The sequence below is a fragment of the Muntiacus reevesi genome, chromosome 18 (assembly GCF_963930625.1).
Source record: "Muntiacus reevesi chromosome 18, mMunRee1.1, whole genome shotgun sequence".
NCBI classification, from domain to species: Eukaryota; Metazoa; Chordata; class Mammalia; order Artiodactyla; family Cervidae; genus Muntiacus; species Muntiacus reevesi.
Window position 1 is genome coordinate 52,868,116 of NC_089266.1, and position 285,756 is coordinate 53,153,871.

Genomic DNA, 285,756 nt, shown 5'->3' on the forward strand with positions numbered 1-285,756 from the left:
CATCAAGAGGCTCTTTAGTTCCTTTTTACTTTTTGCCAAAAGGGTGGTGTCATCTGCATTTCTAAAGTTATTGATATTTCTCCCAGCAATCTTGATTCCAGCTTGTGCTTCATCCAGTCCAGCATTTCACACGATGTACTCTGCATATAAGTTAAATAAGCAGGGTGACAATATACAGCCTTGATGTACTCCTTTCCCAATTTGGAACCAGTCTGTTTTTCCATGTCCAGTTCTAACTGTTGCTTCTTGACCCACATACAGGTTTCTCAGCAGGCAAGTCAGGTGGTCTGGTATTCCCATCTCTTTAAGAATTTTTCACAGTTTGTTGTGATCCACACAATCGAAAGGCTTTAGCGTAGTCAATGAAGCATAAGTAGATGGTTTTTCTGGAATCCCCATGCTTTCTCTGAGCTGAATAAGGGGCTCCTGCTGCTGCTGCTGCTGCTGCTGCATCACTTGAGTCGTGTCTGACTCTGTGCAACCCCATAGATGGCAGCCCACCAGGCTCTCCTGTCCCTGGGATTCTCCAGGCAAGAACACTGAAGTGGGTTGCCATTACCTTCTCCAATGCATGAAAGTGAAAAGAGAAAGTGAAGTCGCTCAGTCGTGCCTGACTCCTAGCAACCCCATGGACTGCAGCCTACCAGGTTCCTCTGTCCATGGGATTTTCCAGGCAAGAGTACTGGAGTAGGTTGCCATTGCCTTCTCCTTGCTTTCTCTAGGAAGTCCTAATATGGAATCGGTGAACACCAAAAGGATGTTAGCTATCAGGGAGAGTGAGTAACAGGCAAATCTGGCCTTGGAGTACAAAAATGAAGTAGGTCAAAGGCTAACAGAGTTTTGCCAAGAGAACGCACTGGTCATAGCAAACACCCTCTTCCAACAACACAAGAGAAGACTCTACACATGGACATCACCAGACGGTTAACACCAAAATCAGATTGATTATATTCTTTGCAGTCAAAGATGGAGAAGCTCTATACAGTCAGCAAAAACAAGACTGGGAGCTGACTGTTGCTCAGATCATGAATTCCTTACTGCCAAATTCAGACTTAAATTGAAGAAAGTAGGGAAAACCTCTAGACCATTCAAGTATGACCTAAATCAAATCCCTTATGATTATACAGTGGAAGTGAGAAATAGATTCAAGGGATTAGATCTGATAGACAGAGTGCCTGACATTGTACAAGAGGCAGGGATCAAGACCATCCCAAGAAAAAGAAATGCAAAAAGGCAAAATGGTTGTCTGAAGAGGCCTTACAAATAGTTGAGAAAAGAAGAGACACTAAAGGCAAAGGAGAAAAGGAAAGATATACCCATTTGAATGCAGAGTTCCAAAGAATAGCAAGGAGAGATAAGAAAGCCTTCCTCAGTGATCAATGCAAAGAAATAGAGGAAAATAATAGAATAGGAAAGACTAGAGATCTCTTCAAGAAAATTAGAGATACCAAGGGAATATTTCACACAAAGATGGGCACAATAAAGGACAGAAATGGTATAGACCTAACATAAGCAGAAGATATTAAGAAGAGGTGGCGAGAATACATGAAAGAACTGTACAAAAAAGATCTTCATGACCCAGATAATCACAATGGTGTGATCACTCACCTAGAGCCAGATGTCCTAGAATAAAGTCAAGTGGGCCTTAGGAAGCATCACTATGAACAGTTAGTGGAGGTGATGGAATACCAGTTGAACTTTTTCAAATCCTAAAAGATGATGCTGTGGAAGTGCTACACTCAATATGCCAGCAAATTTGGAAAACTCAGCAGTGGCCACAGGACTGGAAAAGGTCAGTTTTCATTGCAATCTCTAAGAAAGGCAATGCCAAAGAATGCTCAGACTACTGCACAATTGTACTCATCTCACATGCTAGCAAAGTAATGCTCAAAATTCTCCAAGCCAGGCTTCAACAGTACATGAACTGTGAACTTCCGAATGTTCAAGCTGGATTTAGAAAAGGCAGAGGAACCAAAGATCAAATTGCCAATATCCGCTGCATCATAGAAAATGCAAGAGAGTTCCAGAAAAACATCTACTTCTGCTTTATTGACTACGCCAAAGCTTTTTACTATGTGGATCACAACAAACTGTGAAAAATTCTTAAAGAGATGGGAATACCAGACCACCTGACTTGCCTCCTGAGAAACCTGTATGCTGGTCAGGGAGCAACAGTTATAACTGGACATAGAACAACAGACTGGTTCCAAACAGGAAAAGGAGTACATCAAGGCTGTATATTGTCACCCTCCTTATTTAACTTGTAATGCAGAGTACATCATTCGAAATGCTGGACTGGATGAAGCACAAGCTGGAATCAAGATTGCCAGGAGAAATATCAATTAACTCAGATATGCAGATGACACCACCCTTATGGCAGAAAATGAAGAAAAACTAAAGAGCCTCTTGATGAAAGTGAAAGAAGAGAACGAAAAAGTTGGCTTAAAGCTCAACATTCAGAAAACTAAGATTATGGCATCTGGTCCCATCACTTCATGGCAAATAGATGAGGAAACAGTGGCAGACTTTATTTTCTTGGGCTCCAAAATCACTGCAGATGGTGACTACAGCCATGAAATTAAAAGATATTTGCTCCTTGGAAGAAAAGCTGTGACCAATCTAGACAGTATATTAAAAAGCAGAGACATTACTTTGCCAACAAAGGTCCATTTAGTCTAAGCTATAGTTTTTCCAGTAGTCATGTATGGATGTGAGCGTTGCACTTTAAAGAAAGCTGAGCGCCGAAGAATTGATTCTTTTGGACTGTGGTGTTGGAGAAGACTCTTGAGAGTCCCTTGGCCTGCAAGGAGATCTAACCAGTCCATCCTAAAGGAAATCAGTCCTGAATATTCATTGAAAGGACTGATGCTGAAGCTGAAACTCCAGTACTTTGGCCACCTGATGCAAGGAGCTGACTCATTGGAAAAGACCCTGATGCTGGGAAAGATTGAAGACAGGAGGAGAAGAGGACAACAGAGGATGAGATTGTTGAATGGCATCACCGACTCAATGGACATGAGCTTGGGTAAGCTCTGGGACTTGATGATGGACAGGGAGGCATGCTTCACTCCGTAAGGTAGCAAAGATTTGCACACTACTGAGCGACTGAACTGAACTGAACTAAATAGGACTGAAGAGGCAAAAGATAAGCCTGCAGGACTTTGAAGTTTGGCTAGGAACAGTAAACAACGTACATTTCCTAGAGGCAGATTCTCTACAGTCTGAGGCTATTCCTTTGTACCCTCCCCAAAGCCCTTAAAATAGGCATTTGAGGGAATTCCTTGGCATTCCAGGGTTTAGGACTCCTCACTGATGAGGACCTTGCTTCAATCCCAGGTCAGGGAACTAGGATCCCACAAGCCCTTGGGTGCAGCCAGAGAAAAGAGAAAGAAAAAGACATTTGAGAAACTCTTCTGGGTTCCCAGGGCTATAGTGACTATATGGGTCTCTCTTGTTGGTCCAGGTTTACACGTCCAAGATTTGGACAGAGTCCCTCTCCATGGGACAGACTGTAACAATGAGCACCACTAGAGATCATGTACCAAAGCAACTACTTTTCTGTCTCATATTATTGAAGGGCAGAAATATAGTCTCACTGTCCCCAAGAAAGGGCCTGAGAGAGAAGCCGCCAAGGACACAAAGCTGACCAAAACCTCTCTCCTCTCTGCCAGGCTCAAATAGGCCTGTCTTTTGATTCCAATCAATAGACTGCTAGGCAGATGGTGAGCTCGCTGAAGGCAGGAACAAAGATACCCCCTGCGGCACTGAATACAACCTGCACACCTCTGAAGCTGAGAAAGCCCCAACCCGGCTCTGAGAAGAGGGAACAGAAAGGGGGAGGGAGCCGGAGCCAAGAGCTCCTGCCTTCCCCTTCAGGCGGCGGGGAAGTGCTAATGAAAAGCCTGCCAGGCCTCTAACGAGAACTAAACCGCCAGCAGGCTGTGATTGCTCATTGTTTGGTTATAATTAGCCACGTGTTCTGCGATGGCAAAGCTGCAGCCTGCTGCAAGCAGGAGCAGAGCTGGGGGAGGGCTGCCACCCTCGCAGTCACCAGCCTCTGGCTCTGGGCTCCAAGACCTGCTTCCTGGCACTGTCTGCCCTGCACCCAGGGGCAAGGCTCCCAGCTGGCCTATGTGAATCACTCATACTGGCCCCATACCAAGTCCTGTCCCTAAGCCAAAGAGGAACTGCCTACTGTGGCTGCAGGAGGGAGGGAGCTGAAAAATCAGGTACAGCTGAGCGGTAGACCAAGTTGTCTGTAATTCCAAGCCGTGTGACCTCAGACAAGTTATTCAACCTCCGGGCCTCACTTTCCCCACCTATAAAATAGGACAATAAGAGTACCCATCCTCCTTGTGGGGTGTGGTGAGACTTGAAAGGGCTACCTCATTTAAGGCATTTGGCAGAGTGCCTGGTGTGCTGTTGGCGCTCAGGGCTCTGTGCCTGCAGCTGTGGAGGGGACCGAAGTGGGCGTCTTTCTCAGGCCCTTTCCTCTCCTTTCTCCACTGCTTGTCCTCACACCCTTGGTTGGGCTCCACGCCCCTCCCCGACTCCCCCAGTCCCCCCTCCAGCCTCTGGCTACTCTTTTTTCTTCCCTATGGAACCAACTTTTGGGCAAGGGTCTGCATTAGCAGTTTTAGTCTCAGTGTGAACTCTGTGACCTCTCCTAGGAGGTCTTGAACATTTTTTAGTGACCATCAGAAAAAAAGGGCTTCCCAGGTAGACGATGATTTAGTTGTTAAGTTCTGTCAGACTTTTGCAACGTCGTGAACCAGAGCCCGCCAGGCTCCTCTGTCCGTGGGATTTCCCAGGCAAGAATACTGGAGCGGGTTGCCATTTCCCTCTCCAGGGGATCTTCCTGACCCAGGGATCAAACCCGTGTCTCCTGATCAAACTGGTGTCTCCTGCATTGGCAGGCGGTCTTCTGCATTGCAAGCAGATTCCTTACCACTGAGCCACCAGGGAAGTGTTAAAAGAACCCACCTGCCAATGTAGGAGACATAAGAGATGCAGGTTTGATCCCTGAGTCGGGAAGATCCCCTGGAGGAGGGCACAGCAGCCCACTCCAGTATTCTTGCCTGGAGAATCCTATGGACAAAGGAGCCTGGTGGGCTACAGTCCACAGGGTCTCACAGAGCTGGACACAACTGAAGTGACTTAGCACTCACACAATGGAAAAAAAAAAAATTTTTACATAGTGACCCAAGACACACATATATATGGGTAAATAAAACAGAAGAATCAAAAGTTTCAGGAAACAGTATTTATTCAAATCAAGTGTGGTGTATTCTGACATGTTCTGTTCTCTTCCTTTTCTATTCTGTGTCTCTATCTAAATCTGTATCTCTTTGTCTATCTGTAGTTTTGAAGTTTTGCTAAAACTTAGTATCTTCTAAATGATTTCAGGACCGAACAGTGTGTTGAGACCAGTATTGTGAAAAACAATGCCCCAGGTGGAAGAGGCCAGTTAACTCTCACCTTTCATTATAGAGTCAAACTCTATTCCCTCCTAAATGGATTTTTATCAGGGAATTAGTGGAAAAGAGAATTCTGAAAGCTAAAGCCATACAGCCACATCTGAGACTTAAAGATGAAAGCAAGTTTGAATCTGTTCATCAGGAGAGTGGATTTTTTTGCATAAGTTTTGGGGGCTTTAGAATCAAGCTTCCAAATAAAAGAGATCACCCATCCTTTGTTCCTACACCAACCCACAAGCTAATTTTTCCTTAGCTGGGATTCTAGCAAATCTTTCAAACGCCATTCTGCCTAGGTGCTGGGGAAGGACAAGATTTATATAGATTTCAGCTGGACAGGAAATGCTGTGAGTTAAGATTGTACTTACAGTTTTTTTCCATAACAGATTCAGGGCGTGTGGCCTTGGAAGTACTTATGAAGACAATAGGATAAAATATTTAAAACTAGAACTGTCCTGGCAAGCCCCCAACTTAGAATCACAAGGTTACCATAAGAAGTGAAGAATCTGATGCCAAGAGAATCAGAGAAGGGAGAAGTCCTTTATCCCATACACCTAGGTCCAGGTGTATTGATTGGAGGAAAGGAGCCTTGGGCTTCCAGAACCTTCTGGAATACCAGATACTTCTCCTAATACCCTTGAGGGTGCTTAGTAATTAAATACACAAGTAGATTTGTAGGAGGACTGGCTCCTCCTGATTGGGAAGAGGAGAAAGAGAGAGAGTAAGGGGAGTAGAAGGCTTCCAAAGTGTATCTTGGTTTTGCTTACAGTTACGTGGGCTCTCAGCTTTTCTCACCCGGCTCTGCTCCCATCTCACAGGTCCTCACAGCTCCCTCAGTCAACTCTACCCTTAACAATTTGACTTTGGCCAAAGGTGGCTGTTTTTATTGAAGAAGGAAGAAGTCCTGGGCTGGGCTGAATGTTCACACTTGGTTCTTCTTAGATCAGTCCCATGGAGGAGAGTGACTGAATCATTTCCTCGTCATTTAGGCGCTCAAATGCTGGGATTCCTTCCTCCTTTCTATACTACAAACTGGGTTTCTGAAGCTTGAGTAGGACAACAGTCCCTTGGAAGGATCTAAGGATCCCACTCTTCACAACTGTCTACTTCCAGCCCTAGTTGTATACGCTGCCTGCATCCTCACTTCTCAGTAGGACCCAGAATCTATCGGAATGGTCATCTCCGGACCTGGGCCTCTGTGAGTCCCTCAGGAAGGAGGTGGATTCCAACGTATACACAAGGATTTGCTTTGGGACACAGGGAGGAAACCAGGTGAGATAAAGGAAAGCCTCCTCTGAAACCTTCCTCTCACGGACCACAAGGAGAGAAGGTGAAGGGCGCAGGAGGTCATCTCTCAAAATGTCTTTCAATTGCTATTAAACAAATTGGCTCAGCCCAGCACATGAGATCAATGCTCACACACTCCCAACCTCAACGCCAGAAAGTAAAACTCAAGTCCTTTTAACTGTTTACCCGGTCACCTCATTCCAAGCTCTGACCTCTCTTCCTTGGCCCTGCACCTTCGGAAAATAGTGCCTTTGATGAAAAGCCCTGGCTGCTGTTACTTTCTGCCATCTACCTCCTTTGCCTACTGGTTTCCTATGTCTATGTCTCTGGGAGTCTAATTGTGATTAAATTACAGGGTAATACTAATAAGGGGGTGAGAACCCAGCTAATGGCTCACTGTTCCACTAGGCAACAATTGTAGTAATCACAAAGTGAAAGGCTCTCACACGTTAGCTGGAGGTTGCTGGGGTTTCCTGGCCTACACTTCCTCCACACCCCTGTCTGAGCAAGTGAATACAGTTCACAGGGCACACCAAAAACCCAGAGGCAAGTGAAGATGAAAACAACATTATTGAAGGAATGAGGGGGAAAGCAAGAAAACTTTCAGAAATGAGAACTGGCGTCACAGCAAAAGCAGAAATAAAGAGAACTGGGTTCAACATCTTGGAAAAAAATATCTTGGAAAATGAAACCAAGTAACCAAATCAACACGAAAGGGTTTTGGTGTAGGATATCGGGGATGTGATGAAGTTGGAGAAGCACTGGTCCTGCACTCACTTTCTCTGGATTCGTCCTGACAGAGAGCACATATGAAATAAACAGGCAACTCTGCAAAGCAAATCCACACCACAGGTGTTCCAAAGAGATACAGTCAACAGCACCACCATTTCATCTAATAAATTGTACTCGCATTGAGATAGAAGAAAAACAACATGACTCAGGCTCTGACATCAAGGTCCACACAGTCCAAGATGGGGGACTCAATAGTGTCTACCAACAAGTCCCCAATTCCTGACTCTCATGACCCATTTCTCAAATTAAAAAAGCACAACACTACAGTATACTAACACATATATACGGAATTTAGAAAGATGGTAACAATGGCCCTATATGCAGGGCAGAAGAAGAGACGCAGAAGTACAGAACAGACTTTTGATCTCTGTGGGAGAAGGGAAGGGTGGGATGTTTCGAAAGAACAGCATGTATATTATCTGTGGTGAAACAGACCACCAGCCCAGGTGGGAGGCATGAGTCAAGTGCTCGGGCCTGGTGGGCTGGGAAGATCCAGAGGAATTGGGTGGAGAGGGAGGTGGGATGGGAGACCGGGATGGGGAATTCGTGTAACTCTATGGCTGATTCACATCAATGTATGACAAAACCCACTGAAAAATTAAAAAATAAAAAAATTTAAAAAAATAAAAGCACTTCATAGAATCTCAGCTATAAGGAACAGAGGGCTTCCTATGCTCATTCTACAGATGTAGAAACCAAGACTCAGAGAGGTAAATTGCTCGAGATCATGTACAGTCCAAGTTTCCAAATTTGTTTGGCTCTTGCCTCTTCCTGCAGGAGTCCCCAGCGATGTCTCAGTCCATTCTTGAAGAAGTCTGCTCCACCACCTCACATCACACCTTGGAGATGCTAGAAAGCAGGGAGGGACAGCAACTCCCCTCCAGAGTCAGGGTACCACACAAGGATGTCCATGGCCATACAGAGCTTGCTTGAAGCACTGCCTCTCTTTTTCACTAGTGCCCCCTCTCTCACTAGAATGCAGATCTGGGTCTATAGAGGCAGGGCCTGGGAGTGTTAGTCGCTCAGTCAAGTCTGACTCCTTGTGACGTCATGGACTGTAGCCCACCAGGCTCTTCTGTCTATGGAATTTTCCAGGCAAGAATGCTGAAATGGGTTGCCATTTCTTTCTCCAGGGGATCTTCCCAACCCAGGGATCAAACCTGTGTCTCCTGCATTGCAAGCAAATTCTCTCCTGTCTGAGTCACCAGGGAAGCAGGGCCTTGGAAATACATCCAAATGGTATACAGTATCTTATGACTGAAAATTAGAAGAAAAGGTCATGTTAATGCCTCGGATTCAGATAATAGAAGCATTCTGGTTCAAGACATACCCTAAATCAAATGAAAGCAGATATTAAAATAGAAGTTTCAGCTAAATCACAACAAATTCCAAATTCCAAAGTGAGGTGCTAGAACGGGATTTACAAACTAAGTGGCAAAAGACTATTTAAGGTACAATAGAGTTGAGGATTTTTTTTTTTCATTTATTTTTATTAGTTGGAGGCTAATTACTTTACAATATTGTAGTGGTTTTTGTCGTACATTGACTTGAATTAGCCATGGATTTACATGTATTCCCCATCCCGATTCCCCCTCCCACCTCCCTCTCTACCCGATCCCTCTGGGTCTTCCCAGTGCACCCGCCCTGAGCACTTGTCTCATGCATCCAACCTGGGCTGGTGATCTGTTTCACCCTAGATAATACACATGTTTTGATGCTGTTCTCTTGAAACATCCCACCCTCGCCTTCTCCGACAGAGTCCAAAAGTCTGTTTTGTACTTCTGTGTCTCTTTTTCTGTTTTGCATATAGGGTTATCATTACCATCTTTCTAAATTCCATATATATGTGTTAGTATACTGTAATGGTCTTTATCTTTATGGCTTACTTCTTTCTGTAAAATAGGTTCCAGTTTCTTCCACCTCATTAGAACTGATTCAAATGAATTCTTTTTAATGGCTGAGTAATATTCCATTGTGGATATGTACCATAGCTTCCTTATCCATTCATCTGCTGATGGGCATCTAGGTTGCTTCCATGTCCTGGCTATTATAAACAGTGCTGTGATGAACATTGGGGTGCACATGTCTCTTTCAGATCTGGTTTCCTCGGTGTGTATGCCCAGGAGTGGGATTGCTGGGTCATATGGCAGTTCTATTTCCAGTTTTTTAAGAAATCTCCACACTGTTCTCCATAGCGGCTGTACTAGTTTGCATTCCCACCAACAGTGTAAGAGGGTTCCCTTTTCTCCACACCCTCTCCAGCATTTATTGCTTATAGACTTTTGGATAGCAGCCATCCTGACTGGCATGTAATGGTACCTCATTGTGGTTTTGATTTGCAAAACAAAACCCCTATATATGCTGTCTACAAGGGACCCACCTCAAAACAAGGGACACATACGGACTGAAAGAGAAGGGCTGGAGAAAAATATTTCACGCAAACGGAGACCAAAAGAAAGCAGGAATCGCAATACTCATATCAAATAAAATAAACTTTAAAATAAAGGCTGTGAAAAGAGTTGAGGATTTTAGATGAGATTTTAGATGAGAATTTCTTTGGAGAAAGTTGTGTTATGAATTCCACCCCATTCCTATCTCAAATGTGTCAAGACTGAGAAACCAGAGGCGTTCCCTGGGGGTCTAGTGGTTAGAATTCAACACTTTCACTGCTTTGACCTGGGTTCGTTCCCTGTTCGGGGAAACTGAGATCCTACAAGCTGCACAGCTTGGCAAGAAAAAAGCCTGAGAAACCAAAACAGCAAGAAAGATGGCAGGGTCGAATTTTCTTTTGGAAAGTTGAGAAGTTAGGGCAAAGGTGAGAGCTTGTGAGTGAGTGAGAGAGAGGGCTGCCTAGAATAGTTGAAGATCCCACCTAAGAGAACAGCCTAGAGGGGCAGAGAGACTTCAGCCAGGAGGAAAGTGAAGTGAAAGTGCAAGTTGCTCCATTGTGTCTGACTCTCTGTGACCCCATGGACTATACAGTCCTTGGAATTCTCCAGGCCAAAATACTGGAGTGGGTAGCCTTTCCCTTCTCCAGGGGATCTTCCCAGCCCAGGGATCGAACCCAGATCTCCCGCATTGCAGGCAGATTCTTTACCAGCTGAAACACCAGGGAAGCCCAAGAATACTGGAGTTAGTAGCCTATCCCTTCTCCAGGGGATCTTCCCGACCCAGGAATCCAACTGGGGTCTCTTGCATTGCAGGTGGATTCTTTACCAACTAAGCTATCAGGGAAGCCCAGAGAAGCTAGAGGTATGGCCAGATTCCTAGGGCTGGGGGAAGGAGCAAGTGATAAGCCCAAGGAAAGTACATCAGTCTGACTGAAGAACTGCATATGACAGCAATGGAGGTGTTACGGACTGAATGTTTGTGCCTCCTCAAAATTCTTATGTAGAAATCTTAGCCCTAGATGTGATGGTGTTTGAAGGAGGGAGATCTGGGAGGTGATTAGGTCATGAGGGTGGAGCTCTCATGAAATGAGATTTAGTGCCCTTAGAAGAAGAGGCCAAAAAACTAATTCATTCTCATTCTGCCATGTGAGGAAACGATGGGACTGGTCAGCGTTGGCCAGTTGTCTTCTTGGCAACCAGAAGACAGCTCTCAGGAAAGCCCCCGCACCTCAGACTTCAGCCTCCAGAGCTAGGAGTAATCAATTTCTGTTCTTATAAGCCACCCAGCCTATGGTATTTTGCTATGTAGCTGTCTGAACTGATTAAGACAGGAGGTGATAGAAAACACCCACACAAGTCAGCTTTAAACACCTGCCAAGTCCAGAAAACAACGCCAGATTCCCATGCCTGCACCAAGCAACTGGGAACTTTCCTACTTTTTCCCGCTCCAACACTGTAAGCACCAAAAACTACAGTTAAAAAGATAGAAGAGTAATACTCTATTAAAAAAAGATATCCAGCATCTAAAAAAAAAAAAAAAAAAAAAGATGGAAGAGGAGGGACAGAGGTGTCCCTGAAGGAGATGGGAAAAGCTAGGCTGAAGGAGATGGGAAAAGCCTTAATTTTACATCATATTTGGAATGTTAATGATTATATGAACTTTTTTTTTTTTTTTTTTTTTTTTTTTTTAGAATAACAAAAAATATTTTACTAAAACATAAGATTTACAGAAGTTTCCAGACAAGCCATACAAAATGGTCACAAGCTTCTCTTCTTGAAGGGAGGATTTTACACTTGACAGCAAGGTCACAATGTTATTAGTGAGGGCTGTGATGTCTGTTTAATGTTCCCATTTTGGCTCAAACAATCAAGCTTGTCCATCTACAGCGTCTAAATAAAGTTAGACTTGGCTAGAGAGCATATTCTAAAGAACTGGTTAGCTGCTTTTAACCAATGCAATTAGATCACCATAAAAAGGGGGAAAGGAGCCCATAAAATTAAAATAAAACTACCTTCCCCCCCCCACCAAAAAAAAATAATAATAATAAAATAAAGAAAAACACCCACACCCCTGCAGCTAACCCTGACAACTACCTTCATTCACAGTGCTTTATACTTAAACCATGATGGGGGAAATGAATAAAAGCAGAGAGGCGCCACTGCTTTTAAACGTTTCGCAACAATCCAGATGGTACTTCTAGCCTCTGCTCATGCTTTACAACAGTGAATCAGGACAAGACATAGATTTGCTAATGTGCATTTAATCACCAAAGGGTTGAAGATGTCTGGGTTTTTATTCTGTAATGTTTCTAAGACTGTGTCCATTAAATGCAAACAAAAAAGGAAGAAGTCTTGGCAGAATAGGAGAAGTGATGCACACTTGAGGATCGAAGCGATTTAAATATTATTCATGGCATATAGCCTAGTCCATGCTCTAGCTGTTTCTATGGCTTGGGCTTCATTGGTCTTCCACTGCTCCGCTACATCATTTGCTAACGGATCATCTGGATTGGGAGCACTTAACAAAGCCTGGATCGATAGCAGAACTGTGCGGATCTGCAGTGCTGGGGACCACTTATCTTTCAAAATATCTAAACATATTCTTCCCAACTTGTCTACATTAGGATGATAAATTTTGGTCATGAAACGTACTTTAGGGGCTGCCATTGGGTATTCTTCTGGAAGGAATAGTTCAAGTTTAAAAGTCCCTCCCTCAAAGGGGGAATCCTGAGGGCCAGCAATGACCACATGAAAATAACGGGCGTTGCTCTCATCTGGTTCTGCTTTAATGCCAGGAACTGGTTCTGCCAGCAAACGCTGGGTTTCCTTGATAATCCTGCGGGGCAGCCCGGCCATCTTGTCAGATCCCGAGTTCGGCCTCTGGTCTCGTCTCCGGCTCCGCTCTCCTCACGCCTATATGAACTTTTTAATCACTGAGTTTTTTCCTACTCCAGGGGCCCTTCCTGACCCAGGGATCGCACCCACGTCACTTATGTCTCCTGCAGGTGGATTCTTTACCACTGCACCTCCTGGGAAGCCAGTCTATATTCAGGCTTGGATGAATACAGGCTAAGGAAGATCAAGAAAATCACAGAGTCTGCCTGAAATTTTATCCAGATGCAGTAGACGCAACAGCCCCACCCAATGAATTTAAAGGCTTAACAAGAGAGAAAGCTTGAGGTTCTTTACAATTACTTCCTATGAGTTGAATTTGTTTAATGTGACAATTCCTAACCCCAAGAAAAAGAAATGCAAGAAAGCAAAATGGCTGTCTGAGGAGGCCTTACAAACAGCTGTAAAAAGAAGAGAAGCGAAAAGCAAAGGAGAAAAGGAAACATATACCCATTTGAATTCAGAATTCCAAAGAATATCAAGGAGAGATAAGAAAGCCTTCCTCAGCGATCAATGCAATAGAGGAACACAATAGAATGGGAAAGACTAGCGATCTCTTCAAGAAAATTAGAGATACCAAGGGGATATTTCATGCAAAGATGGGCTCAATAAAGGACAGAAATGGTATGGACCTAACAGAAGCAGAAGATATTAAGAAGAGGTGGCAAGAATACACAGAAGAACTGTACAAAAAAGATCTTCATGACCCAGATAATCACGAAGCTGTGATCACTCACACTCACCTAGAGCCAGACATCCTGGAATGTGAAGTCAGGTGGGCCTTAGGAAGCATCACTACGAACAAAGCTAGTGGAGTTGATGGAATTCCAGTTGAGCTATTTCAAATCCTAAAAGATGATGCTGTGAAAGTGCTACACTCAATATGTCAGCAAATTTGGAAAACTCAGCAGTGGCCACAGGACTGGAAGAGGTCAGTTTTCATTCCAATCCCCAAGAAAGGTACTGCCAGAGAATGCTCAAACTACCGCACAATTGCACTCATCTCACACGCTAATGCTCAAATGTAAAGTAATGTAAAGTAATTTTCAAAATTCTCCAAGTCAGGCTTCAACACTACGTGAGGCATGAACTTCCATATGTTCAAGCTGGCTTTAGACAAGGCAGAGGAACCAGAGATCAAATTGCCAACATCTGTTGGATCATCAAAAAGCAAGAGTGTTCCAGAAAAACATCTATTTCTGCTTTATTGACTATAACAAAGTCTTTGACTGTGTGGATCACAATGAACTGTGGAAAATTCTGAAAGAGATGGGAATACCAGACCACCTGAACTGCCGCTTGAGAAATCTGTATACAGATCAGGAAGCAACAGTTAGAACTGGACATGGAACAACAGACTGGTTCCAAATAGGAAAAGGAGTACGTCAAGGCTGTATATTGTCACCCTGACTATTTAACTTATATGCGGAGTACATCATGAGAAACGCTGGGCTGGAGGAAGCACAAGCTGGAATCAAGATTGCCAGGAGAAATATCAATAACCTCAGATGTGCAGATGACACCACCCTTATGGCAGAAAGTGAAGAAGAACTAAAGAACCTCTTGATGAAAGTGAAAGAGGAGAGTGAAAAAGTTGGCTTAAAGCTCAACAGTCACAAAACTAAGATCATGGCATCTGGTCCCATCACGTCATGGCAAATAGATGGGGAAACAGTGGAAACAGTGTCAGACTTTATTTTTCTGGGCTCCAAAATCACTGCGGATGGTGATTGCAGCCATGAAATTAAAAGACGCTGAATCCTTGGAAGGAAAGTTATGACCAACCTAGACAGCATATTACAAAGCAGAGACATTACTTTGCCAACAAAGGTCCATCCAGTCAAGGCTATGGTTTTTCCAGTAGTCATATATGGATGTGAGAGTTGGACTATAAAGAAAGCTAAGCACTGAAGAATTGATACTTTTGAACTGTGGTGTTGGTGAAGACTCTTATGAGTCCCTTGGACTGCAAGGAGATCCAACCAGTCCATCCTAAAGGAGATCAGTCTAACTAACACAACTTTACATATAAACTATATTTCAACTTAAAAAAAATACTGATTTGTTAAATTGCTCTCCTAAGAAAGTTAGGAACAGTGATGCCATTCATAAAGAGACCCTTACCCCTCAAACTGGCTACTGGGGAAAGAGAAGGCAATGATAGACCAGGCTCCACTCTCACTAAAGGACCTGTTTGGCCAGGAGCCACCCCCCCTCTACAGGGTGGAGCTGGGGGAACCGATACCCAAGGTCACCCTGAGCAAAGTCTGCAGCTGGTGGAACACCACCGACCTATTCTGAGGATGTCCTGAGTGTCCAAGGCTCTCCCTGGACAGGAGGAATGGGGAACCATGAGCAGAATCTGGTGCAGGAGGAGCCAAGACCAGAGAACCTGCTCCATTTGTGTGGATGGGAGGAATTCTGCTCTGGGCTGTCTGGGAGGTCATGTTGAGCTGCCCGTGCCACTAGGTTCCTTGTTCACAATGTATCATCAATGGGCCTCTTTGTGCCTGGGGTGAATCAGACTCATTTAAGCTGGAGGCCCACAGGTGGGCAAGGGAGGATGGAAACGGATGTGTTGGAAAATAATGAAGGAATTTAGAGGTCATTCCTCTGGATGGAGGCCCACCCTGTTTCCCAGTTGAGTCCCAAGTCTGAGTTCCATCTGAGCATCAGGCTGAGACCTCTCTCTCTTACACACATACACACTCATAGATGCAGCACGAGGAAGTAAAACATAAAACCCCAGGATTTCTAGCACACACCTTCCCCATAGTGTCCTCACTGAACTCCCTGCCTTAAAATATCCCTCCTCAAACACAGCCCACATATCACTACCATTAACATCCCTAGTCCCATTTTCACGTTTTCCCTCCCTCCAAAGTGCTCCTGGATTGCCCGTTGCCTTCAGACTGTAGCCCAAGTCCTAGGAGGGTTTCAAATCACCCACGTTCTCAAACTTTGGTGGTGCTTTCTTCCAAACAAATGTGCTCTGTTTACCCCCAAAGCTGCTTTGCGCTTCCTGCCTCATTGGTTCACAGGCTTCCTGAGGCCTCAGCCAGGTGGGCAGAGCTGCGGACATTGGAGTGGAATTGAGACCTGGCCACTGCCTCTGAATCTGCCACTGCCTCTTTGCAGACAGGTGACCTTCAGGAAACCTCCTCACTCTCTAAGCCTCATTTTTTCTGTCTTAAATTATTAGACAATGATTTTGACTTTTTTGTTTGCTTCTAGCTCAAAGTTAGTGATTTTCCTGCTTTTAAGTAAACCTCAGTCTCTTAGGTAAATTCCAGATCCCAAGTGACCTGAATCCAATGACAGTCACTACATCTCTTCTGTTGCTCTTTATACACATTTTTCTCTCCTGGGCAGCAAAGAGTTTGCTTTCCTTTTATGAGCAAATGTACCAGAAAAAGAAATTTTGTCTTCTTTTTTTTTCCTTAGTATTTTCTGGGTTCCAGTATTTGTGTTTTTATGGCAACAACTTGACTGGAGGCCCTTTCAAGTGGTTCAGGTATTTTAAATTTCTGCTGTCCAAGCTTTCAGTTCAGTTCAGTCGCTCAGTCATGTCTGACTCTTTGCGACCCCATGAATCACAGTACGCCAGGCTTCTCTCCCAGTCCATCACCAACTCCCGGAGTTTACTCAAACTCATGTCTATCGAGTCAGTGATGCCATCCAGCCATCTCATCCTCTGTCATCCACTTCTCCTCCTGCCCCGAGTCCCTCCAAGCTTTAACTGGACACAAGAGACCCTGAGTTCATTTGGGGCCATAGAAACAGGATTCTGAAGGAGAGAAGGGCAAAGGGCTAGTTACAATGATGCTTTCAAAACCCAAACTAGACTACAGTTTGATCACTCAGGGGAAACTGGAAGCTTTCACGTTCCAAGAACTTTGCCAAGAGATGTTACGATTACCCACTTACCTGCTCTAGGTGACTGTTCTGGTTCCACTCTGGGTATCAAGGGTCACAGGGTCTATCCTCCTACCTCTCCCATTTGAGAACCCCGTTCAGATGGACATACGATCATCAGAATGGACATCAGTCCTCAGAAATGCAACATCTGCATTAAGAACTGGGCATCCCTGGGTACCAATATTAGACAGTTGTTTTACTAGCTAATTAACTTTGGGCTAGAGTCTTGATCTCTTGGGGCCTCAGTTTATTGTCTATAAAAGACGAAGTGAGACTTCTCTGGTTGGTCCAGTAGTTAAGACTCTGCCCTTCCACTGTAGGGGCCTCTGATTCAATTCTTGGTCTAAGAACTAGGATCCTGCATGCCAAGTGGTGAGCTCACACGCCTCCCCCACCACCAAAAATAAAACTCGGTTTATAAAGGAGGAAGTCACAATAGGGTCATCGTAAGAATTAAATAAAATAATGCATGTGAAGCTGTAGGCTCTGTCCTTGGCCCTCGTGGTTCATATTGTGCTCGTGTGCGCCCAGTCACTCAGTCGTGTCCGACTCTGCAGTCTCACAGACGGTAGCCTGCCAGTCTTCTCTGGTCATGGAATTTTCCAGGCAAAAATACTGGTTCACATTACAATAAGATTAATCACCATACCAAGGGTTCAAGGTCACCTGGCTTAGTGCTCTTGAGAGTACAGTTGGATAATGAGAGGGCACAAAGAAAGAACAGAAAGACCCAGGTTCTAATCCTTGCTCTCATTTCCTTGCTTTCAACACAAGTTCCAAAGCAACCTTTTCAGCATCAATGATATAAAAATCAAAAGTAGCATACATGAGGCAGCATGAACAGTTATTATGAGCAGCCATTAGAAAGGGCTTCTGTGTAGGTAAAGGTAAAATGTAGGAACTGGAGGAGCCTCAGAAAATCTGGACTGCATTCACCCTTGAACTCTTCTCAAAGAGAGTCCAAAGAGTAATGTCAAACCAAGAGTAGGGCTAATTCAGGAAGGTTTTGGTAAATTGGAGACTCTGGAGAATATTTCTCCATCAGAGTTTAAGGGACTTGTGAAGAAACTAATATTTATTGGGTCTTGTTGGTGGGTTTTTTTTTTTGTTTTAATTTTAAGTAAATGGTTACTGAAAGGTAGACCTGATGTCCAGAGAGAAAGAGCATTCTGTCATTGATTAAGGGAGCTGAGAGGAGAAACGGTCTGACTTGAACCAGAGAAAGAAGAGAGGGACAGAAGAGGTAGGCATGAGTCGTGGAAGCTCTGAAGTGACCACAGAGGAAGGGCACCCAGACACAGCCAGTGCAGAGCCTGGGTCATATAGCTGCTTCAAGCCAGTCACTGGCCCCTCAGGAATCAAATGAGTGTCATCTAAGGCTGTCCTATCCTCGGAGGTTACTCTGAGGGTGACAGCAGGCAGCAGAAGGGGAAGGGGACGATCCAAAGGATGTGGTATTCCACATCAACAAATTGGAAGATAAAAACCATATGATTATCTCAATAGATGCAGAGAAAGCCTTTGACAAAATTCAACACTCATTTATGATTAAAACTCTTCAGAAAGCAGGAATAGAAGGAACATACCTCAACATAATAAAAGCTATATATGACAAACCCACAGCAAGCATCACCCTCAATGGTGAAAAATTGAAAGCATTTCCTCTGAAATCAGGAACAAGACAAGGATGCCCACTCTCACCACTACTATTCAACATAGTGTTGGAAGTTTTGGCCACAGCAATCAAAGCAGAAAAAGACGTAAAAGGAATCCAGATAGGAAAAGAAGAAGTGAAACTCTCGCTGTTTGCAGATGACATGATCCTCTACATAGAAAATCCTAAAGACTCTTCCAGAAAATTACTAGAGCTAATCAATGAATATAGTAAAGTTGCAGGATATAAAATTAACACACAGAAATCCCTTGCATTCCTATATACTAACAATGAAAAAACAGAAAGAGAAATTATGGAAACAATACCATTCACCATTGCAACAAAAAGAATAAAATACTTAGGAGTATATCTACCTAAAGAAACAAAAGACCTATACACAGAAAACTATAAAACATTGATGAAAGAAATCAAAGAGGACACAAACAGATGGAGAAACATACCGTGTTCATGGATTGGAAGAATCAATATTGTCAAAATGGCTATTCTACCCAAAGCAATCTATAGATTCAATGCAATCCCTATCAAGCTACCAACGGTATTTTTCACAGAACTAGAACAAATAATTTCACAGTTTGTATGGAAATACAAAAAACCTCGAATAGCCAAAGTAATCTTGAGAAAGAAGAATGGAACTGGAGGAATCAACCTGCCTGACTTCAGACTCTACTACAAAGCCACAGTCATCAAGACAGTATGGTACTGGCACAAAGACAGAAATATAGATCAATGGAACAAAATAGAAAGCCCAGAGATAAATCCACGAACCTATGGACACCTTATCTTTGACAAAGGAGGCAAGGATATACAATGGAAAAAAGACAATCTCTTTAACAAGTGGCACTAGGAAAATTGGTCAACCACTTGTAAAAGAATGAAACTAGAACACTTTCTAACACCATACACAAAAATAAACTCAAAATGGATTAAAGATCTAAATGTAAGACCAGAAACTATAAAACTCCTAGAGGAGAACATAGGCAAAACACTCTCTGACATAAATCACAGCAAGATCTTCTATGACCCACGTCCCAAAATATTGGAAATAAAAGCAAAAATAAACAAATGGGACCTAATGAAACTTAAAAGCTTTTGCACAACAAAGGAAACTATAAGTAAGGTGAAAAGACAGCCCTCAGATTGGGAGAAAATAATAGCAAATGAGGAAACAGACAAAGGATTAATCTCAAAAATATACAAGCAACTCCTGAAGCTCAATTCCAGAAAAATAAATGACCCAATCAAAAAATGGGCCAAAGAACTAAACAGACATTTCTCCAAAGAAGACATACAGATGGCTAACAAACACATGAAAAGATGCTCCACATCACTCATTATCAGAGAAATGCAAATCAAAACCACAATGAGGTACCATTACACGCCAGTCAGGATGGCTGCTATCCAAAAGTCTACAAGCAGTAAATGCTGGAGAGGGTGTGGAGAAAAGGGAACCCTCTTACACTGTTGGTGGGAATGCAAACTAGTACAGCCACTATGGAAAACAGTGTGGAGATTTCTTAAAAAACTGGAAATAGAACTACCATATGACCCAGCAATACCACTTCTGGGCATACACACTGAGGAATCCAGATCTGAAAGAGACATGTGCACCCCAATGTTCATCGCAGCACTGTTTATAATAGCCAGGACATGGAAGCAACCTAGATGCCCATCAGCAGATGAATGGATAAGGAAGCTGTGGTACATATACACCAGGGAATATTACTCAGCCGTTAAAAAGAATTCATTTGAATCAGTTCTAATGAGATGGATGAAACTGGAGCCCATTATACAGAGTGAGGTGAGCCAGAAAGATAAAGAACACTACAGTATACTAACACATATATACGGAATTTAGAAAGATGGTAACGATGGCCCTATATGCAGGGCAGAAGAAGAGATGCAGAAGTACAGAACAGACTTTTGAACTCTGTGGGAGAAGGGGAGGGTGGGATGTTTTGAAAGAACAGCATGTATATTATCTGTGGTGAAACAGACCACCAGCCCAGGTGGGAGGCATGAGTCAAGTGCTCGGGCCTGTTGGGCTGGGAAGATCCAGAGGAATTGGGTGGAGAGGGAGGTGGGATGGGAGACCGGGATGGGGAATTCGTGTAACTCTATGGCTGATTCACATCAATGTATGACAAAACCCACTGAAAAATAAAAAAATTAAAAAATTAAAAAAAAAAAAACAAAAAAAAACAAAGGATGTGGTATTTGTGTGAAAACAGAAAATCTTGATTGCTTTTTTTTTTTTCATTTATTTTTATTAGTTGGAGGCTAATTAGTTTACAATATTGTAGTGGTTTTTGTCATACATTGACTTGAATTAGCCATGGATTTACATGTATTCCACATCCTGATTCCCCCTCCCACCTCCCTCTCTACCCGATCCCTCTGGGTCTTCCCAGTGCACCCGCCCTGAGCAGTTGTCTCATGCATCCAACCTGGGCTGGTGATCTGTTTCACCCTAGATAATATACATGTTTCAACGCTGTTCTCTTGAAACATCCCACCCTTGCCTTCTCCCACAGAGTTCAAAAGTCTGTTTTGTTCATCTGTGTCTCTTTTTCTGTTTTGCATATAGGGTTATCATTACCATCTTTCTAAATTCCATATATATGTGTTAGTATACTGTAATGGTCTTTATCTTTCTGGCTTACTTCATTCTGTATAATGGGCTCCAGTTTCATCCATCTCATTAGAACTGATTCAAATGAATTCTTTTTAATGGCTGAGTAATATTCCATGGTGTATATGTACCACAGCTTCCTTATCCATTCATCTGCTGATGGGCATCTAGGTTGCTTCCATGTCCTGGCTATTATAAACAGTGCTGATGAACATTGGGGTGCACATGTCTCTTTCAGATCTGGTTTCCTCAGTGTGTATGCCCAGAAGTGGGATTGCTGCGTCAGATGGCAGTTCTATTTCCAGTTTTTAAAGAAATCTCCACACTGTTCTCCATAGCGGCTGTACTAGTTTGCATTCCCACCAACAGTGTAAGAGGGCTCCCTTTTCTCCACACCCTCTCCAGCATTTACTGCTTGTAGACTTTTGGATAGCAGCCATCCTGACTGGCGTGTAATGGTACCTCATTGTGGTTTTGATTTGCATTTCTCTGATAATGAGTGATGTTGAGCATCTTTTCATGTGTTTTTTAGCCATAGATGTATGTGCTCAGTTACGTCCAACTCTTTGCAACACTATGGACTATACCCTGCCTGGCTCCTCTGTCCATGGGATTTTCCTAGCAAGAATACTGAAGTGGGTTGCCATACCCTCCTCCAAGGGATCTTTCTGACCCATGGAGCAAATCTGTGACTCCTTTATCTCCTTCATTCATTGGGGTCAGATTCTTTACCACTGAACCACAGGGGAAGCCCTAATTGCTAAGTTAGTGATAGGTAAAAATCCTGTCAGAGGTGAAAAAAATCCAGGAAGTCTCAGATAGGGAAGTGTGGAGAGGAGGAAAGGGAAAATGAACTTTTCAGTCTCTTCAGTTCAGTTCAGTTCAGTTGCTCAGTTGTGTGACTCTTTGTGACCCCATGGACTGCAGCATGCCAGGCCTCCTGGTCCATCACCAACTCCTGGAGTTTACCCAAACTCATGTCCATTGAGTTGGTATGCCATTCAACCATCTCATCCTCTGTTGTCCCCTTCTCCTCCTGCCCTCAATCTTTCCCAGCATCAAGGTCTTTTCAAATGAGTCAGCTCCTTGCATCAGGTGGCCAATGTATTGGAGTTTCAGCTTCAGCATCAGTCCTTCCAATAAACATTCAGGACTGATCTCCTTTAGGATGGACTAGTTGGATCTCCTTGCAGTCCAAGGGACTCTCAAGAGTCTTCTCCAACACCACAGTTCAAAAGCATCAGTTCTTCGGTGCTCAACTTTCTTTATAATCCAACTCTTACATCCATATATGACTACTGAAAAAACCAGAGCCTCGACTAGACGGACCTGTGTTGGCAAAGTTATGTCTCTGCTTTTTCATATGCTATCTAGGTTGGTCATAGCTTTCCTTCCAAGGATTCAGTGTCTTCTAATTTCATGGCTGCAGTCACCATCTGCAGTGATTTTGGAGCTAAAAAAAAAAATTAAGTCCGCCACTGTTTCCACTGTTTCCACATCTATTTGCCACGAAGTGATGGGACCAGATGCCATGATCTTAGCTTTGTGACTGTTGAGCTTTAAGCCAACTTTTTCACTCTCCTCTTTCACTTTCATCAAGTGGTTTTTTAGTTCTTCTTCACTTTCTGCCATAACGGTGGTGTCATCTGCATATCTGAGGTTATTGATACTTCTCCCGGCAATCTTGATTCCAGCTTGTGCTTCATCCAGCCCAGCGTTTCTCATGATGTACTCTGCATATAAATTAAATAAGCAGGGTGACAATATAAAGCCTTGACATACTCCTTTTCCTATTTGGAACCAGTCTGTTGTTCCATGTCCAGTTCTAACTGTTGCTTCCTGATCTGCATACAGATTTCTCAAGAGGCAGGTCAAGTGGTCTGGTATTCCCATCTCTTTCAGAATTTTCCACAGTTTATTGTGATCCATACAGTCAAAGGCTTTGGCATAGTCAATAAAGCAGAAATAGATGTTTTTCTGGGACTCTCTTGCTTTCTGATGATCCAACAGATGTTGGCAATTTGATCTCTGGTTCCTCTGCCTTGTCTAAAGCCAGCTTGAACATATGGAAGTTCATGGCTCACATATTGTTGAAGACTGGCTTGGAGAATTTTGAGCATTACTTTACTAGTGTGTGAGATGAGTGCAATTGTGTGGTAGTTTGAGCAGTCTTTGGCATTGCCTTACTTAGGGATTGGAATGAAAACTGACCTTTTCCTGTGGCCACTGCTGAGTTTTCCAAATTTGCTGGCATATTGAGTGCAGCACTTTCACAGCATCATCTTTCAGGATTTGAAATAGCTCAACTGGAATTCCATCACCTCCACTAGCTTTGTTCGTAGTGATGCTTCCTAGGGACCACTTGACTTCACATTCCAGGATGTCTGCCTCTAGGTGAGTGATCACACCATTGTGATTATCTGGGTCATGAAGATCTTTTTTGTATAGTTCTTCTGTGTCTGTGTCTGTATTTATAGTTCTTTCAGTCTCTACCATGGATCAAAAAATGCTAGATGGCATTATTCAGTTTTCATGAGATATAATCCACATTTCATATAATTTGCCCAGTAAGATGAATGATTCAATATTTAAATGTACAATTAAAAATATACAATTCAATGATTTTTAGTATATTCTGAGAGTTGGGCAACCATCACTGGTATCTAATCTCAGAACATTTTCAAAGCTTCCAGAAGAAACTTCATACCTATTGAGAGTCACATACCCCACCACCATTTTCTCCCAACCTTTATCCTAGGTAACCACTAATCCACTTTGTCTATCTTGGACATTTCATATGAGCAAAATTTTATACTATGTGGTCTTCTGTGACTTGCTTTTTTTACTTAGCACAATGATTGAAGGCAGGAGGAGAAAGCAACAACAAAGGATGAGATGGCTGGATGGCATCACCAACTCAATGGACATGAATCTTAACAAGCTCAGGGAGTTGGTGATGGACAGGGAAGCTTGGCGTGCTGCTATCCATGCGGTCACAAGTGTCAGACATGACTCAGCAAATGAGCTAAACTGAACGTTTCCCTGGTGGCTCAGACAGTGAAGAATCTGCATGCAATGTGGAAGACCCAGGTTTGATACCTGGGTCAGGAAGATCCCGTGGAGAAGGGCATGGCTACCTATTCCAGTATTCTTGCCTGGAGAATTCCATGGACAGAGGAGACTGGTGGGCCTCAGTCCATGGGGTCACAAAGAGTCGGACGTGACTGAGCGACTAACAATTTCACTTTTTAATATTGCCGAGGTTCATCCATCTTGTAGTATTTCAATACTTCATTTCTCTTTATTGCCAGATAATATTCTATTGTGTGGATATACATTTTGCTTATTTATTCATCAGTTGATGGACATTTGGGCTGCTATATGTTTTGGATATTATAGATAATACTGCTATAAACATTTATATACAAGTTTTTGTGTGGACATATATTTCCCTATGTCCTAGAATATATACTTGGGACCCAAAGTGTTGAGTCATATGGTAACCTATATTTAACTATGCGGTGAACTGTCAGACTGTTTTCCAAAGTGATTGCACCATTTTACATTCCTACCAGCAGTATATGAGGGTGCTAGTTTCTCTACATCCTTGCCAGTACTTGTTATGAGCTGACTTTTTTATTATAGCCACCCTAGTAGGTGATGCTGTTAAAGTGCTGAACTCTTTATGCCAGCAAATTTGGAAAACTCAGCAGTGGCCCCAGGACTGGAAAAGGTCAGATTCCATTCCAATCCCAAAGAAAGGCAAGGCCAAAGAATGTTCAAATTACCATACAATTGCACTCATTTCACATGCCAGCAAGATTATGCTCAAAATCCTCCAAGCTAGGCTTCACCAGTATATGAATTGAGAACTTCCAGAGGTACAAGTTGGGTTCAGAAAAGGCAGAGGAACCAGATATCAAATTGCCAACCTACACTGGATCATAGAAAAAGCAAGGGAATTCCAAAAAACATCTACTTCTGCTTCATTGACTATACTAAAGTCATTGACTGTGTGGATTACAACAAACCATGGAATAGTCTTAAAGAGATGGGAATGCCAGATCACCTTACCTGTCTCCTGAGAAACCTGTATGCAGATCCAGAATCAACAGTTAGAACTGGACAAGGAACAATGGACTGGTTCAAAATTGGGAAAGGAGTACATCATGGATGTATGCGGTCACCATGCTTACTTAACTTATATGAAGAGTACATCATGAGAAATGCTGGGCTGGATGAAGCACAAGTTGGGATCAAGATTTCCAGGAGAAATATCAACAACCTCAAATATGCAGATGATACCACTTTAATGGCAGAAAGTGAAGAGGAATTAGGAGCCTCTTGATGAAGGTGAAAGAGAAGAGTGAAAAAACTGGCTTAAAACTCAACATTCAAAAAACGAAGATCATGGCATCTGGTCCTATCACTTCATGGCAGAATGATGGGGAAAATCTGCAAACAGTGTCAGATTTCATTTTCTTGGGCTCTAAAGTCAATGCGGATGGTGACTAAAGCCACGAAATTAAAATGTGCTTGCTCCTTTGAAGAATAGCTATGACAAACCTAGACAGAGTGTATAAAAATAGACATCACTTTGCCAACGAAGGTCCATATAGTCAAAGCTATTGTTTTTCCAGTAGTCACGTATGGATGTGAGAGTTGGATCATAAAGTAGGGTTAGTCCTGAAGAAAGGCTGCTTTCAAACTGTGGTGTTGGAGAAGACTTTAGAGAGTCCCATGGACTGCAAGGAGTTCAAACCAGTCAATCCTAAAAGGACATCAACCCTGAATATTCATTGGAAGGACTGGTGTTAAAGCTGAAGCTCCAATGCTTTGGCCACCTGATGTGGAGAGCTGACTGACAAAAAGACCCTGATGCCGGGAAAGACAGAAGGCAAGAGGAGAAGGGGGAGACAGAGGATGAGATGGTTGGATGGCATCACCGACTCAATGGACATGAGCTTGAGCAAACTCTAGGAGCTAGTGAAGGACAGGGAAGCGTGGCGTGCTGTAGTTCATGGGGTCACAGAGTTGGACAAGACTTGGCAACTGATTAACAATAGTAGATGTGACGTAGTATCTTACAGTTTTCATTTGCATTTCCTTGATGCTAATAACGTTGAGCATCTTTTCAGGTCCTTATTGAAATTTGTATATCTTCTTTGGAGAAATGTCTATTCAGATCCTTTGTCCATTTTTAAAATTAGATTGTCATTTTATTGTTGATTTATAAGATTTTTTTTTACATATTGTAGATATGAGGTCTTTTATCAGAGATTTAAAAACATTTTGTCCCATATTGTGTGTGTGTTTTTTTTTTTTACCTTCTTATGTTTTCCTTGGAAGCACAAGATATTTTTACTTTTGATGAAGTAAAACTAATTTACTATTTATCTATTTTTGCCCCGTCACTTGTGCTCGTGGTGTCATCATCTAAGAAACCATTGTCTAATCCAAGGGCATAAAGATAATTATTTGCTTCTCTGAGTATTCTGCTGGTGTGTGGCAATTTTGGATGAGCTACAAAGACATTTAATTAATAAATGATTATATCTGTATTGCACAAAATGATTCCAGCAATAAGAATTTAGCTCCCACCATCAGCCACCCAGTTACTCAGTTTTTCAATTCCAGTGTACATGTGTAGAGATTTTAGAATTGTTAAAATGAGAAGCAGCTTATTTTTTATCAACTAGTGTACAGGGATTATGTACGATCGTTTTTATCTTCAGTTTCATAAACTCCACTTATTTCCTTTATTCCACTACCTGCTTCAGAGAGGTTGCTTTATTTATTTGTAGCATATTTAGATTATTTTATCACACTTTGTATTTCATGGTGGGTTCCCCAAATCTCCTGAATGATAATTAAAAACTTGTATGAATTAGCACTATTTACAATAGTCAAGATATGGAAACAACGTAAATGTCCATCAAAAGATGAATGGGTAAAGATGTGGTGTGTGTATATATATATGGGAATCAGATTTGGAGATCAAATTTCCAACAGCTGTTGGATCACAGAAAAAGCAAGAGAGTTCCAGAAAAACATTTACTTCTGCTTTATTGACTATGCCAAAGCCTTTGATTGTGTGGATCACAACAAACTATGGAAAATTCTTCAAGAGATGGGAATACCAGACCACCTTACCTACCTCTTGAGAAATCTGTATGCAGGTCAAGAAGCAACAGTTAGAACCAGATGTGGAACAACAGACTGGTTCCAAATAGGGAAAGGAGTATGTCAAGGCTTTATATTGTCACCCTGCTTATTTAACTTTTATGCAGAGTACAGCATATGAAATGCCAGGCTGGATGAAGCACAAGCTGGAATCAAGATTGCCGGGAGAAGTATCAATAACCTTAGATATGCAGATAACACCACCCTTATGGCAGAAAGTGAAGAAGAACTAAACAGCTTCTTGATGAAAGTGAAAAAGAAGATTGAAAAAGTTGTCTTAAAACTCAACAGTCACAAAACTAAGATCATGGCATCTGATCCCATCACTTCAAGGCAAATAGATGGGGAAACAACGGAAACAGTGACAGATTTTATTTTCTTGGGCTCCAAAATCACTGCAGATGGTGACTGCAGCCATGAAATTAAAGGACTCTTGCTCCTTGGAAAAAAAACTATGACCAACCTAGACAGCATATTAAAAAGCAGAGACATCACTTTGCCGACAAAGTCAGTCTAGTCGAAGCTGTGGTTTTTCCAGTAGTCATGTACAGATGTGAGAGTTGGACTATAAAGAAAGCTGAGCACCAAAGAATTGATTCTTTTGAACTGTGGTGTTGGAGAAGACTCTTGAGAGAGTCCCTTGGACTGCAAGATCAAACCAGTCAATCCTAAGGGAAATCAGTCCTGAATATTCATTGGAAGGACTGATGCTGAAGCTGATGCTCCATACTATGGCCACCTGATGTGAAGAATTGGCTCATTTGTAAAGATTCTGATGCTGGGAAAGATGGAAGGTGGGAGGAGAAGGGGATGACAGAGGATGAGATGGTTGGATGGCATCACCGACTCAATGGACATGCGTTTGAGCAAGCTTTGGGAGTTGGTGATGGACAGGGAAGCCTGGTGTGCTGCTATCCATGGGGTCACAAAGAGTCAGAGAGGACTGAGTGACTGAACTGACTGACTGATTGATATGATGGAATATTACTTTGCCATAAAAGAAGGAAATAATGCCATTTACAGCAACATGAAAGGATATAGAGATTATTATACCAAGCAAAGTAAGTCAGAAAAAGACAAATACCATATGATTTCATTTATATGTGGAATCTAAAATAAGACACAATTGAACATATCTACAAAACAGAAACAGGGCTTCCCAGGTGGCGCTAGTGGTAAAGAACCCGCCTACCAATGTAGGAGACAAAGGAGATACAGGTTTGATCCCTGGGTCAGGAAGATTCCCTGAAGAAGGGCATGACAAGTCACTCCGGTATTCTTTCCTAGAAAACCCCATGGACAGAGGAGCCTGGCAGGCTTCAGTCCACAGGGTTGCAAAGAGGCAGACACAACTGAAGTGACTTAGCATGTATGCACAAAACAGAAACAGATTCACAGATATAAAGAATAGATTTGAGGTTGCTAAGGGGAGTGGGATTGGGAATGGAAGGATTGGGAGTTTGGGATTAACAGATGAAAACTATTATATATAGGATAAATAATAAGGTTCTACTGGAACATAGGGAACTATATTCAATATCCTGTGATAAACCATAATGGAACAAATATGAAAAAGAATATGTATATATACCCCAATACAAAATGTATAAATGAATCACTTTGCTATATAGTAGAAATTAACACAATATTATAAATTAACTCTACTTCAATAAAATTTTGAAAAAACCATTATGCATTAAACTTTACACTCTTGGTGGTTTTATGGGTTTCAGGTCTCATACTCATAGTATATGAACAGAAGTTTCACCACTCTCAAAAAAGTCCCACATATTTCATCTGTTCTACTCCCCTCCTCCTGAGCCCCTGACAACCACTAACTGTTAACCGTCTCTACAATTTTGTCTGTCCTAGAAAGGGAAAAGTGAAGTCGCTCAGTCATGTCTGACTCTTTGCAACCCCGTGGACTGTAGCCTACCAGGCTCCTCCATCTGTGGGGTTCTCCAGGCAAGAATACTGGAGTGGGTTGCCATTTCCTTCTCCAGGGGATCTTCCCGACCCAGGGATCAAACCCAGGTCTCCCACATTGCAGGCAGACGCTTTACCCTCTGAGCCACCAGAATGTCATATAATTGGAATACATACAGTATGTAGTTTTTTCAGACTGGCTTCTTTCACTTAGCCACATGCATTTAAGATTCATCCATGTCTTCCAGTTTCAGATAGCAGAGTAGAAACAAGACATGCATTCATCTCCTCCTGTGAGAGCATCAAAATCACAAATAGCTGTTGAACAGCCACTGACAGGAGGATGCTGGAACCTACCAAAAAAAGATATCCCACAAAGAAGAAGCTGCAGTGAGACGATAGGAGGGGTGCAATCACAATCAAATCAAATCAGATACCAGTCGGTAGGTGACCCACAAACTGGAGAACAATAATATCAAAGAAGTTCTCCCACTGTTGTGAAGGTTCTGAATGACACATCAGGCTTTGGAGCCTGGGGACCCAACAAAGGGTCTGCGACTCCCCAGAGAATATGACCTCGAAAGCCAGTGGGATTTGGTTAGAAGACTTCCACAGGACAGGGGGAGACAGGGACTCCGGTCTTGGAGGGCACAAACAAAACGCTGCACGCACCGAGACTCAGAGGAAAGGAGCGGTGACTCCTCAGCTTCGGTGACTCCACCGAAACTACCTGCTGGTGTCGGATGGTTTCCTGTGGGAGCCTGGGTCGCCAGGGGCTCGCCACGGGGTTGGCGGCACTGGCAGCAGCTGTCTGCGAAGGTCCCCCTTGGGATGAACCCTCTTGGAGTTTGTCATTAACCCGACCATAGACCCCAGGACTGGACTGCCTCAGGCCGAAAAACCACCAGGGAGGGAGTGCAAGCCCACCCATCAGCAGAAAATTGGATTAAAGCTTTACTGAGCAAAGCCCTGCCCACCAGAGCAAGACCTAATTTTTCCCACCACCAGTCTCTCCCATCAGGAAGCTTACACAAGCCTCTTAGCCTCCTCCATTAGAGGGCAGACAGAAGAAGCAAAAAGAACCACAGTCCCACAGTGACTAAAACAAAAACCACATCGCAGAAAGTTAATCAGCATGAAAAAGCAGAAAGTTATGTTCCAGATGACGGGACAAGATAAAACCCCAGAAAACAACTAAAAGAAGTGGAGACAGGCAACCTTCCAGGAAAAGTATTCAGGATAATGATAGTGAAGATGATTCAGGATCTAGGAAAAAAAGAATGGAGGCAAAGATTGAGAAGATGCAAGAAATGTTTACCAAAGACATAGAATAACTAAAGAACAAACAGAGATGAATAATACACTAGAAGGAGTCCATAGCAGAACAACTGAGTCAGAAGAAAGGATAAATGACCCAGAAGACAGAATGGTGGAAATCACTGCGGCAGAACGGAATATAGAAAAAAGAATGAAAAGAAATGAAGACAGCTAAGAAACCTCTGGGACAACATTAAATGCACAAACACTCGCATTATAGGGGACCCCGAAGGGAAGAGAGAGAGAAAGGACCTGAGAAAATATTTGAAGAGATAATAGCTGAAAATTTCCCTAACATGGGACAGGAAATAGTCAACCATGTCCAGGAAGCACAGAGTCCCAGGCAGGATAAATGCAAGGAGGAACACACCGAGATACACAGTAATCAAACTGACAAAAATAAAAGACAGAGATAAAACATTAAGATTCACCCATGTAATGAATAAAGAAGATGTGATACATATACACAATGGAATATTACTCAACCATTAAAAAGAATGAAATAACACTATTTGCAGGAACACGGATGGACCTAGAGAGTCATACTGAGTGAAGTAATTCAGACGGAGAAGGAGAAATGTCATATGACATCCCTTGTATGTGGACTCTATAAAGAAATGATACAGTTGAACTTACAAAACAGAAAGAGAATCACAGACTTAGAGAATAAACTCATGGTTGCTGAGTGGAAGGAAGGGGAGAAGGGAAAATTAGGGAGTTTGGGATCAATATGTTCACACTATTTAAAATGGACAGTCAATAAATAAATAAATAAATAAAATGGATAATCAACAAGGACCTACTGGATAGCGTATGGAACTCTGCTCAATGTTATGTGACAGGGGAGTTTGGGGAAGAATGCATACGTGCATATGTATGGATGAGTTCCTTCATTGTTCACCGGAAATTATCACAACATTGTTAATCAGCTATGAGTGTTATGCCAGCTTTTTCACTCTCCCCTTAGAAAGAAAGAAAGTGAAGTTGCTTAGTCGTGTCTGACTCTTTGTGACCCCGTGGACTGTAGCCCACCAGGCTCCTCCATCCAAGGAATTTTCCAGGCAAGAGTACTGGAGTGGGTTGCCATTTCAATATAAAATAAAAAAACATTTTGTAAATCCATCCATGTCTTTTTTGGCTCATTTCTTTTCATTGTTGAGTAATGTTTCATTGTATGGATATACCATTTTTCACACACTTAAATTTCTTTGAACTTAAGAGTTAAGTCTTGATACTCCCCAAAATAGAAATGTTTTTTTCTTTTTGGTTATGCCATGACACTTGTGGGATCTTTGTTCCTTGCCCAGGGAAGGAACCAGGGCCTTCAGCATGAAAGCGTGGAGTCCTAACCATTGGACCACCAGAGAATCCCTGGGAATGTTTCTGGAAAAGTTCTATATGGTCAATTTTTTCAATGATGTATTTGTTACTTTTTCCTATACTTTCTCACTCTCCAGCTCCAATCTAGACTAGCTGTCTTCTAAAGAACCTGCAGGATTATCCTCTTAGGTCTATACTTTGACATCATGCTGGGAATTTCCTTTATCTCTATATAAACTTGTTCCTCTGCATCCAGTGTCTTCCTTTTTTTTTTTTTTTTTTTGGTTTACTTCTTTCTTCTAGTCCCCCAGCAGCTTCCCAAATTTCACTAAAAATTTTGGCTTCTTTCATGATGCAGAGTTTGGCTCAGTATACAACTGAACACTTAATATAAATTTTCACTGAGAAAATGTCAAGGGAGTTCCCCCATTGCTGTTATCATTGCTGTTTTAGCTCCATTGCAGTTACTAAGAAATTTTAAGATTCTTTGATGCTGGGGCAAGGGTGTAGAGGACAGGGAGGAGACAGGGAGGAGTTTTGTATGTAATCTGTTTGTTTTCTTTAGAAGCTCTTACAACAAATTCTAAATTTTTACAATGATGTAATTTGTAAGAGTCTTCTTTTTATTCATACTGCTGGGTTTATGGTCTCTATCAATTTGAAGATTCATATCCTTTCATTCTGGAAAATAGAACTCTGATAATCTTCTCCTTACCATTTTGCTTTTTAAGAATACTCATTGTCAGTTTTTAAATTTCTTGAATCAATCCTCTAATTTTCTTATCCTTTCTCTCCTTATTGTTATCTACTTGTTTTTCCATTCTAATTTCTGTGAGGTCTCCTTGATTTTATCTTTTAACACTTATGTTTAGTTTTTTCTTTAATTTTTACTGTCATATTTTGAATTTTCAAGAGTGCTCCTCTTTTTCCACGATTATGTTATAGATATACCACATGCACACGCCCAATCTCCTTTTTCCCTATTTATTTGCTCAGTCTCTCTCATTGGACGTTTTCGTTAAATGTCGGGCAGTGAGAGAGGCTCCAGAGGTAGTAGATATGTGTATACCTACGGCTTATTCACATTGATGTATGGCAGAAACCAAGATAATATTGTAAGTATCCTTCAATTAGAAATAAATAAATTAAAAATAAAACGTGTCTGGCAGCCGTTGGCTGGCCATTCATGCACATGAGTAAGGCACCAAAAAGTTAGCTGAAAGCACCATTTACAGGCAGGACTTCACTGTTGGGAGAGCTGGGTACAACTCCTTTGCTACTGGTCAAATTGAACTTTTCCAGAGATTCTGTCTCCTGTGTTAGCCTCGCCCACCCAGGTACCTGGAACCCCTGTTTCTGAGCCATTCATGGGTTTTGTGAGAGAATTCAGCTTATTGTTTAGGGTGCTCAGTTTTTGCCCTTCTCTGACTATCCCAGTCTGCCAAGTCACCCATCACTTTCCACTTTGACTTTCTACTTTCCTGTATGAATTAAGCCCTCAGATGTCTTCTAGTTTCATCAAAGACTGAGTTTGCATTTCTTGTATTTTTTCAGATGAGAATGGGACAGCAGTCTCTATACTCTGCCATCTTAAAATCAGAAGTCTCCTAGGATCATTGTTTGTTTGAAAAGTTTTGATTCTTGTGATTTTAATCTGCAAATGGAAGAGAATTTGGTTAATTTTCTAAATAAAAATTTTTTAATTATTAGATTGGAGAGTAGTGTTACATCAGGAAATTTTTCTTTCTATAGATTTTCAAGATGACCATGAGTGTCATATATATATGGGTTCCATTCCCAACACATTTGTGTAGTTAGGGCTTTGGGTATAAATGAAGTTACATATACTGGTGCCCTAATGTAACGAACTATAAAACCTTTCTTTGTGGACAGACACTACTAAACATCTATTATCAGCAAATGTTTTACAACCACATAATAAGTGTCTACAATGGATGTCTCTGACCAATTGCCAATGGAAGTGACCCAGTTCTTCAACAGTACTTACTGTGCAGGCTCCGTCGCTCATGGTTGGCACACTGGGCTGAAGGACATGGGAGATTAGAATAGTCAAAGCCAATGCGTCAAATGACAGCGTGACATACCAGTTTACTGAATAGTCAAGCATCAGTGTGTATTTACTGAACAAATTCTGCGTGACTGTGCTACAGGCTGAAAAATAAAAAGAAGGCATGGCACCTTTCCTCACCAAGGTTTCCATTCACTTAGAGGAAACACATGACACACATGAGCAACAGTGATCAAATAAGTCAGAAGATAGTGTGGCAAGGTCCAGCTTCCTAATCCCGTGCAGTGTGCAGTGCTGGTAAAATCTAGAGTCGCCAGTGTCCAGTCCCCAGCTTCCTGGGTGCTGAGAAGCAACCACAGCAGTGGCAGCCAGAGAGCACAGTTCAGTGACCAGGCGATCGTGGCGATGGCTACTGAAGTTCTGTGATCTCTGAACTGTGTTTTAGGCAGTGTACTGAGATTTTTTTTTTTTTTTGGCTGACTAGCTCAGGTTCTGGCCTCCAGATCTCCACTTTCCTGATAGCAACATTCTTGAGAGATCAGTTGTGCAATGTTCTGGGTGTCACACCTATAGGTACACCTTGAACCCACTCCTTCATTTCTTCCAACATTTTGTTAAGTACCTAGTCTCCTGTATTTAATCCCTTTCTGCTTAAAACACCTAGTGTTTCCTGCATTGAACCTTGACTAATGTAGAATGACGGTAAGAATTTGAAAAGCGTGAGAGAATCAGATATATTAAATGTGTGTGTGTGTGCTAAGTCACCACAGTCATGACCCTATGTGACCCTATTAAAAGTGTACTTCATGGGGAGGGAGGTGGGAGGGGGGTTCAGGATGGGGGACACATGTACACCCACAGCTCATTCATGTCAATGTATGGCAAAAACCACTACAATATTGTAAAGTAATTAGCCTCCAATTAAAATAAATTAATTAATTTAAAAATTATAATAACTAACCATAAACACCATTAAATATATACCATTATGAAAAAATTTTTTAAAGTGTATTTCAAATGTTTAATAAAATTTGATAAACTACTTATATGCTACATGTTTGAGGATTTAATCTTTAAACGTAGGTATTAATTGAATATTAATCATAGAATAAGTAAAAATAACAGATCTTACCTTTATACAACATATGATTAGATTAATAATTGAGAATTATTATAATAATTAAAATTAATAATTGAGAAAGGAGTTATCTCTTAAGGAGTTACCTTGCTGGTGCCAGGAGGAAATTGCTTTTTTTGGCTGAGTAGGCATTCCCATGTCTTCTAAGGGGATCTAGTTAATGTATAACGAAGACTCACAAGGCATGCTAAAGGGGAGCAAGGCAGTGGATCAAACTGCAGAGAGAATTTTATGTTTAGTTTTTCTTATCTGGCCTTAAAGTAATTTTATCCCATTGTTTATAATACCTAACACAATGTAAATGTTATGTAAATAGTTGCTAACACATAGCAAATTCAAGTTTTGCTTTTTGAAACTTTTTGAGAATTTTTTTTCAAATATCTTCAATCTGCTGTTGATTCAACGCACAGGTACGCGGAACCTGCAGACACAGAAGGCCAACTATATTGAATATCAATTAAAACATAAGTAAGTATAATAGTATTCCCCACCCAATGGAAGTTTCCCCTTAGACAGTAAAAAAACACAGCTGACATTTAACACTCCAGTTCCTCAGACAGAATCTAGCACTGGAGAATGTTCAGTGAAATTCATTAAGTGAATGAATGAGCAAAAATACCATGAAACAGATTTCATCATCACAGTGTTAATGATGAGAAAAGTGAAGTTTAAATAAGTTTACCACTAGGCCAGCAGCTCCTAAAACCGGGTGTATGCACCCAGGTGGTATGTAATATAATACATCTAAAAATCAAATATCTTTTTATGTGCATAACAATGAAGTCACATACACAATATATTAAAATGTACACATATGAAAGTTTTCTGCTCAAGAATGTTTTACTGATGGTATAAGTGATCAGGAAAGTTAGTAGGCTACTGTGGTAGATCAAGGGCAAGTTATTTGGGAAGGAGTCACATTCCTTTATGTTTGTACCCCCATCATTTTCAGAGTATTCCAGAAATGTTCTGAATCAGAATGAATACACAAATAGATGAATCAATGAATAAAAGATTAACTTAGATGTTGGTAAGTGGAGGTGCCACGATTCAAATTCAGATCTGTTTAAATCCAAAGTCCGTACTTTTCCAAGAACAGGCTCCTGCTCAACACACCAGACTAGCAAGGGAGAACCTGAGATGTTTTTCTAACTAGTTGGTTAAAAAACAAAACCAAACACACATAGATAAGCCCCAAGCAACAAAGAAAAGCATTACATTGATCAGGAGGTTTTTAATCATCCAGTCAGCTTTTCCACAAGGGAGACATTCTTCAGAACCATAGAAAGACAAAAGAACTACACTACATTTCCTCTAGCTACATTTGCCAAAAAAGTTCAAACTACTGTACTGTACAGTTGCACTCATTTCACATGCTAGCAAGGTAGCACTCAAAATCCTTCAAGCTAGGCTTCAACAGTACATGAACCAAGAACTTTCAGAGGTACAAGCTGGATTTGGAAAAGGCAGAGCAACCAGAGGTCAAATTGCCAGCATCTGTTGGATCACAGAAGCAAGGGAATTCCAGACAAACATCTACTTATGCTCCACTGACTATGCTAAAGTATTTGATTGCGTGGATCACAACAACCTGAAAAATTCTTAAGTGATGGGAACACCAGACCACCTGATGTCTCTCCTGAGAAACCTGTATGCAAGTCAAGAATTGACAGAACTAGACACGGAACAACTGACTGGTTCAAAATTGGGGAAGGGGTGTGTCAAGGTTGTATATTGTCACCCTGCTTATATAACTTACATGCAGAGTACATCATGTGAAGTGCTGGGCTGGATGAATCACAAGCTGGAATCAAGATTGCTGAGAGAAATAACAGTAATCTCAGATATACAAATGACACCACCCTAATGGCAGAAAGCAAAGAAGAACTAAAGAACCTCTTGAAGAGGGTGAAAGAGAGAGTGAAAAAGCTGGCTTAAAACACAACATTCAGAAAATGAAGATCATGGCATCCGGTCCCATCACTTCATGGCAAATAGATGGAGAAAAAGCAGTAACCGTGACAGATTTTATTTTCTTGGGCTCCAAAATCACTGTGGATGGTGACTGCAGCCACAAGTTAAAACACTTACTCCTCAAAAGAAAAGCTATGACAAACTCAGCATATTAAAAAGCAGAGACATCACTTTGACAACAAAGGTCTGTCTAGTCAAAGCTATGGTTTTCCCAGTAGTTATGTATGGATGTGAGAGTTGGGCCATAAAGAAGGCTGAATGCTGAAAAATTGATGCTTTTGAACTGTGGTGCTGGAGAAGACTCTAGAGAAGTCCCAGTTCATCCTAAAGGAAATCAGTCCTGAATATTCATTGGAAGGACTGGTGCTGAAGCTGAAGCTCCAGTACTTTGGCCACCTGATGTGAAGAACTGACTCACTGGAAAAGGCCCTGATGTTGGGAAAGATTGAAGGCGAGAGGAGAAGGGGGCAACAGAGGAAGAGATAGTTGGATGGCATCACTGCCTCAGTGAACATGAATTTGAGCAAACTCCGGAGACAGTGAAGGAGAGAGGAGTCTTTGGGGTCGCAAAGAGTCAGACATGACTTTGTGACTGAACAGCAACAATAGAGGCTGCATCCTGCAAGGCCAGGGGGCACTTCTGTTTCTCTATAAGATCCATGGGGAGGATTTCTCAACTTCTTTTCGGCATAGACCATATCTTCTCTCTCAAAAACAAAAATCTAATTTAGGCAAGACTTCCAATCTTCTACTAAGCTATCTGTCCAAAATATCAAGTTAATCACAAAACAGACTTACCTGAGTTTCATTTCTCTCCTCTCTCAAAGAGGAGTGAAGTGGACAAACACCTGAACCAGGAAATCCAAGCACATAGGTGTTTAGAGCCTGAATAAGTTGTTATTATTGAACACCTCTGTGGGCAGAGCACTCTGCTACTAATTGATTCCCACATTGTTTCATTTAATCTTCACAACCCCCCAAATACTATTATCCCCCTATTTTACATATGAAGAAACAGAGGCTTAAGTAGTTAAGGGAGTTTTGCAAGACCACACAGGTATTAAATGGTATAGGAGATTTGAACAAAAATCCATCTTATTCAAAGCTTATCTTTCCAATGCACTGGATTGCTGGATTCCAGGATAAGATATGCAGAAAAGTGCCTCTGCCGACCCCTGGTTGCCAACAAGTAACATAAGCAGGAAGTAATCCTTGGCTGTTTTGTTAAGCCACTGAGATCTGGGGGGTTATTTTATTATTGGAGCATTACTTAACAGAGGTTGGTTGGTACAGGTATTTTTAAATATAGCGCTGTAAGCTTTAAAAACCACTTTAATAACATGGTGCAGTGCAAATCATGCTTAGTGAGAGCCTCTATTACTTTATGCCATCCCCAAACAAGTACTTTCTTTTATTTAAGACCTCAAAAGTGCTTGAAGCTCTGTAGGGAAGACCATGAGTCTGCCAGTGCATACATGGCTTTGGTATTCTAATAGTTGCGTACAAATTGGTGCAAAAACACCTAAGAATATCTGTTTGAAGGGACACCAAATTATAAGCTATTTAGGAGGTGGTAACTAGCTTGGTCTAGCCCTGTTTATAGCTCATATCAAAAGGGGGCTAATTGTGTGGAAATTCAAAGTCAGAGAGGTTGAGAGACAGTCTCCTTGACTGGGGAGAGACAATTATATTCTCTTAAGGGCAATTAGAGAATCTTAAGAGTGCTGTCAGATGGGAACTGTAACTGGAGCCTCAAATATTCACAGGTATACTTGCAAAGCAATAATTTTTTTTCCTAAAGGAAGCCTTTATTTACTCATTCATTCATTCATTTTTGGCTGCACTGGGTCTTTGTTGCTTCACTCAGCTTTCTCTAGTTGTAGTGAGCAGGAGCTTCTCTCTAGTTGTGGTAGCTTCTCTCATTGCAGACTATGAGCTGTAGGGCACTCAGGTTTCAGTAGTTGGTGGCGCATGGGCTTAATTGCCCCAAGTCATGTGGAATCTTAGTTCCTTGACCAGGGATCGAACTCACATCTCCAGCACAGCAGGGCAGATTCTTAACCACTGGACCACCACCAAAGTCTCACAAACCAAGAATTTATAAGAAAAGTTCAAGAAATGTGACTTGATAAAACATTAACAAAAATGCCTATAATTTTTTTTAATCTGAATTTAGTTGAAGCTAGAAAAACATTTTTAAGGTGATAAGCAGTTAGTATATCTACAAAGGTGGAAGATATGAATAATCCTTTAGACTATTTCTTCTCTTTTGTGTTAAGAAGCCTACTTAATAGGGCTCTCCAGTTGCACAAATTTAAAATAACACCCACTTACCTGGGAAAAATTATAAAGAAAGCTCTTCCCTGACTGTGGATATTTTAGACTGAGAAGCTGAATATATTAGTTGGGCATATAAATCATTGTTTTTAGCAAAGATATGCTTTACCACTGCAAAATTATTATGGGGAACTAGGAACATAGATAAAAATGCTTATCTCTATAGGGATGTAGACGTTTTTGCAGGGATGTGTATATGCTTGTTTAAGCTGTGGCTTGCACTGTATCAAAAACTGAGATCCACGAGACCACATAAAGGTATTCACACTTGTTTTTCACCACTTACTAGAAGAACTGGAAACTAGAAAAAGAAAAATGTACTAGACCGTGTTTGGCTGATGAGGTTCAGCCTTGACTATGCCGTGAGAACATGCTATATGTGTTATTAACTGTGAACAATCCAGACTTTGGAAAATATATCAATGTTTGCCCATAAGGACCTGATGAAATTGTTGTACTGGAGGCAAAAGGAGAGGTTCTATTCCTGCAGAAAAGGAAATTCCTTTAAAAGCAAACATTCTCATTCTCAATCATCTTTATTATAAAGATAAATCCCAAGATAGGAAGTGGAGATTCTGAATCAAGGGAAAGAAATTTTCCTCCCTGGAACCTGGATTCCACAAAAAGTAGAAATTGACTTGGAAGGAATTAAAATTGGTGCCCTCCAGACCACATGGATGCAAGCTGGAACCAGACAAGGAAGGACTGCACAGGTATCCACATCGCGTAGTCCTCTGGGGCCACACTGATCGTACTAGCACCAGACTGAAAGCTGCTGGGTTCCCAGAGCTGTGGAATATAATCTGCAGATTTTGGAAATTGCATCTACAAATGAAACAGTGAGTAGACATTAAAACTTACTTAGAACAAAACCTGTTATGGACTCTGCATGCAACATTACTTCAATGCAAGAACAGTTACCCACACTCTTACAACAAGCAATTTTGAGTCAATGAGACAACAAAAAAATGCACCCAGTTCGAGCAGCGCAGCCCCTCTTATTCTCAGCTGGGCAAGCTGACAGGGCACCTTAGCATTAAACTGTAGTAATGGCTGCTGAAGCATGTGTACGCAACATGTCACTTGGAAAAGTATATTTCTTATGCTTACAACTATTAACAATGTAAGATATTACCCATCAAAAACACCTATGAGAGAGAGAATATGACAAAACTGAATTTTTAAATTAGTTTTAAGCAAGAATTACAAAAGCAGGTTTTTGTCTCTTGGCCAGAAGATGGAGGGAGCTTTTCCTGTAAAGAGCCAGGTGTTTTAGGCTTGTGGGCCATGTATTCTATTCTGTAACGACTGAACACTGCAAGCAAATTTAGAAAAGTAATTCTGAGAGTTTTCAGATAATCTTTTAAACCAATGAAGGGGAAAAAAAGTCACATTCTCAAAACTTCAAATAAAATTTTTATTGAAATTATTCTAACATACTTAGACAACAGTATTGACATATAACACCATCATTACTACTACTAATAATAATAGCTAACACTTATACAGGACTCACACTATTAATATAAAATTGGCAAAAGGTAGCATTTTTAGCAAATAAAGCACATCTGCTGTATTTTCATTACAATTCTTTAAACAACTATTTACTCCAATTAAGATATATACAATATGATGAACTGGAGTTTTAGTTTTTTAAGAGAAAAAACTAAGCAGGAAGAGGGGGAGAGGGAATAACAATAGTATTAATAGGAAAACGGGGGACATGGTAAAAATACATCTCTTTGTAATGGATCATTCTAACAGCTGTTTTCCAGTACAAACATATACTATTGTTATCCATAATGGGACAATGAAGATGGGCAGAATTAGCCAAAAACAAAACAAGAAGAATCAGAGAATGAGAGCAGTCAGTCCTAAAATAAGATTACCCGGACTGTATTATTAAGATGGTTTATTTGGGCTTGAAGAGTGGCCATCATTACTACACTGTGAAATGAAAAACAATTGTACCCATTGTGTCTATCCACTGACAGAAACACGATACAGTTTCCATAGAAACAACATACTGCTCATCTAAAGTCCCAGTTTGTTCAAATAACAGTCAGTAAAAAGTCAATAATATTCATTTTAACAGCAAATTTACTGGTAATAAAGTGAGTTACAACAGAAATCTGTCCTCAACACAGTTCACTAGAGAAGATGAGACAAATAGAAATGAAATAAAAAGATACTATTATTTTTTCTTTTTTCAGAGAATATTAATCACTAAAACAAGGAGAACACGGGAATAGATAATTATTCAAGTGAGTGATTTCTGGAGGTAACTGCTATTCACAAAATCAAGTATTCCTAAACTCTGTCTCTCCTTACCTAGTAAAATTAACAGATATCCCCAGAAATGACAGTAGGGATTGACAAACAAATATTGAAAACAGAACTTCCAGATTAGGGAAGACATATTTCAACACAAATTACCCCAGAACACCTCCGAGCCTTAATAGTGCCTGAAGAGCAATGGTGCTAGAGATTTTGCTGATTGTGGAGGTATTTTTTTCCCCAATCATTTAAAAAAATTTTATCGAGTTATAATTTACATACCATAAAATTCCCTGATGGCTCAGATGGTAAAGAATCTGCCTGCAATGCAGGAGACCCAGGTTTGATCCCTGGGTTGGAAAGATACCCTGGAGAAGGAAATGGCAACCCACTCCAGTATTCTTGCCTGGAGAATTCCATGGACAGAGTAGTCTGAAAGGCTGCAGTCTGTGGGGTCGCAAAGACTCTGACATGACTGAGCAACTCACACACACACACACACATCATAAAATTCACCTGCTTTACTTCTATAATTCAATGATTTTTGGTATATATTCAGAGTTACATAACTATCACCATAGGTATCGTTTTATGCATTAGGAAAATCACTGAAAAATTAGATTTTGTGATCTCAACCCTTACAGTAACTAACTCTTTGCATTTCTTTTCCTTTTTTCCCCCAAGTAATTATCTCCAGGGTACAGTACAGTGCTGACACTAATTTATATTCACTGGATTGAATCAAAAGCATTTAGAGTTTCTTTTTGAGGAAGTAACTTTACATATACACCAACAGTGTGGAAAATAAGGCAGCTTCTGAGAATTAAAATAGTAAAATCCATACTTAATAAATTAGCTGGTTATGGGGGCAATCCATAAAACCGTCTGTGAATGTGTAACTGAGAAGTTTAGAAACACTCTAAACCCCTAATTAAGATGAGGATGTAATCTCAGGAGGCAAAATGAAGTGCCTATAATTTGGTCAGTAAAAATCTAATCAATTGTCTAGTACACTGTTTAAAGAAAGTGTGCCTACAGAAAGAGAATTGCCAGTCTTTACCCAGCACTATTCAGGTAACAGAGATCTAAAGGGTTTGAATTTTCCTGTATTTGAAAAGGTACACTTGGTTGTGGGACAGGAATCATTTATCAGGTTTCACCAGATCTGAATGAAATCTCTCTCAAAATGATGCACCTCATTTTGATTCCTCATTTACTTATGAGACTTCCTGACTTGCTTTCTAGACCTGATGAAGAGTTTTCTTGGCATGTACAATCTGACCATCCCTGTTATCAAAAACGAATCTGCTTCACCCTCTCCCACCAACAAATGAACAAATGGTTTGGTTTATTTGCTTTCTTATTTTTTACTCTTCTGGACTAAAGCATGACAGAAAACTCTCGGACACGGATAGTATAAGATCACACTCTTAAATGTAATAATCTCCAAGCTAATATCATCCTGGAAAACCTTGATAAACAGCCATCCATGACCTTGGTCATAGACCTCAGAACCTATAATTTGGTTACACTCAAATATGATAGGCCAATAAAGAAACAAGAATGTTCTATTCACTCTATTAAATTCTACCTTGTATTTCTCTAAACCAAACAAAATCAGAAATGACTGCATTAAATTGGACAGAAAGAAAAGAAACGGAAGTTGCTCAGTCATGTCTGACTCTTTGTGACCCCATGGACTGTAGCCTACCAGGGTCCTCTGTCCATGGGATTTTCCAAGCAAGACTACTGGAGTGGGTTGCCATTTCCTTCTCCAGGGGATCTTCCCAACCCAGGGATCGAACCCGGGTCTCCTGCGTTGCGGGCAGATGCTTTACTATCTGAGCCACCAAACTGGACAAGAACAAATCAAATTAAATTTGTAGCTTTCTTATTTTCTGTAATTAAAATGCCTTGAAATTAAAAGCACCTATGTTTAAATCACTGCAGACTGATTTAACATTAATCAACAGAAGACCAACCTGTATAACCATAAGTGGATGGATAAAGTTAGAAAGAAACTGTTCAGTAAATAACTATGGAGTACATCTGTTGAAACAGTGTCCCTTTTGGTCAGCTTCTCATTTTAAAAATTATCAGGGTCTTCTCTCTCTCTTTTGTGGTCACGCCTTGGCATATGGGATCTTAATTTCCCAATCAGGGATGAACCCAGTGCCCCCTGCAGTGGAACCACTGGACTGCCAGGGAATTCCAAGGGTCTTCTCTTTCTAAACTGCAAGCCCAGTTTAAAAATATGTCAGTGAAGGCATTTGAGTCAGTTTTAATGAGGTGGATGAACCTAGAACCTACTATACAGAGTTAAGTAACTGCTGCTGCTGCTAAGTTGCTTCAGTCATGTCTGACTCTGTGCGACCCCATAGACGGCAGCCCACCAGGCTCCTCTGTTCATGGGATTTTCCAGGCAGTACCGGAGTGGGTTATCATTGCCTTCTCCAGTTAAGTAACTAAGAAAGAGAAAAACAAATATTGTATATTAACACATATATATATGGAATCTAGAAGAATGGTACTGATAAATCTGTTTGCAGAGCTGCAATGGAGATGCAGACATAGAGAACAGACGTATGGACAAGGGTGGGGAGAAGAGGGAGAGGGTGTAATAAATGGAGAGAGTAGCGTGGATGAATATATACTAACATATGTAAATTGAGAGCCAATGGGAATTTGCTATGAGACTCAGGGAACTCAAACCAGAACTCTGTAATAACCTAGAGGGGTGGGACTGGGCCGGAGGTGGGAGGGAGATTCAAGAGGGAGGAGACAAATACACACCTGTGGTTAATTCACGTTGATGTGTGACAGAAATCAAACCAATATTATAAACCAATCATCAACCAACTAAAAATAGATAAGTATTTAAAAAATAAAAAGGCAATAGATAAAAATATGTCAATGAAGGATGATTTAAAGGACAGACAAAAAAGTACACACACACATACACAAAATTTTGTCAACTATCACAGAGATTTTAAGGACTACCAAAGATCCTCCATGGATCTGTTGAGGAGCAAATTAAATTTGTATTTTGGATTTACTGAGAAACATTTACTAAAATACATTCAGTCAACTTATAGAACTGAAGACATGTCTTCTAAACAATCTTTTTTTTAAATTTCAAAGGCACCTAGATTTCTCCACCTAGTTTTAATAATGTTTATAGTATTTTTATAAACTGCCTTACATTCCTGAGGAGAGGGGCTGTTACAAATAAATACACAAACTGAAGAAAATCATCCTTACCCTTAGGGTGCAAATCTGTTTTAGCATATTTATGACTGCAGATTTGTTGTTTTAATTTGAATTTATCACTAATAATTTAAAGTCCCAGCATTTCATATAAAAATCCAGATTTCAGATGTCTCTATAGGAAAAAATGTAGGAAGTTCTAATCTCCTTGGACCAGTACACTAGTAGACCAGTCCTGAGCAGCAACTGTGGTCTCCAGAGGCCACAGTAGCTCATTGGGCTCATTCATATTACTTGAGAGGCCTGCTAATGAGTTCAAAACAAGGAAGGAACTTCAGGATTCTGCATGCACATAGGTAGGTGCGCGTGTTTTTTCTCGTTCTTTGAAAAGGGATGGAGAAGCAACAGGCACAATTCACTCTGCAACCGTCAGTGCACATTTCCGCTGCGTTGGGCCTAGTAATAGGCGATTAAAAAAAGAAACAGAGATCTGGGTCCCGGTTGGTACCACCAACGATTGGTCAGAGCAGGAATCGCTGCCACTAATACAAGCAGTGTTGAATGTAGTTATTAAATATATACAAAGCTCGGTGCTGAACCGAAGGTAGAACGGTACTTGATGTAGAATCTAAGGAATCTAAGCTCGGTTTCCCTACATTACACACTTCTCTGTCTAGGCAGCGCACAGGTTCACAGGAGACGGGGCGGAAACACAAAGTGACGGCTTGCTTCTGCACAGAATCACAGACAACGCCGAGTCCCAAGCTGGGCGCAGTCTCCTAAGACGCCCCCGTTTCCGGAGCAACCGCCTGGTCCCTCCCCCTTTGACTCCGCCCCCGGGGGCGTCTTTCCCGCCGAAGGCCGTTAACACCGCAGAGCATGGTGGGATAAAGCTATAGGCTAGGCTTCATTAAATCCTTCCAAAGCGCCTTTGCTTTAGGAGACTCATTCCTGGGGAAACTGATTATTCTCCAGGATTCGACAAGATTAGTAACCCTCTTTTACAAGTGCTCTGTCCTAAATCTTTACCACACGGCCGGTCACTCCCTTTGCAAAGCTCTCGGCACAACGGGAACGCGGGAACTTTTTTCCCTTCGCGCGGAGGGTGACGTCGCGCGTGCGCCAGCGTGTCTTTCGCAGCACCCGTTACGCTCTTGCGCGTGCGCAGTGAAATCGAATAGCTGCTTCCTCCCGCTTCTCTTCCTCCCTCCCCCCCATATCCGTGCGCCGAGCTGATAAAGGCGCCATTTTGGAGGGGCCGCGGGAGACGTGGTGTCGCGGCGGGTTCGCTCTGCCGTTCGCTAGGCTTGGTGGGAAGGCCTGTTCTCGAGTCCGCGCTTTTCGTCGCCGCCATGTCGGGAGGTGGTGTGATTCGTGGCCCGGCAGGGAACAACGACTGCCGCATCTACGTAGGGAACTTACCTCCAGACATCCGAACCAAGGACATTGAGGACGTGTTCTACAAATACGGTGCTATCCGCGACATCGACCTGAAGAATCGCCGCGGAGGACCGCCCTTCGCCTTCGTTGAGTTCGAGGACCCGCGGTGAGGCGGCCAGGGACTTGCGGCCTTGAGGATATAGGTTGGAGTAGTTGGGGAATGCTCCAAGGCCTTAGAATGGGGACGTGGGCTCTGAGATTGGGAGCAAGACGAATCGCCCGTGCACGAGTGAAGTGAGGAGCCGAGTCGGTGAGGCTTCTCTGGTGACTGGGTCCCCCGGGCGTCTCCAGAGCCGGCTTGCGGGCTTGGAGCGGGAAACTGAGGCGCTGAGGGCTGCTGTAGTGGTCGGGAGCCTGGCGTGCTTCTGGGTGGGGGAGGGGCCGTTCCTATTATGCAGCGCATGTGGGCTCTTCCACCCCGGGTGCGCATGTGCGGGGCGCTGCTAGCTCCCCGACGGAGTTAGTCACCCCTCCCGGTCCATTTTCTTACCTTTCGGCTTTCTGTAATCACGCAGGGATGCGGAAGACGCGGTGTACGGTCGCGACGGCTATGATTACGATGGATATCGTCTGCGGGTGGAGTTTCCTCGAAGCGGCCGTGGTACAGGCCGAGGCGGCGGCGGGGGTGGAGGTGGCGGGGCTCCCCGGGGCCGCTATGGCCCCCCTTCCAGGCGTTCTGAAAACAGAGTGGTTGTCTCTGGTGAGTTTACCGTTCCGTGCGGGTTGATGTCACTTTTGGTCAGATACCACACTTTAAAGTTTTCCTTGCATGACCAGTTTGACAAATGTTAGCTTTCATGCCAGATCTTACATTATTTTAGTCGCATGGATGAATTTAGTAACCCGGAATTACTGTATTCGAGATTTAGCAAATTAGATTGCAATGCCTAGAATATGAAGATCATTACTTCGCAAATAATTTGGGGTTTTTAATTCTAGAATTTTGAATCTTTAACCTGAGATGTTAAAACTAATCATTAATTTTAAAGTAGTCCTGGTTCTAATGTAAATTTTAACTTTAATGTGAAATATTCGTATAATTGTTGAAAAAAATCTTTTTCAGGACTGCCTCCAAGTGGAAGCTGGCAGGATTTAAAGGATCACATGCGTGAAGCAGGTGATGTATGTTATGCTGATGTTTACCGAGATGGCACTGGTGTCGTGGAGTTTGTACGGAAAGAAGATATGACCTATGCAGTTCGAAAACTGGATAACACTAAGTTTAGATCTCATGAGGTAGGTTATACACTTATTCTTTTTATTGGCCAGAATTGGATACAGTGGTCTTAACTGTGGAATTTGAAGGTAAGATTCAGGCAAGGGTGTCCAAGTAAACCCAGTAAAGTGCCTCTGGTTTAAATTACGTTGTATTCATTCAGCATGCCTGAAGACAGGTGAAAGCTTAGATCTTTCAATCGAAAGTTCTGTCTATTCAATAGGGAGAAACTGCCTACATCCGGGTTAAAGTTGATGGGCCCAGAAGTCCAAGTTATGGAAGATCTCGATCTCGAAGCCGTAGTCGTAGCAGAAGCCGTAGCAGAAGCAACAGCAGGAGTCGAAGTTATTCCCCAAGGAGAAGCAGAGGATCACCACGCTATTCTCCCCGTCATAGCAGATCTCGCTCTCGTACATAAGATGATTAGTGACACTTTTTTGTAGAACCCATGTTGTATACAGTTTTCCTTTATTCAGTACAATCTTTTCATTTTTTAATTCAAACTGTTTTGTTCAGAATGGGCTAAAGTGTTGAATTGCATTCTTGTGTAATACCCCTTGCTCCTAACATCTACATTCCCCTCATGTCGATAAATTGTATTTTAAGTGATGTCATAGCCAGGATTGTTTAAATTTAGTTAACTCTCCATGCTCTTCAGACTGTGATACTGTGTAAATGTCTATTCTGCTCTGGTTTGTGTGAACTGGGATGTTGGGGGTGTTTGTGGTTATCTTACCTGGGGAAGTTCTTATGTTTATCTTGCTTTTCATGTGTCTTTCTGTAGACATATCTGAAGAGATGGATTAAGAATGCTTTGGATTAAGGATTGTGGAGCACATTTCAATCATTTTAGGATTGTCAAAAGGAGGATTGAGGAGGATCAGATCAATAATGGAGGCAATGGTATGACTCCAAGTGCTATTGTCACAGATGAAATTGGCAGTATTGACCTTATACTAAAAGGCAAGGGTTTAAATTGATTATATATACATCTACCATAAAACACTTGTAAGCATCTTATGCAGTTACCTTTAGCTACAATTGCTTTGCTCTTTAAACCTTGGCAATTGTGGCAAAATTACATTGCCCATTTTGTAACTATTTTGCTCCCTTCCCTTTTTTGTTTTAATAGGGACTAATGTGGGAAGAACTGGCTAATTTGTCATAATGCTTAGTTACAACTGTTAATGTGTGACCTGCTGTTGGTGTACATGTGGGTACAGGGTGTCTTTAATTCCAACCAGATAGAGTATAATATCAATACTGCTAAATCTGCATGTCCTCTGTGTGACTGATATAGCGTTGCTACTTCATTTTTTAAAGACAAAATGAAAGCAAAATATAGAATTCCAACATATTGGTGTAGATAATCTAGTTGGGAATAATTTTAAGTCTCACCTTCCCCTTTAAACTAGTATTCATAATTGACTCATGTTTAAAATACTTTAATTTACAAATTAAATTACAAATGGGAGCGTTAGATTTAGTTTAGACTTAGGGGGGTAGCAGTACCAGTAAACTTTTCAACTACTTAACTTTTTGCAACCACAAAACCTGTAATACGCTGTACAGTAACAAGTGTTGGCATTATCAGTTGAACTGTAAATATAAAATGCTTCTTCCAATTAGTCTCTATGATGATTAAGTTTCTAAAATTTATCAGAACACCATTCAGAAACTTGTTTTGGGGAATTTGATAGTTATTGATGTACATCTGTTAAACTGATGACAGACATAACTCATCATTCCCCAGAAACCTTTTTTGATTACAGTATCTAACATTTTGCCTCCTCTTTTTTGGTTTTGCTGGTTATAAAGGTTTGGATTGGAGAGGGCTCACTGGATCCCAATCCTTGGAGCTGGATCATTGGATTCAAATCATAATGTGGATAGGATAGGGAGGATGAATTACAAGGATTCATGGAGCGGGATCAGATTACCAGGAACATAGGAGTGGATTCCTGCCCCAACCAAACCGCATTCGTGTGGATTTTTTTTTTTTTTTTTTATTCAACTTAATTGGCTATTCCAAAGAATTTTTTTTTTCCTATTTTTGACGATTGGAGCCCTTAAGATGCACGATGGAATTGTGTTTGCATTTTTGGTAAAAGGAGCAAAGCGAGGACCTGGAGATATACGCTGGAGCAATCTCCTTGGAAGGATTCAGCACGAGTAGATGGTAAACATTTAAAGGGGAAAGGGGGGGTTTGTTTAAAATAGTAAATCAGTAAGTCACTTCTAAATTTAAAGAAAACAAAATTGGAGTTGGAAAATAAGTAGGTTTCCAATTGGCTGTTGCCGTTTTTCTTTGAAAAAAATAAACATTTTTTAAAAAACTTTGCATGGTTGTCCTTTTTCCTCTTGTAAGATTTTTTTACTGGGTGACTAGTCTCAGTTAATACTTAAAATTGATAAGATTCTGATTTTTGTGTTTGTGTTAGTAAATTAAAGGTTCTTGAAAGGAATTTGCTAATGATATTATCTCACTGTTAATTGTAAAAGTCTTCAGGGGAAGATTAAAAAAAAGTGAGAATAAGATAGTTGTGTATGTAATGTGGTAAATGACGGGTGATTTAGTTTCTGGAGGATAAGCTGCAAAACTGATTAAAAATGACTTAAGTTTATGGATACTGCTTATTTTTAGTAATTAGCATAAGAGTTTTGTGTAAAATCAGATAATGACTAGTGAATGTTGGTATTACTAGCCTTTGAGTTTCTCAGTGAAAATAATTCATCTCAAAAACCGGTAAGTATTAAAATTCAGCGCAGATTAGAATTCTTAAATTACATTTTCTGTTTGAAATGTGAATAGCACACTAGAAGATTTAACTGTTTATTTGAGTGAAACATTGCTAATAAAAGCTGGGCATTCTTTAAAATTTTGCCTTGGAACTCTCCTCAATCATAGTTACTATCCAAAACATACCAAAGCAGTGATGACATCTTGTCACCTACTAGTTTTTGTATCTTTTACTTGGTAGCCCCTTGGTGCTAAATTTTCACTTAAGAGTTGGGGGAAGGAGGGAGTTTTGCTTAGTATTCCTGATCTTTTTTCTTCTGATTTCCTGATAGTCATGATCATCAGACCACTTTTTGTGCACCTAGAAAATAGCTAAATCATAAGATTTCCCTTGAGTGTTAATTATAATTGGAAGCAGAATTTAAGACTGCTATTCAGGTGATATGATTTCAAATCTAGGAGACACTAGAAATCTTGGTAGTGGAGACAGCCTGAAGATTTGCATAAGGTCACCAGCCAATACATTTAATGAACCTCGTGGAATGTCAGGAGGAAGAGAAAGGATAGTAAAGTCAAGATTAGGATTCCATTTTTTAGAGTACTTTGTATAGATCCATTAAGGGAGTAACTAGTTTTAATGTAGAAATTGAAAATACAGTGTTCCAAGAGTAGACAATACGTAAAACTAGGTTGTTTCATCTGAGTTGGCCAAAAAGTTTATTCAAGTTATTTTGTGAGATGTTAAAAGTGGAAATGATTTTGTAAAGAGTTAGACTTGAGTGGGCCCTGAGTTTATTTGTATTCATTATTTTGGAAACAGGACCAAGATGAAAACTGCCCTCAGTCAAAAGTTGAGTGCATTTAAGCTAAGTTGAAAGATGAGCTCTACTTTAGGAGTTTAGTAGTCCCAACTAGATTGAAGTGAAATGGAAAATACTACTTGCCTGGTATATAAGCTGTTTGAGATTAGAGAGGATTTTAACCTGTATGAAAGATAGAGGGGCCAGGTTTTCCAGTTCAGTAAGAGGAGATGCAGACTATTTGTCAGTCTTTAAGAAATTGACCTTAAATCTCTACCCATATTAGTAACTCTTAGAAAGCAGTCTTGGATTTTCTGCTTTTCTCCCTATTTATGTCCCCTTAGATGTTGTAGGGAGCTTATAATTTATTTTCTAATCAAGGAAAAGTTTAAGTCTCTTAAGAAGCAATTATTTCTCATAACATCAGATTGAGTAACCCACCTTGCTGTTCAGCCTACAGCCTGGAAACAAAAGGTAAGAATCCCATTTTCTGATTCCTAATTGTTTGGGACCTGAATTTTATGTTTAAAATTTAAGTTTAGTAATTTTTTAAAAATGCTGTTTGGAATGTGAACAGATTTCCTTCATTTAAAATGTTTTTCCTCCCATAAGTTTTATAGTTTGGAATGTTTATGTATCTACTCATTGTAGTGCTTTAACTTGAATATGATTCTAGATTTTAACTTTCTCAGTTTTGTCTTTGAAATATATCTTGCTTGTTAAGGGCCTTTTCCCCCCCGCCCCCAAGTTTCTGTGAATTATTTGTGTGCTTTTTTGCTTACTTTGTACATGACGTTGTAATGAAATCACAAGTTACATGTCTGTATTTACCATAAATAGTATTAAAAGGAAAGAAACTATTAGACTGAAATTCTGTTATAGCCATTCTTTGGTTTAACCTATTTCTATCACGGTATGAAGAGTGCAAAGACAGAAAACAGGTTCACAATCTTTTATCCCAGAACTCCAAAATCTTTTGTTGTCAAGCAAATTGAATGTAAAATATGACCAAAATCAATGCATTTGTTTTGTACTTGGTGTGACTAAGAAATACTAATGTCAGTTGCCACAGGTTGTGCTGTGTTAATGTGGTAAAGGCTCTATATATGAAACCTTTATAAAATGCAAAACGCTCTGAATTTCAAATACATCTGCCCTAGAGAGTTTGGATAAGGGATTGTAGAACCGTTATGGAATACACGGAGCGAAGGCTTCTGTGTAGTTTTGGGTGTGTGAGTGAAGACAAACCCAGTTACTCTTGATTTCTTTATTAAGCTGTTAGTTCCACATTTCTTTAGGCTGAAGCAGCCACCAGAAAAGGTATGACACATTTTTTTATATTCTGTTGCTATAGTGGACTCGTAATTGTCTCCATTGAAGGAAATAAATACTCTCCCATTCCATTCTATGTGGTGGAATACTCTATTTGGGGGTAATTTTTCCCAGTACCCATTTTTTTTAACTAAGAATGTGATCCTATAGGACAGGGTGGGATTGGCATCAAGTAAAGGGAGATTATAAAGAAAGGTGTTCATTTTGTCTCCTGATTGTTGAAGAAATAGTAATCCTGACAAAAATTTTGCTTACAATGTAGATCCAAGAACTTATAGTATACTTAAAACATCTTATCCTTGTGATTATACTTGAGATTGAGATTGGGGTGGAGCGTGCTTCTTGGTAACTTTGAAAGCTGTACCTGACAACCTTTTAATGTGATTTTTTAGGGATGAAAGGAGAGAGATCTTTTTCTTATACAAAAGTTCTTGGTGCTTCTTAGGCAGAAAAAAATCTCAAACATTTAAAAATAGGTGACTCACTGGCAAGAGAGAAAACATAAGGAGATTGCTATTTAGTGTAGGTATGCAAAACAGAAGAAACAGTTGAGTACATCCTGGGTGTTTGATCTTCATCTCTTAAAAAGTTTAACTTTTCAACTTTTTATAATTGCTGATAGGATTACCAGTGTAAAGATAGTAGAAATTAAGAGCTATAGAATGCGATACTCATCCTCACCAAATGTACTTTGAGCAAACAATTTTAAAGGTATGCCAGATGTCTAATGAGTTGTCTGGAGGGGTGTTATTTTGTTTACCATGGTCTATTACACTCCCCTTATTTGAGTAAATGTTAGGAAAAAAATCACATAACCACTAGAGGGAGCTATGATGCAAAATTAACCAGGAAATACCCTAGGGCAAAGAATGGTAACAGCAAGGTGGAAACTTAATCCTCTGTCAGTTCCAAAGTTAGAATTTTTTTGGTCTAAGTTTTTTTCCTGTAACTCTACCTTTGCCTCTCCATCTGTTGGTCAAAATCCTTTGCCTTTTCCTTTGGGTTTTGAATAGTAGAGTACCAACCTTGTATAAATCAGAAAACTGTCTAGGTTCTGGGACTTAGGACAAAATGCTGAAGATGTGAAGCTGCTTGTTTTTCTGCCTGCCTTGTACATCCCCAAGTATGTAATAGTAAGGCCAGAAGTGTAAGAATCAGGTACAGGAGTAGATGTGTGCCACCTATTCCACCCCTGCCCCCCCATCTAGCCATGAAATTGGTCATGTGATATAAAAAATGAGTATCCTTTGAGAAACCTTTGTTTATATGGTGTGAAACACTTTCTGGAATGATAAGTCTTATTTCTTGAGATTACTGAGACTTTCAGTGATGTGTCATAGAACCCTGTCTATTCATGAAGTTGGCTACTTAAATTTTTCTGTTTTACAGAACAGGCAGTGATCAAACAGAACAACAGCTCATCAGAACAGTGTGATCAAAATGTCAGTACTGACTTCTCTGTTAGGAACTAACACTTCAGCATTTTGTCATTCCAACCTCCCTTCAACTTTACATTACAAAAATAGAAAAGACACAAGCTTTTTTGTCACTAAAAACAAGTTTTTTAGGCCCACTTTGTGATACCATTTAGTCAGTATGGGAGCACTTGGCTTCAGATACAAATGTTACAAACTGCTTTGAAGAATAAGACACCAAAAGAGGATAAATGTATTCTAGAAGAGTCACATTTACACAGATTACCTTACCTACCAAGCTCCCATTTTATGTAGCAAGTTAGGCTACCAAAAGTAGTTGCTAACTAGTAAAATAGCCTTGCTGCAAATTGGATTGAGTACTGAAAATGCACTAAATTTTCTTTTAATTCAAGAAATGTTAGCTCTGATGTCTTAATTTATCTTGTGAAGAGGCTAAATCCTAAATTGCTCAAAGAGAAAATCTGGAATTCCCTTTGTAAAAGAAAAAGGCTAAACTTGGAGGTTGTTTTAAGTGCCATATGGCATGGCAGAATTGTACCCTGAAGTGCTGGGTGTTAGGAGGGCCTTTGTAGTTTGAGATAAGCTTTCAGGTTGTATTTATTAAGGTTTAATCTGTATGACTGGACTGCTACATCAGTTGACAAAAGATAACCTAGATTTTAACTAGGACTTGGAATCTTGGGCTGAATCTCTAAAGCTGTTGATAAACTCATCCCAGTATCAAAAGTTATCTCTCTGAAAATTTAACACCCATCATACTGTGTTGGCACAGACTTTGTGTATATCTGGTATGGCATATGTCATGTTCTATCCATTTATCTGCCTCATCTGGATTCATGAGTTTATTTTCTAAGGAACCAAGACAGTGTCTGTCACATGATAAGTCACTGAAAAAGCACTAATCCTTATTGTTATGCATAGTATTTTTCTACCGGATCTTAAAACTCTAGCCAGTATACCTTTAATCAGTGAGTTTATTGTCTCTCTTCTAACAGGTCATAACCTGTTTTCCCTTTTCTTCCCAAGTACATAGCACAGTGCTGTGCACTGCATAGACACTCGAAAGATTACTCAGTTCAGTTGCTTAGAAAGAGAAACCTAGAAATGTGAATTACTCTACTTCCCTTTCTGAGTATCTTGAGTAAGTAACCAGTAAATGGAATCTTAGGTTCTTCTGTTTGCAAATTGGAAATCAGTCGTTCAGTTGATACTTACAGAAGAAGCTAAGTAACATTAAGACATTTTCCATCTTTTTATCAGCTGATATATTTCTAAGTTTTGGAGAATTTTTTTTCTTAAATTGAATTACAAAATAAGTGACATCCACAACATAAGGGGCTTCCCTGGTGGTCAGCAGTAAAGAATCCACCTGAGATGTAGGAGATGCGGGTTCAATCCGAGTCAGGAAGATCCTCTGGCAGAGGGCATGGCAACCCACTCCAGTACTCTTGCCTGGAGAATCCCATGGACTGAGGAGCCTGGCGGGCTATAGTCCATGGGGTCACAAAGGGTTGGACATGACCGAAGCACCTGAGCACGTACATGCACAACTTGAAATGTAAAATGTTGGTTAACAGTACACTGCAAGTGTACACGACAGTAAGAGTGCCTGTTGGTTAACAAACTCACTACAAAAAAAAAGTGGTTCCTTTGTTCTCTGCAACTACGTAGTAAACAGCATGGTGAGAGTCAAGTTCTGTGTCTGAATATAACCAGTTTCTAGCCACGATGCACTTGTGTCTGTCACTTGAACTAGAATAAGGTTTTGTTTACTTCCCAGATGGAGTACTTCAAAATGCTGTTTGGATTTGTCTCCCAACTTCATTTGCCATGCTGACATCTTTGTCAGTACAGCCAAAATCATTACTGAAGAAATGAAAAGCCAGTTAACTGGCCACCTCCACCCTGGCCATCAAGTCTGATCTTCCTAAAACTTGCTTGTCTAGTATGAAACAGTGGGCTGTAGTCTACAATTTATCACCATTTTCGATCACATTTTCCCTGCTCTGGTTGATCTGGTAAATATTTTTTACTGATCATGATTGTTTTTACTTCTATATTTTTTTATATTTTCAAACTTTTCTGCCCTTATTAGCAGTCACCCTGCTGCTTCATGTCCTTATCACTGTCAAGTTAGATTTAATTTCTGAAATTATAAAAAGCAAGCTTCGAAACCCATAAAATAGCTCTAGACCTGTGATGCATTTAGTCTCACAATTTTATTACTGTTGAAATTTGTTAATTTTTTCTACCCAGTAGAATTTTTGCTGTATTGGCATTTCCCAGTGAGCCATGTTTACTTGCTAGATGGAGTTCTTCAAAATGCTGTTTGGATTTGTTTCCCACCTCCATTTGGCAGTTTAATAAATGTTGATTATCAAAGAGAAAGAACTTAGTACTCCTTAAAAGCAAAGTGATATAGAAACCTAGTCCACAAACTATTGGTTAACTGGGTAGATTATTGAAGAAAGTGGTAATCTTAACATTGCATCAAATAGTTTCTCAGCTGTGAAAATAGGAAATGCAAATTACTGTTGGTCATTCATGTCAGTTGGAGGTACTGACCTGCCACACGGTGTTAAATTAACTGTAGTCAGCCTTCTGTATCTGCAGTTAATGCATCTGCAGATTCAACCAACCATAGGTTGTGTAGTACTGAAAAAAACAAACATACAAGTGGATGTGCATAGTCAAGGCTGTGTTCCAGGGTCAACGAATTTAAATGCTAGTTTAAGTCACCTATAATTGTAAAAACAAATGTTGCCCCCCAAAATCAGTCTTGCAAAGTCAGAAAGTTTTGTTGCAAGATGTGCCACACTTCAATACAGATCCTCTAGAATTGACAGTGTTGTCTCCTAAAGGAGCAGAGGGGTTCCCTCTCTTTCTTTCTCCCGAAGTGAAAGTCAGTTGTGGCTGACTCTGCAACCCCATGGATACTATACAGTCCATGGAATTCTCCAGGCCAGAATACTGGAGTGAGTAACCTTTCCCTTCTCCAGAAGATCTTCCAAACCCAGGTCTCCCTGCTTTCTCCTGTATTTTCCATTATTAAGTATAATTCTTACAGAAGAAGCCTTAATTAGTTCTGAATTTAGTAACCCTGTCTCAGTTTCTACAGTTTTCTCATTAGGATTGAATTATTTTGGTTCTTCTTTATTCGTAGTTATCCATAAAGAGATTCATATATAGAATGAAGAAACTGGGTAGTATATTACTGGTTTGGGAATCTTAACATTACTCCAGGACCCTGACCCTGATCCTTAGGCTGATAAAGGATCAACTAGCATAAGCAGTTCTCAAAGCCACGGACTCTGCAAATTCACAAATCTTAAAAGCACTCACGTTACTTTTGCCTTTGAAAATTCTTCCCTTCATGATCTGCTAAAGACTACTAAAGCAATCTTGCACTAATTGCATTGTATTTCTGCTTTGCTTTTCTTCAACATACATAGTGTCACGTAATGTGTACACCTGCATGTTGCCCTTAAACTGGTGTCTGATTTCATGTATGTTTTTATTCCTCTAGCTTCATGGTAAACTCCTGGAGACCAAAATCTGTCTTAATAACTTTCTGACACTTTTTCTAAGATGCCTGGTACACAACACTCACCTTACTGTTGATGTATAAATACGTTCATGAAATCCCCAGCAGGTGAACTGCATAGCTTAGATCTTATATGTAGTGTGGTCCTCCAATCAGATTGGGCTTATTTCCAAAGTAGTGACTTCAAGAGTTTGTGCCATTTTCTACCTTCTTAATGGAAAAGTTAGAGGGGAAAATGTAAGGACATAGGATAAATACTTAGTAGAAGTAGTAGCTGTTTTTTTGGAGTGCTTTGACTCCTTTTAATTCTCCAGTGTTTCTAGCCTTATTTTGGAGTTGGAGGAAATGGACTAAGATGTTAAAGTGACAGACCCAGAACTTGAGTCCATGTCTTTTAGTGACAAGTTCTTGTTTATTTTATTACTATATTGATTTTTAAAAACAGCCTTTTTCCAGTGGAGAGGTTGGGGGGAAAGAAGTCTTTGACCCGTGATCACTATCTGTAATACCCACCTGATGCCACCAGGGTGCCCCGTGGTGCTGTCTTTGATCCATGTTCTTAGCCAGGTTGATGGGGCTGTTTCAAAGCAGTGTTCATCTTGTCACACTGGCCAGAGACCAGCAGCACAGAGTGGGGTACTTAGCTCCCTGACTTTCCAGTGTGCAGTGCACAGCCAGCATCAGAGAAACCCTTGCCCTCTGTTGACCCCTTCTGGTCACACTGGCCCCACAGAAAGCAGATCAGACAGTGGCCAGAAACTGGTTAGCTACTCTTAACAAGCTGCAATCTCACAAAGGATAGTAGCACGAAAAAGATCCTGAGAATGGGTAAATGTCTGTAAACATGCACTTGTTTTGTTAGCTAAGTGTACACTTAAATTCATATTGGCAAAATAGATCTGATACACAAAACCGGATTGAATTGCTTTAAAAGCAATGTGTGATGACTTTCCAGTTTGCAGTAACAGTCTGCATTATACTTGGTCCTGAGCATACAGCCTATTAGGCATTAGTTGTGGTATTCAACCCTAGATGACAGTCCAGTGTCAAAGCTGTCAGTTATGTGAGAACCAATGAAGTCTCATTTAGCAGAACAAGTAGCCCTTTTAATATTTTGTTTTCTTCCCAGTGCTCTTATAATCATTTTGTATAAACATCTAACTAGTCTGTAATTAGTTCAAGTTCTGATTTCTCTATTGGAGGAGATTCTTAAAAGTATTCCAGTGACTGACTAGTACAGTTCCTGGCCTTAAAGAGATGCTTCATAAATATTTGCTTACTGAAAAAGGATGATAGTTATGGCATAGTTGTACACATGAGCCATTTTTCTAAGGAGAGAATCCACATTAGGAGGTCTTTGTTTTGTCCAATCCATTATGAACAGGAAAGTTAGTACCTAGGGTGTCTTGGCTAGCCTTTCAAAACCTAGAATATATCATTCTAGGTTGGAGATAGCACGGCCTGAATTTTGGGCTGAAGCTGAGCTGATTAGATAGCATCCATGCGGTATCTCTAGGACTAGGTGTTTACCAGGGTTCTTAGAACCATGGGGGAAACTTAAGTTAAACTTTACTGATTGAATCTGTGGCCTTGAGGTGCCTTTTCCCTCTCCCTTTCCTGTTTTCTCAGGTACATTTCCATCCCCAAATTCCTGTGGTTTTAAGAGCACTGTGGAACAAATCCCAAACCTCCCTCTAGTAGTTGAGGTTTGCTTTCAGTTTTTTTTAGCTCTTCTGTGGGGAGAAAGCTAATCACAGATTGTATGAACTTAGACCTTCCATATGCTTTGCTTAAGTGATCAGAGTAACTGATCTTTAGCTAAATGAACTTGCGTATAGAACATATGTGGGGGCTTCCTAAGGCTTCATGAGTTTTGCTAAATGTACTGTGTAGGTCCTGGACAAATTAGGAATAAAATTTATCAATTCTAATGCAAACCAAAAAATCCTCTTGTCCCTAAGAAGCATAACTAAGCAAAACTAGCTACCTAATTTAGTTTTAATAAATTGGTCTGAAGATAATCTTCCATATGTTAAGAATAAACATATGCCTTTCCTATCTAAAGAATAAATCAGTGAGAGGCAGAGATAGTATGTATTGCAACCCCCAGGATTATTTCTGGGACTGCGTTTTACCTGATGCTTTGGATGCATTTTCACTGGCTTGAATTGAGTACTTGCCATCTGCTGTCATCACTCACTGCTGAATAAAAGGGGAGAAGGGGGGAGAGAAAGTGAAATGAGAGGTGGTGGGGTGGGTGAGGAGAGAGGAAGCTGGAAAAATAAGAGGAAACAGCTGGGAGCTAGGAAGTTGGGGAGGGACTTAATGTAAGGTCAGTAAAACAGCTTGCAGAGGACAGGGTCAGGCCTGGGGGGAAAGGGCTAAGTAACTTCTGTCAACTAGTTGAGCAGAGCTTTGTGTGCTTTATTTTGGAGACTAAAATTACTTCAGAGGAAACATCTAGATTCTCTGAATCTGATCCATTTTCCCTGTGTATCATAGTAAATTGTTCTCCAAGTCAGAATCTATCCTGCCCTCTAGGAATTGTCCTCTTCAGGTCTAGCAAAGAGCTTGCTGCCACGGTTCAGGAAATCAAGGGTGAAGTGCTTCACGTAGTAGTAGTGGATAGCAGGTAAGCTTTATGTTTTAGTACACAACTTAAGGATTAAATGCTGAGTACAACTGTTGTCTCTGTAGAGTTTAAAAACCAGCTTGCCAGGTTCCCTGCACCTGCTTGTATACTGGGCCAGATGACTGACTGTAGAACTTTAGGCAACTTCTCAGAGTCAAGAAACATCCTTAAAGAAGCAAATCTGGAGCTTGTGCCAGATCTTACACTGTTCTGACCTTGTGTTGCCATCTCAGCATTGCTGTCTAGAGTGGAGCAACCTACCTAAAGCTTAGTCTAACTAAGTTTTGTGATGCCACTTCAGTGTCTTAGGTCACCACTCCTCATGTCCCTCAGTCAGGATACATAATAGGTTCCTCAAAACCTGTGTCATTATTTCCTGTTTTCTTTCACTGTGCAGAATAGAGGGATCCTCAGTTGAAGATCAAATTGACCCAATGAGGCTTTTTTTTATCTAGGCCAATGAAAGGAAGAGGAAGGAGCACCAATTCAGAAAGAGGGAGTTATAAGATCTGCAATGTATTAACATGGTAACTCTTTGAAGCCTAAGAGAAACAGAATCCTATTTGAATTCTGAACCATGGAGTCTGAGATGAAGACGAAATTGAGATGTTTCTGTTGGAATTTGGGTAAAGAGCGTTTATTCAATATGTATGTTCTTGCCCTGCCCCAATCTTCTCAAGAGCTTCTGGACAGCCATTAACAAGCACCATTTTAAAATTTTTTATTTCTTTGCAAATGGATCATTTTTTCGGTAATGGAGGTGGATGACTACTAGCACAATGTGTATAGTGTCATTATATCCCTGTTTTAACCAGTGGAATATATTTGGGGTGGAGGCTACACCACTGGAAAGAGCTTTTCCTTTTTACCAGAGTACCTGCTTATGTAAGGATTTATGTTTTTGACTATTAGCATGATGTCACTGAACTAAGCTTTCTAGTTTGGTTCAGCCCCACGAAGTTTGCGTGACCTGTCAACTTTTTCCAAGCTCAGCCATCACCCTGGGCTTGGGGCATCTGAGGGCAGGGAGGAACAGGTGTTCAAAGGAGAAATGCTGGTGCCTGAGAGCAGTGTTTTCCAGTTGTATTAAATTTCTTACTTGGTGTATTTTTGACCTGTCTTAGTTTCTTTCCTTCTTGTGTCCTATGCTGTTTCGCTTGCTGTTTGTTGTATATCCTCTATCAGCCATTCAGGAGTTGTAAAATGGAAGGTATTTCTACTCAAATGTTTTATGGGTGGAACTGAAAGGTTAAGCATGGTGTGTAGTAGCTTCTTTCAGAAAGAGTGAAGGTGATAAATGTGTTACCATGGCTTTGGATAGGTTTGGGGTATCTGGGGCATATGGCCCTTCTTAGAAACAAATGAGTATTTTAGGACCCTCAACTACCAGTCGGTCTGCTAGGGAAATGGGTAGATTTATTCCCTGTCCCTTTGTTCTCCGTGACTATGTTCAAGCTGTTAAAGGATTTAAATTGGTATTTAGGGAGGGAAAAGTCTTTGTTGTTTCCCCTTCCTCATCTTACCAGTTAAGACAGAAATAACTAGTGATGACACTTTAGGTGGTGGAATTGAAACACAAACCCAACTTCTGACCACATGGGCCACAGGCAGTTGGCTTAAAGCCCTTGGTGTGGGGAGGTGGGAAGGGCGGATTAACTTCTGCTTTCTTCTCAGAGAGGCTTGGTTGTTTTTGTTTTTGTGTCTCGTGTGTGTGGGAGGGGGTGTGGGGTGGAGATGTTGGTGGGGTGGTTGTTACCTTTGGTTTGGTCTGGTAGTGTGTGTCCTTTCTCTTCAATTGCATTGAGGCTGTTAATGAAGGGTATCATTTCTCTAGCTGATATTTTTGGTAAATATTGCAGTCTTGATTTTTACTAGTAGATCTGTTAGTTCCAGCTTTCTTGCATGAAGCATTAGTTCTTAACTGCGAATTTGAAGCTGCTCCTAAGTAGATGGTCTCTATGAGAAGTTTTGGATTTGATTCGGTTTTGTTTTGTTGAGCAGTCTTTCTTGGGAAAGGTAATTGACAATAGCAGAGATGGTTTCTATTCCTAGGCTTCTGAATCTAATCTTAAAGTACTCACAGGATTTTAAAGTCCTTTTAAAAAATGGGAAGGGAATATCCTGTTACTTTCTAATGTTTGCTAAAAGTTGTCTTTGGAAATGCTAATCTTAATAGGTCTCTTCCTTTGTCATGTGTCATTAGCCTTTTGGCTGTTTACCTTGGGGCTCTTTGAGGGAGGGGTGGGTGGGGCACAGGGAAAAACTTGTTACTCTGAGAGAAAGTTAAGAACTGGCTCAGGGCTCTTATGCAGAATTCCCAGTTCCAGACTTCGTCTAGAACCATTCAGTAGCACCTATAAAAATACCTTCTTAGCACATGTTATATTCCAGGGAGTGTTCTAAGCTTTTTATACACATTTCTCCTTTAGTCTACATTTCTCTTTTATCCACAGTCCTATATGTGAAGTAGGTATTTACTTTGTTCTCATTTTCCAGATGAGGAAATTGAGGCCATGAAAGATTAAGTTACAGGTTGTACACACTGGGGCAGAGAAGGTGGGAAAGAACCTGAACAGGGTGGGAAGGGAATCTGAATTTTATTTGGGTGGATGTAGGCATGTGTATTTCTTTCTTTCTTTTTTTTTTTTGTCTTAGATACCAGACATTTCAGTTATTCATCATATCTGGAGGTAACACTGCTGACGCACTCACTGAAAGTTGTTTACAATAATCAAGATGAATTTATTATCCTTAGACATTGCTGTTTTGATTGGGCCCCAATGGTCTGTGGAAGCAGACTTGAGGAGAGGGGTTCATTTTGTTTGTAGTTAAAAATTCTGTCTGTCCTAAGGATGGAATATTTGATCATCCTAATTTCATTATATTCCTCAAAACAGTTGGAGCTGATTGTTTTTGAGTTCTCGTTCCAAACTTTTGGATGGTTTCTTTGGAAAATAGCCTAAGATTTAACATTTCATCTGAATTTAAAAGGTTGTTCATTTTTCTTTTTAAGGGGAAAGAAAAATCGGAGCAATTAGGAATTCTGGTTTCATCTCATGGATAGAAAAATGAGCCATTTACCTCAAGAAAAGTGATACTTCTGAATCCCGCTCTTCAGTAATGAGAACTAGTCGGTTTTACTTGACGTCTACTTTGTAGTAGTGGGGAACCCTGTCTCCAGAGGTTTTTGAGAAGGACTGCTAAAAAGGGTTTTCTAGATTCTGGGGAAAGAAGTTCAAGAGAGTCCAGCAACATTGTCATTAGAAAAATGGTCTTCATCAAGTGCTAGTCTTAGAATCCTGAAGCTTCATTTTCACCACAGTTTGAAAGGCAGCAAAGTAAGAGAGGCTGTACAGGGGAGGAGAAACACTGAGGAGAGATGTATTACAGAGACCTTGAAGTCAATGTGTTAAAGTAGGAAAGAAGCAGAGACCTGCATTCCCTGAATGAAAACAAAAGAATGTGCAGTGTCTCAGGTCAGAGCCAAAAGATTTTAGTTTACCTAGTTAATTTCTTAGGTTTACATCTTGGTTCTTTCCTTATCTTATATGTATATATAAGCTTAGACTTCCTGAACCATTTATTTCTCTTTGCAAAAGAGACTAATGGACATTTTTTAGCAGACATGAAGGGCCACTGTAGCAGTTTAGCTGAGGAGTGTAATCAGAAACTATTCATCATTTTCTGTCCCCTCCTGTCCTAGGCTGACTGGTTCCCTGATGTGTTACCTGCTTCTGCCACTGATTGAAACTACAGAACTTCTCATTGGTCCCCAAGACTTCCAGTAGGGAGTCAGACGACGTTGGCCAGCCCCTTCATTCTGGTGACTGAGGAGGAGAGTGGGCAGCGGCTATGCATGTGTAGTGGATGGAAAAGAAACACAGACTGTCAGATTACTGTGCCTCTTCAGTTTCTTTTACCAATCAAATTCCACAACCGTTTTATTTTTACTGTGTATGTACGGGGGAAACTGGAGATGGTGACCTTGATTAGAATATGACTGAAGAGGAATAAATGGATGGGCTAAGATAAGAGAGAGTCAATTATGAAAGATGTTGAAGTCTTGAAATAATGTGACTACCTGAGGATTTTTTTTTTTTAAACCAGAATTTATAAAAAAACTGACAGCCTGCCCCCTCATTTCCCGCCACAGGAGACCTACAGGACTGGAGGCAATTGTTTAATAATAGCCTGTCTCTGCTATTCCCAGTAGCTACCTCTATGTGAGGAATGGATAGAATACGTTCAGGGCATCATCATACAAAGCTCCAGTAGCAGTGACGCCTACACGGAAGGCTTGGAACTGCAAACAGAGGCTGGGGTCACCTCAGTGACATCTGACGCTGTCCAACCAGAAGTTCGATTTTTGTTTGGGGCGGGGGGTCGGGGGGTGTGAAGAAGCAGACTGTACTAAAGAACTAAAACAATATCTTGTCTATACTTTCTCTTTAAAAAATATTTTTGGGCGGCGGGAGAGGGGGGTGTTAAGTAGAATTTCACATCGTATCTGAAGTTAGGAGGAGGATAGGAAAGCTCAGCCCTTCACCCAAGAATAACCCAGTAATGACACCTCTGCGCGTGGGAAGTGTTTCCTTCTGCACAGGGAGGATGTGAGGCTGCACCCCAGTGGGATTCCCTGCTTGAGCTGGAAGGCCACTCAGAGATGCGTGTCGCGCCAAGAGTGCGGAGCTTTCGCTGGGATGAAATACCAGCCTGGAGAGACACTCCAAGTCGAAGGGGCTTCCTCCAGCTTGGAGGTAGGGGCCGTGATGCGCAAAGGGGACCGGAGAGCCCCGGGACCGCCGCAGTCCGCGCCTTCCGCCGAGGGCCTGCCGGGGACGCGTTGCTGCCGGGCGCCGGGCCCGAGTCGCCGCCGCCGGCACGGCCGTGCCCAGCGAGGCCGCGCCAGACCCTGGCGTCCTCCATGTTCTCTCCCGGGCTCCCCCTGCTCCGGCTGCCTGGGCCGCGGACCGCAGCACCACACACCCCCGCGGGGGGGGACGCCGCGCCCCATCCCCGCCCCCGGCCCCACCCCGGCCCCGCCGCGGGGGCCCCGACCCCACCGCCGGCGGGCACTGGCTGAGCTCCGAGGCCGAGAGCCGGCCGCGGGGCCGCGCGGGAGGGGTCGGGGCCGCCGGGGGCGGCGGCGGCCGGCTCGGGGCTCCCCCCCCGCCCGCGCTCGCCGCGGCGGTGGTGCGTCCCGGAGGTTACCGGAAGTGGCCGCGCTCGGCGCTGCCATGTTGAGGAGCCGCCGCTGCCGCTGCCGCCGCCGCCGCCGCCGCCGCTTTGTTGTCGCCTCCTCCGGCTGAGGAGGCGCCCCGAGCGGGGGGAGTGGGGAGGAGGGGGGTCGGCCGCCGCAGCCATGGAGGCCAACTGGACCGCGTTCCTGTTCCAGGTACTGGGGCCCCCCCGGGGGGGCACGGGGGGGACAGGGGGGCCGGGCCCGGGGCTGGCGGGCGGGCGGGCGGGCGCTCCTCCTCCCTCCCTCCCGGCCCCGCTCTCCGGCCCGGCCTTAATCCCCCTTTGTTTTTCCGCCCGCCCGCCCCGGCGGAGCGGGGCTGCTGAGGGGAAAGGAGGCGGCCTCGCGGGGCGCGGGGGAGAAAGCAGGCCTCGGGGTGACCCCCGGGCCCCCCCAGCACACACACACGCACACACCCTTCGCTCCCGCCCCGGAGGGGAAGGGAGGAGGCCGGCCGCTGTCACCGCCCGCGGCCCGGAGAAAGGAGGGCGCCGGGCCGCTGGAGAGCGCGGTCCGCTTGGCCGCGGCGCGCCGGGCCGGGGCCCACGCCGTGGGGTGAGGGGGTCCCCGGGTCCCACTCAGTACCCCCCCACTTGGTCTGTCTTTCGCTCGCTTTCCGTTCTTTCTGCCTCTCTTTTTGTGCGTGTGTTGACTTTCTGACACCCCCCCCCCCCGCCCCGTCCCCGCGAATAGCGGGTATCCCTGGGCTCCCCGCCACTCCCCCTTCCCCGCCGCCCCCCTCGTGTTTACCCAGTTGGGGGTGCTGTGACTGTGTGTCCCCTCCCCAAACTTTTTCACTGGCTTTACGTGTTTTCTCTCGCAAGCCTCTGCCGAGCCTTGGCAGCTGACACCCGCTCCCTCTGTCCAGCTCTCCCGCCGTCCCATTCAGCCCGGGGAATCCCCCGGCCGGGGAGGGGGGTGCGGGGGGGGCCAGGATTCGGAGGCCCCACCTTCTCCCGGGGCGCGCTTCTCTCTCGTCCCACCTCGAGCGTCTCCTCCAGCCAAGTAGGGGAGACGGCAAGTGGAGAGAGCAAACAAAGTCCGCTTACAAAGCCCCCAGATGAATCATTCGTGGGGTGTTGGTCTTTATTTTTTGCAAAAAACTTGAAGGTTGACTGTGGCCGATATGTTGGCAGTCCTCTTGTCGGCTCACTTGAGGTGGGGACCCCTGTTTAGAAGACCGAGAACTTTTTCTTTTTTTTCCTGCTCCGTTTCTGTTTGCAAACGAAGCACTTGGTGGGCAGTAGTAATGAGCTCACGGGGAAACTTCGGAACTGGAGGCTAGGAAGCTCGTCACTTTAAGTGCGTTCTTCCCGCCTCTTTGAGTTATTTTCCTTCTTTGAATAACTTCGCGAAATCCCAAACCAGTAGCTTGGGTGCTTGAAACCTTTTGTGACTAACCAAGAACGGATGCAGAATTTTCAAAAATAATCCTTCCAGCCCCTGGACCCATCCCAGTGGAGTTAATATAGGGAACTGGATAATTCTAAACGTTGCCTATTGTGTAGAGATGGTTTATTGTTTGAAGATATATTCTTTCGAATGTAATTTGCTTTTTAAATAATTGCATTATATTCAGGCTTCTTAAAATTGAGCATACTCAAAATTATGGAATTCACTAACTTGGCCTTTTTCTCATTCTGATCTAGTATTGTTTTAACGTGCTTTGATGAGATTGATAATGAGATAAGCCAACTTAAAAATGCATTGGAAAAGAAATGATATATAACCAGCTTGCATCCAGGTTGGTGTGAAGGTGGCAAATGCCCTCTTGAGAAAAAGCTTTCAAATGGTCATTTTAAAATATGGGATTAATGGGCCACTGAAGTGATTTTTCACATGAGCAATGATTTAGATTTACCGTATTAAACGCGCTCTCCCTTAATGGAGATTGGAAAAAATTGAGAGTTCTTTATGTAAAAGAAAACCCCCTAACTGATTTTTGGAAAACTGTTGAAAAATCTTTTGTAATACTTTTATTATTCTTTTCCTGGGGAAAGCAAATGCCAAGCATTTATTGATCAACTTTTTAATTAGATTTTATATTATTTAATTTTTTTCAGCTATTAAAATCTTTTTTTCCACCTGATGGAGAAGTGTGAAAGCTAATATTTGATCCTGGGCTTGGCAATGTGTGCAGTGATAATTTAGAGCCGAGGACAGTTGAATGGGTAAAGAGAATATTTCAGTCTTTTCTCTGGAAAGGTATGAATAGACTTACTCAGTTCCAGTTTTAAGTAATTTTCACTGGGGAAATGGAGAGTCGAGCTCTCTTGTTGTTTCCTGGAGCATCCTATTGAATTTATATTTTAAAACAATTTTAATACCTGCTTGCTTTCCAAATAATCTGGTGGAAAGTGAAAGCCATAGCTGTTAAAATGTTTGATGGATGATTCTTCTCTAACAGGACATTCAAGATGTGACTCACTGATGCTAATTTCTTGAGTGCAAAATCTTTTACCCTCTGGCACTGGAGATTTCATGGTGCCATATCCTACCACCCTGGGTGATGAAGTAACATTTCTGTTTTGCCAGCCCCAGAAAAAAGCTTGGGCAGGGTTTTAAGAAAGAAAAGAAAAGCCTTGCTATTGAAAGAGATGGGAGATAAATTTTGGTTTGATGATGCTAGTCAAATAAAAGTCTACCCAGAAGTTATATATTTGAAAAAATCACCTAACTGAAGGCAGGCCATGGTTGTTATTTTACTCTGTCTCTCCCCCAGAGAACAAGTTGGGGAAACCCAGTTCCCCTCTTAGAAGGCTTCATGTAGAAGTGTGGGGATCCTAGGAATCCTCAGAGAGTGATTCCTGTAGTGGTCAAGGCATTCTACAGCATTTCACCCGAGAAGCAGGGACCTGGTGTGACCCTCGTGTGAGAGTGAGCTTCAGCAATGCTGTAAAAATACTTTATGTTGCCACAGACATCTGAATTGGTAAAATGGCAGTAAGTGCTTTTAGTACTCCATCGAACTAATGGTTGTTTAGAATTGAAAAATGCCTCTAAACACTATAAGTCTGAACTTTGTCCAGAAGATGTGCGTTTCCTATTATCTGATCTGATAGCCTTTGAAACTGTATATCTTGAGCTATCTTCAGCTATTAACCTTTTATATATTATATGGAAGCTTGGGTATCCTACAGCCAGGTTGGAGATGGGGTAAGATTAGAGTCCAAATTCTATAAAAGTGTCTACTGAGGTCACTTGGGCAGATCCTGACAATGGTAGGAGCTCCCTAAATTAAATGAAACGTGGACTGTAATTCAGTATGAGCACTAAGTCTCGAAAGAGAGCTCATAAGTAAGCCCAAAAGGAAGATTCAGTCAAAATGACTAGATTGAAAATGGTAACTCAGTAACATCTCCTGATGATTCAGGGGAGTCTGGTTCTAGGCTTAGTTAACTATTGTGCTGCTATCAAGTAAACATGGGGCTGTGTATGGTAGATGTTCTTATTCATCAGAAGAGCTGTGTGTGCGTGTGTGTGTGTGTGTGAATGAGTGAGTGTGTCTTGTCTGTCTCCATGGTTTTTCCTCCTTAATGGAGTGAACTGTAGGACCTGGGATTATAGAGTATGAAGGGTAAATAGGTGTCTAGAGTCTCTAAGCTGATGGGATGGACCCTTCCAAAGATGTTGTATGCTTTAAATATTTGGAACTCTTACCTCTGAGTGCATATATCCTTTTAGGATTACAAAACTCAAGCACAGGGGCTCAGGGTTACTGTCAAGAGTTTCAAAATTCATGTTGATCAAGTACAACATATTAGGAAGAACTATTTCAGGAATTTTTTCCCCATCATTTCCTAAATGTTTATCGGTATGGAGGTATGGACAATTTCGGAAGAATCAAATCCAAGAGAGTAATTACTCATAAATACCAAGAACCTGATCCACAACGAAATGTTGGTTTCAGTGCAGCTAAAGAAAATTTCCAAACAGTGTCCAGCCCCCAGTTTTGGAGGAGTGGAAAGCACTTTATAACAGCAAATGCCCAATACTTTTAACAGGACTTAGAACCTCTAGAAGTAGGTGAAAATGAAAGGAATTTAAATTATTTATATCTCGTTTTCTCTTACTAGTTTGAGTTTAGGGTTTGAACTAGTGTTGCTAAAGGATGAGATGAAATGAACTAAAAATCAACTGACAGGTGTCTGCTGGGTGCTGCCTTCACAGATACCTTCCAGGTTTCATTTCAGCCAAATCTTTTAGTAAAATTAAGTGAAAACTTTGAAAGTAAACTTAACAACTAGCATACGTATTCCCAGAACTAGTGCCTGTCTTTTCCTAGGTAAAATAAGCAAGTAGATGATAATATGTCTGTGTGTATATGTGTGTGAGTGCGTGGCTTGTGCATTACTGCAGTAAGGTACTGTTAAACTCTTAAGTCTAAAGTGTAATTTTTTTGACAAGTTATTTAAACTTGGTTTCAGCACTGACAGACTAACACAAACTGATTTCGTCAGCTGGTATGTCCCTTATGAACCAGGGTGGTGTGTAGTTTAGTCAGCTGTTTGAAAGCAAGATCACTGTCAGCAATTTATTTGCAAAAGTTTTGTGTCTGTGCAGTGATTTTAAGTGCTTTGTAATGGGAGCTCTGAGAGTAGCTAGGTAGTTGCTGGATCTCTGCTGCAGAGAGTAGCTTACAGGCTCATTGATTGTTTCTTCTGGTCTCTGTTGTCTGAAGCATGTTGTATTTTGAGGGTGGTTGTGAGAGGTCAAGTTTCTGAAGTGTGAATGTTTGATTCTAGGCCCATGAAGCCTCCCATCATCAGCAGCAGGCAGCACAGAACAGCTTGCTGCCCCTTCTGAGCTCTGCTGTGGAGCCCCCTGATCAGAAACCATTGCTTCCAATACCGATAACTCAGAAACCTCAGGCTGCTCCAGAAACATTAAAGGATGCCATTGGGATTAAGAAAGAAAAGCCCAAAACTTCCTTTGTGTGCACTTACTGCAGTAAAGCTTTCAGGGACAGCTATCACCTGAGGCGGCACGAGTCCTGCCACACAGGCATCAAGCTGGTGTCCCGGCCAAAGAAAACCCCCACCACGGTGGTTCCCCTCATCTCCACCATCGCTGGGGACAGCAGCCGAACTTCGCTGGTCTCCACCATTGCAGGCATCTTGTCCACAGTCACTACATCTTCCTCGGGCACCAACCCCAGCAGCAGTGCCAGCAGCACCGCTATGCCCGTGACCCAGTCTGTCAAGAAACCCAGTAAGCCTGTCAAGAAGAACCACGCGTGTGAGATGTGTGGGAAGGCCTTCCGAGATGTGTACCACCTCAACCGGCACAAGCTCTCCCATTCGGACGAAAAGCCCTTCGAGTGTCCTATTTGCAATCAGCGCTTCAAGAGGAAGGACCGCATGACTTACCACGTGAGGTCTCACGAAGGAGGCATCACCAAACCCTATACTTGCAGTGTTTGTGGGAAAGGCTTCTCGAGGTAGTGCATTTTGCTTTGTTTCTTTTTTTTTTTTTTTTTCCTTATCATGGTATCAGTACAATCTCTAGATCTAGAATGTTTATGTGAGATTAGATATATGCAGGCCTGCCTTATGAGACGAGATTGGTGACAGATAAAGTATTATACCTCCAGGGCTAATTCCAGTTTGGTGTGGTTGACAAGTGTGACATAGGAATTAACTAATTATTTCATTTAAGAAGTGCCTTGGTGGATTCAGGCCTTTATTCGGCACAGCAACACTTCTTATCACTATAAAACCAGTACTTTTCAGTTCAGTTGGATGACTGGTCTTGAGGTTAACTGCACAAATCAAGGAAACATATCCTGGAAGTTGGGATGACCTTGGATACTCTTAAAACTTTTAAGAGAGCGTGTTTTTCCATTTCTCTCTGGTTACTAACATTTCACTAATTTTCATTTGTAAAGGCTTTTTAAAGTTAATATTAATAGCAGTTGTCTCTGGCAAGTGATAGTAAATTTTGGGTATTCTGTAGCTGTAAAGAGTCAAGACCTAGTATGATTTGATGTTGACTAGAAGAGAAAATTAACAAATAAAGGACTAAGACTTTTGTTTATGGTAAGAGAGGTAAGGAGGCTTGCACTGGGGGGTGGGGGAGTTGGTAATTCTGCTAGCTTTCTTTAAAAATGCCCCCCACCCATATCTGCCAAGCATGTAAACATCACAGTAAGTAGCATTTCTCTATGTGTGTTCCATTACATCTTCTGTTGAAACTCTCTCTTTCACAGGCCTGACCACTTAAGCTGTCACGTAAAACATGTCCATTCAACAGAAAGACCCTTCAAATGCCAAGTAAGAGTTAAAATGACTTATCCTTAGTGTAGCACTTAATGCACATTATCCAGAAGGTCTGAGCCAATCTCACCATTCTTGAATAGTCTTAAAATCACTGACTTGAGTAAATGTGGTCCTCTTGAATTCTAGTTTTATAAAACATAAATGACAGCTTCTATTTCTGGGAGGCGTGATCATTTAAAAATGTAAATAAATGTTGTTTTTGTTAAGCTACATTTCCTTTTCCTTGGGCAGCAGTGTTTAGTAATAAAAAAAAAAATATGTATTGTCTTGCAAAGGTCACTATATTTGAAATGAATGAAGGGCTTTAATTTCTGGGCTGATGGTTGAGGTTGTTTTAACTCTAATAGAAGAAAATAGGGATGTTTTCCCAAATGTAACCACTTACTGGATTTTTGTCTGCTCTTGCCACATTGGAGCATTTTTAATGACATAAATTGTGGTAATGAAAAGTTTAAGAATCTTAATGAAATGACTGTTAGGTGTCAGTAATTCTGTTTTTTATGCAGAAAGTCTTTTTGTGCTCCTTTTAGTTAAATTTGTTAATAACTGATTTTATTAAGTAAATGATTGAATTCTAAGAAAAATCCAGTTGGAGGAAGGAGACTAGTGTCTTTGAGTGAGTACCTGCTATGAGGCCATGGGCCAGGCTCTTAATCCACCAGTAATTTTGTGAGGTAGGTATTACCTTCATTTTACAGATGAAATAAATTCAGATAGGTTAGCTAGCTTGCTGAGTATTAACACTGTTTAGTGAATTAGGAAGCTGGATTTAAATCCAAGGTTGACTGACTCTACAGCTCACATCTTTTCACTACTTGTTTGATATTTTTTTCTTTCCGTCGAAATGTAAGAGTCCAAAATTGACCAGGTGTTTTGTTATGAGTACAGTTTTAGGTAAGACATGCAATTAAAATCCAACTAATTCAGTCTGCTTGCTTACTTGGGTAGGGTAATACCTTAGAATATAACGTACTTTAAAATGAGTAGAACAGGATAGTCTATATTTAAAAAAAGTTTTCCTCCCTCATGCAGACATGCACTGCTGCCTTTGCCACCAAAGACAGACTGCGGACACACATGGTGCGCCACGAAGGCAAGGTGTCGTGTAACATCTGCGGGAAGCTCCTGAGCGCAGCGTACATCACCAGCCACCTAAAGACACACGGGCAGAGCCAGAGCATTAACTGCAACACGTGCAAGCAGGGCATCAGCAAAAGTGAGCGGCGCCCCAGCTCGCGTTCTCGTGGTGGTTCAGGTTGATGGAGTGTAGATTTTTTTTTTTTAATGATATATTGAAGATATTTTCACTTGTGTTCTCAGGACGGTATTAATATTCATCTTACTTGTTTCCTTCTGTTTCTAAAGTATGCAAGCACACATCAGCGGAGAGTGTATGTTAGTGTTGGAAATACACTTAACATGCACGTATACAGACAACACTGATGAACGCTCCACTGATTTTGCCTTTACTCCCGCACCGTCTACTAATAATGCCCATGTTAGAGGAGCACAGTTTCCCTGCAGCTGTTTTCCCTTCTTTCGGCGTTGGAATAGAAAGCTTTAGTGTGTGAGAATTGTGGTAGAAGTGCCTCCTGACTCCTGATGGCATTAATAACATGTCCTCAGTAACCTAAAGATAAAAGCAGTGTTAAATAATTTTACTTTCCAAACCCAAATCTATACAAAAAAGGGCTATCATATCCATTGGAATGTTTAAATGCTTTGCTTACCTTAAATTCAGAGCCAAAGATAGACTATTCCACGGACCTGTGGATAAAATTCAGTACTTGCATTTAGAGGCTTTTTCTTTTAAGATCTCCCTAACCACCAGAAGAAAGTGTTTTCCTAATTCTGTATTCTGTTATATATGTGCTTTATGTGGCAGAAACATCAGATTCTCAAAATAGCTGGCCAAACGTGAATGGGAAAGAATGTTAATGTGTTTTAATGTCATTTGTTTTTGCTTCTTTGTAAGTATGTTGAGTTTGTTATCTAGCATATCAAACTTTGTTAATTTTACAGAAATTTACTTTTATTGTACATCATTGTGATCAAATAACTTAAGTATATTAGATATTTTGATGAGCCTCAATTATTCCATGCTAATATTACCCAAGTTCAATTCTGAAAGATACTTGCTTTTTAATGTAGCAAAGAATTCTTTTATGTTGATTTTCCCTAGCTTTCTGGATTTTTTTTTTTTTTTTAATCTATTTTGACCAATAGAGACATACCAGCACAAAAGATGTACTAGAGTAAAAAAATTATTGGGTCAGATGTTAAAGATCATAGAGGTGTGAGGAGTCAAGGTATCTTAAGTTTTGAATTTTGGAAAAGTAGCCCACACTTTTTCAGGGTAAATTTGGTGTTTCTGGTTTGTCTTTGGAGTAGCATGCATGAGTGAAGAGACCAGCAACCAGAAGCAGCAGCAGCAGCAGCAGCAGCAGCAGCAGCAGCAGCATGTGACAAGCTGGCCAGGGAAGCAGGTAGAGACGTTGAGACTGTGGGAAGAAGCTGTCAAAGCAAGAAAGAAAGGTAAGATGAGGTGTCCAGTGCCCACAGCGTGGCTAGAAAAGTGTTTGCATCTGGTGTATGCCAAGTGGCAAAGGAAAATAGCCACAGCTCAGAGATTCCTGTTTTATGGAAACACTTTATGAAGATACTCTGTGCTGGGAAGTATCTGGTTGAGTTATTAGCAACAAAGCTTCCGGATAGTTTTCTTTTTCCTAGGAAATAAAAATTCTCAGTACTTCTTATCATGTTCTTTCTTTTGATTGACTTTTCATTACAAATTTGGAGCCACATTTGGTACTTTGCTATGTACGCTCAGAGTTCCTTTTTATGTCAGCCTCTATGCATTAAAGGCTCCTTTTTTTTCTTTCTAAAATATTCCCACTCTTAGAGGTAGATGAACTATCCTTCTGTGTACATAAGTTCATTTTCTTACAACTGTGCTATTTTCTGCTCTTTAGGATTGTTTCTGAATTGTGTGTTTTTTTGTTTTTGTTTTGTTTTTTTACATATTTCAGACTCTGTAATGCCAACGTCTTTTTTCTCAGTCTCACCCTTAACCTCTTTCATTCTGTCACTAGGGCTGGCATTAGCTTAACATGTATGTACTTCATTTGATAGTGACTTGACTGTAATTGTCACTGAAATTTTGAGAATGGTTTGCTTTTCTCTCTATGTATCTTGTAAAGAAGCAGTTGGAGTATCAGTTTTCAACACAGCTTTTTAACTTAGTAGCTGTAGCTTTGGTTGTGCAGCCATTTCAGTTAAATCATTTTGTCAGAGTATCATTAGCCACTGGACAGATTCCTAAATTCTTTTTTTCCTCCCTCTCCCTTGTCATGTCTTATTTTAAATTCTTGAGGAATCCCCTGCATGTAGGCTCTGCTGTAATTCCTTTGCTGTGTAGTTTCTTCCATCCTCTGCTTTCATGTAGTGAAGCTATTCCCTTCCTCTCAGATCCCTTCTGAGCAGCCTGTACTTGGATAAAGATAAAAGGAATAGCATTCTTTTTCATGCATCAGCTGGCATTGGAGGGCTTCCCTGGTGGCTCAGCGGTAAAGAATCTGCCTGTAATGTAGGAGACACAGGTTCAATCCCTGGGTCAGGAACATCCCCTGAGGAGGACATTCTTGCCTGGAGAATCCCATGGACAGAGGAGCCTGGCAGGCTACAGTTCATAGAGTCGTAAAGAGTCGGACACGACTGAAGCAACTTAGCATGCACGCACTGGCATTGGAGGAAAAGAAGGGAGCAGTTCAGGGAGGCTTTCCACTTGGTGCTGGTTACTCCTATCTTCCAAATGAATATTGTCATTTTGATAAAATGTTTTGTGATAGAAGGAGTGGAGAATGGCGGATAGGGGAGAAAAATGTATATATGTGTATATGCCATGATAATTGTATAGTGGGTTGAAAGCATATTATGAAGGAGATTTTACTCAGAGAAGAAGTAAGAGTGGTTAAGTTACAGAAAAGGACAGGGTTAGATTAAAAAGAAAACATGATAGGGGAGGTAGGGAGATGGTGGATAGGGGAGCGAAAATTCACTGGGTTACAATAGGAGGAGAATGTTTTTAGCAGTGCTACCATCACCTCAAAAATGAGTTGGTTTTCTCCCTCATTCTTTCTTTTTTTCCTGCACTCTTCTGTTTGGTATTGTATTTCAGTGTGCTTGCACAATAAGACTCAATTGTTTAGCTCATCTTCTGATCTCCATGAAACAAAATGCTATTATAGTCCCACTTGTAATGTGAATCTCTTTGGAGATTCACTGATGTTAGATGTTAGAAACTCATGTTTCTAACTGATGTTAGAAACTTCTGTGTTCATGTTAGTAAATGTCACATTTTGGGGAGAAGAGACTCCTGATCTGAAAATCTGAACTTGAATCAGCACGTCACTTTTAAATATTGGGTTTAAACAAGGTAATTAAGTTTCCAGAGGTGGATGACAATCAGATCATCATTTCAGGAGCTTCTTAGATGTACAGATTTCCCAGGTTCCGTCTAAATCTCAAGATTGAACTTCTTGGGGAGCAATCCCCCCCCCCCCCTGCAAATAAGTGCTCCCTAGATAAATGATTTTGATCATCAGCCAGTTTTGGGAATCCCTGATAAGGAGTATGGAGCAGTGCCAAGGTTACATCATGCTCATCAAGGAAGTGCTGCTCTTTGACTCAGAGGGCCACCTGAGATGATTTGACCACATGTGGCATGCAGGCAGACCTCTATCTTTAGTCTCAAATGCATTTCTCCATTTTGACAACTGAGTCACAGCACCCCATCCGTCTTCTTACTGCTCTTTTCTGACACACCAGCAGATGATGCTGAATTTTGGTTGAGGGGTAGAATGGGGGGGTGTCACCTCAGAGGAAAGTTTTTCTTAAGAAGTCCTCAGGCTTTGCTGATAACAAGGACCATGATACCCCAACTCATTGCAAGGTCTGCTTGCCTCACTAGTCCCCTTTGGTATGGTTGGTGGTTTTGTCATATGTACAGTTAAATGACACTAGGGGTAAAGTAGGTGATTATGTCAGTTTCAGAAAAAATGAGAGGGGAGGAGAACATAAGCCTACTGAGGGATGCTTGTTCTTTCTTAACATCATTAATAAACGTAAGCAGAAACAACAGGATTATTTAAAATGATTTGTCTAAGACTGAAATAAACAGATGATTATTAAAATAGCTTGCTTTTCTATCCCTATTTAATGGATTTTTAAAACCTTAACAGAATGTGGCTTCACCTCTGAGAAAGCTTTAGAGTACATAGCATCAAGAACACACGTCTCTCTGCTAGTTACAGTGTGCCTTACAAGAAGATTTTTCTGATTATCTGTTGTGTAACCATCAGCCCAGCTCTGTGTAAGCAAGCTCTTCTAGCCTGGCCTGTGGGTGCTTGGCTCTTCCCTGGAATGTCTGTAGAACTCTGAGGAGCCACATGAAGCGTAGTGATAATACTTAGCCCTACTTGATATATCTGCCCCGCAGAGTGCCTTGCAGAAATTACCTGATCTTCTAGCATCATTGTGAGGTAGGTAAGTAAATCTAAGCTTGAAACCAAAAGCACCAAGTCTAAGCCAGTTTCCTCAGTCCTTGTGGAAGGCCCAGTGTCAGAAAAGAGAACTGCTCTCACACCAGGATTCCTGGCCCCCAATTTTGTGCTCAGAAGGAGCCTCCCTTTCAGTTGACCATGGGGTAGAAAACTGTAATTTAACTTATTAAATGTTTGTCCTTTTTAATTAAAAGAAGTTGATTCAGAAACTCAATTGTGTTCACTGTTTTTAGAGTCTAAAGGCCCTTTTGTCTTCTTATTTTAGAAGCTGCTAACCTGTGCCAAACCTCCACGGCTGCTACGACACCTGTGACTCTCACTACTCCATTCAATATAACGTCCTCTGTGTCATCTGGGACTATGTCAAACCCAGTCACAGTGGCAGCTGCAATGAGCATGAGAAGTCCAGTAAATGTTTCAAGTGCAGTTAACATAACCAGCCCAATGAACATAGGGCATCCTGTGACTATAACCAGTCCATTATCCATGACCTCTCCTTTAACACTCACTACCCCTGTCAACCTGCCCACCCCCGTCACTGCCCCGGTGAATATAGCACACCCTGTCACGATCACGTCTCCAATGAACCTGCCCACACCTATGACGTTAGCTGCCCCTCTCAATATAGCAATGAGACCTGTAGAGAGCATGCCTTTCTTACCCCAAGCTTTGCCTACATCACCACCTTGGTAAACAGTGTTATAAAATCAGAATATGGGATAAAGTAAATATTTACCAGCAACTTACTTTTAGTTTATTAAAGCAAAAAGTAAACCATGAGATTGGGAGATTCTATTAGTTAATAATAGTGTAGTAGCATTTTCCTCCAATTTGGCTGGGATTGTTCACAGTAGGGTATGTACGTCACTTATCATTGGACCACTTTAGTTTAATCAGAAATTCCTTTTAGCTGACAGCATTGCTTAAACAGGATAGTAGTTGGCAAGATGAAACATCAGAATTAAAACCAGTCATAAAAAAGCAAAATCCATTTCAAAATAAAACAGCATTACTGTTTCTAATCCCAAGAAATCATCTTATGCTAAACACTAGCAGAGCTCTTCTCCCCATATGAACAAGGTGGATGGCTGATTTTAACCTGAAGTTCTAAATCCACGGATTGTGAGCTAGTGTATTGTCTGTGTTTGTTTTTATGAGTAAATACATGCATTGTCATAATAAAATGCATTTCAGAGAATATGCATTTTACCTTTGGGAATATGTTAATTTCAGGCAGCATTCCCTATGGGAAAGGTGATACCAGCTCTGATATGCAAAGCATATGATAATTTATCATTCTAACTTCAACATATAATAGGGATTGTGACCTGATATTTGGAGATGTAAATATTGCTCAGCATACTAATCCTGATGAAATACAGCATTGTAGTTGACTTTTTTTAAAAATTTAAAAAACAAAACAAAAACAAAATATACACATTGTGTTTTGGTAAGAAAAGGCCGCAACTGGCAGAGGAGAAGTCAGGTGTGCGGACAAGCAGACTCCTAACAAACAGAGGCCAGCGGGACTCCTGTTCAGGGGTCACAGAGTACTTCGGGACAGTTAAAATGTACTTGCTTTAAATTGGAAGACGCTGGAGGCACTGGGATGTGATATGCCCCTCTCTCTCCCAATCAGAGCCTGTTGATGTTTCAACAGGGAAAGATGTGTTAGTTGCTCACTAGAGTTTATGTCTTATATTAAATTGTATACAGTTTTTATTCTAACCACTAACTAGGTAGTATGCCCCTTCAGAACAAGCAGAGTCTTTTTTTTTCCTCCTTCCGTTTCTTAATCAAGTATTGTGCAGATTTGTTCAGCTTTGTAAATACAGACATCACTTTTTTTTTTTTTCTTTGAGAAAACACTTGTATCAGCTTTGTGAGGTTTTCAGGGAGACAGCTGTCTGCACTCCCTACAGAAACCCAGCAATGATTGTGCACGTTAAGACATGTGCTTTTTATTTCTTAGCAGGATGTTTTTATCTCTGTACATAAAGTAGAAACCAAAAGCTAGGGAAACAGATACTCTCCACCATCATGCCAGACATTAATGTTTTTAAAGCATTGTGTTTTTTTTTCTAAGTTACTGAAACCAAGACGCTGTGATTTTTTTTTTTTTTAAGTTGCAATATGTTTTTGGTTTTTTTCCTTTTTTAATCTTGCAGTTAAGAGAAATGGACATTAGTTGTGTTAATCTTGCAAAATGCTTGCAGGACTGACTATCAAACTGGATGACTTCCATTTATGCCCCACTGTCAGTTCAGGCATGAAAATACCTTGCGTCTGAGGCAGACTTCCTACATCAGGGACAGGTATCTGTGTGTCATTATACAAAACAGTTCGAGGGGGTTGAACTACGTAGTAAAAAATAAAATAAATAGTACTTAGTGTAAAATAATTTTATAAATGATCTTTTGTACTTTAGGACATTAAATTGTACAACTTTTGTATATATAAAAGCTTAGGAACTTTCTGTTTAGCAGGAAGGCAACACATTCCTACACTTTTAATGTATATGTTTGTTATAATGTCCATGTAAACATGCCCTATGTTTGTGCCTTTTAATTAGTTTGTCTCAATAAACAAAATGTAGAGAAAAATATGTAGCTATGACTTTGTTACAACTGTTCCTATCCACAGTACCGAGATGGTTTGTTTTTAATATGTAGAGCATTATGTGTGGACTACTGGAAGGACTTGTGTAGGGAAGGCCCACGCATGGCCCTGCTGAGGCCTGGATTGGCAGATAGTGGCTACATTTGGAGGAAGCCCATGTTTCCTGGCACGCAGCCCCAGAACGGGGTTCTGGCTCTGCTTAATGGGCCGTGTCGTCTCTCTCTGACTGAGCAGGCAATCCAGTCCTCCAGCATGGACACAGCCCGGCTTCCTCCACAATGGTCCAAGAAGCAGTCCTCAGTAGGGGCAGATGTGGACCCTACCCCCAGGCTAGAGTGTGGTCGTCAGAACCCTGAAAGTATTAGTTCTTTAAAAAAAAAAAAGATATATACTAGAAATGATTGCTTTATCAATTCATTGTATAATAAACAGGAGTGAGACTTCATTGTATGACTTCAGTTAAAATGCTATTTTGTATGCATCCTTTATTCACTTAAGCTTGTCTGCAATAATAAAGCCACGTCGTGTCTTCTTTTGGGAGGGAGAGAGTTGGCAGGATGGAGGTGGCAGTGGGCCACTGGAATGGCGGGGGGGCCAAAGTAGGTTGTGGTGAAATTCTCCTGTCTTGGAACTGGAATTGAGTTTTAATGCTGATGAACTGATTCAACCAAGTGTTGAAGGCACGACGGCCATCGCTCACAAAAAAGCAGAGAGTTTGTTTTTCTCTTCTGGTTGTAACCTGGTTAAGAGCGTCCCCTTTATCAGATTGGCAGCTAAAGAGTTGTATTAGATAATCCTCAAATCTGACATCCAGCCTGTTATGCTCTAGGGCTCGCTTCTTGGCCTGCATTTTGCCTTTTATTGTATCCATTTCCCTCCTAAGGTGTGCTCCTAAACAAAGGTTTCTATGTAAGCAGATGGATGATTTTTCCTGTCAATACCAGCACTGTATTACTAACATGCAAAAACTGCAGATTTATTTTGACAAATTAAAGTTAACCAGTCACAAATGTTATGATGGATTGCTTAATACCTCAGAAGCTTCACCAGTTCTCCATGATAGAGAAATTTTTGCAGCGCTGCTTCTCCAGGTGTATACATCTTGATACTGGGTGGCAGAGAGAGGGAAGGAGTAGTGACCCTTGGCCGAGAGGGTGGGACTGCACCAGGCTGGCTGCAGGAAAACTACTCCCCACCTAAAGTAAACCCAGAGAAGATGGTTTTTAAAACTTTTTTATCTTATGCTCTAAACCCAGCTGCTTTACCTGAAAGGGGTTTTAGGTTGGGTTGCCTAATCATTTGTGTTGCACGAGGTTCATCAGATGTCTCCTGAGTGCCAACAATGTGCCAGGCACTGTTAGGCAGTAAAGGGCATAAAACAAAGATGAAAAACTGGTGGCTGCCTCCAAGGAGGCTGTTAAGAGAGAGACGCTACATTCCCAAGTGATAGTATCACCAGACAGCAAATCAAGATGCATCTGACACCATTTAATAAAAAGCTTTGGATGCCTACATCTGTTTTGTGTATAGTTGAGGCTTTCCAAACTTCCTCTGATAATTGATTTTAGTCTATTGACCCAGTGAAAACAGCTGGAGGAAGAATTTCTTATGTTGCTTTTGTTTGGAATGGGAAGTGTCATTTCAGTGAGTTGCTAGTTAACAGTGCTTACTGTCCAGGTGTTTCTGCTCTTCTCAGGGAGCCCTGCAGTTTGGTCCTCTCTGAAGAGACTTGGATTCAGGAAGTTTTCCCTATAGTATCCTCAAGTAACATTGGACTAAAGGACAGTCCAATGTTTTCATGAATTACCATTGAACTTTCCCCTTCCAGTCCTAATAAAATGTGGCCTTCAGCCCTGCACTCTTCCCATTTCCTCCTTAAAGCATACTGTAGCCTGAAAGAAGGTGATTTGTCCCCCCATCTGGGCCTATAAATCTCCCCAGAGCTGATCTGACCCTGGCAGATTACTGGGTAATCTCCTTCCCCCCCACCTCCCGTCCTGTAAAAAAGGGAGCCAGACCGCAGTGTGTTAACGGTTCAGGGCTGAACACTGACTGAGCTTGTGCGCTGATCTGGACTATAGCTTCTCTTGGCTGCTCACTTTCAGGCGATTGAAGGTCCATGTAGTTCCGGAGAAAAGAATGGAGGGAGGCTTAGGGCTCTGCTTCGGGTATCCGTGCGGTGAGCACTCTGCTTGGACCACCCCACCAAGGGGTGGCTCGTCAGCTCTCACCTTCCCAAGACAGGCACTTGACCCATATCTTGGCCCTGGACCATGAGGGTCAAGTACTCGTCCCTTTACAAAACCTTGCCTGTCATGGTAAGGGAATGGATTTTCACACTTCAGATTCTGTATCACCTCTGAGTTGCAACATAGCTTCAGGAGTTTTCTTCATCCCCGATGATCTTTAACTTGATATCCCACCTCCTTCCCAACCCTTAAATACCTCTTTGAAGAGAACAAAGTAGAACTTGAAGTCACTTCCTGGAGCGAATCCTTTCTGCCCACCATGCAGGAAGAATTGTGTGGCGTGTCTAAGTTTACATTGTTTATGGAATTTTCTAAGTGAAGTCCACTTGCATTTGGCTGTGTCAGCCCTTTCACCTGAATGTCATTTTTCCCCCTCAGTACATCTGTAAAGAGCCTGGGTAAGAATTAGTAGGCTAGTGATAGACATTTGAGGACACCATCCTCTTCTGCCAGTGAGCGACTTGTCACAGCTGCTGGAGAGGATGAGAAGACGAAGGGGAATGGAAGGAACATGTCCTTCTAGTGACTGCGCAGCAGGTCTGTCTGGCAGTCAGCGCCCAGGTCCCAGGCTGGGAGCAGACGTGCCAGTTCCAGAGACTGCTCATGCAGAGGGGAGCCAGCCTCGGAGGCTGGGACAGGAAGCTAAGTGTTGGTCAACCTTGGGGGCCACCAAAGCCACCACAGTTCTTACAGAGTCAGCTTAGATCCACTCAGAGATCAGGTTCCAACGAGCCTGGATCCTCAAGGCCTTTGCTCACGAGCCAAGAAATTCCTAACTTTGTTAATGGTGGCAACAGAGCCAGAGGGAAATCAGCTTTGCTTATGAGGTGAGGGAGAGAAGGGAAACTGGGAACCTGGAGGTTAGAATGAGGCCCAGGGAGGGAGGAGAGAGAGATTTTGGCGAAAATGTCCTTGTGCTTCCTGTGGTGTACCCCCCACTCTGCCCTTCCTCCCGTCTCCATGCATCTGCCTTGGGCTGGATGTGATTCCTCAGAGGGCCTCGAGACAGGCTGTGAGGCTAAGCCAGCTGTGCTGACCTCAGCTCCAGTCAAGGTGCAGAAAATAAGACATGCTCTTCCTAGTCAGAAAAAGGACAAAATCAGTAGCTGAAGAGACAGGCAAGATTCAGATGATTTGTAGGGAATTCCTCCTGTGGTGGGCACCCGGGAGCCACTTCCAGCTGAGGAGGTAGGGAGCCCCCTTCCTGGAATCCCAGAACTTCATCCCAGAAGCGCAGGCCTTGACTCCAGGGTGGCCTGCCCCACGCAAGGGAAGTCCTGCCACTTTGTCAACACCAGAAACTTTGTGGCCGTCAAGGACGTCTGAGGAAGAAAACGGGAGAGGGTGGCACTGTGGAAAGAGGAAGCAGGAGAACCTTTGTGTATTCTGTCCCTCAGGCCTAGAAAGTCCTCCCACAAGCAGCCCGCCAACGCCTGTGCTCTGTCGTGAACCCCTGGATATTCTGCAAATCTAATGTTTCTCCCTGGGAAACCTTCCCTGTAACTTTTATTTAGACACTTGATTCATTCCTCCTTAGTATAACAGGAGGAGTTGGGAGATATCCAAATAAAGTGGAGGTAGTCCAGAGCTCCACAGAAGGGAGGCTAGTTCTAAAGTTGGACTATATATTCTAGAAATTTTGCCACATCCTCTAAACCTCTGGTTCCAAATTTGTGGGACCATGGCACCCTGCTGCTGACTTGCCCTTGCGTATCAATGAGTCCCAATGTTCAGCAAGCCTGAAACACGAGGCACCGAACACCAAGGCTGGAAACAGCAGCAACAGGTCAGAGAGGCCCCCAGAAGAGTCAGAGCAGGACAAGGCCTGGCATAATGGACAGCTTGGGAGGTGCTGTAATTCAGGGTTGCAGTGGAGAGCAGGGGCTTGGGATCTGGCAGGCCTGGGGTGTAAATCCAGGCTATGCCAGTTGGAAATGTGTGACCTTGGGCAAGAGATGTAACCTCTGTGGCCCCAGTTTCCTCAGCTGTGAAGGAAAGAGGATAACAGTTGCAATATAGTAAAGATTTTGAAGATCTAATTCGTGTAAAGTGCTTCGTACAAAGCCTTCGTACAATGTCCCCCACCTGCACCTGGGTGTCCTATATCCTATGTAGTAACAGCACCATCAATTCACTCAGAGGCACCAACTGCGTTCACCCAAAGAGCAAAGGAGCCGACTGCCTTCCTGCATGACTTCCCCATCTCAGACGCTGAGATTTTGAGGGTTGGCATTCAGCATGGGAACTGTAGCCTCATCTCAGGGAATGAGAAAATTAGATGGGAGACACATCTAAACCGCTGCTAACTGAAGCCTGCTGAATATGTGGCAGGGAGGGCTCCACTTACCCCGAGGAAATAACCAGGCTGGGAGACCTGGAAAAATGTCAGGATGTGTGCCTCTCTGCGGACGGTGCATCGGAAGAAGTCGTTCCATCTCACTGCATTTACCAGCACTCACTATATCCAGAGAAGCTGGCTGTACAGTTTCCCTAGGCAACCGAACCATCCTAACAAAGAGTTAGTTCTTCTTATAGCTTGCTGCGAGCCTGGCACGGGCCTGACCTCCTTCCTTCCCAAGAGGAAAGGGAGGGCCACCACCTACCCAGGCAGGATGTGGGGGAGAAACCTGACATCCTTCGCATACCTGCTCGCTCGGCCCTGAACCTGCCCTCATCGGCTCCACCTGCTCTCTTGAAGGCATCCTGGACCTAGCGCTCTGAGAGGCGTCCTGCAGAGCGCGCGGAAAATGTGGGTTTTGCAGGGTAGGGTCTGTCCACCTACTGCAGTGCCCAAAGTCCGATGCCCTCCACAGTTTGGCCAAATCTATTTGGCCGGCCTCGTCTCCGCGATTTCCTCCCGGGGGTAGACTAGGGTTAGAGCGGGACGGGTGGGGAGCGGAGGCAAACAACTCTGGGGCGTGTCAGCCCCGCCCCGACCAGGGCACTGCCGAGTCGGGATTGGCTGACGTCGCTGTATTCTGGTTGGTCGGGGGAGGGTGCTCATTCACAGGGAGCCCTGCTCCACTCTGGCTGGAAGTTTCCAACGCTGCTTCGCTTTCTGCACTCTGCACAAAAGTTGTACCCCCTTCTATGTAAACACATAAAATCAAGTTCTATGATGTGCCTCCCAATATAACGTTGGCCCCTTGAAGGATGGCCGAATCTGTCAGCTTGCTGTATCCTATTTCTAAATCACACACGTGAGGGTGAGTGGGGAGAGGCTTGCGGGAAGATGCTGGGGGCTGCGGTTTGCCTCCCCCGGGGGAGGCTACGGTTTATCCTGGGGGCCGTTTTGTTGGGTTAGGTTTTCAGAAGGCCCATTTCCCCTTTCTACCATCTACACTTATACTTCACACTTCCCTGCCTTCTGTCGTGCTGTTCCACATGGTAGGGGTGCTTTTCCTTCTCAGTTATTTTTGTTGGTGGTGGTTTTTTTCATCTTTTTACTTTGTATTTGAATATAGCCGATTAACGGGCTTCCTCAGTGGCTCAGCGGTAAAGAAACCGCCTGCAAGGCAGGATGACATAGGAGATGTGGGTTGGATCCCTGGGTTGGGAAGATCCCCTGGAGGAGGGCATGGCAACCCACTCCAGTATTCTTGCCTGAAGAATCGCATGGTCTTAGGAGACTGTGGACGACAGTCCTAAAGATGCAGTCGGGCAGGACTAAAGCGGTGGAGCAGGCACTCAGTGTCCTGCTGGTTTCAGGTGAAAAGCGAAGGGACTCAGCCGTACATATTCCTCAAGCATCCCTCCCATCCACACTGGCACAAAACATTAAGTAGGGTTCCATGTGCTGTACAATGGGTCCTGATTGGTTATCCATTTTGAATACATAAGCGTGTACATGACCTTCCCAAACTCCCTAACTATCCCTCCCCTCCCGCAACCATAAGTTCCTTTTCGAAGTCTGTGTCCTTTTCTCTTTCTGTTTTGTAAGTTCATTTGTATAATTTCTTTTTAGATTCCACATATAGTCTAGGGTCATACCACCCTGAACGCGCCGGGTCTCGTCTGATCTCGGAAGCTAAGCAGGGTCGGGCCTGGTTAGTACTTGGATGGGAGATTCCACATATAAGGGATGTCATACAATATTTCTCCTTCTCTGATTGACTTACTTCACTCAGTATGACATTCTCTAAGTCCAACTGTGTTGCTGCAAATGGTATTATTTCATTCTTTTAATGGCTGAGTAATATTCCATTGTATTTATGTACCACATCTTCTTTATTCATCCCTCTGTTGATGGATATTTAGGTAGCTTTTATGTCTTGGCTGTCTTAAACAGTACTGCAATGAACACTGGAATGCTTGCATCCTTTCAGATCATGTTTTTCCTCCAGATAAATGCCCAGGAGTGGGACTGCAGAGTCATATTTTTAGGTTTTTTTTTTTAGTTTTTAGTTTACAGTTCTATTTTTAGTTTCTTAAGGAACCTCCATAGTAGCTGTACCAATTTACATTCCCACCAACAGTGAAAGAAGGTTCCCTTCTCTCTACATCCTCTCCAGAACTTAATATTTGTGAATTTTTTGATTATAGCCATTCTGACCAGTGTGAGATGATATCTCATTGTAGTTTTCATTTGCATTTCTCTAATAACTAGCAATGTTGAACATCTTTTCATGTGCTTGTTGGCCATTTGGAGAAATGTCTATTCACGTCTTCTGCCCATTTTTTGAGTGGGCTGTTTGTTTTGATGCTGTTAAGTGTCATAAACTGTAAATTTTGAAGGCTAATCCCTTATCAGTCATGTCATTTGCAAATATTTTCTCCCGATATATGGGTTACTTTTTTTAAAAATGTGCTTAAATATTCTTGATCCCCAGGCTCTACTGGAGAAAAAGTTGTTTGCAGGGCTTGGGCAGCAAAAATACAAACAGTTTTGAAAAACTTTTATTTGGAAATAATTTCAAGCTTACAAAAGTTGCAAAGGTGAAAACAGTACAAGAGACACCTGTATACTCTTTAACCAGATTCACCTATTGCTAACATTTTATCTCTTGCTCAATCACAAGTGTGCTCTATCTCTCTCAATTTTTTTTTTCTGAACCATTCCATGGTTTTATACATCATGAACCTTACCCCAAAGTACTTCTTTTTTTCCCACCCCTCCCCCCGCCCCAAGTACTTCTGTGAAATTGTATACATTTACACTTATATAATACATTCATTTAATCTACAATCCATATTCCAGTTATGATCTGATTATGTCCTTGACAGCATCTTCATTCCTAGGACAAGCTCTAGTTTAGGGTCAGGTGTTGCATTTAGTTGCTCTGTCTTTTTAATTTCCTTAATCCTAGGCCATTTTTATAGCTGGCTTTTTTTTTTAAATTACAGACCCCTGCTTTCATTTTAAAAATAGAACATTCTTCATTTTGTGTTTGTCTGATGTTCCCTATGATTACACTGATATTATACATTCTCAGCTGGAATCCTGCCAAGGCAACGTGTCCTTGGGATATCATGTCTACAGGCACATGGCAGCCTCTGTCCCTCCAAGGTGACGATCACTCAGTCAAGGCATTGCCTCGTTTCTCCACTGTATAATTATTCTTTTCCCTCTCGCAACTAATAAGAAGTCCGTGGAAAAACACTTTAAGACCTTTCAAATATCCTCCTCCTCATCAACACTTCCCCCTAGATTTAGCACCGATGGATGGTCTGATGCAGCCTTTACAGTGACGGTGAAAACATCTCTGTGCAAGAAAGTCAGGATGCGAATGTATCAAAGAAGATGGGATGGACGCAGGAGGGACTTGTCTGGTGGTCCAGTGGCTAAGACTCCACGTTCCCAATGCAGGGGGCCCAGGTTAGACCCCTGGTTAGGGAACTAGATCCCACATGTCAAAACTAAGATTGAAGATCCCACCTGCCCCAACTAAAACCAAGTACATCCAAATATATAAATTAATAGATTTTTTTTTTTTTGGGGGGGGGGGGGCTTCCCTCATAGCTCAGTTGGTAAAGAATCTTCCTGCAATGCAGACCCTGCATTCTGGGTTGGAAAGATCCCCTGGGGAAGGGACAGGCTACCCACTATTCTGGCCTGGAGAATTCCATGGACTATAGTCCTTGGGGTCACAAAGAGTCAGACATGACTGAGCGACTTTCACTTTTAAATATTTTTTTAAAAAAACACAGGAGTTAGCAAATGGCCAAATTCAGAGCAATCTATGCATCAAAATAAATATTAGTAACAATAATAATAAATTATAAGCTGTTGGGAATTCCCTGGCAGTCCAGTGGTTAGGACTCAGCATTTTCACTGCCGTGGCTGGGGTTCAATCCCTGGTCAAGGAACTAAGATCCCACAAGCCATGCAGTGGGGCCCCAAATATATATACATATAATGTATAAATATATGTATGTATTTATATATGTACATGTGCCTGCATGCTAAGTTGCTTCAGTTGTGTCCGACTCTTTGTGACCCTATGGACTGTAGCCCGCCAGGCTCCTCTGTTCTTGGGATTCTCCAGGCAAGAATACTGGAGTGAGTTGCCATTGCCCTTCTCCAGGGCTTCTTCCCAACTCAGGGATTGAACCCGCGTCTCTTATGTCTCCTGCATTGGCAGGTGGGTTCTTTACCACCAGCGCCCCCTGGGAAGCCCATATGTGTGTATATACATATCTATAGGCTCTTGAAAAAAGGAAGGATCCATGACTACATAAGTAAACAAATGAGTGCATCCTGCTGCTCCTTGAACTCTCGGTTCTGCTTTCTGGTGAGCAGTCCTGCCGTGGTAACTGTGCCCCTCTCGCCAGCTGCGTTGGTCCTCTGACCAGCCACGACCATGTGGCAGTTCCCTGGGGAACGGAACTGAACTGAGCCCCAGGCTTTACTCCTTACAGCCTCAAGTGCAGGACCTGGGCAAAAGGTCTGGACCCTAGGAACCCATCTTGCCATAGCCTCAGGGTCCTCTTGCCCCAAGGGGTTCAGCCCTGCTTCGAGGAGGGGGTTCTGTCTTCCTTTTTAAAGAGACACCTGGTGAGTGAAATCTCCTTTAAATACGTCACTCAGACCCTTAGTGTCCTCCACCCACTACCCTGGAACTAGCTGTGGTAGGTATAGCTCCAGGGAGGCTCTTCCAGTGAAGAATAAGACATTTTTGCCATTTCTTCTAGTGCCCAGAGCCCGGCGCAGGGGCTAAAGAGGTAGTGTCTGCTTCATCTCCTTCCTTTTCCTGGCCATTTACTGGTGCTCCAAAGGGTCCCTTCCCCAAAGCACAAAGGAGCCCTCCCCAGGACAGCAAGGCCCAAAGGCTCCTCTGCCTGTTGCCCTGCTTCCCAAGCCCCCAGGTATACACATCTTGCCCCATCCCCAACATCCTCCATGGAGCTCCATCCCTGGAGAGAATCAGATCTGAACATCTGGATGAAATTGATCACAGGCAGGCCTCCTTGGAATGAAAGTGAAAGTCACTCTGTTTTGTCCGACTCTTTGCGACCCCATGGACTACACAGTCCACAGCATTCTCCAGGCCAGAATACTGGAGTGGGTAGCCTTTCCCTTCTCCAGGGGATCTTCCCAACCCCGGGATAGAACCCAAGTCTCCCACATTACAGGTGGATTCTTTACCAGCTGAGCCACAAGGGAAGCCCAAGAATACTGAAGTGGGTAGCCTATCCCTTCTCCAGGAGATCTTCCTGGCCCAGGAATCGAACCCAGGTCTCCTGCACCTCAGGCAGATTCTTTACCAGCTAAGCTACCAGGGAAGCCCCCTTGGAATGAAAAGCACAATAAGTGAAATTGTCATCATTCATGAAGTGTATCTGAGTGACAAGGAACAGACTTTGCAGCCAAACCACCTGAGTTCCTCTCCTGGCTCTGTGAAGAAACTGGGGCAAATTACTTAATCTCTCTGTGTCTCGGTTTCCCAGAGTATAAACAGGGTCTCGTGAATTGGAAGGCAGATTCCTAACCACTGGACCACGAGGAAAGTCCCTAGTTTTTGTAATTATCTCCAGGGGTACAGTGAATTTCATGGGCTCCAGAGACACAGGCTGGGGCCATGTCTTGGCTAATTGTTGATCTACTTATTGTTGGATCCTGGGAATACTTCTGAGCTCCCTGTGTCTCAGTTTCCACATCTGTAAAATAGGTATGGTAATAACACCCACCCCTTGGGGTTTTTCTGAAGACTAAATGACCTAAAATCTACAAAAGTACTTAAAACAGGACCAGCCATTGTAAATGTTCAAGAAAACTTATTATTATTATTTTCAATCTAGTGAGGAGAAAGGTGATATTTTAGAGATGAGGGACTCAGAAAGGTTAAGTAATTCACCCAAGGTCATCGAGTTTGTAAACAGATACAGCAGGAATTTACTAGTACCCTGCTCTGACTGGCATGAAGGTCTGGGCACTTAGTCGCTACACTGTACTTAAGGGGTTTAGAGGGAAATCAGGAGGAAGAAGGAATTTGGTACTTCAGGCTGGGATTGAACCTCTAGCCTCTGTGAATGCTTTGTAGCAAATGTTTAACTCCAAGCTGGCTTTTCCCAGCAGCTGGTCTGGTGCAAGACTGGTGGACCTCACCATCTCAAGTCTTGGAATTGTCAAGAAAATAAAAATGAATGTTAATATTCTATTTTTAGGTTCAAGCTTGTGCCTTCTCTGCAGATTCCTTGGTGTGGTGTTCCAAGCCCTCCACTGCACACTCTCCTCACCTTTCCAGCTTCATCTGGCTACACTCCCCACCACCTACCGCACACTCTGGCCATCGTGGACATTCACCCATATCCAAATATGCCTCAATGTCCTCACCTCTGTGCCTCTTCTTATGCTCTGCCCCCCAGATGGGAACACCCTTATCCTTAGTTAAAACCTTATTTATCTCCCAAGGCACAGCATGAAAGCCAGCTCTTCAAATCTGCCTTCTCTGATGGGTCCTCCATGAGAATTAACCATTTGCTTCCTGGGTAGCCTCAGCGTCCTCTATTTACACCTTAATTTTAGTGTCACACTCTGCCTTGTATTATTTTGCTAGCTGCTTCAAATCTATCTTACCCTTTGCTTTGAGGGAGTGAAAAGGGTCTACATATTGTCCATCTTTGGGATCTCAGTATGGACATATGGGAAGTCAACAAAAATGGTCATGGAACTGGATTGAAATAGCCTAAGTTAGACAAAAGTAAGAAGGAAAGCTACTTATATTCACTTTCCTCTTTCCAATCATACCTAATGATTTGCAGGGGAGGGTCTGCACCTCTTGGGTTGTAGGGTTTAAGTTCCCTGGCTAGAGTCTGCCAGGGATCAAACCCATGCCCCAGGAATGGAAGTACAGACTCTTAACCACTGGAAGACCAGGGAAATCCCCACATGTGATGATCTGGAAGGCTACATATATATATATATATATATATATATATATATATATATATATATATGATTATAAAGGAATGTATGTTCAATGTAGAAAGTTTGGAAAATCTGGAAAAATATTCATAATGCAGTAAAAGTTATCTATAAACCCTCATCCAATAATTGTTAACATGTTATCATATAGTTAGACCTATAACTAACTAAAAAAAAAAAAAAAACGCCTCACATTGCATATACTGTTTGTTTTTATTTGGCTGCACCACAAGGCATGTGGAACTTCCCCAACCAGGGATTGAACCACCTCCTGCAGTGGAAGCATGGCATCTTAACCACTGAACCACCACGGATTCAGAATATACTGTTTTGTAGCCTACCTTTCCCATAAACTCTTTTGAATGGTTTCATAGACATGTAATATTCTTTGTTTCTCCTTTAAAAAAATTTTAATCAGAGGATAATCGCTTTACAATATTGTGTTGGTTTCTGCCATACATCAACATGAAGCAGCCATAGGTATGCATATGTCCCCTCCCTCTTGAACCTCCCTCCCACCTCCCAACCCCACATCTAATAGTCTTTAAAAATCATTTTAATTGTTGCACAGAGTTCCATTTATCTATACCTAATCTCCACCCTGGGGCTTCCCTGGTGGCTGAGTGGTAAAGAACCCGCCTGCCAGTGAGTTATGACCAACCTAGGCAGCATATTAAAAAGCAGAGACATTACTTTGCCAACAAAGGTCCGTCTAGTCAAGGCTATAGTTTTTCCAGTGGTCACGTATGGATGTGAGAGTTGGACTGTGAAGAAAACTGAGAGCTGAAAAATTGATGCTTTTGAACTGTGGTATTGGAGAAGACTCTTGAGAGTCCCCTGGACTGCAAGGAGATCCAACCAGTCCATCCTAAAGGAGATCAGTCCTGGGTGTTCATTGGAAGGACTGATGCTGAAGCTGAAACTCCAGTACTTTGGCCACCTCATGCGAAGAGTTGACTTGTTGGAAAAGACCCTGATGCTGGGAGGGATTGGGGGCAGGAGGAGAAGGGGACAACAGAGGATGAGATGGCTGGATGGCATCACCGACTCGATGGGCATAAGTTTGAGTAAACTCCAGGAGTTGGTGATGGACAGGGAGGCCTGGCGTGCTGCGATTCATGGGGTCGCAAAGAGTCGGACATGACTGAGCGACTGAACTGAACTGAACTGAATCTCCACCCCTGGGGCTTCCCTGATGGCTGAGTGGTAAAGAACCTGCCTGCCAATGCAGGACACGGGGGTTTGATCCCTGGGGCAGGAAGATCCCCTGGAGAAGGACATGGCAACCCACTCTAGTATCCTTGCCTGGAGAATCCCATGGACAGAGGAGCCTGGCGGGCTGCAGTCTATGGGGTCACAGAAGAGTTGGACACGACTGAGGGACTAAACAAGAATAATCTCCACACCATCACCTTGTAGAGGAGAAGCTGACAGTCTCCGTACAGGAAGGCAGGGCCCCTGGGGCCTTACAAACAGTTACCAGCCAAGGGAAGACCTGGTTTTATTAAGGGCACACCAGGCGGTCTCATGACCCTTCCCAAGTCAGTCTTTTGGCAAATATTTACACACTCACGGGACCAGCCAGGCCTTGGGCTGAAAGGTGTGGGCACTGAGACAGAAGACGCGACTGACCTCCCAGGAGCTCATTCATTGAGCTCAGCCACAATACCATGCGCTCCATGGACAGAAGGAGTCTGTGGGGGCAGCCTGTTATGCAGAGCAAGAGGGTTCAAGGGAAGTGCCAGAGGCACCTGGGGGTGTGAAGGTGGTGGGTGAAGTGGTAACTCGGATGGCAGAGGGTTAAAGACTCCGCCTGCAATGCAGGAGACCCAGGTTCAATCCCTGGGTCAGGAAGATCCCCTGGAGGAGGGCATGGCAACCCTCTCCAGGATTCTTGCTTGGAGAATCCCCATGGACAGAGGAGCCTGGTGGGTTACAGTCCATAGTGTCACAAAGAGTTGGACACGACTGATGTGACAGCACAGCACAGGAGAGTGAGGAGGAAGGAACAGGAGTTGAATACATCACAGGGCAAGGGACACTGTGGACTGAGGTTTCCAGCTGTGAAGTCAGATGGAATGGGGATGGGAAGGAAATGCTCTGGGCCTCTTGCCTCCTTGCATTTGGGATGTCCGAGGGTCCCACAGGTGGGGAGCCTCTGTAGGCAGCTGGGTGTGTGGGGCTAGAGCCCAGGAGGGTGGTTTGGCCTGGGATCCTGGGGAACATTCAGCTCACAGGCAATGGTGGGAGTGAGGGAGGTTACCCAGTGGGGTGTGAGAGGCAGGGAAGGAGTCTGAGAAAAAGCCTCCTGGAAGAAAGCCCCGAAAGGAAGCATATGTTACCAATGCCTAAGAAGCATTCTTCAAGAAGGAGCGACCATTACAGTGGTCAGTTTCATCTAATGACTATATGAATAATATGTGAAAAGATTCCGTGAGCACTTGCCTAACAGCAAAAACTTCAAGCTTGCAGATGCATTTTCCCAGCTCCAAAATGCCAAGGTGACAGAGGAACTGCAGCGGGATCTCACAAGTAAGCAGAAAAGTGGCAGATGAACTGTGCCCTGGGCAAGTGTAATATAATCTGGTGGGGAGCATTTGGGAAAGGAGACAGGAGTCATGACAGAGGTGTGGGTCAGTCCATCTAGATTAAGGAATCTTTAACCTGGGGTCTAGGGAACAACTCTAGGAGTTTGACGGGCCCCCCAAACTGAATAAACCACGGAGTGAAAGGGCCTGGGGAGAGGTGGGTGGAAGAGAGGAGGTCCTTGGAGGAGTCTGGGAACCTGGGCCCCGAGCTCAACTCGACAGGCTAGTCAAACCGGGCCTCCCCAGAAGGTGCGGTTCTGAGGTTTCTCCCTCTCCCAGGTCCCCAACCTGCTGAAGAAACACCCCCGACAAGCAAACGATGGAGACACATGGGTGTCTGGTGCACTCTGGTTTGTGGTTTTTACCTTCCGATGTCTCTGTGGCTAGCACCGATTGTCTCAGCAGGCTAGGGCACTGCAAGCCCTGGTTGCGGGGGTGGGGGGTGGGGGTGGTGCCGTTCTCTAAGATCTGTACCCAGACGGGCAGTGGGTCTCTAAGGCAGGCTTGTCCAGGAAGAGGGTGCGGGTCCTTGGCAAGCTGCCCGGGGGCGGGGCGGAGGGGCAGAACTGGAACTGGCCCTTCATGGGTTACAGATCCCTTCCTTAAGTAGCGCCTCTTCACAGCAGGATGCTTGGCTCCTGACCCGCCCTCCCCCATCCCCTAATTGGGATCTGAAACTAAAAACACGTGGAAAAAGAAAGCCAAAGCTGATTCCCCATTTATTTTTTTTCTTTTTTTTCATTTATTAGTTGGAGGCTAATTACTTTACAATATTGTAGTGGTTTTTGTCATACATTGCCATAAATCAGCCATGGATTTACATGTATTCCCCATCCCGATCCCCCCCTCCCACCTGATTCCCCATTTATTAAACAAGTTCTTCCCTGGGAGATCTTTTCAAAGTTCAGACGCCCCTGAGGTAACCCGGTATGCTGAGGAGGAGGTGGGGAGATGGCAAGTGGTATCCGATGGTGTGAATGGGTAATAACTCTGATTTCTTGATCTCCTCTGATCTCCACCTTTTGTTTCCTCTCCTGGACCCTAACTCCCCGGGGGCCGCCCTTCTCTCCACTTCAGCTGTCTCGGGCTCCAGAGGCGCGGCCACACCCTCTGGGGCAGCCCTGCTTTTAGGAACCCCCACCCCCAGCTGAGGGCTCGGGTCTCCCGCCCTACCCTCTCCGGGGTGGGCCCTCCCGGTGCCGCTCCCAGAGCAGGCAGGCGCAAGGCGCCCCGCGCGGCCCGGGGGACCGAGGCTCCCCGATCGCATCCTCCGGCCCCCCAGCCGGGAGTCCTCGTGGCTGCCGCGGGGGTCGGTCCTCCGGAGATCCGCCTCGTCTTTGCCCGGCCCCCACCCTCCAACCCCCCACATCCCCACCCCCTGCGATTGGCGTCCTTGGCGGCCCCCGACCCCGCTTCCTTCCCCTCTCCGAGGGGTCGGCCGCGGAGAGGGTCTGGGGGCCGCGGCCCGGCCGGCGCCCCGCCCGCAGGCCCGCTCCTCCCCGCGCGGCCCCACTTGTGGCCTCGCGGCGGCCGCGCAGGGACAGCTGCATTTCGCGCCGCCCGCCGCTAGGAAGCCGGCCGCGCCTCGCTTTCCCCGCCTCCCGCGCCCCTGCCGCGCCGCCGCGCCGGGCCCGCCGCCGCCGCCGCCGCCGCGGGGCCGCGCCCCGCCCCCAGCCCCCGGCCCCTCCGGCCCCTCCGGCCCGCGGGGAGCGGACGCGCGCGGCTGCTCGGTAAGACCCCCTTCGCCCCGCCGGCGCCGCCTGGCCCGCGCGCGCCTCGGCCCCACCTTCCGGGCCCGCTCGCCGAGGCGCCGCCGCGAGGGTCGGGCGGGCGCGAGTTTGATTCCCGGGGCGACCGCCGGGAGCCTGCGCCGCCCCAGCCTCGCGCGGCGGGGCCGGCTCCGCGTCCTTCCCGGGCCACCGCCGCCGCCGCCTCCCGGGCCGCGGGCGCGCGGGGCGCGCGGGGACCCCGGGGGCAGGGAGGGGAGCGCGCGGGGAGGCGGGTGGTCGCCGGCGGGCTGGCGGGCGGCGCGGGCAAGGCGGGCCAGGCCTCGGCGAGCCGGCGCCGCACGGAGCCCCTTCCCCGGTCGCTGCCTCTTTTGTGTGGGCGCCCCTCCCCGCTCGGCCCGGGCTGGGGGGAGCCGGCTGCTTGGCGACGGCTGGCAGGGGGTGGCGGGGCGGTGGCGGGGGGCGCCTGTCGGGGCCTGAGCGCCTTTTAGGAAAAGGGGAGATGCGCTTCCTGCCCCCGCCGAGGTCGGCTTCGCTTTTTCTGGTCCCACCCGGTCCCCCGGGAGCTGCATCTCCCGCGGCTCGGCCAGGGAAAGTTCACCGGGCGCCGTCCCCGCCCCTCGGCCCCCGCCCCTCCGGCTCCCGGTGCCCCGGGCTCTTAGCTCTAGGGGGATGGTGTTGGCTCTAATTCATCCTTTCCTCTCCGTTTGCGGCTTGCATTGTTCGTTTTACACCTAGCGCGGGCTTGCCCGTTTCTTTTCCCCTTGAAAGAAGTTTTCGTTCCAAGAAATTTACACTGAAAGGAAATTCCTGGAGAGGAATCTGATGTCAGCGGAGGAAGCTTTTAGATTTTCTTCCTTTCGGTGAGATTGGAGGGTGAGGGGGAACGACTGGGAATTTTTCAGTTGTTCTAGGAGTGACCTAGGAGACAGGACAACCTCCGTCCTCTCCTACCGCTCAGGCAGGAGCTTGCTGAGCACCGGGAGTAAGCCCTCCGGTTGGCTGGGCGTCCTGAGCGCCCTGAGCCATCCGGTCCAGGAGAAAGGACTCAGGGAGGTGCCTGAGCCTCTGGTTCCTTTTCCTTGCCACGCATGCTCGTCTTGCCAGCCTGGGTGGAGCTGGCCAGGTGTGCCTGAAGGAGGTGAGGGCCGCCAGGAGTTCTCAGAGAGGGAGTCGTCTCACCATGAGATTTGGCGGCAAGCAATCAAGTGTGAAATGGGGCCCTCTCTGCTGTTGGCAGATGAGGTCTTTGGGATCTCTGTTGACATGGAGGATGGTATCGCTGGGATGGAGAGAGAAACTTGGCTCAGGGAAGCTGCAGGGTGTGTGGGGGAGGGTTGGCTTTGAACTCACCCCACCCCTGCCCCAATCCACCTTATGCAGCTGGAAGGAGCAGGAGGCAAGGGACCAGGAGTGGGGCCTCGGGCCTGGACACATCCTTAAATAGGAGAAAGACCTTGGGCAACTAGCATGACCCAGGGTTGATAGTATGGCAGGCGGCACGGGTGGGGTGGGTGAGTTCTAGGGGGGTGACCCCTAGCCAGAGGTAGGGGTCATGGCCCCTTTGAGGATCTGGTGAAAGCTCTAACTCCCCCCTCCCTCCCTCTGACACAGGCAAGTGTGCAGGGTCACATTTTGTATGCAGGATCAGAGGGTCACTATGCCCCTTGGAACTGGGACCCCTGTTAAGATCTCCAATCAGTGGTTCAGCCTAGGTGGTTCAGAACAGTTCCCTCTTTTGTATTGAGTCAGTGAATAGTCCCAGGGTGTGAAGAGTAGATCTCTCAAGAGGGCTTTTCTCATGACCTTCCGTTGCAACTTTGGGCTTGTGGCCATGGAGACCTGGAAACTCTGAACTGGATCCCAGCTCTGGACAGTGAGCCAGAGAATGGGGGCCAATGGGGTGGCCGTTCTCCTGGGGCTGATTTTTGTTGCCTTTGTGGTGAGAAGGCTTTGTGCACTAACTAGTCCAATGCCATAGAGCTGTTGAATTAGACGTAAATATAGGGATTAGGGGCTTCCCTGGTGGTTCAGCTGGTAAAGAATCTGCCTGCAATGCGGGAGACTGCGTTTTATCTGTGGGTTGGGAAGATCCCCTGGAGGAGGAAATGGCAACCCACTCCAGTATTCTGGCCTGGAGAATTCCATGGCCTATATCGTCCATGGGGTCGCAGAGTCGGACATGACTGGGCAATTTCCACTTTGACTTCCCTGGTGGCTCAGATGGTAAGGAGTCTGCCTGCAATGCAGGAGATCTGGGTGTGATCCCTGGGTTGGGAAGATCCCCTGGAGGAGGAAATGGCAACCCACTCCAGTACTCTTGCCCGGAGAATCCTTTGGACGGAGAAGCCTGGCAGGCTACAGTCCATGGGGTCACAAAGAGTCAAACACGACTGGGCGACTAAGCACAGCACAAGGGGGTTAGGGTGAGGGATGGTGTCACAACAAAACAGGAGTCAGGTGCTCTAAGAGTCCCAGCTCATTCTTGGGGCAGCGGCATTGAGGTGGTGGAATGTGCTTCAGTGGAGAGGGTAAGTGTGAAAGACACTTCTCCCCGCCCCTAACTTTTTGGTTGAGCCACTCAGCATGTGGGATCCTAGTTCCCTGACCAGGGATCCACCCCACGCCCCATGGTGTCTTAACCACTGGACCTCCAGGGAAGTCCCAGGACACATCTCCTTTTGAGGAGGTCTTTGTGCAGAGTTGTTTAAGGCTAGGATTGAGGTATTTTAGGTACTTTGTTGTTCAGTCACCAAGTCAGATCCAACTCTGCGACCCCATGTACAAAATGTACGCCAGGCTTCCCTGTCCTTCACTATGTCCCAGAGTTTGCTCAAACTCATGCCGGGTTCCTTAAATCCTTATGGACTAGAAAAGAGGGAGCAAGCCAGAAGGAATGGCTGTCACCATCCCCAGTGTGTCCGCAAGGGGACCAGACTTGCCTTTTCTTTCTTAACCAAAGCTCACTGGGCCCTGGCTGCTGCCCAAGTATTGGTGGCATCACCCGTGTTGGGGATCTGGAAGAGCCTTTAGCAGGGTCTGCCATCTGTGACTTCTCTGCTTGGTATTGAGAAGCCCTTCTCAGGCCCCAGTGGCCCCAGACAATGATAGTTCATGGAGATTTTTCTTTGACTAACAGACACAGTGTTGAGCAGATAGTGGCGCTCAGACTTGTTTCTTCCTTCAGGGTTTCCTATCTATACTTTGCCTTGATAGATTTCCCCCGGTCCTGGCAATAAGCAGGATAGGCTGGAGTGTTCTAGAGCCTTGGGAGTAAGGTGCTATGCTTTGACTATGCAAGGTGCCCTGGAAGGAGGTGAAGTCTCTCTTCTGCTTTCAGGAAGTGAGAACCGCAAAGGACCTGGGGTGCTCTGGTCCAGCGGGCAGTCCCTAACTTGGGACTTGACAGTTGTTTTGTAGGTGGGGTGTAAGGGTCCTGCGGCGGTGACTGGAGGTGCCTGTTCCTCAGGGGCCAGAACTTGTCTGCCTTCTCCACCACGGCTGCCATGGATTGGTGAGGATGCTGGTGTGTTGGCTCACTCAGTTCACTGATGTCCTCTGCTTTCAGCCTCCCAGTAGGCCTCTCTGATGTGTCTGAACAATATAATAGATTCCGAATAATCCAGCTATCGCTCTTATCTTTAAAACAGGTCATAAATGACAAATACGGTAACAATGCCTGTCAACATAAACTCCCTTTCCATAAATTGTGAAATGCACTGAGGAATGATTGGTGGGATAAAAAGACTCCAAATCTCTCTAACTTCCACTCCCAAAGACAATCTGGCCACTCTGTGTCCATTTCTAGCATGGCTTCAGGGTTTAGCGTGTAGGATCTGAAGTTATGTACATTTTCCCCATTGCACTCCCAGCTCTCCATCTTACTCTATGACTTTGTAGGTGCTTCAGTTTCTCAGCTTTAGAAAAAAATGAAAGGAGATACTATGCCAGACAAAGAGCAAGTTCTCTTTTAGAGTGGAAACTATTATTATCCTTCTTCTTATTTCTGCACTTGCTAACGTTCTGAGGCTTCTTATTATTAAGGAAGATCTTTGGTAAAAACTGTAGAGGATGAGGCTGGCTTTTGGAGATGTGGAATGGAGTGGGGTGAGGTTTAAATTTTGAGCAGAGGGGAACACACGGTAGGGAGATGAGACTGAAGCGTCAAGGGTGATGAGCCTGAAGCGTCAAGGGTGATGACAGAGAAGTATCGTTGGGGGCAGAATGACTCAGCATTCGTAGCCCTGCTGTGGAACTAACTCTCCTCCTTTTTCTTTGGAATATTTGCCTTCTAAACTGGTGAAGGTGGGGTGGGGGGGAGGACCATAATCAGTAAAGAGGGTTGACTGGCTTTTTAGATTACTGTTAACATTGCTTCTGGAGGAAGGGGGTCTAGTGGGGGGTGGGTAGGCTCTATGACAGTCAAGAGTAGAAGCAGGTCGGGATTTCTATGAAGCCACAGGCTTGGGACATAATAATTCCAGCTTCACTGAACACTCGCTGTGGGTCAGACCCTTTTCCAAGTGCTTCTCATGCATCATTTAATCCTCACAAGATCCTGTGAAAGGTTAAATCTATATTTCAGTAAAGAAATGGAGACATAAGGAGGTTAAATACCATGTCCAAGATTGCATGGTTGGAGAGTGGCAGAGCCAGGATTTGAACCCAAGAGGCTTGGTTACAGAGCTTACATCTTTAGAGAAAGTCTGAGAGAGACCTCTACTGAGCTGAGGGCTGAGAGGTGGGGATGGTGGGGTGGTGGGATTGGAGGGGTGACATGCTCCGAGTGAAGGGCTGACGGTGCAACATTCAAGCATCGCTGGGACGTGCTGAGGGTTCAGCCTAGCACCAGCTACTGAGAACCACTGGCTGAGTGCCAGACACCCTCCTGGAGCCGGAGCCTGAGTACAAAGTTCACTGAGACATGCCCCTGCCTGAGAGATGCCTGTAGTCTAGCTGGGGGAACAAATATGTCAGCCTAGAACTTCAGTTGCCATGGCGAACGCTGCACTGAAGTGAGTGCTGAAGAGGCAGATGGTTTGGCAGCCAGAGGAGGAACTGGGCAGGGAGGGCTTCCTGCGGGAGGGGGCACTTGAGCTGAGTGAGGGTTAAAGGGGCTACTGCCCCCAGCCTTTTGATCTGGCCAGGGTATATACCGCTCTCCCACTCTGTGAACTCCTCAGTAGAATCGAATTTTCTGGATCCTGCAGCACCCTTGCTTTAGTTGGCTCCCTTGGTACCTTTGTGGTTTTTAATAGTCACCTCCTCTATTGCCTGAGCGAACATGCTGAAGAAAAAATAAAAATCTTGTCAGCATTATCGCTCAGAACACAGTGATTCACTCTTGTCTCTCCATACTTAGAAGCAGGACCAACGGCGAATGAATGTAAACTGCAGAGGAAGGACTTAAGTAAGATCTGAGTACAACACTCCAGATAGGATATGAGGACAAGTGACTCACAGGAGCGGAGGGGAATGGCCATCCCCGGAGGTCTTTAGAAATGGGAGCAAGTTCCATTTGTCTTTGTGGTTTAAGAGGTTTCATCTGGAGACAGGAAGATGAAGTAGAGGCCCCTCGAGATCTGTGTCAGCTCAGCAAAGGGAGGGGAAAACGAGCTGGAATTTTTGAGCTAGAATGTTGCTCAGATCTGGCCTAACCCCTCATTTTCCTGTTAAAGTGACTGAAGAATGTCTGTCTCCTTAAGTGGGTCATTCATTAATGAGCCAAGACACAAACCACATCTGCCCACAGCTGGGTGCTGCCCTGCGTTGATCCCTGTCGGGGGGGTGCACTCTGGGGGCACCCCACAGCCCTACCGGATGGAGTCCATGCCTTGTGAAGAGGGCTGCAGGAAACCCGCAAGTAGTTGACTGTCTGGCTGTTGGCACTAGAGAAAAGCTTGAGCTCCTACTCAAAAAATGTTCTGAAAATGGCCCAGTGGGAGCTAGTGGTCATCTTATTCACTCCAGTATTCTTGCCTGGAGAATCTCATGGACAGAGGAACATGGTGGGCTGCAGACTATGGACCCACACAGAGTCGGACACGACTGAGCGACTATCACTCTAACTATTCACCCTGCTGACCCAGCACCTAGAGGAGACCTGGGCATACCTATAGGGCCTTCAGTAAACTTTGTTGAATGAAGAGTAAACAGCAGACAATCCAAAAGTTATTCCTCTTTTACCAAACACTTGTTGGCCAATGCATTTACCTTTTCAATTCTGTTTTGCTTAAGCCAGCAACTGAATCACACGATGCCCCCAGCAACAGAGAGAGGCACCCAAAAGTGTACTGGGGGCAAGCGTGACAAACAAAACAGTTTGGGATTTTTCTCAATGTGCATAATTCTTTTGAAACTGTATCAAGGGCGGACATTATGTTCATTGATGTTGACTTGCCTTTTTTGTGTGTTGTAGTTTGTTGTTGTTCCCAGGCTGAAAGTAAAGGCTGCGTATTTCAAATTTAGGAAAAGCATGTGGTCTAGTTCTCTAAGCTGCATTCAGCAAGATGGCTACAGAGATCGCCAAAGGAACAAGGCTTGCTCTCAGAAGAGAATCTGATTAAGGAGGAGCCAAACAGGAGCCAGTGCTGGGCAATGAGTTTAGAATACTGAGTGGTGAAGTTTCCTTCATGGGGTGAATTTCAATGGACTTGTGCAAATTAAAGAAAAGCAGTAGAAGAAAACCCTATGGCGGGTCTCTTGCTTCTTCTTATCTATTCATTAAGGAAGCATTGAGTTCTACGAGGCACCTGCTCAGCTCTTTATTTTCCCGCAACCAGCGCGCTAAATCTGGAGCTCTGATGAGGAGAAGATCCTCTGCGGTCATGTAGGGTGATCAGGCTTAGGAAATGATTTCACTTTGTTCAGGTCTGAGATTAGTTTCGGTTTCAGGCTGTACCAGGAGCTGAGAGAGAGAGTGTGAGCTAGAGCCAGCGAGAGGAGGAGGAGGCTGCTGGGAGAGCCTCACCATTGGCTGTCCCGAGTGGCAAGGTGGGCGGGCAGGGAACTCCTGCGCAGAGCAGGGAGCGGAGGAAGATGAATCAGAGATACAGTCAGGGGAGGCAGCCATTGAGCATCTCTGTGTCTATGGACTGGGCAGCAGCCTAGGACGGTATCAGCAGGTGTGCGTAGGGCAAAACCCCGCAGTTACAGGACTTCTGAGCCGGGGCTGCGAGGTTGTAGGGAAGCTGTAAAACAGATTACCTGGATGAAGTGTGTTTTGCATGAGCAGGTGCCAAGCTAGGAGGAAAGCCAGCAGTCAGTGTGAAACAAACCACCCCCCACCCCCACATCTTATACCCGTATCCTTACAACTTGCGTCCTCTTGCATTTGAGTTTCCTTTAAAAAAAAAAAAAAGACGAAGGTTTGAGAACTGATAGTTGAGAACTTGCAGACTTTTGTGAGTTGGCGCATCCTCTAAGATTCTGTCTTCAAGCTGTCGTTTCTCCTTGAGACGGTTTGCGGCCAGTCTGGCGGTTTCACAGGGCGTCATTATCTCAGAAAATCAGCGCCTTCCCTCCCCTGACTGGCTCTGGGTGCAGCAGACACAGATGTTTCATCCCACCCGAGCAGTGTTACAGCGCCATTGCATTTTATTCCTCCAAGTCATAAATTCATTTTATTTCTAAAAGAGAGAAGCATTGAATTTTACAGCCAGGAAGGATTTTGAAGATCATCCAGACCGCTCCTAGAGGAATTTGTGGTCCTGGGTCATTAACCACCTTAAAAAGGAACTATAGTATGTGGTTAAAAACTCTTGAGTCAGACTGCCTGTGTTTGAATCCACCTTTGCTAGTTACTGCTGTGTTCTTGGGGCAAGTTAACTCAATCTCTCTGAGTCTTAGTTTCCTGAATCATATGATGGGAGTAATAATATCCCCTAATTGTTGCTAGTGAGGATCAAATACTCATTAAGCCTTAGCACAGTGCTTGGCGAATCATAAGTTCTCAATAAATGTTAGCTACTGCTAACATTTGTTATTATCCTCATTTCATGAAATCGTATCATCATCAGTGGCTGGTTGCTGTTAAGAGTCCGGGCTACAGTGCTAAACTCTTTATAATACTAGTTTTCTCCAACATGGCCATACAATGATTTCATCACAGTCTTGAAACACACAAAGAGCATTAGTGAAAGTACTTGTGTAGAAATCTAATGCATAAACATTCATAAAAGAGCTGCAAGAAATGGGCTCAATCCATGTGTTAGATATATTAGACTGTGGGCATGAGGGCATGTGTTTACCAAATAATCTGTGTCCATAAACACCCTTTGTAGTGTTTAGAGGTTTCCTAAATGCCAGAATGGTTACCTCTGCTGGAAAGGTCGGGGTGTTCTTCGATGTTTTTGTTGAACTCTCCTCAAATTGGAAACATCCATTTCAATGAGTTGTGATGGCAAGCAGGCTTCTGGGTGTAATGGAAATATTTCTGTAGCCTGGCTGCTGTTTATCAAGGGTGAAGACAGTGCATGTTTTTAAAAACTATGGGCTTGGCAGAAGTCCACATGTCTTAGGCCAGGCCAGCACAATGCCTTCCCAAATGATTTGCACTGACCTTTTTTTGCAAATTGTTGACAGCCTGGGAGCCTCCCAAGGGAGCCTGAAATATTGTTGAGGAGGGTGTCATCCTTGGCCTTGAGGGGTCTTTTGACACTTTTGATGGGGTGGTATAAGGCTGCTTTGGTATATTTTATTGGAATATGAAAACAAATGGAAATTAATTTTGTTTGGCAAATCCTGCAACATTCCCTTGAGATATTGCCACTCTCTGGGGCTTACAGAATTGAAATCTGTTTTTGATGCTGATCCATGGGACTTCTCAAATTTCCATGCCTGAGGGAGAGAGCTTGTTAGAGTGTGAAATCTGTGAGTGTGTGATTCAGGGTCCAAGATGAGAAATCCAGTCTGAGCTCTGCTGTGTATGGACTGTCATTCTGAGCAGATCTCTTAATTTCTTAGTTTGTACTTTTCTTCAGTTTAATCTGTTATTGTACCCACAACAACAAATGGCTTTTGAGCACCACAACAACAAATGGCTTTTGAGCACATCTGTTAACTAGCATATCTCTTAACTAGGTAATAATAGTACCTGTTGCACTAGATTGCACTGGACGGGGCTTCCCAGGTGGCGCTAGTGGTAAAGAACCTGCTTGCCAATGACAGGAGACATAAGAGACACAGGTTCGATCCCTGGGTTGGGAAGATCCCCTGGAGAAGGGCATGGCAACCCACACCAGTATTCTTGCCTGGCGAATCCCCAAAGACAGAGGGGCCTGGTGGGCTACAGTCCATAGGGTCGCATAGAGTTGGAATGACTAAAGCAATTTAGCATGCATGCATGCATTGCATTAGTTGGCTGTGATGGTCTAACAATAATTACATTTTGGTTACCTACTTATTGCATGCCAGTCACCTCTCTGTACATTTTAAGAGGATGCATTTATTTACTCAGCCCGCTATGTGTATAGTAGTATTTACCACTTTCCAGATGAGGGGCTGGAGACTCAGAGGGCTAAGTCAGCATACCCAAGGGCATACAGTCAGGAAACTGAGGAACTGGTATCTCAACCCTGAAAGCCAGGCTGCTGACCTTGTAGACAGTGTTTCTAAGATGGCTTTGTTGTCGTGTAGTACTTCTTACTCTTCCACTGTTCCTCTTGTTATTTGACGAGCCGAGGGAGGGATAAGCTGAGCCTGGAGTTAGATTAAGTGTACAGATCACAGTGTTGGAAAGAATGAGGAGACAGAGCATATGAGAGCTTTTTTTGGAGTTATAGGGAAACAGCTGTTTCTAAGTTTGGGACAGAGCCGGAGAGCGCCGGCAGAGACAGAGAAGGACATTTCTCAGTGGCTTTTTGCTCTCTGCCGTGAAGGGCTATGCTGTGGATTTAAGGGCCATGTGTGTCTTTGCTCTCCTATCACATTTTATTTGGAAGCCTGTCTCTCCATTCCAGCCCTCAGCTGTGACAGCTTCAGAAACGTAGAAAACTGCCGTGGATACAGATAGCAAACTCTTGAGTCATGAAAGGCAAGGTGAAGGATGGACTTGTTAGTGGAAATTCTTCTTTGTTATTGTATTTCTGTGAAACGTCTATGGGGGTGACCCATGGAGTGGCTTGTGCTCAAAGGAGAGAGAATTGAGAGCTTGGGTGACTTTCTTCTCATGAGTTGTCTTAATAAGAGAGTGAATCATCCTATTAGCTTTCATCTTGGAAAAGAGAGAGGGTGCGAGTGAGTGCGATGATATCTGAGGGAAACCAGAGGAGGCCTTCTGTGTGGGTCTCCCAGGGCAGAGCTGGGCCGACACAAGGGTCTTAGTGGCTCGAGCCAAGGGTGGGGGCCCCCAGGGGCTTTGTGCCACTGCCACCTCCAGCCCTCTCCAGCCCTGAGAGGCTCTGGGGAAGGACTAGGCCTTAAGAGAGAAGTGGACTGGGGGCTGGGTGTGCGTCAGTTTTCAATGGGGCTTCCCAGGTGGCTTAGTAATAAAGAATCCACCTGCCGATGCGGGAGACCTGGGTTCGATCCCTGGGTTGGGAAAATCTCCAGAGGAGGAAATGGTAACCCACTCCAGTATTCTTGCCTGGAGAATTCCCGTGGACAGAGGAGCCTGGCGGGCTACAGTCCATGGGGTTGCAAAGAGTCAGTGACTGAATGTACACTCACGCATTTCATGAATTTCACACTGGTGAAATTCATACATAGCAGTGATAATTTTGAGGATATTAATGTAAAAATTTATCCCATACAACTGGACAACGCAAACGTAAGTTTAGATCTGTAGGGATGTGAATGGCTACTCCAACTCCACCTCATGAAGGGGATGGGGCGGGGCCCTCCCTGTGTTAGTACCTGGTTCCCCAGTGCATTTTGGGGGACCTCTTATTTTCTTCTAGGACTAAGAAAGGAACCTTCCAGGTCCTGGTGCCCCCGTTTGTCTCTGAGTTTGTGAGGAATAGGGAGCACAGCCTTCTCTGACCTCCTCTCCGTGACCTTTCTTTGGACTCTCCTTTGGATTGTGAGCTGAGTCTGGGGTCCCCAGAGGAAGGTGAAGTCCCCTTGGGAGGGAGGGATTGCTGGAAGACCCCCTCAGACCAGCCACCCAGTTTAGGGATGATCCGTGACAGGGTGGTTGTGTTTTCAGACCTCCTTTGACCTCATGGCACACTTTACCCAGAGTGGTTGTGTTTCTCCACAAGACCTCACTGCCCCGGTTTTGCCTCATTTTCCTTCCTGCCCCAGCCATCAGCAGAAGATACTTAAAAAAAAAAATGAAAACAGGTATTTGGCTGTGTTGGGTCCTAGCTGTGGCTTGCAGTGCACTGACTCTCTAGTTATGGGGCATGGCCTTAGTTCCTCCGAGACATGTGGAATCTTCCTGGACCAGGGATCCAACCCACGTCCCCTGCATTGCAAGGCAGAAGTCCCAGTACCTACTGTTCTTACACTGCTCCCATGTGTAAGAGAATTTACTCACGTCAAGCAATTCACTTCAGTTATTTAATTTAGTCCTGTAGCAAACCTGTACGCCAGGGGTTATTGTCTGTTTTGATGGGGGAACTGAAGCTGAGGGCTAAGTAACTTGTCCAAGTAATAGCCACTTACTGTGTGGGATGTGGGTTTTTTGTTTTGTTTTGTTTTACAATTTATTATAAAAATTTTCAAATATACCCAAACTTAGAGAAGCTAGTACAATACATTCCCATGGACCCATCACCAAACTTCTTCACTCCTTGTGGAGAAGCCCCCACTGAAGTGCTTCTGGGGTCGCAGCATACAGCAGATACCTTTGTGTGAATTAGAAGAAAGGACTCTTTCTCCAGGGTTCAGAACGTAGTAAGCCAAGCACAGGCTGGATCCAGCCCCATCTGCCCCTACGGGTGGCCCCTCTGTGTAGTGAACAGCCCACATAACTGTATGTGATGGCTCTGTCTGCCTCACCGCTATTCTCATCTAGCTTTTGACACAAAGAGTCAGAGTCATTTCTCTGGTTGGCCCTCAATTACAAGGGACGGGGGGGAAGAAAGCTCAGGTGTTGGGGACTTCTGGGGCTACAATAAATTACGCAGGGGGGTAATTCCAGAGGAGATATTCCAGCTGCAGAGGAGGGTGAGGGCAAATGAGCTGGGCTTTTATTGCTCCTGTTTTTCTACCAGTCACCTGCTCCGTTGATGGCTGCTCCCCGATGCCTTCTCCTGTCTCTTCTGTGCCCAGGGCAAGGGAGGCACTTGTATGTGTCCATGTGGCTGGCAGGGGGGCAGCTGGTAGAGCCCAGGGTGTGAAAACCTGGTGTGGACTCAGTCTTGGCTGCCACCCTCATGGAGTCGCTAGGACAAGCTGTCTTTGCCTTCTGGTTGTTCACCTTTTCTTGGGGCGCAGTTTAGCCAGTGGCCCAGGGGGAGGTCCCGCCTTCACGCCTGCAGAACTGCTCCTTTTAGTCCCAAAGTCTGGTCTGTGGGTCACCAGGTAGGGGCCATCTCGAAGAGAGAAATTGGGTCTTTTTTTTACTGCTGTGCTTTTGGCTGTACAGCGTCTAGTCTTGGGGCTCTAGGAATATTTGTTAAACAAATGAATGTTAGACAATTATAGCATCCTACAGACCAGAAAAATGTGCTGAAGAGTCCCGGTTGAATGTTCTATGTGTTTCATTTGGGAGAGTAACTGGACTATGCTGCAGTACTAGTCAGACTCTGACATTGTGGTGGCTTGACACAAACTGTGTTTCATTTGCACTCTTAGGAAGTCTGACGTCGGTTAGACAGTCCTCCCCTCATCTGGTAGTCACATCATCTGGAATATGGGGCCATCACAGTTCCCCAGCCCCTGACTTTTAACTGCCTTACCAACAAAGGTCTGTCTAGTCAAGGCTATGGTTTTCCCAATGGTCATGTATGGATGTGAGAGTTGAACTGTGAAGATGGCTGAGTGCCAAAGAATTGATGCTTTTGAACTGTGGTGTTAGAGAAGACTCTTGAGAGTCCCCTGGACTGCAAGGAGATCCAACCAGTCCATCCTAAAGGAGATCAGTCCTGGGTGTTCATTGGAAGGACTGATGCTGAAGCTGAAACTCCAGTACTTTGGCCACTTCATGCAAAGCGCTGACTCATTGGAAAATACCCTGATGCTGGGAGGGATTGGGGGCAGGAAAAGGGGATGACAGAGGATGAGATCACTGGATGGCATCACTTACTTGATGGACATGAGTTTGAGTAAACTCTGGGAAGTTAGTGATGGACAGGGAGGCCTGGTGAGCTGCAATTCATGAGGTCGCAAAGAGTCGGACACAACTGAGCGGCTGAACTGACTGACTGACCAAGGAACTGACATCTATTACTTCTATGCACATTTAATTGGTCAGAACTTCTCACATGGCTCTAACCTAACTGTAAAGGAGGCTGGGAAGTGTAGAGGGGTAAAGGGTTGTCTTCATGGTTTCAAAGGAGAGGATTTTGTTTTTGTTTTTGTTTTGTTTTGATAGGTAAGAAGGGAATTTGGAGAAGGCAGTGGCATCCCACTCCAGTAGTCTTGCCTGGAAAATCCCATGGACGGAGGAGCCTGGTGGGCTACAGTCCATGGGGTCGCTAAGAGTCGGACACGACTGAGCGACTTCACTTTCACTTTTCACTTTCACGAATTGGAGAAGGAAATGGCAACCCACTCCAGTGGTCTTGCCTGGAGAATCCCAGGGACGGGAGAGCCTGGTGGGCTGACATCTATGGGGTCACACAGAATCGAACACGACTGAAGTGACTTAGCAGCAGCAGCAGCAGCAAGTAGGGAATTTATTCAGATTCAGAGAGAAGCGCACTCCACAGACAGAGTGTGGGCCATCACAGAGGGTGAGTGCTGCCTGTATTTCTTATCTCTGGTTTTAATCCATTAGAGTGCCTACAGCCTCATCACTTATCATCAGTTGTCATATTTTTTTAAAAACACTAACAAGAAGGGAACACCTGCCACTTTCTTTAATCCAGGGAAGGAGGCAAGAGATGGCCGAAGGAGAGTCACATGACAGGAATTTTAACCTCTCCTTTATTACATTTAATCTTGTGATAATCATTTAGTCACTCCACCTTTGTGAGCCTCTTTCCTCATCTGCAAAAGGAGGATAATTATCCAACCCATCTGTTAGTTCAGACTCTGATTCCAAGTAACAGAAACCAACTTGAGCTATTTGAAGCCAAGGAGAATGCAAGAATCAAGGGCAGGAAATACCGCTGGCCTCCCAAGTGCCTGGAACTGCAGGATGCCACTGCTTCTGTGGATGTATGCTAGATGTCACAGGTCCTCAGCCCCCTGATATATCCATTTTCCTTCTAGAAACATCAGACTGGATTGTATTTCAGACCTTTGATTCAGATTCCTGAGAGAAGAATCTGATTGGTCCCTTACTGTCAGTTGTCTCCTGCTGGTCCAATCAGTGATGGCCAGGAGCACATGGTCATATAGTACCACCTGGCTTGGGCCCTTTCCCCTGTGAATGTGGGTGGAGGCAGTCCTCAAAAAAGGTGCTGATGCTTACCTGGTTCAAGGGTTGTTGAGCTGACTGGATGTCTGTAAGAGAGCTTTGAGAACTATTAATATAAAGTGCTGCGTAAATATGAGCTGGCAGGGTGATGTGTTAGGAATCTTGGAGATTGCACTGCCCTGAAGAGGGGTGGGAGAGATTATATTGCTGTGAGAGAGAATTTAAGTTTTGTTGGAGGCAGGGGAGCTGTTTGTTGGAAAGTCATGGAGCAGAGACTGAAAGAAGTGGACAGTACTAGCATGGTACATTGCCTGGGTCAAGCTACATTTATAGGCCATTAGACCATAACATTGTAAAAGAAGGAGTACTTTGAGTGTGTTTTCACCTCTGTAGTTGAAACTGCGATTGTGGGAATGATGTTAGTCCAGATTATGGCTTAGTCCTTGTCTGACACGATCCCAGTGGGCTGACTATGAGCAAGTCGTGTCACTTTCCCTGGGCTGAGTTAGTTCTGCTCTTTGAAGATGCTGTATCCATGAAACATGGGGATTAAGGCACGAAGTTTGGAATGAGACGGTTGGGTCTGGATCCTCACCGTTCACTTGCTAGCTGTATGACCCGGGGACATTTCCTAACCTCCTCCAGTCTGTGTCCTTACTTGTGACAGGCGGATATTCATAGTACCTACCTCATAAGGTTATTGTGCAGTTATATGAAATGAAAGCTCGGTAAAATATCAGCTAGTATGGTTAAGGGAAGCCAAAGCTGCCGGATGCCAGGGACCCGTGGCCAGTGTGGTAACACTGTGTGCTCAGTACTCTTGAGTCAGAGTGAGCACGAGGCTTTCAGGGGGTGGTGCGGGGAGGGAGGGTGGCACGCTGGAGAGGCCTGGGGACCCACCGCTAGAGGCAGTCTACGGGGCTGGAGCTCGGGGCTTTCGAATAATCCAGTTCCGCCCTGGAGACCTGTGCTGGCTCCCGCCCCGCCCCTCGGAGCCGCTTCTGGACAGGCGGTCGGCTGGGTTCAGGAAGTTCAGCGGCCCCTTCCCTGCAGTCCTGGGAGATCCTGGGTCTTAAACCAGAGCCAGGTTGAGGATTAAACTGCTTCCCGTGGTGAAACGGCAGTTTCACCTCTTCAAAAAATTTTGGACCTCTTCAAAAAATAAATGAAGAAACCCCCCAGACCACAGGACAGTTTGAGGGCTGAATTATTCAGACGCCCGGCTGGCTCCTCAGGACGCGGGGGCCGGGGAAACAAGGGCCTAGCCCGCGCCCTCAGGCTGCGTCCCTACGCCGCCCGCCCGGCGGCCCCGGCCCCGGCCGCGGGTCCCGGCGCGGCGACTGTGAGGGGTGTGAGGCGACTGTGAGGGTCCCGGCGCGGCGACTGTGAGGGGTGTGAGGCGACTGTGAGGGTCCCGGCGCGGCGACTGTGAGGGGCACGCAGCGCGGCCCGCGGCCCGAGAGCGCGCGGCTGAGCGAGGAGGCAGGGAGGCAGGGGAGCCGTCGCCGCTTTCGCCCCCACAGGACGGCGTCTTCTGACTGGAGGAGCGTCGCGCTTCCGGCGGCTGAGGGGCGCAGGAGACGGGCGGGGCCGGTGTCCGGGCGCCGCGCCGCCTCAGCCGCCGGGAGGGCCGTGGCCATGGCAACCCGGCCGGCCGCGGCAGCGCGGGCTTTCAAAGGCCGCCTTGTTCCCGGTGGGGGCCCTTCAGCGCCCGCGGCGGGCTCTCCAGGCCCGGGCAGGGAGGGGCCGCGCGGAGGGGCGGCCTGCGGCGGAGGAAGTGCCGTTCCGCGGCTCCCTCCCTCCCCGGCTGGTTTCCTGGAGGCCCCGGTTTCCACAGCTCCTTCTGGAGAATGAAGAGAAACCTCAGCAGGAGGATGTGTTCGGTCTCCAGGCGACAGTGTGTGTGTCTGTGTGTTTGTGTCTGTGTTTCTGTGTGTAACTGAGAGGAGGTAAGGCAGCTTGGCGGGGGGATGGGAATCACTATCTTGCTGGCCTCCTAGAATGGAAGAGTCTGGTGCCCTAGACAGATTTTAGCAAGCTAGCCAGTGCCACCTGAAGCAGCTCTTTAAGACTCTCCCACCCTTTTGGCAGTGAATATCAAAGGAGAAAATATCAGAGAAAATACTAAGTCACTCATTAGATGTAACCTAACCACATGGCAATTTACATGCTTATGTTTTAGCTAGTGAATTTTAGTGAGAAATCTGATCTTGAGAGCTTGAATAGCCGTTGCTGTTTTGGGGGGAAGCTTGGCCCCTGGGATTTCCCACCCTTTGTTTAGTCTTTAGTGTTGAAAGTGAAAGTGTTAGTCCCTTAGCTGTATGGGACTCTTTGTGACCCCCTGGACTGTAGCCTGACAGGCCCCTCTGTCCATGGAATTCCGCAGGCAAGAATACTGGATGGCTTGCTGTTCCCTTCTCCAGGGGATCTTCCCCACCCAGGGATCTAATCCTAGTTTCCTGCATTGCCGGCAGATTCTTTACCAACTGAGCTACAGGAAAACCCAAGTATAAAAATTGGGAAGGATGGCATGTCTGCTCTCTAAGCACCTTGTGAGTGATGAATGCATTTCCACTTCTGGCTGCTAGGGGTTAAGAGCCAGATCCTCCTTGACACCTTATCCCTCTTCGGCTTTCTCTGAAGAGGTGGCCTGCAGGGGTAGCCTCAGGTGTGGGGAGTTTGGGAAGCAGGACATGAACTTGACTGCATCCCGTCAACACTGGCCAGGCCACTGTCAATCAGTTCTCCAGATCCTCCTGGGAAACCCTTGAAGCAAGGTGTGGGGAAAGATTCTTGCCTTTGGGTCTCAGAAAAAAGCTAATTCTGGGCCTGAGTTTAATTCCAAGTCATGATCAGCCCGAGGGAAACAGCGTTGTCAGGTAGACTGGATTTTCTACTGTTGCAGCTGTGCCTTGGCCTCATGCCTTCCATTCTGGCCAAGAAAGGTGGAGAGGGGTCAATAAACTTGAGTACACATAGGCGGGCATCCTGGCTGTTTAGCCAAGGGTCCTCATACCCGAGCGACAGCATGCAGGGGGGCTCCTTCAGAGGTTGGGCTCTGAGACCAAAGTCAGGTAGCTGGACTCTTATCAGCCCCTGCCTCCGTCCCCTTCTCCTTGTGAAACCTGGAAGATTGTGTTAATAGATTATTCTTGTCATATACAATTGAATCTGGGGTAGATGGTGTTACCTGCAGTGGCTTCTTCATCTAGTGGGGGTGGAGAGGGCTCAAGAACTTTCCAAACTCTTCTGATTAGCATGAAATAGGTGCTGCACGGAGCATTGTCTGGAGCTTCGTGGAGAGAGGGGGAAAAAAATGTAGTTCATGTTTCTGGAGAAATTCAAGTCTGTGGATGAACCAACCAGCACTTTAAAGGAGGGCCTGTAAAGTGACAGACATTCTTGTTTACTTGTAGAATCTTAGACCAGAATTAGAATGTGTGTGAGGTGGGCCCAGGCACGGGTGAGTCAGAAGCTCCCCAGGTGTTTCTTATGCACAGCCAGGGTTTCAGGCCATTCCCCCAGTGCAGTGTTCACAATCGGGGATGGTTTTGTCCCCCTGGGAGACATTGGCAGTGTCTAGAGATGTTTTTGGCTGTCCCAAGTACTGACAGGAGTGAGAGCACCTTGTAGGGAAGTAGCACACAGCAGGGTTTGGAGGTAGGAGAGTGTGGTTTGGGTTTGCAAAGAAGAAAGCGGTTCGTGGTTTCAGAGAGTCAGCTGAGATCCGGAGTTGGTTTTTCAGCCTGATTCTCCCCAGTGTGGGTTGTGTCTTGTCCAGACACTTTTGGTTCAGACATCAAGCCCCTCTGGCTGTGTTTGCTGTGTGTGTCAGTAATCCTCAGGCCCTGTTATGAGGGAGGTGAAGGAGCTGGTGTCAGGTACTATCAGCCTCAAGGACCCAGCCCCACCCTGGGACTGCATGAGGGAAAGCTACTGCGCAGAAACTCACCTTCCTTCTGGCTCCAGGAACAGGCAGTGCCCTTTGCCTGAGTTAATAGCTTCGTGGCTCCGTTGGGCATTTATTCCCTACCTCTTAGAAAAGGGTGAGGAAGTGGCCCTTGTCGGTCGAGCCCATCATGGGACCAGGCTCATGGCAGTTGGTCCAAATGTATTTTTGAATGAAAGAGTGAATCCCTAATGAGTGGGCGATCTGAACCTTTTATTGTGAATTGCCTCCTTAATAAGTACGCCTTGGGCCATAGTTGAATTAGGAGAGACAGAGTGGTAATAAGGAGAACAGTCTCTACAGTCAGGAATTTGCAGGGAATAGGACAGGTAACCTGAAGCAAGTGGGAACCATTTCCCTTAGGAGTGGCCACTAAGCCATTTCTGCCCTCTGAGGGTGACCCAAAAGTGCATGTGTGGTGATCCTCCCAGGGCCTCACTGTCTGAGATCCAGCCACAGGGTGGAACGAGCAGAGCCAAAGCAGGAAGCACAGTTGTGTGTGTGTGTGTGTGTGTGTGTGTGTGAGAGAGAGAGAGAGAGAGAGAGCTTCTTTTGCTTAACATGATATCCTTGAAATTCACCCACATTGCTGTATGTATAAAGTGTGTGTGTGTGTTCTCTTGTATTGCTGACTGGTCGTCTTTCATTGAATTGAGAATCCACAATTTCTTTTTTTTAAAAGACAGGAAGTACACCTCAAAGAGAGATAGACTTCTCTGAAAAAGCCTGAAATGTTCTTTTCCAGAATCTGTGAATTTGTGTGTTTATTTCTGGGCTGTGCTAGGTCTTAGTTGCTGTGTGGGCTTTGCTCTGGTTGCCGTACATTGCTGTTCCCGTACATTCCCGTACAGGGAAGCTTCTCACTGGTGGCTCCGCTTGCTGTGGAGCACCAGCTCTGCAGAATACCGGCTTCAGTACTTGCAGCCCTCAGGCTCAGTAGTTGCCGTCTCCCGTCCCTAGAGCACAGGCTCAGTAGGTGTGGCCCACGGGCTTCGTTGCTCCTCGGAATGTGGGATCTTCCTGGTCTAGGGATCGAATGCGTGCCTCCTACATCAGCATGAGGATTCTTTACCACTGAGTCACCAGGGAAGCCCCAGGAAGCACAGTTTAATCAGAATACCTCCACTTCTCTGCTCTGGTTATAGGTAGCAAATGCTTCAGAGCTGCTTTTCTCTGCCTTTGAGGCCTTGTTTCTGCAACTCAGGAGAAAAGGGTCCCTGGTGTCCCAGGCTCAGGCTAGGGTGGGGAAAGTGTGTTTCCGAGGTTGCCTGTGATAGGAGCCCAGTCCCATGCAGGGCGTCCTGCCCTCTCACAGCCAGCCCCAGGGAGTGGGCCTGTTCTTGGGCCCATTGCTGGGTTCTGGCTGGCTTTGTCCGGTGGAGCTCCCAGTACCGTCTTATCTGCTCCTGAGTGATGTGCGGTTAGAACCTTGCTCCTTGATGTCAGGTCCCCAGACCAGCAGTACCCGTGCTGCCTGGTTAGAAATGGAGAGTCTTGGGCCCCACTTGAACTGCCCACGTCAGTCTGCATTTTAACAAGATGCCTGGGTGATCTGTGGCCATGTAAAAGCCTGAGGAGTGCCCTGCGAGAAGACTGTTCTGCTGAGGGGGCACCTGGGGAAGTGGCCTCTTTTGAGCAGCATACGTATTGTGTTTGCAGAGGGCTTTACAAGGACAGTGTTTCTCAAACTCTGAGGTGAAGGACCGGTGGTTTATTTTGTTCATCTGGGGACGGATATGTGGCCCAATGAGCACGGCCATCACAAGTCAGGGCTGGTCTGTATTCAGAGAGACAAGTCTGCCGTCACACGCTTGAGTGTGTAACAATATCAAATTACTGGAACTTCTCTAAAGCCTTCTTTACTCTCTCTTCCTATACTTACCTCCCCAAGGACCTACAACTAACAGTTTGGTCTGCAGATCTGCTTTCAGTGATCTTGGTCTAGGGTCCCATCTCAGGGTCAGACAGACTTGAATCCTGGTTCTGTCACTTCCTCACTGTGTGTTCTTGGGCAGCTGTTTAACCTCTCTGAGACTTAATTTTGTCATCTGTAAGTCAGAGATAATAATGCCCGTGCTTCATGGGGTTGGAGTTAGGATTAAATAAGAAAGCGTGGGTGAAGCATGGAAGGCATACTTGATAATGTGCTGTGCTGTGCTTAGTCGCTCAGTCGTGTCTGACTCTTTGATCCCATGGACTGTAGCCCGCCAGGCTCCTCTGTTCATGGGGATTCTCCAGGCAAGAATATTGAATTGGGTTGCCATGCCCTCCTCCAGGGAATCTTCTCAACCCAGGGATCAAACCCAGGTCTCCCGCCCTGCAGGTGGATTCTTTCCATCTGAGCCACTAGGGATGTCAAAGAATACTGGAGTGGGTTGCCATCTCTTCCTCAAGGGAGTGTTCCCAAACCAGAGATTGAACCCAGGACTCCCGAATTGCAGGCAGATTCTTTACCATCTGAGCCATCAGGGAAGCCCGAGAATACTAGAGTGGGTAGCCTATCCTTTCTCCAGGGGATCTTTCCACCCAGGAATTGATCCGGGGTCTCCTGCATTGCAGGTGGTTTCTTTACCAACTGAGCTATCAGGGGAGCTCATGCTTGATAATATTGGCTATCAAATGTGGGCAACAGCACCATTGTTAGTGATTGCTGTCTTGGAACATCTGAAAATGAAGACAGTGGCCCCAGTTAAGGGATACCATTGGTTTTTAAAAATATTTATTTTATTTGGCTGTGCTGGGCCATTAGTTGTGGTATGCAGAATCTTTTTTAGTTGTGGCATGTGGGATCTAGTTCCCAGACCAAGAATGGAACCTGGGGCCCCTGCATTGGGAGTGTGGAGTCTTAGCCACGGGACCACCAGGAAAGCCCTTGGGTACCATTGTTTTTATGAATAGACAGACAATGGTCTTTACATGTGTAGCAAGTTCGTTTGGAACAGAAACTTTCTTCCCCCTGTGAATTTCTGATAGTCTGGGACTGCTGGTAATGTATTTTCTGCTATGTGAATTCAAGCAAGAATTGGGACAATGCTGGAACTTGTTTTTCAGTGACTGAAAGAAGTAAAAAAATGCTAGGTAGAAAATCCCTTTCATCCGGAGGGCCGTCTGCTCACCTTTCCCTCTCCTCCCCACAGTGTGTCTCTTGGATACTGTCTCCCAAGCAGGCCAAGGTGATTTTCAGAGCTAAGTTGCCTAATTCTAAACTGCCAGTGCATCCTCTATTTCTTGAGAAATGCAGCTTCCCTCTTGGCTGTTTCGTTAGCATGTAAGGAAGTGAAGTGAAAAAGTAGAGGACTCACCTTAAAAGATCTGTGTCCTGGAGTCAACTTAGCAAATCATTGATTGGGGTATCACCTCATTGGCCCACATTTGTTAGCCTCTTTTTGGGTTCCAGACCCCTTTTATAATCTAAAGAGAACTTTGACACCCACCTTTACTCTGAAAAGTGCACTCACACCCAAACACATTAAATTGTGCATTTGATGTCCTTGGAGGGAGGTTCATGGACCTCGTGGAAACCTCAAGGACCCTTGGCTAAGAAGCCCCACAAGGCTCGTTTCTCATGTACTAGAATATCCAAGGGGCAGGTTTTGGAGTCAGAGTACTGGAGTCTGAATCATGCCTCTGCTGCTTGCTGCCTTGCTGAGCTTGGGTAAGTTCATTATCTCCTCTAAGCCTCAGTTTCCCCATCTGTGAAGTCAGGACAAGAATAGCACTTACCTCACTGGGTAGTTGTGAAACTAGGTGAGGGAGTGTTTGGCAGATGTCTATGTTGTGTAATTAGTGTTTGGCCTACAGAGTGGTCCACTGCCCCCTGGAGGAATCCCCCCTTGGTGGCAAGAACTTGTGCCATCCTTGTTTGAGAGCAAACAGCATTTGGACTGAGACAATGAGGTTTTCCTTGGGATGGGTGGGGAGTGGCTCCTCAACACACCTCTGGGAAATTTGGAGAGCTGGACAGCTTTGGAGTGAGGCTCCTAGAAGCCCTGTTGGCCCAGCTGCTCCCGTTCAATAATTTCCATGTGCCGTTGTTGGTTTTGGCTCCGGGCTCAAGGGCCCTGCCTCACGGGCTTCCTTGAAACTAGACGCCAGACCCAGAGGAGCAGGGAGGAGGGAAGGGAGAATGAAGACGCAGACTTTTTCTCCCTCCTTAATTAACTCTGACTCTCTTGCTCCCTGGGCTTTCAGGCTGTCTGCAGCCCCAGCAATTAGTGGGAGTGTTAACTGGGGTCAGGGCTGCGGCTGGGCTTCAGGGAACTCCCGGGACAGTGCCGAGGCAGGAGGGACGTGCCCGTCTCCTGGAAGGAGGGCTTCACCCCTGGCTGCCCGGGCCGTTGCCCCCTTTGAGCCGAGCCACCTCTAGCCCCAGCCCCACACTCAGGCTGCCCCCCGAGATCGGCTGGAGCTAAGGGATTCCAAACCGCGGGCCCCCGCCCACCGGGCCTTAATTGCATTAACGCACAAAGCAGGGGTGGCTGCCCTGCCTGTCCCTGAGAACAATCGCGTCCTGTTCTCACGGCCTGTTTTCCCCCAGCTGCTCCTCCCTTTCATCTCGGCCTCTTTCCCAGGGACGCGGGGCTCATTCCCAGGAGACGGCATGTGCTTTCTAACCTTCTTCCTTCTTCCCTGGTCTCACCGGCTTTGTGTATCCCTCTCTCTCCCCTCTGGTTCAGAAGTCCCATCCTGTGTTCCTATCCAGTCCTGATTTTAGACTGTGTGGGTGAAGGGTTTGAAAAAAAAAAAGATTAATCTGTCTGTTTTTGCTTCTCATTTGCGTGTTGTCATGAGAGGGGAGCAAAATGCCCCCACTTTATTGATTTATTTTTTATAGTATTTGTTTGTTTAGCTGTGCTCGGTCTTAGTTGCAACACACGAGATTCTGTAGTTGTGGTGTATGGGATGCAGTTCCCTGACCAGGGGTTGAACTCGTGCCCCCTGTATTGGGAGCACAGAGTCTTAGCCACTGGACCACCAGGGAAGTCCCCATAATGCCCCCACTTTATTGATTTATTTTTTATAATATTTTATTTATTTATTTGTTTAACTGTGCTGGGTTTTAGTTGCAGCACACGCGATCCTGTAGTTGTGGTGTATGGGATCCAGTTCCCTGACCAGGGGTTGAATTCGTGCCCCCTGCGTTGGGAGCACATAGTCTGAGCTCCTGGACCACCAGGGAAGTCCCCATAATGTCCCCACTTTATAATGATTCTCCACTAGTCATAAAGATATCTTCCATTGGTTTTGAATATGATAGTTTTAGGAATATCATCACAGAAACGTTTTTTATGAATCCACACACATGTTGATGCAGCAGCAAGGCTGGGTACCGCTTACACCTAATTTAGGGGAAGGAAGGGGCTTGTTACCAGCCCGACAGCTAGGAAGTCACAGAACGGGGACAAAACCCTGGTCTGACACTCAGGCCCTTCCTACCTCCTTGGCTTCCTGAGGGTGGGCCTTTCTCACTCCAGCCCAGGGTCTCCAATCTCAAATGCCGGCAGCAGAGGACATCCAGGGGGCCCCGTCAGTGATGGTGAACTTGAGCTCCATGCCGTGAGCTGTGAGTAAGGGGCCCCAGAGAAGCAGCATTTCTGGTCTCTCCTCTTCCTCTGTCTCCTCCTCAGCTTCAAGGGACAAGGACGTCACTTTTCTCCTATTTCACTGTTGCAATTATTCCAGGTGCTTAGTTCTTTAAACTCTCCAGAGAAGGTGCTTCCCTAGTCCTGTCCCCCTTCTGGTGTCTCCCAGTCCTGGCCCCCAGCACAAGCATCCGACCCTGTGACCCTGGAGACTTCTCGGTCAGCAGGACCTGTGTGGGCTGCTTTCTGGACCAGGGCCTCCCTCCCCAGCTGGTGACCGGCCTGCAGCCCCAGCCTCAGGCCCGGAGCCTGGGCAGCTGGGTGACCGCCTGGCCCCCTGGGGAGGAACCTTGCTTGCAGAGCCTAGCCTGCTGCAGGCGCTGCAGCCCCTGTAATTAGTGTTGTTTTGACGACATCTGGTGCCTTCCTTCACTTTAAACCCCTTTCCTCCTTCACATTTTCGCAGGACTCAGGGACCTGCCATTCTGCCTCCCGCCAGCCTTCCCAGGAGGCTCTGAGCCCCATATGGTAAAGTTCGTCCCTCTTACACACTTACGCTGGCGGGCTTTGTGGCACAGGCAGGAATCCTTGTCTGCCAGCAGTCTCCAAAGGACCCTGGAGCCCTCGGTGGCAACCGTCTTCTGCCCCCTCGCTTGGGGCAGGGCACCTGCCTGGATGGTTTCCGTAGGCATCTTTCACCAGAATCCTTTAGAGCACTTTGAGGGCGAATGGGCTTTTTGTTATGTTCTCTGGCTTCCCTGGTGGCTCAGATGGTAAAGAATCTGCCCGCAACGCAGGAGGCCCAGGTTCAGTCCCTGTCTGGGGAAGATCCCCTGGAGAAGGAAATGGCAACCCACTCCAGTGTTCTTGTCTGGAGAATCCCATGGACAGAGGAGCCTGGTGGGCTGCCGTCTATGGGGTCGTGAGCAGTCGGGCACAACTGAGTGACTAACACACACATATTCACACTGGAGAATTAAGCGCCCTGGGAAGGGTGCCCCACTGGCCTGGGGGCCACGCGTGAGCACTGATGCCCTGGGGCCTCAGGCTGCAGCCACACCCGTGCTGTCTCATTGCTGTGGGTTGCCCACCTGGGGCTGTGCCATCCCAGAAAAGCTTCATCCTGACCCCTCAGACACACGGACTTCAGTCAGAATCTGCTCCTCTCATAAATCAACTGTGCTTCAACTTAAAAAAAAGAAAAGTACTCTGCTTACCCCTGTGTAGTTTGTATTCTCAGTCAAAAAAAAGGGGGGGGATGCTTAATTTCCAACAGAGATCATTCTGATAATTTAAATTTTGCCACCGATTTGGTCTTCCCAGTGGCGCCAGTGGCAGAGAACGTGCCTGCCAATGCAGGAGACGTAAGAGATGCATGTTCAATCCCTGGGTGGGGAAGAGGAGGTCATGGCAACCCACTCCAGTATTTTTGCCTAGAGAATCCCCATGGACAGAGGAGCCTGGCGGGCGACAGCCCGTGGGGTCACAAAGAGTCAGCCACAACTGAAGCGACTTGGCATGCATACACCGATAACATTTGATTATATTTCCCTCTGCCCTTTTTTTTTTTTAAATGTGTATAGCTTCTTGAAATTAATTGTAATCTTACTGATTACGTACTTGAAAAGCTTTGTATGTAGCTTTTTCATGTGACACTGTAGAATGAGCATTTTTAATGATATGGTGTGGTTTTAAATTATTTTCAGTGACTATACCGTTGCTTCCTTGTGTATTCCCTATTGTTGACCACCCCCACTCCTAGCTCCTCTTGAAGCCTCAGAACTTTGTGGAGCATGACGATCAGGAGCCATTGTTGGGGTTGTATGGGCGTAACATTAATCCAGAGTTGCCAGGGTGCTGGCGGGAGGGGCCTGGGGCCCCGTGGGATGGAGGCTCTCAGCATGGCCCCTTCAGCCCTCGGTGCCAGAGCCCTTGAAATGGGGCACTCGTTCGAACAGGCTGTGTCTGTCTCAGGAATCTTCTGTGGTTTATGTAGAGGTGAGGCTGGGGTACAGGTTCAGGCTGGCTCTCAAGGCCCATCAGTTGAGTTTCATTTCCAGCCTTGGGCCTGGCGTGGTGGCCCAGGAGCTAGGAGCAGGCAGCTGGGGCCCAGCTCAGGCTTCTTCCTTGAGCCGTTGGCTTTTTGGACACATGCTCTGTGCCATAGCCAGGGCCTTCTGAAGGTCTGTGCTTACCCTGGTGTCATCAGGTGCCGTGCACCCTGCCCCGGAGGGCCTGGAGACTGCAGGGGCCCGGTCTTAGCCACTTGAACGTCGGACAGTCACCAGCCTTTTCTCCCAGTATCTCTTAACTAGACTTCTGATGAGGATAATGACAAATGATAATAATAATAATGCTAATAAGCGTCAGCCTTTCAGTTCTGTTGATTTATATCCTTTCCCCTTTCTTGTGAAGAGGTTAAGTTGAGGCATCAAGAGATTTAAGAGTTTTGAGCTTGGCTTCCAGTCCTGGCTCTGGCCTCTGTAAGTTCCATTGTCACGTATCCACTGAGCCTCAGTTTCCTCATCTGTACAATGACAGCAGTGATGCCTGACTTGCCAAGTTGATGGGAGGATCAAATTGGAGTATTTCTGTAAAATTCTCTGACATGTAGTTGGCAACTAGTCAGTGTCATTTTGACGATGTTGTTCAGGGTCACAAACTATGCCAACCTCAAAGCCAGAGGGACTTGTCTGCCCAGTCCCTGCCCTGCTCATGTTTCCCTGGAGTCCCTTCAACTGTGCACTTACCTCGCCAGCTCCAGGCAGGAAGCTTTCCTGCTTGGCTGATCAGAGGAGGCTGGCCCAGCAGAGCTGCGATTGTTTTCAGCTGCTTCTGGATGGGACGTCCTGCCAAGTCAGGACCCTTTCCTTCTGCCTTTCCCCTGGAACGGTGTTGAGAAGGCAACTCCAAGTGAATCCAGGGTGTGGTGTCACAATTGAGTGTCTTTGCGGCCACACTTGTCTGCAGGCTCTTGCTTGATCATCCCCCCTCCCTGCCCCACCACCCACTGCCAAGAAAAACAACAGCATGAGGCCAAAGAGAGAGTCGTCTGGGGACAGCCTCTGGTTCTGAGTCCTTGTGCCCCAGTCTGAGGCCATTTAGGTGGCTGATGGCTTTCAGGAGGCCGTGAGCTCTAGCCTGGCTAGACAAAGCTTGCCTTTGAGACTTCCCAAGAAGAATTTTATCAACTTTCCAGCCATCTGCCCAAGACCTTGAGTTTTGAATGCCATTCCTCCTGAGGCCATGACCCAGTAGCACCCGCATCACTAGGGGGGCTAGCTGGGAATGCAGAATCTTCAGGCCTCAGACCAAACCTCTACTGAGTTGGAACTTGCATTTTAGCAAGACCCTTAGGAGATTCATGTGCACGTTAAAGGTTGAGAAGCACAGGTGCATACTGGAATCACTTGGAAAGCTGTAAAAAGGAACTGATTACCTAGGTCCTAGTCCAGACCACTGAATCAGAATCACTGAGGATAAAATCTAGGCATTGGCATTTTTAAAAAAGAAAAAAACAGACAAACCCAAAACTTCCTAGGTGATTCTGATGTGCAGCTAGAGTGGAGAACTAATGTAGACAGAACCTTGTCTTTGGGATGGGTGGTTCTGAATGAGATGATCATGACAGTAATATTGAGAGTTGCTATGTATTGAGTTCCTACTCCACATGAAAGGCTTTATTCTTATCTGGAATCTTCTTCCCAAACCTGAGGCTTTGAGAAAACTAAGGGTCAGAGAGGTAAAGTTAGGTGCCTTAGGTCATGTAAGTATTGTGGCTGAACTGTCTGCCTGGAGGCTTCTTTTGCTGTGACTTCACTGTAACTGAAGCTCATAATGGTTTTGAAGGGCCTGGTTCTTGGAAAATCTGGTCGAGGATTCTTTTCTTTCTCAGTTTCAATAGGACCTTCAGACCGTGTGGTTTTAGGATTGTTCCGTTTGAGGAAAAGCACACCAGCTTTTAGTTTTCAGATTTGTGAATCTCTTAGAGTGAGGGATTGGGGGTGAGGTCAGTGACAGACATGTTGCAAAGGAATGATGGGAAAATCTTAAGGAAAAGGACATATTGCCAAAGGTCATAGAGAACTTGACCCCCCTTATTTATTTTAAGCTAGCTGTGCGGGTCGGAGCAAGTCCCTTCATCCCTGTGGACCCAAACTCCACCCCTCCTCCCCCGGGGGGACTTGCTGCTCTTTCCAGTTCTGCAAAGCTGAGTTCTAGGATAAAAGTGGGGAAACCAAGGCATCGACCAGAGAGAGCCAAACTCTGGGCCCTCAAGCGGCTGGGGGACCTTGCTGGGGCCATGCTGGGAAGGCATGGAGAGCCTGGAAGAGTGGAGCGTCCGTGACCCAGGAGGAACCCTGACACCGCCTCCCCGGTCCCGAGCCTGCAGAGAAACCTGGCGCGGAGCAGAGAGAATGAGAAACAGCCCTTTCTTTCTTTTTGTGTTTTGAACCTCATCCAAACCTAACTTTTAAGTTCGAATAAGGATTTGAAAATCAGCCTGGGGCTCCCAAGGACTCTAAATCCAGGTTACTGTGTGTGTCTTCCTTATAAAGTCATGGACTGTCTGTGTTTGGGGAATGGAATGAGTGAGGGGGACGGTTTCACTGCTTTCTTTCCTGGCTTTTCCTTTCAAGAAACACAGCACCCTGCCCTTCACATGGGCCTCTGGTGCATTTTGATGCACGATTGTTCCCTGCAGCCACTCCGTGAGCCTAGAAGGGTGTGGGCGGGACCCCCATTTATGCAGGAAAATCACGGGCCCAGAGATGCCAAGTGAGGCCCCTGAGGTTCTGAGGCAAATTCAGGGCACAGCCTGGCCTTGAATCCAGGTGTTTTGATTCCAAGCCTAGCACTCCTTTTCCTCCTTCACACTTCCCTCGGGTCCCCGTTCCTGGCCTTCCAGAGGACCATCATTTGCCTCCTGTAGACATAGCTTATGAAGTACCATCAATTTCCAGTGATCTGGAGTGTGTTTTTTGTTATATTTCTTTTTTTTTTTTGGCTACAAGGCATATGGGAGCCCAGCTCCCCAACCAGAGTTCGAACCTATTGGAAGGTGAAGGCTTAACCACTGGGCTGCCAGGGAAGTCCCCTGGAGGGTGTTTTAAAACCTGCTTTTAAAAAAATTATGTAACCAATATACAACTCCATTCCTTTCATTAAAAATTTCAAATAATTCAAATGGTCCCGCTTTGACCACCCCTTCTCCCCATCTCACACCACTTCTCAGAGGTAACTGCTGATGACACTTTGATATGAGTCCTCCTAACCCTTTTTAAAACATGCATTTTGCATATGTTCAGTCCAGTTCAGTTCAGTCACTCAGTTGTGTCCGACTCTTTGCGACCCCACGGACTGCAGCATGCCGGGCCTCCCTGTCTATCACCAACTCCTGGAGCTTGCTTAAACTCATGTCCGTTGAGTCGGTGATGCCATCCAACCATCTCATCCTCTGTCGTCTCCTTCTCTTCCTGCCTTCACTCTTTCCCAGCATCAGTGTCTTTTCCAGTGAGTCAGCTCTTCGCATCAGGTGGCCACAGTATTGGAGTTTCAGCTTCAGCATCAGTCCTTCCAATGAATATTCAGGACTGATCTCCTTTAGGATGGACTGGTTGGATCTCCTTGCTGTCCAAGGGACTCTCTAGAGTCTTCTTCAACACCACCGTTCAAAAGCATCAATTCTTCGGCATGTGATACTGATGGATTATTATAATCCCTAACTATCTTGCTGGCTTTAATTGCCAGCTGTGTGTGTGTGCATGTGGAGAAAGCAAATATTCTAACATTACCTTCAGCAAGATAAAACCAGGATGTAAATCAGCTGGTGGTTTAGAGCAGTGTATCTCTAGCTTGGATGTGCATGGGGTAGGAATCATGCATAGATTTTGCTAGAACGCAGATTCTGATTTAGCAGGTTGTGGAGTAGGGGCTGGGATCCTGCGTTTCCTGGAAGGTCTCAGTTGGTGCAGACACTGCCAGTTGGAGACCAGCCTTTGAGAAGAGTGAGTTTACAGCACATGCTGTAGAATTGAACAGACCCACTGATCCTTGTGGGCTTCCCTGGTAGCTCAGATGATAGGGTCTGCCTGCAATGCAGGAGACTTGGGTTTGATCTCTGGGTTGGGAATATCCCCTGGAGAAGGGAGTGTGTACCCACTCTAATAATGCCTAAAGAATTCTCTGGACAGACAAACCTGGCAGGCTATAGTCCATGGAGTCGCAAAGGGTCAGACACAACTGAGTGACTAACACTTTCACTTCTTCTTTCACTATCGTTGGACCTTAAGTACTTTCCTGGTGGTTCAGGGGTAAAGAATCCACTTGCAATGCAGGAGTCACAGGAGAGAGACGTGGCAACCCCCTGCAGTATTCTTGCCTGAAGAATCCCATGGACAGAGGAGCCTAGCAGGCTACAGTCCATAGGTTCATAAGGAGTCAGACACAACTGAAGCGACTGAGCATGCACACACATTGGACCCTAAATGGTAGCTGAGCTTGGCAAGTGTGTAAACTTTCTGTGCTTGTAAATTGGGGGGGATGAGAAGGACGCTCTACCCATAAGACTGATGTGAAAACAAAATGAACCAGGACCTGTGAAACACTTAGTCCAGTGCCTGGCACACAGTGAATGCTCAGTAAATATCAGTTATTAGTGTCATCTGGAGACAAGGACCCTAAAGTTGTCCAGGCCAAACAGAGAACACTTGCTGGTTGGCTACTCTTTGGGGCTATTTGTGTAGTGCATGTCTGGTTATTCATTTAATATTATCATTATCACCGTATCAGGATTTTTAATATGTCTCTTATGGTATTATTACCATGAGCTTATGGGTAACTTTATCTCAGGGAGTGTGTGCTAACTTAACCAGATCCACAGAGCTAAGAAGTAGCAGAAATAAACTTACACCCAGGTTTTAGGTCTAATGCTTACCATGTCCCTTGCAGCTACCTTCTCTTGAGAATCTATTATACTCATGGCCCAGTGGGTGGTGTGGAAGTTATAGCCTCTGAGTATGGCTCCAGGGAAGGAAAGACATAGGCTTAAAACTGTTTTTGTTTTCACAGCTGTCAAAACAAACAAACAAAAAAAACTGTATCCCCTTGTGTGTGTGTGTTCAGTAGCTCAGTCCTGTCTGACTCTTTGTGACTTCATGGACTGTAACCTGCCACGCCCCTCTGCCCTTGGAATTTTCCAGGTGGGAGTCCTGGAGTGGGTTGCCATTTCCTACTTTGAGGGGATATTCCAGACCCAGGGATCGAACCTGAGTCTCTTACGTTTCCTTCATTGGGAGACGGATTCTTTTACCTCTGTACGCCCTGGGAAGCCCTATACACTTAAAAATTCACATAAGCATTTTTTTCTCATAACTTTTTAAGTAGAGTGTATTTCCAGGCTTATTGTATGTCATATTCTTCAAATATAAGGTCATGAAAGCCTAGAATGGCAGATTCAGTTCACACAGTTGTGGAAAATGTCTGCTGTAGTTCTTAATTCACAAGGCCAGATCTTGCTGTTAGACGATGAGCCAAATTGTGCTTTGTGTTAGAAAACGTCTGACTCCATTGTTTGATTCAAATAAATGTGTTAAGCAGGCATCCCTGTGTCAGCTTCCTTGCTTCCTAATTCTGATCCTGGAATAACCGGATGGGTATGCATGGTAGAGTCGATCTTGGTAAGATAAGGCCAGCACCCTTCTCAGTGTCCATCTTCAGGAGACTCCTTCCAGGATTGCCGCATTCTTGAGTTGTCCCTTTGTTTGATGGCTCCTGTCAGGTCAAAGTGCCAGGACACAGCTGGCATGGCTGTGGGGATGGACCTTTCTTTGGGGAAGTCTTGAGGAGGGCCACCTCGAGAGAACTTGGGGGCTCAGATGGTTCCCAGCACATCGATACGGACGGACACCACGGGGACGTGGAGGTTCTAGAAATTGATTCCCTGAAGGCCTTGCCACATCAGGAAGTTAAACTTCCCAGATGCACCTTGGTGGGCAGACCATTGACCATGCCTCTCCTGGAGAGGCTGCCCTGGGTCGTGGCTCTGTGAACATTACATTGCTCACTTCAAAGCCTGTGGCTCTTTGGGAATCTTTGGTGGAGCGGGGATTGAGCCCGAACCTCCCAGGGTCTCCCTGGTGACAACCCTGGCCCTTGGACTGTGTTTCTTCCCAGTTCCTCACAGTTAGCTAGCTGGGGCACTGACAATACAGTGATGAGTGGCAGAGAGGTACTCTGAAGCCTGGGCCTGCTGAGTGATTTCATGGCCCCAGAGCAGTCCACATACCCCACCAGAAAAGCTGGCTGCCATCCCAGGGGAGCCATCACAAAGCAAACCAGCCTTGGGTGCGACCAGCCTTGAGCTGATCCTCTGAGCTTGTCCCCTGCCTTAGGGCAGCTCACTCGCCTTCTCTCCTCCTCGGCATCCTTGTCTGTGAAATGGGCTGATGCGGCAGGCATTTAGCCTTCAGAGGCCTTGAAGTTGGGCAGACCTCTGTTTGAATCCTGGCTTTGGCACTTACTTGCTGTGTGACCGAGTTACATACCTCTCTGTGCCTGTCTCCACATGGCTGAATGGGCAACGACAGTGTCTATCTGGGCTGGTTGAGGGGATACAGGAGACGATGGCTAGTGAGCATGCTCAGGAGATAGTCTTGCCGTGGTTACACTTGTTCCTCGGAGGAATTAAGCAAAAGACGGGGTGGCGTGAAGGCCTGGTTGAGACTCTCAGAGGGCAGGGGGCCCCTCCCTGGGATGGCACCGCACGCACGGAGGCGCTTGGTGGGTGTCCGCTGATAAAGGGCAGAGCGGGCCCTGCCACCTGCTGAGCTCCCTGCTGGCCTCCTGCCTTCTTGCTCCCCCAGGGGAAAAGGCCGCCCCTGATTGCTCCCTGCTTTCCCTGCAGCCTGAGGGCCCTGGGGTCCACCCTGTGGGCACCCGCAGGAAACCTTGCTGCCCGGCCGCCTCCGCTGGGCCCTTTCTGGGGGACGGGCCTTCTGTTTGAAAGCTGCCCTGGTTGGATTTCCCGAGGGCCTCTCCCGGCAAATGTTTTAGAAGCAGAGTCGACTCCACCCCTCTGTGCCTTCCCCGCAGGAATTTTGTCATCTTGTCTAAACCGACTTTCAGCTGGAAGTTAGCCTCTTCTCCTCCGCCCCAGAGGAGTAAACACAGAAACAGAGCAAAGCTCCTGGGCACCTTGGGATCTGGCCCTTTCAAGGAGTCTCTTCGTCAAGCAAAGAATCCTTTTGTAAAGTGAATAATGACTCACTTTGCACTTCGGTTGGGATTTTTTTGTTGTTGAGGGTCTTTCTCAAGAGTGGGGGCCAGGCTAATTTGTAGGCTCGGGGGGCGGGCGGGGTGGGGTGGGGACAGGCCACCGCGTCCCTGTCCCTCGCAGCAGCTGAAAGGGCTCTGGGTTTGGCTGCTGATCTTCCAATTACCCTTCTTTCTTCCAGTGTCTTCCTGTCAGGGCTCTGGCCCACCGACATCGATCATGCGGGCCCGGAAGGTGGTGACGGTTTGTGTTTCTTGCTGTTTTGTTCCTTTGCTTCACTGATCGCGTCTCCATGGAAACAGGCGCAGCCTTTGTGTTCCCCTTGCTTTGGGCAAATTGATGCCAACTGGGGATTTTTCTTTGCTCTCCACCTTCTTTGGGATCAAAGGGAAAGGTGGGGGCGAGGCAAGAGGACTTCCAGCAGCCTGGAGCTCCTAGAAGGGGGGCTCCTCCCCCAGGGACGATGGGGTCAGACCCCTGCCTGACCTGACCTGTGTGGTGGTGCTGTGAGAGTCATGAGGTCCCGGGTGGAGCATGTGCGCTGTGGTTTATAGACACTCAGCACCCCCATCTCGGCAACCCACCCCCCCCCCCCCCGGACTCACAGAGGTGACTGCTGGCCACTGGGAACAGGAGGCTGGTGGGAGAGCTGCTCCTGCTGGCAGGAACTTGGGGTGAGGTCTTCAACCTTTCCAGGCTGTAGTTTCTCTCGAGAGGGTGGAGAGGTTTTGAGCCCCTTTGGTCCTGGGACCCCTTAAGGAAGCCCCACATCTGGGTAAACTGCAAAATCACTGTCATATGATTGTTCGATGGTGAATAGTAAATTCTGTGTTTGAGTCGAACCAGTAAGTTGTGTAGTTTGACATGAAACTTCAGAATCAGGAACCTCTCTCTAGACTAGACTGAACATCCTGTGTGTGATCCAGGCCCCCCAGCCCTGCCCAGGGTGTCCTGCGTTCCCAGACTGATCATGACCTACTAGGGGAGACTTCTGTTCCAGGCCAAGGCAAAAGCGTTGGCCTGAGCAACCCGGGAACAACAGATCAGCTCTGTGTCCTCAGAGACCTCCGGGTGGGCGTGCCCACACAGGACTGGGCTTCCTGAGCCGGTTGCCTACCACACTCCCATGGTCGTCTCGGTCACTGCTGGCTTGATGAACTCTGTTATCTAGCAGGCAAAACAGGAGGCTTCTATCAATCAGTACCACGCTCACGCCAACTTTATACTCACTGACTAAAACCGCCAGCTCCACACTGCATTTCAGTATCAGAACTCTCTACTCAATCTGTTTGTTAAATTTGGCAAAGGGTGTTTTGAAAAAAGTATTTATTTATTTGACTGTGCTGAGTCTTAGTTGCGGCACGCGACCTCTTCGTTGTGGCACGTGGGGTCTAGTTCTCTGACCAGGGATTGAACCCTGGGCCCCCTGCATTGGGAGCTCGGAGTCTTAGCCACTGGGCCATCAGAGAAGTCCTACAAAGGATGAGTTTATCCTCAGATTTACGTTGTCCAAGAGCCTCCCTTGAGACTGAAGCTAGAGCCAAGTTGTCTGAGGAGACCTCCAGGTACGCCAGTGGCCTTGTGGTGACGGAGGCCAGCCGGTCTGGTCTCCTGCCGGCAGAAAGGCGCTTGCTGGAGCGAAGCACCATTCAGGGGCCTCTCCCGGGAAGTGTTCTTTCTAACCCCTCTTTACAGTCAAAAAAGTTTCTTCTGGAGTCTAAGTCTCATTCTATTTGTTCTGTCTTGAAGAAAGAGAACAAAGAGCAAGTATCCTTGCCGCTTTACCCAGAGACCCTTACGTTCCCACTCAGCCTCGGCCAAACACCCCCGATCTGGCAGGGTTGCCGCCTCACTCGCCCGTGTTCCAGCAGAACAAGGGCCAGGGGTCCTGTTGGTAAGACAAGGAGACTAGCAGCCGCCTCACTGGGTGGGTGTGAAAATTAAATCCTGCGGGCACGCACCTCCGCAATGCCTGGTGAACGGTTCGTTTTCAGTCACTCTAGTTGATTCTAATACATTTTCTTTCCTGCCTACCTTTTTTTTTTTTTTGGCTGTGCCTGAAGCATGTGGGTGGATCTTAGTTTCTTGACCAGGGACTGAACCTGAGCCCCGGGCAGTTGAAGCATAGAGTCCTAACTACTGGACCGCCAGGGAAGTCCTTTCCTGCCCACTTGGAAGCCACCCGGAGTTCTTGCTTTTCTCCACAGCTTCCCCTGAGTGAAGCCCCCCGGGCCGATGAGCCATATTCTGGACTAGCCTGTCTCTGGGCCCAGAGGGGCGGCGGGGGCAGGTACACGGAGGCCCTGGGTGGCACTGGCCCTGTTGCCGATGCTAAACCTCCTAGAGTTCCCAGCTGGGACTGCTGACTCCCAGGCTCTCCCAGAGGCTGCACAAGGGTCCCTGGCACCTCACTGAGAGACCTTCAGCATAAACTGGCCCTGCTTCTGTGGACGGCAGCCTCGAACTGTGCTTTGTCCAAAGGGTGACGTGTGGGGTTGCTGTGAACCCCTACGGCCAGGAGCAAGGACTGCAGAGGGAGCTCTTTTTTTCCCCCAGATTTTACTCTGTCTTTGCTTTGAAGCATTGGTATCGTGGCAGAGGGTTGAGAGGAGGAGCCATGCTGCCTGGGTTCTCACCCAACTCTGCCCCTGTGGGCACCTTTCCTCCCTGGGCCTTAGGTTTCTCCGTGGCACATAGGCAGTGCTTAAGAAAATATTTGCTCTAATTTCCCAAGCGTTTTGAAAAAATTTCCATTGTTTGACTTTAAATTTCCTCCCCTCCCTTTCTCCCGATCTGCATAAATATACAGGCAGACCTCAGAGATGTTGTAGGTTCACTTCCAGACCGCCATGGTAAAGTGAATATTGCGGCAAAGTGACTCACACACGTGTTTTGGTTTCCCAGTACATATAAAAATTATGTTTACATTATACTCTGGTCTATTAAGTGCATGATAGCATTATGTCTTTAAAAAAAAAACAATGTAGATGCCTTAATTAAAAAGTATTTTAGTGCAGAAAAAAATGCTGACCGTCATCTGAGTATTCAGCCAGAGTAGTAACATAAAAGATCACTGATCACTGTCACGAATATAATAATAATGGAAAAGCTTGAAATATGGTGAAAATCACCAAAATGTGACAGAGACAAAATGAACAAATGCCGTTGGAGAAATGGTGCCAATAGACTTGCTCATTGTAGGGTTGACACAACCTTCAATTTGTAAAAAAGAAACAAACCTCAGTATCTGTGAAGTGAAATAAAGTGAAGGGCAGTGAAATGAGGTTTGCCTGTACGTATTGCTGCCTGCATTATGCTGGGCACTGAACTAGGTATTGGGGGCAGAGAGCTGAGTAAAACCAAGAGAAGCCTGCTCTGTTAGGGCCACCAGTGGGCACAGTGAAAGTGAAAGCTTAGTCACTCAGTTGTGTCTGACTCTTTGTGACCCTATGGACTGTACCCCCCAGGTTCCTCTGTCCATGGGATTCTCCAGGCAAGAGTACTGGAGTGGCCTGCCATTCCTTTCTCCAGGGGATCTTCCCGCCCCAGGGATCAAACCTGGATCTCCTGCATTGCCAGCAGATTCTTTACCATCTGAGCCACCAAGGCTCTAGGGGGCACATTGATAACTGTGATATCATGTAACTAGTGCTGCCATCTTAATGGTGCAGCGAGAACCTAATGGGCCCAGGCCACATGGGAGTGAGCCAAGGAGTGCATCTGGGAAGGCTTCCTGGAGAAGGAGGCCTGTGTTCTGAATCCTAAAATTGCAGTTGAGCAGGATGAGTCTGTTAGGGCCGAGGTGTTAAGTGCATGGGACTAGGGAAGTGTGCTGGGACAGTGTGGTGGCCGGACAAAGGAGTGGCCCAGCACTTGACCCTGAGTGGCTGAAACAGCAGGTGCCGAAGGACCGGTCAGCCTGCGGAAGGAGGGGGTTATCTCCTCTCCAGAACCAGACCTTGAGAGTGAGGGGCAGAAAGGAAGGGTACTTCACTTTTGACAGTCCTTCTTGGCTCCCTTGGGGTTTGCTCTCGGGCCGAGGTCCCTCCCCTCCTCCTCTTTTAGAGAATGATTTGTCCCCACCTCTGGGCTTGTGTCTCCTAACTGTGAGTGGTTCGAAATACCTCAAGCCTCTCTGACTTGCTGGGGGTTTGGTGGACAAGGACTGTGTGCTGCTAGTCAGTAGAGGGCCCGGGACCTCTGCCTTTCAGAAGCTCTCCGACATTCTGCTGCCCTCCCCCACCTGAGAATCCAGTCGCCAGTGAAGCCCGAGTACATCCAGGGTTCCGCCCCCAGGCGTCCATGATGGATCGTCCCTGCTCAATCTCCGTGCACATCCTCTTACTTTTACAGAGTGGCATTGTTATTGTTTGTTTTTAATCTCTCCTTTTATTTTTCCAACAGGGATCTCTATCTTGTTTTTTGGCTTTGCTACTTTAAAAAAATTTTTCTTAGTAGTAGTGGTGTTAGTTGCTCAGTCATGTCCAACTCTTTGTGACCCCATGGACTGTAGCCTTCCAGGCTCCTCTGTCCATAGGGATTCTCCAGGCAAGAAGGCTGGAGCGGGTTGCCATTCCCTTCTCTAGAGGATCTTCCCGACCCAGGGATTGAACCTGGGTCTCCTGCCTTGCAGGCAGATTCTTTACTGTTTGAGCTACAGGGAAGACGCAAAAGGAAAAAAAAATTCTTAAGGTTATTTAATTAAATTAGTTAATTAAAATATTTACTTAGTTACTTGGCTGTGCTTGTTCTTAGTTTTGGCAGCATATAAGATCCAGTTCCCTGACCAGGGGTCACACCCGGCCCCTCTGCATTGGGAGCGTGGAGTCTTAGCTTTACCACTGTTTAAAGAGGTGTTATTAGATAGTGAAACTGGGGCACAAAGAAGGAAACGTTGTCCAAGGTTATGGAGAAGCGAGAACCTGCCCTACAGTCCACGGTGTCTTCAGCCTGCAGCGTGTCCCCCTGGGCAGAGGGCCTATGGGCCCAGAGCCCCAAGTGTTTGGAGAAACAGGCTGGGCGCCTGCTCCTCAGGCACGTAGTGCCTCAGACACTGCAGGGTCTTCTTGCCTCCCTCCAGCGGGGTTCAGGCTGGCACAGTCACGACCATTGTTCCCAGTTGCTCTGCCCGCCTGCCTGGACATCTGTTCTCCTAACAATATCTGCCATAAATCCTCGCCCTGACTCCAGGGCAGCTTAGCTGGGGGACAGCAGAGCCTGTGACAGGCAGCCAAGCCTTCCCCACGGCTGCACAAGGGCGCATCCACACCTGCGTGTTTCCCGGCAGCACCGACGCCTGCCTCTCAGGCCGAGGTGGTTTGCGCTGTGGTCTCCGGGGCTGCAGTTGGAAGCGCTCCTCACAGAGCCCTTTCTGTTATGACTCACACTGTTGTCATTCTTAGCCTTTGTGACAAAAAGCGATTTTTTTTTTAATCGTGTGTATCCTGGCGTACAGTAGGTCCTCACTCAGTGTGTTTTGCCTGACAGTGAATGAATGAGGGAATAATTAGCTGCCTGTGCATGAAGATCACTGGGGAGCCTGTGAATGAAGCAGATCCAGTTCTCCTGGCACATGCAGAACGCCCCCTGGGTGGCACTGGACCCTGGGAAGTCCCTCCCCAAGTCTGCCCTGAGGAGCTGGGCTGATCGAGGGAGACAGCGAATGATGAAGGGCCACCTTGCCTGTCATTACAGCCACTCAGGGCTCTCTCTTCCCTTCCAGACGGCTTTGAGTGCTAGGGCTGACCTGGAAGAGCCCAGAGGGATCACTCAACATTGGCTGAAGTTTCCAGAGACCACCTCCTGGCAAAGAGGACCCTGAGCCGGGTCTTGAAAGCTGGACAGACCTTGTTTGTGAGGACAGAGGAGAGGCGCAGACGGCTGCTCTGCGGTCTCTGAGGCTTTCGCGTGGTGGGTAGAACCCAGTATGTGCTGACAAGCCCTGGAGGTGACCCCGATGCTCACCGACTGTGGTGACAGCTGATGCAGGAATAAAGAAAGAGAGAGAGACTGAGGAGCTGGGAAGCGACCTGGCGTGTTTTAGATGAGTTCTTCTGTTAGTGGCGTAGAGAGGAGACAGGAAGGAGATGGGCAGAGAAGACAGGAGGCATCAAGGGAGGCAGGCTTGGGATGCTCAGGGTCCCAGCTGGGTTGGTGGTGGCTCTGGGAGCAGAGAGCAGAGCCAGGTGGTGCCGTGAAGGGAAAGTGGGCAAGCCCGGTGACACATCTGATCTCATGCCACACTTTCAGAGCACTCTTTTCTTTAAAATATTTCAAAGTGATCTGTCTCCTATCACCCTTGTTATATGCTAATTATGGAAATGTAAGAAAGAAACAGAGACATTACTTTGCCAACCAAGGTCCATCTAGTCAAAGCTATGGTTTTTCCAGTGGTCATGTATGGATGTGAGAGTTGGACCATATAGTGCCAAAGAATTGATGCTTTTGAACTGTGGTGCTGGAGAAGACTCTTGAGAGTCCCTTGGACTGCAAGGAGGTCCAACCAATCCATCCCAAAGGAGATCAGTCCTGAATATCCATTTAAAGGACTGATGCTGAAGCTGAACCTCCATTACTTTGGCCACCTGATGTGAAGAACTGACTCACTGGAAAAGATTCTGATGCTGGGAAAGATTGAAGGCGGGAGGAGAAGGGGACGACAGAGGATGAGATGGTTGGATGGCATCACCGACTCAATGGACATGAGTTTGAATAAACTCTGGGAGTTGGTGATGGACAGGGAGGCCTGGCATGCTGCAGTCCACAGGGTCACAGAGTCAGACACGATTGAGCAACTGGACTGAATTGAACTGAAGAAAGAAACGGGGGGCACAGAATTTCACTACCAACCAGGATGACTATTGATATATGGGCATATTTCCCTCTGCTCCTTTTTCCTACACATCTTGCCTTTACGTAGCTGAAGACATACCCTATGTATCAGTTTGCATCATGCATCCTTTAACAAAATATCATCAGGATTTCCTGATGTTCTCTGAGGCCGTCTCTCTTTATTGTGAGAGGAGGGCCAGAAGATGAGCAGTGCGGTACTGGTTAGGAAGCAGTAACTGTGGCTTGGGGAGAAAAGGAAGCTTGCTCCATGAACTTCAGATAGTGGGGAAGTCTGCAGTTACACAGCCTGGGTTCGTCAACTCATAAATTACAGGGAAAGAAGGGATGAAGGGGAAACCTGTAGATTAAAATAGACTTTAAAGACAATGTGCAGGACTTAAGTATAGTGTCCAGGCATGTACTTTCGAGGGTCAAGAAATGCAAGAAGGTGATTACCACACAGGCCGCTTGTAGGCCGCAGAGAGGGCGTTGGAGCGGCTGGCAGAGTTTCGTTTCTTGACATGAATGGTTGTAAGGTGTTTGCCATGTGATACTTCATCAGACTTATATGCATTCTGTGCAGTTCTCTGTATCTGTTTGATTCTTTGTTTATCTTCGGCTGTGCTGGGTCCTCAGCGCTGCACGGTCTTTCTCTAGCTGCAGTGAGCAGGGGCTGCTGTTGGCCATGGTGTGCAGCTTCTCATCACGGTGGCTTGGCATGTTGCAGAGCAGGGGCTCGAGGCCACACAAGCTTCAGTAGCTGTGGCGCAGGCCTTAAGCTGCCCTGCAGCGTGTGGGATCCTGCCAGACCAGGGGTTGAGCCTGTGTCCCCCTGCGTGGGCGGACATACTCCTAACCACCAGACCACCAGGAAAGTCCTCTGTTTTATTTTTTTAAAGGTTGAAAGGAAAAGGGAACTCGCTCAAGAATCCGTGTGGCAGAGCTCGTTCTAGAACCCTGTTCACAGGTCCTCCCTTGGGCTTCCTGTCCGCCTGTTCCCACCCTGCAGGGGTTGCCTTCTTACCCGCCTCCCAGCCCCAGCCCCCAGCCTGCAGCTTGCAGGAAAACCTGCAGATCGACAGCTCATTTTGTTTGACTTTCGGGGCCAAAGCTGAAATAGCCTGGAGAGAGAACGGTGATGCCCCTTTGACTCAAATGGGGACATTTTTGAGGAGATTGGTTAGTCAGAAGTGAAGATATCTCAGCCATTTTCCATCGTCATGTGCAGCGGTGGGAGGTGCCTGGACCCCTTTCTCTCTGTCTGGTTAGTGCAGAGAGACAGACTCTAGCCCCCAGGTTCTGTGTTTTCAGAATTCCTTTCTGTTCATTTCCTTGACCTTGCCTTTTGGGTTCCTGGAAAGGATGTTTTTTTCCTTTTAATGAGCACCATCCCTCCCTCTCCCCTTACCACATACATACCCCCTGCCTCAGTTCAGTTCAGTCACTCAGTCGTGTCTGACTCTTTGCGACCCCATGGACTGCAGCACGCCAGACCTCCCTGTCCATCACGAATTCCTGGAGCTTGCTCAAACTCAGCTCCATTGATTCGGTAATGCCGTCCAACCATTTCATCCTCTGTCACTCCCTTCTTCTCCTGCTTTCAATCTTTCCCATCATCAGGGTCTTTTCCAATGGGTCAGTTCTTCACATCAGGTGGTCAAAGTATTGGAGTTTCAGCTTCAGCATCAGTCCTTCCAATGAACACCCAGGACCGATCTCCTTTGGGATGGACTGGTTGGATCTCCTTGCAGTCCAAGGGACTCTCAAGAGTCTTTTCCAACAGCACAGTTTGAAAGCATCAATTCTTCGGCACTCAGCTTTTTTTTATAGTCCCACTCGCACATCCATACCCCCTGCCTCTGATTCCTTCTCATTGCTCTGAAGAAGCCCAAAGAGGCAGTGCCAGGGCCTTCACGGGGCACACCCAGAAGAGGGGCCAGTGGGTGAGCCCTGCCAATGCTAAGCGCCCCCCTCCGTCCTGGAGAGCCCAGGATCCTGCAGGTGCTGACTCCAGACTTGGGCTCCTTGCTGGACTCCTGCTTCTTCCTGCCTGGGCGTCAGACCTCACCATGGGAACCGTGGGCCAAAGCTTTGATCTTGGATGAGGCCATGGCCACCAGTGAGGAGAGGGACTAGTGCTCACCCTAGCTCTGCCTGCCCAGTAAAAGGGGGTCTTTGCACTTACCTGCCCTTCCCAGAAGGAGGTGAAAAGGCTTTTTTATTGGGAAATCAATTGTTCACAGTCCTTGTTCTCCCTAGATGATTGTTAACGAAGTCCCCCAGTTATAGGACACCAGGGCTTCACGGTCCTCTTAGGCTTTGGAACAGCACTGTCTGATAGAACTTCTGTGATGTTGGAAATGTTCTAATGTGTGTGATGTTCCACATGATGGCCGTTCAACACTTGAAACGTGGTAGTGTGATTGAGGAACTGAATTTTTAGTAATTAATTTACTTCTTATTTACTTATGTATGTGCCCGCATTGGGTCTTAGTTGCAGCACGTGGGATCTTTTCACTTGCGCCATGCAAATCCTGAGTTAGTTGCATCACGTGAACTCTTTGTTGCAGCATTGTGGGCTCCAGTTCCCTGATCAGGGATCAAACTGGGGCCCCCTGCATTGGGAATGTGGAGTCTTAGCCACTGGACCACCAGGGAAGTCCCTTATTTATTTAATTTTAAATAATGTAAATTTATCTTGCCACACAGTGACTAGTGGCTCCCTTCTTAGGCAGTACAGTTCTGGAAGGAAGGGGTGTCTGAGAAGGCTCTAAGCGGCCAGGCCAAGGTGTTTCAGAACTTCTGGCTCCCCTTTTGTCTCTGCGCATGTATGCACACATGACACATTTCAGGAAGGCCCTGGAGGCAGTATCTTTTTATAGCAAAGTCTGCGGGTTAAATAGTCTTATCTCAAGTGAGGCAGAGCTGCCATTGACCATAAATGTCCCCACATGCGACTTCTCTATGTCCTCGTACACCTGGCAGTAAGTGGGGTGAGACCTCAGGAACCACGCACCTGAGTCTGGATTCAGTGGTCAGAGGCCACAGACCCTGGTCTCCCAGCCCAGCTGCCCGTGCTCCCCTCTGCCCCTCCCTTTTGGGAAGAAAGAACTCGGTGTGGGTGGACGCCTGGCAGCTGGCAGACGGCTCTCCTGTGAGCCACCGGTGGCAGGGGGCAGGGTGGAGGTGGCCAGCCCACGCGGGCAGTTTTGATCTTATTTCCTGTTCTGCACAGCTCAAGTAAGAGGGATCTTTTGTCTTTATTCAGAAGGTAGGGATGAGGAACAGCTTTTAATTTCTTGTTTAGTTGCTGTTCAGTTGCTAAGTTGTGGCCGACTCTGCGACCCCCTGCGTGCCAGGCTTCCCTGTCTTTCACTGTCTCTCTGGAGTTTTATACATGGGTATATTTTCTGAGCAAGGAGTGAAGCTGCATCGGGGTCTTAACCAGCTGAGCTGGTCCCCTTATTCCCGCTTAGCCCCCAGTTTCCCACCTCCTAGCGTGCCCTGTGATGTCTGTGGAGTGAATGAATGGAGTGGTTTCTGCCTGCCAGAGCGCCCTCAGGACAGACTTCTGCTCGTCCTCTCACCCTCTCCCTGCAGTGCAGGTCAGTCAGCTCTCTCCACCCTCCCCAGCCTCCTACCCCGCTCCTTCTACCCAAGGCATATGCCGGCACACTGGCCTTTTCTAATAGCTGTTTCCTAGTGTCATAACTCGACTGTCCCAAATGTCCCCCGGAGCATCCCTGCATGGCCACCTCTCCGCCACCCCCAGCCCTGTGGCATGTGTGACTCTGGAGACCAGTGAACAGTCCCCATCAACAGGGCTGTCTTTGTTCCCTGACCCACGCCGTGTGGATGGGGACAGAGCCCCTCTGTGCAGGCAGGATTTCCTGGGCTGGTGGCCCTCTCTGCACAGCCCGAAGAGTGCCCCCTTCTGCCTGGTGACTCACAGTCTCTTCTGCAACCCGGCGCCTCGTCCTGCCTGATTTGCATCTTTATTTATTGTCATTGCAGTAAAATGCACATGACATAAAATTAACCATTTTAACTATCTTCAAGTGGCAGTTCGGTAGCACTCAGTATCCGAACAGTATTGTGTAGTCCTCACCATTGTCCATTTCTAGAACTTGATCATCATCCCAAACAGAAACTCTGTGCCCATTAAATGGTATCTCTCCATTCCCCTGTTTCCTCAGCTCCTAGGAAACTCTTCTGGTTTCTGTCTCCAGAAATTTGCCTATTCTAGGTACCTCATAAAGTGGAATCATACAGCTGTTTGTCCTTTTGTGTCTGGCTTATATTAGCATGTTTTCAGGGTTCATCCATGTTATAGCATGTATCAGAATTTCATGCCTTTTTGTGGCTGCGTTCCATGGTTTCTTAAGTATAGTCTATGTTTTGTTCATCCATTCATCTGGTGATGGACACCTGGGTTGTTTCTGCCTTTGGGGTGTTATGAATAATGTTGCTATCAACACTGGTGTTCAGATACCTGAATCTCTGCTTTCAGTTCTTTGGGGAGTATGCCTGGGAATAGAACTGCTGGATCGTATGATAATTCTGGGTTTAACTTTTCGAGGAGCTACCAGACTGTTATCTGCAGCAGCTGCATATTCTATGTTGCAACGTATCTTTAAAAAAAATTCTTAATTTGGGGGACTTCCCTGGTGGTCCAGTGCTTGAGAGTCTACGTGCCAGTGCAGGGGACATGGGTTCGATCCCTGGCCCAGGAAGATCCCACATGCCCATGAGCCACAGCCACTGAGGCCATGCCCCTAGAGTCCGTTCTCCATGGTAAGAGATGCCACCGCTGTGAGAAACTCAGGCACTGCATCTAGAGTGTGGCCCCTGCTCGCTGCAGCTGGAGAAGGCCCGTGTGAAAACCCAGCACCGCTGAAAATAAATGAAGGGTTTTTAAAAAATGAAACAAACAAAATTCTTAATTTTTAACTATAAAAACAATGCATGTTTGTTAAAAAAAAAAAAACAACTTCAAAGGATGCAGAGATGCATGAAGTAATCAGCAAACCCCTTGTGCAACCCTACCTCTTAGACAACTGCTCCTTAGTGCTGAGCGTGTATTCACTCGGTGGCCTCCCTGTGCATTTCAAATATACAAGCATACACTCTGACATTTCGACAAAATTACTACAGGGGACACCTGGCCCTGCCACTTGGTTTTTTCATGTCATCTGGCCCTGAAGGTCTCTGCTGCCCGCCTCTCCATTCTTCGGAGGCACCTGTGTCGTGTTCTGTTCCTGGGTATCCCACAAACCCTCTGCACTCACAGCTTTGCACACACGGGCAATCACCTCACCAGATGGGAGATGCACGCTGACCTTGGCACTGGGAAGGCCGTGCCACCCCAAATCACCTTCCCCATCAGTCTTGGCTTTCCCTCAGTTGCTCTACACTCGAGGCAGCTAAAAGAGCTGAGCTGCAAGCTGCTTGGTGAAGGAGGGCCACCCACCTGCCCTTCTCAAGCTGCAGCCTGGCCAGGCACGTCCTCCCCTCTGGGAATTCCGGGAGTCAGCCTCCTCTGAAGTGAGGAAGTAACTTAGAACTGGGCAGAGAAGTGAGCTGCGTGGAAGTGACTTGTGCATGTTTGTCTGGGCTCTAGTAACGTGGGGTGGGCGGGGTTTCTCTTTGGGGCCCTGAGGAGGAGCCTGTGGGGCCATCAAGGCATGCAGTCCCCTCCCACACTTGGCAGGGCCCGGCCGAGGCCCGACAAGAGGCCACCTTTCAAGCCAACAACCAGCTTGCCTTTTGCCAGCACCTTTTTCTGCAGAGCCCCAGGCAGCTGGTGGGAGAGTACAAAGAGGCCTGGAAAATCCATAAACTGCATCATCAGCCCCTGCATCTTGGCCGCTTGACTCTGTTTATTGCTTCCTGTCCCCGAAAGCCCTTTCCAAACAGACGGGCTTTGAGGGGGGTGAGCTGGACCTGGTGGGTGGCCTGCCCCTGCCAGACGTCAGGGAGCAGGCGGCTTCCCTAAACAAGCCATCTCCTTTCCAATTCTCGCTGCCACCCCCAAGGGAACAGGGGTTGTCTAAGAGCACAAGAGGGCCCCCCAGAGGAGGGCCATCTCCCCAGAGGGCTGTTTTCTTTCTAATTGACAAAGGACAAGGGTCTCATTTCTACCAATTTCCTTGAGGGCCTGGAGGTTAAGTTCTAATGAGGTGCAGGAGGGGTGCAGGGTAAATCCTTAGCCTCTGACTGACCCCTGCAAGGTAGGGAGGGGAGCAGGGGTCTGTTCCTCAGGATCTAGGGATGAATGGTTCTTTTCCAAGGACCCCAGGGCTCACTGAAAGCCGTTTTCCTTTTCCAAGGACGCTGAGGCTCACTGAAAGCCGTTTTATTCTTATTTGTATTACATTTTTGCAGGGGGGTGGGGGCGGCGCTCAGCTTAAAGGATCTTAGTTCCCCAGCCAGGGATTGAACCTGCACCCCCAGCAGTGAAAGCACAGCGTCCTAACCATTGGACCACTGGGGAGTTCCCTGTGTTGTGTTACCTTTTTTAAAGACAGATTTCTCCCTGTCGACTGACTTTCCTCTCTTCCTCTCTCCTCCCCAGCCTTCATCCTCCCTGTCCCAGAGTTAACTAATTCACTTCGCTGCCTTTCCCACTCTGCTGGTGGCGGAGATGTGACTCTTGCAGGGAAGAGCTGCCACCTCGAAACATTCACCTGGATATTCATGGTGGGGGGCGCCCTGGAGGGCTGTTTGCTATGCTTTCCTGGATTCTGGGAGACACTCACGTGGTTGGAGGAGGGATGCTGTGTTTTGGAAGAGGGGCGTTATAGGGAGGTGGTCTCCCCGAGCTGGGGCTGCCCCTCCAAGCCGGATGTGGGGAGAGTTGTCCCCCTCCGACCTGGGGTTCCTGCTGTGCTGGGGTCAGAGGCGCGAGATCCCCATCTTCCCCTCTGCTGCCTGTCTGCGTCCTCCCGGCCTTAGAAGCCCCGATGTACCCCTACTGGATGGACGGCTTCCCTGGTGGCCCAGATGGTAAAGAACCAGCAGGCAGTGCAGGAGACCAGGATTCGATCCCTGGGTAGGGAAGACCCCCTGGAGGAGGGCATGGCAACCCACTCCAGTATTCTTGCCTGGAGAATCCCATGGACAGAGGAGCCTGGCAGGCTGCAGTCCATGGGGCCACAAAGAGTCAGACACGACTGGGCGGCTAGCACTTTCACCCCTGCTGGAAGGCCTCTCTGATTGAAAAAGCCGAGGTAATGAGTGAGCCTGTGCTCTCTGTGTGGACCCACCGTGTCTGAGGGCCGTGGGTCCACTTGTACTTTTCCACAGGGGCCGGGCCATCTCAGCCGACTTTCCACGTGGGACCTCTGTGTGTCTGAGCCTGTGCTTCTGGTTGTGCAATTCTGAGCCTGCCCCACCCTCCCCGCTCCTTCCTGAAAGTGAAATGCTACAGTCCTTGCTCAAGAACAAAGGCCCAGAGCTCAGCCCTGCATGTTAATGATTTTCAAGCGTGGCCACTTCCTCCTGCCGGGGCCTGACTCACTCACTGCTGCCCAGGGTGGTTGGGATGGAAACCCAACTTGAAGAGCCCAGAGCCACACAGGGGGGCCCTGCTGGGTGTGGGAGCTGGCCCTCAACCCCTGCGGGAGGGGACGCCTGTGGCAGGCAGGCCATGCCCGCTCCACTCCAAGCTGCGGGCCACCCCCTTGTTTCCTGTCTTCCCGCTCCCGGCCAGTGCACGTAGCACTTCTCTCTTGCTCCAGGGTGACGCCACATTCCTTCTGGAGCCCCAGTTTCCCCCTTTGCCCCGTGCAGAGATCAGAGGCTCCCCGTTACAAGTGGGGTGACAGTGTAGTGAGTGTTTGGGGACCTGGGCTCTGGGGTAGCATCCGGAGCCCGCCACTTCCTGGCTGTGGGACTTGGGCAGGTTATTCGCAGGATAGCCTACCTTGTCGGGCTGCGGCGAGGATGTGGTGGAGGTGGAGTGCCCAGCACAGTGCCAGGTGAAACCCTGCTCTCGAGCACAGGCCCAGCCTAGAGCCTGGCCGAATGGAGAGGGCTCCCCCAGCCCTGGAAACCGTCAAGTGCCATGCACACGGAAAGCACCATCGTTTGGGGGCAGTCAGCACTTACTTCAGAGTGAGAGAATGATCTATTTTTAAGGACTGGGATCAGCAGTCATGGGCTACAGTTTACAGATGTTTCCCACTGGGCAAGCCGGCTTTTCACTCTTGCCTTTCCTGTCAATCTTTCCTCTCTGGTTTGCACACGCACACGGGCTCCCCCTCCACAGAGGTCACTTGAATCTGAAATCATCCCGTATCTGTGGGCTGCAGGTCTGATAACCCCCGTGGCGCCTCTGTCAAGGATTGATAAACCTCGAAGGATGAGTCAGGTATGTTTGCCAGCAGCCAGCAGTGCTTGAGCACTGGCTGAATACCGCGTGGTGTTTCCACAGTGCGCATCGAGGCGCCACAGGACTAGGGGATATCCAGCTGCTTTTGAAAGGTCCCAGCGACGGCTGGACTTGCTGCCCCACTGTTGCCTTGCACCCGTTAAAAGTCTGGCTGACATGCAACCCACTTGTAGGCTGGGGCCATTCTGGCTACGGCCTCTCTCCCACCCAGCCCTCACGCCCATCCTCTGCTGGGAGAAGGGGTCCACACATCCCTGGCTGTCAGCTCCTCAGGAGGGACAGAGCGGCTGCGAGTTTGGGCTTGTGGGGCAATTTGGCAGAGCCTTTGTTTGACGACTGTTGATCAAGCCCAGGTGTGCGGACCTAATGTTTACAGAATCCTGCTTGACTCAGGCTGGAATGAAGAAAATAGATATTCAAGGGAGTAGGGAGGTGGCACTGGATAATCCAAAAGCCATTTGTCTAGGGCTTGGAGCCAGAGATAAGTAAGGTGCTTTTGCAGATCTCCCTAAATCAGCCAGACAGGGATTCTTTTTAATGTGTGCTTGCAGTGTACATTGGTGGCTCCAGGGACTGAACAGTCCATGAAACTCAGCTCAAACAGCTGTGGACCATCTGGAGACTCAGGGCAGACACGGAGGATGCCAAGAATGAAAGGGATCTTGGAGATCCATGCCCATTTTTCAGACGGGAATCTGAAAGCAAGGTCACTTGGTTGGTTTGTGATGGAACTGAGATCAGACTCCAGGGCTCCAAACTGTAAGGGAGTGGTCCTCACACTCTCCTGGTCATTAGAATGATGTGGGGATCCTGTGAATATGCAGATTCCCAGGCTGTCTCCCCAGAAATTCTGATTAAATAGTGAGGTGGAGAATATGTCTTCTTCGCAAACCGTTCAGAAGGCTCTGGTGAAGGTGGTCTCCGCCATCCTCTGAGATACGTTGCTCTAAAGCAAAGAGCATTTGCTTCTTAGACTGATAGAGAAGTACCTTTGCGTTTCCCAGAGCCGTGTGAGCAGGTCAGCAGCAGTGCAGGGAACAGGTGGAGATGCACACAGCTCTGGGTAAACCCAGGCTTGAAAGCTGGTAGCAAGTAACTGGTGTGTCAGAAGACGTGACAGGCTCACGCTCTCTCTCCTGTAAGGGCATGCCATCTGGATGTGGTGCGGTCCTGGGCAGCCTTTAGGTCACACGCGCCTCCTTGTCCCTGTCTGCATGCTGGCTCTGATCGTGGTAGAAGGTAATGATCTGCAGGACTGGATTACTGTGAGGATTAGCATGAGGCACGGAAGCCCAGCCCAGCACCCGGTCAATGTCAGGCTCCCTCTTTACTAATTGCCGGGGGAGGGAGGCAGGGCAGGCCTCTGCCTAATGTCTTCATAGAATGGGCTTCTGCTGGAATTTCCTCTGAGGACAGGCATTCTAATTCTGCAGCTTCAGAGAGGGGACAGGTCCTTCCAGCCCCGGGGTCCCCAGGATGCAGCCACCCCCTTCTGCAGAGCAGCCGTCATAGTGGTACCTAGCATGGGGGTGCCTTTCTCTGGCACCCCTCTCCCACCCCCCACTCCCACTCATGTCCTTGCATCTCTGGGAGGTTTCAGTGATAGGTGAGGTCAGATTGAATAGGGTCTGCTTCTCTCCATTTTCTGAAAATGGAGACTGAGGCCCTCTGAGGCAAAGGAGGCTGGTTCTGTGACCCCTGCCCCTGCCTGTGTGAGGGCCAGAGCTCCCAGCCCCAGCGGGCTGAGGTCCATGCCTGGACTCCCTTCCAGGAGCCGGTCCTGCAGGGAACCAGGAAGCCGCTGCCCCGGTCGGGGCGTGCCACTTCCCTGTCTTGTTCTGGGCAGATTTGCTGCCGAGCAGGTCAGCCCGACCTCCCCGTCACCATCGGTGCGCCTGATACCGTGCAAGCCGCGCTGGGCATAGCTGGGGAAGAGAGGAGGGCCTCATCTGGCCCCGCTGTCAGCCTGGGGGAGGGAGGGGCTTGCAGGGTGGGGCCGTGGGAAGGCCGAGGGTGCGTGCGCTCAGGGCACCTTACCGTGTATTTGTGTCTAGGACAGCGTAGCTGGAAAAACACAGCTTCCGAGTTGGGCGAAGAGAGGAGCGGATGGCGTGCTGGGCTGCGGGGAGAGTTCGGGGAAACCTAAAGGAGTGTGGCCCATGACTGTGGCACCCTCCCACCAGGGAATGCTTTGCGGGAGCTGGTGTGTGCGGCACGCTCAGGCGTGTGAGCTGTGTGTCGGTGTGCTGGGTGCACACACACAGGGGGAGAGTGCTGACCCAGGGGGCCACGATCTGGGTTCAGATCCCAGCTCTGTGGCCACTGAGCTTGGACCTTGGGCAGCACACACACACGCCATCTGGCAGGGAGAACACGGCCTTTCCTCCTGCCTTCCTAACCCTGGTGTCTCCGGAGGGCATGTGTGGGCCTGCGGGTACGTGGCATGGAGCAGCGTGGGTCAGGGATGGCCGGCAGCTGGCCTCTGGGCGCCCCGCCGAGGCGGGTGGGAGCGAGGGGAGGGGGCCGCCTGCGGCTGGGAGAGGAGCTGGTCCGGTAATGGCTCTAAACAATCCCATCTGCCGCCCGGGCCACTGGAATTTCTGATGGTGTCCGCCGCCTGCCGAGGGGGCCATGGCCCTCCCCCTGCAGCTGCCGCCTGCTCTTTTGAAGCCGGGCCCTCCCCAGGCCTCTGCTCCCCTGCCCTAGGCCTGCATTCCTTGGCTGCCTGAGGCGCACTTCTGAGAAGGGCCTGGTTCGGGGGGCCCGCGCTCCCACTGTCCAGCCCAGGCCCACTGCAGGGGGCAGGCCCCATCAGACCCGCCTGCCCCAGCAGCAGCGGGAGGCCCCACACAGGGCTCCCGGAGCACCCCAGCCCTGAGCAGCGCCTTCTGCTGCATGCTCCCATCACCCCCACAATCAGGACCGGGTTCAGGATCGCGACCCCGGGTCTGACTCCGAGGCCAGGCTCTGGAAACACACCCTCTTATGTACCCCGAGGCTGAGTGCACGTGATGTCCCACAGGATCAGGGGGTACACACACGAGGACATGCGCTCAGAGCAGTCCCCCCCACCCAGGCGGCGGGGACCCGGGTGGAAGCCGGGCTCGGCCCGAGGCGAGGCTCACCCTCAACCGCTGCACTCTTACCCCAGACTCAGCGCCGGTAAAAGCCAGCGTGTGGTTTTCCCTCCACCAGGAGCTTCCTGGCTAGACCCTGCCCTGCGCTGCCCCCAGGGAAGGGGGCCCATGCTGTGGTCTGACCTCTGAAACGACTGCGGCATCAGCCATGACCTTGCCCCGGAGGGAACCGTTGCGCTCCCGCAGCTCCACCAGGAGGTGGGCAGCACCCTTACCTGGAAGCGGGGCTCAGGGGAGTGTGTGGGAGCAGCCTGGTTCCCACCGAGGCTGGGGGGGCTTGCCCAGAAAGTCCGGGCAGGAAGGACTGGGTTGGGATGTGAAGGATTACAAAATTTTCAATCCCTGGAGGCTCTGCGGTTTGCTTTTTTCTTAAGACTTTTTCCTATCATCATTCAGTGTTTGTTTGGTTTAGTTTTTTAAAATCAGAGAACAGTGTAAGGCAGGGGTTCAGAAGAGCATGGACTCTGGGGACGGATTGTTTGGATTCACATTTTGGCTCTGCCACTGACTCTGACCCCACAGAAGTTATTTAAACTCTCCTAGTCTTCAGCAGTCTTCATTTGGGCTTCCCAAGTAGCGCAAGTGGTAAAGACCTTGCCTGCCAGTACAGGAGATGTAGGAGATGGCAGTTCGATCCCTGGGTTGGGAAGATCCCCTGGAGGAGGGCATGGCAACCCATCCCAGGATTCTTGCCTGGAGAATCCCATGGACAGAGGAGCCTGGTGGGCCACAGTCCATGGGGTTGCAAAGAGTCGGACACAGCACATACAGTCTCAGCTTATCTGTAAAATGAGTATAATAATTACTTTACTGTGGGACTTTGATAAGATCGTGCATGCCACATGCTTGGAAAGTGGCAATTAGTAAGCATTCACAGATATTTACTATAACTGTTCTTAAAAAGTAAGTCATATCCATTGTAGACAATATGTATGTGAAAAAGGAACAGAGAAAATCACTGCAGTGCCATCACTTTGATATTCTTTATTTGCTTATTTTACTTATCTATTATTTATGGCTGTGCTGGGTCTTCATTTCTGCGTGCAGACCTTCTCTAGTTGCGGCGATTGGGGGCGACTCTGGTTGCAGTGCGTTGGCTTCTCCGTGCAGTGGTTTTTCTTGTTGCAGAGCGTGGGTTCTGGGCGCACAGGCTTTAGTAATTGTGGTGCCTGCGCTCAGCAGTTGCGGCTCCGGGGCTCTAGGGTGCTGGCTCAGCAGTTACGAAGCATGTGCCTAGTTGTCCCATGGATGTGGGATCCTCTTGGACAGACCAGGGATCAAACTTGTGTCCCCCGTGTCGGCAGGCAGACTCTTCAACACGGAGCCACCAGGGAAACCCTCTGCCTATTTTATTTTTAAATCAATAAGCATGAACAAAAATTTAAAACATACCAAAGGATTTACAGCAAAAGTTTCCTTGATCTGTCTCTTGTGACCTAATTCTCCCCAGTGAAAACCCATGTTAGCGATTTCTTAAGAATTTCTTTTGGAGCCCACTCCCTCACCCTCTCCATATGTACAGACATGCTTGTGTGCTAAGTCACTTCAGTCATGTCGGACTCTTTGCGACACTGTAGCCCGTCAGGCTCCTCTGTCCATAGGATTCTCTGGGCAAGAATACTGAAGTGGGTAGCCATGCCCTCCTCCAGGGGATCTTCCTGACCCCGGGATGAAACCTGGGTCTCCTGCATTGCAGGCAGGGTGGCTTAGATGGTTAAGGGTCTGCCTGCAATGCAGGAGACCCAAGTTCTATCCCTAAGTTAGGAAGATCCCCTGGAGAAGGAAATGGGAACCCACTGCAGTATTCTTGCCCGGAGACTCCCATGGACAGAGGAGCCTGGTGGGCTACAGTCCTTGGGGTCACAAAGAGTCAGATATGACTGAGCGACTAACACTTTCTTTACCACTAGTGCCGCCTGGGAAGCCCGTGTATAGACGTACACATACCATAAGGCAGTAGAGGACAGAGGATACACTTCCTGTTCTGAGCCTTGCATCGTTCCCCTAAGCAGTAGGTCTTGGGCACAGAGATACCTCACTTTTGTTTACCATTGTATGGTGGTGGTGGTGGTTTAGTCAATAAACTGTGTCCGATTCTCGTGACTCCATGGACTGTAGCCTGCTGGGCTCCTCTGTCCAGGGGAATTCTCCAGGCAAGAATACTGGAGTGGGTTGCCATTTCCTTCTTCAGGGGATCTTTCTGACCCAGGAATCAAACCCGGGTCTCCTGCATTGCAGGCAGGTTCTTTACCGACTGAGCTACGAGGGAAGCCATTAAATATGTTATGCGGATCCCATAGAAATGGAATTCATGGATCAGTGGGGGAGGGGTGTGAAGTGTGTGGGAGTGTGGGGAGGAGGGCCCTCCGCTGCTCTGAACGCCCCTCCCTGCTCTTGGCTCCTTGGCATGTGCAGATCCTGAATTGTGTGGCATCACTGACTGATCACCTATCCCAGGGGCCCAGAGGCATCTCTCGTTCCTGCCCAGACCTCGGGGCTCAGCCCCAGCCCTTGCAGGCCCAGCCTGTGGAGGGGCCTCCTCCTGCCTGAAGGGGAGGCCCGGGGAGGGGCAGCTGGCCCCTGTTTCCCGAAAAGCTGGCCCCGGGCCAGCATGAGCTCACGCCTGGAGTCAGCCCAGCCTCACTGCCTTGCACCTGAGCTGGCTGCCAGCTCCCCTTTCTCCGAGCTTGGGCCACTGCACTTGGTCCAAGGCACAGACACGTTCCTGCCAGCCCAGAGGGGCTCCCCAAGGCTGCAACCCCTGAGTGGGGCCCCAGGGAGCAGCCTCCTCTCTGTCCACTGAGGGCGGATCTCCTCTCTTCCTCGGCACCTGGGTTGAGTGTCTTGGCTGAGCTGATGGCGTTTGTTGATGGAGAGAGGGACTGTTATGGAAATAGTCCCCACCAGTTCAGGTGGAGATGGAAAGCATTTGGTTGCCCAGGCAACGGACAACCTTGGCAGAGTGGAAAAAAGGTTTATGTAAGGAAATTGCTGTGGTTCCCTCTCCTCTGGTAAGCTTTGCCTGCAGACTCCTTCCTCCCTTCTTCCCTGGACACCGGGACAGCGCCAGGGGCAGCTCTGTCCCGTGAGGACTCCACTCTGCTCACAGTTGTTGAGTTCTTGCCGGGGGCCTGGCCCTGTGCGCGGCTCTAGAGATGCAGAGGGCGGTCAGGCCTGACTGTGTGAGACTGCTAGATCTGGAGTCAGATCTCCTGGGTTCACATGCCATTTTGGCCACTCAGCTGTGTGACCTTAAGCAAGTTCCTCAACTCCTCTGTGCCTCACTTTTCTCTCTATAAAGTAGAAGTAGCATTGGTAGCATGTACCTTTCAGGGCTATAGCGGGGATGAAAAGGCATTAGCTTGCATGAGGCACTTGGAATAGTGGTTGGTGCATAAAGAAGCGGTGGTAAGTGCTGTGTTATCATCGTTGCTATTACCACCATCATTCTACCAAGATGAGCCAAGCAAATGACAGGTCACTCGTGCCCTGGATGGGTGGGCTTCGTCTTGAATCTCTTCAACTGGAAGGCAGAGTTGACTTCTTGGCCCTTTGACAGTGGCCAAGCCCAATGTTTGGGCCTCAGAAACAAACCTGAACAACGGTGTCCTTAGAACTGAGGCTCTGGGGCCAATCCTTTCATGGGGAGGGACTTTATTAAAGTCTTTGAAACGTCTCACCCTCATTTTTTTTTCTTCCATAGATTTTTTTAAAGTTTTATTTATTTGGTTAATTATTTTTGGCTGTTTCGGGTCTTCGCTGCCGCGCACGGGCTTTCTCTACTTGCAGCCGCCTGGCCACTGCTCACGGTGGTACCCGGGCTTCTCCTGACTTCCCTTGGTTTCAGACCACAGGCTCTGGGTGCGCACATTTAAGTTGTTGTGACCCACCGGCTTAGTGGCCCCTTGGCATGTAGGATCTTCCCAGACCAGGAATGGAACCAGTGTCCTCTGCACTTCAAGGCAGACTTAACCACTGGACCACCAGGGAAGCCCCTCCTATAGGTTTTTAAAAGATATTTTGGGGGGAGGCAGATTATTTTTTTCCTGCCCCAGCCTTAGATTGGACTGAATGGTGGGGGATGGCCCAGAGAGGTGAGTGGCTAACCCGAGGCCACACAGCCAGGCGTGGCAGAACTGTCTTTCCCCGTCTTCCCGCACCTCTTCCGCTCAGGTCCAGCCAGGCCGCTGTTTCCCGATGTCTGTGCCCGAGGGTGCCCCCTGCCCCTTCCTGACACCCCCTCCCCCGGGAGCGGGCACAGGTGTGGCTCCCCAGCAACTCCGCGCAGCTTGGCTCGGGAAAGAGGCTGGCTTTGTTGCGGGCCCAGCAGCTGGGGCCGTTTGAGTTTCCATTAAGCTGTTTCCGCGCCTTGGGCGGGAGCAGGAGGCTCGGCATTTAAAGGTCACCCGGCTTTTGAAGCTGCAGTGACATTAATAGCTTGGGAAGAAAACAAGCCTGTACGGAGTGGAGGACAAGGCGCCTCTGTCGGGGCCGCCACCCCCCGCCCTGCGCCGGGCACTCACACGCACACACACACACACACACACACACACACACTCTCGGACACTCACACACACTCGGATACTCACACACACAGCCCCTGACAGCCTCTCTCTGTCTCTTGTTCCCCCCTCCCTTTCTCCCCCTTTGGGGCCTCTCCAGCTCAGAAACCAAGAAGCTTGGGCAGACTTCCCTGCGCCCTGCCCCCGCCACGTCCGAGGTGACAATTGCCCAGGGAGACAGATGCCCCGGGCCCGGCGGTCTCTCCATGAACGCAGCCGTCACCCACTTGAGGTTCCCCCAGGACCAGCATCCCAGGGGTCCTATGACCTCATTCCGGCCCTGCTGGCCTTTGCAGCCTGGATTCCTAATGAGACAAAATAAGCCAGGGCCTGGTCTTCTCATACGGGAAATGGAACAGCTGGCAAGCAGGGTGTACCTTGCGTGCCAGTTCTAATCACTCGGTGGTGGCTTGTCCAGAGCGCCGGGTTGAACAGGCTTCTGAGGCCGTGCGGGTTGCAGAGGACAATGCCTCGATGGATTAGTGATGTCTGCCACGGATGCCGGGTAGGGGTGAGTGGCATGTGTGCCTTCTGTTTCCCACCTTGAGAATAAATTAGCCTGAAACCCTCCCTGTCTTGCATTCTGAGGCCCCTGGGGCGGCGGGGGGCTCCCATCCCCTTTAATCATGAGGCAGAGGGGCGGGTGGCCTGGTCCCTGGGGAGGAGCCGCTCTGCCTTCCCTTTCTTGCGAGCGGCTGTGGCCTGAGCCCTCGGACGCCACCTAGTGGCCTGGCACGGCTGTGCCGCTGGGCTGGGCCCAGAGTTTATTAGGCAAGAAGGGACAGCGCGTCCCGCTGACGGCTGCGATCACAGCAGCCCAGACAGATCACAAGATCTGGCCTGTCCTTCGGCCCTGGGGGTTTTCAGAGAGGAGAGCTGGGGGCGTGCAGGGACACGGCCGGCCTCGGGTAGTCGTTCCAGAACGACAGAAGAATCAGTGGGGCGGTGGGAGTGGGGGGTGATGCAGAACAGCGCTGGCCCCGGGGCCTCTGGCCTCCTGTGCTAAGCGCCACCTTTTGGGGTTGAGTCCTGGCCCTCCCAGAAGGCAGTAGAATTTCGATTCAGGTCTTGGAGGGGAGTCGACTTCCTGCCCTCCGGAGCTGTCGTTGGCTTGGAAAGACCGGCCTGCCATCAGCCTGGTGTGCCAGGGAGGAGGCCCTCAGGCCAAGTGGTGGGGGCGCAGGTACCTGAACTGCGTCTTGGGGACGTCCTGGCCTCGGTCGCTTCGTCCGTGAGGTGGGGCAGTACTGCACACCCTGTGTAAGTGACAGGTTTGCTGTGAGCGCTAAATGAAAACGTGGAGGAGAACGGGCTTTGGAAATGAAGAAAGCACCCCGTCCCCACCATTGCAATGAGCTGGGGGAGGAAGACGGGACGAGAACTCACAGGTGCTGCGCTCCCAACCTCTTTCCGTCCCGTCTTTACCGGCCGCCTGATAAGCTATCTTGGAGCTGCTGCTGGCCATCCGTGTGGAGGCAGCAGGTCGGCCATGCAGGTGTGGGGGTGCAGGGTGTGTTCCTGGGAGACGTCGCGGCAAGAGAAATCTGGGAGGCAGCATTCAGCGTGTTGTCGATGTTCAGTCGCTCAGCCGTGTCCGACTCTTTGCGGCCCCGTGCACCGCAGCAGGCCAGGCCTCCCTCCCCCCACCGTCTCTCGGAGTTTGCCCAAGTTCACGTCCATTGCATTGGTGATGCCATCTCATCCTCTGACGCCCTCTTCTCCTTCTGCCCTCAATCTTTCCCAGCATCAGGGACTTTCCAATTTGGCATGTAGATGGTGTTTAATGATGTGGGACTAGATAAGATCACTCAAGGTGTAATTGTAGCTCTGGAAAAGGGCCATGACCTGGGCCGGAGGTCACATCATCCTGTCTCGTCAGGTGCTCCCTATGTTCAGTTACCTGTGTAAGTTCTATCATAAGCACCCCTTCCACGTAGGTGTTATCTCAACTTTGACAGAAGGAAGCCGAGGTTTAGAGAAGTGAAGTGATTTCTCAAAGTCACATAGCTTTTCCAGGACCAGGCAGAACTGGGACTGGGATTCTGGCTCCTGGACTCTCCCCTTCCCGACGTGGGCCCTACCTGGCCCTGCAGGAGACTCGCTGGGATGACCTTGGGCGAAGTCAGGAGAATGACTCTCGGGCGGCTGGCCCACCTCCCTGGGCCAGGCCTGGAGTGACTCAGGCCTTGGCTGTCTGCACATGCTTGGAGGGAAGCTTGGCTGCCTGCCGCCCCTGCCAGGCCTGGGTTCCTCTCTGGGGAGGTTGGACGGCCTGGCTCCCCAGGGCCTGGGGGAGGACAGGTGTGGGGTTCTGCCTCCGAGTCCCCAGGTTGCTCACAAGCTGTGAGTTCAGGCGATCTTTTGAGCCTGCCTCCAAGGTGTCTAACGGGCTCGGCAGGTTTGATTCACTTCCTTTTTCAGCAGTCAGGAGTTGTCGCCCTCTGTTTCCCTGCCAGTGCCCTGTAGCCAAGATTCAGAGAGGTGGAGGAGTGATTTCCTCAAGGTCACGGAGCTGGTTCTGGGGTGGAGCCAGCAGACCCCCTCCCTGCACCCACCCCCAGAGCTGTCTGGGTCCCCTTTCCTGTGTGGAACGGTAGTCTGGCTGGGCCCAGTCTCCTGAGCCTTTCTGAGGTTCTGGGGCTCTTAGACTTACAAGCCTGACTTGGCGTTTGGGGCTCTTAGGACGTGAGTGCCTAATTTTGGCCTCTTTACATGCTGGCTGTGTGGCTTTGTGCAAGTTACCTGACTTCTCTGAATTGGTTTCCATAGCTATGAAACGGGGATGATAACATCTGTCTCTGGAGTTGTAAAAGATTACACGTGAAAGCACTGGCCTGAGCTTGTGACCCTGTCTCCTGCCTTAATATTTCCATGTGTTTTAAGTGGCTTTTCATTTCAGCTGTGCTGGTTGCGGATGGCAGCCTGGCATGGATGACTCTGACCCGAGGACAGTCCTTCTCCTTGCTCCCAGCCATGCTGGCCAAGCCCCAGTCCTGACCTCAGCTTCTGCATTTGAGCTCAGTGAGGGGCGGGGGGCGGGCGGTGGTACCCTGAGAAGCGGGAGCTCTCACATCCTCACCTGTGTTAATTAAAGACATCCTGGTTTGGGAAGTCCATGGGTCCTTGCAGAATCCTGTGAAAATGGCATTTCTGCACATCACATCCGTTTCCCTGTGTTTTCCATTACTGTTTCAGAGCCACCTTCTCCTCATCCACAGAAACACCCTTTGATGGAAAAGCTGAGGCTTTGCCACTTCTTGCACTATGTCTTGGGCATCTCCTCTGGTCTTGGGTCTCATCTCTTCATCTGTAATGTGGAGCAGCCTATGGGGCAGGCTTAGAGTTGTCGGCTTGTTTACATGTCAGGGCAGACACGCAAAAATGCTCTTTTTCAAGGCTTTACACCGGGGGTAAATGGAAGTGGCTGCTGGGGCTGTGGGGTCTCCAGCTGCTCAGGGAAGCCCGGCCTCCCCCAGGGCTGTGAGGATCGGGATCGCCTTCCTGAGGGCTGACAGAATTCTAAGGGGTTGATACCCAGATGCAGGGGAAGGCTCCCCTTGAAGCCCCTACCCCATCGGCTCCGGGATCACTTGGCTGGGATGCCAACTGCCCCTGGCTCTGTGCCAGCCTTCTGGGGCAGTAGCAACGATAGTCATGCAGCTAACCACTTTCCAGGCAGGGTGCTCGGGATCATCCTGTTAATTCTCATTGAAGTCCCATTCGTATAGGTGAGGTCCTGGGCACAGAGAGGAGAGGATGCATGGACGAGGTCCCGCCGCTGGAGTGGCAGAGAGGAGGGGTGCAGCCTGGGGCTGAATCGGGGCACTTACTTAAATAGTAGGAGGGTGAGAATGCCTCATGGGGGCTTCCCGACACTGAGGCCCAGAGGCTGAGCGACTTGTCTGGAGGGTTGCTGATGGGGAAAACGTGGTCCCCGTCATCTCCCTTCTTCCTCTGTCGGGGTGGATCAGGTCCTGGCCTCTTTCTCCAAGGTACTGCCTTTTGGCAACATGGGAACTGGGTCCCTCAATCTCCCTTGCAAATTACTCGAGGGGGAGGCTGAAGGTGGCTTTGCTCCAGAGGCATCAGCACCAGGCACTGACCCCTATGTGTGATGACACCAGACAGCAGACTGGCAGTCCTGGTCTGCCACCCCGGCCCCCGGGGCACTGGCTTCTGGGGCCTCCTGGCCCTCGGGCCCTCGTTGGAAGCCTCAGGGCACGTTTCCAGAACCCAGGACAGACACCAGGGTGGAGCCCCACTTTGGAGGACGTTTTAGCAGCGTCCCCTGACCTTCCAGTGTCAGGGGTGATAGGAGGCGTGGCTGTGGGGCACCGGGGAGTCCGAAGCTGGCTGTGGGAGGCCACGTCATACTTGGCTGCCTTCCTGTGTTCGTTCTCATAACAGATTTCTTGGACTGGCCATTTGAGGTCATGCCTCTGCGCTTCCTCGTGAGATGGCTTTGGCCTCTCTGATCTGTGACTCGCTCATCTAGACAAGAAGTGGGGTGGAGGAGGCTGGATAATAAATCATACTTAACTCAGTCATCAGACTCCTACTCAGGCATTAAAAATCATGAAGTAGATCTCTGTGTTCTGACATAAGGAGATGGCTGCAATCAATTATTAAGTGGAAAAAAACATAAGTTGCATAGTAGAATTTATGCTTGATCACATTTGAGTAAAGTGAATTCATGCATATGGTAGTACACGCATAGAAAAAAGTATCTAGATGTAGGTGTGTGCTGTGCTGTTCTCGGTGGCTTCAGTCGTGTCCGACTCTTTGCGGTCCGTGGACTGTAGCCCACCAGGATCCTCTGTCCATGGAATTTTCCAGGCAAAAACACTGGAGTGGGTTGTCATGCCCTCCTCCAGGGGATCTTCCCAACCCAAGAATTGAACCCACATTCTTTACCACTGAGCCACTGGGGAAGCCCAGATATAGACTGTTAACTGGTTTTCTCTGCGGGCGGGAGGCGATGATAGTTCTGTAACATCAGTGTCCGGAGGCTGCCTGGGGCCCATGTGCTTCTAGATTTGAATACAGCCCGCTTCCCTGGGACTAGGCAGACACCCGCCCAGCAAGTCCCAGAATAGGAGACCCAGACAATTTCCACATCCCTCGGAGGAGGTGGAGATCTGAAGGACATAAAAATCTCAGCACGGGGGCACTGGAAGGGCTAAGGGGACCGTATGATCTCATTTTACCTGTGAGAGGACTGACCTAAAGAAGGTGCCAGTGGCAGGGATGGGTCTTCTGACCTTGGGGTGAGGGACGGCACTTCCACTGCCCCTTTCTCTGTTCTAGTTTTCTTTCCATCATCAATTAACTGTTGAGATCATGGCGAGGAAGAGCCTCGCACTGTTTTGCTCACACTGGCGTTTATCTATCAGCTGTTAGGATGATGACCTAACATTAGAGAAGTCTTAGGAATATCCTTTGATGCAACAGTCCCTTAAAATAAAGCTGGCACTTTTCTACAATTAGAAAAATTACCGTACATCCTGGGATAAGCCTAAGAAAAGTCAGAACTTGATGGTTTTAGATACATTCAACACTCAGTTGATGGCACTAACAGAAATGTGACCTTGGTAGTGATTGACACCCTGGTTCTGAGTGGGCTGCACGGTGTTCTGCCGTAGGTTTCAAGGAGGTCTGTGCAAAACGGGAGGTGCGATGGTGGGGCCCTGAGGGTGGGAGGTGAGGCAAGCAGAGACTGGATGGGGCTGGAGACCAGAGCGGAGCACCGCCAATGCAGAAGCCACATGCCCCAGTCACATCCCCGCAAGGGCTGGGGAGTGTGCATAACGGGTGAGACCAGTGGCTGAGGGGCCGCAGGAAGAAGTGAAAGTGTGAGTCACTCAGTCACGTCTGACCCTTTGCGACCCCATGGACTGTAGATCTGTCCATGGGATTCTCCAGGCAAGAATCCTGGAGTGGGTTGCCATTCCCTTCTCTAGGGGATCTTTCCAACCTAGGGATTGAACCCCCGTCTCTGGCATTGCAGGCAGATTCTTTACCATCTGAGCCGCCAGGGAAGCCCCTCAGGGGCCACAGTCCTGGGTTCAAATCCCCACCGTCTCCACTTTCTCAGGTCTGTGCCTCAGTTTTCCCATCTGCATAAGGGGGATCTAAGCACCCACCTCATAGTGGTGTCATGAGTTAACCGGCAGGAAAATATGTAGGATGTGAGTGAAGTGAAGTGGCTCAGTCGTGTCCGACTCTTTGTGACCCCATGGAATGTAGCCTACCAGGTTCCTCCATCCATGGGATTTTGCAGGCAAGAGTACTGGAGTGGGTTACCATTTCCTTCTCCAGGAGGTCTTCCCGACCCAGGAATTGAACCCAGGTCTCCTACATTGTAGGCAGACGCTTTACCGTCTGAGCCGCCTAAGCCCTTGTTAATTGGGAAAGAGCTCTAGCTGTGTAACTACCATAGGTGGAGAGAAAGCAGAAAGAAGCAGTTCTCCCGAGGGCGTGGCCCAGGGGTGGGGAATCGCCCTAACCCCCTTGTTTTCCACCCCGAGCTGGAGTGGGTTGCGTTCCGCTGACTCTGTCTCCCTCGGTTTCAGGTGGGATGGTCCGTGGAGCCGGCCCCAGGATGCTGCCCGGGTGTGGATGACCGAGCCGCCAGCCCCCTACGGATGCCGCGCCCCAGCCTTCTGACCCGGGGACCCCGCCCGGCGCGGGCCTGAGCTTCCGAGCAGCCACGGCGCAGGGACCCGGGGGAAGGGGCTCGGCGCCGGCGGGAAACATTCTCCCCCAGCGACTGGGCAAGATGACCAGCCTGTTCCGCCGGAGCAGCGGCGGTGGGGGCGGCGGGGGCGCGGCGGGCGCTCGCGGGGCCGGGGCCGGCGCGGCCGCCTCGCAGGAGCTCAACAACAGCCGGCCGGCCCGCCAGGTGCGCCGCCTCGAGTTCAACCAGGCCATGGACGACTTCACCACCATGTTCCCCAACATGGACTACGACATCATCGAGTGCGTGCTGCGCGCCAACAGCGGCGCCGTGGACGCCACCATCGACCAGCTGCTGCAGATGAACCTGGAGGCGGGCGGGGGCGGCGTCTACGAGGACAGCTCCGACTCGGAGGACAGCATACCCCCAGAGGTAGGGGCACGGCCCCGATCGATCCTTCAGCGGGAGCTCCAGCAACTAGTTTGAACCTCTTAGAGGACTTTGAGTTATACTCCTGCCTGGGTTCCACCTCTGGAAACTGGTACCCAAGTCAGCCCAGTGGCCTTGGTTTCCGGGCAAAAATCAGGCAGCACCTTCTCAGAGCTGTGCCAGGCACTTGCTAGTTCCTGGGTCAGGGGTCATCAGAGTCAAGGAGATTGTTCAAAACCTAGACACGTGGGTCCCACCCCAAAATACCGAATCCCCTCTCCGGGCTGGTGCTGTCTGGTCTGTATGTTTGGAGTCTTGCTGCTGCTAAGTCGCGTCAGTCATGTCCGACTCTGTGTGACCCCACAGACGGCAGCCCCCAGGCTCCTTTGTCCCTGGGATTCTCCAGGCAAGAACACTGGAGTGGGTTGCCATTTCCTCCTCCAGTGCATGCGTGCACGCTACGTCGCTTCAGTCGTGTCCGACTCTGTGCGACCTTATGGACAGCAGCCCTCCAGGCTCCTCTGTCCACAGGCTTCTCCAGGCGGGAACACTGGAGTGGGCTGCCATTGGAGTCTTGGGGTATCCACTTAGGCCAGCGCAGAGTCTCCGCCCTCATCAGAGTTCACGGTCCCGGGAGGACTAGAGGCAGGTGTCCAGCAGTGGCAGTCCACAGGAGTGAGTGCTCAGATGGGGAGAGTGGAGGAAGCAGAGAGGAAGAGATGGCTGCCCAGAGGAGGGGTGAAGAAGAGGCAAAGGTGTGCAGACAGAGCGAACAGCTTGTGCAGAGGCAGAACAGAGCAGGAGCCCTTAGGAGCTGGTGGCAGGGCCTCTGTCAGGTTCCTCGAGTGAGCAGAGAGCAGGAGGCCTTGCAGCTGACAAAGAAGGGAGAATGTTCTAGAGCAGCAGGAACCACGGGAGATGGGTGGCACATCAGACTTGCGAGCTCAGTTCCTTTGCCGGAGGCATGAGGGATACGCAAGCAGTTGTTTCCTTTCTCCAGGGAGGTGGCTGGGGGAGAAGGGACCCACCCACCGCCTCGGCCCATCTGCTGGGTGTGGCCAGGCCTCCGTGACCCCCCCATCCAAGAGTTCACATCTGGCCTCCCATCCTTGGTAGGACCTGCAGTCCTGGGCCCAGAAGGGGCACCCGGAGTCTTTGAGAAGAGGGTCACTGCCTGCAGGAGAACCTGGCATGTGTAGCCATGGATAAGACGGAACGACCCAGCAGAATGGATTCAGCTCTGCTCTTCACTGAGTCCCAGCCTGGGCCAGGCATCATCCTATATGCTTTATGTGTCATCACTTCAAACCTTCACACACTTCATGAGGTGGCATTATTATTATCCCGTTCACAGTGAGAAACCTGGACCCTGATGTGGCCTCAGAGTCCTTCTGAACACAGACCTGCATGTGGCCGTTCTCCATCAGTCAGAGTCATCCCGCTGGGCAAAGCCCCCTCTCTCTTCCTCCTGTCGGGGTGCTGCCTGGGCGTTCTCTCTCTGGGTGGAGGAGAAGCTCTGTGGGCAGTGACATCTGGCTCATCCCTGTGTCACCTGCAGCACCCAGGACAGTCACTGTACATAGCAGGCGCTGGAGAGTGTTTGTTGAATGAGTAAATGTTGCTGCTGTCTTTGCACAGCTTTCTTTAGTCTCTTTTCCTGGGAGAGCACACCTTGGCTCTGCCTGGATCAGCCAGTGGATCCTCTTTGCGAAGAGGAGGGGTGTGTGTGCGTGTTTGCAGATACTGCCTTTAATTCTGAGCTGGAAGGAAAGTTCTCTGCAAACACTGACCCCTTCCACAGTCTCATTTGTCCTGACAGTCTGGTAGGTAGGATCGTGTTTCCCCCGTTGTTTACAGCACCCACAGCCCCGTGACCCTCTGTAAAAGTCCCCTGATGCCCTCGATAGGCCTGCACTGTGTGTGCTTCTGTTTTTCTAAGTATCTGGCTTTCCAGATGGAGCCCCTTCTCAGCAGCCCCCTTGGCTGTTTCCCCAGCCCTCATCTTTGGAGCTCTGCGTGGGCCCGTCGGCAGGCGGTTCCTGAGCCAGCGGAAAGTGCTGCGGAAAATTTATGAGCAGCAGCTGGGCTGACAATAACTGCTGACTGGAAAAAGCCCCCTCTCTGGGGGCTGATGAATGGTGGGCTGGCCTGAGGGGTATCCTTGCCACAGAGAAATGTCTCCCGTCAGATAAATGGCCTGGACCTTGGCCTCCAGAGCACCTGGCAGGCATCCATCACCCACACGGGGCTAAGCCGGGAGGCCAGGGAACCAGAAACTTCAGCACCTTTAGAGGCAGAAGGACAAGCTCACTGTGGCTCTCGTGGCATTGCGGGGGAAGGGGAGGCCAGAAGCACGACTGGGGTTACTTCTCCCCGAAGACTGGGGGTCAGCCTTTCCGGGGTGTGCCTGGCCTGCTCTCTGCCTTCTGGCTTCATCCGGCTCCAGGAGCCTCTGATGGGTGTCTGGTTCTTGGAGCCCCCGGAGGCCGCGCTCAGCGGCAGGAGCGGCTGAGGAGAGAGACCTCACCGCCCCCTCCTGTGCGGAGGCCTGAGGGGCAACGGCTGCGGGCCTCAGTCAGAGAGACCCCCAGCAGCTTCCCTCTGGGAACAGTCTTACGGAACTCGCCCCTCCTCAGCCATCTGACTCAGACCGGCTTCAGTGGGGCCAGGCCAGGCCGGCCACTGAGGGGCAGCGGTGGGGTTGGCCGGCGGCCCCAGCTTGGAGCCCTGTCCCTTAGAGCCGTGGTCTGCCAGGGACCAGGACTGGATCTTTTACGGTGCTCTCGCTCGCTCTCCTTTTCTTCTGGAAGTTCGGGGTAAGGAGAGCAGTGGCCCGAAAGGCAGCTACCGTCTTTTTTTTTTTCCTGCAAAAGCATCTGTTTAAATACTTTCTGCCTCAAAGGAAAGAACGTTAGTGCATTCCAGAGCAGGAGGCCTCCTTGGGTCAGGCTGGCTGGGTGTGTACGAAGCGTAGCAGTGTGTGTGCGATGGCGGTATGGTGGTGAGCACAGATGCTGCCCGAAACACGAGGCAGTGTGTATGTGTGCATGCATGCTTGCTCACCCAGCCTCCCGGCCGCCGTGGTATCCCTGTTGAGACCGGGTGCCCGAGAGTGGCTGGGCGAGGCCAGGGGCGTGCAGAGGCATCTTAGTGGTGACTTCTGCAGACTCACTTGGGATTCCGATTTGGGGCCAGTTGACAGGCTCCGAGCCCTTCGTATGTGTCCTTTGGTCTTGGAGGTGAGATAGGTGCAGAGCTGGGGAAGGGCTGGGGCGGGGACTTTGTGACCTGCGCCTTCCTCTGGCTCCAGACCCCTCTGGAGAAGGGTTCAGATCAGCCCATACAGCAGGAGCCTGGCCTTTGCCCAGCATTTGGCCTCGCTTGCCCCCTTTCTCTGGCTCCTGGATGAGGAGAGGAATCCATGATGATGGGTCTGGGCTCTCACTTTGCTGGTTTCTGCCCTGAGAATCCAACCTGGGTGTGCCGGCATTGTGTCCGAAGGAGAGACTCCTGCTGTAGACACCACATCCAAGTTAGAGACTCAGTTCTAGAAACAGTGTGTGGCTTTTGCCGTGTTCATCAGTCAGCCTGTGCCTCAGTTTCCTCATCTGTAAAATGGGGGTGATGATCCATATCCTACTCTGCCAAGTTGTTTGGGCTTGAGGTGAGTTAATCGGTGTGGAAATTCTTTGAGAGAGGATAGGAATGATGTGAAAGCTATTTACCAAAAGTAACACATGAACAGAAGAGTTCACAAGGCCCAAGCAGGCAACTCAGTGAAGTTTCATCAGCACCCGGATCAGGAAGCATCAGCAGAGCCTGGAATGCCCCTTCTCAGCCTCCCCATCCCCAGAGGTCACACTGCTCCAGCTGCGATCCCTGTGAAGTTGTTTTGCCTGGTTTTGAACCTTACTTGGATGGCTCTGAGCATTCCTCCGGGGACATGTGCGTTCACGTCTGCTGTGTGTGTTGGAATCGTGGGCTCAGAGGTAGCCTATGTGCTGAGTGCCAGTGCAGGAAGCCAGATAGTTCTGCAGAGCGGTGGTTGTATCACTTTCCACTCCCACCAGCAGTAGCGGAATTCCCTGACTACACATCCTTGCCCACGCTTGATGTTTTGTCTACATGTTATTTCAGTTCAAGGAAGGGTTGTTAATATTTCTTTCTTTCTTGTCTCTGATGCAGATTTTGGAGAGGACCTTGGAACCCGATAGCTCTGACGAGGAGCCCCCGCCTGTGTACTCCCCACCTGCCTACCACATGCACGTGTTGGACAGGCCTTACCCACTGGCTCCCCCCACTCCACCTCCCCGGTAAGAATCTCCCCCCAGAGTGCAAGGCAAGGGGCAGGAGGACCGGGGTTGGGATTGAGTACAAGCCCAGAGGGCAGCTTGGCCGGGTCCCTCCGTATTCCAACCGGAACAGGCTTCTACTGCAGCAAAATGCATTTTAGCTAGAACCCAAGGAGAATTCTCAAGCTCTAAGGATTCCAAGAACAGACATCCACTGAATTCGTACTCTGGGTTAGGCGCTATGCTGAACACTGGGCAGGACACAGAGTTAAAAAAGGCTCAGCCTTCACTTTCTGGGAGTTTATAGTTGAGGGAGATGCAGAGTGGGGATGACAGACACCTAGAAGGTGTACTGACGCTTCCCCTCCTGTGCCCATGGCAGACATCACTAACTGATCACCGTGCTCTTGCTGGCTCAGGTAAGATGGAATCTCAGAATCCTCTGCAACACAGTGCTCACTCCCAGTCATCAGTAATCAGTGACGTGGATATTTGAGGTTCTAGGGAGATTGTGGGGATTTTTAAGCAGTAGGAACAAGTAAGTCTCTTTTTCTAGGGTAATTTGATAATTGGAAGCAGACAGTAGACTGCTAGGTGCCTGGAGACTTTTTCCAAGTCAGGGACTCTGTAATTTAGAAGTTTATAATGAAGCTGGTCTCTGAAGTGCTTGTGTTTCTGGACTCTGCGCTTGAGGTGGGGCTTCTGGTATCCTTGCCTGGGAAATCCCATGGACAGAGGAGCCTGGCAGCCTGCAGTCCACGGGGTCACAAAGAGTCGGACACGACTGACCGACTAACACACTTTCCCTGGTGGCTCAGATGGTAAAGAATTCACCTGCCAATGCAGAAGACTCGGGTTCGATCCCTGGGTCGGGAAGATCCCCTGAAGAAGGAAATGGCAACGCACTCCAGTATTCTTGCCTGGAGAATCCCATGGACAGAGGAGCCTGGCAGGCTGCAGCCCATGGGGTCGCAGAGTTGGACATGACTTAGTGTCCACACAACCACAGCAGGCATTTGAGGTGGCTGTTGGAGCCCAGGCCTCTCTTTGTCCTGGAGCTGCTCATCCTGAGAATGACTGAGGCCTGGGATGGGGAGGGGAGGCGGGACATGATAGAACAGGAGACTTGCTCTGATGGATCTTGCCTTCCGGGGATCCTGGGAGTCCCAGGCAGTAGTAGTGGAAAACTTTGTGGTCATACAGGCATAGCTAACAATAACAACTCCCATTATTAAGCCCCCTTCAAATGCCAGAAAATGGCAAGGTTCTTTACCTATACCACAGCTTTCAAACCATCTAACAACTTGTGAGGTAGGCACTGGTGTCATCCCCACTTTATAGATGAGGAAACTGAGCCCCAGAGAGGTTTTATAACTTCCCTAAGACCACAGAGCTGGAACCTGAACCCAGGTCATTCTGACTCCAGAGCCAATAAAACGCCATCCCCTGCTGTGTCCTGTCATCCCCTAATGAGAAAAACCTCTGTGATTGTAGCTCAGGAAGTGGATAGTGGCCTGTGAAGTTGTTGGGAGTGGGGAGCATTGTTTGAAGTCAGGGACAGAAGCAGAGCTGAGGCTGTAATGAGGGAGGCATAAGTGGGTAGTCTGGGTGAAATCTTGGTAGAACTTGCAGCCCAGGGTGGATCACGATGCCCAGGGCTAAATGATTTTCCTTTGATATGTTTTTTAATATTCCAAGATGCTTTTGCAAAAAAAAAAAAAAAAATAGTTCAGTTTCTATTAGGCAGAACAGTTCTACCTACTTTTCAGAAGGGAAAACTTAGCCCATCAGAGACAGCATCCCACTGTAAACTGGCACGGATATCCTAGCTGCATCCTTCTCTCCCTCCCTGGGTATCGTCGGTGGAGGAGGGCAGAGGTCATGCAGCCTGGTGATAGGAGCCCCAGTGGGGGACAAAGCGACCTCTGCACTAAACTAAGGCTCTGGAAGCCTCACTCACACCCTGTGACTTTGGACGAGCTCCTGCCCTTGCCTGAAGTTCAGGGGCCTGACCTGGACAGGAAGGCTTTGCTGGGCTGGGGGTGGATCCACGGAAGAGAGCCTGTGAGCTGTGGAGTCAGACGAGGCCATGTTCTCCCCACCTCCCCCTCCCTCAGCCGTCTTAACTCCTGATTCTTGAGGTGCCTTTGGCTCGCTGCTTACCCTGTTTGGGCTCCATTTGCCTCATCTGTGAAATGGGAACACTCATCCCCGTCTCAGCACTCTGGTGAGGGTTGAACAAGATGCTGTGTGTGGGACACTTAGCATGGGCCCAGGTATGAACCAGACATGTCAGCAGACGTCCCACCTGGCCGCACAGCGGGCCTCTAAGGTCAGCTCTGCCGGTGAACACTGAGACCAGGGTTAAGGCTGCCCCCAGAGGCTGGTGTTCAGAAGAGGCAGGCCCCACCTCTGAACACCTGCCGCGTTGCTCTGCTGACCCTGCTAGGCCCAGATGGCCCAGATTCCAACCCCCACCCCCGCCCCCAGGGCCTCATGCAGTCTCTCCACCCAGGACGTGCATTTCTAGCTTTTAGGAGCCATCTGAAGCAGACAGGTGCTGAGCTGTGTGTGATACAGAGGCGAGGACCCTGCTACCCTGACCTCCCAGGGAGATCAGAGTCTGGGGGCGGGAGCAGACAGGGCAGTCCAGGGAAGGCAGCAGAGGAACTGAGGTCCAAACTGCAATCTGCCAAAGCGGAGCAGGAGGGCATTCCAGGCAAAGGCAACAGCACACGCAAAGAAAGGCCTGGAGGCACGAGACGGGGCACCATCCGAGAGAACTTCAGCAAGTGTGAAAAGGCGTGGTGAGACTGAGAGGCCGGCAGACAGTGGAAGCCCGCCTGGGTCCTCCAAGGAGCTCTGACCTTATCCTGCACCCAGGGGTTCAAGAAGGAGGGTGGCGGGATCATGTTAGTGTTTTAAGCATCTCCTTCTGGCTGCTGGGGACCATCAGAGTTGAGTTGAGGGGGCGGGGCAGGAATGGCCTGGCTCCTTTCTGCCACCTCCAGGCACTGGACTGCCTTTGAGACCAAAGGTGGAGCAGAGTTTGGGAGCTGCTGGGGTGCAGAGAGGCAGGGAGCATGCCTGGAGTGCCGGGACCCCGGGGCCCAGGTTTCACCAGGAGGATCTGTGTGCCCGGGGACGGGCCTGGCCCCACCTGGGCCTCCTTGCCTTTACCAAAAGTCTTGCTTGGAAGGCTTGTTGCTGAAATCCTAGGCTCTGATATTCTTCGGGTAAGCCTGGGGGTCTGAGTCTGTTGGCGCTGGGAGTTCTAGTTCTGGGTGCAGAGGCAGAAACTCTGGGCCAGAAGAGCCTTCCCAGCCTTCCCTCTCCTTTTCTTCCCCCAGCCTGTCCTTGCCTCTTTCTCCTGAATGAAAGACTGGCTCTGAAGTCCCAGCACCCCTCCTCACAGGCCACCTGCTGTTCTTCTGTTGAAATTACAGCCTTGGAAGTTTTCATTTGCCTCTCAGCTCATTTCTGACATTCCTTTCCGACCACAATGGAGGTGCCTGGGCTGCCTGTGCTCAAGGCCCCCCCTGGCTCTCGCAGCTGTGGGCTGACCTCATCTCAGCCTGAGCCAGGGCAGGGGGCTCAGCCAGCCCCCTCCTCCAGGGCCGTGGGCCCAGCATCGAGGGACCCTCAGCCTCCAGCTCCTTGTCCCCCTCCCAACTTGGGTGCTCAGTAACAAATGGCTACAGGGGGCCAGCTGCAACTCTGGGGTGCTCTCCAGGGCTTACCTGGGTGACTCTGGGTGTGGTTGAGTTGGGGTGGGCACCCATGTCCCAGTGAAGACCCTGAAACCACAGGAAGGGTGGTGAGGCTGGAGGCGATCTCTCCAGGGTGCTGGGAGTAGGGGGGTGGGGTGGGGTGAGGGGTGGTCTGGCCCTTGGAGCAAAATGAAGTTGCCAACTCTGTCGGGAGGCGGAGAAGTGATGAAGCAGGAAACGCGCCCAGATTCGGAGTCCCCGGCTGTGATGCAGCGCCCCCGCCCCGCCCCTCTGGAAAATTCCGGCGTCTGTACAGCAGAGGGGCCCGGGGTTCCCTGGCTGCCGTCTGGAGCTGCGCTCCCACCACGCACTTAGCAGCTTGTTATCCTGTCTGCTGCCACCCCCGCCCTTCCCCCTGGGCCGCCAGGCCACCCGCCCAAAATAGAAAAGGAAAGGAAGTTATTTCCATCGTCAGTGGCAGCCCGGAAAAGCTCCCCTCCAGTGAGTGGGCGGGCGGGATTCCTGGAGCTGGAGACCAAATCAAAGCCGGCCCCGCGAGAGCGGCCCCCACCGCCCCCGGCGCTCGCCTGCCTTCCCCGTGTGTCATTTCCCTGATTCAGCAGAACACGTGTTCTGCGGTTGCCACGCGGCAGGCCGCCGGGGAGCTGTGGGGAGCTCCTGGCCCGGCCCCAGGCTACCCTCAGGCCAGGACGGCGGGGCGGGAGGCCGGGGGTCAGGGCGGGCACGTGCCCACAGCCCCCTTCCTATCCCCCCTCCGCTGTGGACTCTGCCCGCGGCCAGGAGAGCAGCCCCTGCTGGTCCCACCCTCCGCACGCCTTTCCAGCTTGCTGTTCAAGGCAGCCTCACGAGGGGCTCCCACGCACCTGGGCAGGGGGGCAGCTGTTTGCAGATGAGGGGACAGCCCCACAGGGGACACCCACCAGGTCTGGAGCCTGGGTCTGCTTGCCCTCTAGGGACTCTGGTGTCCCCGTGTCCCCTGATCTCAGCAAACCGACGCTGGGGAGGGCTGGGCTGTTGGCCGCGCTGGGTGTCTATTCACCGGGAGCACACCTATCACTCTGCACCCAGGAGCTCGTGTTATGCTGGATGCTAGAGACGGAATGCTGAAGGGCTGTGATCCCTGCATCCATGTCTACATCCACAACACCCAACATGAGCTCCGCAAACGCAGACCTCTCTAGGCCCAGAGACCTTTTGTTTGTTAGGCCAAGACACATGTGACATCTTCCCTCCCTGACGAGGGATCGAACCTGCACCCCTTGGATTGGAAGGTGAAGTCTTAGCCCCTGGACCGCCGGGGAAGCCCCCAGGCCCAGAGACCTTGCAGACATTGGGTGGCTGGAAGCAGTGACTGGCACAGTAGGCGTCCAGAGGCGAGGGGTCAGCCAGTGCTGGAGGTGGTGGAAAGCTTGGGCACACGGGTGCCATTCTGAGCAGGATCCTGGTATGATGGGCCTGGACCCCCATGTGTGGGCCTGACTGTTCCCTCCTCATCCTCACCTGTCGCCTTGCAGCATCGACGTGCTGGGCTCCGTGCCCCCTTCCAGCCAGAGCCGCTACCGGAACTGGAACCCCCCACTGTTGGGCAACCTCCCTGAAGACTTTCTCCGCATCCTGCCCCAGCAGCTGGACAGCATACAGGTAACGGGGCCCCCCACCCCCAGCCTGTGCAGTGTCTATGTGCGCACCAGTCCCTGACCCGCCCTGACGTTTCAGCCCAGGTGGAGCTGCCCTGGGGTGGTAGGGAAGGAAGGCTGAACCTAAAGCCTGCTTCCCCGTCGGGGTCTGTACAGTGTTCCCTTCCACTCAGGATGCTCTGGCGGCCCGCATCACCCTCGGCTGGCAGGAGGGAGGTGGGGGCGGGGTGGGGGGTGTCATTCAGTGGCAGAAAGGCAGAGCACTTTCCTTCCTTCCTTCCCCTGGGAAAGGGCCAGGGTGCTTTTCCCCAGAGGCTGGCCCTTGCAAGCGGTCTCCTCTGAGACAGGACAAGGAAAGTATGAGTATGGGGACCCTGAGCTATTTGAAGATCACTCTTTAGGACTATTCAAGTTTTGACAAAGGGAACATTGGTGGGAAGGTCCAGGGTGCCAAGCTGGGGAGGTGGGGAGTAGTTCTTAAGCCCCTAAGCTGGGTCTTGGCTGACAACTTGCTCTGGGTAGAGGAAGTCCTGGCCTCAGGGTGTGGCCGCAGCATCCTGGAAGGGAAGGATGTGTACCCCCGGTGCGCATGGGTGTTGGCTCAGTGCGCGCCCTTGTGAGTAGGTGAACTACATGCTTGCTCCCCTCCTCAGGCCACCTCCTGGGGCTCCAAGCTCTCGAGCACAGAGGGCAGCCTACCCGCCGCGGTGGGGCCTGAGCCCAGGGACCAGGACAGCCGCTGGAAGCAGTACCTGGAGGACGAGAGGATTGCGCTCTTCTTGCAGAACGAGGAGTTCATGAAGGAGCTGCAGCGCAACCGTGACTTCCTGCTCGCCCTGGAGAGAGGTGGTGCCCTGGGGCGGGTGCTACGGGCCAAGGCAGGGCGATGTCGACTTTAGCCTGGGGCTCTGAACTGGAGGTCTGAGTTGTCCTGGTGAAAGTGTGAAAGTGTTAGTCACTCAGTCACGTCTGACTCTTTGCGACCGCATGGACTGTAGCCCACCAGGCTCCTCCGTCCATGGGATTCTCCAGGCAAGAATACTGGAATAATGGTTGCCATTGCCCGTCTCCAGGACATCTTCCTGGCCCAGTGATGGAACCTGCGTCTCTTATGTCTCCTGCACTGGCGGGCAGGTTCTTTACCTCTAGCGCCACCTGGGAAGCAGAGGTCTGCTCAGAGGGACCTGAGTCACCAGCCAGCCCTCCCCCACTCTGGGGCTTAGCGGGAGAGAGGGGCGCCCTCTGAGCTCTGCCCCTGCTTGCCCCCCCCGACTTTTGCTCTGTGCCAGGCGCTGGTGTCTGCCCTGTGTGACTGGAGCTCCAGAAGCAGAGGGTCTGGGTAGGTGGGTGCCAGGGTGCGTGCCTCCCGGAGCGGAGGACATTTGAGCAGGGCCTCTGGAGGGTTCTGGTGAAGGAAATGGCCACCCACTCACTCCAGTGCTCTTGCCTGGAGAACCCCACGGACAGAGGAGCCTGGCGGGCTACAGTCCATGGGGTCGCAAAGAGTTAGACAGGACTGAGTGACTTCATTTTCACTTTTTCACTTTTCTGGAGGGTTTGGGGGTGTTGGGGTTGTCTCTGGGCCAAGGATCCTACTCCCCCGAGCCTGGCTGCCTTCCCCCGTTAGAGTGGGAAGGTTTGGGGTGGGGTACAGCGAGGGGCCTGTGGGAGAGGGGTTCGTGTGTGCATGTGCGTGTGACTGGCGGTGTGTTTCGGTCAGGAGCATGGCGTGCAGGGAAAGTCTGGCCTGAGACAGAGGAGCCCAGGGCTGGTCCCAGCTCTGCAGAAGAGATGCTGGGAGTCTCCAGGCCTTTCCTTTTAGATGAAGGGCTGGATGATCCAATTTCTCAGGGGCCTTTTAATTTTGACATTCTGACATTCCAGGCAGTTGTCAGGGCAGCGCTTTCTGTGTCTTTGAGAGTTCTGGTTCTTTGAGAGCCCATAGGTGTCGCGTGTGCACATGTTGTGTGTGTGTGTGTGTGTGTGTGAGATTCTCAGGGTTTGACCTCCAACCACCTCTCAGCTCACGTGGCCCCCGGGTGGTAGCTAGCTCCCCTGACCAGACTGTGGGCCTTTTCCAGATCGACTGAAATACGAGTCCCAGAAGTCTACATCCAGCAGCGTGGCCGTGGGGAATGACTTTGACTTTCCCTCTCCTGTCCCAGGTAACCTTGCCTTCCCGAGAGAGAGGCCTGGAGGGTGTAGGGGGCTCACGCCGCCAGGTGTCTGCATATTTGGACTTTGGAGAGAGGGTGGGGAACAGGCTGCAGAGGATGGTTCTGTCCCATCATCATACGCCCCGAGCAGTGAGACGGGCCCTCCGCTCGGCAGCCCTGGTTCCTGCCAACCCAGCGGCTGCTGAAGCCCTCACCTGGGGCCGGCCTGCAGACTGGCTCTGCTCCTCAGAGGCGCTTGGAGCCTGGGCAAGAAGGGGACACAGCATACCACATAATGTCCCATGGGGTGCTGGGGGTGGCAAGGGACTCAGAGACCAGGGCACTGCCCCAGGGGAGCTTATGGTCTTATGGGGAGTGCCCGAGATGCCTCCAAGAAACAGGGAGCCCGAACCAGCAAAGCTGAGGACACACTTGTTAATTACAGCAAACACACGCTGGGGGACAGGGAGAATCCATCTGGGGAAGGTTCATTCATTCATTCGGTAGCTGGGGAATATCAACCCTCCCAGGCCAGGCCCTGCCTTAGTATTGCAGAAAGAGAATTTTGGAAGTTTCATATACAAGATGGTGAGAAGCAAGAATTGCCCAAGCAGCTGAAGGAGGGCCCGGGGTGGACGGCAGGCTACTGGGCTGCACAGATAGGGGTGGAGCTGGAGCTGGGGACCCCTCGAGGGCCCTGGTTCCACTCTCAGCATCTGGATTCTGTGTATGTATGTACACTGGCCCCTGGTCAGCTGGTGCCCGCGACACACACACAGGCCTCCCACCTCAGAGGAAGAATGTACAGCTTTTGCCCCAAACAGATCTTTCATTGAGTAGGGGAAGAGAGGAGGGGGGAAGAAGGAGGGGGAACTCAGTTGATCCCAGCCTGGAGAGAGAAAATCCCGTGGAACTGATTCATAAGCAACAGGCTGGGAGCTTAGACCCCACCAGATGTGCAACGGGGGGTTTAACGGCAGCCACGTGTCCTTGATCCCGAATTAACCATAGACACCGGGATGGCTGAGATGGATCAGAATGACTCACAGGGACTTAGTGGACAAGGTGACTCGGGATTAGCATGGGGGCCTTAGGAGGGCAGCGAGGGGCCCGGGTGGGTGGTGAGTGATTTGGGAGTCTCCGGCCGGCAGGCTGGGTTCTGACTTAGGGACTCGCCCTATTCTCGTTCCCGCTTATGGTCTAATGAGTCAGAAACTCTGTGTCTGGGGGAGTTATGGAGAGTGGATCCTGGCTGGGGGAGAAGGGCATCCCCACGCGGGTGCCTGCTGTGTGCCCCGAGCCTGCTTCCATTGCTGTGTTCTTACACCGCGTCAGGACACAGGCCAGCCGGCCGCACGCGGGTGAACTTTCAACAGCCTATAGGGGTGCAGGGGAAGCCCCGGTTCCTGGCATCTGGTAGCTTGCATGGTGTGAACACTCCAGTCACAGCTGATTTCCAGCTCCCAAAGAGCCTTCATGGGACACAAAGTGGTCAGAGGAGCAGCCGGTTGGGAGCCAGCCCTCCACGCATAGTTTTTACAGGAAAGGGGAAAGTGAGACTTGGATGAGGAAGGAAGCAAGTGCTTGTTGAAGCCTAGTGGGACTCCCTGCCTGCAGCTCCCTCTGGGTTAGGGAGGAGGCCTGTGCGCCCCTCCTCACCTGGAAGGGTGGGGCCGAGCCCCTGTGCTGGGGAGACAGTCCTGACCCACCGCCTCGGGCCTCGACCAGGGCACTGTCCCTCTCCAGCTGGCCCTCAGAGATGTCTTCCCCCTTCCAGGAAACAGCGACGCCAACCCCGCTGTGTCTGAAGATGCCTTATTCAGGGACAAGTTGAAACACATGGGAAAATGTGAGTCCTGCCCACGCCGTCCCCGCACCCTCCCCCGGCCCCAGCTGTTCCCAAACAGGCCCGTGGCCTCCTGGGAGGGGAGGGAGCCACCTGGCATTTTTAATGCCCGCTGATTCTTGGTGAACCAAAGTGACATTTTAATCATTGACTGGCTCCCTCCGCTTCCCTGCCTCACTTCCCTGTGCAGCTGAGTCTGGAGACAAATTAAGTTTTAAATCCTCTTGAGCCAGCTGTCTGCAGAAAAATAAGATTTTACTGGGACCAGCCCCCCACCCCACCCCAGCCCACTTCAGAGTTCACATTCTCTGTGCTTTGAGGTGACTGCTTGGCCAGGGCCAACCGAGTGGGGAGGCCAAGCTCGGCCCACTTTCCGTGGGTGGGAGGCCCGCCGGGTCGGTGGCCTCTTCCCGCAGAGTCCCGCCAGCCCGGGCACGCCTTCCCGTCCCCCTCTGTCCGACAGAGACACAGCCACGCGTGAATGAGGCTGCCAGGCCCTCAGGCCCCGTTTCAGAGAGAGTCTCGGATTAGTCATGGAAATCCCAGAGCCAGCTCTGGAGGTGGAGGCAGGAGACGGGGAGGTGGCCGGAGAAAAAGCCCAGATGCGTGGCTGGCTGTCCCAGCGGGGCCAGGAGGCACACCCAGATCTCCGCTGCAGGCAGCAGGCCCTGAGCTGCAGTAACTCCCCCACCAGCCTGCCCCGGTCCTGGGCCCTGCCGGCTCACAGGTCTCTTTGTCCCCAGCCACCCGGAGGAAGCTGTTTGAGCTGGCCAGGGCCTTCTCGGAGAAGACCAAGATGAGGAAGTCAAAGAGGAAACACTTGCTGAAGCATCAGTCGTATCCTTTTGCAACCTGGTGCTGGGTGGCGGCGGCGGTGGACTCGAAGGGCACTGAAGCCCCGCGCTGTGCTCCCTTGGGCCGTGCCCTCCCCGGGAGTGGGGCTGGGCCCTCCCTCGCCCCCCTGCCATCTCCACGGGCAGCCTCATCTCTGGGCGCCATTTCTTGACACCACCACCCCCTGGCATGGGGAGCAGGCCAGTGTCAACCCGCTGTGGGTTCAGAAGTTGTCCTACCACGTTTTTAACTTTTTCTCTGGGGTCATCTTGGGAGAAAACTTGGTTCTTCCATTGAAATCAGCAAACCTTTCCCTGATTTCTTAAGTTGAATTGCTCCACAGACCTTCCCACCTCCTCATTTCACAGGTGTTGGCCCTGCCTCGTCAGTCTTAGTTCCCCCAGTAAAAATACGGCCTTCCACAATTTTACCCAGGTTCCCACCCATGCTTATCAGACAGGGTCCAGGATATTAGATGCTGAGCAGCCAATGAAGCGAAGAAGGGAAGTCACTCAGTCGTGTCCGACTCTTTCCGACCCCATGGACTGTAGCCCACCAGTCTCCTCCGTCCACGGGATTTCCCAGGCCAGAATACTGGAGTGGGCGGTCATTCCCTTCTCCAGGGATCTTCCCAACCCAGGGATCAAACCCAGGTCTCCCGCATTGCAGGCAGACTCCTTACCCTCTGAGCCACCAGAGCAGCCAAAGGAGAACAGAAAGAAAGTTGTCCCCAGAATTGGGAGCCGGGTGAGAGTCAGAGCCTGGCTACTCAGCTGACCCCCAGAAAAGGAGGCTGTGGGAGGTACTGGGGCGTTGGCAGGGGATAAGGCTGGTGTGAGGGAGGCCTCCTGAGCTCTGGCTGGGAGGTAGAAGGCCAGGGCCAGGGAGTGGGGAGGCCTGGGAGCCCCGAGGCAGTGCCCACCGACCCCTGGGACAGTTTTCCTGAACGGCCCGGCAGGCTGGGGGCTGCGGCGTCAACAGCCAATCTCCTGGATGATGTGGAGGGCCATGCTTGTGGTAAGGTGGAGAGGGCAGGGAGGCTGGAGCTTTGAGTTGCCATGACGGGGACTCCACGAGTAGGGCCTGGCTGTTTCACAGGTGAACCCAGCCTGTCAGAGCGGGCACTCCCAACTATGGGACGCGTATCAGGGTTGGTGGGCAGGTGACCCAAAGAAATCGGTCCCCCCACCTTGGTCCCACTTTATTGACTACACCAAAGCCTTTGACTGTGTGGATCACAACAAACTGGAAAATTCTGAAAGAGATGGGAATACCAGACCATTTGGCCTGCCTCCTGAGAAACCTGTGTGCAGGTCAAGAAGCAACAGTTAGAACTGGACATGGAACAACAGACTGGTTCCAAATCGGGAAAGGAGTACATCAAGGCTGTATACTGTCAGCCTGCTTATTTAACTTCTATGCAGAGTACATCATGAGAAATGCTGGGCTGGAAGAAACACAAAGATTGCCGGGAGAAATATCAATAACCTCAGATATGCAGATGACACCACCCTTATGGCAGAAAGTGAAGAACTAAAGAGCCTCTTGATGAAAGTGAAAGAGGAGAGTGAAAAAGTTGGCTTAAAACTCAACATTCAGAAAACTAAGATCATGGCATCTGGTCCCATCACTTCATGGCACATAGATGGGGAAACAATGGAAACAGTGACAGACTTTATTTTTTTGGGCTCCAAAATCACTGCAGATGGTGACTGCAGCCATGAAATTAAAAGATGCTTGTTCCTTGTAAGAAAAGTTATGAGCAACCTAGACAGCATATCAAAAAGCAGAGACATTACTTTGCCAACAAAGGTCCGTCTAGTAAAGCTATGGTTTTTCCAGGTTTTTCCAGTCATGTATGGACGTGAGAGTTGGACTATAAAGAAAGCTGAGCACCAAAGAATTTATGCTTTTGAACTGTGGTGTTGGAGAAGACTCTTGAGAATCCCTTGGACTGTAAGTAGATCCAACCAGTCCATTCTAAAGGAAATTAGTCCTGGGTGTTCATTGGAAAGACTGATACTGTAGCTGAAACTCCAATACTTTGGCCACCTGATGCGAAGAACTGACTTATTGGAAAAGACCCTGATGCTGGGAAAGATTGAAGGCGGGAGAAGTGTACGACAGAGGATGAGATGGTTGGATGGCATCACTGACTCGATGGGCATGAGTTTGAGTAAACTCCAGCAGTTGGTGATGGACAGGGAGGCCTGGCGTGCTGCAGTCCATGGGGTCGCAAAGAGTCGGACACGACTGAGTGACTGCTCTGAACTTGGTCCCCATTGCCTCTCCTTTCCTTTCACTTCTGAAAGGGGGCCCAGCCACATCACCTAGATCTTTACCTGGAGCACAGAGAGCTGGGTGATGCTTCTGGGGAATATTCTCTGGGGTGTGAGGGGACAGACAAGCCCAACTACATGGAGGGACCTCACCTTGAGAACCGTGCTCTGGGCAGTTTCGGTGTTGGGGCCCAGAGGCCTTTCAACCTCCGTTCAGTCCCTCCCAATGGCATGTGGGCCAGAAGACGCTGCCTCAGACCTCCCTGGGCCCACAGCTGAGCCCTGGTTCTAGTGAACCAGAGCAAAAGGGCCCTTCGGTGGTCAGGAGACATCCAGAAACAAGGGCCAGAAGGGCCTTGCAGGTCATCTGGACAGTCCCGCGTCCCGCATCTCATTTTATAGATGAGGAATCTGAGGGCAGAACTTGCCCGAGTTCTCAGAGCTCAGAGATGGAGGCAGAGCAGCAGCCAGGGGTCCTGACCCCACGCCCGTGGCCTCTGCCCAGGCCCCGAGGGGCAGCGTGTGCTTCAGCTACCGCGGTGGACAGAGCGGGGTCAGCCGCCGTCCCCAGCCTGGGGGCCGCGCCTGAGCGAGGCTGTGCAGTGGGGAGGCTGAGGTCCTTTCCTCTGCGTTTCAGATGAAGACTTCCGGGGGAGGCGACAGGAGGTGCCCACGGTGGAGGAAGCCCTTAAGGAAGGGCAGTAGGAGGTAAGGCCCGGGGCCGCCCTGCCCGGGACTGCCGGCCGTCTCCCCGGGGTGGGGGCGGCGGGCTCAGGCAACTGGATGCTGCAGGTCCGGTTCTTCCCTTTGGTGTTGTGCCTGGGGAGCTCGTGGTTTGCGTTTTCTCCGTTATTTATTCATTTGACAAAAGATCATCACACCTGCCTGTGCCAGATGCTAGGAACAGGAAAAGAAAAACCAGCTTTAACCTTGAATAGTTGAGAAGAAAGTCCAGGACATACAGAGCGTGCTAAGAACAGCGTGAGAAAAGCCGAGACGGCTTCACCCCGGCCGGGTCCACACCGCCTCTCCTCTGCCGGCTTGGGCTTCGGTGGTGGAGGCATGAGGACATGGCCCCTCTCAAGGCAGCCCTGTCTCTGGCCGGAGCCCTGGGCCTGCAGGCTGGTTTTCCTCCTCTTTTCCTGTGCATCCCAGGACCAGAGGATGCCGACACCTCCCCCAAGAGGGGAAGGACCAGGGGATGCCTCCCCCAGGGTCATCTCTGGGGCAGGACCAGGGGATGCCGGCACCTCCCTCAGCTCCATCTCCAGGAAGGACCAGGGGATGCCAACGCCTCCCCCAGGACCATTCCCAGGGGAGGACCAGGGGATGCCGACACCTCCCCCAGGATGGGGAAGGACCAGGGGATGTGGACGCCTCCCCCAGGGCCATCCCCCGGGGAGGACCAGGGGATGCAGACGCCTCCCCTAGGACCATCCCCGGGGAGGGACCAGGAGATGCCGACACCTCCCCCAGGAGGGGAAGGACCAGGGGATGCCTCCCCCAGGGCCATCCCTGGGGTGGGACCAGGGGATGCCAGCACCTCTCCCAGCTCCATCCCCGGGAAGGACCAGGGGATGCAGACGCCTCCTCCAGGACCATCCCTGGGGAGGGACCAGGAGATTCCGACACCTCCCCTAGGGTTTGTGGACCCGGTCCCTTCTCCAGCGCCTCCCCCACCATGAGGCTGCCTGTCCACCCTGCCCCGGTTGCTGTGCTGGTCCCAGAGTGTGGGGGACACAGCCAGGGACAGTACAGGGCCCTCCATCCTCGGCCTGGGCCTCTGGCCTTCACGTTCAGTTGACTTGCCACTACACCCTCCATCAGGCACCTTCACACTCCTACTGTGCTCTGAGGCTTTCCTCACCCATGTTACTGCAGCCGCGTGTCCCTGTCATCTGGAATGCTGGAAAAACAAACAAACCCAGCCAGGGGAAGGACCCCCTTCCCACACGATGTTACTGCCACGTCCGTCCTTCCCATTGGCCCAAAGCCACCCCCTGACAGGAGCTTGTTCATCACTTATTTCTCTCCTGAATGGTCCACCGTTTCCCTTTCTAGCTCCATGCTCAAGCCTACATCCCCCTGCTTCCCATCTTAAAAGCCAGGAGTCCTCAATATGCTGTGAGCCACCCAACCTGAGAGAAGCCGCACCCTCCTTCGCCCATGCTGGGTTGGCTGCCCCCCCAGATTGACTCGCGGTCACCTGCCTGCCCGGGGGCCTCTGACGGTCCGGCCCTGGAGCTGTCTTCTGCACGCTGCGCCTGTTGTCTCCCCGCGGCCTCCTGCGGCCCCAGCAATCCTGGGCCCCCGTTCTCTCTGCTATTGCTTCTCTGTGCGCCTTTGGGCCCCCGGCTCTCCTGGCAGCTCTGCCCTTGACCCTCCTCAAAGTCGCCCTACCCCCCACACCCCCAGCCGTGCCACCAGCCTCTTTGACGGCCACACTTGTGTGCAGTTGGCTCCAAAGCCTGGCTTTCCATGTTGGTTCTCCAGATCTGTCCCTCAGCCCCCGCTGTGCCCACCACAGTCTTCCTGGCCTCGGGTGTCCGCTCACTGAAGCCAGACAGTCCCCTCCTCCTGACGCCCCACTTCACTACTCTTCTCTATCCTTCTCATCACCGCCCTGCAGACTCTCATCACCTGGCTCAGGGCTGTGGGCTTTTCCCTGCCCCTGCTCTCTCAGCCATCACCAGGACGCCTCTTGAATCCCATCTCTCCCTCGCCCTCTGAATTGGTCTTCCACGTGAAGGCTGCTTGAATTGGTGTGGGGTCCCACCAAGTTCCGGCCCCATTTTACTTTTCTGCCCCTGCAAGTGCCCTGGGTGTAGTTCTATGTAGTTTTGCTGAGTGAGTTCCGCTGCGTCTGGTCACAGAAGAGATCAGGCACCGGCTCGGTCCTCAGCCCTCCACAGACAGAAGCTTCACATCCACCAAGTGTTCCAGAACCCCACTCCACCTCTAGCGCCAGAGGCCCCCCTGGTTTGCACGTTGGGATGTTTCTAGGACCCTGGATTGGTGCGTGTGACCCCAGGCCGAGTTCCAAGGCTGACACAGAGTCCTTTGGAGGAAGGAGAGGGCCCCTGTGTTTAGAAGCTTCTGCCCCAGATTCTCTCTCCAGGAACTAGTGATGAGGGAAGACCACGGGCCTCCGTTGAAAAAGACCTCTCCCATCCCTCTCTCCCACCAGATACCAGCAGTTCCTCCTTGCCGGGGACGATCCAACCGGCGGAGGCATCCCAGCTGCCGTCGGACAGATGGTGCTTGAGTTCTGAGGCCCGGTGATCCTCTGGCCACAGTCCAGCCCAGCCACTGCCACTTTCCAAGGGACTCAGAACTTCCGAGTTGCCCGCTGTGATTGCAGGAAGGGAGGAGGGTGGAGGCAAGAGCCAACCACAGCGCCTCGTGTGAGCGGGCTGTTCTAAGGGGAATGGATGGAAATGCAGGCTCTAACCCCTCTTCTGTTAAAAAAAAAAAAAAAACACCGAACAGAAAGCAGGCAAGGTGGGGATACCCAAAAGGGGAGGATGATCCTACCAGAGTCTTCTTGGCCTGAGGTGGAGCCCCTGCCTCCCTCCTGTCCTGCAGGAGAGACCACAGACACGGCCTGACGCCCGCCCTCATCCCAGCTCCCTCTGGGCACCTTGGGCCCTTCCTTCCCGTGGCTTCCTGCCTTTCAGCTTCCCCCAGGGGCGCTGGCCCGCACCCCTCCACTGCACAGAGCCCTGGGCAGTCCCTGGAGCCCCGTCTGAGGGGTGACGGGCCCTGCAGAGCCATGTCTGCCGCCCGCTGTGCATGGGCTCCTTGCTGCCTCTGTTGGGGGCTGGCAAGGGTCCTCAGAGGGATGGGGAGACAGGCCACCCTGGAGCTGGAGGATTCTAGCGGGGGGGGGGGGGGCGGTCTTCAGTCTGGCAGAAGACAAAAAGCTGGTTCTGGATGGGATCCTGCAGCCCCTCTCCAGCAGTGCTGACCCCTCATCTGGACCAGAAGTTCCGCTGCCGCCAGGTGGGGAGCAGTCAGTTCCTCGGTAACCCCGGGAAGGTGTGGGGCTGGGGGGCATGAAGAAGAGGCTGCCAGCCGGCCTGCAGCCCCGGGCCAGAAGGGCGTGCTGGGTGCCCCTTGCCAAGAGCGAGAAGGTGAATGGCCAGGAGGAGAACAGGGGACCTACGGACCTGAGCCAGCACCAGCCACTGCCAGCGGGAGGGCTGGGGGGCGGTCAGCCCCGCCTCTGCGCCCCCGCCCCCGCCTGGAGATGGGAGTGCGCTGACCTGGGGGAAGCCTGGGCGGGTCAGAGGCTCCAGCTGGAGCGGGGAGCCTGCTGGCCGCACAGCGTTGGGATGTTGAGAGGAGACGCCAGGCCCGCTGGGGCTGGATGACCACACGTCACCCTGACATAAAGAGGGCCTGGCGCGCCCCCCGCAGTGCCCAGGGGGACCCTGGCCACCTCCCCGTCCCACAGAAGTGCGGTTGCCCTTCGGCCCCCTGCCGATCCCCCACAGACCCCCGTGCAGTAGAGGGGAGCCCCAGTCCATGTGTGTGACTTTGTTCTGTTTCTTCTCCTCTGTGTGGGTTTTTTCCTGGAGCTGTTTCGTAGGAATTGGTGTAATAAAGACTTGGTGTTCTCTTGGTGCTCTGACTTGACGGCGCCTGGGCTGACCCTCCTCTTCTCCTCCCCGCATCGCCGCACCCCTGGGCACCCCGCGCCCCGGGGCCACGGGCCTGGCACACCCGCAGCTCACGCGGCCCGGGGCTCAGCCTCTCAGGGGCCCTGGTGACACCTGTGGTGATACCCCAGCCTCGCCCGCCTGCTGGGCCGCCTGCTTTCCTGTCTGCCCGGGAGGGTAAACCACTTGCTGACAGTCTGTTGCAGCTCCTGCAGCCGATCACCTCCCTAAATAAACAGAAAGCTGCCAGAGTATTGGCCGCCTGGGGCTGCGGGAATGTGCAATCTCAGACTTCAAAGGGCGCGCAGAGATCTTCCAGTTCAGATCTCTCTGGCTTTCTCCCCACTGCCTCCCGGGCCAGGGGGCTCACTGCCCAGGGAGGGAGCTGGTGCCCTTTTCAGACAGAGTGGTTCTCAAGGTTAAAAAGTTCTTCCTGGTATTGAGCCGTGGACCTCCTTGTGGCTTCGAGATGTCGCACACATCTCGATTCTGGGCTCGAGTCACCCGGGCCAAGTCTTGGAGTTCAGTGGCCTTTCTCCTTCTGGACAAACAATGCAGCTCGCTCCTGCCTCCCCTAAGAACAGATTCTGCTCAGACCCCTGCCCTGCTCCCAGCCCAGGCCGATGAAGGTGGGCTCGTAAATGGACTTAGCCACTGATGCCTCAGACAGACCTGGAGTTTGTATTTGTCTGCTCCTGTGTGCTCAGCTGTGTCCTGCCCTGTGATTCCGTGGACTGTAGCCCGCCAGGCTCCTCTGTCCATGGAATCTTCCAGGCAAGAGTACTGGAGCGGGTTTCCATGTCCTACTCCAGGGGATCTCCCTGACCCAGGGGTCAAACCCTCGTCTCTTGCATCTCCTGCACTGGCAGAGGGATTCTTGACCACTGTGCCCCATGGGAAGCCAAACCTGGACCTCAGCAAACCAAGAGGAGACTAAAAGACACTTGTTCTTTGGAAGGAAAGTTATGACAAATCTAGACAGCATATTAAAAAGCAGAGACATCACTTTGCTGACAAAGGCAAAGAAAGCTTACCAGGCCCTGCAGGAGTGCAGAAGAGGAGGCCCCTGCTCCATGAGGCGTTCCTCCTGGCTGAACGGTATAGAGAGGACCCAGGAAGGAGTCGGGCTGGGCCGGGTGACTGCCCCAGCCATCTACCTTTCCGTTATGCGCATCTGTGGGTTCTGGGTTCTTGCTGTCCACAAGGTGATACCTATAGATTCACCTTCTGCAAAAATGAGCCTGACTTTCTGGACTTTGGTCCAACCAGAGCCCCTCCCACTTTTTATGCTTTGCTGTCCTCGGGGCTCAGTCCCAGCTTGAGAGGAGCTCACGGGTCTAGGGGATGCTGTGCCCAGAAGAACTAGGCTGTTATTACCATAGCAGGGGTCTCAGCGCTCCCTCTGGGCTCATGTCCTGATTTCTGGCTGCCCTGGGTCTCCACTTCTGTGCAGGGTTTTCTCTCGTTTCCATGAGTGGGAGCTACTCTCTAGTTGTGCTGCATGGGCTTCTCACTGCAGTGGCTTCTCTGATTGCAGACCATGAGCTCCAGGGCGCACGGGCCTTAGTAGCTGCGGCTTCCAGGCTCTAGAGCGCAGGCCCAGTAGAGTGGCACCCGGACTTAGTTGCTCCACGGCAAGTGGGATCTTCTCAGACTAGGGACTGAATCCACATCTCCTGCATTGGCAGGTGGATTCTTTACCACTGAGCTATCAGGTAAGCCTCTCTCTAGTGTCCGGAGGCACCTGCTAGAGGGTTGAGGTTGCAGGTAACACAGGAGAACTTGGTTTGAAGAAGACAGGCATGACGTGAAATGATGATACTGGGAGATGCTGATCAGCGCTTCCTGCATGTCGGTCACTTTCCTGAGCTGCTTTGTTCAGGTTATTTTATCACGCAACTATACTGTGAAGTCAGTATTAATCCTCCCATTTCCCAGATCAGGAAACTGAAGCACAGAGATAATCAGGTCCTTACTCTGTAAGTGGTACTACCTGAATTTGAACCCAGCCAGCTTCCCTGGTGGCCCAGCTGGTAAAGAATCCACCCGCAATGCGGGAGACCTGAGTTCGATCCCTGGGTTGGGAAGATCTCCTGGAGGAGGGAACAGCTACCCACTCCAGTATTCTGGCCTGGAGAATTCCATGGACTGTATAGTCTGTGGGTTCGCAAGGAGCCAGGCACAACTGAGTGAATTTCACTTTCACTTTCAGCTGAACTCGGAGCTGGTGCCTGAACACTGAGCGATACACTCGGGTGGGGGAACAGGTGGTTCGACTTAGAACCCCGGCACAAATGCAGTCTGTAGAGCACAGAAGGGTCCACCTGCTTCAGAGCATTTCCAGCAGCATGCCGGAAAGTCAGCTGTTAGCATCCTTTGTCTGGCTTTAGTAACAAAGACAGTCTCTTAGCATTTCCACTAAGTGGCAGATGTGCTACTGAGGGAGAAGCATCGCACCCCTTTCGCCCATTATCACAGCCTTAGATTGATATTTGGTGAACTGGCTGGCTGGGCCCGCTGGAGGAAGGTTTGGAAGTTTCTGGAGTTGATGGCGGAGGCGGGTAGTGGTGTTGAAGGGGGCGGTGCAGGTCTACTGCCACCTGGTGGTTGTCTTAGAAGTGGCAGGTGGGGGCCACTGAAAGGCCAGACCACCACCTTCCCAGAAGGAAGACCTGAGCACCTGTTTTCCTCAAGCCAAACAGACAGACGACGTTTACTCTGTTCACATGGTCTTACGTTTGGTAAAATTTGCAAAGATATTTTTGTACTTTTTTTTTCTTAAAAGGGCCACTAAGACTATATAAGCTTCAGGCCCACAAAACCAGCATCTACCCTGCCTGTCATTTCTATAGATTTCACAGTTGTTGTTGTTGTTGTTGTTTTAATCAGGCCAGGAGGGTTATTCCAGGGACTCTGCAGGAGGGACTGGTGGAGCTCAGTGCAAACTCAGCATGAGCTGCCTTGCTCTGACCTTGCCATTCAAAGTGTGGTCTGTGGATATGGTGATCAACTGTTCTGGTTTTCCAGGACTGAGTGGTTTCCTTCAACGTAAAACTTTCAGTGCTAAACCAGGAAAGTCTGGGGGCAAACTTGGACAAGTTTCTGACTCTATCTTCAGACCAGCAGCCTTGGTGTCAGCCTGGAGGTCTGTTAGAAATGCAGAGATTCAAGCCTCACTCCAGACCTACTGAGTCAGAATCTGCATTTTCCAACAATTCTAGGAGCTTCAGGGGCACATTAAAGATGGAGGGCTCTGCATTCCCCAAGAAAAGAAGGGCTCACACCAGCCCCGAAATGTGTGCTTTTAAGGGTCCCATCTTCCGCTGAGAGAACTCCATGGTGTGATTCCAACTGCCCTTTAATTTTGATAACCAGAAGTCAGGACTAACTGGCTCCTATTTCCTTGGTGACAACAGGAGCCACGGTGATACCACGAGACCTCCCAGGGCAGGTAGGCATAAAGTGCTTCTCTCTCCTTTGCCTAAACTGGATTCTTCTTGGGGATAAGGCTGCTATTTGCTTAAGTACTGAATGGGCAGCCGTGTGAAAATGCCTTGAAAATTGTTAGGTGTGCTCCGTGGTGGCTCAGATGGTAAAGAATCTGCCTGCATTGCAGGAGACCCAGGGTTGGGGAGATCCCCTGGAGAAGGGATGGCAACCCACTCTAGTATTCTTGCCTGGAGAATCCCATGGACAGAGGAACCTGGGGGGCTACAGTTCATGCAGTTGCAGAGTCAGACGCAGCTTAGCAACTAACACACACACGACTGAATAAGTTGTAATTTATTGCTCTTAGGCATGGAATGGTCAGAAATCGTTATCATCATTACTCCTATTTGTTGGGCAATTACTATATACCAGGCACGGTTTTAAGCACTTTGCAGGTATTAACCCTCTGACTCCTTACAACAAGGCTATGTGGTGGGTGCTATGATGTTGCCCATTTCACAGAAGACAAAGCTGAGGCCCAGAGGTTTGTAAAAGAGATCTGTCAGTGAGGCAAAGAGGACAGCCAGGACTGGAAGTGACCCGGGGTGTGATGGGGTGGAGGACTGCTTCCATTGAACCACAGCTTTCTCCCCATGGGTGTACCCAGGGAAGGCCTTCAGCAAGGAGCGCTGAGATCACCGCATCCTCATTTGCCCTAACTTGGTTTTATTTCTCGATGCTGTTCAACTAGAAAAGTCTTTCTAAGAGTCAGCTCTAGGCTCAGCACCGGGCTGGGTGTCAGGAAGCAGAGATAAGCGTCCTGGTTGCTGCTTCAAAGAGGCCCAGACTCAGACGAGCAGATAGCATTACAACACCAGGTCGGCCGTATGGGAGCGATAAGCTGAGGGAATGAACAGGCCCCGGGGATATATCTGTCCAGTCCGTTGGAGTGTGTGCTGGGGCTGACACACCTTCCTGGCTGACGTGAGAGGAAGTGGAGGTGTGGGCCTCGAGTCGGGGAGGGGAGGGTCTGGACCAGGAGGTGAGAGGGGGCCCTCCTGCGGCCTCCTTGAAGACCCTCCGCCTCCGAGCGCTTCATCTCCCTGGGCCTTGTCCTGTGGGCTGAATGTATGTTCTTGCTTGCCTCCTCTTTCAAAGCAACAGCTAACTGCTCCCTGCCAAAGGTGAGCAGCAGTATTCAGGATTTCATCCACTTGCCAAAACTGTTCTGTCATTGGAGATGCTCTTGTTCTTTCTGTCAGAGAGGCTCCGGGGCACTAATTACGAAGAGGTGGGCAGAGTGTAGGGAAGTCACCAGGGTGGCCTGGCCCCTACAGCGGGTACAGACGGGCACAGTTGGCCGTGTCTAGGCCTAAAAGGAGGGCGGAGACGAAGCCTGGAATCGGGGGAGAGCTGGGCGTGGAGGCTGCCCTGCAGACTTTGTGGTCCTGGACTGTATGGCGGGCGGAGTTGGAGGGGCGGTGACGGTGGGAGTGGGGAGCAACTTCTGTCTCCTCCTTCTTCTCTGTCCCAGGCCAATGCCACCCATTGGCGATACCAGCTGGAACCCGACTGGGAACAGGGCAAGGGGCTGGAGGATGCAGTCTTAGAAGTCAGCCTCTGGGGCTGCAGAGCAGGGTGAAGAAGGGCACAGAAAGGGTGTGACCCTGGGTGGGAAAATGGAAATATTCAGTACAAGTACTTACTGCTCAGTGTTGTGGGTTGAATGGTGTTCCTCCAAAATTCATATGCGGAGGTCCCAGTACCTCAGGATGTGACTGTTTGGACATAGTATCTTTAAAGAGACATTTAAGTTAAAATGAAGTCATTAGTTTGGGCTGGAATCCAGTGTGCTGAGGTCATAGCAGAGGACACAGACTCACACAAAGGAAAGACCATGTGAAGCATGGGAGATGACAGCTGTCTACAAACCCGGGAGAGAGACCTCTGCAGAAACTAACCCTGCCAACACCTTGATTTCTGACTTCCAGCCTCCAGAACCATGAGACAATAGATTTCTATTGTTCAAGCCATTTGTCCTGTCGTCTTTTGTTATGGCAGGCCGAGTCAGTCAACAGTGTCAATAAATTATTCATCATATGACATCAATTATGGATTTGCCTCTCTGTCTCCCTCTCTGGACAGCCAGTTTCTCTAGGACTCAGCACTGGGTCAGGTAGGTGCCGAAATGTTTCTGGGACAAATGAATCACTTAACAAGAAAAGAAAACATTAAGGTGATCTATGAAATAGCATCAAAAGGCCAAAGTCTCAGGTGGCAATCAGTGGGTTACAGGACACAACAGCAAGAGGGATGCTGTAACAGCCACTAGACTTGTTTGTGACTCGCCAGCCCCACTGTGTGCCAGGCACTGTGATTCCTACTTTACATGAATGACTGCTTTTAATCTGGCAACAGGCCACTTAGATAGCTGGCAGATGTCAGCTGGGGAAACAGAGTCTTGAAAAGTTACCTAAGTCCCCAAGATGCCAGGATTAGTGGGCACATCTCCAGTGTGATGCGGTGGGACAAAATGGGGTGAGTGGTATCATGGAAGGAATATGGATCTTTGGCTGGAGGAGCGCACGGTGACCCACTCCAGTACTCTTGACTGGAGAACCCTATGGGCAGAGGAGCCTGACAGGCTACAGTCCATGGGGGTGCAAAGAGTCAGACACAACCTAAGTGACTGAGCACACACGCAAGCATGGTCTTTTGGAGAGTTTACAAGCTCTGTCCTCTTATCTGTAGGACTGTCAGGACATGACCTATGGCCTCAGGGAGTTGAACAATGGGAGGAGATAATCCAGGTCTCTGGAGTGGTGCCTGGCACGGGCGCATCAGCTTTTTGCAGCCTTGAAAGGCCTGGGTAAGGAGACAGAAAACCCCGACTGTCCATTCTGCTTTCCCCTAGCTTCTTCCTGCGTGAAGAACGAACGCTCCCTGGAGTGCACACTTCCCCCTTGCAGGCTCAGAGGGTTCCCCGTTCATCTTGCTCCCATGTCTCCATGGTTCCTTCCTCTGTGTGCGTGCGTGCTAAGTCACTTCAGTCATTTCCGACTCTTTGTGATGCCAAGGAGCCCACCAGGCTCCTCTGTCCACGGGACTCTCCAGGCAAGAATATTGGGGTGAGTTGCCATTTTCTCCTCCAGGGGATCTTCCCAATCCAGAGATCAGCTTGAACCTGAATCTCTTATGTCTCCTGCACTGGCAAGCGGCTTCTTTTCCAGCAGCACCACCTGGGAAGCCCACCTATACTCAATCCATTAATATTCTGCTTGCAGTCACAGAAACATCAACTAGGATGCTGGAGGGGAAACGTTAAAGGCTCAAAAGAGGAAGGGACATCCCTAAGAAGATCTCAAGAGAAAACCGCCCCCTTGTAACCAGCCCCATGGATGGCTTTGGCCTTCGGCTCCCCCTCCCTGAACCTGGAGTGAGTCCTTCTCATTCTTCAGCAGCGGTGGCTGGGTAACGGCAGAGGCCCACGGGGCAGGCCTGAGTGGGAGAAGGGAAGTGTGTCTGTGGTCGGGGCTGGCAGCGGGCTCCGACTTGGACAGAATTAGAAACTTGTTTTGAAGCCTGGAAAGACTATATTTAGCTGGGAGCGTGTTTTCTCTTCCTAGAGCAAGGTCTGTAAGACCTGCCTCGGACTTCACGCTCGGCCCAGTGGCCAGACCTGTGGTGTCTCTTCCCTGTTCCAGAGGGTGCCGAGGCAGCCGTGGAACCCACCTCTCAGCCCCTGGCCTCAGATCAGCCTGTCCCCGGCCCCCGGGCCCTGTTTTGCCTATCTTCCTCAGCCCACCAGCCTCCAGCCGGAGGCACCGGTAAGGGGCATTTGTGGAGTCCTAGAAAGTGCCCAGGCGGGGTGGAGGCCTAGCTCTGTCTGTTACTTATCAGACAAGTTACTTAACCCGCTGTGGCCTCACATTCTCATCTCTAAGGAGGATAACAACAGACGCTTGTGGATAGGTGTGTGGATTCAGTGAGATAAAGGCACAGTAACAGCGTATGAGACCATCCCCTCCTCCACCTCACCAGCCTTCCAGAAGAGGACTCTGGGATGGCTTGACACTCTTTCTTGCTGACAGAGATAATGGACTCCTGGGAGGTATCTTGTGTTTACGTGATTCAAAACATTTCCTTGGATTTGTTGTTCACTGGCTAAGTCATGTCTGACTCTGCGACCCCATGGACTGCAGCACGCCAGGCCTCCCTGTCCCTCACTATCTCCCGGAGTTTGCCTAAGTTCATGTTTATTGAATCAGTGATGCTATCCAACCATCTCATCCTCTGCAGCCCTCTTCTCCTTTTGCCTTCAATCTTTCCCCGCATCAGAGTCTTTCCCAAGAGATTTTCCCTTAGATTCAAAAGTTCAGAAATGAATACCAGGGCTTCCCTGGTGGCTCAGTGGTAAAAAATCCACTGCCAATGCAGGAGAAACGGGTTTGATCCCTGGCCTGGGAAGATCCCACCTGTGTGGGAGCAACTACACCCCTGTGCCACAGCTGCTGAGCCTGTGCCCTGGAGCCAGGGAGTTGCAGCGACTGAAGCCCGAACGCCCTAGAGCATGTGTTCCACAACAAGAGAAGCCGCAGGATGAGAAGCCCACACAGCACAGCTAGAGTAGCCCCTACTCAGCTGCAACCAGAGAAAAGCCCACACACCAATGGAGACCCAGCCCCCACGCCCCCAGAAGACCTCGGACTTAAAAAACAATGAATATAGACTCTTCACAGGTCAAACTCTGAAGGGTATATAAAAAAAATCTCCCTTCCCCTCCTGCAATCTCACTGGAGGTCAACTTTCACAGCCCACAGGTGCCTTTCCACATAGTTTCTATTGCATACAGACACTAACATTGTAAAAGGTTTTCCTTTTAACAGGTTAAAGAAGCTTCTCTGCAAGTTCCTTTTTCATTTTACAGTAAGTCATGGGCAGTCATCTACGGCAATACATGTGGATCTAGCTCATTGGTTTTAATAGCTGCGAAAGAATCCATAGATTATATGAAGCATAGTTTTCCAGCCATTTCCCATTCGATGGTTGGGAGGGCGCATTACAAACAATGCTGCAGCGACGGTCCTTGCACAAATATCCTTGTGAAATTGTGCCTCAATTTCTACAGGATACCTTACGCAAAGTATGGTTATTGGGCTAAAAGGTTATCCTGAAAGGATATTTCCCCCAGATTTTTGAGTTTCCTTCTCGGAATTTGTTTGTTCCGGACACTTTCACTTTTCAAGCTCCAAGGAGCAGCTAGCTAGCGACGCCTCCCGGCGAGAAAACACTAGCCGTCTGCAGCGAGCGGATGCAGGTGGCGCTTCAGGGCTAAAGGGTTTAGTGGGGAGTGCTTAAGGGCAGGAGACGCAGGAAGGAGGCTTGGGCTCCAGAGTGATCTTGGTCAGGTGACGGCCCTCCTCGGGGCTCGGTTTCCTTCTACGTAGACTGCGATGTCGTGGTCCCGGCGCGGGTTGGAAAAGAATTTTCCAAACATGAGACAGAATGAAAGATGAATAAGGCTTATTAGAGAGGGAGACGCTGTTAGAACAGCGGGCCAGTTCGAGGGAGAACCGACCTTGAATGGGGGGTCCTTAGTCCACTTATATAGTCAGGGTACAAGGAGTGGGATGGGGTCTTGCAGGTTATTAGCTGATTGGATGAGGCTCCTATCCTGGGTGGGGGTAAGAGCAGGGCAAATGCCTCCTCCCTACGGGGTAGGAGGGGAGACAGGTTATACTGTTCCATTAATAGTTACACCATGGGGGAGGGAAGGACGATAAAGGTCTGGTTCCGTTCCTGCGTTCCAAGATCCTCCTTGATTATCTGCTCTTCCGTCCTTGGGTCACATGTGACTCCAACCAAAATGAGGCGCAGACTGAGCCTAGAGCTGGTGGCCTCTGATCTCTGCCTTATGAATTCCTGGCCTTGTTGGCTCCCCCAGGACCTAGGCTGCGTCTCCCTACTCCCTCGCCATCATCTTCCCTGGTTCCTTCCAGAGCAGGGGTGGCCAGAAAGGGTAAAGCGACAATTAACCCCTCCCCTGGATCGGTCATTTATTGCTTTCGCCCGGCTTTGGCTCTCTCCCGCCCTGGCGGCTCGGCTATCGAGTGCTCCTGTCTGAGCCTGGCGAGTAGCCGAGGGTGCGGCGGTTCGGCCATCCTTTGCTTCTGCCTGGCCACGCCCTCCCGTTGGAGCTGCGACGCGGGCACTGCGATTGGCGGCTCGGCCCGCGACTTTCGCCCACTTTGCCTGCCGCGGGCGCTTCCGGTTCCGGTACAGGCACAGCGAGGGATCGAAGGCTCCGGGCATGGCGGGCAGTCGGCTGGAAACCGTGGGGAGCGTTTTCACGCGGTGCGTGCTCGGAGCCGGGGGTGTGCCGAGGGCGCGAGGGCGTCTCTGCCTTTTACCCCCTTTCTTGGGTGGGTCTGATCCTGGCCAGGCCTCTCTCGTGCTTTGTCCTGCTTCTGAAAAATTGTGCTTGGCTGCGTCACCCCTCGAATTTCTTAGCTCGCACGTTCAAGATTGCACCTTTCCGCCAAGTGGAAAGTGAAGTGAAAGTCGCTCAGTCGTGTCCGACTCTGCGACCCCTTGGACTACACAGCCCATGGAATTCTCCAGGCCAGAATACTGGAGTGCGTTGCGTAGCCTTTCCCTTCTCCAGAGGATCTTCCCAACCCAGGGATGAAACCTGGGTCTCCCGCATTGCAGACGGATTCTTTACCATCTGAACCACCAGGGAAGCCCAAGAATACTGGAGTGGGTAGCCTATCCATTCTCCAGGGGGTGTTTCCTACCCAGGAATCGAACCGGGATCTCCTGCATTGCAGGCGGATTCTTTACCAGCCGAGCTCCAAGTGGAGGTCTCCAGGAAAAGTAAGGGAGGATGGGGCTATTGGGCCTGGCCAGAACAGTCTTCGCATTTTCCTTGATGGGAAGTGGATGAGGCGAGGGAAGTGGGACTCACATGAGAAGGTGGATTAACCCTGAGCACTATTTAGTTGGTTTGGAGTTTGGAAACATTTTACCATTTAGCAGGTAGGGAACCCCCTGCTCTGCCCTCCTTCCGGTTGTCTTCTGGACTCCGCGACCCTGCCAGTGTCTCAGGCTGCATCAGGGGCTCAGACAGGCTATTGTCACTTACTGACCTTTGTTTTTTTACCCTTCCTTCAGGACGCGAGACCTGATTCGGGCTGGGGTGTTGAAGGAGAAACCCCTTTGGTTTGACATATATAACGCCTTCCCTCCGCTGCGGGACCCGGTCTTCCGAAGGCCTCGCTTGCGATATGGCAAAGCTAAATCTCCCATCCAGGACATCTTTTACCAGGAGGATCAGATTAGAGCGTGAGTGTGGAGCCCATACGATGGACCAGAGGCAGCACAACTTAAGAAGGAAAGGTTTAGCCAGCAGTCTGGCTACTTACATAGGAATTAAGGGCTTGCCCTGAGTATGTGGTCTTGTCCATCTCACCAGATTAGGGAATAAGTGCTCCAACCCCGGGACAGAGAAGCAGAAATTGGGAGTAGAACCTGGTGCCCAGCAACTGACCAGCCATTGCAATTATAGCTATCTGTTTCTGGGCATCTGTTTGGTGGCTGGCACTGTGTTAAGCCCCCAACAAATGTTACTTCATTTAGATCTTACTCTAACCCTGCAAGATAGGTATCCTCCTCTCTGTTTTAGTCATGAGAACTGAGGCTCAAGGTGGTTGACTTGACTGGTAATTCACAGGACAAATCTCTTTCCCTTAATACTGATGTCAGTTTTTAACATCTAGAATGTTAGGATCAGAGACTGTGTCTAATTGAAATGACTACATATCCCATATTCTTTATTGAGGTCCAGGCACCCACCTTTCACTTGAGGAACACCACACTGTCCCCCTTGCCCAACACACCTTTGAGGTAGGAGAACAAGTATGTTCTGGCTCTGTTTGGAAATTTTCAGAGATCTTTAGGGCATTAAATATTTTTCCAGTACTTTTCTGCTCAGGTCCATTACATTCACTTGGTCACGATCCTTTCAAGGTTATTTATATGTTAAAATCATTTGTGCTTCTACTGTGTACATAGCAGTGGAACTGGGTGATGGTCATGGGAGAATGGAATATTTTACTGCCTCCTCTTTTGTTATTCTTATACCCAAATTATAACACTGTGGACTTAGTTTTTTGAACCTTTATCTTTTTTGGCTTTTTTGTTTGTTTTGGTGTTTTTGGTATTTTAACAACAAAATAACAACAAAATAAATTTCAGGTGTATCAAAGTGCCTGTGTGCTTGCTCAGTTGCATCTGACTCTTTGCGACCCCACGGACAGTAGCCCATCAGGCTCCTCTGTCCATGGGATTCTCCAGGCAAGAATACAGAAGTGGGTTGCCATGTCCTCCAGGGAATTTCCCTGACCCAAGAATAGAACCTGAGTCTTCTGTGTCTCCTGCATTGGCAGGTGAATTCTTTACCACTGAGCCATCTAGGAAGTGAAAACCTGAATGGGAAAAGTGAAATCATGAAAGTAATAGAAGAAAACATGGGATAATTGAAAATAATCTCAATGATATTAATAAAAGCCTACCTAAGTGTGACATAAAAACCCAGAAGCCAGGGCTTTCCTGATGGTCCAGTGACTAAGACTCCTTGCTCTCGATGCAGGGGACCAGGTTCAATTCCTGGTCAGGGAACTAGATCTCTCATGTCGCAACTGAGAGTTCACGTGCAGTAACTAAAGATTCCTTGTACCATAACTAATTCCTGGCATAGCCAAATAAGTAAATAAACTTATTTAAGTTGGGAAAAAAACCCACAAAATCTAGAAGCCATAAATGAAAGCATTAAAGTTTTCTGCACATAAAAACTACCATAAGCAAAATAAAAAATCAACTGACATACTGGGAAGAACTTTGGCAACATGTATGACAAAGGGCTAGTTTCCTGTTTATGTTGCTATAAAGTTTGCTTGTAAGTCTATAAAAAATAAAGACTAAAAGGAAAAAATGGGCAAAGAACATGGATAGGTCACAGAAAAGGGAATTCCTTTGCTTTTAAACATGAAAAGATTGAGTCTGATAAAGAAAAGCAAAACTACAGTGAAGTACAAAATGTGACCTGTCAGACTGATAAAGATCAAAAAGTTGGGAAATATAATTTGGTCAGGATTTGGGGAATAGGCAGTCTCCTATCTGCCTATTGATACCCTTGTCTGGGTGTGAATGGATACAACCCCTCCCTTTGGAAAGCATTCTGGCAGTTTGGAAGGTCAAATTACAAATTAAGGTATCTTGATCCCACAGTACAATTTTTAAAAAATAGTTTTTTAATTTATTTATTTTTGGCTGTGCTGGGTCTTCATTGCTCCAAAGGCTTTTCTCTAGTTGTAGAGAGTGGGGGCTACTGTCTCGTGGTGCACGGACTTCGCAATGCAGTGACTTCTCTTGTTGGGAAGCATGGGCTCTAAGATGTGCGGGCTTCAGTAGATGTGGCAAATGGGCTTAGTAATTGCAGCTCCTAGGTTCTAGAGCACGGGCTCAATAGTTGTGCATGGGCTTAGTTGCTCCATGGCATGGGGGATTTTCCCTGACCGGGGATCGAACCCATGTCTCTTGCATTGGCAGGTGAGTTCTTCACCACTGAGCCACCAGGAAAGCCTCCCAAATCCATTTTTATGAAATTATTCCACAGTACACCACAAAATGTAGATAAAGATAATCATTGCAGCACTGAAATAGCAAAAGACTAAAGGCAGTCTACATGCAGTGAATTGAAATGATCTCAGAGATACTAAGTAAAAAGGCAAGATGTGTTTACTGTCCTGGGGGTTAAACAATGTGGCCGAGGACAGGGAATGTGATAGATAACGTATATGCTTATATTGATAGAACATTCCTAGATGGATACACGGAAGCTGGTTAGTGTTACTTATGGGGAGGAGAACTGGGAGATTGGGGTACAGGGGTGAGGGGGAGTGCTACTTTTGTCTGGATATCTTCCTGTAACATTTCATGTGTTTGCCATATGCACACATTGCTTACTGAAGACAAAAGCTGTTTGGCTCAGGGTCTGTAAGTCATGTTATGCTCAATTTCTCAGGGTCCAGCAGTTATTCTTTACTCCATTCTTGGCCATGATCTATAACTGGAAATTTATATTGTGTTGTTTTGTATTTTCAAGGAATTTTTTTTTTTTTTTAAGGAAATTTTATTCAGCCTATGGATCTGGTCCAAAAGCTTTTGATCTGTTCAACCCAAACTTCAAGTCTACCTGTCAACGGTAAGTCAATCTACAAGTCTTGGGTTACCTTTCCTTTTTTTAGAGTTTGGTTGTCAGTTTGAGGAGTCTTATTGAATTCCACTTGAAGAAAAAGATGTTCCTATGGGAAGATCTCTTAAGGGAATACTTGGTACTATGTAACAGCAGGATTTGACAACTCTCAGTATACAGACCAAAGATGTGACTGCTTGGAATTCTAGGTTTGTGGAGAAGTACATTGAGCTACAGAAACTTGGAGAAACAGATGAAGAGAAGTTATTTGTGGAAGCAGGGAAGGCTTTGTTGGCAGAAGGTGTCATTTTAAGACGAGTAGACAAAGCAAGGACTGTGAGTATTTTATTATCATAGCTATTACTAGGATTGGTTGTCTGTTGGAGGTTAAAGGAAGGCTTGGTTTTCTTTCTCCATCCATGGTTCCAGGTCAAATCCTATTAGAGTGAGTAAACTAGAATTTTGTGGTAAGGATTGCTGCATGGAACAAGTGAATTGTCATGTGGGCTTTTAAAATTGTGGTTCTGTAGAGATTTTTCGTGTTTATTGTATGTAATTGAATTTGACCTGAGATAGTAATGCTGAATTTTTGACTCAGTCATAGAATGTGCCTAGTCATATATTAATACTTTCAACCAATTGAGTGAAAGTGATAACATTTGAGTGATGTACTTATATCTGCTGTTTTAAGCAACAGGAAGGTAGTCAAGTTTCCCGGAAATCTGAACCCATGGGTGTCGAATCCCAAACTGCATTGGAGGAGAACCCACCTCTGAAAGAAGTTCCACAGGCCCAGCATTTGGAGGCACCTGGAGAAGAATCGAAAGGCCTCTCACCTCCCTGAAGAACGTGTATACTGTGTATACTGACATCCAAACTGGATTCGCTGCTGGAATGAACTGTTTTTAACAGTTGAACTTTGTAAATGTTTCCTGATCTCTGAGGCATCATGTTTGCCTTCTTTGGGTTCCCACTTCTAGGTTGTCATAAAGCTCTGTATCATGGTTTGAAGAAGCAGTTATGTGAACTTTTATGTTATGGTGGTATTAAATAAAGAATTCCTCAGTGCTTATAAAGTAAATTTACTTTAAAATTGTAAATAGCATGAGAAAACCTTTATATGTATTGTTTGAATGGGATTCACTCTGAGTTGGTTTGCTTGGAGTCTTGTGTTCACATTTGATTCTCTGGTACATTTCTTTTCTCGGATCCATTCGACTTTCACTTGCATATCACATGTGGTTCCCTGGCCAGCTGTTTCTGTCTTTGAATATTCTTTGTACTTTTTGCTTGAGAGACCAGGCTGGCTTGTGCTTTGCAGTAAGAGCAAGCACCTATCACTGATGATGAAGTAAGGTCAAAACTATTATCTCATGAATTGAGTGCTGGAGACAGCATAGACCTGTGCATAGTAGGCTGCTCAGGAAAGATTTCTTGAATGAATGACTGATCATATCTAGCTGAAGAATGAACTCAGATGATGTCTCTGTAGGTAACAGCTGCCAAGAGGGATGACACTCCCCACCCCCATCCACCTGCCTCCCTGGTATCCAGCTGTGCTTACGAGTTTTTGCCAACTCTCCTGCTTTTTCATTTCCTTATCTTTTACTGACTAAATACTCCTCAGCTATTAATGAACTTCTTCAGAAACTTCTTACTTTCAAACCCATGGAGCTTTCTCCCCCTGTTCTTTGCGCACAGTGTCTTCTGTCTCCTGGTAGGTTAGGGGCAGGGTCCACATCCCACAGCCAGACACCTTGCACGTGGTGCTCAGGTCACGGAAAGTCGATGAGTACGGGGGGCAAAAGCCGTTCTCAGCCGTATCACTTCCCCTTACCCCCAACTTTGTTCTACAATTCCTCTTGTTTAGGGAATGCATTGCATTTAGATGGGGAAGTAAATTAGGTCCATTCAACATTGGACAGCCATTGGGTGCCAAATACCAGGCCAGGCCCTGGGAGAAGGATTTCAACAGGTAGAAGAGACTGTTCTGTTCTCAGAGGAACGTTCGGGGCTGACTTGTTACCTTTCTAAACCTTTCTAGGATTTTTTAATTTATTTTTTAAGTTCATTAGTACATTATTTATTTGCAACTCTAGAATTTGTAACAGATAAACCTTGTAATCTCATAGGCTTAACAGATAGATTTATTTATTTATTTATTTATTTATTGGTCTTTAACAACTTTTTAAAATTTATTTTTATTAGTTGGAGGCTAATTACTTTACAATATTGTAGTGGTTTTTGCCATACATTGACATGAATCAGCCATGGATTTACATGTGTTCCCCATCCCGATCCCCCCTCCCACCTCCCACCTTTCTAGGACTTAAAAGGCAGTTTCTTTGTCCTAATAGTGAAAATGTTTTAAAAATTTGTTGATTGCATAATTAAAATTATGCCCATGGTCCAAAATGCCCATGGTGAAAAGCCCCACTGTATCCCCTGGCCCTCCCATTTTTCCTTCCGTGAGGCCACCACTATCACCTGTTTGTAGAAATAATTTTGAATGTGTACAGGGGGACATAATGCATAGTGTTCTGTACTTCGTTTTCCACTTAAAGTCTCAGATGCTTTGATGCATAGCAAACCTTTAGGTTGAAGTTCAGTGATCAAAACCAAGGGGATGTCATTGTGAGCAACTGGGGGGTGGTGCCAAGTACCAGTTCACACAGAGCCAGGTTAGGTCTCACGATTTGAGGGGAGGTCCGTGAGCTGCTGGGCTAAGTCAGAAGTGTGCTCAGCACCCCCACCTGCCCACCTGGAGCTGGAGAGAGAACCTAGGAGCTCCAGTGCCCTGAACGATTCCCCCAAAAGGATCCTGGAACAGCTGCTCCCTTCCCACTGGCAGTCCCTGGATGAGGGAGTGGGTGACCAAAATTTAGGCTTCCGAGGAAGCCAGGGTGGAAAATCTTTAAAAAGAAAAAGCAAGGAAATCCCCTGGTGATTCAGTGGTTAGGGTTCTGCAGTCACTGCCAAGGGCCTGGTTTCAATCTGGTCGGGGAATCCCACAAGCCACGTGGCATGCCAATAAATAAAAGGGAACAAAACAAGGCCAAAGGTGTGAGGCTTCCTTGGGGCATTCAGAACTCTTCCCACGGTCACTGTGAACAAAACTCATCACCAGGCCCCTATAGTGTTTGGAGAGAATGGAAGTGTGATCTCATTTTTTAATGTACTCATTTATGTGGTCAGGGCTAAGCTGTGGCCGGGGGTGGGGTGGGGGATCTGCGTTGCGTCCTGCAGGCTCTTATATGTGGTGCACTGGCCCTAGTTGCAGCCGGCAGGCTTAGTTGGTCCACAGCATGTGATATCTTAGTTCCCTGACCATGTCCCCTGCATGCAAGGTGGATTCTTAACCACTGGACTAGGAGGGAAGTCCTGTGACCTCTTTCTTAAGTTAGAGAAACTTACCGCTGTTGGGAAGATGAGGTGACTTTCAAAGCAAGATGAACAGGAATCCTTTTAAATTAGTAAGGTGTAGAGAGACAGGAAGAGGGATCAGCCCTAGACTAGTCTAGGACCGCTGCCTGGGGAGCCTTGAAGTGTGGGTGGGAGGGATGCGAAAGTGTGCCTGCTGCTTTTTCTGCCAGGTACACCTACCTGCCACCGTGGTCTTTAAAAACCATTCATTGACCTTTTCACAAGGTATTTGCACTGGAAAGCTTTACTGACGTTCACAACAGGTGTCAAGTCCCTGTTGAGCCCCTTCCAGGCTGTGCTCACTGCAGTCAGTATCCCAGGTCCACGGTCTGTGCTCTGGTTGACCCCGGTCTTCCATGCCAGGGTAGCTCTCCTCTTCCCATGTGCGGCGTGAGCAAGGGCAGAAATCCTTATGTGTACACACCGAAGCATTAAATCAGGAGTGAGCCCTCCATGGGGGTCTGCTGAGCTGAAGCCAAGGAAGGCATATGTCCAGGTTACAGTGCAATCTGCACAAGATGAGTCTGTGGGTCTGGGTTCTAGTTCTCGTTCCGGTTTTTACCGGTGTGACCTTGTGCCTGTCATGGTCTCTCTGACTACAAAGCACGGATGATGTTTCCCTCTTTGGCTTCCAGTTAGTGTTAATACTATACTTGAGATACCGAACACAAAACTCACTTGTAATATGTGTGATGGGTACCTTTATCACTCTCTTGAGGAGCAGTGGAAAACAGGTTTGAACAGATTAGATGGGATCAGATCACGTTGGACTCCGTAACTACACAGAGGAGTTGAGTGGGTGTAAGAAGGTTGGAGCAGAGAAGTAACACAGTGAAGATATCGTCAGGTCAAAGGAAGATTCGGCCAGATGTGACATAAAGAATGGGATGGGGGGTGGGCAATGAGGGAGGGAGGGAGGAGGAGGCATGTCAGAAAGACTTTGGTCTCTGCAGTCATCCCACTTGGAGGCTGAGACTCCAAGCTTGCCAACCCGAGTACCGGAAGAATAGTGACGTCACTAACAGAGGTCAAGGTGGGGAAGAGAGCTGCATTTCTCAACATGCTGAGTTAGAGGACAGCATTCAAGTGGCAGACAGAGATTTGGGCTGGAGGTCTGGGAGATGGGGAGGAAACCTTAGCACAGGGGAGGGCTGGAGCCAGGAGAACGAATGAGCTCTCAAGGTAAGAGAAGGAGACGCAGGATGTGGGGGCTGAACCCGGTGAGTGCCCAGGGCTGGGGAGTAAGAATGTTAGCAAAGGAAACAGGGCCAGCATATTCCTGCATCTAAATAGTGAGGGTTGTTGCAGTGGTCCTGGGTTCACCAGGTTTTATACAGTTCTTTGTTTGCTTTTGTTGGGTAGACCTGATATTTTTCTTTTAAAGATTTTTTTTTTTTTAATGTGGACCATTTTTGAAGCCTTTATTGAACGTGTTACAATATTACTTTTATTTTATTTGTTATTTATTTTTGAGGCATGGGGGGATCTCAGCACCTTAGCTCCCTGACCAGGGATTAAGCCCACACCCACTGCATTGGAAGGGGAAGCCTCAATCACTGGGCCACCAGAGAAGTCCTGTGGGTGGAACTGATCCTTGACTGTGTGTCCTTAAAAGGCAAGCACAACTCTTTTCGTAATTTTGTGTAGTCTTCCTTGACTTATGATGGGGTTAAGTCCCTACAAACACATCATAAGTTGAAAATATCATAAGTTTAAAATAATACACTTACCTCCCCTTTACATCAGAACTTAGGCCAGCCTACCTTAAACATGCTCAGAACACTTCCATTATCCTACAGTTGGGCAAAATCCTCTAACACAAAGCTTATTTTATAATAAAGTGCTGAATATCTCATGTGATTTGTTGAATACTGTACTGATAGTGAAAAACAGGATGGTTGTCAGAGTATCAGTTATTTACCCTTGTGATTGCATGGCTGACCCGGAGCTGCTCTGCCCAGCATCACAAGATAGTATCATGTACATATCGCTAGGTTAGGAGAAGATCAAGATTCCAAAGTCAAAGTACAGTTTCTACCAAATGCAGATTTTTCATGCCATTGTAAAGTTGAAAAATTGTAAGCAAACTGTTGTAAGATTGGGGACCATTTGTTTAATACTTAATATCCTGTTCTCTGATAGTGAAACTGGTATTACAGGAAAAACTGTGCCTCTGAAGAATTCTTGGTTTTCTTAGAATGATACCCTTTCCCCAAATGAATAATGGCTGGGGACTTCCCTGGTGGTCCAGTGGCTAGGACCCCAAGCTCCCAATGCAGGGGGCCTGGGTTCGATCCCCGGTCAGGGAACTGGATCCCACATGCTGCAACTAAAGATCTTGCATGCCAGCAAGCGAAGACCTCCAATGCTGCAACGAAGATCGCCGCAACGAAGATTGAAGATCCCGCATGCCACCGGCCACTAAGACTGACACAGCCAAATAAAAATAAATGACGACTTGCCACTGGAAGACACTCACCAGCTTCTTTCTTTTTAAACAAAGTGGGAAGAGAATCTTATCATCCGATTCAAGTAGGATGATGAGGCTTTCTCTGAGGCCAGCACTGATGCCCGCCTCTGTTCTCGGGCACCCAGACAAGGCTCACTCAGGCTGTGCAGCCTTGTTCATCCTTCTAGGCTCCGACCAAGCCTGACTCAGAACTGGGCCGTCCGTTTCCCTGACTACCTGGGAGCTGCGGCATGTGACAGGGTGGCTCTGAGAGTGAAAGCAAGCTGGCTCTGTTGAGCTGGGAACGAGGAAATGTGAGTGGAGTGTGTGCGCATATGTCCGTGTATGTGGGGTTGGGCGTTGTTCCTGAGCCCTATCCCAGAACAGCCAAAAGCTGGGAGACTGGCTGGCCGGGTTAATCATGCATTCTGAGCTTTTGATGGGGCTCGACGAGACAGATGCCTGAGCAGGCTCAGTGAGCACTTGGTAGAGGTCACCTTGGCTGATGGAGGAAGGGCACTTGCCCTCCTGTGGAAAAGACAGGAAATGGCTTTCCTGTCACTCCCGGGGTAGCGCTCAGTGAGGCGGGCGGGTCTGATTGGATGAGCCCAGCACTGGAGCAGTTTCTGTGGAGAGGTTGAACCAGACAAGTGTTTATTGCTGCAGCACGAAAATTAAAAGGTTGCCTGGGGAAGGCAAGGGAGGCAGGAAGTTAAGTGCTGAGTCCCCTACAAATGCTGCTGTCGTGGTCGCCCCCGCCCATCGGTGCAGATTACAGAGAAGGGATTTTCCTTAAATGCTAGCTGACAATGAAATTACATTTGGGGTATAGTTTTACCCTCCATTGATGCTTTTCCTGAACTGGAACTGAAATGTCAGTCACCTGACCTTCTAGTCGCTCAGTTCTTTTAATTAAAAGATGGTTCTAAGCAAAATCCAGTAGTGGTCTATTTATTATTTATCAAGCATTTTCCTTCCAGCAGTTAGTGAAAGGTCAGTGGCTTCAGCGGATGCTTTGTTTTGGGTGAGCAGCTTAGATGAAAAAGATACACAATCAATCTCCACTCCCTCCTGTTTGCTCACAGGCAGGACACTGTTTAATAGTCACTGTGGCATTTAGGATCTCAGACCTCTTGAAACATGCAGAAAAGTGCATGTGCATCCCTTGCTGCTGAACATTTCTCCAAAAGCAAACATCAGGTTGTGATTATGGTTAATAATGAGATATTGATTGTTTGAAAATGTCACCGCCTGGGACCTTGGCCCCAGCACCGCTAGATGGCGCTGCCCTCTCACGCTGATGGGGCACGATCGGTTCGTTTCCTTGCCTCGGGATACCTTGCCTTTCAAGGTTGGCGAGTGTCCTTGGAAAATGATGTTCTGGCTGAGATTTAGGAAGCTGAGGTCCTGGGGGTGCCTGGGGGTACAGTAGAGATTGGAGTGGAAGGGCCACAGGACACATGCCAAGACCTGCCGAGTTGGGGGTGGCTGGGCCCAGCGCGGTCTGCACCCTAACATGAGCAGGAAGGGAAGGACCGAACCAGTGCTGAGGTCCTGGCGTCTCTGCCCCCAGCAGGGTTCTCCGACCGTCTCCAGCCAATGACACGTCTGCGAATCTGCTTCGGAGGATGGAGGGGGAGAACGGTGCAGGCAGAGGGGGCAGTGCGGAGCCGTGAAAAGACAGACCCGAGTTTGAAACCCTGATCGATTGCTTTGTCTTGTGACATGAGGGGAGTGAGCCAATGAATAGCTTGTGCCTCGGTTTCCTTATCTGCAGGATGGGAAAACCCACAGCTACCTCTTGAAGTTGTGATAGGCAGGAAACCAGCGTCAACAAACGGGATCTGTCTTCGCTCTCTCTGCTTGGAAAGCTTCAGCAACTGTTGATTCCCACTGGATGGAAATGAACGTGCTTTAGACCAAAATGCAGAAGCAACAAAACGTGGTGTCATATACCTTTTCACCAGATGCTTGTTTAATCATTTGTCTTTTCTCAACCCTCTCCCCCAGTAGTTACCATCTCTTTTATCTTCTTCCAGCCTCCTAGTAGCCAATCAATCAACCAAAAAACACAAAGGAGGAAACCAAAGACCATCCTGGGAACTTGTCCATTATTGGAACTTACCCAGTGCTGGTAGGTTTCACTGGAAAACTTGCTTTTCTTTAGTGATTTCTTAAGCAGTGTGTGTGTGTGTGTGTGTGTGTGTGTGTGTGTGTGTGTGTGTAGAAACTGGTGTCTTAATGGCATTCCTTCTGTCCCCTTTTTCCTTTGTCATTATTGCTCCCCTGCCTTCCTTGTGGTAACCTTTTTCTCCTTTCTTTCTCTCCTCTGCACCCCAGACTGTAGGGGGAAGCCCGAGTGTCATGACCTAGAGGCCTGGAGGAAGAGCTCTGGCCTCTTTCCTCTGGAGGGCTCAGTCAAAAGAATTGTGTTCGAGTCCTGGTGCTTGCTTCCCTGTGTGTGACCATGGCTTTGGACAGGTCACTTAATCTTTCTAAATATTCAGTGCCAGTGAAGTGAAAGCGCTCAGTCATGTCCGACTCTTTATGACCCCATGGACTGAACAATCCATGGAATTCTCCAGGCCAGAATGCTGGAGTGGGTTGCCTTTCCCTTCTCCAGGGGATCTTCCCAACTCAGGGATCAAAACCAGGCCTCCCACATTGCAGGCGGATTCTTTACCAGCTGAGGCACAAGGGAAGTCCAAGAATTCTGGAGTGGGTAGCCTCTCCCTTTTCCAGGGGATCTTCCCGACCCAGCAATCGAACTGGAGAGCCTAGTAGGTCCTTGAAAGTGTGTTTGTTGAGTGAACGAATGGACAAAGAAACGTTTCCCCATCCAGACCGTAGGGAGACTTGTACCAGCACCGTGTATGCTTTGGAGGTAGAACGCACACAAGATACAGATGTGACTGAACTGTGTGAGTGCTCAAGCCTTCTACAGGGACAGGAAATAGCGGTGTGGGGAGGTGGAAATGGCCCTGGAGCCGCAGATCCAGGCTTCCCCCAGGAGAGCAGAGCCGGGGACTGTGGAGGCCGGCGGTCTCTCCTGCTGAGGAGGCCCACTCTTCCACAACCCCCTGCAGACACGCTCAGGGTCATCTACAGCACATTAAACGTGGGGAGGGGGGTCCTGAGCTCTCTCACTCGCTTCCCTGGCCTCTGCCAAGTGCAGTGAGATGGGCCTGCTCCAGCTCACGGCAGGGTCCCTGCCTTCGCCTTCGCACCCTCCTGCAGCTCATCCCCTTCCACCCCCCTGCCCTGGCGCATGTGTCGCTTCGGCCCCTCGAGGCTTCCAGTCCCCTGAGGGTAAAACTCATCGGACCATGGGTTGGTGTTGTCACTGCTGCCTCAGCCTTGGGCCGACTGTCGCCTCTCATGGCGAGGCAGGGTCTCCAGTCCAGACCGGGCAGAGGGAGGGTCCAGGCGCGGTGCCTGGCTGATCTTACCGCACCCGGCTCCTGCCACGCTCGTGGGGGCCCCTGAGGTGAGAACAAGAGGCTTAACCTCAGAAACACTCCAAATTAAATCCTAAAAAGGCAACGTCGCCCCCGCTCTCACTTTCCCACGTTTGGATGTGAGAGGAGAGGAAGGGGCTGTGGGAGACGGGCCAGCTGAGGAGGAACGTCTGGTAACCTAAGTTCCAGGCGGATAAAAGCCACCAGAATTTTGCACAGTCCTACAGCTTTCCAGCGGTGTCTCCTAGCCTGGGCAACTTAAGTGCCAATCCAACATGTTCTCAGGATTGGACCTGTTTACTCCTTCTCTTTTGATTACTGAAGTAATCAAAATCAAATTCAGACCAACCTCTGAAAAGAACCACTTTGAATACCTATGAAGTCAAGAAGGTCGAATTTAGGAAAGTCTCATCTACAGGACTTTGTTCCCCTGAGCTGTAGGCCACTTATAATTAATATTAATGAAAGACAGATGACAGATGCTTATTGCTCAACTGACATACGCGCTGCCAAAGCCCACAGGGGTTACTTCAACAAGATCTAAAGGACTTGAATGTACTTTACTGTCATGTTGAAAAGAATAAAACTTTCAGGGTATAATCAAAATTTCGTATGTATGAGGACTCAGTGACCCATAGGCAATGTCTGCCTTAACAACACAACACAACACAAAAGAACCGAGTATGCCGCCATTGCTTACTGACATTTAAAAATAGCTCCTTTAAGCCCTAAACCGAGGCGGGAGGTGACAGCAGAGGTGGAGCACAGGCTGAGGCTCCTGCAGATCCAGCCCAGACTCAGCTCTTCCCCTAACTGGCCGTGACTTTGGAAAGCCATTAACCTTTTCAGCCATTTGTAAAATAAAGGGTTGAGCTGCAAGACCTCAGAAGGCATAGTCTTTGGGTCTGTGGGTCCGAGAAGAACCACAAAGCTGGGGCAAGAAAGCATGCTCCAAGACTTACTAAATACATACTTAAGATCTTTTCAGTTTTTAAATGTTGATTATGGAAACACTCACAAAGGTAGAGAAAATATGTGCAATGATCCTCCATATATTCATCATGTAGACTTAACTCATTAATATTTTGCCATATCTGCTCATCTGTATTTTTTCTGAAATTTTTTTAAATTAGAAAAATTATTTATTTCTGCTCTTTTCATATATCTTATTTTTCCAGAAACAGTCTTCCGTACATATCTGAAATGATGTACTGCCACACACTCTGTTTAAAGGCAAAGCGCCATTGATAAAACTGATAAGCTGTCCAGAGGTCTCAGCTTATGGGGTCTCACTTCCTGGTTTTACATTAATTTCTGAAGGTCAGAAAAGTCACCTCCAAAAAATGTCAAGGGCTTTGTAAAAAATAATCACTTTATTCAGTATTATAGCTGTAGAAATGAAGTACATTTTCTTTAAGAAATAAAAAGAAAACCCCAAAGAAAATGCCACTTAACATCATTGATACGTCAGTAAAGGCCAGCAGAAAAAGATACTGATAAGGTTGTTTCTGACACCAAAAAGACATTCTAGTCCAAGCTTTAATATGGCTCCTATATTTTCTCTAGATGTTTCTTTTCTGCTACCTTTCATCCTTTTCCGTATTTCATATCCGAGGACTGGTACAGTCTTTAAAATTTCATTAACAGGAGCAAATTCAGTACCTGCTGATTTCTTCTCAAAAGACACTCTAACCCATCAGATACCCCAGCAACTTCATTCTCATGAAGACTCTAGACATGAAAAAACTCAAACAGGAAGCTGGATGCAAGTCCTTCCCTAATATACTGTCCATTTAGGCCAAGAAAGCAACGGGTCTCTGACGCCCGTGTTCATCAGTCACTGAACCAACACTTGGAGGTTCAACAGTAACATCATAAATGATTCCTCCAGTGATGAGGAAGTAAGACACCACCACCAGAGTGTACACCATCACAGCCGACGGCATGTGCAACCAGGGCGGCTTCTTCAGCGTCAGGTTCAGGTTTTTGAGCACTAAGAATGGGATTGGGTACAAACTCTCCATGTTGGTGGCAGCAGGGGAAGCTCTCAGCCTCCAACCCCATGCACCACCCAGAAACAGCTGACATATTTTTAAAGTAAGTCCAGACATGGCCTCTGTCACCCAAGGCTACAATCTTTCCTTGTGGCTCAGCTGGTAAAGAGTCTGCCTGTAAAGCAGGAGACCTGGGTTCACTCTCTGGGTCGGGAAGATCCCTTGGAGAAGGAAATGGCAGCCTACTCCAGTATTCTTGCCTGGAGAATCCCATGGACAGAGGAGCCTGGCGGGTTATAGTCTATGGGGTCACAAAGAGTCAGACAGGGCTGAACAACTTTCACTTTTACCCAAGGCTACAGTCTGCTTCTGCGCGGTGCTGGAGTGACTGTGCAGAGATTCCCCACGTCCAAGGGCAGAGCAAGAGAGTTCCAGAAAAACATCTACGTCTGCTTTAGTGACTATGCAAAAGCCTTTGACGGTGTGGATCACAACAAACTGTGGAAAATTCTTCAAGAGATGGGAATACCAGACCACACTGACCTGCCTCCTGAGAAATCTGTATGCAGGTCAGGAAGCAACAGTTAGAACTGTACATGGAACAACACACTGGTTCCAAATCGGGAAAGAAGTATGTCAAGGCTGTATATTGTCACCCTGCTTATTTAACTTATATGCAGAGTACATCATGAGAAACGCTGGGCTGGATGAAGCACAAGCTGGAATCAAGATGGCCAGGAGAAATATCAAAAACCTCAGATATGCAGATGACACTACCCTTATGGCAGAAAGTGAAGAAGAACTAAAGAGCTTCTTGATAAAAGTGAAAGAGGAGACTGAAAAAGTTGGCTTAAAGCTCAACATTCAGAAAACTAAGATCATGGCACCTGATCCCATCACTTCATGGCAAATAGATGGGGAAACAATGGAAACAGTGACAGACTTTATTTTTGGGGGCTCCAAAATCACTGCAGATGGTGACTGCAGCCATGAAACTAAAAGACACTTGCTCTATGGAAGAAAAGTTATGACCAACCTAGACAGCATATTAAAAAGCAGAGACATTACTTTGCCAACAAAGGTCCGTCTAGTCAAAGCTATGGTTTTTCCAGTAGTCATGTATGGATGTGAGAATTGGACTGTAAAGAAAGCTGAGCACTGAAGAACTGATGCTTTTGAACTGCAGTGTTGGAGAAGACTCTTGAGAGTTCCTTGGACAGCAAGGAGATCCAACCAGTCAATCCTAAAGGAAATCAGTCCTGACTATTTATTGGAAGGACTGATGTTGAAGCTGAAACTCCAATACTTTGGCCACGTGATGCAAAGAACTGACTCACTGGAAAAGACCCTGTTGCTGGGAAAGATTGAAGGCGGGAAGAGAAGGGGACGACAGAGGATGAGGTGGTTGGACGGCATCACTGACTCAATGCACATGAGTTTGAGTAAACTCTAGGAGTTGGTGATGGACAGGGAGGCCTGGTGTGTTGCAATCCACGGGGTTGCAAAGAGTCAGACTCGACTGAGCGACTGAACAGAACTGAACTGACAGTCTGCTACTTTGAAAAACAAGACCTTAACAATACCATCATTAGGCCTGAGAAGATGGTAATTAAAAGTAATTTAGGGACTTCTTTGGCAGTCCAATGGCTAAGACTTGGAGAGGGCGTGGTTTGATCCCTGGTCAGGGAACTGAGATCCCATATTGCCTTGCATGCAAGCAATTCCCAGTCCACATTCGCATTTCCCACAGTTCCCTGAACGGGCTCCCAGCCTCCTCCTACCCCATGTCAGTCCCTGGGGGCAACCACTGTTAACTACGTCTAGTTTTAGGGCCCCTGGTGATTCCCTTTCCAGAAATCATAGTTTATACCACTAATTCTTGTTTACCATCTGTGGTCACAGTGTCTGAGCTTCCTGCTACGATGGATGAGGGTTCAGCTAACTTAGAGTCTCTCTTGCTTCCGCTATGGTGTATTTCCACCTAGTTCCTCTGAATAGTAATATTGTAGGAAGGGGGACCCCTTCCAGGGCCCGAGAGTGGGCCTTTGTCTAACTCTCGGAAATGAATTGTATTAGGAGACACATGCTGATAAAGGAAGAAGCTTTATGGCGCCCGGGCGGAGAGCAGCAGAGTAAGAGAACCCAGGAGGACCGCTCTGCCCCATGGCTGGCAGTCTCAGGGTTTATGACGATGGGATTAGTTTCTGGGTTTTCTTTGGCCCATCGCTCTGACTCAGGGTCTTTCCTGTGGCACAAACATCGCTTAGTGAAGATGGATTCCAGTGAGAAGGATTCTGGGAGGTTGGTAGGACACATGGACGGGCGTCTCCTCTCTCCTTTTGACCTTTCCTGAATTCTTCAGGTTGGTGATAACTTGTTAGTTCTGCGTGCCTCACCAGGACCTCCTGTTGTAAAATAGCACATGCAGATGGCTATTATCTTGCCTGGCCAAGACTAAGGTTCTACTTTGGGTTGAATTGTGTCGTCCCCCAAAGATATGCTGAAGTCCTAATTTCCGGTGCCTGTGAATGTCACCTTATTTGACAATCAGGTCTTTGCAGATGTAAACAAATGAAGGCATGGTCATATTGCATTAGAGCGAGCCCCAAATCTAATGGCTGGCATCCTTACGAGCAAGATATTAGGAAACAGACACACAGAAAGAGGGAAGACGGCTGCGTGAAGACAGAGGCCGAGACTGGAGAGATGTGAGCAAAAACCAGAGTGCTGAGGGGTGCCTGCAACCAGCAGAAGCTGGGAGAGGCAAGGAGGGGTCCGCCCTTAGACCCCTCAGGGAGAGCATGGCCGCACAGACCCCAGAACTGTGAAAGAACACATTCTTCTTGCTTCAGGCTACTCCATTTGTGGTGGTTTGTTGCGGCAGCTCTAGGAAACCAGCATAGGGCCTTCCCAGGGGGCCCTAGTGGTAAAGAACCCGCCTGCCATTGCAGGAGACGTAGGAGATGGAGGTTTGATCCCTGGGTCAGGAAGATCCCCTGGAGGAGGGCACGGCTACCCACTCCAGTGTTCTTGCCTGGAGAATCCCATGGACAGAAGAGCCTGGCGGGATGCAGTCCACGGGGTCACAAAGAGCTGGACACAACTTATGACTAAATAGCAACAACAATGTGGGGAGAAACCCAGTTCTTCCCTCCCGGGTGTTCTTCCTGGGAGTTGCCTTTACTACTCCCGTATAACACGTCTGGTCAGCAAGTGTGTGGCGGCTTCCCCCACAACAATCGATTCTCTGAGACATCAACTGAGTATCCTACCGTTTAATTCAGCTCTGACCCTGTCTGCCCAGAGATAGCATTAGGTCCCCAGGTTGAGAGCCCAGTCTTTTGAGACTGCCCACCCCATCTCCCCCCACATACCTCAGATGCCAGTCACAAATCCAGGTTATCATCTGTACCTCACACCAACCAGCTGTAGATCAGAGCTTCCAACCACCCGCTCCTTGGGTATGATTAATTTGGTACAGCAACTCACAGACTTCAGAGAAACACTTCCTTACATTTACCAGTTTGCATGTGATAAAGGACACAGATTAATGGCTGGATGGAAGAGATGCGTAGGACAAGCCCTCTGCAGGGTGTCTCCCTCCCAGGACCTCCATGTGTTTACAAACCAGGACGTATTTTGAACCCACACTTTTGAGATTTTATGGAAGCTTCATCACGTAGGTACGATCAATCATTTTCAACCCTTCTCCCTTCTTAAGAGAATGGGGGGTCAGGGCTAAAAATTCCAAGCTTCTGATTGTGGCCTGGTCTTTCTGGTGACCAGCACCTCAACCAGGAACCATCCAAGAGCCCACTGCTTTAGAACAAAAGACCCTCCTATCCTGCTGGAAATTACAAAGGTTTCAGGAGCGCTGTGTCAGGAGCTGGAGACAGAGACCAATGTATTTATCTAATTACAAATCACAATATCACAATTACATAAAATGCATACAGCTCTATTTCTTGTTCCATCAACTACCTTGACTGTATATTTTGTAAGATGAGGATAAGAACCAAAGTTTTCAACAGGCAGCTGAATGGACCCAGGGTCAGAGAAGTCAGTGGGACTGTGAGCTGCCCCAGGCAAAGGGCACATTCTTCCGAGCTAGGGCCATAGCTGCTCCAGTTTGAAGGCTGTAGGGGGTCCCAGTGGTGGAGCAGGAGCTGAAGGAGAGCCTGCCGAGTTGAGGTTATCTCACGTGCTTCTAGGCACCAGCCCCCAGAATCTGCCTGCTTCCCTGTTGCTTCTCAGAGACCTGCTCTTCTGGAAAGGTTCCAGATGCCGGCTGCGGAGATGGGTCCTCACAGAGCAGCTTCCTCTGAGTCTGGTTTTGACATGAAGCACCAGTGCGCACTGGGAGACGCTCGAAGATGGTTGAATGATGCTCCCCTTTTATTCTGTAGGAATGTTATTCACCATCTTTTCCATTCTGGAGATCCATGAGAGAAGTTTCTTTTGCATCTTGATTCAAAGAAAACCTGTGCTTCTTCTGGACAATTGGGATGGCTTACTATTGTGGTTTTGGAAAATCTAGTATCTTAGTTCTGCTTAGCTCTGGCTGTGAGGAAATTCAGAGTTAAAGTGTCAGTCATGTGCAGCTCTGATGTAGGGGCTTATGATGGCACTTGCTTGATAGTTAGGGAATACTTCATGCATGCTAAAATTACAAAGATTATACAACAAATATTCACATACCCACCACCCAGGTTAGAAGCAAAATGAGCACACAAATGAAGCCCCCTGTGTACTCAGGCCTGGTTCCTTACCCCGTGACAAATAGCTTCCTGGACTAGGTATTTATGCTTCCCACTTAAAAAATAATAAATTAAAAAAATTTTTTCCCAATGTATGCATCTGCAACAAACACACAATATTATTTTGCATGTCTTAAAACATTATATTAGTGGTTTCATACTATATCTAGACCATATATGTATGTGTATGTGTGCTAAGCCACATCACTTATGTCTGACTCTTTTCGACTCCATGGACTGCAGCTGGACAAGTTCCTCTGTCCATGGGATTCTCCAAGCAAGAATACTGGAGCGGGTTGCCATGCCCTCCTCTAGGGGATCTTCCTGACCCAGGGATTGAACCCGAGTCTCTTACATCTCCTGCATTGACAGGCAAGTTAGTTCTTTACCACTAGCTCCACCTGAGAAGCCCATACTGTAGATGTATTCTTCTGTAATTTGTTCTTTTTACTCAAGAATCTTATTTTGAGACTTGTGTTGACACATGTAACTAATTCCATTTCCACTGCTGTATAGTATTCTATTATGGTTGTTGTTCAGTTGCCAAGTCATGTCTGACTCTTTGTGACCACATGGACTGCAGCACACCAGGCTTCCCTGTCCCTCACCATCTCCTGGAGTTTGCCTACATTCATGTCCATTGAATCGGTGATGCCCTTCAACCATCTCTGTCATCCTCTTCTCTTTCTGCCTTCAATTTTTCCCAGCATCAGAGTCTTTTCCAATGAGTCAGTTCTCTGTATCAGGTGGCTAAATATTGGAGCTTCAGCTTAGCATCAATCCTTCCATTGAGTGTTCAGGGTAGATTTCCTTTGAGACTGACTGGTTTGATCTCTCAGCTCCTCATAGCAAAATTCAAGCTTAAACTAAACAGGGCGGGGAAAACCACTAGGTCAGTCGGCTACAACTCAAATCAGAATTCTATTCTAAGACTAGACAAATTATGCGGTAGTGTTTAAGAGCATGGCTCTGGAGCCGAAATGCCAGGGTTCAAATCCCAAACCTGTCTCTTTCTAGTTCTGTGACCTTGGGCAAATTAAATTTTCTGTGCCTCAGTTTCTTCAGCTATAAAATGGGGCCAAGGATAGCATGTACCTCATAGAGCTGATGTAAAGATTTTAAATAAGGTTGTAGATGTGAAGCGTCTAAAATATGCCTGGTTCATAGGGTGCAGTCTTTAAGAGCTGGCAGTTATACATTTATTTACCTGTTGGTGGACTTTTAAGTCGTTTCTGGTGTTTTGTTCTGTCTCCAGGATGTGGCAGGGAATGTTATTTTTTTTAAATTGGGGTGTAGTTGCTTTACAATATTGTGTTAGCTTGTTTTGAACAATGAAGTGAATCAGTCACATGTACAGTGAATTCTCTCCCGCTTGGAGCTACCTCCCATCCCCTACCCCATTCCACCCCTCTCAGTCACCACAGAGCACCGAGCTGAGTGTCCTGCGCCATATCGCAGCTTCCCACTAGCTATTAACACCTATTTTACACATGGTGGTGATATATATGGAATCTAAGGTGGCTCAGACGGTAAAGAGTCTGCCTGCAATGCGGGATACCTGGGTTTGATCCCTGGGTTGGGAAGATCCCCTGGAGAAGGGAATGGGAATGCACTCCAGTACTCTTGCCTAGAAAATCCCATGGACGGAGGAGCCTGGTAGGTAGTGTATATATGTCAGTGCAAATCTCCAAATCCACCCCACCCCTGCTTCCCCCCTCCCTGTGTCTGCATGCCTGTTCACTATGTCTGCATCTCTCTTCTTGTCCTGAAATAGGTTCATCAGTACCATTTTTCTAGATTCCACGCATATGCCTTAATATATGATATTTGTTTTTCTCCAGTCTCTAGGGCCATCCACATCTCTACAAATGACCCAATTTCATTTAACGGCTGAGTAATATTCCATCGTGTATATATGTACCACATTTTCTTTATCCACTCATCTGTCAATGGACATAGGGAACAGTATTGTAAATATTTCTTTGTGCAAGAAAGAGTTCCTCTGAGCTGAGTATACACCTGGGAGTGGGATTGCTGGGCTGCGGGGCGTGCCCATCGATCGCTCTCTGGGCGATGCCACGTTGTTCTCCTAGAACTGTTGTGCTGAGCGGCTGAGTGTGCCCATTGCTCTCACCCTGGGCCTCTCCTAATCGTGTTTTGTGTACGGCTTTCGCTTACACTTTGCTTGATCTTCCTTCCCCTTTGACCAAAAGTTCCCCTCTACTCATTTTTATCCTCATGCCCATTTCTATAAGCATTCTTTTGTCCCTTCACCCTCCTATTTTCTTTTGAATGAAGCAGGATCTAAATGCATAAGAATTAGGGCCTCACAGAATGGAGGTCACGATACAGGGCTGCCAGCTACCCCGCCCTGGACCTACAGGCGTCCTGACTCTCCGCATTTGGAAAGGCTGCCGTCAGCACCGAGTGCTCACTATGTCATAGGTGCTCTGGCTACGTTATCTTGCTCAGTCTCACAGCAACCCCATGATATAGGACCATTAGAATCAAAGAACCTTGATTCGAAGGAGCCCGTGATGCCGGAGTCTCTGCTCTTAACCAAGGCCCCTGAGGGGGCTGCCCACGTGGGGTGACTCAGGCACAATTTGCATAGACCGCTGTGTGAGCAGCGCCCCCTGGAGGTGTCCAGTGCCATAGCCCTGGCCTTCTACTAAGGAAGAGCTTGAGGAAAATGCTTCCGACCTATCTGATGGGCTTAGGAGGACAGGCACCACTACCCACTGAGGGGCTTTCCTGGTCTGGATTTATGGGAATTTCTTACGGCCTTGGTGCTTCACGTTTTAAAAGCCTATTGATGTGGAAGCCCTCCCACGTGTATACACATTTGTTTAGGAAGGGAGAGCCCAGCGTGGGCCCCGTGTGCTGACACCGACCATGTAGGGGCACGGACCCGGCCGCGGTTGGCGGCTTCCCGCCTTGGTCAATGCAGACTTATTGAGCAGTATATTACGAGTGTGTCTCACTCCGATGATGTGTTATGGATAAGTCATTAAGGAGGCAGCTCACCGCAGTGATGTATTGGTGTAATAGATCATCAGAGTGAAGTCTTCTGCCGACATACGGGCTGGCTCAAAGGGTGGTGGCATTCAGGGAAGAATTAGCCCAGCAGCAGGTCTGGCTTAATTACAGGATAAAAGGTTTGTGAATGATGGGCTGAAGTCTGCAGCACCAGTATTTTGACTCTTGATGTAAAAGTATAATTGGGCTTCCTGAGAGAATTTTTTATTATTTCCAAACAGCTCTCAGCTTTATCACAACAGCACAACTTGCCGCATAGTTACAGGGGGTGCTTTTTCTTGGAGGGGAGATCCCCAGGTCCTTTCCCCATCTGAGTTACGGTCATACTTTTGATTTGTGGGCCACGGAATGAGTTAAGGGGAGATAAAATCCAAGCAGCCTGCCTTTAAGGCCTTCAGAATGATGTCCTTAGCAACCAGACCATTGGAATTGACTGATTTATTCAGATCATCATTAACCAAGACAGTGGTTCTCGACTCAATCTGTGGGCATGTGTGGGGAAAAGCGGGCAGTCTGGCGTGCATGTGTGTGCATGTGTCTGGGGACATTAGCATCTCAGGGATAATAATAAAAATCATGTTTATCGGACACTTAACATTGTGCCAAAGGCTTTGCATGTATTATTTAATCTCATTTAATCCCTCCGACAACATTGTGAGACAGGCATTCTTCTTCTTCTTCTCATTTTCCAGATGAGGAAACCAGCCAAGGGCCGGCATTACCGGCCAAGGTTGCACAGCTGCTCACGGCAGGGCCTGATGCTGCAGGTGACTCAAATAGTCTCCTCTCCCATCTCTAGACTCACCACCCCCCTTCCTTGGAGGACCCTACACCAGCGCTCTGTGTGCAGCAGACCTCAGTGAGCACAATTTAAGATGTGTTTGCTGAGAAAGTAAGTTTTATTTTAGGACACATAAATCAAACGTCTGGTATTAGTAAGGTCTCATATTTGGCTCAAGTTTGTTATTTCTTGAAAAGTTTGTAGGTTGAGAGACTTCTTAGCAATGGTGGGTGAAACTATATGGCCCAATTCTCCCACTGGAGACAACCATAAAAGCTGCATAGGGACTTCCCTCACGGTCCAGTGGTTAAGAATCTGCCTTCCAATGCGGGGAATCTGGGTTCGATCCCTGGTGTGGGAACTAAGATCCCGCATGCCTGGGGCAACGGAGCCCATGTGCCACGGCTATTGAGCCCGCGCCTTCTGGAGCCCGTGCAGCACAATGAGATAGCCCTTGCACTGCAACGAAGACTCTGTGCAGCCAAAAAAAAAAAACCTGCATAAAATATTTTTTGAAATTTTCTTAGAAAGAATTAAATTCCTGACAGGAGAGTAAGAACAACTAGATCAACAGAGACGGGAGAATAGGAACCAGAGAGGTCAATGGTCGACCAGGACCAAAAGAGGCGAGTAAGCAGAGACAGCTTGGCCCTGAAGGTTACTGCTGCTTACAGTCCTGTAGCTCCCAGAAGAGAGAGCGATGGAAGCCGGAAGGCAGCCCTCTCTGCAGCACGTGGGGACCCTCAGGGCTGCCCGCTCGGGAGAGGTGATCTCAGGGTGGAGCGGCCTTCAAGCAGTATTACAACCCAGGTTCCAATTACCCAGATTGTCCAGGTCCAGGAAATCACAGCCTCAAACATGCCTTAAGGTGGGTCCAGACTGCAATGGCTCCACATTACAGAAGCAGATCTCTGGACACTGGGCCACATATTATTCCTATAGATCATTTTAAAAATACTGGACTGTGGTTGATGAGAACCAGACACACACGGAAAGCTGACTCCGTGAGTGAGAACCAGCAAAAACAGGCAGCGGAAACAGTTCTATAAAGATTTTGGATCTTGAAACCATCAGACTACTGAAAATAAATTTTATTTTATAAAAATAAACTTTATTACATTGAGGTAAATAAAAGATAAGCTTTAAGGTACCTTCAGAGAACAGACAACAATAAAAGAGAAGTTGTTCTATAAACCTACGGCGTTGGAAACGCCTCACAGAGTAAGTGTGTGACCTCTTTTACTCACAGAACTACTGGTTAGAGCCATGGGAAAGAACAAAACAGAGCTGCCAAGTAACTGAAAAACGTAACGGTGAAACTTTACCTTAGGTATCGGCATAACCCAATGATCGGTGCTGTTCTAGGACGTGATGGCTTAGGAGTGAATATGATTTGAACGTAACACATTTTTAGGGGCTCCCCAAGTGGCACAGTGGTAAAGAATCTGCCTGTCAAGCAGGAGACACAAGCGACGTGGGCTTGATTCCAGGGTCAGGAAGATCCCCTGGAGTAGGAGACGGCAACGCACTGTAGTATTCTTGCCTGGAAAATTCCATGGACAGAGGAGCCTAGCAGGGTACAGTCCAGGGGTCACAACGAGCGGAACACGACTGGGCGACTGAGCGCACACACACATGTTTGGAGGGCGGCAAATTCAGAACCAGGCAGATCTCTCTCCTGACCCTAAACGTGGTCCTAAAGTAAACTGCTTGAGGAGACTGGATCCTGAAGATTACGGGTGGGGGGTTTTGAAGTGTATTGTATCCCACGGGAAATAAAGAAGCCCAACTAAAAGAACTGTGAATGGACTGAGATGACAGCTGTGGATTGAGCAAAACTTCTTTTTGAAAGGGCTATCTTTTCTGGAAGATTATGACTTTGGAGGAACTAAGGTGACTGGCAGTTCAAAGAATCAGAACATATGAAATTCTTAAAAATTTATTGACTTAAATAATTTTGCCTATATTACACACAATTAAAAAAACCCTTTGTGCAGAAAACAGAGAAGTTGTTATAGGACAAATATGCCAGCTGTCTATCCACCGTTCTCTTATCCCATTCCACCCTCAACTCATGTTGCCCCCCAAAAAGAAGAGATTCTTGGCAGCAGAATTCAGTATGGAAATCTCACTTAGCTTGGTATCAGAAAACCTAGAAAAGACATTGTTCTATTCTCAGGATGTTTGTCTTCAAAAAAGAATGTCAAACGTAGAACTTCCCTTTGGCTCTTCAGTTCAGTTCAGTCGCTCAGTCGTGTCAGACTCTTTGCGACCCCATGAACCGCAGCATGCCAGGTCTCCCTGTCCATCACCAACTCCTGGAGGCCAGCCAAACCCATGTCCATCGAGTGGATGATGCCATTCAACCATCTCATCCTCTGTCGTCCCCTTCTCCTCCTGCCCTCAATCTTTCCCAGCACCAGGGCCTTTTCCAATGAGTTAACTCTTCGCATCAGGTGGTCAAAGTATTGGAGTTTCAGCTGCAGTATCAGTTCTTCCAATGAACACCCAGGACTGATCTCCTTTAGGACGGACTGGTTGGATCTCCTTGCAGTTCAAGGGGTCTCAAGAGTCTTCTCCAGCACCACAGTTCAAAAGCATCAATTCTTTGGCGCTCAGCTTTCTTTATAGTTCAACTCTCACATCCATACATGACTGTGACTTAAAAAATATAATTGAATTTTTATTAATTTGGAAGTAAGAAATACTTATAGGCAAATTGACTGAAAAATCTTGAAGATAGATAACCGACAATATACCATAATCCTGTCCTGCAAATAAAAGGGTTATACTGCTTTACATTTTTAAATGGTCATAGAAAATATACTGTTACATTAGATATGTAAGCGTTAAAATCCAAAATGTAAGTGGCTATGATGCTATGACATATATATGTCATTGCTAAAAACCCTTAGGATATCAGAGTATTGCATCATAGTTAAAAACATGGCTCTACCTTGGATAGACTGCATTGGGGTTTCACCTCTGACACAACATTTTGTAATTGTGGGCAAGTTACTTTATTTCCTAGAGCCTCAATTTGCTCATCTGCCAAATGGGGATAATAATAGAACTGCATCTGCTTCAGAGGGTTGAAAGAGTCAAAGGAGATCCTGGGTAGAAAGAGTTTTGCACTCTGCTGACCCAGGAAACTTGCCAATGTAACTTTAACTTCCTAGAATAGCATTACCTATCCAGGTGAAGCTGGCATTTGCATTTTGCTTGCATTTAAATCCAGGAAGACTTTGCGTAAAGAGATTGATTTCCTATGTGTAACTAGTCAGAAAAACTCTCTTACCATGAAAAGTTGATGAGATTTAGCTCCTGGGGCCCATCTAAGAGCTGCTCAGACTTGGCTGTTTACAGAGAAACTTTTGATACAGAAGCTACTTATTCTGGCCTCTAAAATCAAGGCCATCTCCTTGTGAAGGGTAGAAATCCAGGTGAGATAAGATTGATAATCCTGCATTGCAGAAATTTATTAAAGATGTCTAGATTAAAAATTGAGTTGTCAATCAGTCAATCAGCCTGTATTCTACCTTTTTCTTTGTCATTTACTAAAAATATTCCTGTATGGCAGAGTCCCCTGCAGACATCCTAAATGCTAATCTCCCTTCCCTTCCCTTTTGAAGGGCAAGCCTGGTTGTGCTCCTTAACAGAGGTCCCTGGATTTGCCCTTGTCCTGATGAAGGTTTTACTACTAGTAGTTAAATTTTTCCTGAATCATATGATTTCTAGTAAGGAGGAAATGCACAAGAGCAGAAGTCACCAATGAAGTATGACTTAGGCTGCACTCTCCTTTTTTGGATAATTTACTGAAATCCCAGTGAAAGGGGACAGGATGCAAGCAACTAACATGAAAATTGATCCAAGGATTAACTATTGATCAGTAGGTTGCTATGAAACTGTCGGGGTTCCTTGTGTCAAAGAACCAAGTCAGCATCACTTCAGTTTTCCAATATCTCAGCCAGAACTTGGGGGATGTCTTAGGTTGAGTCTCCTGGAAGCAGACTCTGAGATGGAGAGCTGCAAGCAAAATTTTAGTTAGGAGCATTTTCAGGAGATATACCTGTAAGGGGGCAAGGAAGGCTGGACTGCCCACCATTGTGGTTGCCTGGGAATCTCAGCTAATTGTCTGGGGTGCTCTGTAAATGAGATGGCTCTTCAATGTTGTTCCTGGGTGAGGGGGCTGAGCCTTTGCTTTCCTCCATCAGCCAGTCACTGGCCAGACTATCCCAGGGAGAGGATGTACCTTGGGTAAAGAAATTTCCAGTGAGGGATGAAGCTCTGAGCAACAAGCAGTCCATACAGTAGCTGGGAATGAGTGGGTGGCCCTGCAGAGTGGGATTTTGGTGGACCGTGTCCATGACAGACTAACCTTGGAGCTGCTCAGACTCACTTGCTTCTCACAGTAAGTCTGACCCATCTCTGATGGTTTCTCCAAGATTGCGGATTGTTTCCGAGGGAACAGACAAGCAAAGGGCTAATGGGACTAAGTGCAGCCCCTCACACTGGATTTGAGCTCCAGAGTCTGATACTCAAATACCCCACTCTCCACCACCTGTACTACATTCTTTGTACCCTTGGCTGGCATCTTTACTGGTCTAAGTGGCTTGTTTGGGGTGATGACCCAGACCCTCATGTCCGGGGATTCTGAGGTGTTTTGGTTACCCTGCTGTTTTCATGCCTTGGCTGCTGTACTTAGCCATTTATTATTAAGTCTGGGTATGATAGCACCAAGCAAGGCCCCAGAGGAACATCCGGGTGTCAAGTGTATTCTCCTCCACCTTCGCTGAGAACCAGCAGCGGTGGTTCACACTAACGTACGCTGAGCTGATCTATGTGTGAATTTGGCTCCGTCTTTTTCTTCCTTTGTCAGCTGGCCACGCAGGACCCCTGTGCAGGCATAGGTTCGGGGCTGGGGCAACTCTGGTGCATACTATGGGATCTGAGGTACCTATCCCTGCAGCTCACTTGCGCTGATCCTGAATGTACCACTTTTATCTTAGGATGGATCGCTATCGGGCCTGCCTGCCCTTGTGACTGGGTAGATCTGACAAAACCAGCTCTTGATGGGTAGCTCTGGTTGCCTGTCTGATCACTTGGTGTCACTTGGTCAGAACTTGATCTCCCAGGTTCTGTAGCATCTGGGAACTGCTTTACATTGGCATGTAATTCTTCTTGCAGATGCCCTGTCTTGCTTCAGAATCAGAGGGGTCTATAATATTATTCTCTTCCTGGGGCTTGCCAGAAACTCCATGTGGCATCTTTTCCTACCACAGATCCTCCAGTTCCAGGGAGCCTGCAGGGTCATAAAAGAACAAGAGGCAGGGTTGCCTGAACCTGATCGGAGCTGTTTCCTGCCCTGGTTCCCACTCCAAACTGGCAGACTTCCATGAAAGCGCAGGCTGTGGTACCACCAGAATCTACCAAACATCTGCTTCTTGATTGGTGGTGGGAACGGAGGCTCTGGTGCTGGGATTGTGCTTCAGGCACAAGGAGACGGGGCTTCACATTCCTGCCTCTGCCAGTCCTTGGCTCTGGAAGGGATGTAATTTTGAGCAAGGCAGTTCCCTGTGGCCAGAGAAATCCCCAGTGAGGGAGACAGCTTTGAGCCCCCATCAGCTGATAGCCCCCACCACAGGGATGTGTGCCGAGGGGGTCTGGGCAGTGGACTACAGCATCCACTACAGGGATCTTGCAGGGCTGAAACTAGGGTGAGGAAAGTGAGGTACAGAGGGCCCAAATTTAAGGAGTTATTCACTCTCAAGGTCATATAAGTGCAGATTTGGCACTAGTTCCCCACTGTCAAATATTCTTGAAAATCTAATATCAGTAAGTGGTGAAGATTTCAGGTTGATCAGGATAAACTTCCCAGGCACCATGAAGTCAGCCTCTTTCTGGAAATGGTGGAACCTTGGACAGCATAATTCTAGAATATTTCCTTCCTACTTTTCAACACAGGACAGGAAGGGTGAACACAAGGAGAAAATGTTACTTGTAATTATTGCTAAAAATTTTCAAAGCACCTTTTCAATGTGCCAATTATTCTATGACTTTGTTTAAGCCCAGTGTCATAACCCTATGATTTCTGCATTATGGAAATGAAGTCAAAGCAGGGAAGAATAGAATGTCCCTGTTTCCTTCTGTAATTATGACAGTGAAGGCATTGTCCAATCCTGACCCGCAGGCCACTTTCAGTAGGTAGGACCACTCACCTGCGAGAGGATGCAGGTTATAGAATGACCACAACATACCAAGAGAACAAGAGCTGGTTGGAAGGCCAGAGAAACACATAATTCATATGCAAGTAGAAATCAGAGTTGAAGCCCAATAGAAAAGAGCAAGAGTTGAATATAGAGCAGGTTGAGTGGAGAAGGACATGGGTGTGGGGCAGGATCATTCTTGGTACTGATATTGAGCCTGCTGGATTCTAGCCACGGCATCCTGGGAGTGTGTGGACATCCACTGATCATTTTTGCTTTTCTCTTTTACCCAAAGTGTCTTGGACCATCCTTCCCAATGATATAGTTGAGGCAACTGATCAGATCAAATAATTGTTTTTATTCTCAACAACTTGAAAATAAAGTTCATCAGGAAGAATAAATGCATGAAGGCAGTCAATAAAATTTAAAATATCAGAATGTGAGATATCTCCTAGCTATCACATGTATTATAAGGCAGTATAATTATACAATAATTAAAACAGCATGATACAGGTGTAAACAGGCAATTAGACCAGGGAAGTACAGCAGATTTCAGAAAAACAACTTGTGTTTGTATCATTATTAAGTAAATGACAAAGATAGCATTGCACGTCAGTGAGAAAAGGATGGATTATTAAATACTGTTGGGGAAAGGTTGCAAATTTCAGAGAAAATTTAAATTTATTTCTCTATCTGGTACCACAACCCAAATAAATCCCACATAAATTAAAACTCTAAAAATAAAACTTAAAACTGTTAAAGTACTAGAAGAAAAGAAAATATAGGGCCTTTTTGAACATGACATGAAATCCAGCAGACAAAAGGGAAATAGCAACAGTTCTGACTACACAAAAGAATAACAACTTATGACAAAACCCACTGAAATGTTGTGAAGTAATTAGCCTCCAACTAATAAAAAAAAAAAAAAAGAAAGAATAACAACTTCTGTAAGGTGAAAAATACCATGAACAAAAGCTAAAGAATGGAAGAAATGTTTTAAAAACATGTACTAGAGAAATGGTTGACATCTACCATATACAAATATACAAAAATCAGTAAGAAAGAGAAATATCGTGGACAAATGAGCAAGCTCTGCGAACTGGCAATTCACAAAAGAAGGAATGCATGGGGCACATAAAAGATGCACAACCTCAGCAACAATTAAGGCATCATACAGCAAAATAAGGTCGATTTTCCCTGTCAGAATGGGCACAGGTTAACCAGATTGCTAGTACTCTGTGTCAGCAATATAGGACAAGATAAAAGCACATGTGTAATTGAACCTGAAACTTGCTAAAACTCAGCCCCTCCCACAATAAACATGGAAGTACTATGTCTCCTCAATAACCTATTTTCATTTCTTTTGGATAAGTACTCAGAGGTGGGATTGCTAGCTCTTACGTTAGTTCTATTTTTGATTTTTTGAGGAACCTCTATATTGTTTTCCATGGTGGCTAAATGAATTCACATTCCTACCAACATTGTACAAGGGTTCCCCTTTTCACTACTACATCTTGTCAACAAATATTTTTTGTCTTCTTGATGATAGCCATTCTTACAGGTGTGAGGTGATATTGTAGCTTTGACTTGTATTTTGTTTGCTGAGTTTTATGAGTTCTTTATAGATTTTGGATATTAACCCCTTATTTGATACTTGGTTTGCAAAATATTCCCCCCATTCTGTAGGTTGCCTTTTTTCTTTACTCATCGTTTATTTTGATGCACATATGCTCTTACATTTGATATAGTCTTACCTGTTGATTTTTGCTGATGTGACATTTTTAAAGAAGCATTTGTCAGTATCAGTTAAATTTAAATACATTTGCCCTTTGAATCAGAAATTACACTTTTAGAAATTTATCATACAGAAATCTTCCTTCAAGAGAGACAAGATATATGCTTAAGTAGGTTCACTTAGCTTTGTTATAGAAAAACACTGCAAATAATCCTTCAGGCAAATAATCCTTCAGGGTAAGGGAAGTTAGATAAATTGTGGAATATCCATACATTGGGAAACTACTAGAAAGAATAGGGCTGATCTATGTTGTGCAGAGTTGGAGTAATGTTCACAAAAAGTTGTTAGTTAAAGGAAAAAGCAAATTGAAAATTATTACATAAAGTATGAGTCTATTTTTTAGATAGTTAAAAAGTAAAAGAATAGTTTCAAATTTAAGCTATTATTGTAGAAATTTTCAAGCACACAAAAGAGTGTACTGAAACCCTCTAGTCCCCAAATATTTTTGCAACAATTTTCAACTCTTGGTTATTCTTTTTGTCTTTTCCATTCCATTCACTTGCCTCCTCAACCCATGGGTTATTTGAAGAAAATTCCAAATATCTTATCATCATATCCCTAAGTAGTATATATCAGGTCCATGTTCACATTCAAAGGATAGTGCAGGCAGGGAAGAAAGGATACATACTAACTTGATGTCAGTGGTCATCCTTGAAGAGTGGCTTAATTGGGGTGGATTTTTATTTTTAGCCTTTAAATATTGTATAATTTGTTTTTACATGATTGCAGTAAAAGAAAGCTCAGTAAAGATTTTTGAGAAAGTAAGGGAGAAACCTCAACCATCTTTTTATGTCTACAAGACCCCCTTACAATCTTTAAAAAAGTAAATAAATCATTGTTATTTGGTTTTAAAAAACCACCTCCAATCTTTTACAGAATGGTTTGGGGTTAATACAGCAAAAAGGATATTAAAATTAGAATACAAAATTAATACTTATTACTATCAGAATATTCAGTGTAGATCAAATATTTGATAGTTGAATTGTAACCTTTAAGTGCTGCATGTACTGTATGTATATTATAATATAAATAAGCTCTTATTAAAATCAGTGTTGCTATAGACTGAAAATTTGTGTCCCCCAAAAGTCATCTGTTGAAATTCTAACCCCCAAAGTGATGCTGTTTGGAGTCAGGAACTTTGGGAGGTGACTAGTCATGAGGGTGGGGCCACCATGGATGGGATTAGTGCCCTCATAAAAGAGACTCCAGAGAGAGCCTTTGCCCCTTCTGCCCCATGAGGCAGAAGATGGCAATGAACCAGGAAGTGGGTCTCACCAGACTCCAAATCTACTGGCACCTTGATCTTGGACTTCCCAGCCTCCAGAACTGTGAGAAATAAGTTTTTGTTGTTCATAAACCACCGGTTTATGTTTTGTTACAGTGCTCAGAGTGAATGAGACAGATGTGTGCGTGTATGACCATTTCATGGAACTGAAGTAGCTCGGTTTCAAAGTTCCCCGAGGGAGAATGTGATTGGCTGAACAACTGTCCACTCCTGGCCCAGCCAGCTGTGATCAGGAGGGTGGGGCTGTACGGGACCGGCTGGGTGGGCCAGGCCAATGTTTCACCCCCTCTTGGTCAGCGTTTACCTTTATCCCCCAAATCTCCTTCCCTCAGGCTAGTGACCTAACTTCCCTTGTGTGGTCTGCAAGTACGTGGAGAGGAGAGCATGGTGGAAACACAGGGGAGGAGGCTTTGAAAGAAGATAATCTGGGTTTGGAAGGACAAATTGTGATTTTCAGTAAGTCCCTCTTCTCTGAGGCTGGCTCCTCATGTTAGTTAAGGGTTGTGCAGGAGAAAATGCCTTATGGGTGAAGAGTACTGAATCCAGGCCAGGCACACCTTCAATGCCCCTTTATCATGAAATGTGAGCTTTGGCTTCTCATTCAAGGGTCTGCCCCGGGACATTCTGGAGTGGGGTTTGGAGATGCTGCAGCGTAGCTCCTGTCACTGCAGTCATCACTGGGACCTCCCCAGCTGGGCTGATGGGACCAGGTGTGGCCTCAGACCACAAAGCACTGTTTGCACAACCAGGGGCCCCGCCGTTCTTCCCCTTGACCTTGGAGTGCAGCCCCCAGGGTATTTCCTCACAGCCCCAGTCCTCCCAGCCAGGCCCATCTCCCCTCACCGCAAGCCTCTCCACAAACCCACTTGGATATGCACTAATGCCATTATCTTCCCGAAATTAAAATCAAGCCTCAACGTATAATGTTTCGCAGAGAGGGAATTGGGGTTATATATTCCTGCGTCGAGCGGTATTCTATTTCAGTCATAGCATTTAATTATGATTGGTATGTTAGTGCCCACCGGAGCATAACAAATTGTCATTATGTTATTCTGCTGAGTCTAATTTAATTGGCAAGTTGTCACAAAAGCAATTATCCGTCATTTATTTTGTTGCCATAACCACATCGAGGAGAGCACCTGCTGTCTGCGAGGGGAGAGGCCCCACCGCCTCGCAGCCCTGGATCCAGGCCACTCATCTGACACAAAGACAGCGCTTCCCCTTGTGATTTAAAAATATGTTCCTCATTTCCTGCTGCGGCCTCATGCATCCTCCCGGGAGAGCCTCAAAGCGCCAGAGGAAATTCACCGCCTGGGAAGAGGCCTGGGGCCTGCCCTGGGGCTGGAGGTTGGCCCGCTCAGTTGGGGTGCAGAACAGGTGGCGGGCAGTGGAAGGAAGAGGCCCCAGCGGGGATCTGGGACCCCTTCGTGCTTTGCTCTGTCAGTTGTTTCAGCTGCCACATCAGTGATGGGTTTATAAATATTTGTTGATCTTTTCTCCCTGGGCAGGTGCTTGCTCCCCAGGAAGGAGGACTGTTTGGCCATTTCACAGAGAGGCAACCTGAGGCCCCAAGTCATGTGGGACGTCTGACTGGAGGCCAAGACTAAAACGGAGATATCCAGACTCCAAAGGTCTGGAAAGGTCTATTCTTTGCACCAGGCACATTCAGGTCAAACCAAGGTAACTTTGGACTAGTCCTCTGCCGTCCTAGGTTAGGCTTTGTCGGAGGCCCTATTTCACAAGGACAGGCCAGACTGGGGGCAAAGAGCAAGCGGCAAAGGGAGCAGAGGGCTGCCGGGCGGCCTGCCCACATCAGAGAGCCTGAGACAGAAGCCCCTGGTTTTAGACTTCATGGGAGGCGGCCCCACCCCTTCCTGGTGGCATCTCCAGGCTTAAACACCACCCCACACCCAAGCCCATGAAGACTTTAGAGTGAGGACGCAGAGGCAAGTCAAGTTTGGTCCGGACCTCCCTGGTGGTTCAGTGGTCAAGAATCCGCCTGCCAACGCAGGCAGGGTTGGACCCCTGGCCCCGGAAGACTCCAGGTGCCTTGGAGCAACTAAGCCCGAGAGCCACAGCTCCTGAGCCTGCACGCCCTGAGGCCCGTGCTCTGCAACAAGAGAAGCCCCCTCAGTGAGAAGCCTGTGCACCGCGACTGGAGAGTAGCCTGTGTGCAGCAACAGAGACCCAGTGCTGCCAAAGATAAATAGATAAAGGATTTTTAAAAGTTTGGTTCACAGGATTTGTCTTCCCTAAAGCCAGGAGGTAGTCACTCCTAAGGGCAGATTCAGCCTGCAGACCCATTTCTGTCCTATTGGCTGGAAGCAGGTAGAAAAATGACTAATCCTGTTTTCTCAATACTCCTAGTAGCACAATCAACAACAAAACCAGACCCCAAACACAGCGCCCAGTAGGTTGCAAAGGGGAAAAAAAGAACCAGACCTTGAACTCCCCCAGCTTCCACCTCTGGATCAGTCAACTACGATTCCCAGGCCACCTACTTGGGGATGTTGGAAAATTACCAGCTTCCCGAACACAGGCAGATCATTTCTTGTAACCCTTGAAAAAAAACCTCTTGTTTTAATTGCTGACTAAAAATAAGCTAGGGAGATGTGTCAAGTTCCTCCCTCCTGGGCCAGCATCATCCCTAAGGAATGCCTCTCATGGCTGCACAGAGAAGTCTCTCTTGCTGCCATAGCAAAACGGCCAGGATCTCTGCCCAGAGTGGGAGGCCCCTTGAGTCTCAGGGGCCAGGACTTAAACAGTTGGTATTAGAGCAGGGTCAAGTCTATGTGCAGAGAGGAGGCTGTGCATGAGGGCCCTGCTGGGTTCAACTGTGGCAGAGGGTGGTGCTCAGTTACAGTGGATGCATAAATTAGCTCAAAGTCTCTGGAACATAAGATGACTAAATGGGTCAAGAGCCATAAAAAACATCCATCAGGGGCTTCCCTGGTGGTCCAGTGGCTAAGACTCTGAGCTCCCAATGCGAGGGGCCTAGGTTCAATCCCTGGTCAGGGAGCTAGACCCCACATGCTGCAGCTGGAGCAGTCAAAATAACAAATAAATGTGAAAAAAAAAAGTCCATCATCTGACCCAGGAATTTTGCTTAGGATAAGCAAATGGTTTCAAAACAGAAGGAAGATGTTTGCTCTGGTGTTAGTTATAATAGCAAAAACAAAATCCATGCTGAGGCTCAAACAGACTCAGAGCACATGGTTTTGAGCCCAGGGGTGTTGGTCCAGTTTGCCTTGTGTTTTTTGGGAGGGATGCTGAGTCAGGCGGAATTCTTTCTGCAGGTGTATTAAGTAAGCATTTTGGGGGCACCATAGGAAACAAGAGCCAGGTTATGTGTACATGAAAATACAGACAAGACATGGTCCCTCTCAAGTTATTTTCCTGCTGCTGCAACAAGTCCTCTCCAACCTAGTGGCTTAAGCAATACATATTTATCATCTCACAGTTCTAGAGCTGGAAGACTGGAATGGGCCTCACGGGGTAAAATCAAGACGTCGGTAGGATTGTGTTTCTTTCCAGAAGCGCTAGGGAGACTTGGTTTCTTTTCCTTTTCTAGTTTCAAGAGCCTGTCCATACTCCTTGGCTTGTTGCCTCCTTCCCCCATCTTCAAAGCCAGTGACAGTGAGCCAAATACTTCTCATACCATGCTGACCATCTTTCATAGTTCCAGCTCTTCTGACTCTTCTCTGCTTCCTCCCCATAACATTTTACAATAAATTATTTATTCTGGCTGTGCTGGGTTTTTGTTGCCATGCATGCGCTTTCTCACTGCAGTGACTTCTCTTGTTGCAGAGCGTGCGTTCTAGGGCATGCGGGATTCAGCAGTTGTGGCACATGGGCTTAGTTGCTCTGAGGCATGTGTAATCTTTCCGACCAGGGATAGAACCCACGCCCCTCTGTGTTGGAAGTGTGGAGTGTTAGCTGCTGGACCACCAGGGAAGTCCTCCCTTAAGGACTCATATGATTACACTGGGCTCACTTGAATAATTCAGATTATTCTCCCTGTTTTAAGATCAGCTGATTAGCAACCCTAACCTTAATTCCACCTGCCACCTCAATTCCCCTTTGCCAGATAATGCACCTTATTCATAGGTCTGAAGTCTAGGACATGGACATCTTTTGGTGTCCACAGTCCTAACCAGGAACTTTCAATTTAGTGAGAGAGACATGCGAACACATTTTTAGAGTACATGGTAGAGTCATAATCATCCATCAAGACTGGGGGAGGCAGCATGCCAATTCATAATACTTCAGAAGTTCATTTCTGGGAAGCTAGATACTCTCCTGCTTGTCTTCTTCCTCCTCCCAGCACAAACTCTCTGTCCTGGTCACTTTAGTGTTCCCACTGTTTCACGATCACCTCATGCACGTCCCCCTTGCCCAAACTGCACCTCTGCCCTTTGCTGTATCAGACTACCCTTGTTTTTTCTTACTCCCTACCCCAGTCTCACTGAGCCATCAAAATCCAAATCAAGCCCCAAGTCCTCCCTCTTTCCTGCACCCCCACCCCAAGTCAGAGCTCCTGTAACATTTATAGTCTCAATTACACGATGTCCTACCTAAGCACAAGTAGGTACTTTCACATGCTGCTGTCTCAATTTTCTAGTTCTTTGAAATCTAAGTTCTAGTTGGATTTCAATCACTCTGAGATCAGGGATCGTGTAATAATTCTTCCGTCACTCCCATAGCACCTGGATCAGGGGTACTGAAGAATAGTTTGCTAAATTTGTTCAAGCCCTTCTTTGAACAAATAGGGCACTCACAACGGTACCAGACCCTGAGGGTGGACAAGAGTTCCAAAAGGAGTCCTGGGTGAGGGAGATGGGCTGTGATATGGTCCGACAAGAACTAGAAGAGAATCACACACAGGACGGAATTCCGCATCAGCTTGTGGGTGGATCAAGGAAGGCTTTTCAGAGGAGGTGATATTGGGTGAAGTTTTGAAGGATGAATAGGAGTGAGCTAGATAAAGGAATATGGGTGTACGTGATAAGTTGCTTCAGTCATGTCTGACTCTGCAAGCCTATGGACTGTAGCCCTCCAGGCTCCTCTGTCCATGGAATTCTCCAGGCAAGAATACTGGAGTGGGTTGCCATGCCCTCCTCCAGGGGATCTTCCTGGCCCAGGGATCAAGCCCACATCTCTTATGTCTCCTGCATTGGCAGGTGGGTTCTTTACCACTAGCACTACCTGGGAAGGATCTTATTCTAAGAGAAGGAAGAACATTTAAAACAAAACAGAAATTGACTGAATTCTGGGAAAACTACTCATCTCTCTACCAGATATGAATATTAGAGATACTTAATGCTGTTCAACCTGGTTTCTCCAGCCTCTTGGCACAGGCTTACTACCCTGGTTACTTGAGTCTCCCCCCTGGTCTATATTCACAACATGTTTTTTCCCATTCCCACACTTTTCCCATTAGCTTGGAGAAAATGGTGAAAGCTGACATTCACAAGTGACACTGACAAGGAAAGGACGAAAATAATCAAATATCACTACGTCTCAAGGCCCACAATAATATCTATGACAGACAATATATGATATGCTTAATATACAACCCGATAAGGAAAACACAAAGCTTAAAAAAAGAAATGGATGAAGGACAGGAGCAAGCATTTTACAGGTAAGAGAACTCAAACTCCTCATAAACATTTGAAACGACACTTTACTTATAGTTGGGGAAGTGCAAACTAAAGCAATGATTAATACCATATTCACTCATCAGATTGGCAAAAATTAAAGATTGATAACATCCCGTGTTGTCAAGTACGTGGGTAAACAGGGACTCTCATACATTGCTAATGGGTATGTGAATTGCTAAAGCCCTTTGGGAAAGCAATCTCAAGGTGACTGTTAGAAGTAAAAATGAACACATCTTTTGATTCCAATTTTGAGAATGTATCCTGTTGAAACAAAAACATCAGTATGTGTAAATATATTTACATATATACACATTAAGATATATAATATTGCATACACACAGTAAGATGTATATATATCTACAGATAGATATATCTCTATATACAAGATTATTACTATATGTATAGTAACAGAAGCTGATAAAATAAGAATTGTCCATCAGTAGATAAATGCTGAATAAATTACGGTGGTGGTGGTTTAGTTGCTAAGTCATGTCTGACTCTTGGAAACCCATGGACTGAAGCCCACCAGACTTTTCTGTCCATGGGATTTCTCAGGCAAGCATACTGGAGTGGGTAGCCAGTTCCTTCTCCAGGGGAATCTTCCCAACCCAGGGATCGAACCCAGGTCTCCCGCATTGCAGGCAGATTCTTTACTGCTGAGCCACCAGGGAACCCTGAATAAATTATAGCATTACAGAAAATTTTAGGACAGAATAGTACATTAATAGACTATTATGGGGGCTTCCTTGGTGGCTCAGCTGGTAAAGAATCTGCCTGCAATGCGGGAGACCTGGGTTCGATCCCTGGGTTGGGAAGATTCCCTGGAGAAGGGAATGGCAACCCGCTCCAGTACTCTGGCCTGAAGAATTCCATGAACTGTATAGTCCATGGGGTCACAAAGAGTCTGACACGACTGAGTGACTCTCACTTTCACTTTCAGACTATTATGGGGGTATTGAAGAAAGATCAGTTCCATATTTGTTGACCTGAAGGAATTCCCATGCTATGAGGCTAAACAGCAGAAGCAGTGTCATAGTCTGTGGGGGAGACAATGAGAAATGACTGTGTTTGTTGAAATCATCACCATGAAAGGTGTGAAAGGCCCCTTACAATTGAGCACATACTCTTTTTGTAATTGCAAATATTAATAACATTTTTTTAAAAAGTACTGAAGAAAGAGTTCAGCAGGATCTCTCTCAAAGGGGTGAGACATGACTCAGGCGAGCTGATTTCTGAGTTCAGGCCTGTTTGTCTCTCCTAGGCTTCTCTTCTATTCAAATGAGCTAATTAAACAAACGTGACATGGCTTTCATTTCTTTGGTGAAGTGTGTTTAGATCCTGGGATAAAAACAGCATCATTTACATATGTACAGACCCTCTCTTTGTACTAGTGAACTCCAATAATAAATCAATTAGAGCCATTCAGTCCCAACCCGCCTCCCTGAGGATGGCCCTCCTTGGAGTGCACGCCTCTGTCTGAACTCGGCTCTGAGGCACATGGTTAATGCTTCTACTCCTGGGCAGCAGAGAGGGCCCAGTGTCAGATCAGGAGCATCTGAAGTTGTTTGAACACTTTCCTCCTGCCTCCGAGGCTAAACTAGTTAAGTATCTGCCCCACTGACCGAGGAGAATGCCATTTGCATCTCAGCCCCCTGCTTCTTAGCCAAGTGAGCGAGCAGAAGCCCTTTTCTTCTGAGTCTGAGCTACTCCAGAGGTCACCGGTCCACGGTCACCATGGCAACTCCCTTCAGGGTACAGGGAGGGGATTGAGGGAAAGAATAAGAAACTTACCAGGGGGCCCCAGGAGAAAGCCGCTTTCACAGAGAGGGATTTCAAAGTCTCAGTCACTGGGTTGCTATATGAGGCACTGCTTTATAGAGGATACATTATTTCTGGAAAAGTTGCTCTAGGTCAATTTTGGGGGTGGGTAGGTAAAATTTTGTAGTTTTATTTTAAACACACCAGTGGAATTCCCTATATTTAGAACTCCTTTGTGAATTCTTCTACAGGGGAATAAAAACCCCTGTGATTCTTTTAGTACAAGCATAGATATTCACACGTCAAGTTGTCTTAAAATCTGGCACACCAGTTTTTGGGGCTTTGTAAGGGAGAGGTTAGTAGAGTGGGTGAGAGTTCTGGGGGACCTACTTTGAGTAATGCTTTGGGTGGCATTTGGATACTGTCTTAGTTTGGGATCTGCTAAAAAAAAAAACCCTGAACCACAGATTTGGGCACAAGGATTTTTTAAGGGGCTGCTCTCAGAAGAAATCCATAGGGAACAGGAGAAGCAGGATAAGGAAGGGGAAGATACCAAGTGAAGGTTGGATTTCAGGTCTCAGACTCAGTCTAATCCCATGGAGAACTCAGAATTTACCACCTTGAATCAAAAGAACTGGGCTTTTATGTTTTCAAGCCAGTTAGTCATGGCTAGAGGCTGCCCAGGGGAAAGTGTAAAATTCCCAGAGTGAAGCAGCTTCAATGCCCAAGGTCAATGCTCTGAAAATCATCAGTGCAAGCTGTTAGCAAAAAGCAAAGTACTGGGGGGAGGGGAGCCAGGCATGTGGAGCTGGTGAAAGGAATCTGAAAGGAAAGAGGAAGGGGTTCAGTGGAGTCCATCACAGATGCCTACTATGCTACACAAATAGCTCTTTAAGGGCTCAACCTTAACAACAACAACAACAAAATCAGCGAAGTGAATTGGATTCCTACAACAAGGTATTTAGAATGGTGTTGAAGGAGCAAGATACTAATACACTGGGGTGGATGCAGAGTTGATTGAACAAACATTTCAGAAGAGTATGGAATGAAGGGCTGTTAGTTGGAGGACCAGCTCTAGGGGCAGACCACAGGGCTCCACCTGGGGCCTGTGTTGTGAAACATTTATATCCATATCTTAGAGGCAGGTGGAGAGCTCATTCAAGTAAATCTGTGATTACCCTAAACTGAGAGGAAAGGCAATAGAATAAAGGGGAAAAAATGTTGGAAAGAAGATTCCAATGAGTGGGTAGCTATAAGATTAAAGAGATTAGTGTAAATGTGAAGTTAATTTCATTATAGGTAATTCATATGGAATATTATATGGCTGCTAAAAATAATGTTGAATAATAATTATACAAAAAATACTCATGATTATTTGGTTGTAAGAAGATATTCCTGGAAAATGTATCAAAAGATGTTAAAAAATGGCTATGTTGCTTTATCTCTCTAGAGATGGGGTTATGTTTGAGTTTTTATTCTTCTCTGTTTTAACTCAATTCTATGGCTATTTATTTAAAAACTAGAATTTATGAAAAAAATGTTAGCAAGTATTTTTGGTTATTGTCTTTTACTTTTTGCTCTAATTGTGTGGGGAAAACATAGTTTATCAACAGAAGACATCAACAAATCAAAATCTGAAATCATCTATTAATAGAGTTTCAAAATATAAGAACCAAAAACTTACAGTAAGAACTAATAATTGGCCACCATCAGTAGTTGACAGAAAGAATAGAAAATCATCAAGGCTCTAGAAACTTGAACAACACTGTCAATCACTGTCAGTTGATACTTATAGAAAACTGTCCTGAACAATGGCAGAACAAATCATCCTTTTAAGTGCACAAGGATCTTCACCAAGATAGACCATATAATAGATAATAAAAAAGAATCAGTAACCTTAAAGGGACTGACACGATGCAGAATATGTTCTCTGACCACAATGGAATTAAAATAGGTCTTAATAGCAAAGAGATATCTAAAACATCACTGCAATATTTGATAATTAAACAACAATTGTATAGTTTTTAGGTCAAAGAAGAAATCACATATATTTTGAAGTGAATGACAATGAAATCAACATAGAATATCTGGAATGCAGCTATAACAGAGAAAAATTTAGAGCTTTAAATGCTTATATTGGCAAAGAAGAAAGGTTTAAAATAAATGACATGTCTGCATTTTAAGAGGAAGAAAAAGAAAAACAAAATAAACTCAAGTAAGCCAAAGGAAGAAATTATAAAGCTGAGTGCAGAAATAAATGCAATAAAAACCTAATGGTAGAGACAATGAATGGAAATAAAAGTTATTTCATAAAATAGTGAATGAAAGTGATATACCTCTAGCTAGAAGGACTGAGAGAAAAATGAGAAGGCACAAATTACTGACACCAAGAAGGAAAGAGAGGACATCACTCTATACTCTAGAGACAATAAAAGGTAAAGGGAAATAATATGAACAGATTTTCACCAAGAAATTTAACAACTGAAGAGAGACTTACAAATTTCTTCAAAGATACAAATTCCCAAAACTGACTCAAAAAACTAGAAAATTCGAATAATCTTATTTCTATTAAAGAAGTTAAAGCTTTAACTTGAGAACCTTTCTATAAAGAAAATTCAAGGCCCACATGGCTTAATTGGTGATTTATATCAAGCAGTAAGGAAGAAATAATACCAGTCTTATACAATTTTTCCCCAAAATAAAGAAGACTTCATAACTCATGAAGATAATACCTGATACTGAAATCAAAAACATTACAAGGAGAGAAAACTATAGAACAATATCCCTCATGAATACTGATGCAAGAATTCTTAACAAAACATTAACAAAACAAATCCAGAAATATATTAAAAAAAGATAATAGATCATCCTTTAGGGTTTGTCTCAGGGACTCATGGTTTGTTTAGTAATTTAAAAATCAATCAAGCTATTTACCCTGGAGAAGGAAATGGCAAACCACTCCAGTATTCTTGCCTGGAAAATCCCATGGACAGAGGAGCGTGGTGGGCTACAGTCCATGGGGTCACAAGAGTCAGAGACGACTTAGTGATTAAACCACCACAAGGTAATTAACCTTATTAACAGAGTAAAGGGGAAAAACTATATGATCATTCCCATAGAAAAATGCATTTGACAAAATTCCCCCATTTATGATAATTACTCTTAAGAAACTGTAAATGAGAGGGGGAATAGATTAGGGATTTGAGATTAACAAATACATACTCACTATATAAAATAAATAAACAGCAAGGAACTACTCTACAGGGAAGGAACTATATTCAATATCTTGTAATAACCTATAATGGAAATGAATCTGAAAAAAGAATACACACACAGTTTATATATAGATAAAAGTCAAACATTTTGTTGTACACCTGAAGCAAGCACAGCATTGTAAATCAACTATACTTCAATTAAAAAAAAAACATAGGCCGGAGCAAGCTGAGGCCAGTCTAGATCAGCCATTAGGCTCCCTTGTTATGGGATTTTCCAGGCAAGAATAGTGAAGTGGGTTGCCATTTCCTTCTTCAATATGATGTTTGCTATGGACTAAACCTATATGTAGGTCAGGAAGCAGCAGTTAGAACTGGACATGGAACAACAGACTGCTTCCAAATAGGAAAAGGACTACGTCAAGGCTGTATTGTCACCCTGCTTATTTAACTTATATGCAGAGTACATCATGAGAAACGCTGGGCTGGAGGAAGCACAAGCTGGAATCAAGATTGCCAGGAGAAATATCAATAACCTCAGTTATGCAGATGACACCACCCTTGTGGTAGAAAGTGAAGAGGAACTAAAAAACCTCTTGATGAAAGTGAAAGAAGAGAGTGAAAAAGTTGGCTTAAAGCTCAACATTCAGAAAACTAAGATCATGGCATCCACTCCCATCACTTCATGGGAAATAGATGGGGAAACAGTGAAAACAGTGTCAGACTTTATTTTTTGGGGCTCCAAAATCACCGCAGATGGTGATTTCAGCCATGAAATTAAAAGACACTTACTCCTTGGAAGGAAAGTTATGACCAACCCAGATAGCATATTAAAAAGCAGAGACATTACTTTGCCAACAAAGGTCCGTCTAGTCAAGGCTATGGTTTTTCTAGTAGTCGCGTATGGATGTGAGAGTTGGACTGTGAAGAAAGCTGAGCACCGAAGAATCGAAGGTTTTGAACTGTGGTGCTGGAGAAGACTCTTGAGAGTCCCTTGGAGTGCAAGGAGATCCAACCAGTCCATCCTAAAAGAAATCAGTCCTGGGTGTTCATTGGAAGGACTGATGCTGAAGCTGAAACTCCAATACTTTGGCCACCTCATGAGAAGAGTTGACTGATTGGAAAAGGAGAAGAAGGGGCCGACAGAGGATGATATGGTTGGATGGCATCACCAACTCGATCGACATGAGTTTGAGTAAACTCCAGGAGTTGGTGATGGACAGGGAGGCCTGGTATGCTGCGATTCATGGGGTCACATAGAGTCGGACACGACTGAGCAACTGAACTGAACTGAAACTGTGTTCTTACCCCCATCCCCCAAATCCATATATTGAAGCTCTAACCCTCTCCCCCACCATGTGACTGTATTTGCAGATGGAACCTCCTAGGAAGTAGTCAAGATTAAATGGAGTCGTAAGGTTAGACAGTCCTGATCTGATAGGATTAGTGTCCATATGAGAAACAACACCAGAGAGTCCTCGCTTTCTCTCTTTCTGGTGTATGCTGAAAGAAGTCATGTAAGCACACAGCCAAATGGCAGCTGTCTCTAAGTGGAGAGAAAAGGCCTCAGAATGAAACCTACCTGATTGGCACCTTGATCTTGGGCTTCCCAGCCTCCAGAACTGTGAGAAATAAACTTCTGTTACTGTTCTTTTTTTTTTTTTTTTTAATAATTAAGTCCTTTTGGATTTATTCTTTTTATTTTATTGCTTTATATTTGGCCGTGCTGGGTCTTTGTTGCTGTGCATGGGCTCCCTCTGTTAATAACTGCAGGGAGTGGGGCTACTGTTAGTTGCAGAGTGTGGGCTTCTGACTGCATTGCCCTCCCTTCCGGCAGAGCATGGGGTCCAGGGCACTCGGGCTCTAGAATGCAGGCTCAGTAGTTGTGACACATGGGCTTAGTTGCTCTGCGGCATGTGGGAATCCTTCCAGACCAGGGATCCAACCTGTGTCCCCTGGTGCCAGGCAGATTCTAATCCACTGTACTACCAGAGAGGTCCCTATAAATTTCTGCTGTTTAAGCTACCCAGTTGATGGTGCTTTGTTATGGCAGCCTGAGTTCATGGATCAGAAGATTCAATGTTGTTAAGATGTTAATTTAACCCAGAGTGATCGATAGATTCAACACATCCCAATTAAAGTCCCAGGAGATATTTTTATAGAAACTGACAAGCTGTTTCTAAAATTTCCTGAAAATTCAAAAAACTTAAAATAGTCAAAACAAGCTTGAAAAATAATAAAGTTGGAAAACTAATACTATCTGATTTTGAGAACTTATTATGTAGCCTCCATCATCAAGAGTGTGGTGTTGATATAAAGACAACAATACAGATCAATAAAACATAATGGGAAAGCCCAGAACTAGACCAACACATGTTGGACCAATTGATTGCCGACAAAGCTGTCAAAGCACATTAAGATTTTATTCACTAAATGCTGCTATCATGAGAGTGAACTCAGAATCCAGTCGGGAGACAAATTGCACAACAATATGAACAGGGAAATTTAATATAAAAATATAATATGAAGAAAAGGAAAAGGAGGGTTCACTATTTTAAAAGGTAAAGAGAATGCTAAGGTATAATAAAAGTAGTTAACTGCAGGAAAGAGCTACTACCCCAGCCAGCGGGAAAAGGAAACAAGCTAAAATTTAGAAAGGGAGCCTGTCCATGAAAAAAAAAAAAAAAAGAAAGACAGGGAGCCTGTGAGGCTGAGATCCTCCCCTCTGAGGAGGGAGCGTGACTGCCATGGAACACCCTGTCTGCTCTGGCAGCAGGAAAGGAAATGGCTGACGAGTACTTTCCCCTGAACTACAAAGGCAGCCCCCTGCCTGGTTAACTGCTGGGGCCCCTGCACACTGTCCATTCCCTGCCCCGTGCAACACCAGAACAACAGAGGGCATAAGGTACCTCTTCTTCCAGCCTTGCAACCAGCCTTCAGTCTCCTCTACTGACAAAGCGTGTCATCAAGCCAGTTGTCAAAGGAGAAATATCTTCAGAGTTCAGTTCCAGAATCACAAAGCGAAACAAAAAATGTAGTAAATTTACAACTGGGTCAAAAGTGCAAAGGCAAACCACAGAGAGTGGAAGAAAATATTTGCCATGTGTATGTCTACCAAAGAACCCGTATACAGATATATAAACAACTCCTATAAGTCAATAAAGAAAAAAGACAACCCAATAGAAAAATGGGCAAAGGACTTGTACAGGAAATTTCTTGAATAGTCAATAAACATATTAAAATTTCACCCTGAAAATGCAAATTAAAACTACAATGCAAATACACCCACCAGAACGGCTAAAATGGAAAAGATTGTATATTGATCCTATATCTAGTCACTTTGATAAATTGCTTATTAATTTAAATAATTCTTTTCTATATCTTTTTGACTGTCATGTACACAATTATGTTGCCTATGAATAATAACATTATGCTTCATGTATTTTGAAGTTCTCTTTTTTGGTGTATAAATATTTATGATTATTATGTCCTATTGATGAATTTACTTCTTTATTATTATAAAATGACCCTTCTCTTAACCCTGCAAACATTCTTGTTCTGAAATACACTTTGATCTTTTGCAACTCCTGCTTTCTTTTGCTTAAAGTTGGCAAAATTTTATGTGGGCCATTTAAAAAAAATATTTTCTATGTCCATTCTTACTATGATCGAGTTTTCCTCTACCTTCTTGAACATATTGAGTGTTAGCTATTTTGGCACCCTGTCTATTAATTCTATCATCTGGATCTGTTTCTGGTAGTTGATTTTTCTCTTCACGATGGATCATATATTCTTGCTTCTTTTCATGCTCAGCGATTTTTAATTTTTTCCCACTGCTGTACCCAAATCTGGCTCCCCAATACTTAATCTATTGATCTTAATTCTGTCCTTTAGAGTTGTGTAAACTCCATGTTATGGTACCTGTAGGAACTTTCCTCACAGCACTTTTCAACTTTTTAAATACCACATTTACTTGTGATATTTACAAACATTTGATTAATGTCTGCCTTCCTCATCAGACTCCCTCTGTGGTACAGTTGAAGTGATTATATCCACCATTATGTGCTAGTGGAGTGCACAGGCCTGGTACACCCAAGGTCCTTGATAAATGTTTGTTGAATGAGTTAATGGATGAATGCTTGGTTTTGATGACTGGTACCTGTTTATATCCTAATTTTGATACCTGTCTTAAATTTGGATTTTGTAATTTCAGAATTTGGAATTCAGCTTTTGTCTTGAGATATGGCAATCAATCACAATTACAGTCACCATGTTTGGATCTTGACTCAAAAAGACAGAAAAGAAAGTATGAGATAATCAGGAAGAATTAAACATTGCCTGGATATTTGCTCTTGAAGAATTATTGTTAACTCTTTTAGGGTGAGTATGGTGTAGTGACAATGGTTCTTAAAAGACTATTATTTTAGATATGAACTCTTTATGGATGAAATGATGTCACATTTGAGATTTGCTTCAAAATGATTAGTGGAGAAGGAGGAAATGGTGGAAGTGCAGATGAAGTAAGTTTGGCCATGAGTTGATAATTATTAAATCTGGGGAAAAGGTACATAGGATGATTATACTCTGAAATGTTTCTTTATAAGTTTGCTTTTTACTTACTTATTTAATTCCACTTCTTTGGATGAACAAAGGGTACGTGAACAGGGACTTCCCTGGTGGTCCAGTGGTTAAGAATCCACTAGCCAATGTGAGGGACACGGGTTTGATTTCTGGTCCAGGAAGATTCCACATGCCGCGGAATAACCAAGCCTGTGTGCCACAACTACTGAGCCCATGCTCTAGAGCCCTCGAGCCGCAACTACTGAAGCCTGTGCGCCGTAGAACCAGTGGCCCGCAACAGAAGCAGCCCCCACAATGCGAAGCCCATACTCTGCAAATAGATAGTACCCCCTGCTTGCCACACAGCAAAGAAAGCCCGCACACAGCACAGATGAAAATAAAATAAATAAGTAAATAAAAGGCATGTGGACAGAGGTGGGATGGGCCTTCAGGATGAGCGGGGTATGGACAAGGAGGAAGTCAGAGAGTTCAAAGACCCAGAACCCTTCCAGTCACGTGGGAGCTGCAGATTGGGGGTGACTCTGACAAAGTGAGGCCCTTTTGAGGGTGGCACTCTTTTCGTTTGTTACCTTATGCGTTCATTAACAAGTCCCTTTCATTTTCATAAATAGGACAGTCATAATTAAGAGGCAAGTCTCATAGTTTATCTCAAGCAGGAGGCAAAAATATATCCGTTAAGCAACAATCCCCTGTGCCTGGAGTTCACTCACTCAGGGTGACTTCGTGATCCTTTGACCGAGGGCTTCAGCCCTTTGAAACGGGAACTCAGAGCAGGGACTCATGGAGCACGCTGGGGCTCCCTGTCTCATACTCGCCTAGGGATTCCCTGCGAGCAGCTCGGGGTCTTTAGGATCCAAGGTGGTGAGCCCCAGACTTTCCTACCTGCCTGTGTTTCTCTTCTGCAGCAGCTGCTGGGAGGGGACTTCCGGGTGTTGGGGACCCAGCCCAGGCTCCTGACGCTCCCAGCCTATACGTCTCGGACTGTTTCTGCAGGCCTGGGGAGAAGGATTTCCCCTACTCAGACCCTCCTGCTTCTCCATTTCTGCTGTCGTTCCCCCCCTTATCTGCATTCTGCAAGATGCTGGCCCCAAACACAGAAGGCTGGAAGGTCAGATCATCTAGAAGATCTGACCAGGAGAATGCAGTGTTTCAGGCAAATCAGGTCACCCAGTGGAGGATTGTATCTTAATTTCCTCTGGGTCTTCCTCTGTAACCAAGTCTCTATTTCACTGTGTACACCATAATTGCTTCTGTCCCACCCAATATTTTCTCTGCTTGGGGTGGAAGCTAAGGGAATGTGGGCATTTTGAGGGAGCAGAGATGCGTTACTATGCTCAGAATGGTAGAATTTTAACACCACTAACAATGGAATGAAAAGAATTCTGGAAAGATGGCCTCCCTGTAAAACTTTTCATCTAGGTATTACCGCAACAACTCTTGATGGGTTTTCTAACTTGAAGGCTAATAATGATATTTTCCATTTTAAAAGTGAAACACTCCTTTAAAAACTCTTGGGAGAGAAAAAAAAAGACAGAAAAAAAGAGGAGAAAAAAATCTAGCCACAGCCCCATCACCCAGTCACAAGCTTAAATATTTTTTTTTTGTCTATTTTATTCCAGTAGCTTTTTTTTTAAAGTCCACAGTCCCCATCATTTCATGATGATGATTGGAAGTCTAGTCTACACAATTTTCTATGTAACTGTCATTTCCCACCTTGTGATAAAATGCCTCCATGTGGTCATATGCTGTTCATAAGAGGCAAGCTGCCAGATGGGTCCCCCAGAAGATTTCTCTCTTTCCCTATAAATGGGCAGATGGGCTGCTTCCATTTTTGCTGTTTTGTTTTTGCTATTATAAATAACACCATAGCAAACATCTTTTTTTTCCTCTCTATTTTTGGAGCAATTGCCTTAGAATCCAACCCCAGAAATGGGATTTCTGAGTCAAAGATGATGGGTATTTTTATGGCTCTTGACTCATTTAGCCAATTTGCTTTTCAAAGATTTTGCATGAATTTACACTCCCACAGGAGTCTTGATTTGAGTCTTTCAATTTGGAGTGACTTTGTCCCATATACCACACCTTCTAGAATAAATATTTTACTGCTCAGATATAAACTTTGAAGGTTCTGACACCTGTGACAATATTCCTGCCTATTTTAAGCCTTCTGGTTCTTTCTGAAAAATGCCATGAAGCAGCCTTGTGGTATTTAACATACATGCTTGTAATCTGTAATCTGTCCTTAGCCTTCTCGTCTCATCTTAGGCTGCCCGTGGTCACTCTGTCCTTTCCTCCTGGGGGGCGATTCCCTTACCTAAGGTTGCTGCAACAATTCAGAGGCCAGCTGCCCACGCTGGACCCTGCCCGGCCCTTACTTCAGTCTGCGTCCATGCTGCGGACTCTCTAGTTTAGGTTTCTTTTAAAGCTTCTCAGAGTCTATGGCGCAGGAATAAAGGGTTAAGAGTTCACTGTAGTTGCCTGGTCAGCTAATTCACCGTTCCTATCCCCCAAGGAGAGGAAATGAAGCTGGAAAACATCCCCTCACCACCTCCTACTTCTTTTGATAGTAAGAGAGAAAGAAAAAGCGGGACTGAAATATTTACAAGTATCTGATCTTCCCCCATCTTTTGGAAGTCACACAGCAGAAGAAAGCAGACGGACATCTGTGAGCGTTTAGAGAGCGGAAGGAGGAACAGGCAGGCTTCCCCCGGAGCCGTCAGGTGGCGGATGAAGCTTCTGCCCCAGGGAGGAGGAGAGGGGCCGCGGCTGCAGACAGAGGCAAGGCCGCGGGACGAGGGAGCGAGCTTCGATTTTCAGTGTGGCAAAAGTTTCCTCCAGGACCCATCTTTGGGTGTCTTGGAAATACCAGAAAAATGAAGCTGCCAAAAGATGTGAGGCTGTGCACCGCTCTCGAGAAGAAGGGCCCCGGAACGTAGTGCCGGCTCCTTGGGATGGGGAGAACACAGGGGCTCAGGGTGGGAGGCGCGGAAATAAGTGACGGTCAGGCTGCTGGCAGTGACGGCGGCGACGATGAGGAATGCTGGTGAGCGACGCTCACGCTCGCCGAGTGCTCATTATGCCCCGGGTCCTGTCCACAGCCCTCTGTGTGAATCAGCTGTCTATTCTTCACTAAAAGCTTAGGTGGAAATGACTGCTCCTGCCCTCACTTTTTGGTCTGTGCACACACTGAAGGCAATTAAATAGAGCCCGAAGGTGTAGGAGGAAGAGGAGGAAGGGCTGGCAAACGATCTTCCAGGGTGTGCAGTCATCCCGCCCCCAAATCTGAGAGCCTCCCTGGACCCGTGCCTCCGCTCCCATCACCCCAGGGGTCCGTCTTCGGTCCAGCCCACCCCCCAGCAGCAGCCCCGCCGCCCACCACTGCTCTGCCCGGGTCTTGTCTGGACTGTTGCATTAATTTCCCAATTGATGAGCTGCCTTCAGCCCCCACTCGACCCAAATCCACCTTTCAAAATGTGTTTCAGTGAGTTTATTTTTTTCTTATTTTTATTTATTTGTTTATTTGACTCTGCCGGGTCTTAGCTGCGGCATGAGGGATCTTTGGTCACAGCATGTGAGAGCTGGTTCCCCCACCAGGGACTGAACCCAGGCCCCCTGCCCTGGGAGCATGGAGTGTTAGAAACTGCACCAAAGGGAAGTACCCTGATCCCCCTTTTATTAATATATCACTCCAGTCATCTTTCTCTGGGCTTCCTTGTACCTTGTAAGGAAGGAAGGGAAATCCATATTAATGTTTCACATTAATGGAAATTATCTTTTATGCAATTGTCTATATGGTCAAATGTTTCTTGAATGAAAGAATAAGGTCAAAGCCAAGTAGAAGAACTTACATTTGAAGCCAAAGAAGGTAAGCCAGTTGGTGTTACCAAAAGTGTTCATTTCTTTGACTGTATTGTTGGAACAGTGAATGATTCAGACTGAAGGTGTGATATAGCAGAAGAAAATCTGAGGTGGATTATTTCACAAGTTTGTCTCTGTTCTTATAATGGGGGGAAAAAAAAAAAGAAGTCTAACTGACCAACCCAGAAGTGAAAAAGAATATATTGTCTTAGAATCTTCAGTTCAGTCGCTCAGTCGTGTCTGACTCTTTGCGACCCCATGGACTGCAGCACGCCCAGCTTCCCTGTCCATCATCAACTCCTGGAGCTTGCTCAAACTCATGTCCATTGAGTCAGTAATGCCATCCAACCATCGCATCCTCTATTGTCCCCTTTTCCTCCCATATTCAATCTTTCCCAGCATCAGGGTCTTTTCCAATGAGTCGATTCTTTGTATCAGGTGGCCAAAGTATTGGAATTTCACCTTCAACATCAGTCCTCCCAATGAGTATTCAGGACTGATTTCCTTTAGGATGGACTGGTTGGATCTCCTTGCAGTCCAAGGGACTCTCAAGAATCTTCTCCAATACCACAATTCAAAAGCATCAATTCTTCGGCACTCAGCTTTCTTTATAGTCCAACTCTCACATCCATACATGACTACTGGAAAAACCATAACTTTGACTAGACGGACCTTTGTTGGTAAATAATGTCTCTGCTTTTTACTATGCTGTCTAGGTTGGTCATAGCTTTTCTTCCAAGGAGCAAGTGTCTTTTAATTTCATTGCTGCAGTCACCATCTGCAGTGATTTTGGAGCACCCCAAAATAAAGTCTGTCACTGTTCCCATTGTTTCCCCATGTATTTGCCATGAAGTGATGGGACCAGATGCCATGATCTTAGTTTTCTGAATGTTGAGTTTTAAGCCAACTTTGTTTCACTCTCCTCTTTCACTTTCACCTTCTTCGTTTTCTGCCATAAGAGTGCTGTCATCTGCATATCTGAGATTATTGGTATTTCTCCTGGCAATCTTGATTCCAGCTTGTGCTTCATCGAATCAATACTTTTGAGACTGAGAAGACTGAGGCCTTATTGCTCCTGTTCAAGATAAAGACCTGTCTAGTAGGTTACTGGTGATAGGCAAAACCCAGGGCTGTGAACCCATCTCTGGAATCAGAACTGAGGTTAACCTTGGGTCTTTTGCTTCTTGATCATGGGGAGAGGAGGCTCGTGTGGATGAATTTATTTCTGCAGTCAACAGGTATTTACTGAAGAGAGATTCTGTGCTGGCTAGTGTGTTAGGAAGTGGAGATATAGCAGTGAACAAAACAAAGTCCTTATTCCTTGGAGCAAGCATCTGCTTGGAGGAAATAGAAAATATAACTATCAAATTCATATGTCAAATGGTTATAAATGCAATGAAAATACATCATAGTAAGGAGGAAGAAGTTGGTGGGGTTTCTTATTTAGAGTCATCAGGGAAGCCCTCTCTGCTAAGATGAGCAGAGATTGAAAGAGCGAGGGAAGTGGCCTGGGATCAGAACCAGGGAGAGAGAACAGTAAGTGCAAAGGCCCTGAGGCAGACCCATGCTCATCACACTCCTATAATAACCAGGAGGCTAGTGTGGCCCAGATGCAGTGGACACGGGGTAGGAGATGAACTCAGACGAGAAGCCAGGGGCATGGTCATGTGCAGCCCTGGAGACCACTGTATTCTATTCTTGGTGAGGAGGGAGACCTTTGGAAAATTTTTAGCAAAGGACTGGCATGATTTCACTTCTGCTATCAAAGGCTCTGTCTGCTGCTATGTGGAAAGATTTGGAGTGGAAACTGGGAGGCCAGGCAGGAAATCATCATGGCTTGGACCAGAGGTAGCAGCGGAGAATTCACGAAGCAGTCAGACTTTGATACATTTTGGAGGTAGAACAGACTGTATTTACTGTTGGACTGATGTAGGGAGTGGAAGAGAGGTAAAAGGAGTGGTCATGGTGTTTCTCTAGAGCATCTAGAAGCATGAAGTTTCCATTTCTTCAGATGAAAAAGGGAGGAGAGGGAAAGAGAGAGGAGAGAGGCTCAGACGTTCCATTTGGATGTGACAAGTTAGGTGACGATACAATCACTGGGTGGAGACAGTGAAGAGGCTGTTGGTGTGTGGAATTCAGGGAGCAGGGACATGAATGGGGGCATCACCAGAGGGTAGGAGTTAAAGCACGGGGCTGGTGGTGGTCCCCTAGAGTCAGCGTAGATAAAAACGCTGAGCCCAGGGCCTCCTGACATTTAGAGGCTGAGAAGATGGGCATCCAGCTAAGGATGACTGAGAACTGTGCAGGGAGGCAGGAGGAGAACCGGGGGTGGTGGAAGGAAGGAAGCGTTTCAAGGGCGAAGGGGTGGCTCATTCACCTTGGGAATTTTGCTTAATGGGCAGAGTGATGAGGCCTGACAGTGGACCACCGCTGGGTGCGCTGTATGAGGGTCACTGGTCCCAGGACAAGGGCAGGTAAAGTGAAGTGTATGGCGGGCACGCCTGACTGAGTGGGTTCAAGAGCTAACAGAAGGAGAGGAAGCAGAGTCAGTAAAAGATGTAAGTCTGTAAGAAAGAAACAACTGGGGAGGGAGCTAGCCTGGGGGGATGTGGAGTCAGGGGTTTTTTGTTGTTGTTTTTTTTCCCCCCTCTATGGGAGATGTTTCAGCACATTTGTAGTTACTGGATATAATCCAGCCAAGTGAAAAAAATTGACAATGCAGGCCAGAGTCTCCCCAAACATGACTTTTTCCCTTTTTCTTTATTGCACAGCTTGGAGCGTTGATCAATGTGTTTAGTAATTGTTTGTGGTTGATGTTTCTGTGAATGTCTCTGGCATTTATTTCCCCTTTAGCAAAGTTGTTTCCCTCAGATATGCCCATGGAACTCGATTAGATCCATTTAATGATGAAAATGCTTTGGAAAAAAAATCAAATCCCCTGACTTTTGTCCATGGGATCTTGTCAGTTCTTCTCTTATCACATAGTTGTAGAGGTGTCAGCAGAATCGATGATAATAGTTATGGTTATTGAAAGCTCACTCAGTGTTTTACATTAATTATCTCCTTAAAGCATCTCTGTGATATGCATACTATTAAAGATCTCAGAAGAAATACGAATCTTCATCCAGAAGAACTGGATCTTCATCCAGTTTCTGATGAAGAAACTGGAACTTTAGATGTTAAACCGCATGCCCGTGGTCGGCAAGCGGTGAGTAGTGTTCTGAACCAGATCCCATACTCTTCACCACGCTATGCTAGAGAACCGCCGCCCAGATGGGGCTGGTCCGGTCCTTGGCCGCTCCAGGCGGATGTCGGGACAGAGGGCTGGCATCCGCCTCCTGCCAGTCGGCTCCGCCCTGCGGCTCCCGGGTGACTGACCGGCTCCCGGGTGACCGGCTCCCGGATGAGGCGCTGCAGGTGTCCGGGCTGTGCGACACCAGCCGGGCTCGGGCAGCAGGGGGCGCTCTCCCGTCACGGGAGTCTGGACCACTTTCCAGGCGGCTGAAGATGCAGCTGGAGAGGAGAACAGGTCTCCCTCACCCGCCGCCCCCAGCCAGCCCGCTTTCCTTCTCCGAGGCTCCTTCCCCCATCAGAGCTCATGGCCGCAGCTATTAGCCACGTGACAGGGCCAGGAAGAACCTCTTTCTGGAGGTTTGAGGGAAAACTTCTGCCCGGTGAAGGGGCAGCGGTGGGATGAAGGTGGGAGATACTGTCCCTTGGCTGGGTGGTGTAGAGGTTAAAATACTGGAGGTGGAGTGGGGGCCCTCAGCTCTACCCTGGGGTCCAGCTAGTGGGTGTCTAGCCTGGCCTGGGGTGGGGCCCCAGTGGTGCCTGGCTGCACTCAACCGCTTTCTTTCCCAAGTTCCTTTCTGAGTTCTCAACAACCAGTATGACTGAAGTCTGAATTCCCCTATTTGCAGGAATGCAACAAAGAAAGGGAGGCACCCGTCCTGTGACTTTGAAGGAGGAAAGGAGGGTGAGCAAGGAGCAGGTGCTGTTAGCCCCTCCCTGCCCCGCTCTGCTCCCTCTCGGAGGACCCCGCTGACCATTTGCTGCTCTGGTGACGGGGGGACGCCAGCCCAGGGAAGGGCCTGGATCAGAAAGGAAGCCATGTGCTGGGTGCCCCCGCGGCCGTCAGCTGCATGTGACAGCTCCTGCCCTGACCAGAGGTGCCCCGGCCGCGGAGGGAGACAGGGACACAGCTGCTCCCGCTGGCGGTGCACTCCTCAGGGCCCTCCGGGACCCACAAGCCCAGCCCAGGGAGCAGAGATGAGAGGGAGGAGGAGCAGGGTCCTGACGGTCCCTTTGCTGAATGATTCCAGACTTGGCTTGACTGCATGGCCCCTTTGCCCCCACCCTTACTGATTAAGTCCAGCTTCCCTGGGACATAGGACCCCCAGAAGCAGCTGTGGGTGCAAGAAGCAACCCATGTCCTGACATCACCCCAAACACACATCGAACCCTCAATTTAGCAGCACTGGCTTCGTACCCCACACGCCCTCACTCCCGCCTTCTGCTCAGAATCAGAGAATGCAGATTGCTTGCATTTCCGCTGTGGAAGCAGCCCATGACAGAACTGTCCTGATGTGTTTTGAGCTACAAATATTCTACCCTGCACCAGCCAAGTAGACCTGCACTTTCTGTGGGCAGGACCTAGAGAAACACAGAAATCCAACGTGCAACAGGTAAGTGTCAATTGCCAGTGGAAGAGAGAAACAGAGGAAGAAAAAGAGGAAGCAGCCTCGTCCTCGAGGGGCTTGTAGTCTAGTCAAGAGAGGAGATACTGACCCAGGGGAGGTGCAGGGCCAGGGAACGTGGTGAGCAGCACTTCCAGCACAGTGGCAGAGGTGTCACGGGTCCCTCCGTGATTAATTACCGGATGAAAGGCTCTGGCGGTAATTGCTCTCTTGGTGCAGGGGAGAGAGGGAGCTTCAGACCCTTGTGCTCAAGAAGCGCTGTGTTGAGGCAGGGGTGGGAGTGGGGGGCCGTATGGGGGGAGGAGGTGGGAGATGGGGTGGCAGCCTGTAATTATTTGAGTTTGCTTCTTGAAGACTGAGTACGTTGGATATGTGTCTGTTAGTTGCTCAGTAGTGTCCAACTCTTTGCGACCCCGTGGTGTGTCCGTGGAATTCGGTAGGCAATAATACTGGAGTGGGTTGCAGTTCCGTTCTCCAGGGGATCTTCCTGACCCAGGGATTGAACCGAGGTCACCCACCTTGCAGGCAGATTCTTTACCATCTGAGCTACCCAGGGAATTAAGCAAATTCACAATTAATTTTTGCTCTGGAAAAGGTATAGGGCTAACCACCCTTTTACAATAGATTAATACCCAAGTTCAGGGCACTGCCCCCTCACGTCTTCAGGTTGCCCAGAAAATGTAATTTGCTAATTAAGAATGATCTTCTGGGCTTCCCTAGTGATTCAGTGGTAAAGAACCCCCCTGCCAATGCAGGAGACATGGGTTTAATCCCTGATCTGGGAAGATACCGCACACTGTGGAGCAACTAAGCCTGTGACCATAACAGTTGAACCTGTGCTGTGGAGCCCAGAATCCGCTGCTACTGAAGCCTGCTTGCCCTAGAACCCATGCTCAGCAACAAGAGAAGTCCCTGCAATGAGAGCCCTTGAACCACAATTGTAGAGAAGGCCCTACTCGCCCCAACCAGAGGAAAGCCCACACGGCAATGAAGACCCAGCGTGGCCAAAAGCACATACATACATAAATAAAAACTTTAAAAAAGAATGCTCTTTTATGAGCACACACTATATGCCAACCATTGCCTGGAGCACCTTAAAAAATTATTTGTGTTGTTGGAACCTCATTCCCTCCCCTAATCTACAGGCGAAGCAATGGGGGCCCAGAGAGGGTAGCTCTCTTGCCCAAGGTCATGAAGCTGAGTTAGGGAAAGCCAAGATTGGAGGCCTGTTCCATCTGGCTACAGAGTGGGAGGGCTGTAATTTGCTGGAGGGACCCAGGTTTAGATGTTTTTTGTGGGGGGGGGGTGTGTTCCTGTATGGGTGCCCAATTTCCCGCTTTCAAGAAGGCCTGGTGCCTTGGAGCCCTGCTGAAAGCCTGCATGGACTGAGGACTCAGCTTTGGTATTATTTTCCTGTCTTTTCAGAGTGAGGACAGAGAGGCCTAAACATGTGTAGCTACATTAGGAGAAAACAGAACTCTAGGAGGAGGGTGCCTTGCTGGGGGGGGGGCAGGTCTCAGAACTTGGTAGAAAGTCTGAGTCAGAGGAAAACATCCAGAAGGCAGGGATCTCTGTGCCTCAGATGCCCCTCGAGGGAAAATGAATGGACCTTCCCCACCCTCACCCCAGGCTTCCTGTCCATCCTCCGCCTCCCTCTCTGCTGGTACCCAGGGAGGCCTTGTGATGAGCTTGACTCCAGTTCCCGGAGTGGGAAGAGGCCAACCCTTCAGCCGCGCCCCTCCCCGCCTCCCCCTCCCCACCCCGCTCCATCCTCAGCAGAAGGGAACGTGGCATCGGGTTGAGCTGTGTCCACAGACCATGCTTCTGACCTGTCCGTTTGCAGAGTGGAGTGTAAATCTCTTCCTTTCCTCTGCCCTGCTCTCCGACTCCACAGACATGAGGTGGTTAACTCCCACCTCTTCCTCTCCTTCTCCTGGAACCTCTCTCTGATCTGCTTGGCTCACAAGGAAGCTTTCAAAAGCCCCCGTACTTGAAGGTGGTATACACATTCCCTGTTACGAAAACAAAACCCAACATGGTCTCAGAAAAAAGATACACATGTGAGCATAAAGAAGAGACATGAGTTATCCACCCCTCCAAAGATAACATCTCTGACATTTGGGGCTGCCCAAGTGGTAATGCTAATTTTTTTTAATACAGCTGTGATGAAACTATACTTAAGTTTGTGTCCTATTCATTCCCTTCACATTTCTCCAAGTTACTTACAAACTTCTTTGTGAACATCATTTTAATTACTATATAATATTCTATCATACGACTACATCATAATTTATCTAACTGTGATATGATGGACTATCTAACTCGTTCTAGCCTTTTGCTACTGTAAGTCATCTCACAATGGACATATTTGTGCATACAGAGTTTTGACATTTTAATTTATAGCCTTAGGATGGATTCCCAGAAGTGAAATTATGAGGCCAAGAGTACAAGCATGTTTAAGGCTCTTGATATATTTTGCCAAATTGCTTTCCAAAAATGTTAGATTAATTTATACTTTATTAGGAGTCTCTGAGTGTTAAACATGGCACACTCTTTCCAGCAATCAATGTACTCTGTTAAAAATTAGTTTTTAACTGTTGAAATCTATTTTCCTCCTAAAACAAAATGTTACAGATTAGACCAACTTTGTCTTGGACCGTGTCTGCAGTCTGCTCTTACCCTCATCTGCATGTCGATGCTGAGTTCTAGCTGTCGGCTTTGAGTTTTCCAGGCCCATTTCTGTATCTTTACAAACATTGATTCAATGTATATTTGATTACATACACCTGATGGTATCTTTACAAACATGTTTCTTTCCTCCTTGTAGGAGAGAGATTGGGAAGCTTTTTCTGGAAGGGGTCAGATAGTAAGAACTTTAGACTTGTGGGCTGCATCTGTCTGTTGCAGCTACTCAGTTCTGCTGTCCTAATGCAGAAGCAGCCACAGATGATATGAAAGATGAGGTGCAATGTCGGCTGTGTGCCAATAAAACTTTATTTATCAAAATAGCTGTCAGGGGACCTCCATGGTGGTCCAGTGGTTAAGACTTCACAATCCAGGGCAGGGTACAGGTTTGATTCCTGGTTGGGAGCTCAGATCCCACATGCCTCATGGCTGAAAAATCAGAGCAAACATAAAGGACAGAAGCAGTATTGTAACAAATTCAATAAAGACTTTAAAAATGGTCCATATTAAAAAAAATGCTACAAATTAAAAAAAAAAAGCCATAGCTTTCAGACTAGGTGTGGTTAACAGGCTCTAGTTTGCTGGCCCCTGTTCTAGACTGTAAATTCCCTGCAGCGAGGGTCAGGGGGATGCCCCAAGCCCCCAAAATGGGCCTGTGCACGACTGGGGGCTTGACTCCGACTCTGTGGGAGGCTGACATCTTTAAACCTGAGCTTGGGACTTGAGGTGGGCAGAACAGGAGGCATCCTTCTGTCTGGCTTTCTTGTATTCCGTACTCTGCTAGTGGGAAGAGGGAAAGGCAGGTGAAGGGATGTTCCAAGGTGCCTAGAGTTCCTTCGGCCCTGGGAGTAAGAAATTAAAGAGATGCAGTACCCCCTCTACCACCTCCCTCTCAGCAGACCCCAAGCACAGATCCTTCTCTGTGATCGGACAGGCAAGCTTCATACCAGGCAAGGTAACAGCCGGAGTCAGTAATATAACTACAGGCCGAGGAATAATAGTGACCAGCACTTCCCATGCACCAGAGCACTGTGGATTCCCAGGAAGAAACAATAATAGCATTGCTAACATACTGTGGTTACTCCCATAGTACATATGTATTATGTGTGTATGTATATAATATTATGTATATTAGCACGTATATAATATATATCTATATACATATATTTGCATATATGTGTATACATATACATATGTATATATGTATATAATATAATGTATTATGTATGTATATAATATAATGTATTATGTATGTATATAATATAATGTATTATGTATGTATGTATATAAAACTTCCATAGTATTACGTACGTGAGGACCCCAGAGACTGTAGCCCCCCAGGCTCCTCTGTCCATGGGATATTCCAGGCAAGAATACTGGAGAGTGTTGCCGTTTGCTTTTCCAGGGGATCTTCCCAACCCAGACGCAGGATTGAACCTGCGTCTCCTGCATCTCCTGCATTGGCAGGGGGATTCTTTGCCTCTGAACCACCTAGGAAGCCCCATACATGAGGACAGAGAAAGACGGAGAGATGCGGTAACTTGCTGAGGCTGTTGCAGCTGGAGCGAGGCCTCTGAGCCTGTGGCATCTGATTCCAGCATCTCCCCTGCTGACCGCAGCTCTGATCACTGCTGTGGGAGACCCTCTCCTCTCTCTCCATTCTGCTCTTCCTTAGTGTCAAGGTCCTGGACCACTTGTCCAGCTGACAAACGAGTTTCTAGTCTCCCTCACAGCTTCGTGTCGTCAGTGAGATGTAAGTGGAGGCTCTTTGGCTATTTCTCTTTCCTGCTGCCTGGTATGCCACCAGGATGCCTGGAGCTGCAGCAGCCACAGTGAAGCTGCCTTGGGAAGCCACGTGCTGAGGGTGGTAGAGCAGAAGCCTAGAAGAAGCCTGGAATCTACCAGAGCAACTCTGGCCTGCCTCGTTTTTTAAATTTTTTTTTTATGACATGAGAGAAATATAAATCTCTATCTTGTTTAGGCCACATTGATCAGGTCTTACAGGAAGATAAATGCAGTTCCTAGGTGTTTAAAGCCTCAGAGAAGAAACCAGAGCTGCTCTTGTAACACACAAGAGGTTTGCTAAGCCGAGTGTCTGCCAGGATCCAAGCTTGGGTGGTGTAGCCTGTTTCCCAGTCCCAGCGTCATCAAATGCAGGGGGACCCAGGGTCTGAAACGCGTGCCAGGGGTTGAACACAAGTGGATCCCAGAGGGAGGGGGAGGGGAATGGACTAAAGGGAGAAGAAAGAGCCTCAAGGGGGATGAAAGGGTTTTCCTTATCAGCTTTGAGAGAGGTGGCTTCAAAAAGCCAAGAGCTGAGGCTGGAGGCCTTGCCTCCTTTGAGGAGCTGGACACCAAATGATCTGTGGAGCCTAACACATTAGATGGTACCCCATGAATCTGAAACAAAGGGCTATTATTTATGTGTTCTGGATTCACATGGGTTGATCGACCATCAATAAGATTGCTTGACAATGACCCATACCCTCTCTCCCTCCCGCCGTCCAGCATGCAATGGAGAGGGTACATTCGGTGGAAGTTAAGTCTGAGCTGATTCGTCCTGAGGCCCACCCGAGGCACATCCATGGTCTTTCCCATCATACAAGCAACACTTGAAGTCCATCTGTCACCAAACCTGCAGGGTCTTAGGGTGGTTCAGTACGGCCTGCCCTGCAGAGATGTGGTGTGGGACCTTTAAAAGAATGGATCTTCATCTGCCATTGTCTCTATGCTCTGGTCTCCCTGGGAGGCATCGGCCTCATTGTAGTAGAGATTCTTCAGTTCAAAAACCTCAGGATTCCAGACAGCAGAGACGGAGCTGCTCTCTCAAATTTTGGTTTTGGGGTCCCGTCGGGAGAGCTCTGCTTGTATCCCATTAATGTGAAAAATGGTGGCTTGGTGTCCTCTGTGGGGTGTCTGGGGGTCAGGAACTCAGTGGTCAAGGCCATCAGGGGCTAGGGGAGGGAGTTCAGGGCATCTGTGAACCCACTCCAGGGGAGGACAAAGCCCCAGTGGGAGGTTGGTCTGAACCAGACCACAGAGGAGGGGGTGGTCCTCACCAACGCCTCTGTGAGAGGCCTGAGCTGGGCGGTCGACCTTGAGACCAAGTCCCTGCAGAGGTCGCTGTGTCCTTGTCCTCTGACAGGTTCCCCAGACATCTCTATCAAGACCATCTGCAGATTTCCCTCCAGTTGGCACCTCGGCTACAAAGATAATGTAGGTATTTTCAGTCAGCCTGGAGCAGGAAAGATAAGGGAGGGAAGTCGGGCAAAACTTGATTGAGTGACCAAGATAAATGTCCTGTACCGCAGGAAATCGAAATGCAAAAATAAGGATGGGGAGCAACTGAAATATTTAAAAAGATGGAGAAGGCGGGCGGTGAAGGGGCGGCCGGCCCCCTTCATCGCCTGAGCTCCTGAATATTGCAAAAGATAATAGGGTGGAGGGAGACCCAGAATAGAAAGCAGTCATTAAGAGAGATGGAATGACAGGGTTTGGCTCGCGAATGGGGTTATAATTAAGAACCGAGCAGAAACATGAGGGGTTTAGAGTTTGATCCTTTGCCCCTGGTCTCACTTAGGTTGCATCTCAGAGAGAACGCTCCCCTGTGCTGTGGTTTTTGCCTCCTGGAGACCTTTCTCTTGCCTGTCCTCCCAGGATTGGTGAAGGTGGCGAGAGCGGCAGCAGCCTTGGGTGGTGGTCGACTTGAGGGGTGTATTGGTGAGAAGTGTGGCTTGGCTGTTCTAACCAGTAGACCCAGTGGTAACTGAGTCCTCTTGCAAGATAGGTGTTTCCTGTGATGCCTCAGTTGGAGGTGGGCCTCCCACACCGCCAGAGGGACCCGGGTTCCTGCCATCAGGCCTTGGTGCTGGCACAGGCTTGAGGCTGGCTGCCTTGGTTCCAGCCCCAGGGAAAGGGAAGGAGAGTATAGCAAAAACACACCAATATCCCCCGGTTCAGGCTTGGGAGTGAACCCCTGAAGAGTGGCTGGGTGCTGGTGGACAGCGGCGAGTGCAGCCCCATCCGACTGGGGCCTGGACACCTCCCTTCTGCCGGGGAAGCTGCAGTGGGCGAGCTGAGCCTCTGCCTCTCAGGACAGGTGGGGTCTGGCGGCAGATCAGTGGTTCTTGGCTTAGGGGTGGTGGCACTTTCCCCATCTCCTTACAGGTGATCTCCCCACCGTCGTCCATGTACCAGCTGGGGCTGCGGGAGGCTGAAATGCTTGTTTCTGCTTATGAATGGGAAGCCTCATCTTTGCGCAAACTCTCCCTCTCTTCTCCTCCCAGACGGAGAGGAAAATCTAGGATGGAACGTCAACAACTTGACGTTGAACCAGCCACATCTAACTGGGAGGACTGTCTCCTGAATTGGACTTTCAGGCTGAGAAGTGGAGTAGAGGTTCATGGTGCGCACCCCCACCCCGCCCCCACAATCAAGCACACGGAGATCTCTGTTTCACGGGCAGGAGTGGGTCTGAGTGGGTTCCATTCACCAGGCCCAGGCAGCTCAGAGCCAGCCTGCTCTTCCCAAGGACCACGGCTGGGTTATATGTGTGCTGAGAGCCACAGGCCATCTCTGCAGACCCGGTGGCCTTAGATCAGTGTTCACAGTACTTTTTCCTCCATCTGCTGCCTCGTCGATCAATACACACACTTCATCGGGGGCCGGCCGCTGAGCAAGCCAGATCTGAAGGTTTCAGTGGTTTCCCCCAAACATAACCTAATTCCCTCCTCTCTTTTTAAGGATAAAATCAATGCATAAAACCCTTGAATGACTTAGAGGACATGGAATAGCTTATCTATTTTTTTTTCCCCTCCTTATCATCAGCCTGGCATTTCTTTAAACAATGAAACTGTTTTCTTTCTTTGGCCATGAAACATGGCCTTGGAGACTTTGACTCACAGTCAGAAGACCCGGGTGTTTTGGGATCCATGAAGAAGTCTTTCTGGCTGCAAAGAGTTCTCTCCTTGAGAGCTCTCTCCCAAGGAAGCTGGGAGCAGACTGAGCATGCATTTCTAAGGAATTTGCCAGAAAGCATGTGTTGATGCTGGAAGAATATTTTAATATTCTAAATTACTGGCTGTTTTGATCACACATCTGGATCCTGTGGTTCAAGGTGGCTAGCATACACCCAGAGCTTGCCAGTTGCCGTTTTGCTTGTTTTTGCTGAAGTCTGTTGTCTCGTTGAGACACAAGACCTTGGGGAAACTTAATTCCCCAGTCCCAAGAGCACACCTCATCTTCTTCCTCTCCCGGTTCATCCAGGCTCCTCTTGGACACATTCTCATCAATCACAGCTCTTTTCTTTTTAAAGCATAGAGTTTATTTTTCACTCCCTATATAAGTCAGGCTAGCTCAATATAAAAAATGGAAAAAAATACAGACTTACCTGGTGATGGAATGAGTGGGGCATGGTGGGGTGTAAGCAGGGAGCCACTGGCTTCTCCCCCCACTGCCCCTGTGCTGATTCTGTGAATTCCCTTCCCCTTTCTCTTGCTTTTTGGCTACTGCTAGGCATGAGCAAAGAGTCTCACTTCTTCACGTAGTCAAATGTCAAGTCTAGGCTTATAGCAAACTCTCATCCTTTGGTGACTTCTCCCCTCCCTAAGCTCGGGCAGAGGGTGCAGAGTGGGACCAGCCGTTCTCTATTTGCTCTGCTCTTCTGCTCCCCATTCGGTGGGCCGCCTCTGCCTCCCTAGTGTGGAAGAAGGGTGGGGGAGCGGATCAAGGGACCAGCTAGGTCATGGTTGACCAGGAGAGTTGTACCTGGTGTCGTCTGGATGTTTCTCTTTGGGGTTCTTTGGCAACACCAGCTCCCCGGAGACTAGGTTCCCAGAGCAGACATCAAGTCCCGTCTAAGAAAGCACCCCAGGCAGTCTGTGTGCGGGGTTGATCGTCCGCAAAAGGGGGACTTGGATAGCGGGACAAGGTGATTGGCAAGCAGAGAAGCTGGGAACAGGCAAAAGTGAGGGGGTCTAGGTCAACAGGAGAGTGTTTCTGTTGAGCCGAGGCTGGAGGTAGTTGCTCTGTGTGGGCAGAGCAACTTCTTTCCAAGGGGCCAGGCTGGGCTAGACAACACGTGGATTTCCTCATGGACCCTGGATTCTAGTGATAAACCTTGTTGATTAAGGTCATTATCTTCATTGATGTCGTGGATATCTTTATCATCAACAACAGTATCCTAGGGAGATCCCTCGCAGTCCAGTGGTTAAGACTTCGTCTTCCGATGCAGGAGATGCAGATTCAATCCCTCTTTGGGAACTAAGATCCCACATGCCTCATGGTCCAAAAGCGTAAAACAGAAGTAATATTGTAACAAATTCAATCAAGACTATAAAAATGGTACACATAAAAAAAAAATCTTAAAAAAAAAAAAACCCACAACAGCTTCCCAAACATGAGAGCATTGAGTTTCTTTGTAAAATTAGGCTATTTCTTATCCTCTTCCTCTCGCCTCCTAAGGAGAGGAAATTCTGGACTACAACTACTCTGCAATATTTTCTCCTTAGAGGACAGCATGGCAGGACACTTTCTTATTAGTCTCCCAACATGGGTACTGCCCGCACCTCTCCCCATCTCCTTCTTTCTGTAAACAAGGGAGGAGGTCCACACATGAACTCAACATGTTTATAAGACCAACCCACGTTCTGCTCTTTGTTAAAAAGGCAGAAGCGCCTCCTACTTGCATTGTCTTCTCAAAAATTTTGGCTCATTCAGTCAATTCTATCAGGACCCCCAAAGCTTTGAACCTTAGATAGCAACACAACTCTAACTTTCCAGAGATATTTAGTGCTCTCAATTCAGATTTTTGTTTTTCTTCTTCTTTTCAGCCAGATCATCCAGGGGACAGGATGGGGGTAGGTTAGGAAAGAGAGAGATCAATCTGAAATGTTGAGGCTGATGGCTAATGGCCTTTAGATTGCAAAGATCGGGTAAACAGATTTAGCACACTGATTCAACATATTAATTGTTTGTTAACCTTTGCCTAACCTTTAGGAAGCCTCTGAATGTGTGGATTTAAAACCCAGAGTACACTGGAACTATTCCCATGGCGCAGCCCACTTTTGCAAGGTGTTAAAACTCATTAATTTTTCCTGAAGCAGGAAAGGCGGCGGTGGGGGTGGGTTGGTTGAACAAAGCCTACCAAATAGGGAACTAATCAAGCAAATTAATGTATGCAGAAGGCTCTCTCCCAGGCTAGCAGAAATATCCATTTGTTACCTATATAAACTATAATTACATAAAATGCAAGCGATCACGAGATGGAGTGTGATTTAAGGGTTGAGAGAGCAAGCATAATAACAATAGTGTAAATACTAATAGCCATCATCACTCTAATAATGGTGGCCCTGGGCTAACGCCCTCATTTAGGGATCTCTGAGCATGTGAGCTGCATTAATTAACCCTCTCGCCGTGCGGCTATGAGGGGTGCTCAGAGTCATCACCCCAGCTCCCTTCAGGTGGAGAGGAAAACAGAGTGATGGGGGGAGGCTGTGGACTCCCATTGCCCCCTTCACTTCCCTGCTCCCGGCTCCAGGCAAGTTCCAAGCTGGAAGGCACCTGCAGGCCCAGTGAAAGCCCCTGGACTCGGTTCTGTGAGTCTTGGAAGAGAAGAATGGGTTAGTGATGGTCTTCTAGTAACTGTATCAGTCAGCCATTCGACAAACCTCCTGCAGGACAGGAGAAACCGTGAGAGGCCCAGATCCACCCCAAGGTCTGCAGCCTTCAGACTCTCTCTGAAGACTGCTGCCTGCCCTGTCCTTGAAGTCCTGGAGGAAGACACTATTGATTCTTTGGGCCCCTGGGCACCTCAGCTGTGATGTCTGAGACTGTGTCCTTCTCTTCCAGGCAAGTGCCTCCAGTTAGTCGCTCAGTCGTGTCCGACTCTTTGTGACCCCATGGGCTGTAACCCAACAGGCTCCTCTGTTCATGGAACTCTTTAGGCAAGAATATTGGAATGGGGAGCCATTCCCTTCTCCAGGGGATCTTCCTGACCCAGGGATCAAAGCTGGGTCTCCTACATGGCAGGCAGATTCTTCACCACTGAGCCGTCAGGCAAGTCCCTCCGGCTGCAGTCTGATGTGTCTGAACCCATCCTTCTCCTCCAAGGACGGAAGTTGTATGAACACTTGAGACTATTGTTTCCTAAAGTTAACTGTGATGTAACTAGTAATCACTGAGTTATCTTTACCGAAGATGGACCTCTGGAATCTGCCTGATGGGATCCGTCCTCCTGGTCTGTGTAGGATACCCTGGGATCATCTCCAGTCAGACGTCCATGCTGATGACAGTCCCGCTGTCCTGAATGAGCCGGACGAAGGCTTGGGCTGTTGCCCTGGGCTGGCGGCATGAGCAGTCCCCGGGTCCCACCCCCCACTCCCCACCCCAGCTCTGGAGACCGGCCCCTTCCTTCTGCACCTCCGCCCACCACCTTCTTTAACAGCTGCTCTCTGGTGGTGTGACTTTGAGCATATTTCTCACCCTCTTTCTGCCCCGCTTTTATCTCCTACAAAGCAAAGTGTCTGGACCAGTTGACTTCCCGGGCTGCTTCCAAGACACAGATTCGTGGGGAAGATACATTCGTCCAGGCCCCACGGGCTCTGCTGTAGTGGCCTCACTGCCTGTGGCCTGCCTGCTTCCCGTCCCTGCAAGTCCTCCTCGGGACAGGGTGTTTGAAAGAGGCAGGGCTTCTGTGATCTCACAGGGTCCCCAAAGCAAGCCGTGGCCCACAAGGCCTCCTGGATCAAGGCGCTGAGGAGCCCAGTCCAGCCCAGCATCCTGTAAACTCCCCACTGCAGCACCGCTTCCCACCCTTCTGTTGACTGAGGCCTCACTCCACACCCCTGTGGAGGCTGCACTCTGTACAGTCTTGGCTTTTGAGCTTCTCAGCCAGCACCCTGGGTCCTTCCAGGCCCCCCTGTGCAGTCTGGGTCCCTCTGAGAGCGACCTTGACCAACAGAAGAGATGGGGAGATAGCAGCTTCTTAAAGCCCCGCCTTAACTCTTGGTCAGAAGCCAAATCAAACAGCAACAAGCAAGCCTGAAAAACTCAAAAGAAAGCAAGAATTCCATCTTATACACTCTGCAAAGATGTCCTCTAACTAGTCATGGAAGGCGTGGTGGGTGGGAGAGGGGAAGCCAGTGTCAGCTGTGGGAACGTGGGCACATCAGTAGGCCTCTCATCTTCCTGTTTCTTGGCCATTGACCGCCTGCAGCTTCAAGGTCAAGTGGATAATGCTGACAATTCCAGATGGCCTGCATGCAGCAGCCACTGGGGAAGGACTTCCTACATGCCAGGCACTGTGTGGAGGGCTTGACACACACCACTGACTGCAATGCAGCGACTTCCCTGTGAGGTTGGCAATAGGGTTGGCACCACTAAGCCTCCCCCTTATAACTGGGGGCTCCAAGGGTAACTTTCCTTGAGTCAGATGCTAGGAAGGGGCAGGGCAGGGATTTGTACCTAGGCTTCCTGAGGTGGCCTCTCTTCAATGCTGGTTCCCTTTACATTACTGTCTCAAGATTGCAGTGTTCGCTTGGGCTCAGAGTGAACAAATAAAGGCTCATGCTCTAGCTGGTGGTCTAGATGCAGGAAAAGCCGCAAACCCGGCAGTGTCCTTCCCTGGCAAAGCTCAAGGACTTGCAGGGCTGGGTCCTCTTACTCGAGGAGGTGACCCTGGTTGGGATTTGGAAGTTGTTCTTGCCCAGCGAGCTGGCCAGGCCTTACTTAGGGCTGACACAGCCTCAGGCTCCTCGGGTTGCTTTTCTCTGCCTTTCCAGCTCTCTCTGCCCCCTGGTGTGGCTGCAGCCCATGGTGACTCATTTGCATCAGCGTCAAAAGCAGTGGCCACACCCAGTGCCTGGGCTGGCCTACTGCGGCTGGTCACCCTTACGCCCGTGCCCTTTCAGCCACCAAACCACGCGGATTTCTTTTTGGAGCTTCCTGGTCCACACCCTCACCACCGCCTCAACACGCACGCACACTGGGAGTGCAGCCAGACCCTTGCGTGGAGCTGAAAGGGCCTGGTATCTCTGCGGTCCAAAGGGGCAGCCCCCAGCCATTGGTTACCGAGAGCTTGAAATGAACCTAGCCCTAGCTGAGATGTGCTCTAAGAAGGAAGTACACAGCAGATGTTTGAAGACTTAGTATGAAAAAGAAGAATATAAAATATCTCAATCTTTTTTTAACTAAAAAATTGTCCTCCTCCAATTACAATTGACAGTAACATTGTAGGGACTTGCCTGGCAGTCTAGTGATTAAGACTGTGCCTTCCAGAGCAGGCGGTCCATGTGGATTTGATCCCTGGTCAGGGAACTAAGATGCCATACGTCTCACGGCCAGAAAACCAAAACATAAAACAAATGCTGTATTTTAACAAATTCGATAAAGACTTTAACAATAGTTCACACCAAAAAGCTTTAAGAAAAACATTTATAAAAGTGAAAAACACATTTTATTAGTCACGGGTACACAGCATAATCGTTTGATAGACTCATAGATTGGGAAATGATCACTGCAATAAGTCTGGCTAACATCCCTCACCACACATAGTGACACATTTTTTTTTTCATGTGACGAGAACTTTTAAGATCTACTCTCTTAGCAACATTCAAATCTGCAGTACAGTATTGTTAATAGAAGTCACTGTCTATAGATTATACAATGGGGTAGTACTGTGCTAGTCGTGTCTGAATCTTTGTGACCCTATGGGCTGTAGCCTGCCAGGCTCCTCTGTCCATGGGATTCTCCAGGCAAGAATACTGGAGTGGGCTGCTACGTCCTCCTCCAGGGGATCTTCCCGACCCAGGAATCGAAGCCGCATCTCTTATGTCTCCTGCATTGGCAGGCAGATTCTTTACCCCTAGCGCCACCTGGGAAGCCCTACTGAAACAGTGCATGTTGGGCTATATTAGTAAAATTAATTTCACCTGCCTCTTTTACTGTTTTTAATATGGCTGCCATCGATGAAAATAATCAATTAACAATCAGTGATAGGACAAGAAAAGACTTTTATCTCATCCAAACTGAGACCCACAGCCCTGAAGGCAACTTCTCAGATTACTCTGAGAAACTCTTCCAGAGAAGCATAGTTTTCAATCTCGTCAGAACAAAGAACATTAAACAGGTCAAGGGAACATTTATTTCTTCAAGGTTTCAAAAGAGCAGACCAGCATGTATGCAGAGAGTCAGTATGGCCTTGGCGCCTGGGAAGACAGTCTTACCATCAAAGGGGGCTGAACACGGGCGTCCCAGGAAGAGGGGCATTTAACCTGTATTTTTAACATGGGCATTCATTACTTCTGGTCAGTGCGCCCTTTTCTTTAGGAATTAAAGCTGATGTACAATGTATGTTTTAGGCTACAAACCAGCTATTTCAGTTTCCATAAAATTCACGTTAACTCACACATAAGCCAGAATGACTTCTCTGTGTCTCAGTATGGGAATGTTTCTTTTATCACCACTGAATGATTTTTAAATCACATGTACGGCTTTCACTGCACTTCTCTTGAACAGTGCTGGTCTAGAGACTCAGAATCACGAGTTCTCTAGAAGAACTTCTGCCTTTTCTGGATGAACACCTCTGAATACAGTGGCAATCCCAGCAGACGCTCTGCCCCTTTCTTCCCCGGCCACTCTGAGGGGCCAGCTGTGTGGAGGACCAGGGACACACCTGCTTTCTTCGCAGTGAATCTTAGTTCTTTCTATCAATCCTTCAGCATACTTTTAATAAGCACGAACTAAGAGCATTGACTCCTCTCTGCTCAGCTGATGGCTCTGGTGGTGGTGGCTTTTCCAAGATAACACCCTTTTGGGGACAGGGAGCCCCTGGAGGGCCGTGGACCCATGTTGCCCTAAGAGGCCTTGGAAACAGAGGTATCCTGGCCGTCACCTGCTTCATTACTGCCAAAGGCCAACGGGACCCCTCACTAACACTGGTCTGGGGCCCAGCTTTTCATTCTTGCTACGCCACTTGAGTTTGGAAGACGTTGGGGGAGGGAGTGCTGAAGAGAATCACCCAGACCTGTTCAGCCAGGAGACAAAGAAGAAGTCAGTGAAGTCTTTTTGCTCGGCTTGACAATGTCCCCAGCTCCCAGAGACTTTTGAGACTTTGCTTGAGAAGCAGTTTGGGCTCCTTTGTTGCTCTCTCCATCAGCACAGCTGAGAAACCCCGGGCCAAGGGCAACTAACTGCCGCTCTTCATTGAGAACTGAGCATGTGTCAGGGCAGAGCTCGCTTAATCTTTCAACAACCCTGAGGATAGGTACTGTTACTAGCCCCAGTCGCCAGGAGAGAAATGGGGTACTTTGCCTGAAGTCAAAAACTGAGAGGCCTAACGGCACTCAATATGCTTTAAAAACATTGATGCTTATCAAATCTATATTTTAATTTTTGAACTATGTAAGCAATGCAGATATTTTCATTATAAATATTAAAAAGTAGAATGCTGAAGCTCTCCTTTGCAATTCTTCCCCCACCATTCCTTTTGCTTAAAACCTCCCAAGGTAACTACTGTCTGCGTTTACACACATATATTTGCTCATGCACCCATGTTTTGGTATTTAGAGTTTTGTTTTGTTTTTAAGGTTGAGAAAATACAAAAATGTTTATTAGTTGATTGAGAAGAGTTCATTTACTTGAGCATTGAATTTACTAACTTACCAAGGGGGAAATAAAACTTAGGGGTTTGTTTTGTTTTTTAAGCATATATGCTATCATGTTTATGTATTGTTTCTGACCAACTTTTCTTTTTCTCTTAACAATGTCTTTTTTTTTTTGGCTATGCATTGTGGCATGCAGGATCTTAATTCCCCAACCAGGGATCAAACCTGTGCCCCCGGCAGTGGAAGCAAGGAGTCCTAAACATTGGATGGCCAGGTAGTTCCCAACAAATAATGTCATAAAGGTCTTTCCACATTGGTAGGTATAGATTCCCTTCATTATTTTGAAATAACTGCCGAGTTCCATTGTATGGATGTATCAATGATTCTCTAATGATGGATATGTAAGGCTTTATTATGAACAGTGTTGCCACAAACACCCCATGCCTACCACCTCACATACATCTGTGATGTTGCTGTACGGGGTCCCAGGCATCATTGCTGGGTGTGGGTGCTGGCATTTTGATAAATAGTGTTACATTGTTTTTAAAGAAGCCTTTATTCCCCCTGCCTCCTCATAAGAATGTCCATTTCCTAGTATCTTCATAAGAACTGTACACCTTCCAACGTTAGCATTTTCATCCCTCCAGTAGGTTCTTGATAATATTCATTATCCCTCCTGCCTCATTTTCCTGCCACAGACCCCTAAAAACTTCAGACCTTAAATTTCCTGTTTTCCAATCGTGGTGACCATGCCATAGTCCTAGAGTGGGGTCTGGGTGACAAGTTTTCCCCCAAGATGACATCTGGCAAGGTCGCCAGCAGCCACTGTTTAATATTTATTGGGAGCCCGCTGTGTGCCGGGCCCACACAGCAGCCCAGACCTTCGGGAAGAAAACATGCAGTGATTTGAAAGGCAGAGATTACTTAATAAAAAGCGACAGCCCCATCCGAGGCCACAGAGGTGCCACTGTTTCCCTGGGCGTCTACGTTCCCAGTGAAGCAGGTGGGGGTGTGTCCCCCTCTGAGAATTCCCGTTAATACGGCAGCTGGTCTCCTACAGGACGTCTCCAACGGGCTCATCACTTCTCCATCTATGAGCAATTAAACTGCACCAGGACGCCCTGTATCTTTATATCACCCCCTAATGACTTGGGGGGGAGGGGGTGGATACAAAAAGCTCACATTGTGGTTAATTGGCAAAGTGATCACCTCTCTCCAGAGGCCAAAAGTCCAGTGCATTTCCCCTCCTCTCCCCTTGCCAAGGCCAGAAAACAACTGGCTTTGTCCCTGCCGCGCACCCCTGGAATTAAATGTCATTTGCAAAGGCCATAATTGCTTGAAGAGACAGTCGCTTCTTTTTGTCTTTCTCAGACTCTGATCCTTTTAACCCGGCCCACTCCTGCTCCCGCTTCCCCGCCCTGCAGACTTTTGTTTCCTGAGTCCCATCCCAGGGCCTGTCAGATTACATTTTTTATTGCATCTAGACAAAAAGCCATCTGGAGCTCCTGGTCTCCACTGTCAGTGGGCCTCGGTTCCCAGGCTCTCCTGCCAGGACCCCCCCACCCACCGCCACCGATTAAGAGTCACCCCCCGCTGGCGCTCTCTCTTTATTTTTCACCCCCTGCCTCCACCCCCTCCTCAGCCCCAGTGCCTGAGTCCCTGGGCTCCGCTACCTTGTCTTGGCCAGAACAATGTGGGCTGTCAGCTTGCATTAAGCATGCAGGGGAAGCGCCACAATTTCAGTAGGCTAAAAGCTTCCAGAGTCTTCATTTGCTTCTCCCAGCCAGGAGTTTCTCCCCTCATCGCTAATATACTTATTTTAGGCCTCAGCTATTCCTCTTCCTTCTTCTTGGCCCCAAACCTAAATAGCACATTAAGGAAGAGCCTTTGTAAGGACAGGAAGCCAAGGACCCAGCATGGAATCTCACCTCTCCCGCCTTCCAGCAGCCTAGCAGGGGGGCAGAACTGAACTGCGCCTGCTGGGGGCAGGCGGTGGGGGTGAGAAGAAAAACTGGTCACAGCCCCACCCCAGGCCCGGCCCCAGGAATGACATCCGCACTCTGGGACCTGCCTGCTGATCGCACAGGATTAGAACCCAGGCCTGGATGACTTGCAGCATCCCAGGGTGCGGAGAAGGGCCCCAAGTGGGTTGCAGAGGCCTCTGCTTATGAGAGAGTCTGCAGGCACAAGGAAGGGTTTGCCCTCAGATGGGATGGGTCGCAGGCATGCCTGCCAGGATGCGCCTGTTGGAGCCTTGAAGGAATCAGATGTGTCTGGGGAGGCCGTGAGGCTGGCAGGTAAGAGCTGGGTGTCACGCTCTCATATCTGGGCTCTGTGCCATGGAAGCCATGAGGCCCTGGGCACCAGGCGTAACTTCTCAATGTTCTCAGCTCTGATGATGATCGTTACCATTTAATACCTCGTGGGGCTGATGCAAAGACTGAGTAAGGTGCTGGTGAGAGCTTTCAGCATCGTGCTTAGCTCATAGTGAATGCTCAGCCCACACTGGCTGTCCTCAGTCTTAGAAGGGTAGGTACTGTGTGATCCCTTTCGTGTGACATTCTTGAAAAAGCGAAGCTAGAGCAATGGAAAGCAGATCACTGGTTGCCAGGGGTAGGTTTGGGCAAGGGTGTGTCTACAGAGGGGCAAGGCCACACGGTTTTTGGCTGATGGAATTGTTGTGTCTCCTGATTGCAGTGGTGGCTACACAGATCTACACATATGTCAAAATTCATCCAGTTATACACAGAAATGTCAATGTCATTGCATGTTAATTTTGAAAAATAAGAACAATAAAAAGTGATTAATGACATTGTCCAAAATAAATAAGTAAATAAAATAAATACATAAAATTAACTACTTGAAAAAAGAAAAAGCAAGCAAACAAAATCCCCAACTGGCTGACCTGATTAGTTCAGGCTTCAGACTCCAGGCCCGTCCTCTCTCGATTCCTACTTGGTGGCAGAATCTATCATCTTTGCACTCCTTGGGTAAATGGTACCTTGTGGGCCCTCTTCCCCAGAGCAAGAAGAATGGGCCTGAGGCCCACCAGGGTGCTGGTATGTCCCCTCGGGATGTCCTCCAAGGCCTAGCCCCTCATGCCTGGCGGGCTGCTTAGGGAGGTACCTCAGCCCCTGCCCAGCTGCAGATTGCTTCCGAATGGTGGAAGGTTTCAGAAAGCTCAATAAATCAGAAACAGCATGCCTGGACAGACTCCCAGCCAGATCTCCAACTTCGGATCCCAGGTCAACTCCGAGCAGGGTGGACACTCTTGTTTAAACACGAGTGTTTAAGCCTTTGGATCAGAAGCTGGGACAAAAGCGCAAACCGTGAATGTGTTCCCTGTTCTCTCTGCTTGTTGGACATGAACCTGAACGTGGCTGTGAGCTGATTCATCCAACACTTACAAGGGATTGCACACGAGCGGCTCAGGGAGGGGCTGCCCTCAGGGGGTGGGGAACGGGGTTACCTAAGCAGACAGCTTCTGAGGGGAAGAGTGAAATGCGAGGGAGCGCACAGCTCCCAGCGCTTGCGTATTCTGTTTAGCTCTCACCGGGTGCCACGAAGTTGGTTTTTCGCACTCACAAATACCTGGAGGTTCAGAGGGTTATAGAAACCAGCTCACAGTCTTAGAGAAGTGAAGCTCTGTCCCCAGATCTCTGTCTCTCACTCCTAATGTGGGTTCCATGCCACCCTGGCACCTCCGGCAGCCTTTAATTAATCACCTAATAAAGGCAGGCATGATACCTGTCAAGTCCTGTCAACAGTTAACACGTTCAAGTGTTCAATTTTCACAAATGATCAACCGGCCTGACCATATCGCTTAGCATCTTTCCCAAAATACCAAAGTTATTTTGAGACTCACCGTCTCACTCATAATCACCTGCTGCCCTGGGGAACAAACCTTTTCAGAAGCAAAGCTGGTTGCGAAGTTGCAGCCGGCAAATAGGGCCTCAGTTGCCTCCCAGTCTCTCTGTGATGAGCGCAGCCAGGGCTGCTCTAAGTGTGGACGTCGCTGATGTTGGTGAAGGATCCCGGAGTTTGAAGGCTTGGATGACCTGGCTTTACACCCCTTCATAGGAGAAACTTTTGTTTCCAACGAGGCCGCAGTGGAAAAACAAAGTGGTTGGCCCAGGCCTAGGCAGGCAGGAAAACGGAGCTGTGCCTATGGGAATGCGTGGCTTTTCCCACAGCCCCCCTGCAGGAAATAAATTCTTCTCCATCTGTGCACCTCAGTTTTTTGTTTTTGTTTTTTTTTTATAACGAAAAACTAGAATGGTTCCTAAGGTTCCTTCTAGATTCAATGTCTTGTAATGTTGTGTCTCAGTGCTAGGCACCTTTGAGCAGAAAATAAAATATGATGACATATAACAATGACATGTTTTTGAGCACTTGCCAAGTTGTATGCTTCTTTTAATCTTCACGACAGTATCCTGAGGCAGATACAGTTAGCATTCTTTTCTTTTTACTTTGGTTTTTTTGTTTGTTTTCTTTTATTGAAGTATAGTTAATTTACAATGTTGTGTTAGTTTTAAGTGTCTAGCAAATGATTCAATTATGCACATATGTATTCTTTTTCAGTTTCTTTTTCCTCATAGGTTATTGTAAGATGTTGAGTATAGTTCCCTGTGCTATACAGTAGGTCCTTGTTATCTACTCTATGTATAGCAGTGTGTATATGTTAATCTGCTAATCCCAGGTCCTAATTTATCCCTTTCCCCTCCCCCTCTCCTTCCCCTTGCGCCCCCCCACCTCCCATCACTATCCCCTTTGGTTTACACAAGCTCATTTTCTATGTCTGTGAGTCTCTTTCTGTTTTGTAAATAAGTTCATTTGTATGTTTTTTCTTTTTGGGCTGCACCTTGAGGCTTATGGAATCTCAGTTCCCCGACGGGGATGGAACCTGAGTTACAGCAGTAAAGGTACAGAATCCTAACCACTAGACCATCAGGCGATTCCCTCTATCATTCTTTCAGAGTCCACAAATCAGTGATATCATAGGGTATTTATCTTTCTTTGTCTGACTGACTTAATTTGGTAATCTCCAGGTCCATCCACGTTGCTGCAAACGGCATGGTTTCATTCTCTATGGCTCACATTCCACTGTGTGTGTGTATATGCGTGTGTATGTGTGTATATGTGCGTATGTGTGTATATGTGTGTATGTGTGTGCACATATATGTGCGTATGTGTGTATGTGTGTGTATGTGTGCACATGTGTGTATATGTGTGTGTATGTGTGTGTTTGTATATGTGTATACGTGTGTGTGCATGTGTGTATGTGTATACGGGTGTGTGCGTGCATATGTGTGCATGTGTGTATGTGTATATGTGTGTGTATGTTTGTGTATGTGTATACGGGTGTGTGCGTGCATGTGTGTGCATGTGTGTATGTGTATATGTGTGTGTATGTTTGTGTATGTGTATACGGGTGTGTGCGTGCATGTGTGTGTATATGTGTGTGCATGTGTGTATGTGCGTGTGTGTATGTGTGTGTGTGTATATGCGTATACGTGTGTACATGCGTGTATGTGTGTATGTGTATGTGTGTGTATGTGTATATGTGTGTGAGTGTATGTGTGTGTATTTGTATATGTGTATACATGTATGTATGTATGTGTGTGTGCATGTGTGTGTATGTGTGTAATGTGTGTGTTTATGTGTATATGTGTATATGTGTGTGCATGTTATATGTATGTATGCATGTGTGTGCACATGTATGTGCGTATGTGTGTATGTGTGTTTGTATGTGTGTATACGTGTGTGTACGTGTGTGTATGTGTATACGTGTGTGTGCATATGTGTGTATGTGTGCGTGCGTGTGTGCGTGCATGTATGTGCGTGTGTGTGCATGCATGTGTGTATGTGTGTATATATGTGTATGCATGTATGTGTCCGTGCGCATGTATGTGTGTATGTATGTGTGTGTTTGTGTGTGTGTATACGCGTGTGTACATGTGTGTATGTGTGTATGTGTATACGTGTGTGCATATGTGTGTGTGTGTATGTTTGTGTATGTGTATATGTGTGTATACACGTGTGTGTTTGTATATGTGTATACATGTGTACATGTGTGTATGTGTATACGTGTGTGTCTGTGCATATGTGTGCATGTATGTATGTGTGTGTATTGTGTACGTGTGTATATGTGTGTATGCGTGTGTATGTGTGTATGTGTATACGTGTGTGCATATGTGTGTGTGTGTATGTTTGTGTATGTGTATATGTGTGTATACACGTGTGTGTTTGTATATGTGTATACATGTGTACATGTGTGTATGTGTATACGTGTGTGTCTGTGCATATGTGTGCGTGTGTATGTGTGTATGTTTGTGTATGTGTATATGTGTGTATACACGTGTGTGTGTTTGTATATGTGTATGCATGTGTACATGTGTGTATGTGTATACGTGTGTGCATATGTATGCGTGTATGTATATGTGTGTATGTGTGTACGTGTGTGTATACGTGTGTGTGTGTGTGTGTGTGTGTAACCACGTTTTTGTCCACTCGTCTGTCAGTGGACATTTAGGTTGCTTCCATGTCTTGACTGTTGCTAACAGTGCTGCTATGAACATTGAGTGCATGCATAATTTTGAATTAAGAGTTTTCTCCAGATATATCCCCAGAAGTAGGATTGTAGGATCACATGGCAACTCTATTTTTAGCTTTTTAAGAAACCTGCACACTGTTCTCCACAGTGACTGCACCCGTTTGCATTCCCACCAACAGGGTAGGAGGGTTCCTTCTTCTCCACCCTTTCTTCAACATTTATTAATATCATTTGTAGACTTTTAAATGATAGTTATTCTGACTGGTGTGAGGTGCTACCTCATTGTAGTTTTACTTTGTATTTCTTTAATAATTAGTGATAGTGAACATATTTTTCATGTGTCTATTGGCCAGCTGTATGTCTTCTTTGGAAAAATGTCCATTTGGGCCTCCAGCCATGTGCCATTCTTAGTTTTGAGTATGAAGACACTGACACCCAGAGAAGCCGAATGACTCTCCCACTGTCAAAAGTGACTAGATGGCAGAAGCAGGATCTGAACCATCTAGTTTGGCTCCCAAGCTCCTGTTTTTTCACTGTGGTCAAATAGATAATACATCCACATGGCTCACAGCCTTCCCTGGCCCCACAATTCTTTAGTACCCATGCAGAATTCCTCAGAGCTGTTTATTTTTTTCAGGTAGAAAAACTAAATGATGTGGTATCAAGGGGCAAAACAGCGGTCACTTGGGGGCTTGTCTCATTTAGTCCCCTCTCTGAGTTCAAGGTGAAGTTGTGAAATCTAGGTTCTCTTCTTAATTCCAATCACTTGTACTGACCTTGAGTGAATGTACCTTCAAATTGGTCCCAAATGTGTTCACATATTCAAATCTGGAGCGGGGAGCACTGATCTGGAAGTCTGAAGAACTCCAGCGACCTGCCTTTAACCAGCAGTGTGACCTTGGCAGGTACCAGCCTCCCTGGGCCTGAAATCAGTCCCTATTTGCACTGAGGCAAGTAGATTCGACCAGTGTCACAAATCCCAGGCATGGGGCCCAAACTGGACCTACTGAGAGGTTTTTGTTTAGTATGTGCACTGATTTTCTATTTGAATAAATTGCCAACACTTAAAATAGGGAGCATTCAGGCAAAATCCCAGGTCTCCAGAATCACATGAAAAACTGGAAGATCTGATCGATTTGGACTTCCCTTCCTACAGGGTAATGTGACCAAGGGTTGGGGCCTTGACGCCCTTGGGCAAGCTTGTGCCCCCCACGAGGGCTTACATTCAGCTCGCTACCCTGGTTCACAATTTTTCTTGGCACCTCCGTGTGGGTTTCACGTCACCAAAGCCCCTGTTCATCTGACCTGATGCAAGTGTTTCATCGCTCACCTGTTGGCCACATTTGGAAGGGCTGGAAGGCACCCGCTTGCATTATGACTCCCTACAGCGGCCGCTGTGGGTGAGCTTCGCAGCTGCGAGTGGCTGAGTCGGACTGGAGTCGTGAGAAGAGGGGAGCTGGGTGCTCTGTGTTGCTGTGCCTGAATGTTTTGTCTCGTGTTCTTGCTTCTGCTGCTGCTGGTAGGCAAGAAGTTTGGAGACAGCTTGCAAGACATTCTTTTTCAGCACCAGTTCTCAACCTTGACCCTCCTGTGAAAGAGGACAGAAGGCTCGGGGATGGATGGACTCTGGTGTGGATTTCCAGAATTCCTTTTGGACACATCTCTGCCTGTTCCTTTTGACACAATCCTTGCTTTTCAGAGATTAATTGTTGTCAAATGCAACTTGTTTTCTAATCCTTTCGGGCTCCATTTTAAACCTTCTGCTTTATTTTACCTTTTCTGATAAAGTCGCTGAGATTCGGTCTTTCTTTTCTCTTACGGATTTGCCAATGATTGTCTGCTTTGACAAATTGGATTCTTAAAGCTGATTCTTTGAAGAAAAGGATGTCGTGTGACAAGACAAGAAACAGCTCATCCTCAAATCGGGAGGATAAATAAAAAAATAAAAGCAACCCCATTCTCTGGCTTCCCAGTGACTCAAAGGGTGTCTCAGCTGTCACTGATAATCTAATCTTTCTATGATAGGTGAGGAACAGGACAATGGTGACCCAGCCAGGCTGTGAGTGTGATAGGCCTCTGATTAATAGCACTGTCCAATACCTCCCCAGCCCCCAGGAAGGTGATTAATGACATTTGACGTGAACTCTGACCTCCCCCGGCGAGAACAGGGGGAGAAGACGGGGCTGCTCAGACAGGAGGGGGGTCCTGCCGAGCCTGATGGATTCCTTGGAGGCTTTGACTCTGAGAGGGAGTGCGGGGTGCAGGGGGTGGCCTGGACACCCTTGCTCCCTGTTCCTGGGCTCTGGCAGGCACCCTAGCCTAGCAGATTTCACACTGATCATCTCTCCTGTGGCCCAGACTTTTCACTGCCCCTATAACACTGTGTCTCACAAGCAACTCCCCGCGAAGCCTCGGCCGACCTCTACTGATCTGTCATCCCTAACCCGTGAGGTCATTTTGACCCGTCCCTGACCTAGGTGCCATGAATCAAACCAAGGAGGATTTTTGATTTTAATTTCTACTCTATTTTTAAAAAGAATACTTATTTTTAAATTTTATTTATTTGACTGCTCTGGGTTCTAGTTGCCACATGCAAACTCTTAGCTGCAGCATGTGGGATCTAGTTCCCGAGCCAGGGATTGAACCCGGGACCTTTGCATTGGAGCTCAGAGTCTTAGCCACTGGACCACCAGGGACGTCCCAAGAGGTTTTGAAGCAGGACCTGGGAGCCTTCCTGGGAGTAGAAGAGGCTTTCTACTCCACCTTCTATGCCCGTGATGGGCGCAGAGTGGCTTAGAGCTGCCGGGCTGACAGTGAGAAAGTCCAGTGTTCTCTAAGCAGCAGGGAGCAGCTGAGATGCCCCACGACAGAAGCCCGAAGGACAGGGGTGCCGTGGGAGGGCGCCGCCCTGGCCCTCAGGGCCTGGGAGGGGACGTCCCACTTGTCTCTGACGGCCTGACCGTGGCAGTTGGCGGGGCCTTCTCTGCTTAGCCCTCCAGGCTCACTTTCTGGATCTCCTCCCCTTGACAGCATGGTCGTAGGAGAGCCTGGAATGGTTCCTTCTGCCTGTTGGCCTCTTCTGGCTTCACTGCTACCCCGGCTACCGAGTCCTTAGCAGCAACCCCACGTCGTGGTCCTACTGAGGAAGACCATTTGGTGACTAGGCCTCGGTGGTACTAATGACCAAACAGCCAAGAGACTGTTGAGGGAGGTCGGTTGAGGGAGTGTTGGGTCAGCGACCTCTCACCCGGTGGCGTGTGTCTGCCCGGAGGTGGGAGTGGGACCTGAAAACCGATAAAAGCTGGCTCTTCCTGGGAGGCAGCCCTCGCTGAAAACAGGGGTCATTTGGAGGGAGGAACCCCCTGAGACCACTTGGATCGGGAGCCAGACACACTGGGACCCATGCCTAGAGACAGGAAGGCAGGACCTCAGCCAGCTTTCACCCTCTGACAACACACTCCAAGGGCCCTGGAGGCCTTCCGTGTGCTGGACTCAGCTTTTAGAACCTTGGCCGATGAACGGCGTTCTCAGCCATCCCGGGGAGGGCAGGGTCGGCGGGAAGCCAACCAGTCAGTCAGCGTCAGCCGGGCTAACATAGGCCACACCGTGGAAGTGATGCCTATGCTTGAATACTGTATGGCATTTGCACTTTGACAAATGTGAGTGGGAGATGGAAGAAGGAAGCTTCTGCTGTGGGATTTCTCCACCTAATTCAACCGATTCAAAGGTGAGCCTCGGTTGGCACCTCTGGGCTGTGGCTATTCAGCCTGAAAGAGAGTGTGTATGCAGGTCCCCTGGGCCTGCCACAATGAAGAACTACATTAATGGTGGGAATCACTATTTTATTTGTCAATTATTATTAATCATGTGCTGCTTCATGGATAATCATTTGACAGTGTGTTCTGCTGCAAAGAAGAATTTAGGGGAAAAAAGTACTCAGGAGAAAGTGTAATTAGAAATTTTATAATTTCTTTTCTAGCTGAGAAAGGATCTCCCACATACCATGAAGACTAAAGTTCAGTGTTTGCCTGTTGGACTCTCATTGGGGTTTTGAGTAATTCATGATGTCAAGAAGTAGGGGGCTACCTGGAATATAAAAGGCCAGGGGAAGCAGAGCTTCCCCGGGGAAGGAGGAGGAGATGGGGGTGCCTGGGCCTCCCCCTTTCTCTCCTCCTGGACCAGCCACCATGCAATGTGATATCTGACGTGTGCACGTTCATGGAGGGTACAAATGCTGACCTGGAGTTACAGGGTCAGCAATGTTGACATTCGCTCTCCCTTCTTAACTGCCCAGCCGACCAAGCTGACTCCTGCCCGGGGTTAGTCCTGACCACAAGGACTCCCTCCCTCCCCCATCACCACTTGGCTGTCTAATTAAACATAGGCCAGTAAATCTGACCAAAGCATTCCACGAAAGCAAGACAAGAGGGAAAGGAGAAAAATCACAGGAAGGGAGAAGACTGTTTTATTTTTCAAGCGATAAAAGGAAGCAGCAGTGATACGGGTTAAGTTTCAAACTCTTATCCAGAAGTTTCTAAGAGTCTGGTACCAGGGAGTCTCAGGTGAGCTTTTAAACTTCAACAGCCGTCAGGCTCTTCTGGAGGGCTTGTTAAAACACAGACTGCTGGGCCCCACCTCCCAGGGAGTCTGAGTCAGAAGGTCTGGGTGTGGCCTGAGAATCTACATTTCTAACCAGTGCCCAAGGATGCTCATTTCTGCCCATCTGAAGACCACACTTTGAGAACCACGGATGAGCTAGCTTGGTGGAAAGTGTCAGAATGATTTGGGGGTTCTCGTTAAAAACACCAAATTCTGGGCCCTTTGTAACAGTCATAATATGTTTGGCTGCAGTTCATAGAATACCAAACAACAATTGTTTGAGCAAGAAAAACATTTAATAACATACCAATTAGACTGTAGTCAGGTACTCAAAGCCAGGTACTGACTTTGGAGTCAGATACAAAATTCAAATTTGAGTTTGGCGATGTGATTCGGTGATGTTACAAGAAATGGAAGTTCCTCTTATGTAATTGCTCTCCCTTAGCTGAATTTTCACCGTGAGGTTTGCGGCCTCATGACTGCTGAATGGCTGCCACAGTTCCAGACATCATGTCCTCATACAGCTTTGACAAAGGCAGAAGGGGCAGCTGTTTCCCCCCAATCCCTGTTTGTCTCTTTTAGATGTGTTTTTCCATAACTCTTTCTTTTACAACTCACTGGTGTGCAGCGGATCACAGGTCCACCTGAAATAAAGCACTTCTAACAGGAAATGGAATTACTTTACCTGGGGCTGGTGGCTGGTGGTGGCGTACCTTCCTTGAGCATGCTACTGCCTGATCAAAAGGAAGAAAGGAATGTTATTGGGCAGAGACTAACAGTACCTGCCCCAGCTAGGGTGAGTTGTCACAGATTTCCTGGGATCATCCTATTTTAAAACCAAAGTCTCACATTTCAGAGCAAATCAAGAGGATCGGTCACCCTTCTTGAAAGTTCCAGTTTCCAAGAACTTCTGAATTAGAATCTCTTGAGGGTGAAATTCAGACTTCAAAAATGATTTTTAGCACTCTCCCAGGATAATTATATTTGCCAAAGCTTGAGAATCACTGATTTCCATGAAACCCAAAAGGAGAACTCAAGGCTGACATAATTCTCAGGTAATCTCCGAGCAGGGGTAGATCCTGGATGAAGGGATGTGGGTGTGACTTGAGACTGGGAACTTTTATAGGAGCAGACTGAACCTCAAGCCAGGGGCCTGGGATCTTCACATTCCACCCCCAGCCCGCTCCTGTTCCCACCACAAGAAGGCACCATCTCACTTAGAGGCCCCGGCTCTGTGTGGACTTGAACCCTGCCACCTCTTTTGGGCTGGACTGGCGAGGCGGCCTCCACGGTGAATCCCAAGTTCTTAGGACACAGACTGCATCTTAGCCTTCTGTCCTGAGCAGCTGGCACCATAAGGGCTCATTTTACATTGCCTGGTAAATGTGCACTGAATACATGGATGAGCGAATGAATGAATGAATGAATGGGGAGATTGTACTCTTCAATAATAAACTCTGGCCCCTACATCAGAAAAGACAGCCCTTCAGACAGCCCAGTGCCCAGAGCCTAGAGACCTCCTCACTGCAACACTGAGTGGTCAGGACCCCGGGTGGGGGTGAGGGCGGGGCCAAACTCTTCTGGGTGACGGCACCCCACCTCGCTGGCCCCGGCTGCCACGGGAAGTGGTGTGTGTCCCCACCATGCAGGGCGCTGGTACCTTTCCGGTGGTTTGAGCTCATTACTCATCATTAGGAGCCCTGGTGTCTGGAGTTTTCCAGGTGATCAAAGCTTCTCTGTCTGGAGCAGGCGGGCAGGCCCTGGAGTCTGTCACCAGTAATCCCCTGGCCTCGCCAGGCAGACGGTTAAGTAACCCAGGAAGGAGCGGATTTGGTTTTCTAAGCTCACATAATTCAGCCTGACACCCCGACACGGAGGCAGCCGTTCTGTGCACTGCGGGAGCGTCCCTGGTTGGAGGGTGCAGTGGGGGGAGGGCGGCCGTCGGGGTTGATTGGAGGCTGTGGGCTCCCTCCCGCTCTGCTCCCCTGGGGAGGGCTGAGTGCGGGAGGAGGAGCCGCTGCCGCCCCTCCTGCAGCCGGGTCTGCGCACCTGAGACTCGCCTCCAGTCGGCGTCCCTGGCCCTGTCCCCGAGAAAGGAGCTCCCAACCGGGGCCTTTTGGGGGTCCCGGTCTCTGGTTGGACTCAGGGTCCCACTTGCCTCTCCAAGCCCGCCCACTCTCCCCACAGTCCATATCATTCTACGGTAAACGTGTCTCAGGCCTGAACCCCGGAGTCAGGCTGCAGCCACCATATTTGTGCAGATTGACATTTTGGTAAATATCACAAATTTCTTCAGCGATGGGGGTAGGGGGAGGAGAGAAGGGCATGCTTAAAATAATAGCATTTTCCGACTTTAAAAACAGGTTGGGATTCAAAATTTGGGACCTCTAATATTTTCTGATTTAACCTTTGTTCAGGGGGGGGAAAAGTTTCACTTATCCCTGCCCCAAATAGCACACACCATGCTTCCCTTCAACACAGAAGGCAGTGTGAACAGACACAAGGAGCTCATTAGTCAGAGTAATGGAAACCGGCTTTGCTAAAGAGTTTATCTAAATGTCCGGCTCCCAGCTTCAAGTGAGTCTTTTAAGAAAATGAGTGCAGAGAACCGGGATAGACTATTCCAACTGGGGTTACCGTCTGGGCCCCGGGGACTCTGTAAGGTTCTCTTTCGTGTTCCGCCCCAGCTAAATTCTGAGCACAGCGGAGGGGTGGATGGTGCTTTGCAGGGCCCGCCTGGCGCGGTCCTGGCCTCTGGGACTGGAGAGGGGCCAGCCCCACCCGCTGGACACAGCGCTGCTGCGTCTTCAGGTCCACGCCCACCAGGATGTTTTACATATTTTAATTAAAGTGCCGCCGGCTGGCAGGGCCTCTGACGGCTGGCTCTAGTCTGAGCAGCAGGGCGGCAGTGGCCTGAGACACAGAGTCCGGCACGTGCTCTGGGTCTGGCTCCCGCCCCTGGGGGCGGCGCCCCTCGGGCTCCAAGAGGGGAGGCGGGCAGTGGGCAGGTGGCCGGCGCACCCAGGGGTGGCCAGGGCAAGGCTCGGGGGTGGGGGGAGAGTCTGGGGAGGAAAGCGCCGCGGACAGTTATCGCGGCCCAGCTGGCTGGTGGGCTGTGGCGGGCCGATTCTTGCACACAGCGCCCTGGACACACTCCTTATCAGTGTCAAATTATGACAAATGGCGACGGGTAAAAGTTGCTGGGTGGCAGCTGCCGCCTCTCGGAGAGGAGCAGGTATTTTTAGCGCTGCGCCTTGGGGCTCTGGCTCTGGGTTAATTAATCACGGTGAACAGCACTGAGTCTGGCTCCTGATCTTGGTTCCACCCCCGTCTCAGCCTTGTTCCCATTGCCCGGACTGGAATACCAGTCGCAAGGTAGCAGTCATGCACGGCCAGAGGAGCCCCTGACAGCCTCCCAGGGCCCTGGGGACACCTTCCCGTGTCTGCCCATGGCTGGGGCCCTGTACCTCCCAGCAGGACTGCGTGCCCACCCCTGGAAACCCTCACACAAGCTGCTCCGGAGCCCCCGCCACACTGGTCACATCTGATCCTCAGGGCTGGGGCCTGCATCTCACAGGGTTGATACCCCGCTTTGTCCTCCCGTTTTCCTGAGATGCTGCCGAAATAGACCAGGGGCAGGGAAGCCCTACCGATGCTGGCCCAGGGAGGTCTGACCAGGAGATGTCAGAGTCCCTTCCTCTTGACGCCATGAAGGGGACCAATAGATTTGCCTACTTTCTGAGTGTTTGCGGAAGGAAGTTCTGAGGCAAGCACAGGTCTGTATTGTAAAGCTTCTAGGAGGAGAGCACTCAGAGCATGTCGCATTGAGTCGGCCCTGCTGAGGGCACCCTGAAGGTTCAGGGGCTCCCGGGCCTGGGGTCTTCTGCTGACAGAGCAAGCGTTTGCTCCCGACCTCCGCCGAGGCTCGCGTGGAAACACGGTCCTCCCCGCCAGCTCTGCGTGCAGAGAGATGAACTGAGACCTCATGAAAAAGCACCAGGGAAGTTGAACAAATGCTGTTCTTTCTTAACCCTTACTACTTTTCTTTCACAGCACTGGTTATAACTTCTACCATTCCCTGTGGGAGACAAAGAGGCAGAGCATCCAAGTCAGAGAGAAAGACAGACAAGCAGAAAAACACTCAAGCCAGAAGACAGACACATACTTCCTGTCACTGAGTCAAGAAACATGTATTGAGAACCTGCTATGTGCCTGACCTGCACACACGCCCCCTAATTAATGCACCAGGAGACCAGAGGCTGTTACATCATCTCCCCAGGCCCCCATTTGGGTCTTGTTGCTGTTACTGTTCAGTCATTCGACTCTTTGGGACCCACTGACTGCAGCTTGCCAGGTCTCCCTGTCCTTCACCATCTCCTGAGCTTGCTCAAACTCATGTCCAATGAATTGGTGATGCCATCCAACTATCACATCCTCTGTCGTCCCCTTCTCCTCCCGCCTTCAATCTTTCCCAGCATCAGGATCTTTTCCAACAAGTCAACTCCTCGAATCAGGTGGCCAAAGTACTTCAGCTTCAGCATCAGTCCTTCCAATGAATATTCAGGGTTGATTTCCTCTAGGATGGACTGGTTTGATCTCCTTGAAGTCCAAGGGACTCCCAAGAGTCTTCTCCAGCTGGAGATCAAACCAGTCCATCCTAAAGGAAATCAACCCTGAATATTCATTGGAAAAACTGATGCTGAAGCTGAAGCTCCAGTACTTCGGCCACCTGATGCAAAGAGCCAACTCATTAGAAAACACTGTTATGCTGGGAAAAGATCGAAGGTGGGAGAAGAGGGTGACAGAGGGTGAGATGGTTGGATGGCATCACCAACTCTATGGACACAAGTTTGCATAATCTTGGTGATGGACAGGGAGGCCTGGTGTGCTGCAGTCCATGGGGTCACAGAGTCGGAGAGCGACTGAGCAACAACCACCAGCACCGCAGTTTGAAGGCATCAGTTCTTCAGCGCTCAGCCTTTTTTGTTGTCGAGCTCTCACATCCATACATGACTACTGGTAAAACATAGCCCTGACTATACAGACCTTTGTAGACAAAGTAGTGTCTCTGCTTTTCAGTAATGTCTCTGGGTCTCAGGTAGCTAAGAGAGGTGCTGTTTCTGCTCAGGCCAGTAGGTGTCATCATGTCAGAGGAAAAACTAGGGGCGCTGCAGGGTTTGACGGACGTCTCTGAGCAGAAATTCTGTTTCATCTTGTTTCTGAGAGCCTTTTACGTGCAGCTGCAGCAGGCGGGGCACACAGTGATAGATGTGCAGCCTCTGTCCTCCTGGGACTTATTGCACCGTCAGGGGCCTGGAGGGACAAGGTCACAGAATGAGCGGGGGTCTGTAACAGGCTGGAAAAGTTTAGAGGAAGGACTGTGTGAGTCTTAGCGCATCAGAGACTTCACATTACATCAGAGGGAACAGATGCAGAGAGGAGTGCTGCCTGACCTACGCTCATACTCCAGGTCCAGACTCCAGGTCGCCTGGCTCCTAGAGCAGGGCCCTTTCTTCTGTACATTGTGTATCAATAACTGGTGCTGCCCGATCTTGAGACTCAAAATTCCACTTTAGTTTAGCCATGAACCTCCCTACAACGTGCCGCCTCTGATACCTACTGCCAGACTCTCTCGATGGATCCGTCTTCCTCCTGGAGAAGACCCATGCCCTCCTCACAGGTCCTGTGGTACAGGAGTTATCTCACTTGCACACACTCATGAAGGATCCCTGTATGCATCTCTTTCAAAAGACATCACGCTGGTAGCTCGGAACCAGTCTTGTCAGCAACAGCTATAAATTAGAAATCAGAAACAACTATAAATTAGAGTTTTTTGTTTTGCTTTTTTCCTCCCAGAGAGCACCGCCGCCACCCCCCCCCCCCCCGCTAATCTGCACACCACTGAATTAGTATCCCCACTTTATAGATGAGGAAACTGAGGCCCAGGGAGATGAGGCAACGCACAAAGATATGCAGCTTACTGTAGGTGGTGGAGCTGAGACCGCCAGCCCAGGGGATGTGATGCTGGAGCACACAGAGATGGCAGTGCCAATAGGGCTCAAAGTCACTTGGACGTGGAGGGGTGCGGGTTTCTCAAGTGGGCACTGATGAGGGGGCTGCCCTGGGCTAGTCTCATCAGCCTGACGGCAACACTGGAACAGGAACCATTTTGGGTGAAACCATCTTAGTCCAGCTTTGGGTGGGCTGAATTTGAAGCAGGCTGTTGGAAAGAAGGAGAGGCCAGGTGAGAAGTCTGGGGAAGAGACTGAGGTCTGCAAGACGGAGGGTTCTTCTTGACCAAGCCAGTGTCCTTTCTTACAATCGACGGGTCGGAAGTGGGAGGTTCACCCGTCTATATGTTTTTCCTCATCTTTGCATTCAGGCAGGATCTGGCAGGGCAGGGACAGGGGGGCCATGCGCCCTGGCTCCCACGCATTCCCTGGTTCAGGTGTATGGTGAAGGCACAAAAGGGACTTGCTGAGTGAATGAATGAGTGACCAATTTTATCCTGAATCAGCTCTGCTGAGGACCACCCATCACAACCTGAGTATACCTCTGAGATTATTGAGAATTCTGCCGTCACTATAGGAGTATGGATTTGGAATCAGAAATTATTTTTCTAGAGATTATAATATGAAGTGAAGTAAATCAGAGGACAGGTATCACGTGATATCACTTCTATGTGGAATTTAAGGACTTCCCTCAGACGGTAAAGAATCTAGCTGAAATGCAAGAGACTCAGATTCGATCCCTAGGTAGGGAAGATCCCCTGGAGAAGGGAATGGCAACCCATTCCAGTATTCTTGCCTAGAGAATTCTAGGGACAGAGGAGCCTGGTGGGCTACAGCCCATTAAGTCACAAAGAGTAGGGCACAATTGACTGACTAACACACACACACATATGTGGAATCTAAAAAAGGACACAAATGACCTTATTTACAGAACGGTAATAGAGTCACAGACATAGAAAACAAACTTACGTTTAGCACAGGCGATGGTGGGGAAGGAGGAGATAAATTAAGAGCTTGGGATTAACACATATATACTATAATATATAAAATAGGAAAACAATAAGGACCTACTGAACAGCACAAGGAACCATATTCAAGATCTCATAATAATCTGTTATAATGGAAAAGAATCTGAAAAAAATATGTGTGTAGCTGAATCACTTTGCTGCACACTTGAAACTAACATAATATAAAATAATCGTACTTCCATTAAAAAAACTACTTTTTTTCTTTCTTTCCTTTTTTTTTTTTTTTAGCATTTTAGGGCTAGAAGTGAGATTAAGTATCATCTCTTACAATGTCCTTGCTTCACTAGTGAAAGCCCAGAGACCCTTATGAGACCACCCAGGTCCCTTGCTGTGTAGGAGAGTACCCGCCTGGCCTTCCTCCAATCAGCTTACTTTACTGCCCCGGGCCTCCGTGTGTCCCAGGACAAGACAAGAACAGATGGAGCTCCGGTTCCGGAAGGGCAATGAGTTGATGAAGATCCGTATCTTCGGGGACACAACTAAATACTTGGGTAGATGAGCAAAGCCCAGGATAACCAAGCCAGGAGGCTACAATATGCAAAAGAGCAGATTGCGCCCTTCCTCCTGATTGGCTGGAGGGGCCCTGATGTCACAATAGGTGGGGTTTCTCCATTCCAAAAGATTGTCTCCGGCCAAAAGGAAAAAAAAAAACAAGAAAATTCACTGACCTGGCTAGACCCTAGCTCCCTCTCTTTGTCCAGAGGGAGGCGGCACCATGGAGCCCCCCTATCAGTCCGGGTCCATTCTAATGAAGGTGAACACCTTACACGGGAAGAAGATGGTGGAGAGCGGCCTCCAGTCTGGGGACTTCTCTCTGCCCCCGTCGTGGTCCTCCAGCCTCCTGCCGCCGGCCGACCTCGAGATCCTGCAGCAGAAGGTGGCCGGGATGCAGCGCGAGCTGGAGGACTTCAAGAAGGAGGCACTCAGGGCCATTCGCTACCTGGAAGACGCCTTCTGCGAGATGAACGGGGCCCTGGTGCAGCAGGGGGAGCAGGCGGCCCGCGTGAAGCAGCGGCTGCGGGAGGAGGAGGACCGGGGCGTCGTGCGGAACAAGGTCCTCACCTTCCTGCTGCCCCGGGAGAAGCAGCTCCGGGAGCACTGCAAGCGGCTGGAGTTCCTGCTGCTGGGCCGGGGCCGCGACCCCCTGAGCATCCCCAGGAAGATCCAGGCCAACTGAGGCCCCTCCGCGACGAGCCGCCGAGCAGCCCAGTGGAAGATGCTTTTAGCTAGAAGGACACATCCCGAGTCCTGGTCCGTTTGCTCCCCTCCCCCACCCCCTCTCTGCGGCTTTCCTTCTGCCTAAATAACACCTTGCTGAGAGGCGAAAAGACCCGTTATGTTCTTTCGGTGAAGCTCTGTCTATCCAGCAGCACCCAAGAAAGAGGCGCCCCAACCCTAAGTCGTTGGAAGACACCTGTAACTTCCCCCCTTTAACGGTTTTTCTCTTTGTAATGGTACTATTGCTCAAATGTATAACATGTTTTTTTTAACCTTCTTAAACTGACTGTGTGGAACAGATGTAACTTCTTTTAATGACTGCAGACTCCGTGACTTGTTACTTCACCCACAGTCTGCTGAGAGTGCTCAGATCGTCCACCGAGCACAAAGTGGCCTCAGGTTACTTCTGTGGTTCTTATCCTCGCCTAGCTGGCTTTCCCACCTGCTTTCACGGTCAGGCCATCCTATGTCCCTTTGCCCACCTCTGCTTCCTCTCTGTTTGGTCTGCAGCTGGGCCTGCGGGATCCACAAAGGGAGTTAGGCTCCGAATGAAATGGCAGCCCACTCCAGTATTCGTGCCTGGAGAATCCCGTGGACGGAGGAGCCTGGTAGGCTCCAGTCCATGGGGTCGCAAAGAGTCGGACCCGACTGACCGACTTCACTTTCACTTCACTTAAGCTGGAGTCAGATGAGCTTAGCACGCGGATGAGGGAAAACCTAGAAGGTGGGGCTATAAAGCCGTGGAGCTGGAATTGCTATGAAGTCCCCTGTTCATCAGGAGATAAACCCTGATACACAGCAGCCCACTTACTCTGACAGAGTAGTAGTGTTAGTCGCTCAGTCATGTCTGACTCTTTGCGACCCCGTGAACTGTAGCCCACCGAACTCCTCTGACTGTGGGATTCTCCAGGCAAGAATACTGGAGTGGGTTGCTATTCCCTTCTCCAGGGGGTCTTCCTGACCCAGGGACTGGATCTGGGTCTCTTGCTTTGTAGGCAGATTCTTTGCCATCTGAGCTACAGGGAAGTACGTACTCCTGTAGGCCGCGTTAGAAGCGAGTGGTATTGCCCTAATTGTGCAGGGTGGGAAGCTGACCCCAAGAAGGTTAGTCCTTCCCCTAAGGGCTCCAGCCTTGAGAGTTCAAGGTCACTTGAGCTCATCTACTGTCCTGCTGCCCTCCCCCCGCCCCCCACCCCGGGAATAATATCAGGCTGTCATGGACCTGTTCTTCTGGAGGGTTGAGATTGTCACATCTGTCCTTTGGGTGCTCCTTCGCTGTCACTGTGACTTTTTTTTTTCAATAAGGCTTTCTGTTTCATCCAGTCATATTTTCTCTGGTCCCCCAAAACTTGGCCATGTGGAGGGACTCTCCCCTTAAGAGCAGAAGGGAGTGCCTGACGGCCAGGTCAGCCCTTGAGCAGAGTGGGCCTGTCCTTCCAGCTCAAAACCTGCAGCCCGGGCCGTGTCCACTGACCGTCCAGCTCAGCTCCGGCCTCCCTCCTTTCTTCCATAGAATCTCTGCAAACAAGGTTTGAAGATTTGCAACACCCAGGCTGATCTTCAGAAAAGGACCCCGTGCCCGATCCATTCTTCATGGTGACATCATCTATTAACCATGTACCCTGAAGGGCTGCAACCCTGTACTAACTTTCGTTTCCACTTTGAAAGGTGTCCCTGAAGTGGTAACAATAATGTTAAAACCAGTAAGATTACTGCCTGTACTGCTAATTTACAGTTACCAAGAATATGATATAGTCAGGGCACCAGGCTTGGCCCTTTGAAGGTGGGTACTAGTATAACCTTCACCTTAGGATTTTGAGAAAACCAAAGCTCAGAGAGGCTCAGTAACTTGCCCAAGGCCACACAGCTGATAATGGATAGAGTTAAAATTTGAAGCTAGGAATGTCTAATGCCAGAGGCTGTGCTTTTCACCACTAAGTATTATTTTTGGAGGCTACATGCTTCTTGAATAGATAAAATATGAGTGTACTGAAATTGGTGAGGAGAGGAAAGATTAAAAGGTTTTGGCAGTGGGGTGTGGGGGGATCCTGTGCCCTTCGGCCTTGTAGGGGATGCGCGTGTGTGTTTACAAATGTGTTTGAGAAGGAGAACTTGACTGGACAACCTTAAGAGATTTAAACAATCAGCTGCCCTGTGCAGAGGAAAGTGGATCTAATGTAAATCTTGTGGAAAAGGGGCTGAGGCTCCTGCACGTTCAGCTTGTAATTGGCCTGCTCAGAGATGACAGTGATCACGGGAATCCTAAGACGTGGCGAGGGGCTGCCCATGACTGGTGCCCGTCTGACCACACCCGGGAGGGTCTGTGCTTAGTTCTGGCCCAGTGTTTCAGAGCGTCCTAGACAGCCTGGACGGCCCCCTCAGGAGATCCTGAGGAGTGGGCGTGATTGAAAGACCTGGGGACCTTGGCTGATGAAGTTCGAGGGGACACCTGATCACGCCCTTCCAAACACAGGAAGGCCTGACTGTATCCAGGGCTTGAGGAGCTGTGAAATATCACCTCTCTGTCTCTGCCTCCATTAGGAACCAGTTGACCGGTAGACCCAGGAGCCAGGCAAATGGAGATAACCTTTATTGCTGATATAGCTGTTCAAGAAGGCAGTTTACATATGTGAAATAGATCACCAGTCCAGCTTCGATGCATGAGACAGGGCACTCAGGGCCGGTGCACTGGGACGACCCTGAGGGATGGGTGGGAGGGGGGCTCAGGATGGGGGACCCATGTACACCTATGGCTGATTCATGTCAATGTGTGGCAAAAACCACTACAATACTGTAAAGCAATTAGCCTCCAATTAAAATAAATAAATTAATTTTTTAAGAAAGAAGGCAGTTTAGACTCTGTGAGCCAGGGGAGCTGGCTGAGGTCTTAGCCCTGAACCTGACGTGGTCCCCAGGCACAGGTGTACACAGATGTGGACATCTTCCTACTTCCGTAAACTGGACAGTGTGGCTTCTCTACAGACGAATGACTCAAGAGAGGAAGGGGAGAGCTGTGCAGGAGCTGACCTTTCTCCCAAATCCTCCAACTCAGAAAGTTGCTTTGCGTTCCTGGGGAGAGGTGTGGCTGAAGGGAAGAGAGCCAAGAACACTGCTAGCGGGGAGCTCCCTCCGTAGCAAACGAGGAGTGGGAAATACGAGCGTCCCTCCTAACAGCAAAAGGGTTAGCCTGAAGCCATATAGTTCCATAGTAACAGCAGGTGGATAACACTGGGTGTTATCCCGTGGTCCCGTGGCCAAGACTCTACCCTCCCAGTGCAGCAGGACTGGGTTTGATCCTTGATCAGGGAATTAGATCCCACATGCTGCAATGAAGACTGAATATCCCCTGTGCTGCAATGAAGACCAGTAAAGTAAATAAACTATATTAAAAAAATAATAACATCGAGTGCTTCCTATGTGTCCATGCAGTAAAGAGCTGACTCGGCAGGTATGAGACGTTCAAACCTTGCATGTTTCAAAGTGAGATCTGGCCCCCTGATTGGCTCCTGGGAGATAACCTCTAAGCCCTTGTAATACTCTGCCTGATAAAAGTGTCTTTGTTTACCTGGGCCCTTGGGTCACACTAGATCGTTTATGCTAACAATATGATTTATGTTGGGGACCCTGGGCCAAGCTGTATCAGTCTGACCTCTAAAGAGGCTAGAAACTAAGTAACTAAGGTCAGTGATGGAGGAGTTCTCCATGCCTAGAGATAAACACCCACAAAAACCCTGGACCACGAGACTCAGGTGAGATTCCCTGGTTGACGGCACTTCATACCTGTCATCACACATCACTGCTGGGGAGGTTAACCATTGTCTGTACAACTCCACTGGAAGAGGATAACTGGAAGCTGGTCTCTTCTGGACTCTCCCCTGTGCGCCTTTGATCTTTGCTGGTCTTAATCTGCAGCCTTTAGGTAGAATAAACCACGCTGCTGCTGTGTCGCTTCAGTCGTGTCTGACTCTGCGACACTATGAACTGCAGCCCGCCAGGCTCCTCTGTCCATGGGATTCTCCAAGAGTACTGGAGTGGGTTGCCATGCCCTCCTCCAGGGGACCTTCCCAGCCCGGGTCTCCTGCATTGCAAGAAGATTCTTTACCTCTGAGCCAGCAGGGAAGCCCGTAATAAACCACAGTTATGTGCAAAACAGCT

The 285,756-nt window shown here is 47.6% G+C and overlaps 6 protein-coding genes, 1 non-coding gene and 1 pseudogene across 18 annotated transcripts; 5 read left to right on the top strand and 3 right to left on the bottom strand.

The window, feature by feature from the left end:
* Positions 1-12,188: 12,188 nt before the first annotated feature.
* On the bottom strand, positions 12,189-12,850 carry LOC136149205 (ubiquitin-conjugating enzyme E2 N). Its single transcript, XM_065909279.1, has one exon. It carries the CDS (start codon positions 12,797-12,799, stop codon positions 12,341-12,343), a length of 459 nt encoding a protein of 152 aa, XP_065765351.1. The 5' UTR covers positions 12,800-12,850; the 3' UTR covers positions 12,189-12,340.
* Positions 12,851-45,971: 33,121 nt separating this feature from the next.
* SRSF1 (serine and arginine rich splicing factor 1) lies at positions 45,972-49,759 on the top strand. Its single transcript, XM_065911154.1, has 4 exons — positions 45,972-46,311; positions 46,721-46,905; positions 47,269-47,441; positions 47,645-49,759. The coding sequence occupies exons 1-4, from the start codon at positions 46,118-46,120 to the stop codon at positions 47,837-47,839; spliced, it is 747 nt and encodes a 248-aa protein (XP_065767226.1). The 5' UTR covers positions 45,972-46,117; the 3' UTR covers positions 47,840-49,759.
* Positions 49,760-64,336: 14,577 nt separating this feature from the next.
* VEZF1 (vascular endothelial zinc finger 1) lies at positions 64,337-80,617 on the top strand. 11 transcript variants are annotated; one of them, XM_065911150.1, is made up of 9 exons: positions 64,993-65,300; positions 66,794-66,888; positions 67,208-67,315; positions 67,867-68,087; positions 69,890-70,584; positions 71,353-71,416; positions 72,437-72,638; positions 73,811-73,957; positions 77,249-80,617. In XM_065911150.1, exons 4-9 carry the CDS (start codon positions 68,082-68,084, stop codon positions 77,674-77,676), a joined length of 1,542 nt encoding a protein of 513 aa, XP_065767222.1. In that variant the 5' UTR covers positions 64,993-65,300; positions 66,794-66,888; positions 67,208-67,315; positions 67,867-68,081; the 3' UTR covers positions 77,677-80,617. The 11 variants fall into 11 exon arrangements, with proteins under 11 accessions (XP_065767215.1, XP_065767217.1, XP_065767216.1 ...); XM_065911152.1 differs by lacking the exon at positions 67,208-67,315; XM_065911151.1 differs by lacking the exon at positions 66,794-66,888.
* A 14,787-nt stretch (positions 80,618-95,404) lies between these two features.
* Positions 95,405-180,240, top strand: CUEDC1 (CUE domain containing 1). Of its 2 annotated transcripts, none has more exons than XM_065908794.1 (11): positions 95,405-95,533; positions 158,300-158,835; positions 163,018-163,145; positions 168,370-168,496; positions 169,146-169,338; positions 170,574-170,657; positions 172,426-172,497; positions 173,238-173,331; positions 174,287-174,345; positions 176,245-176,315; positions 178,795-180,240. In XM_065908794.1, exons 2-10 carry the CDS (start codon positions 158,506-158,508, stop codon positions 176,310-176,312), a joined length of 1,155 nt encoding a protein of 384 aa, XP_065764866.1. In that variant the 5' UTR covers positions 95,405-95,533; positions 158,300-158,505; the 3' UTR covers positions 176,313-176,315; positions 178,795-180,240. The 2 variants fall into 2 exon arrangements, with proteins under 2 accessions (XP_065764866.1, XP_065764867.1); XM_065908795.1 differs by lacking the exon at positions 95,405-95,533 and adding an exon at positions 151,926-152,238.
* TRNAE-UUC (transfer RNA glutamic acid (anticodon UUC)) lies at positions 142,057-142,129 on the bottom strand. Its single transcript has one exon. It is a non-coding gene; the product is annotated as a tRNA-Glu (tRNA).
* A 9,658-nt stretch (positions 180,241-189,898) lies between the features above and the next one.
* Positions 189,899-195,020, top strand: MRPS23 (mitochondrial ribosomal protein S23). Its single transcript, XM_065910663.1, has 5 exons — positions 189,899-190,051; positions 190,871-191,041; positions 193,884-193,961; positions 194,162-194,288; positions 194,644-195,020. Exons 1-5 carry the CDS (start codon positions 190,008-190,010, stop codon positions 194,794-194,796), a joined length of 573 nt encoding a protein of 190 aa, XP_065766735.1. The 5' UTR covers positions 189,899-190,007; the 3' UTR covers positions 194,797-195,020.
* A 10,055-nt stretch (positions 195,021-205,075) lies between these two features.
* Positions 205,076-205,306, bottom strand: LOC136150215 (oligosaccharyltransferase complex subunit OSTC pseudogene; annotated as a pseudogene).
* Positions 205,307-281,098: 75,792 nt separating this feature from the next.
* On the top strand, positions 281,099-281,560 carry CCDC182 (coiled-coil domain containing 182). The gene has a single exon (XM_065910046.1). The coding sequence runs from the start codon at positions 281,099-281,101 to the stop codon at positions 281,558-281,560; it is 462 nt and encodes a 153-aa protein (XP_065766118.1).
* Positions 281,561-285,756: the final 4,196 nt, after the last annotated feature.

Excerpts from the sequence above, each read along its gene's own strand:
- LOC136149205 (XM_065909279.1), bottom strand. The coding sequence starts at position 12,799 with ATGGCCGGGCTGCCCCGCAGGATTATCAAGGAAACCCAGCGTTTGCTG.
- SRSF1 (XM_065911154.1), top strand. The coding sequence starts at position 46,118 with ATGTCGGGAGGTGGTGTGATTCGTGGCCCGGCAGGGAACAACGACTGC. Across the intron at positions 46,312-46,720 it reads GTTGAGTTCGAGGACCCGCG|GGATGCGGAAGACGCGGTGT; the intron begins GTGAGGCGGCCA and ends GTAATCACGCAG. Across the intron at positions 47,442-47,644 it reads CTAAGTTTAGATCTCATGAG|GGAGAAACTGCCTACATCCG; the intron begins GTAGGTTATACA and ends TCTATTCAATAG.
- VEZF1 (XM_065911143.1), top strand. The coding sequence starts at position 64,606 with ATGAAATACCAGCCTGGAGAGACACTCCAAGTCGAAGGGGCTTCCTCC. Across the intron at positions 70,585-71,352 it reads TGTGGGAAAGGCTTCTCGAG|GCCTGACCACTTAAGCTGTC; the intron begins GTAGTGCATTTT and ends TCTCTTTCACAG. Across the intron at positions 71,417-72,436 it reads AAAGACCCTTCAAATGCCAA|TTTTCCTCCCTCATGCAGAC; the intron begins GTAAGAGTTAAA and ends ATTTAAAAAAAG.
- CUEDC1 (XM_065908794.1), top strand. The coding sequence starts at position 158,506 with ATGACCAGCCTGTTCCGCCGGAGCAGCGGCGGTGGGGGCGGCGGGGGC. Across the intron at positions 163,146-168,369 it reads CCCCCCACTCCACCTCCCCG|CATCGACGTGCTGGGCTCCG; the intron begins GTAAGAATCTCC and ends GTCGCCTTGCAG. Across the intron at positions 169,339-170,573 it reads CCTGCTCGCCCTGGAGAGAG|ATCGACTGAAATACGAGTCC; the intron begins GTGGTGCCCTGG and ends GGCCTTTTCCAG.
- MRPS23 (XM_065910663.1), top strand. The coding sequence starts at position 190,008 with ATGGCGGGCAGTCGGCTGGAAACCGTGGGGAGCGTTTTCACGCG. Across the intron at positions 190,052-190,870 it reads GTGGGGAGCGTTTTCACGCG|GACGCGAGACCTGATTCGGG; the intron begins GTGCGTGCTCGG and ends CCCTTCCTTCAG. Across the intron at positions 194,289-194,643 it reads GAGTAGACAAAGCAAGGACT|CAACAGGAAGGTAGTCAAGT; the intron begins GTGAGTATTTTA and ends TGCTGTTTTAAG.
- CCDC182 (XM_065910046.1), top strand. The coding sequence starts at position 281,099 with ATGGAGCCCCCCTATCAGTCCGGGTCCATTCTAATGAAGGTGAACACC.